The sequence below is a fragment of the Podarcis melisellensis genome (genome assembly GCF_964234715.1).
Source record: "Podarcis melisellensis genome assembly, chromosome: 8".
Taxonomy (NCBI): Eukaryota; Metazoa; Chordata; class Lepidosauria; order Squamata; family Lacertidae; genus Podarcis; species Podarcis melisellensis.
In genome coordinates this window covers 15,424,102-15,693,080 of record NC_138540.1, presented here as the reverse complement: position 1 = coordinate 15,693,080, position 268,979 = coordinate 15,424,102, and the positions used below count along the sequence as shown (strand labels likewise).

The following is a 268,979-nucleotide window of genomic DNA, read 5'->3' as shown; positions in this document are numbered from 1 at the left end:
AAAGGAAAATAAGTAATGGAAATTCTGTGTGTCTTTAATTATTTTTATTTTTGTATTTTTGTTAATTTTTCTTTTTATTTTTCATTGTATTATTATCGAAAATCTTAATAAATATTCTATATATAAAAAAAGATAGCGTCCTCCTCGTGCTGAGGGACTAGAACTTCTGTCATTCATACACACACACACTTTTCAAATTTATACATTTCATCAGCTTTACAATCAATTTATCATTTCAAAATTTGACTTCCTCCCCCTTCTTTCTGTGGTTCCTTAAATATATATTTAATATCTTCTGTATATCCACATTAACTTAATGTGCTCGTTAAATCATCTATTTTAAATATATACTCTTACAAAACTGTAGGTTACTACTATAATCTTGCTAATGTTTTTATCTGTTTACAATTTATCTGTAAATATTCATTATACTCTTTCCATTCTTTTATAAAGAGTTTGTTGTCTTGATTTCTTATTCTTCCAGTAAGTTTCGCCCTTTCTGCATCTTCCACAAGTTTTTGTATTCATTCTTCCTTTGCTGGGAACTTCTGCTTCTTTCCACTTTTGGGCAAGTAACATTCTTGCCACTGTAGTAGCGTACATAAATAAATTTCTATACACTTTGGGTAGTTCTGTTCCCATAATTCCCAAAAGAAAAGCTTCTGGTTTCTTTTAAACGAAACATTATTTTAAACATATTTTTTCAATTCATTATATATCATATCCCAGTAAGCTTTAACTTTACTACAAGACCACCACATATGATAAAAAGAACCTTCTTTCTCTTTACATTCCCAACACTTATTTGATTTGGATTTATACATTTTTGCCAGTTTACTCGGTGTTAGATACCATCGATATATCATTTTCATATCATTTTCTCTTACACCATAACATGCTGTAAATTCTATATCCATATTCCACAATCGTTCCCATGCCTTCATATCTATATTATGACCAATATCTATTGCCCAATGTATCATTAAGGATTTTACTTGGCCTCCCATTCCAATAATATTTTATACATTTTAGACAGCACTACTACATTACATTCCAACAGGTCTCTCTCCCTTTCTCTTTAAATTTCCAACATTTGTTGCAACTCCCCTCATTCCCGACCACTGGGCCATGATGGCTGGGGATGAGGGGAGTTGGAGGCCTGCAGGACGCCATCTTGGCTGTAGCTGTGGTAGAATATAAAGGCCATGAGGAAAACCTACTGGATCAGACCAATGGTCCCCCTAGCCCAGCGTCCTGGTCTCACAGCGGCCAACCAGGGGCCCATTTTGTGGGAACCCCACAAAAAGGACCCGAGCGCAACAGGCAAAGTCCCCACTCATGATTCCTAGAAACTGGTATTCAGCAACGGGCGGAGGCAGAGCAGCAGAGCCATTGTGACCAACAGCATCAATAGCCCTCTCCTCCGCCTTTCAAGTGGGTGGCCATCACTGCTTCTGAAGGACATGCTTTATGGCCTTCTTATCTGATGAGATCCTTGGAGCAATAGAGACGCTTGAAAGAGTCAAAATGACAGCAGTAACAGAATCGTTTATTTTCTCATGACAAAAATGGTACAGACACGCGTTTGCCTGATGTCTGCCCCCAAATTCTGAGTGAGCCAGCTTTTTATACATTTGCAGAATACATTACGACCTGATTTCTGGGAAATCGAAAATTATAGTAAATTCCTATTACCATGTAAGGTCTTGGCCTCCCTCCTCCCTGCCATCTCCCACATCACCACGGCCATGTGCATTCCTGAGTTTGCTTATCTCTTTACAACCTCCAATAATAAACATTTGAGCCTGTTCCATCAATGCCAGCCTTGTTCTCCTGATGGACCTCTCCTTTGAGGGGGGTTTCTTATGGCCCTACACGTCCTGTGGCAGTGAGTTCCACAGTTTAACTCTAGAAGTCCTTGATTCCATCTGTCCCGACTCTTCCGTCATTCAGCTTCAGTGGATGTCCGCAACTTTGGGTGTTCGAAGAGAAGGAGAACAAGCTTCCCTCCACCCTCTTTCTCCACACCACACGTAGTTTTATAAACTGTCATGACACCTCTCGCTTGCCTTTTCCCCTTGATCATTTGGGTCGCCCTTTTCTGGACCTTTTCCAACATCCTTTTTGAGGTGAGGCGACAGGAACAGTACACAGTATTTCAAATGCGGTTGTGCCATAGATCTGCATGGCTGCATTTATATGTGACGGCTACCCTGAGGCGAAAACCAGAGTGAAAGCTCTTGCTTGCTAAAGGTGCAGTTCCCACATCATGGTGGTAAACAGGTAACACTTTGCCCTGACTGTGCCTCTGAGGGCTCCTTCGATCCTTCCCAACTAATGTGCGAAGGAAACAAACCCTGATCTCTGGCTTAACATTAAATCTAGCATAGAAACCTGCTTAGAAACCTCCAAGGAAGGAGAGTCCACCACCTCCTGAGGGAGTCCACTCCGCTGTCAAAACAGCTCTTACTGCCAGAAAGTTTTTCCTGATGTTTGGTCGGAATCTCCTTTCTTGTAACTCGAAGCCATGGGTTCGAGTCCTACCCTCCAGAATGGCAGAAAACAAGCTTGCTCCATCTGTCAAGTGACAGCCCTTGAGATATCGGAAGATGGCTATCGAATCTCCTCTCATTCTCCTCTTTTCCAGGCTAAACAGACTCAACTCCTTCAAGCTTTCCTCATATGGCCTGGTTTGTTAAATGGGGGGGGGGGCATCTCGGCTGCAAAAATCTTGGCTCTCTGGGATCAGGTCTAGTTGTTATCGATTCACCAACCTAGGTTTTGAGTTTTCTTTCCTCCTGCCGCAAGGCTGGCAGAGTCAAAATGACCAGAAAGGTACTGTCCTTTTAATGTTAATTAACCACCTGTTAATGGTGGTTGTGTGAACAAGACTGATGTGAGGCAAAAAAACAAACAAACAACAACAACAACAACAACAACAACAACAACCTACTCTGAGGTAGCAGTAGGGCCCTTCTGGAAGATCCATTTTATTGTGCATTTGTGATGGTTTGGGCTTGTGATGGTATTGGAGCAGTTATAAGCAATCCCAGTCTCCATTGTACTGCTGAGTTTTGCTAAGTTTTGGGGTTTTCATTTCCAATCCATGCATATCCCATAACTTACAGCTGAAATCCATTGCGCTAGAACCCCTTGGACAGCAATAATGTGGTAGCAGTTGGGGAAGCATCGTAGAACAGCTAATAAAGCTAGGTTAGTGTAGTGGTTAGAGTGTCAGACTGGGAGAGACCCGGGTTCGAATCTCCCACTCAGCCATGAAGCCAACTGTCTTAAAATAAATGCATTTCCAAATAATTCTACAAAGTGCAGCTCAGCTCATTTCTAAACTGAGGTCACATCTGATCAAGAATCACACCCTTTAGTCAAACATGACAGAAGTTCAGAAAAAGGAAGTCTTCATTCAGTAGATTTTTAAACAAGAAATATATGTCATATCACCTCTGAAAATCACTTGTTACTCATCTAGTCCAAACCACTGCAACGCAGAAGTCACAGTTAAAGAATACTTAACTGGTGACCATCCAACCCAGGGGTCAGCAAACTTTTTCAGCAGGGGGCCGGTCCACTGTCCCTCAGACCTTGTAGGGGGCCAGACTATTTTTTGGGGGGGGTGAAAGAATTCCTATGCCCCACAAATAACCCAGAGATGCATTTTAAATAAAAGGATACATTCTACTCGTGTAAAAACACGCTGATTCCCGGATCGTCCATGGGCCAGATTTAGAAGGTGATTGGGCCGGATCCAGCCCCCAGGCCTTAGTTTGCCTACCCATGATCCAACCTCTGCAGAAAACAAGCTTGCTCCATCTTCTATGTGACAGCCCTTAAGATGACTCTCTCCTCTTATCTAGGTCTCCTCTTTCCAGGCTAAACATACCCAACTCCCTCAAACATTCCTCATAAGGCTTGGTTTCCAGACCCAGATAATCTCATTCACCCTCCTCTGCACACATTCCAAATTGTTAATATCCTTCTTAAAAATTGTGGCACCCAGAACAGGACACAGAATTCCAGGTGTGGTCTGACCAAGGCAGAATACTGTTATTTCCCTTGCTTTGGACGCTAGACTTCTGTTGACGCAGTCTAGCATCACGTTAGCAATGACTCATGTTAAGCGGGGGTCTTCTAAGACCCCTAGATCCTTTCCATCCTATTCTTTTATGTATAATTTATGCCCAGCATGATTTCCCTGGAAAATATCCCTTCTTGCCCATAAGGATGATTACTCCAATCATCCAAAGGGAAATCAAATGGCACGTTTCTGAGGACATGGGATTCTGAGCATATGCAGAGTTGCATACATCTGGGTACGGCTGGGGGTGTAGATCAGACAACTGATTCACTCATTTTCGGCATAAGAATATGAGAAGAGTCCCAGGGTGAAACCTAAAAACAGGATATGAGCACAACAGCAACGCTCTCCACACCTATAACTGCCTCCCCCCCCCCCCGGCATTTGGAGACAAATGGCCCCTGACAGGTGTAGCCATTGCCAGCCTTTGTCCTCCTCCATCAAGTTGTCCAATTCCCTTTTAAAGCCATCCAAGTCAGTGGCCATTATTGCCTCCTGCGGCAGTGAGTTCTGTAGTTTGCGTACAGTAAGTGCTGTGCGGAGACTTGATGGGTCTTTCCGCCCTTGATGGGTGACTAAGGACCAGCCTCAAATGTCAGGCGGAAATGAAAGGCCTCCACCCATTGATTTATCTGGGTGCTGTTATTGACACACCTCACTTGTCAAGGAAGAACAAGAGATTTTCCTGTTTTACAAGTTGCAGCAGCAACCAGGAACCAATCTGGAGGGGGTGGGTGGTTCCGAGGTGGCCATTGTAATGTAGGTGGCACTGGGGTCTAAACCACTGAGCCTCTTGGGCTTGCTGATGGGAAGGTTGGCAGTTCAAATCCCTGTGACGGGGTGAGCTCCTGTTGCTCTGTCCCAGCTCCTGGCAACCTAGCAGTTCGAAAGCACACCAGTGGAAGTAGATAAATAGGTACCACTGTGGCGGAAAGGTAAACGGTGTTTCCATGTGCTCTGGTTTCCGTCATGGTGTTCTGTTGCACTAGAAGTGGTTTAGTCATGCTGGCCACATGACCTGGAAAGCTGTCTGTGGACAAACACCGGCTCCCTTGGCCTGAAAGCGAGTCACCTTGGACTAGACAGTCCAGGGGTCCTTTACCTTTTTTTTACCATTACAATGCAGAACACGTGTATATTAATGGGGGGAAATGCACTGAAATGTGGATGTTCATGGGGGCACACACACACACACACACACACACACACACACACACCCTGATCTGGAAAAGTGAAGTACTGAACTTGAAAAAAGTCAGAACTGGAAAGAAACCAAAATTGACAGGTTTGGATGCAACTAGGTTTTACTCAAAGTAGACCCATTGCAAGGCGTTGGACTAAATGACTCTTTTGAGTCCCTTCTGTCTCTACAATTCTTTGACATTAATAGATCTAAGTCAATCATGGTCATGATTTCAATGGGTCTACTCTGTGTAGGACCAGCATTGGCTACTACCCAAAGTTTGCCCACAGAACCTGCTGGGTCCATTCTTTTCACCTGCGCCTACATGCCTCTCAACTGGGAATAATTCAAAAAGTGGACTGACTCTGGCTCACAAAAACTTGTCACACACAGTGAGCTTCATGGCTGTTTGGGGATTTGAACCCTGGGACTCAGCTACATTGCCAAAGGAAAGGCACTTTATATGTGACATCATATGGCGCTGTGGAGTTCCGCTTTTGCCAACCTGATTTCTCAAACAAAGTTTACAACGTGTTAACTGAAGCGCTTCTTTGGTGTGTCTAAATCCAGCCCTGGTCCTACACTAACCACACCACACTAGCTGTTAGAATACGTGCGTGTGTGTGTACATATGCTTCGTTTTACATAACTTACTTTTCTATGACTGTGGCTTGATGCCTCGACGTCGTAAATACCGGTTAATCCGGGTCTGTTATCCAGTCCCATTATAAGAGGCTGGCAGTGTTGAACCCTTTGCAATACTGAGCCCAAAGCAAGCAGACCTTTGTGTTCTAGAGGCATAGACAGACGGTATTTCCAATGCAGATTTTATTGCCATTATATTTTCCTCTGTGCTTGCGTTCTCCTGCTCTTGTGACTCCGGCCCTAAACTGCAAGGCAAATCCTTTGGAGATGGGCGTGTGGAGTCTGCCAGCCTCACGTCCTTGATTAGATGACATCCTCATTTCCATAGATCTCCATCGTCCTTATAATAGGATGTTGGGCAACCCTTGAGTCTCGGGCGTCGACTGCTCTGTAGGTAATTTGTCAGAGATGCTAACTCTCCTGAGACAGAGAAAGTCTTGGGATGGGGTGTGTAAGGTCAACACTCGCCAGTAAACCCTATCCTTTTGTGGTGGTGTGTTGTTTTTTTGGGGGGAGGGGGCTGGGCAACAAATCCAAATGTAGTCTTCCAGGTCTGAGGGCTTCGCCCTAGCAAGTCAAGACTGCGTGACCTTCTAAGATCACGTAAAGATCTTATAATTATGCAATGACCATAATTAGGGCTGCATTGCAAGGACCAGCTACCTACCGCAGGCCTGCAGCCCCAGGGAAGCTGCCCACAAGGCAATGAAGGCCTTGGGCTGAAAAGGTTGTTGTGATTCCTGCACTGCTGGGGGTTGGGTTAGATGACCCCTGGGTTCTCTTCAGTGACCTCAAAAGCTGCTTTATATGGAGTCAGATCCGTGATTTGTCTAGCTTCTGAAATATATTCTTTTGAAATATTTGGGCTTTCTTTAGCTACTGGAATGCCCCCTTCTCCCCCCCCCACCTAATGGAACTCATGCAGGATTTGATCTTGAGCTGCTCTTCTGCAAATGGAATGGCTCCTTGCGTTCCCAGAAGGAACTGCTTGCTGCTGCCCCCGAGCAAATTCAGGGGGGATGCGCTGCAAAGGGGGTGACAGATCAGGGAAAGTTGCATACCCTCCAACATTTCAAAATAGGGACATTCTATTCTACATCAGGAATAATAATAATAATAATAATAATAATAATAATAATAATAATAATAATAATAATATTTATTCCCCAGCCACTCTGGGTGGCTTCCAACCAATAATAATAATAATAATAATAATAATAATAATAATAATAATGATATCTTTATTGTCATTGCCCCCTCTCGGGGACAACGAAATTACTTGGCTGCTCCATCCACCCAGGTAGGGCACTCCACACAAAATCAAAACATCTATAAAAACACTAATTAAAACAATACAATATAATACAGCAAGGAAGATTAGATGACTTTCAAAGTCCAGGCTTCCCATTCAGGGCCAAGATCGCTCTGGAGAAGAAGCTGTTCTTAAGACGGCTCGTTCTTGTCTTCATCGTCCTGTATCTCCGTCCCGACGGCAGGAGCTCGAAGAGACAGTGACCAGGATGCGATGGATCTTTTACTATGTCCAGTGCCTTCCTATGGCACCTTGTGGCATATATCTGCTCTAAGGTGGAGAATGGGCAGCCAACAATGCTCTCTGCTGCCTTAACAACTCTGCACAACCCCATCCTGTCCTGGGTAGTACAGCTTCCGTACCACACACATAAGCCATAAGTGAGCACGCTCTCGATGGCACAGTGATAGAAGGCAAGCAGCAGTTTCTGCGGAAGATGGTTTTTCCTTAGAATTCTCAAAAAGTACAGTCTCTGCTGCGCCTTCTTCACAAGCCCCTCCAGGACAGATCCTCTTGTAATTCAATGCCCAAAAATCTGAACGTTGTTACCCTCTCCACACAGTAATACAGTAATACATCAAACATTAAAAGCTTCCCTATACAGGGCTGCCTTCAGATGTCTTCTAAAAGTTTGGTAGTTGTTGTTCTCTTTGACATTTGGTGGGAGGGCATTCCACAGGGCGGGTGCCACTACTGAGAAGGCCCTCTGCCTGGTTCACGCAGTGAGGGAACCACCAGAAGGCCCTTGGCATTGGACCTCAGTGTCAGGGTAGAACGATGGGGGTGGAGACGCTCCTTCAGAAAAGTGGGTGGAAATGTGTGAGGGAAGGGATTGTGTACAACACTTTCAACAGATAAATGGAATGAAATAAGATTTTGGCTGGAAGTTGACTTGATAACAACAACAACAACAACAACAACAACAACAATGGTGGTGGAAACTGTGAGGATGAACAGGAACATACCACAGTGTAAATCCTATTGAACTCAGTGGGACTTAGTTCTGAGTAGGCAGTGTAAGGCTCAATTTACAATAAAGGAATAAACACTTCACGTGTTTCCTTTAAAAAAATGGCTGGCTGCTGAAGCTTTGCAATTAAATAATTTCAAGCGGATGGGTGACCTTTTCCTTCAAAATTATAGAGAGGGCTTTGTACGCCATCTTCAGCATTTCCTTCATTTGCTGCAGGTATTTTATTTTCAGTATAAACAGGACTCATTTTTTAGACTGACAATCACTTTTAATTGTTCAAGACATAGAGGAAAGGGAAAAGGAAAAGCGGGACATTCCAGGATCAAATCGGAAACTGGGGTGGCTTCTGTGATTTTGGGACTGTCCCTGGAAAATTGGGACACTGAAGGGTACGCAGAATGGGCTGCTTTGAGAATAGGATGCTCGGCTGTAACTCTGCAAGGCTGAGAAAGGCAGGGACTCACCCCCAAGCCCATCCAGTGAGCTTCATGGCTAAGTGGCAGTATTTGAACCTTGGTTTCTCTCAGGTCCTAGTCTGCGACTCTAACCATTAGATCACACTGTATTAGGCCCTGTAAACAGCACAATTATTTTTTAATAAGGAATGGGGGAAATTTATAACTTATCTTAAAGACCATTGTAAACAGTTAAAATCATTCGTATGATTGGAATATCACTTGTAGTTTAATGGTGGATTTTGGATATAATGGAAGGGGTAAAGGGTTTGGATTATCATAAAAGATGCGGGATGAAATGATTAATAATAGGACCCACAAAGGGCAGGATGGAAGTCCAGGAGATTCCTTGGAATCTGGTTTTTATGATTTATGTTTGATGTATCTCTGTAAAATTTTAAGAAGAAGAAGAGTTTGGATTTGATATCCCGCCTTTCACTCCCTTTAAGGAGTCTGAAAGCGGCTAACATTCTCCTTTCCCTTCCTCCCCCACAACAAACACTCTGTGAGGTGAGTGGGGCTGAGAGACTTCTGAGAAGTGTGACTGGCCCAAGGTCACCCAGCAGCTGCATGTGGAGGAGCGGAGACGCAAACCCGGTTCCCCAGATTACAAGACTACCACTCTTAACCACTACACCACACTGGCTCTCTTTAAGTTGAAAAACCAAATAAATAAATTAAAACAGTAGCAGCAGCACAATTATTGTTTGGATAATGCCTGTGTCTATATCACTAGACACATTTGCAATGATAATAATAATGCCAATAAGAAAACATAACAACAATTCCTTGTTTTGCTGAATGTCAGGGAGAGGCGGCTCTCACAGAGTCTTCTGAAATGACGGTGCTTTTCTGAAATGGACAAATGTCATTCTCTGGTTAAGAAATCATTAGTCACCCATTGCAATCAGAATTTCTCATTTTGTTGTGGTGGAAGGAGGATAACCTTCCTTCTGAGAAAACACACCTTCTTCAGAAACAACGGGTGACAAAGAACTTGCAGTAACTGTAACATAAAATGCAAAGGTTGGACTAGATGACCCCAGGGAGCCCGTCCAACTCTGATTCAATGAATGCACAAGGTTGGCAAGTACACCCAAAGGTCATCTGTTCTAGCCCAGCTCTCTACATTGCAGCTCAGAATGCTAAATGCCATTTCACAGGAAACACTATTTATTATCATTATTGCTAAAGGTAAAGGGACCCCTGACCATTAGGTCCAGTCATGGCCAACTCTGGGGTTGCGGCGCTCATCTCACTTTACTGGCCAAGGGAGCTGGCATACAGTTTCTGGGTCACGTGGCCAGCATGACTAAGCCACTTCTGGTGAACCAGAGCAGCGCACGGAAACGGCGTTTACCTTCCCGCCAGAGCAGTACCTATTTATCTACTTGCACTTTGACGTGCTTTCGAACTGCTAGGTTGGCAGGAGCAGGGACCGAGCAACGGGAGCTCACCCCGTCATAGAGATTCAAACCGCTGACCTGATCGGCAAGCCTTAGGCTCTGTGGTTTAACCCACAGTGCCACCCATGTCCCTCTTCATCATTGTTGCTACAACAAAACAAATCCCAGAACTGAGCTTTGGCACAAGAAAGAGAAGCAGCAGCATCTCCAAGCATGGAGAGACCCTTGCTTGAAACCCCGGACAGCTGCTGCCAGCCAGTGTAGACAGCACTGAGCTAGATGGACCGAGGATCCTTTACAAGGCAGCTGCTCATCTTCCTGCTGAAACAAAGCCTTTATGGAGAACTATTAGGACTAGAAGCTTGCCTTCTTTTTAAGGGAAGGCCTGTTGGAAACCCTAGGCAGCTTCTGCCAGCCAGTGTCAACACTCCTGAGCTAGATGGACTCTACGCAAGGCCTTTGCATAGAGAGATCCTGGGTAGAGGTGCCAACAGAAAAATCAGGTTATGTATGCTGCTACTGCAGCCTATGTTTTGTTAGCCCACCAAAATGGAAAGCGAGCAAGGTCCCAACTAAAGAAGAATGGCAAGTTGACAGGATATGCACAACTCGCAGACTTAACATACCGGTATATAATAAGAGAACAAGAAGAACATATGTTTAGAGAAGATTGGAAAATGTTTATTGAATATATGGGAAGTAATTGTGCACAGCTTAAAACACTGGCGGCATTAAGATAAACTCAACAGCGTAAATAAGTTTTGATGGATGCAATAATGGAATACGGATTGGTAAAGTTTTTGCAAAATATGCAGGGATTTATAATATGTAAATTGGGGATGCGGGTGGCACTGTGGGTTAAACCACAGAGCCTAGGACTTGCCAATCAGAAGGTTGGCGGTTCGAATTCCCGCAATGGGGTGAGCTCCCGTTGCTCAGTCCCTGCTGCTGCCAACCTAGCAGTTCGAAAGCACATCAAAGTGCAAGTAGATAAATAGGTACTGCTCTGGCGGGAAGTTAAACGGCATTTCCGTGCGCTGCTCTGGTTTGCCAGAAGTGGCTTAGTCCTGCTGGCCACATGACCCGGAAGCTGTACACTGGCTCCCTCGGCCAATAAAGCGAGATGAGCGTCGCGACCCCAGAGTCGGTCATGACTGGACCTAATGGTCAGGGGTCCTGTTACCTTTACCTTTAAGTATTAGATAATCCCCAGGGCTAGCTGGCTGAATTGGTCCTACTTGGGCCAGCATGGAGGCCAGGGGAGAATTAGGTCCCTTTACCTATAATATGTAAAATGAACCACGGAAAGAGAAGAAGGGAAGTCATTGATATTTTAAGGATGTAAAAAGAGCATCTTAAATTGTAAAACAGAAAACGTTACAAAAATGATATACAAAAAGGAATATCACCTCCTTTCAGTGACTGAATGTTGCAGCCAACTCAAGGGGTCTTCATCCCCACCCCCAAAAATATTTTGAGGCCCACCCCCTAGTCGATGGGCATTGCCATTCAAATAGCATGCGCGCACTCCATTATGCGATTGATTATGTGGCTCGGGGCTTACCAGCCCTGCAGCCAATATTTTATTCAAGTTGGCACACCTGAGCAGGAGCTACAGGCCATAAAGCAATTAGTTTTCCAGTTGGAAAGCATAAACCATAAAGCAATTAGTTTCCCAGTTGGAGATAAGGAAGGCGATGGGGTGGGGGGTGGGGAAATCCTTACGGAGCAAGACAATTTGGCTCCAGAGAGGGAGGGAGGGAGCAGTCCATCCACTTTACCCAGCTGGAAGGATAAATAAGTCCACCCACACGTCTTTGCTCCTCTCTGCCTCCGGCTAACTGCTAGACCAAAGGTAGCTCTCACCTGTGCGCCTCACCTGAGTGCGCGCACACCAGACTGGCAGCCCTCGCCGCCGGAGCAGCCAACCCAGCTGCAGAGAGCCAGGAGGTGGGATTACAACCCCGGGCAGCCTATCGCCTGGCACGATGCAAAGCCCCGGGGGTGGCGCCCGCTGGCCCGTGGCTTCTTAATCGCATCATCTGCATCGGGGCTGCAACCAGAGCCAGGCGCAGACTCTGCTGCCCAGGAGGGAGAGGAGAGACGCACCAGGCGCAGACGAGGCGCAGGGACCACCCTCGACATGTCAGAGCAAAGATGGGTCCGGCTGTCCACCGAGGAGCCCACCAGCACCGTCTGTGTGCTGGGCACAGAGATGTCCCTTGATGTCTGCGGGTAAGGAAGGCAATTGCCCTTATTCGTTTGCTCAGTGGTGGGGATTCTCCGGCCTCTGGAGCATGCACAGAGGGCCGAAGGGAAGGCGTAAAATCTTGCTGAACGGTGCATGATGCGGGAAGTATTTAGCAAATATAGCAAGCATCAACCCAAATCACCTTCGAGTCAGCCTGCTATATTTCCCTAAAAACAGGGAAGTTTTTAATGTTCGATTGGGTTTCTGTATATGCTGGAAGCTGCCCAGAGTGGCTAGAACGACCCAATCAGATGGGTGGGGTACAAATAATAATAATAATTAATAATAATAATAATAATAATTAATAATAATAAATTAATTTTATTATTTATACCTCGCCTATCTGGCTGGGTTTCCCCAGCCACTCTGGACAGCTTCCAACACATAAAAAAACTGTAAAACATTAGACATTAAAAATATTTAAAATATTGAAATTATTAAGAAATTATTATATGGGCTGTGACTTTCAGTGCCAGTTGTGGGAGTGGGTTTGCAGGGCTGAGTCCTGGTCCAGATCCTGGGCCCCAAAGGGTTAACATAATGTGTGTGTCTGGAGCAGACTCCAATTGAAGCTGGGGAGAGTCCAAAATGTATTTGGGGGTGGCACAGTGTGTGTTTAAAGCTTGCTATTTCCCCCAGTGAATCCTGGGAACTGTAATTTGTGAAGGGTTCTGGGAATTGCACCTCTGTGAAGGGTAAGCTACAGTTCCCAGGGCAGGTTACACAATTAAAAAACAATTTTAAAAACAATTTTAAACAACTTAGTCACAGAAATAAGTTGGGTCCTATTGTCTGTCACCCAGTGGCGTAGGGTGGGGGGTGCAGGGGGGGCCGGCTGCCCCGGGCGCAACATCTGGGGGTTAGGGTTAGGGGGCGCAAATCCACGGGCTAGGGGGCGCAAATCCACGGGTTAGGGGGCGCAAATTACTTGCCTTGCCCTGGGTGCTGACAACCCACGCTACGCCACTGCTGTCACCAGACCATAGTTTCTTCTTTACACAATTTCAGAGGCAAGATTTGTTTTAAAGGAGTGAGCTCTCGCGGTATGTTCTCCAAGAGTGAGTTCTAGTTTTAAGTTTTTGTGTTTGGTCAGGTTATAAAAAGAAAACCATTTGTTTAAATATAACACAACACATTTTCTTTCTGCCTGCACCCTGTCAGGTGTTGTATAGACCTGTAATTGATCACACGGAGAATTGAAAATGTTGATGGGGGTTTTGGGGATAGTGAGGAGTGTAATTGATCCTTATAAACGCAAAAAACATAGAATTTAGACTACAGACAATCTTTATTGATAATTGTTTCCCCGATTGGTAAGGATTCCACCTGATTTGCTTCTGTTGGGCTTAGATGCCTTCTCATCAATGATTTGTCCAACACACACATTTCAGAGCCTTTCTGCTTCACTTTCCTAACTGCAAAAAGTCTCCTTTTAAAAAGTGGATTTGTTACACTGTTTATTTTATAAAATTTATACACTGCTTTGATTGTTTGAGGACAAAACCTCAAAGCGGTTTACAAAAAAGATAAAGCAACAAAATTATCACCAAGAAAAATAAACAACCATAACTTAAGGCTTTTGAAAAGTCAAAATAACCATCCGACTAAAAACAGATCAAAACTCACATCGACCTTTCTAAGTATCTGGGGAGCCTTGTCCAAAGGAAAATGTTTTAGCAGGTGCCGAAAAGGGGGGGGGGGTGAAGTCGCCTACCTGATATCAATTGGCAGGGAGTTCCAAAGTGCAGGTTGTGCCACACCAAAAGATTGAGTTCTTACAAGTGTGGAAAGGGTGTTATGTTGCACCTATAACATTGCCAGTTCTGCCAACTGAAGGGCAACAGAGTGCTTCAATCCACAAATTTCTGTGCTTGAGAATCCTCCCCCCCCCCGCAAAAAAATAATACTGACAAATACTATATACTGTGGTGGAACCTGAGTTTACAAAATGTGGGGTAAATCTGAATGCCCAGTGGTGTGGAGGCAACCATCATTCCCAAAGTCTTTTCTTATGAACATAAGAAGACTCTGTGTCCCGTCTAGTCCATCTTCCTGTTCTCACAGTGGCTGGGCAGTTGCCACAATGGGGAACCCACAGCAGGATCCGAGAACAAGAGCCCTCTCCCCTCCTGGGGACATCGTGGCTGGTATTCTTATCCAAAATAGTCACCATGAATTTGTCCAATCCTCTTTTAAAGCCTTCCAAGTTGGTGACCATCCCTGTGTCCTGTGGGAGGGAGTTCCCGTAGTTTAACTCTGCACCGCATGAAAAAAATTCTTCCTTTTATCCAACCTGATTCTTCCAATATTCTGCTTCATCCTAGCTCGTAGCCGTCGATAGGCTCCTCCTCCATGAATTTCCGGTGCCATATTCTATGCCCAGCTGGGGAACAGGACTCCTTCCCTTGTTTTGCTCGCTCTGTGCCCTTTAACAAACAAAGCCAGTGATGGCAATGAACTCACAACCTAATCTGAAAGTTTAATTGGCAATGGGTGATGCCTGCAATGAGCCATTTGTTTTGCTCTGTTGAGCTAAAGCCACCCAGCTAGCTCATTCCCAGATTGCTCCCCGGCATGCTTCCGGAGGAAATGATAGAATCATAGAATTGTGGAGTTGGAAGAGATCCTAAAGGTCATTTAATCCAATCCCCTGCAAGGCTGAAGTCTCAGCTAAAGCATCCAAATGGCCACCTGATCTCTGCTTGAATCCCTCACTGAAGGAGAGTCCACCACCTTCTGAGAGAGCCCATCCCATTGTCGAACTTACTGTCAGAAAGCTCATCCTGATGTTTAGGCGGACCCTCCTTTCTCATAACTTGAATCCATTAGTTAATTTCTATTCCACCTTTCCATTAATCCTCACAACAACCTTGTAAGGTAGGTTAGGCTTAGAGTGAGTGACTGGCCCCCACGGCCACCCAGTGAGCTTCCTCATTGAGTGGGGATTTGAACCCTGGTCTCCTAGATCCTGGCCAGACACTCGATCCACTATACCACATGGCTCTCCAGAGCAGGAGAAAACAAGCTTGCTCCATCTCCCATGTGACAGCGCTTCAGATATTTGAAGATGGCTATGGTGTGGCCTCTCAGTCTCCTCTTTTCCAGCTCCTTCAACCATTCCTCATCTGGCTTGGTTTCCAGATCCTTGATCCTCTTGGTTGCCCTCCTATGCACACGTTCCAGCTTGTCGATATCCTTCTTAAATTTTGGTGCACAGAACTGGACACAGTATTCCAGCTGTTGTCTAACCAATGCAGAATAGTTACAGGTAGCTAGCCATGTTGGTCTGCCATAGTTGAAACAAAATAAAAAAATAGAGACATTGGATTATTATCTCATTATACATGATATAGCTATTTTTAGCCATCCCACCCCTTGCTTTTTCCTGTCATTAACAGTCGTCAACAGGTTTACCACACCTATCAGCCAATTACCCATACCCCTCCCACCCTCTCACTATATATAAGGGTCGGGTGACTTCTGTTTCAGTGTATCTGAAGAAGTGTGCATGCACACGAAAGCTCATACCAAGAACAAACTTAGCTGGTCTCTAAGGTGCTACTGGAAGGAATTTTAGTGGAAGGAATTTAAATTAGGAAATTTAGTGTGGTAATATTACCTCTCTTGATACAGCCTGTACAGTAATAGCATTCCCACCCCCACTGCTGCTTCCCCTGTTGACTCATGTTAAGCTTGTGGTCTACTAAGACCCCAGATGTGTTTCATATGTACTACTGGCAAGACAGGTATCCCCATCTTATATTTGTGCAGCTAATTCTTTCTGCCTAAGTGCAGAAACTTACATTTGTCCCTATTGAAACTCGTTTTGTTAGTTTGGGTCCAGTTCTCCAATCTGTTACGGTCATATTGATTTTTTCTTCTGCAGCATTAGCTACCCCTCCCAGTTTGGTGTCATCTGCAAATATGATGAGCACCCCCTCAATTCCTTCATCTAAGTCTATTATAAAGAGGTTGAGCAACAATGGGCCCAGAACAGAACCCTGAGCCACCCCACTTGTCACTTTTCCCCAGGAAAGCAATCATTAGTGAGCGCTTTTTGGGTTCGGTCAGTCAACCAGCTACAAATCCACCTAACAGTTAACTCATCCAGCCCACATCATACCAGCTTCTCTGCAAGAATATAATGGGGGACTTTGTAAAAAGCTGTACTGAAATCAAGATGCGCTATGTCCACAACATTCCCCAGATCCACCAAGCTTGTTATTCTATCAAAAGAAGAAACAAGATTCATCCACCATGACCCATCTCATTAATTTTTTTTAGGGTGGCTGACAGTCCAGATGGACCCAAGGGGATGGGGTTGGGTGGGGTGGGCCTTAAATTGCCTGCCCCCTGCCATTTCCCCATTTTTTTAAAAAAATCTGATGAGAAGAGCTGTTTGACAGTGAAACAGACTCCTTTGGAAGGTGACAGGTTTTTAAACAGAGGCTGGATGTTCACCTGTCAGAGATGCTTCTGTTGTAGCTCCTTAATAGCAGCAGTGGCTTGGACTCAGTGGCCCTTAATATCTCTTCCAACTGTACGGTCCTATGATTCGGCTGCCCGCACGGTCCTATGATTTTATTTTACGGTCCTATGATTCTATGATTTTGCTGCCCCCACTGACAGTGCTTGAAACCCGCCCCAATTCCCTAGTTTGCTGTAAATTTAAGATGTGAAGTTGGCATTATCTGAACAATTGGCTTATTTGGGCAGCTGTATAATGGTCGTAAATGAATGCTTTTTAATGTTAGTGATGCATCGATGGGTGCTTTTGCTGTTGCTCAATCCCCCTGGCTGTCATTGGGCAGTAGTCAATTCTGTTTGACTCAGAACAGACCTATTGAAAGTAAAGGACCCAACGTGCTTATTGATTGTGTTTATACTACTCTTTTCCTCAAGGGGTTCAAGGTGATGTGCCCAGGTCTCCCATCTCATTTAAGCCCCACAACAAACCTGCAAAGTAGGTTAGGCTTGTTACCGGAAAAATCTGAGGGCTCCCTTGGACAAAAAGTAAAGACACCAACCAGAGTAAATTGAAGCAAATCAGCAGCCTGTAGGCTTGGTCTTTATTGAAGAAAGACTGTAGCGACAGGGTGTTCCCCTCACTTGCAGGTGAGAGGAAAAGACACAGAAAAATGGTGTGCAAGGTCTTATAAAAACTTTTGGAATTCCCATCCTGTAAGTCAAGCCCACCCCCAGAAACATCATGCATACATTACAGAAAGGAGGGGTTGAGGGAGGAGTTGCGGTGGTAACCTGAGTGTCCTGTCACCTGGCTGGTTCCCCCTTTCCCCCTCCCCATGAGTACTTTCCAGGTGACAGAGGGGAGTTTGCAGTTTCCTGCCCCCAGAGGGAAGAGCTGATTATTGTCCTTTGTCCAATCCGTGCTGAATCCACTCCCACATGCAAGTTCTTTGTGATCTTGATGGTCTTCTGTCTGGGACCATCAGGGTTGGCATAGCAACTGGGCAGGGCTCCTGTGGATGTGCTGGGATGGTGAAGGGATTATGGCTGCCCTGTATCAAACCTTCCCCATTTTGTAGTCCTTCCTTCATGGAGTAAAATAAAAGTGGAACAGTGCAAATCCGATGTATGGTTGATTTTCTATGAATTTATAACAGAAGTGTAGCGCATGTAGTGTGTGAGTGTGTGTGAAGTTTGTACAAACTGAATGATGGGGGGGGGTTCCTGCTACAGGCTGAGTGGCAGAGACTGGTTCCCAGCAAACACCATTACTGTATGGCTGATCTGTTGTTGTTTTGGGGGTGAGCCTGGCTTAATATAATAATAAATAAAAAATATTTTAATTTCTATTCCACCCATCCAGTTGGGTTTCCCCAGCAACTTTTATATATGCTTACACTATATATAAAAATACAACAATTCAGACAGATATTCCCAGGTGTGAAAAAAGGTTATTATGTATGCCACTACTGTGGCCCCCCCTGTTTTGTTAGCCCCCAAATGGAAAATGAGTGAGGTCCCAACTAAAGAATGGCAATTTAAGCTGACGGAATATGCGCAGTTTGCAGACTTAACATATAGAATAAATGCCCAAACTTTTTTCAAAGAGGGCCAGATTTGATGAAGTAAAGGGCCGTGAGGGCTGACCAAAGTTGTTGTTTTCCCCCAGGGGCTGGATTAAACCGACCAGCGGGCCAGATTACGCCCCTGAAACAGACTTTGGACATGCCTGAATTAAGATAACAAGAAGGGCCTAGGTTATAAGAATGTTGGAAAATGTTTATTGCATATATACGGAAAAATTGTGTACACTTGGAAATATTGGCAGCGTTAAGAGAAATTCAACAGTGAAGATAAGTTTTGATGGATGCAGTAATGGAATACCGAATGGTTTAGTTTATGTAAAATATGCAGGGATTTATGATATGCAAAATGAACCATGGAAAGAGAAGGAAGTCATGGATATTTTAAGGATGTTTAAATGAGTATTCAAAATCGTAAAACAGAAAATTTAATAAAAATGTGTATATATATATGTACACACACACGCCAAACATCAAACAGAATATCCTATACAAGCAACAAACAAATCAATAAATCAATAGAAACCATTAATAACAATAAACGGTTTACAGTTATACCCAAATAGGTGGGTGATCATTAGATGTTCTGAAAACTCTTCCTCAATTTGACACACACACATTGGTCAAAACAGGGTGACATGGCCCTCTGGCTGAAAACTTTCAGCCACCCTTGCCTTTCCTGTCAAGTCTATGTGAGAATGAGTTAATCCTTTGTGGAATGGCGGAGGCACGCCCTCTGCTGCAGCTGAACTTCAGTTGCCCTTGGGCACCTCTGTAAGATATCTAGCCTCATCTGGAGGAGTCTGACTTCCCAATCAGCCCAACAGCAACACAAGCTGAGCAATCCCCAGGGACCTTGGCCACCCATGGCACATGAACAAAAAGCCGCTGACTCAACAGCCACCACCTGCCACAAGGCCAGAGGTTGGGCTGCGCTGGGCCTAACTGGTTGAATCTTCCTCCCGGAAGTCGGGCACACAAAGGACAGCTCACAAGCAGCCTTTCTGGCCCACACAAGTGGGGCACTCAGGCACCCCCCATCCTCTGCCCCATTTGATTATGGCAATTTCAATAAATAATAATATAATTTATTATTTATACCCCGTCCATCTGGCTGGGTTTCCCCAGCCACTCTCCCTGGCTTACAACAAATTATTAAAAATACAATAAAAAACTTCCCTAAACAGGGCTGCCTTCAGAGGTCTTCTAAAAGTCAGATAGTTGTTTATTTCCTTGACATCTGATGGGAGGGCGTTCCACAGGGTGAGCGTCACTACTGAAAAAGCCCTCTGCCTGGTTACCTATGGGACGCGGGTGGCGCTGTGGGTTAAACCACAGAGCCTAGGAATTCCGATCAGAAGGTCGGCGGTTCGAATCCCCGCAACGGGGTGAGCTCCGGTTGCTCGGTCCCTGCTCTTGCTAACCTAGCAGTTCGAAAGCATGTCAAAGTGCAAGTAGATAAATAGGTACCGCTCTGGTGGGAAGGTAAACGGCGTTTCCGTGTGCTGCTCTGGTTCGCCAGAAGCGGCTTAGTCATGGTGGCCATATGACCCGGAAGCTGTGCACTGCCTCCCTCAGCCAATAAAGCGAGATGAGCGCCGCAACCCCAGAGTTGGCCACGACTGGACCTAATGGGTCCCTTTACCTTTACCTGGTTACCTATAAATGCATCTATTACTTGATTGTGTACAATAATCCCAACCATCCCACAAAGTGGCTTTGAAAAAAAAGCAACAAAATGATCCGTATGAAAAATTACCAAAAAACTTTCAAAATGTTAAAATAGCAACGGATTAAAAGAACAGATTAAAACTCTCACTGGCTTTCTAAGCATCTGGGCAGGATTCTCTAAACAACGTTTTAAGCAGGTGACAAAAAAATTTATACTGAAGGCACCTGACTGGTATCAATGGGCAGGGAGTTCCGAAGTGCAGATGCTGCAGCAGTAAACAGTTGAATTCTTACAAATGCAGCATGAGTAGGATGTGGCAACTTTACAATGTCAGTTCCACCCATGGAAGTGGCTCAGTGGGTATATATGGAGTAAGGCTGAGGCATCTGATCATAGCCTGCATTTTAATCAAGGCTTATATTTTGATCAGATTCCTGTATTCTAAAAATGAGCTTAAATTCACAAATGTTTCTTTCGAGGCAGGAAACCAGCAGGCAGCTGGCAAGCTCTTGGGCAGAGGGCCCATCTGGTTTATTGCGGTCATAAAAAGGCTGGAAGCAAAAGGTCACACTGACCATACAAATTACAGAATGCTGCAAAAGCACTCAAGTCTCTAATGGAAACAGCAGCTGGCTAGGGAAAAGATGCTTCTCTCTGAAGCCGCTTTGAAACTTCAGAGAATTTAGCTTAGCTTTTACTAAGTTCCTTTTTTTACATAGAAAAGGCCTTTGCTTCTAAATTTATATATGTTAATGTATGAAATATATTGGCTTAAATGTAATTATGCAAAGCATTTAGAAAGTAAGAAATGTTTGATTCTTATTTCATAGAATCATATAGTTGTAAGAGACCAAAGGGGCCATCGAGCCCAGCCCCCTGCCAGGCAGGAAACACCATCAGAGCACTCCTGACATATGGTTGTCAGGGCTTTGCTTAAAGACCTCCAAAAAAAGGAGATCTTTCAATGATGATGCTGTCTGTGAAAAAGTGAACAAAAGATCTGTTCAGATAAAAATAGTCACATCTGTTTTAGCCATCTGCTCTATTTTAGAATGAAGGGGGCAAAGGTGATCTAGTAATTAAGGTGCCTTGTCGAGGTTAATGCAAGATGTATGGCTACTTGTTTGCCATTTATAAATAGAAGAAAATATAGCTCTCTGTCTCCCATAAAAGGTAATAGGAAATGGGTGTATCTTTTATGATTGGTTCTAGCAAACAGCCAATAGGAATTTCAACCAGGCTGATTGGACAGAGGCAGCCAAAGGAGGAGCAAGGGGGTTGGGTTAAGGAAATATAAGTGCTGGCCATAATGGCAGGAGGGCAGGCCAGAGCTTGGTAACCATATACCACTGTGCCTCTCATTTATTTGTCCGACAAATAAATTATTATTTTAATTTCTCTATTGCTGCGTTGAATATTTCATTCCAGCTAAGCGTTAACCACAAGCAGGGTGCTACAAGGTGACCTCATAAGTACTTCAAACCAGACTCTGACTCCCATCAGTCCCGGAAGCCAGCATGGCCAATGATCATGGATTACTAGGGGAGTTACAGTTCAGCAACATTCAGAGGGCTGCAGATTCGCCATCCCTGCTTTAGAGGAAGGCAGAATTAGTTGTAATGGAAGGTAGCTGTGAGGGGCAGTAAAGGCAACTGATGACCCAGTTCACAAACGGGGAGCCTTTAGCCTTCCAGATGTTGTTGTACTCCAGTTCCCATCAGAGATGCTTCGCCAGAGATGCTGATGGGATTTGGAGTCCAGCAATCACAGGAAGGCCGCAGGTTCTCCATGATTAGGACGATGATAAGTAGGGGCAGTAAATGCAAGTGATGGTTTAGTTCAGGGCTGGGAAAGCTGTAGCCCTGTTGCTACCTTTGAAGATGACCCAGAAACTACAACTAATCCAGAAAGCGGCAGCTTGACTGGTGATTGGGAGTGGCTGCCGAGACCACATAACCCCGGTTCTGAAAGAACTACATTGGCTCCCAGTACGTTTCCAAGCACAATTCAAAGTGTTGGTGCTGGCCTTTAAAGCCCTAAATGGCCTCGGCCCAGTAGACCTGATGGAGAGACTCCCCCCATCGTTCAGCTGGACACTAAGGTCCAACTCCGAGGGCCTTCTGGCGGTTCCCTCACTGCGAGAAACAAAGTTACAGGGAACCAGGCAGAGGACTCTCCCATCAGATGTCAAGGAAATAAACAACTATCTGACTTTTAGAAGACATCTGTTTAGGGAAGTTTTTAATGTTTGATGTTTTTAATATTCTGTTGGGAGCCGCCCAGAGTGGCTGGGGAAACCCAGCCAGATGGGCAGGGTATAAATAATAAATTATTATTACATTATTATTATTATTATTATTATTATTATTATTATTATTATTCAGCTCCCAATTGCACAACCTCTTGAGGGCCATAGAGTCCCCAGTCTTGTCGTAAACTAAAGAAACCATTCCTGTAAAAAATGTGGCGTTGTCCCAGCCAGAGAAGTCAGGATGGAGCAGGAAGCCAGGCTGGGTAGAACGTAAGAACAGGATCAGGCCAGTGGGGCCCCACCTAGTCCAGCCTCCTGTTCTCCCGGTGGCCAAACAGGCAAGGAATCCAGACAGGGATAGGAGCCCGAGAGCAACTCTCCCCTACTGTGGTTTCTAGCAACTGGTATTCAAAAGCGTTGCTGCTCCGACTGCAGGCCTAGGAAAGCCTCATCCAGCTGGAGCTGAGCTAATCAGTCTGGGCGTGAGCTGGTTGCAGGATAATGAGTGGCAGAGATTGGATGTGCCAGCGATCAGAGCCCGGCATGGGGGATGTGTTGAGACTTGCCAGCTGGGCCTCTTAAGAGGATCTGAATGTGCAGGTATCAGCAGGCAATGACCCGCAGCCACGCTTATCAGGGGGCTGGGGTTCCGATCCAGGTTACAAGAGCCTCCCAGGAAAAGGCAGGGTTGCAGGGGGCAGCAGCCTCCAAAGAAATGAAGGTCAAGCAGGGAGAATCGGGGGGGGGGGTCCAGGTCCAATATGAGATCCAGAGGCTGGATCAGCACCAGCCCAGGGTCAGTATTGCAGAGGATAGGCTCAGGAGCGAAAGAGCTGGCCTGTTTTCAGCCATTAGGAAGCTCAGAAGGGAGACCTTGATTGCTCTGTGGTTCCTGCTTTTTGTGTGTGTGTGTTGGGGGGCGGGTTGGACTAGATGACTCTTGGCGTCCCCTACCAATTCTATGATTCTGGCCTCCTAGCCCACCCCATCTGCTAGGAGCAAAGGAACCTCAAGGACTGCTTGCTCACGAGGAGACCCTTTGCTCACAAGCCGCACAGTGACTCTGCAGCTGTCGGAGCATGATCCATTGTCTCTTTTTGGCTCAGATCAGATTCGCGTACTTGCGAGATTGTCTTACCCCCATAAAAGCCCATTTGTCTGCTTTGATTTGCAAAACTTAGCAGCATTGCAGGTGCTACTTATTGCTGGTTCTGCATTTGTAAATAATTGGTATATTTACACTCTGGAACTCCCTGCCTCTTGATGTAAGGCAGAGATGCTCTCGTACTCTTGGAGAGTCAGGAAAAGGTAGACTTGGACCCAGAACGGAGGGGCTATCTGCACATACTTAAGGCGCTTCTGCTAGATGTGTTGACATTTGACGCCTGACCCTTTCCTATCTGGCAACCAAACCCTACACAAACAACACCTTGCCAGTCCACTATGCTTCTACATGCCACAAGGCTTTTGTTCTAACCTTCCTTTTGTCACGACGCTGGTTGGTTGCTTGGTGAGGGGAGACGAGAGCAAAAAAAAAGAGCTTAATTTTCCCGGTCTGGCAACTTCTGGACTGCTGGCTCAGGGCCCGATGACGACGACATCTCAGAGGGTTTGGCCTTTGTGGGAAAGGATCCAAGAGGAAGCTGGCACAAACACCCTTGGGAAGGGCCTGAGCCCTGAAACCACAAAAACTGGTGCTAGATTCTTGCCTAATCTAAGGAGTGTAATAAGAATCCTAAGGTCTCAAAAATGAAACAAATGTTCGTAAGTGCACAGGTAAACACACAAGTACCTATAAAAACCACATGTCCAAAATGGTACAGGTGAGCAATCCTGAAGCCATCTTGACTCTCCTAAAGACTCTAAACCAGGCACCCCTAACCTGTGGCCCTCCAGATGTTTTGGCCTACAACTACCAAGATCCCTAGCTAACAGGACCAGTGGTCAGGGATGATGGGAACTGTAGTCTAAAACATCTGGAGGGTTGAAGATTGGGGGATGCCTGCTCTAAACCATTGTTTCCCAAACTTGGGTCTCCAGCTGTTTTTGGACTACAATTCCCATCATGCTTAGCAAGCAAGACCAGTGGTCAAGGAGGATGGGAACTGTAGTCCAAAATCTGCCGGAGATCCACGTTGGGGAAACACTGCTCTAAATGTTTCTTCTGCAGATGGAAATATCTTAGAGAAACCTTTCCCAATTGTTCTTTCACTTACACATTCTCCAAATCTTGTCTTAAGGGCATATTTTGTGTATGAACTGGGTTGGCCTATGACCTGGATTCAAGAACTCAGGTATTTGCCATCTCAAAAGAATGGCCAGACTGCCCAGGTAATGCAATCAGTGAAACCTTATCAGGTATCCTGGCAGATAGGAGAAAAGCCACACTCTCAAATGTCTGTTATAGAGCGCCTCTTTCTGTGATGGTTTGAATGATGCTTTTTAGGTGGTCTTTCGTTAAGGGACTGGGCAATTTCAAAAGCCTTTAAAGGTTCTTGCGCACCTGTGTTCTTGGTCTCTCACCTCCTTGCAAGGAGGTGGGAAACTCTCTTGCAACAGAAAAATAAATATCTGCCTTGCTTGCGTTGCTTCCTGCCTCCATCCTTTTATCTCTGACCAATAATGGACTTGGGGGGGACACTGAATCCCTTAGGATAGTAGAGTTGGAAGAGACCCTGAGAGTCATCTAGGCAATGCAGGAATCTCAGCTAAAGCTGGAGTTCCAGAGATTAGCTACTGCCACACTAAGACTGATTTCTCGCAAGCGAATCCACTTCATTCACAACTTATATCTGTGTGAATAAAAGTCATTTGGATATTTTTTTTAAGGGACACTTTTTCACTTTTAAGTAGGAGTGTATAGATGAACATCTTTGAAGATGAAACCTGCGGGCTGCCTTCTAAGATGGCCTGTGGCAATGACTGCTTTTAATATTAAAAAGAAATCCCCTCATTGCCAGGAATCTCATTGGCTGACCTCAAGCCCGTCAATACCTTTTGGCCTGGTCTACCTCCTAGGGTTGTTGGGATAAAATGGAGGGAAGGATGGAGATCTCTTTTTAGGAGCAAGATGTAAATGGAAAATGGAATGGGTGATGTGAATTATCCTGTCTCTCTCTCTTTCAGGGCAGCCCCAAGTGGTGCTACAGCCTTTGATGTCTGGGGAACATCTGGGGTGAACCTCTATATTATCCACAATGGGGAGGTTTTGAAGATCCCCTCTTGTGTGCCCAAATGGCCCCTTGATTATAAAGTCGAGGTGGTGGTCACGATGGACCAGCCAAGCGCTGAAGTCAATGAGGACAAGGTGAGAAACTCCGAAGGCTTTGATGGAGCAGGGGGGAAAGGAAAGAGCTAGACCTGATTCGGAAAAAGGTGTGCTAGAATTACTATAGCTATCACTGAAGCAGCTTCCCTGTAAGAAAAGGTTGCCACATTCAGGACTTTTTAACTTTGAGAAAAGGCGAGGAAGAGGTGATCAAGTGCATCTCAAATCACATCTCTTGTTGTCCTTCAGTATACCTGAAGGAGCGTCTCCACCGCCATCGTTCAGCCGAGACACTGAGGTCCAGCTCCGAAGGCCTTCTGGGGGTTCCCTCACTGTGAGAAGTGAGGTTACAGGGAACTAGGCAGAGGGTCTTCTCAGTGGTGGCGCCCGCCCTGTGGAACGCTCTCCCATCAGATGTCAAGGAAATAATCAACTATCTGACTTTTAGAAGACATCTGAACGCAGCCCTGTATAGGGATGTTTTTAATGTTTGGTGTTTTATCGTGTTTTTAATATTCTGTTGGGAGCCGCCCAAAGTGGCTGGGGAAACCCAACCAGATGGGTAGGGTGTTAATTATTAATACTAAATACTAAATAATACTAAATATTCCATTTGCTGAAATTGGCCATATCTTGGCAGGTCAGAATTTCATACTACAAGGACAACGGGAGGACACCAATGGCGAAAGCTCTTCTACACCTCACCTGCGTGGGTAAGACAGAACTGTATAGAAAATAGAATTTGTGTGTGTGTGTGTGTGTGTGTGTGTGTGTGTGTGTGTGTGTTTCACGGGATAGTTACTCACAGTAAAATGTTAATACAATGAAGACCTACTTCCAGAGGACTAGCACTTTAAAGACAAACAACTTCATTATGACAGAAAACTTTCATGGACGACAGTTCGCTTCATCAGCTGCATGAAGTCAAACTATGGAACTCACTCCCACATGAGGCAGTGACGAACACCAGCCTAGACGACTTTAAAAGATTTGACAGATTCGTGGAGGAGAGGGCTATTGATGGCTATGTTCCAGTATTTGGTAACACAGACATCCTGGCATCAGCAAGCCATCTTGCCAGGCTGTTTGGGGATCCCGCATGCAAATTTTCTCTGTTTCCTCCCTTCTCTCCCACCCCCCATGCTGCAGAAATCTCCCTGGATGCAGACACGAACCGTTCAGGAACCGTGCAGAGGAGAGCCAAGAATAAGGTCAGGAAGGAGGGATAGGGGAGTCTGGGCATATTGTGTGTGTTTATTTATATCCAAAAAGCAAAGGCTGCTTTTCCACCTGAAGGGCCCTTCAAGGCAAGAAGCCCAAGAGCCTTTCAGCAAGGAGGGGGGTGGAGCCTGTGGAGAGGGGGCATGGCCTAGTGCTGGAGAGAAATCCCATGGTAGGGTGCATTTTGACCCGGGGCCTTAGGTCCCCTCACAACCCTACCTTAAAACCAACCTGTTCCTTCTGTAGTTGTGAGATACAAGTACAGTCATACCTCAGGTTAAAGTAGCTTCAAGTTAAGTATTTTTGGGTTGCGCTCCGTGGTGAGCACGTTACTTCTGGGTTTTGCCACTCGCACATGCGCAGACACTCAAAATGATGTCATGCGCATGCGCGGAAGCGGCAAAATGTGTCCCGCGCAGATGCGCAGACCCGTGTTCCATTTACCTCAGGATGCGAACGGTGCTCTGGAATGGATCCCGTTCGTAACCTGAGGTACCACTGTATTGGGTCCCAGGGGTGAACGAAGGCGTCGTGACACCCGGGACGGGGCATTGCTACATAGGGTGCATGTGCGGCATTGTTACGTACAATGCACCACCGTGCATAGAGACGCCGCACATGCACTGTAAATAGCAATTTGCTACTGGCACCAGGATCCTCTGCTCGCAGCTGCAGCTGTGAATGGAGGATCCTTCACATGCGTGATGGCTGCTTGCAATGGCTGCTTGCGCCGCCGCGGTGGGGCGAGCCCCCGCGGGGTGCCTTATTGTCACCCCCCAAACATGGCACCTGGGGTGCACCGCCCCTCCCATTGTGACGCCACTATTGGGTCCCACATACAGTGGTGCCCCGCAAGACGAACGCCTCGCAAGACGAAAAACCCGCTAGACGAAAGGGTTTTCCGTTTTGGAGGCGCTTCGTAAAACGAATTTCCCTATGGGGTTGCTTCGCAAGACGAAAAAAATCTTGCATCCCCCCACGGGTTTTTTTCGCTTTTTTCGCCCTTTTCTTAAGCCGCTAAGCCGCTTATCAGCTGATCGCTGGAAGCCGCTTGACAGCTGTAGCGCTAATCCGCTAAGCTGTCAATGGGCTTGCTTCGCAAGACGAAAAAACCGCTATACGAAGAGCCTCACGGAACGGATTAATTTCGTCTTGCGAGGCACCACTGTATTTGTGGTGGGGCTAAGCCTTGTGGTTTTTGTCCCTGCAGAAAAACTGGACATGGGGACCCGAAGGCAAAGGAGCCATCCTCTTGGTCAATTGCGACAGGGACGAACCTCAAGATAAAATGGACAACGAGGACAAGAAGCTGGAATCGTTTGTTGGTCAGTAACTGATGGATCCAAGGCTACCTAAACAGCCTCGGTCCAGTATACCCGAAGGAGCGTCTCCACCCCCATTGTTCTGCCCGGACACTGAGGTCCAGTGCCGAGGGCCTTCTGGCGGTTCCCTAGCCGCGAGAAGCCAAGTTACAGGTAGAGGGCCTTCTCAGTAGTGGCACCCGCCCTGTAGAACGCCCTCCCACTGGATGTAAAAGAGGAAAACTACTACCAGACTTTTAGAAGACATCTGAAGGCAGCCCTGTTTAGGGAAGCTTTTAATGTTTAATAGATTGTAGCATTTTAATAGTCTGTTGAAAGCTGCCCAGAGTGGCTGGGGAAACCCAGCCAGATGGGCGGGGTATAAATAAATTATTATAATATTATTATTATTATTATACCTTACATTGAGTCAGACACTCAGTGTAACACTGAATGGCAGCAGCTGCTCAGGGCAGGGGGGATGCTTCAGCCTACCTGAGGATGCCAGGAACTGAACCTGGGACCTTCTGCAACAAGGCAGGCCATTCCCTTAAAAACCGAGATTCCAGTCCTCATCGTTCTGAAGGAAGGACTTTTTTGAATCGTCTCTTCCCAGCCCTACTTACAGATGCCAGGGATTGAACCTGGGAGATCATCAATCATGTGTTAGAAACTAAGAGATGAAAGCTAGGAGCTAAACGGCACCTTAAACCTAGGTTATAGGCGCAACAGTGGACTGTCTAGGCATGCTTTTTTATAACAATACAAAGCTGAAGATGAATGAACTGCAGCTAAAATCTTATGTTCATTTTTCACATGGTCTAGTCCTTCTCCTGCCCACCCCCCTAATATTCTTAAGAGGGTCTCTTCTCCAGTCTTCAGAGAGTGGCTAGAAGTGGGGAGGCAGAAAAAGGTCCTTCTTTCCTTCCACTCTGCAATCTGAAATCTTTCTGCACCCAGAGCTAAGAAACTGCTTGCGCTAATGAAATTCTGTTGCAAAAATGTGCCGAAAACAATGGGAATTTCGAACACTAAATTAAAGTAAGAATCTCGTCCTCATTGTTCTTAGAATTTGCAGAGTTGGAAATGGTCTTTTTTTGATGGACTCTTTTGCCCAACATGGAGTTGAACCCACAACCCTGAAACTGAAAGTCTCCTGCTCTACTGGCTGAGCTACCCCAGCTCTGAGTAAAGACGGTTGATTTAAACTCCATTCAGCTCAGAGCTTTGCTACTGAGCTACAGTCAGTTTCCCTCTGCTTTTCTCTCCAGACCGCAGGGATATGTCGCTGATGATCCTGACAACACGTGGGCCTGAGGACATCTTTGAGGATCACCAGCTGGTCCTCCACATCTCAGCATCTGACGCCGACAAAGTGGGAGTCTTCCATGCTCAGGGTAAGTGTTGTGGGGTTCTCAAGCAGCGGTGGTTCATCTCAGGTGCCAAAATGTCTCAGACTGGCTCTGATTGGCTGATGGGAGTTGGAGTCGAGCAACATCTGGGAAGACTGCAAGTTTCACATCTCCGAACTAGACCATCACTTGCCTTCACTGTCCCTAGCTGCCGCCTTCACAGTTCTGGCTTCTTTTAATGTAGAGATAGGGAACCTGTGACTTCCCCAGAGGCTGTTTCATCAGAGCTGTCATTTTCTCTGACCATTAGCCATGCCGGGCCAGATGGCAGCTGGAGTCCGGCAACATCTGGAGAGCCACAGATGTTCCCCAAGATAAATTCAACAGTGTAAATAAGTTTTGATGGCTGTAACAATGGATTACTGAATGGTTTGGTTCATGTAAAATATGCAGGGATGTATGGTATGGGATGCGGGTGGCACTGTGGGTTAAACCACAGAGCCTAGGACTTGCCGATCAGAAGGTCAGCGGTTCGAATCCCCGCCACGGGGTGAGCTCCCATTGCTCGGTCCCAGCTCCTGCCAACCTAGCAGTTCAAAAGCACGTCAAAGTGCAAGCAGATAATAATAATAATAATAATAATAATAATAATAATAATAATAATAATAATAATAATAATTTATTATTTATATCCCGCCCATCTGGCTGAGTTTCCCCAGCCACTCTGGGCGGCTCCCAATCAGTGTTAAAAACAGTACAGCATTACATATTAAAAACTTCCCTGAACAGGGCTGCCTTAAGATGTTTTCTGAATGTCAGGTAATTCTTTATCTCTTTGACATCTGCTGGGAGGGCGTTCCACAGGGCGGGCGCCACTACCGAGAAGGCCCTCTGTCTGGTTCCCTGTAGCCTCACTTCTCGCAATGAGGGAACCGCCAGAAGGCCCTCGGCGCTGGATCTCAGTGTCCGGGCTGAACGATGGGGGTGGATAAATAGGTACCGCTCTGGCGGGAAGGTAAATGGCATTTCTGTGCGCTGCTCTGGTTCGCCAGAAGCGGCTTAGTCATGCTGGTCACATGACCCAGAAGCTGTCTGCAGACAAACACTGGCTCCCTTGGCTTATAGAGTGAGATGAGCGCTGCAACCCCAGAGTCGTCTGCGACTGCACCTAATGGTCAGGGGTACCTTTACCTTTATTTAAATAAATATTTTGAAATTATATATATATATATATATATATATATATATATATATATATATATATATAAAATATTCCCCATCCCTACTCTAAATCCTGATATTCTTAGCTCATGTGTGAATGCAACTGCTTGGCATGAAAGTGGAAATACTATATGTACTTTTTTGTTACACAAGAAAATCTTTAATTAATCCACCATCATCATCATAGATTTGGAAGGGACCACGAGGGTTATCTACTCCAACCCCCTGCAATGCAGGAAAGTTTTGCCCAATGTGGGGCTCGAACCCACGACCTTCAGATTAAGAGTCTTGTGCTCTACCGACTGAGCTAACCCAGCCATGTGGCAGTGAGTTCCAGGGGTTTATTTAATCAAAACCAGTTTATTTGACAGCGATGAAGAGCTTGCTTCCAGAATCAAGCAAGCAAGCAAACGAATGAATGAATGAATGAGGGACAGGCACATGATTCTGTATGAGAAACGACGGGTTTGATTTACAGGGAAAAGAAAGAAACTCAGTCAGCACAAGCACGTCCTGGGTCATGGGAAATCCTCCTATGTGGTGGAACGCGACGAAGAGGAGCACCATTTCTATGTGGAAGGGCTGGCCTTTCCTGACATTGGCTTCTCTGGACTCGTGACATTCCACGCCACTCTGCTAGAGGCCACCGCCAAGGTATGGGCAGCCAAAAAAGGAAATGTGTCAGAAAGGCAAGGGGTTACTGGATAATTAAAGGCATTAAAAGAGGCCTGCAGCTGAATCAGGCCGGGGGGGGGGGGGAGGCATCCAATCCAGCCTTCTAGCCCCGCAGTGTCCAAGCAGATCCCCAGTGGGAATCCTGCAAGCAGGACCTGAACGGTGGTGTCCCCACTTGGGATTCCCAGCAGCTGCGATTCAGAAGCATTGCTGCCTCCATCGATACAGGTGGAATGTTGCTATTGTGACTAATATCTGTTGACAGTCTTATCTCCTCCTTGAATTTCTCCGGAGAATAAAACAGCCTATTATTTTGTATTTTCTTCCTCACTGTAGCCTCCTTTTCTTGTCTTAGGAGAAAACCAGGTCTGTAGGGTTTGTTTGTTTTTAAGCCCAGGGTTACTCATTTTTTTCACCAAAACACAGCTTGGGGCTCTACATGAGCTGGCAAAATGCAGGGGCCAGTGTCTTGGCTGCCACAGCAGAATGCAACTGCTGCCTGCTTGCCCAAGACTTTATCTCAGCCCATTTGGGCTTGGGCTCATGTTATATTTCTGCAGCTAAATTCAAGATATGAAGCATGATGTCCTGGTAAGCACTCAGACCTAGCATTTTATCCTCCCAATTGTCCTTTTTGGAATTTAACCCAAGCTGGCAACCCTCACCACATCTCATGGCAGAAAATTCCATTGGGTGTGATGATGATGATGATTTATTTATGCCCCACCCATCTGGCTGGGTTTCCCCAGGCACTCTGGGCGGCTCACAACAGAATATTATTATTATTATTATTATTATTATTATTATTATTATTATTATTATTATAAATAAATAAATAAATAAATAAATAAATAAATAAAGTGATAAAACATCAAAGATTAAAAACTTCCCTAAGGGCTGCCTTCAGATTTCTTTTAAAAGTCGGATAGTTTTTTTATTTCCTTGACATCTGATGGGAGAGCATTCCACAGGCAGGTGCCACCACCAAGAAGGCCCTCTGTCTGGTTCCCTGTAGCTTCACTTCTCGCAGTGAGGGAACCGCCAGAAGGCCCATTAATTTAATTTAATTTAGTTTATTGATTGTGGGATCCCATACAGTGTGGTATTGGGACTGACCTGCTGGAAGAAATATTCCCCACGCCTGCTCTTGGGTACAAGATAAGACGCAATAGCTTCTGTTCATTATCGGAGGAGTTTTGGTCCTCTAGATTTCGCTAAGCTGGACCATCACTTGCCTTCGCTGCCCCTCCCTGCCTCCATCACAACTCTGCCTATTTATACTGTTGTGATGGGAAATCTGTGACATCCCTGTCCCTTGAGATGCTGCTGGATTGGAGCCTTTCCCCCCTACCATTAGGCATGCTGGTTCCTGGAGGTGAGACTGTCATGTGCCTGAATAGTTCTTGTTTTAGTCTCTCTTTCCAACCTATTTCTCAGCTGGCCTCTGCTCTCCTCCACTACAGGCACTTCCTGAGGCCCCAATTTTTAACGACACTGTTGTCTTCCGCGTCGCTCCGTGGATCATGACCCCCAATACCTTGCAGCCGATAACGGTTTACGTCTGCAGGTGAGAGCTTCTGCAAATAAGTGTGCATCACTGTGGCCCAGTGAACAGATGCACAAGCATAGGACTTGTGGATCAGGTGTGCCACGTCAGGGATGGAACACTGATGGTGGTCTGAGGTGAGGCAGGGACTGAGAGCCATGTCAGTGGTCAAAACCAATCAGGATTAGAGGGAAGACTGGAACTCAGGTCTGGAGGTCCAAGACCAGAAATGCCAGAGCTCAGGTAGGCTTCGTTGTTCAAGCGAAGCATCACTAGCCTGAGAATATCAGAGAAAGCCCTGCAGCTCTCCCTGTCAGTTTGCATTTCTTAGTGCAGAAAGTATTGATCTGATGTGTAGAAATCTTTCCTATTCTACTTAATTCAAGAGGGTTCTGGAAGCTTCTGTGTGAAAGAAACAAGCAGAATGTTCCTGATGTTTGGGTTATACCAGCGGTCAGCAACCTTCTTCAGCCATGGGCCGGTCCACCATCCCTCAGACCATGTGGTGGGCCGAACTATATTTTGGGGGGAAAAGAACGAATTCCTATGCCCCATAAATAACCCAGAGATGCATTTTAAATAAAAGCACACATTCTACTCATGTAAAAACACCAGGCAGACCCCACAAATAACCCAGAAATACATTTTAAATAAAAGAACATATTCTCATGTAAAAACACGCTGATTCCTGGACCATCCGTGGGCCAGATTGAGAAGGCGATTGGGCCGCATCCGGCCCAGGGGCCTTGGGTTGCCTACCCCTGGATTATACCTGGAGAGAAACTGGCTTAAGCTGGTTCTCTTATCTCTTCTGTCAAGGTCATGTTGACTATAAAATAGGGCCAGAAGGAGCCTAGGTTTCGCTTTCTCTTTCTATCTCTTTTCCTTCTGGTGCGGTGTTTTGTATATACAGTCATACCTTGGGTTACAGATGCTTCAGGTTGCGTTTTTTTGGGTTACGGACTGCCGAAACCCAGAAGTACCGGAATGGGGTTACTTCTGGGTTTCAGCGGTTGCACATGCGCAGACCCACAGCTGTGGGTTGCGAACGTGCATCCACTGTATAGTTGTACTTTGGATCCCCAAACGCTTTAAGTCAAAAGTTTTGGCTCCTGAACGCCGCAAACTTGGAAGTGAGTGTTCCGGTATGTGAACGTTCTTTAGAAGCCGAACATCTGATGCGGCTTCCATGGCTTCTGATTGGCTGCAAGAGCTTCCTGCAGCCAATCAGAAGCCGTGCCTTGGTTTACGAATGTTTTGGAAGTCGAACGGACTTCCGGAATGGATTCCATTCGACTTCCGAGGTACGACTGTGGTATGCTTAGTGTTAAGTTTTAGACTTATTATAAATTATTGTAAGCCTGCCGCAACTGGATTTCTTTTTTAAAAAATAATAATATTTATTGAGTTTTACAAATAGAAGTTTTAAAAACAAAAACACACAAACAGACAAAAAAAAACAACCAAAATTTAAAAAGAGAAACTAAAAAAACCAAAAATCACTCTTTCAGATATCGTACCACTCATTAACTTATTTTCATGACTTCCTCACACCTCCCTTTTTTGTATTCCATTTACAAATTTGTTCAGCAAATTCATACCCTCTTATTTTACCCTTAGTTATTTTCTTCACATATTGAAATTTCTAATCATATTGCTAGAACCACTTCGTTTCATTCCTGCGTCATTCACATTCAAAAATTTTACAATATTTCTGTAAGTAAATTTTAAATTTCTTCCAATCTTCTTCCACCGACTCTTCTCCCTGGTCTCGGATTCTGCCAGTCATTTCCGCCATCTCCATATACTCCATTACTTGCATCTGCCATTCTTCCAGAGTTGGTATATCTTGTGTCCGCAACTGGATTTCTTATGGACGGTGCCAATCCTGAATGTATTGGATTTGTGACCATTATGCTCATTTGCGTTCTGTAGCAGTAAACTCTGCTGGATGAAATGAAATTGCCTCTGGTCTATTTTTGGGAATCCTGCAACGTGTTTAAGTTTTTACTCTGCTAACTATACATTGGGATCTACTCTGGATCAATATTGAGTAGAATTTCAATGAAGTTCCCCACCTGGGATTTCCGGCAACTGAAATTCAGAAGTCTCAGATGGTGGAGTCGGAGCATAGCCATTGTAGCTAATCTTCTTTTGAAGCCTTCCTTTCCTTCTGCTCTGCTGTTCATCAATGCCCATTTTTCTGCCTTTTGACATCCAGTATAAAAGAAAACGCAGATTTTGTGGTGGAGATCAGCAAGTTGTCCAAGAAAGCTGGCTGCAGATTGATCATCTGTCCAGAAGCAGAAAATCGAGGTGACCGCTGGATCCAGGTAGGTTGAAGTGTCCGTTGGGGGGTGGGGCAGGCGGGTGGAAGTCCGAGCAAACTATTACCGTATTTTTCGCTCTATAGGACACACTTTTCCCCTCCAAAAATTAAGGGGAAATGTGTGTGCGTCCTATGGAGCGAATGCAGGCTCCTTGGCTTCAACGATAGCAATGTGAATCCTCCAAAGCACAGAGGGAGCGCTCCCTCCGCGCTCTGGAGGCTTCATGTTGCTTTCACTGAAGCCTGGAGAGTGAGAGGGTACCAACCCCTCTCGCTCTCCAGGCTTCAGTGATAGCCTCCTGAAGCCTTTGGAGCGCAGCGGGAAGTCGTGCTGCGCTCTGAAGGCTTTGGGTTCCTTTTGCTGAAGCCGGGAGAGCAAGACTCTCCTGGCTTCAGCAGAGAGGGAGAGCTGCGCAGCACCCCTTCAGCTAAGCGGGAGGAGAAATGGAAGGGGCTCCATTTCTCCTGCTGGTTCACTGAAGGGGCACAGAGCAGAGAGGGAGAGTTTTTTTTTCTTGTTCTCCCCCTCTTAAACAAGGTGCGTCCTATAGTCGGGTGCGTCCTATAGAGCGAAAAATACAGTATTCGATGTATTTACCATTTATCAGCCTGGCAAAAACAGCCAAGGAAGGTGCAAGGCAGGGTTGTGAAGGGTGCAGCCTGGGGAACATTCCAAGGGCCAGAGGGTCTTGGGGTTCCTCACCCCTTTCTTCCTCACATGTCTTTATATCTTCCCTGTTTTCTTTGGTGGCACCAGGATGAGATGGAGATCGGCTACACGCAAGCGCCACACAAATCCTTTCCCGTGGTCTTCGACTCCCCTAGAAACGGAAATCTGGATGGCTTCCCCTTTAAGGCTGTTCTGGTAGGAACCTCTCTTCCTTTTGTCTTCGAATCGGAACCTTTGAATTTGTTTTTTTTAATGCTGCAATAGTGCAATTTGCATGAAGGGTTTGAGTGATAAGGCAGCTCCACAGTTGCACCCCCATCTGCCTGCCCCGATACTGGTTTGTTAGTATATTTTGCATTTTTGCGGTTTTTAAAATATAACATTTTGTTGTTTCTCATACAATTTGAACAAGTTCCATTCAATTTCAATACAATGTTCTCTTAACTTAAGGGTTTGACTTCCCATCCTTACTTCCATGATGTTTCTTTTCAAATCCTTTATCCACTGCCATAAATGTAATACTTAATCTATAACATATATACTAATTTACCGTATTTTTTCCTCTATAAGACTCACTTTTCCCCTCCTAAAAAGGGGAAATGTGTGTGCGTCTTATGGAGCGAATGCAGGCTGCGCAGCTATCCCAGAAGCCAGAACAGCAAGAGAGATTGCTGCTTTCACTGTGTAGCGATCCCTCTTGCTGAACTGGCTTCTGAGATTCAGAATATCTTTTTTCTTGTTTTCCTTCTCCAAAAACTAGGTGTGTCTTGTGGTCTAGTGCGTCCTATAGAGCGAAAAATACGGTGTATTCCTTTATCATTCTCATTCCTTTACTTATATTTTCAGTCCCACCTGCCATTTCATTTGACTATAATATTTTCCCAGATAGCCCCCAAAGGGATCTCCACTCTTCAACAAACACGTCGTCTTTTGGCTCTCTTAATTTTGCCATCAATTCCGCCATCTTCGTATAGTCTGTTTTTGTGTTTCTATGCTGTAAACCACCCTACAATCATTGGTTGAAGAGTGGTAGAAAAAATGATTGAATGTGTTAGAGACCTGGTAGATTACTGTGGTCCGCGGGATATTCTCTCCTGTGAGTTCCAAAGATCTCGGAAGTCCACTCTGCTGTGATTTAGAGCAGGACCTTCACTGTGGCTGCTCCTTTTATCTGGAGTAGTCTTCCTCCCCACTGGATCTGCCCTTTCCGGAAACCATGGAAGACATTTTTGTTCCAACAGCCTTTCCCAGCTGGATAAATGCATATTTACCATGAGCGTCCACTTATTAGGGTTTTAGGCTTGTTTCAAATGTATCTTTTAATGTTTTTAATGTTTAATGCTTTCAATATTTAACAGAGCACTGTATTTTAATACTTTGTTGGAAGCCGCCCAGAGTGGCTGGGGAAACCCAGCCAGATGGGCGGGGTATAAATAATAAATTATTATTATTATCTGCTGTTTTGTTTTGTTTTTAAACTTTGGCTTTTTTGCTGTTTCCCAAGTGCATTGTCTTGAGAAAATTGCACAGAAGGCGATGAATAAAATGTTTAGGATAATGATTAAGTAAAAAGAAAAGAAAGGTTAAAAATTAAATGAAAATTAAGGGAGAGGATTTGCTGAATTAATAATTAGAAATTGGAATACAGAAAGGGGAGGTATGAGGAGGTTGGGGAAGTAAGTTATAAGAAAATAAGGGAACAAAACTTTATTTGTTTTTAAATAGTTTTCAGTTTTGTATTTTGTCTTTTTTATATCTGTTATTTTCTGTGTTTGTGTTTTGTTTTTGCTATTGTTTTTTTCTTTTTCTGTATAACCTTTAAAACTTCAATAAATATCTTTTTTTTTGAAAAAAATGATTAGGATAATGATAATGCATGCATGCATCTACCTGCCTACCTAATTTGTATTAGCCATCTTTTTGCTTTAAGCCATACACTCTGCAGGATCTGTCTATTGGCAATTGAATTTTGCAGCCAGCTGTATACAATTCGAATCGCCCACACAAACACCCCTTTGCATCACTCCACCCTGTAGCTTCTGCATTTCAAACGCAATGGACATGAGGTCATTTTCATAGAGGGGCAGCCTTGTCGCCGAGATTCACTCCTAATTCTGTTGCCCTTTTCTCCCCACCCCAGGGCCCGGATTTTGGCTACGTGACCCGGAAGGCGGAAGGCAAAGGCAAAGGCAACAGCGTCTCCACTTTGGACTCATTTGGGAACCTTGAAGTCAGCCCTCCAGTGACCGTCAGGGGCAAAGAGTACCCCCTGGGGAGGGTCATCATCGGGAGCGCCTTGCCTATGTAGGTGGAGAGGGTGTGTGTTGGGGGGGGGGGAGCGCTGGCGTGGTGAAGCATCTGACAAGGACTCACATGCACAGGCAAGAGCCCTCTGGACCTCCTTCTCATCTCCCTTTCAGCTTGCTTCTTCACCCGTGTCTCACTCTAGCCCAGGCAGTGGCGTAGCGTGGGTTGTCAGCACCTGGGGCAAGGCAAGTAATTTGCACCCCCTAACCCGTGGATTTGCGCCCTCTAACCCCCAGATGTTGCGCCCGGTGCGGCCGGCCCCCCCTGCACCCCCCACGCTACGCCACTGAGCCCAGGCAACAGTGGGAAGGGAGGAGGAGGAACACAGAAAGTTCCTTTATCCTGAACCATATCATTGGTCAATCTGGGCTGGTTTGCTTTAAAAAGTTTGTTTATACTTTTTGAATTTATACGTTTCATAAATTTTACAATCGTTTTAGCATTTCAAAGTTTGACTCCACCCCCCTTCTGCGGTTCCTTACATTTATTTTTAAATACCTTCTGTGTATCCAAATTCATTTAATTTTCTCATCTAATTATCTACTCTTATGGAACTGCAGGTTATTACAATAACCCTGCTAATGTTCTTATCTGCTTACAGTTTATCTGTAAATATTCACTAAACCATTTCCATTCTTTTATTTAAAAAAGTTATCTTGATTTCTTATTTGTCTGGTAAGTTATGCCATTTCTGCATCTTCCATAAGTTTTTGTATCCATTCTTCCTTTGCTGGGACTTCTGCTGCTTTCCATTTTAGGGCGAGTAGCTCTTGCTTCTGTAGTCGCATATATACAATTTAGGTTTCTATACAATTTAAGTAGTTCTGTCCCTATATAATTCCCAAAAGAAAAGCTTCTGGTCTCTCTCTCTTTTTTACAAAGGTTATTTTAAACATCCTTTTCAGTTCATTATATATCATTTCCCAGTAAGCTTCAACCTTACTATAAGACCACCACATATGATAAAAAGATAAAACGGTTCTTTTTATCATATGTTCTTTTTTAAAAATCTGGGCTGGTTGTAAGGAGGCAGGTGGATGAGAAGTCTGTTGAGAACACTTGGTGCACCCTGATGGACCAGGCACTGGCGGATATGAAATTCGGATGGGTAGTACTTTTGCGATGGCAAAGTCCTTGCCTTTGCCTAACCCTAAACTCTGCCTCTCTTTGCTTCCTAGGCCTCATGGGGACAAGATGGTCAAAGTCGTGCGGGACTTCCTCTATGCCCAAGAAGTACAATCGCCCATCGAACTGTATTCTGCCTGGCTGCTGGTGGGGCATGTGGACGAGTTCATGTGTTTCGTCCCAGCCTCTGACAGAAAGGTACTGCCATGGATGCAGAGGGATGGTGCGAGGCCATAGCTGTCAACCGTCCCTTATTTGGCAGGGAAGTCCCTTATCCCAGCGCTGTGTCCCGCTGCTGTCCCTTATTGATGATGTCCCTTAAATTTCCCGGGTTGCAAAGGAAGCAGCTCCTCTCCCTCCCTCCCTCCCTGCCGGCCAGGGAGGAGGGAGGCTCCAACTGTGTTGCTTGGCTGCGTTGCTCACCCAATAAGGAGTCTAAGAACGACTGGGGGGTGGAGCTTGCATGCCTTGTGCCAATCAAATCGGCCGCGTTGCCTGGGGACTCGCCTTTGCTCAGCGCTTCCCAGCGGAGAGGTGACGGTGGTTTTCCTTGCTGCATCCCCTTTGCCGGGTTGCTGTGCTGTGGGAACCACCGCTTGAGGCTTCGTTCGGCTGCTGGCTGGGCTTTCTGCCTTTGACTCACAGGGGCTCAGAAGTTGAACATACATGTGCTTGGAAAATCCCTTATTTCGGCTGCTGATCCCTTATTTTCGAGGCTGCTGGTTCCTTATTTTCAAATCTGTAAGTTGACAGCTATGTGCAAGGCACTAACTGGAGAAGGGAAGAAGGCTCAGAACCAGGGGATTGGTGGTGGGGTGATGAGTGATCAGAGGGAGACGATGAAGCAGACTGAGAGGAGGTGGTTTTGGAAGCTGAAGAGACAACAGGGTTTAGTGAGCAGGAAGAGGCTGTGGCAGAGAGCAGTCCAGACACAGAGGCGGGAGAGGAGAGGAACAAGGCAACAGATAAGGCTGGCTGCAGAAGAACCCAGGGAGCCTTCCCCTCCTGCCATGTCTGGCTCCTCTCCCCCTTGGTCTCCCAGAACACGAAGAGAAGTAAAATGGTGGAGTAATGAGAAACTAGGTGAAGGAATCTGAGATTACTTGGGAAGGACTCAGGAGTGTTAGGGAGTGGTGGGAAGGCTACTTCAATCCTACTGGCAAGTGTTGTTGTGATCACTGTTTGGGTTTCTTTGAATAAAGAGTTAACGCCCCTGACAATGGGTGTTTTGTTGCTGACTCCAGCTCCTGACAGGTACACCCTGTCCACTGCTTTCAGCCTTTAAGTGCATTTTAACCTGTTTACTCAGAGGATATTTGTTCCCTCATATTTTGAAACCCACCCAATTTATTATTTATACCCCACCCAACTGGCTGGGCCTCCCGAGCCACTCTGGCCATTTCCCAGCAGAATATTAAAAACACGCTAAAACATCAAACATTAAAAACTTCCCTATACATGGCTGCTTTCAGATGTTTTCTAGAAGTCAGGTAGCTGTTTATTTCCACAAGGCGGGCGCCACTACCGAGAAGGCCCTCTGCCTGGTTCCTTGTAACCTCGCTTCTCGTAGGGAGGGAACCACCAGAAGGCCCTCGGAGCTGGACCTGTGTCTGAGCTGAACAATGGGGTGGAGATGCTCCTTCAGGTATACTGGGCTGAGGCCGTTTAGGGCTTTAAAGGTCAGCACCAACACTGAATTATACTTGGAAACTTTGGGAGCCAATGTGGGTTTTTCAGGACCGGTGTTATGTGGTCTTGGCGGCCGCTCCCAGTCACCAGTCTAGCTGCCGCATTCTGGATTAGTTGTCATTTCCGGGTCACCACTCTGGCAAGACAGTATGCGAGCAGGTAGGGTCTCAGCCTGCGTACCGATGGAGCTGGTAGGCAGCTGCAGTTCCAGAGGGCACCATGTTGGCTACCCCTGAGCTGCAAGTACATTTTGCAGCCTGTCTCACTTCACTCCCTCTGTTCCTCTCCAGGGTTTCCGCCTGCTTCTGGCCAGCCCCAGTCGCTGCTACAAGCTTCTGAAGGAGAAGGAGCAAGAGGGGTACGGCGATGCCATGATGTTTGATGGTAAGGTGGCTCTCCTTTCTCCTCTGCAGGAGCCAACATGAAGTCTGGGCAGGAAGTTGCATACTTTGCATTAACGCCCCAAGTAGCTAAACCTCACAACTGAATTACCCCATCTCACTCCAAGGGGTGGTTGTGTTTTGCTCAAAATCAGGGGTGGGGTCGGTGGAAGAAGATTGGAAGAAATTTAAAGTTTATTTACGGAAACATTGTAAAATTAAGGAATGTTAGAAGGATGTTGGAATGAAGTTACGTGGTTTTAGCAGAAATGTTATAAAGGATTAAGTAAAAATAGATTGTTAATTGGTGAGAATGTGAAGTCACATTATATTAAGATAAATTATTAGGATAAAAACAAAGATGGAAAGGATTTGCTGAAATAGTTAATTGAACTAGAACACAAAAAAGGGAGGTGTGAGGAGGTCAAAGAAACAAGCAAATGAAAGATAAGTTATGGAAGGATTGATATGTTTTTTTTAAAATTGTTTTTATTCTGTTTTTTTGTTCTTTTTTTCTTTATTTTTGTAATCTTTCAAAACCCCAATAAATATTTTTTTTTTATAAAAAAAACACAAAATCAGGGGTGGGGAACCTCAAGCCTGGGGGCCAAATATGCCCCCCCAAGTCTTATTTACCTGACTCTCATCTGAGCTAAATATTACAGTGCAGTATGGAGCTGAGGACATGTATTTTGAACCAGTAATTTAAGGGGTGGTGGTGGGGAACATAACAGTCGTAACATGAATGAAGCAGCCGCCTGATTCTTATTACAGGGCTAGGCAAAGACGACAAAGAAATTTCAATAACAACAATCCTGGCTGACAAATCCTTGAGGAGCATCAATGAGTATTACCAGGTAATTGTCACACCCCTTTCTCCCACATAGTCATTTGATTATGAACCTGGACACTTTCTGAATGATATTCAGTGTGATGGCGAGTCTGACTGACGGATGTTCACCTAGTGAGGCTCATGGCAGAGTGGAGATTTTAATCCTGGCATCCAGGGTCCCTGAGCCACACCCTAACCGCTACACAATATAGATCCTTTGTGCTGAAATAGAAATCTTCAGATCACAGGGAGGCAGCGACAAGCTCCCTGCCATGTGCTTGTGGCAGAGACGTTTCCTGGCACAGACAGGCTGTTGCAGAGATGCACGCAAGCTGCAAGGGAATCTTTGCAGTCGGGCTTCTGTAAGGGAAAGGGAAATTGTCATTTGAGTTGGGATGAGTTCACGGGGTGTTAGAGACAGGAGTGGCTTGTGGGGGATGAAGACCCATGAAGTGATAAAGGGACTGGCAGGTGAAGAGGAAGTAGGCTGGAAGGGACTAGGATGAAGTTCAAAGGTTCCGAGGAAAGCTTTTGTGGAACTGGAAAAGTCAGGAAGGGCTGCATGCTTGGGACTGAGTATGTGTCAGTCTGGTCAAAAGAGACAAGCTAAGGAGGAGGACCATTGTTCAGTGGTACACCACCTGCCTTGCATTTGGGATGTCAAAGGTTCAGTCCCCCACTGCATCTCTAAGTGGGGCATCTGAAACCCTGGAGAGCCATTACTGCCAGTCAGGCACAAAACCTGGTGTAGGGACTAAAGTGCCAAGGATCCCACTGTTTGGAAATTGGAGGTATGCTATGGAACAGAAGCCACCGTTTATGTGCAAGGCCACACACACCATGCAATCTGTGGCAGTGTTAGGAATAACCACCAGGAGCATGACTCCATTGACACACCTGTCAAATCTTTAACTGCATTGTGCCTTCACTTGTAGTGATGCAATGAATTCCTCTCTAAGGCATGTCTTCTCTGACTCCCCAGAAATGCATTGACTGGAACAGAGACCTCCTCAAAGAGGAGCTGGAACTGGAAGAGGAAGACATCATCGACATCCCCCAGCTCTTCACTCGCTCTTCTTACAGCCCCAGCAAAGCTGTTGCTTACTTCCCGGACATAGTAAGGCCCTGCTCAAAAGGTCCTTTTGTAATGAGCCACCACACTTGCCAGACAGACCACAGATGCGGTTTTCTCCCTAAGGGGCCAGATTTGGCCCAGTGGCCTCAAGTGCCCGACACTTGCCATGGGGCAAGGGGGTGGGCTGGTGGGCAAGATGCAGCAGTTAGGGCAATGAGAGAGAATGTTTGTCATGGAGGTCCTGGGTACAGCATCTACAAATAGCAATGTTGCTGACAATCTTTGAACTGGATGAATCCAAGGGTCTGATGCTGTGCAAGGTAGTCCCCCACCCCACCCCCGATATTCCTGTCTGGAGCTGCTCTTAAAATGACAGCGTCTCCCCCCAAAAAATATTTCCTAACGTCAACACTTTGCTTGGGTTATTTGCAGTGAGTGGATATTGCAAAGACGACTCTGAAGGGTTATAAATGCCCATAGCAGTTTCAGAGTCCCCTTCTCACAGGCACCCCATGTCTCATTTGCAGGTGAACATGCTTGTCCTGGGAAAATACCTGGGCATCCCAAAGCCCTTTGGACCCATCATCCATGAGCAGAGCTGCTTGGAAGAGGAGGTCCGCCGTCTGCTGGAGCCGCTGGGGTTGTCCTGCACCTTCATAGACGACTACGAAACCTACCACGAGGGTCTCGGCGAGGTCCACTGTGGCACCAACGTCCGACGCAAAGCCTTTTCCTTCAAGTGGTGGAACATGACCCCTTGAGCGTGGAGAGATCCACAACCTGCCCTCCTTGCAGGCGAGGAAGATGCCAGGGCAGCTGCTGTGTAGCTTACGCTTAGCTGCAGAATCGTCACTTTCCAAGGAACTCCGTACGGTTCCCGTCTTGCCCGGGACTTTTGATTAACTTCTGAGGGCCGAGCTGGTTGCTCACCCTCTTTTTCACGCTCCCACACATTTCATTCCCCCAGTATGTCACTCTGCAGTCTGAGCCAGATGAAGAGACCATGTTTGCTGCTCAGGAACAATCCAGGCATTCAAATGAGATCACAGATCTCTAGCCTGTTATCTTTTAAAGCTGGGATTTTTGGGGAGGACGGAAAGGGGCTTGAGTGCCCGTTTTTAGTGTAAGGCAGGTCAGAGACACAGAGCCAGTTCTAAGTTATGCAGCATGCAATCCTTCAAAGACCCAGATTTAGGGCCGATGCACAGGGCGGGGGGTCAGTCCAAAAATATCTGTGCCGAGAATCTCCCCCCTCCCCCCCCCCGCGGCACTGTGAAGAGGCTACACCTCTAAGCCTTAACAGAATAAGGAGTGTGAAAAGCATACATTTCTTTGTTTTTTTAAAAATGAATTGATTATGCATTCTATACCTCTATTTTTGATGATTGCAAAACAAGGCGCGCAAATGTTTTTCGCTTGCATTTTAAGGAGCGTTTGAATAAACTTGTGGAGAAAAGTTGAGCGCTGAGCAAAGTCTTTTGTTGGATGCTGGTGCTGGGAAGAGGTGGGCTAATTCATACATGATCTTTCATAATCCTCTAGAGACCAGCCTTTCTCAGCCTGTGGGTCCCCAGATGTTGTTGAACTACAACTCCCATCACCCCTAGCTAGCAAGGCCAGAGCTCAGAGATGATGGGGGTTGTAGTCCAACAACATCTGGGGACCCACAGGTTGAGAACAGCTGCTCTAGACCAAAGTGACATGACAAAAGGTACATGGCACAGAGAAAGTGGGTAGGGAAAAGTTATCTCTCTTGTAACGCTAGAACACTTAGGCAGCCAGTGAAGCTGAATTATGCAGCAAGTTACACTGCGGAACTCCCTCCCACAGTGCTGTTACGTGCATAAGGCTCTACACAACGTTGTCATTTATTTAAACATTTATTTTGAGAAATATAGATAAAAAAACCCCAAGAGGAGTTACATGACTAGGCTAGGAACTTATCCCACCAGATTTAAACCCAAAATTATTTGTTTTATCTCTGAGCCCTTTGTCCACAATGAAGAGAGAGAGTGGGGAGAAGAGGGGAAGACACTAGAACAGTTGAACTGTCTAGGTCCGGAAACAAAAAGCCTGTTTTTTTATTAAAAAACAACAACAGAATAATGTCACTCACTGCTGCAGAGGGAGGGTCTGTTTCCTCTTTCTCCCCCCCCCCCCCATTGCAAATAAGTTATCCCCGAAGTTTTGTTCCAGTTAGGTTTCTCCTCGAAATGTCCTCATGTACCACGCACATAACTGCAGCTCCAGAAACGGAACCACTTTTTTGCACAGGTGAAAAAATGCCATGAAAGAAAATCCCTTCTGGATGAGGCACGTAACTTGACTAGACAAACAGGAATGGAAACAAAAGCAGACGCTTCAGGTGTACGTTTTGATCCAATTTTTTTCTTCTTAAAATAAAAAAAGACAAATAATAATGCAATGTACAGCCCCTATTTCTTCCCCACCCCACCCCCCAAAAAACAAAAACTCCCTCTAACCCAGCATCCCGGAAAAGCCCCCATCTTTTTCAAGAACTCTGAACCTGCAAATGTTAACGTGGTATGGGGCTAAAGTCGCCCGTCTGGGAGGACCCCCCTGCCCCCAAAGCAATCAGAGAGCTAGCAGATTCAAGGAAGGGAAGTGGGGTGAGGGCGAGAAAAGGGGACCTACTGCTAGAAAAAAAGGGAGTTCATGCTGGGACAGAGAGGAGGCAAGTTCTGTTTCAAAGGCACCAAAATTTCTCCAACACAACACACGGCCGCAGAAGGGAGAAGGAACTAATAGACTTGCAATAGGAGTCCGGGGGTCAACTAATATTTCACCGAGGAGGCCGGGCAGTTCTTTAAGTTGTCCCCAAAAGCACCTTTGCATAACTGTGACCCCCCCCCCAAGGCGCCTAAAACCGGGAACTGTAGCAGTTTTAAACAAGGTGGATGAAGCCTATGGGTATCTGCAACGTACATGAGGGACACCCTTTCAACTTGCACCAGCTGCAAGCGTTGCCCTGGTTTGTTTTTTATGGGGGGGGGGATAAGTTCCCTCTCCCTTGCCAGAAGGATCCATGAGGCTCACATGGAATTTGGTTAAGAAGAGTGGAAATAGTGGAGTGAGTGAGTGAGTGGGAGAAGGAAGGAGATTTCTTCCATCCAAGTAGGAATTTAAATTCTCTTATCAACGAGACAAAAGGGATCGCTCCCCACCCCCAATTCAAACCAAGGGTCGATCTTCCTGCTTCTCTCTCTCCACCCCCAATTCCTGGGGCTCTGCAAATAAATTCAACCATTCGCTAGGAGGCTGCCGAATCTGACAGCACCCCCATGTGGTGGACTGGCCTGGTATTTACAACACTCCCAAGACAGGAGCAGTCAGCTGAGGTGCCTTTTGGAATTCTTGACTACAATTCCCATCGCTACCGGCCACTGGCCATGCTGTCTTGGGCTGATGGGAGTTGCAGTTCCGCTCGCCATCAGAGTGTTCCCCACTCGCCTCATCAACAGAAAAATCTACGTAATTAAGAAAGAAAAACACCTTTTGCAGAAGCCTCGAGCTTGTGGAAATCTGCAGTGCAGCAAGCACCCTTTTTTTTAAAAAAAAAATCTGAGATACTTTAAGGACAGCCTTCTTGCAGAGACCTCGAGGTTTCTTGGGAACAAAAAATATATATATACAAGAAAGGTGGTCCCTTCCACAAAGGAGAAAATCGTTTCCAGCTGCAGGGGAGGGTGGGGAAAAAAAAAGAAGGGTTAGCCTTCACCCTTCTCAAAATGCTGGTTACTGGTCTGCCAAAATATTGGATAGGGAAAAGGAAAACAGAAAAAAAATGGGCGGATTTGGACAAACAGTCCTGCCATTTTCATCGAAATTCAAAACAAGCAGATCTCTCTTGACATAATGTCCCACCTCCATGCCCACCCACCCCCCAACCAAAGAAACCAAAATACAAAGCAACCTGTCTTAGGGAAAAGGGCAGGGTGGGCGGGGAAGTCAATGTTAACTGGTAGCTGGAAGCTTCAAATTGCTTATCAAATACGAAATCTTGGGTAGTCTAAGGAGACGAGTGCCGGTGCCTGGAATCTCCCCATCGCGTACGGATCCCATGTCCCCATTGCACACGACGGGAGCAGCGACTGCCTTGTCGGGGGGTGTGGGGCAGTGAGGGTGAGGAGGAAGAGGCTCCCGCGTGGGTCAGAGCGTGCGCGGGTTGTACTCTGGCAGCTTCTTCAGCTTCTCGTTCTCAGCCTCGCTCTCGTCGCGGGCAATCGCCAGGGAGTGGGCGTAGCCCATCGCCACCTGAGCAAAGCGAAAAAGGACAACGCAGGGGTGTTAGGGAGATCCAAAGTTCTCGAGAGCGGCCAGCCAGAGGCCGCACAAAGCCGAGCCCGCAAGCAGGGCCCTCAGAGAGAAACAGCACCCACGCCTTTCCCACTTGTTGTTCTCAGTCAGTGGCATCTGGAGGTAGACTGGATAGGAAGGGTCCATCTATTTCATGCATTTGATCAACCACTGAGAAGTGGACCTGCTTAAGGAAAGAGCCTTACAGCTGGATCAGGTCCACTTAGTGCAGCCCCGTTCTCACGGTGGCCAACCAGATGCCCCCGATAGGATGTGAAAGCAACAGCCTTCTTATGCTCTTGTTTTTTGCCATTCTAAGGTACACTGCCACTGTCCAGGGAGGTTCCATTTAGGAATCATAGGAAACTTAAGTTGAGCCCTGCGGCTGGATCAGGCCCATCCAGCCCAGCATCCTGTTGTCAGCAACCATCCCAAAGGGAAACCCAAAAGGAGGACCCGAGTGCAAAAGCAGCAACTTTTCCCTCCTGTGGCAACTGGTAGAGGAATAGTGGGAGGTAGAACGTGGCCTTACTTTGCTCCATGAATTGGTCCAACCCTCTTTTTATGCGATCCACGTCGGTGGCCATCGGCAACCCTCCCTCCCACAAGATGCAACGACAGCTACCAACTTGAAAAGAGGATTACTGCATTGGCTGAATATAAGCTGTGTCTGCAAATAAGCTGCAGCTATAAAATTCAAGATTTATTTGCGGGTGCAGCCCACCTTCCGACACTATCGCCCTGAACGGGGTGGGGGGAGTGGCGGGTGGGCAGGCGGGCTGTGTGCCATTGCCCCGTGCTGCTTCCGGGGGTGGGGGGGGGGTGGGGAGGAGCTGTGCCACTTTGCTGGCGGCCTTTCCCCTTCCGGCAAGCTTGGGATACGTGGTCGGGATGGACGCTGTTGTCCCACACCCCCGACAGCCCTCGAATATAAGTCGCACTTTAACTTTTCACAACTGGAATTTGGAAAAAAAGTGTGGCTTATATTCAGCCAATACGGTAGATTGGGGCAGGGGGGTTGATTGCCAGGCCAGGACACACTTCCCCCCCTTTTTTGGGGACCCAAGAAACTTTCAGGAGGAGGTTTGGAACCACGAGGTGCTTCAAAAGGTGGTTCCTGGCTGCCACTACCTGCTCTTTCTTACCTGTTCTGTGTAGATGCCATCCAAAGTCTTCACCTCCTGAGCTGCAGTTGAAGACTTGGGCTTGTGGTCCCCGTAGCCCTGAGAAGACAGAAACAGGACTCAGACCCTCTCCGGATGAAAGAGCCAAGGCAGTTCTCCGCTCTGACCTTTAATGCACAGAATGTCAGGAGGCCAGACCTCAAGCCTTTCCCCTCCATAGCACAGATCAATCACCTCGGTCCTGAGAAACCTGTTTGCCTTGTAAGTCTCTGGGTGGCACCAGGCAGCTGCCTTGCAGTCGGACCCACTGGTCCAATTAGTTCAGTGTTGCCTACATTCACAGGCAAAAACTCTTTTCCGGCATTTCAGAAAGGGGACATTCCCAGCCCTTCTCGGGAGACTGAACCTGGAAGCTTCTGAGCACAATTTAAAGTGTTGGCGCTGACCTTGAAAGCCCTAAATGGCCTCGGCCCTGTATATCTGAAGGAGCATCTCCACCCCCATCGTTCAGCCCGGACACTGAGGTCCAGCTCCAAGGGCCTTCTGGCGGTTCCCTCCCTGCGAGAAGCGAGGTTACAGAGAAGCAGGCAGAGGGCCTTCTCGGTAGTGGCGCTTTCCTGTCAGATGTCAAGGAAATAAACAACTATCTGACTTATAGAAGACACCTGAAAGCAGCCCTGTTTAGGGAAGTTTTTAATGTTTGATCGTGTTTTTAATGTTTTGTTGGGAGCCGCCCAGAGCGGCTGGGGAAACCTAGCCAGATGGGCGGGGTATAAACAATAAATTATTATTATTCCTTCTACATGCAAAGCAGATGCTCTACCACTGACCCACAGCCCGCTTGAAGCTTCTAGTCCCCGTAAATTAAGAGCTGCTTTAAACACAAACATTGGGAGCAGACCTTTGGTCCATCTAGCTCAATAATGCCTGCAATGACTGGCAGCGGCTCCCTCCTGGATTTCAGGCAAGTGGACATTGCCTGCTCTACTTGGAGACAAGGACGTAAGACGAGTCTGCTGGATCAGGCCCATCTAGTCCAGCATCTTGTTCTCAGCGGCCAAACAGATGCCTGTGGGAAACTGGCAAGTGGAATTTGAGCGCAAGAGGGACACTCATCTTGTCCAACCCGCCCTGCAATGCAGGAACCTCAGCATGTGGTTCCTCATCCAATTTGAAATCATGCCGGACCCTGCTTAGCTTTGCAAATGTGCTAGCAGCTTTATTTCTGCGTCACTAGGAGGATAATTAACCAAAGGCCACATTGTGCCACCAGCTTGACGCAACACTAATCTACCCAGACATTCGATGGCCCAAAGACTTGCCCCTGAAAGGGTCAGCTTTGAAAGCAGGCGATTTGGGAGTTTTCAAACTGTTTTTATGACATTTGTATTCACACGTTTTTGAGCTCCCTTGGAAGGAGGGAGAGCTAAGAATGTAATAAATCATAATAATTTGTATGTGTGAGAAATTGGTAGCTGGATCAGTGTAAGCCATGTATGACATATTACATTTTTTTTACGTGCACGATGCTTAAAGGTAAAGGTAAAGGGACCCCTGACCATTAGGTCCAGTCGTGACCGACTCTGGGGTTGCAGCGCTCATCTCGCTTTATTGGCCGAGGGAGCCAGCGTACAGCTTCCGGGTCATGGGGCCAGCATGACTAAGCCGCTTCTGATGAACTGGAGCAGTGCACGGAAACGCTGTTTACCTTTCCACCGGAGCAGTACCTATTTATCTACTTGCACTTGACGTGCTTTCGAACTGCTAGGTTGGCAGGAGCAGGGACTGAGCAACGGGAGCTCACCCTGTCGCGGGGATTCAAACCACCAACCTTCTGATCGGCAAGTCCTAGGCTCTGTAGTTTAACCCACAGCACCACCCGCATCCCTAATCAGTTGCTAAAAAGCTGTGAATTGCACTGTTTTCCAGTCTGGAGCCTCATCTCTCGTGTTGAGAGAGCCTTTCACAGCATACAGCAAAAGCATTACAATCCACTTTGAGGAGCCATGGCTTTCCCCCCAAAGCATCATGGGAGCTGTAGTTTGTTAAAGGTGTTGTTGGCAGACCCCGCTATTCCCCTCCCAGAGCTGCAATTCCCAGAGTTCCCTGGGAAAGAAGAATCGATTGCTCAAGCCCAAGCTCTCGTTGTCACCTCCTCTGGAGTTGATGGGACCGAGAGGAAAGTCCTCACCTGGCCAAACCAAGCGGCAATGGAAAAGCCTTCCTTCCTTCTTCCCTCCCCCAGATGTGGGCCTTTCGCAGTAGCTGCGTCTGCCCTCCTTACCAGTTCTCCAAAGGTCGGAGATGGGCCCCAACTGATTGTGCTCTCATCTGCAGCCACTATTATACTGCTCTTCCTGAAAACAGGTACACAAAGGAGGTTACTGTTTTGGAGAGCCCCGGAGCCCCCACCCCACAGATCCCTTCTCAACCTGGATGTGCCTGCCAGCTTGGGTAGACCCAGGGGCCCACACCTCGCAACAGGCTCCTCTGCCTTCAGAAGGAGTGGTTACCAAGAAACAGGGCCTTCTCTGCAGTGGCTCCCTGTTAGATGGAATATCTGCATCCCACAACGAAAAGGACAGTCGTACATACCTGGATCTGGACCTTTTAAAGCACTGTGTGAAAGCTTGCAGTGGGATTTAACTGTGGGTACACTGAACACTGGTACAAGTGGAACCTTAGTTTTTGAGCGCCTCGGAAGCCAAACAATTTGGAACCCGGACGCCGAAAACCCAGAAGTAATTGCTTCCGTTTTTGAACACGCCTCGGAAGTCGGACAGATTCCAAGGCGTGCTTTTTTCCATCTTTTTGCCGACTACCCATTGATCCTGTTTTCAAACATTTCAGAAGTCTTCTGAAATGGACGACGTTCAAAAACCGAGGTTTCACTGTATATTGAATACAGGCAGGGGGACGGAAAGCTTTGGCTCCCTGGACGCCGCCGAACCACAACTCCCATCGGCCCTAGCAAATGTGTCCAATGGTCAGGGATGATCTGGAGGGCCAAAGAGGTCCACCCACCCCCCGCCCACAGGTGGAATAGTGTCAGATGAGGGGTGTGGGGACGACAACACACAGGTTCATCTGCAAAGCTCAGTGGGTGACCCCAGGCCTAGCCTGACTTGCAGGGGTCTTGTGAGGATACAAAAGGTTTGTAGGGAGAAGCATGTACTCAAGAGCTCAGCCAGATTGAATCAGGCAAGTGGCCTTCTCTAGCCCAGCAACCTGTTCTTGCAGCAGCCAACCAAGTGCCCACAAGCAGGACGTGACGGCAACCCTCTCCCCAGAAATGGACTGAGGCTTGCGGCCTAGGACCCACGTACCTACGGGATCACCTCTCCTGGTATGCCCCGCGGAGGACCTTAAGGTCCACAAATGACAACACTTTGGAGGTCCCAGCTCGCAAGGTGGTTAGATTCAACTGCCCTTTTCGTTCTTTTATTTTTCTCTTTCATGGCTGTCATGTTCTTTTGGAACTTCGTTTAGACCAAGTTAACGGCCTTTTAAGCTTCCTCTATGCAAATAGGAATTCACTTTTTGAATAATAAGAATTAGATGTTCCCAGAGTTTCAAACAGGAAAACTTTCCGGGAGATGCCGGGGACTGAACCCAGGACATTCTTCATGTCACAAAGATGCTCTAACCACCTGATCTCCATCTGGCCTGCTTTTTGTTTGACCACTGCCATGCCCCACCCCATTTTACCCATCACAACAACCCTGCAATGCAGATTAGGCTGCTAAAGCATGATTCCATGGGGTCTGAGTGGAAGTTTGGGCCTGAGCCCTCTCCCACAGCATCACACCATTTTATATAAAACCACCTTGCTTGCAATTCAGCAGGAAAGAGGCACAATATAGACCCCTTTAAAGCAGATGGAAACAACTTTTTTCTAGATGGGCATCTGCCCCCTTGCAAACTGCCCCTCAGTGCTTGCTTGCTTAGAAGCAAGCTTCTCATTTCCCGATAATCTTCTTTTCCCCTTGCTAAATAAATGGCTAAGATGCCAGTCCTTCCTTCATTTTCCAAGCGCACCACTGTCTGCAGGAGGTTAAGCCCATTAGCAGGGGGATCTTGAGACCAAAAATAACAGAAGCAGATTTTAGAGGTTCCCCCAAGGCCTGTCAGAAGAGAAAACCACTCTCTTGAAAGTGACAATTAGCAGAAAGTGACAATTAGCAAAAAGAAAGAGAGAAGGTGACTGAACCCCAAACAGATTCAGCCATCAGCTCAAAATAATAATAATAATATATCATTATGCAAAAGGAGATGGCTCTTTGTAACAGCTTCCATTAGAGGCCATTAGAAAGGCACCTCTATGCCCCTTTGTGCATATCAACAGAAGGAGAGAGGGAGCAAATTTATAAATGGAGAAAAGGAGAGGGCTTGAGGGCACTAAAGCTATTGCGGTCAAAGTGAAACTTCTCAAGTTTCTAGCCCTGAAGAGAATTTCGTTGCATGGTGAACACAGATGGTCAGTCCTGTTAGAAAACCCTGGCGTCTGGGGTGGGGGGAAAGCAAGGTTGACTCTGGGTGAGACAGCTTGTTGTTTTTTAAAGGCACCTTCTCTCTCTCTCTCTCTCTCTCTCTCTCTCTCTCTCTCTCTCTCTCTCTCTCTCTCTCTGTCTCTCTCTCTCTCTCTCTCTCTCTCTCTCTCTCTCTCGTAGAAAATCACAACTTACCCACAAGCCAGACTGCGGATTTTCCAGCCGCATAGATCCTGCACAGTTTTGGGGTACATTGTGGACTCCCGGGAGGTGTTTGTGGCTCCCCAGAAAAACAAGCCTCCTGTAGAAAGGGGAACAAGAGGGGGTTATTGAGTCTTACGGTTACAGTGGTGCCCCGCAAGACGAACGCCTCGCAAGACGAAAAACCCGCTAGACGAAAGGGTTTTCCGTTTTGGAGGCGCTTCGCAAGACGAATTTCCCTATGGGCTTGCTTCGCAAGACGACAGCCCATAGGGAAATCTCCGGGACAGTGGGGAAGCGCAGTGCGTCTTCCCCGCTGTCCTCGGACCTCCTCCGAAGCCTGGCGGCGGGGCGGGGACACCTCCTCCCGCCGCCGGGCTTCGGAAGGATGCCCCGATGCCGGGCGGCGGGGCAGGAAATCCTCCCTCCACCGCCCGGCATCGGAACGATGCCCCGATGCCGGGCAGCGGGGCGGGAAAGCCTCCCACCGCCGCCCGGCATCGGGGTATCGTCCCGATGCCGGGCAGCGGGGCAGGAACGCCTTCCCCCGCCGCCCGCCATCGGGACGATGCCCCGAAGCCGGGCGGCGGGGCAGGAACGCCTCCCCCCGCCGCCCGCCATCGGAACGATGTCCCGAAGCCGAGCGGCGGGGCGGGAAAGCCTCCCCCCGCCGCCCGGCTTCGGGGCGAGAAAGCCTCCCCCCGCCGCCCGGCATCGGAACAATGTCCCGAAGCCGGGCGGCGGGGCGGGAAAGCCTCCCCCCGCCACCCGGCTTCGGAACGATGTCCCGAAGCCGGGCGGCGGGGCCGCGAAGCCTGGGCGCGCTGGCAACTCTCCGCAAGGAGCGCTCCCGCTGCTTGCGGAGAGGTCCGCGAAGCCTGTCCTGGACCTCTTCTGAAGGCAGACGGGGAGCAAAAGTCTTTGTCCCCCCTGCCTGCCTTCCCAGGGGCTTTTAAATCGCCCCGGACAGCGGAGAGGTCCTCCTGTCCCGGGCGATTTTAAAATGCCGCCCGCCAGAAGAGGTCGGGGGAAGGCGGTTTCCATAGGAACGCATTAATTGATTTTCAATGCATTCCTATGGAAAACCGTGCATCGCAAGACGAAAAACTCGCAAGACGAAGAGACTTGCGGAACGAATTAATTTCGTCTTGCGAGGCACCACTGTAATATACATGGCACACTGGACTACTGCAATGCGCTCTTCGTGGGGCTACTTTTGAAGGTGACCCAGAAACTGCAATTAATCCAGAATGCGGCAGCTAGACTGGTGACTGGGAGTGGCTGCCAGGACCACATAACACCGGTCCTGAGAGATCTGCATTGGCTCCCAGTACGTTTCTGAGCACAATTCAAAGTGTTGGTGCTGACCTTTAAAGCCCTAAACGGCCTCAGTCCTGTATACCTGAAGGAGCGTCTCCACCTCCATCGTTCAGCCCGGACACTGAGATCCAGCGCCAAGGGCCTTCTGGCGGTTCCCTCATTGCGAGAAGTGAGGTTACAGGGAACCAGGCAGAGGGCCTTCTCGGTAGTGGTGCCCACCCTGTGGAATGCCCTCCCTTCAGATGTGAAGGAATTAAGCAGCTATCTTATCTTTAAAAGACATCTGAAGGCAGTCCTGTTTAGGGAAGTTTTAATATTTAATGCTGTATTGTTTTTAATACTCGACGGGAAGCCGCCTTGAGTGGCTGGGGAAACTCAGCCAAATGGGCGGGGTATAAACAATAAAGTATTATTATTATTAATAATAATATTACACAGTTGGGTCTTCCTGGCAGTCTTAAACCAACACACACCTCTAGCAAAAGCTGTGCAATAATCTTTTCTATTTTTTGCAAATAGTGTGCACACATTTAATGACGGGGCCTTCTCGGTGGTGGCCCCCTAGTCATGCAATGCCCTCCCAGGAAGGCAGCATCTGCAAATGGGCTTTGCAGCCTGAAATCTGACAAGGCCTACGGCTTACCTGTTTCGCTAATGGCGAAGGAGCAGGTGTAGCCTGCGTAGATCTGCGCCGCCCCACGGCCAGGGAAGTCGAAAAGCTTCACCAGCCGGGGCACCATCTCGTCCCTCTGCTCGGCGTGGCCCAGGCGGCCGTAGCCCCCGAAACCCCAGGAGAAGACGCGTTTCTGAGAGTCCAAGACGAGCTGGAGGAAGAAAGCGGGTGAGGAATTGAAAGGAACCTGCGAGCTTACCAAGGAAGTTGGTAAGGTTCATTACTGAGTTATTTGAAGCTCGACAATTCAGCCTTCTTTCCCAGGCCGGGAGAAAAATGGCAAAAACAGGGTATTTATCGGGACAGTATGATTTTTGCAGCTGCTGTTGAAGTTGCAAAACAATGAATGAAGCACATAATGGAGCAATGGAGATATTTCTGAAACGACAATGGGATATCAGCTCCGCCCAAGGCATGACAGAACAGCAACAACCGGGAAAAGATAGATATAATATTTTACAAGGACAGGAAGGAACATCACGGACAGAATAATTGCCACACACAGGAAGAACAAGGATGTAGTTTGAATGCTTCACCTGTAAGTTTATAAATCATTTAATGTGTCGATACGAATGGATGTCGTTAATACTACAGCTGTTGTATAAACGACTGTTATTTTGACAGCACTGTACTCTGAAAATTTATTATTCCCAAAACGAAACTTTCCTCTGGTTGTAAATATTAAGATGATGCCAGCAAGAATGAGTCCGTAAAAAAATGATTTGAATAAAGTCTTACTGGCTAGTGACTTAAATCGTGATTTAAATCGATTTGATTTAAAATCGAATCCACCCTGTCTGCACCCAATGCAGTTTTCCGGACTCCCAAGTGCTTAGGACGACAACTCTCATTGGCCGCAACGGTCAATCTAGGCAGCAGAAGATGACCAAGTCTTACCGTATGATTTGCCCCGCAAGCAACGTCCCTCACCACAACGTTTGGCACCGGCAGGATCTGGCCATCTTTCGTCTTCTCGATGAAGATGGCGACACGGCGGGGAACCAGCTCACAGTCATACTCTATCCTCTGGGCTCGGGCAATGAACTTTCCGTCGGAATTGTGCCCTATTTTTGGGAGGGGGGGGAGAGAGAGAGAGAGAGAGAGAGAGAGAGAGAGAGAGAGAGAGAGAGAGAGAGAGAGAGACTAAGGAACGGACACAACAAGGAAGGGGAAGGCTCCCCTCTCCCGGTCCCCCCCCCTTACGCCACCAAAACGCGGAGGAAATTAACAATGTACCCAGCTGTCCATATTCGGGGCATCCAAAAGAATACAAGTTCCCTTTGCAGTCCATTGCCATGCTGAACTCGGCCCCACACGCCACCTTTGTAATCGGCTGCCCATTGTACATGATCTAGAAAAAAAAGGGGGGGAGGTTAGAAAAGGCTGAAAAACACGCTGACCCTCACAAAACCCCTCTCCAAAGGGTCACACGCCTAGTCTCGCAATTCACCAGGTCCGCACAAACTGTATGTCTGTTGCTCTGATCGGTGGAACTGGCACTATTAAAGGTGCCACAGCAACAATTCCACATTTGTAAGAAATGCACCTGGGTATAGGGTGGTATATAAATTCCATAAATAGTAATAAACAAACAATAAGGATGCAGTTCCTCTGCCTATATAATAATAATAATAATAATAATAATAATAATAATAATAATAATTTATTATTTATACCCCGCCCATCTGGCTGGGCCTCCCCAGCCACTCTGGGCGGCTCCATAAAAACCAAAAATATAGTAAAATATCACACGTTAAAAACTTCCCTGAGCAGGGCTGCCTTAAGATGTCTTCTGAATGTCAGGTAGTTGTTTATCGCTTTGACATCTGCTGGAAGGGCATTCCACAGGGTGGGCGCCACTACCGAGAAGGCCCTCTGCCTGGTTCCCTGTAGCTTCGCTTCTCGCAATGAGGGAACCGCCAGAATGAGGGAACCTACCTGTGTGGGGCTGGGAATGGCGTCAGTCTGATTGCCCAGGCCCAACTGACCCATCTTGTTCTCCCCAAAGGCAAATACAGAACCGCTCTCTGAAACAGAAAGGGTAGACAAACAACTTTCCGCTTTCACACCATGCTACAGAGACCCACAGCCAAAGTCCTCCCTTGCCCCACTGCTTGCTTTATTTATTTTATTTTGACAAAGCAAAAATCATAAATAAATAAGAATAAAAATGTGCTCCTCACCCCCGAGACCATTCCATTGTAACTATCCAACCATCCAAAATTTCAACACCTCTTGCGATGGTTTGACCCCTTTCCGTTTTAACAGTACAAATTCTACAAACACTTTCCACATCTCAAAATCATTTCTCCTGCATACTCCCCGTCTTTCCTTAATGGCATATCCTTAATAGCTATATCCCAAATCTCTTTATACCATTCTTCCATTCTGCTTGCCCCTTCCACTTCCTAGCTATCATAATTTGTGCAGCTGTCAATAAATTTGTGAGCAAGTCTATCACAGTCTGCGGACCTCCCACCCCATCGTAAATTGATAATGGACTTTCCGTCAGCTTTAACCATGTGATTTCTGTTATCTCCCTTAAACACCCACTGCTTTTGACTCTGTGGTCCTTTCAAAATAGCATCAAAGGAAAACTGCCTGTGTCAGAACATGGGTCAGCCGACCTCGGGATTGGTGACTCTGACCGGCAGCTGTGACTCTCCTGGGATCATCAGACAGGTGAGTTTCCCAGCACTGCTGCCTGGATTGAACCTGGAACGTTCTGGATGCAAAGCACATGCTCTCCTCCACTCCCCTTGCGAGTCACGGTCCTTTCCTTGACAATACAGCAAGTTTCCAGTCCTCATCGTTCTGAATAAAGCAGCACATGAAGATAGGAAACTGCCTTATACCAATTCAGAACATTGGGTGCACTGCGCTCAGCGCCTCCTACACTGACTGGCAGCAGCTCCCCAGGGATTCGGACGAGAGCCCTACCAGGAGACACCCCTGGGGATTGAACCACAGACCTTCTGCATGCCAAGCAGGTGTTCTGCCACTGAGCTATAGATTCCACACCTGCTGACGGCACCTCTGATTCCTAGGCCTCGTCCCAGACTTCCCTCTCCAGAAACCAACTCTGTGCCTCTCGCCGGAACAACTGTTTCGCCACCTTAACATTCTCTTCCTGGCTGCTTTCCCTCTGAGCAGCCCGGTGAGCATTCCGTGACATCAGAGCAGCTCAGCCAATAGCAGGGCACGGTGGAAGGTAAAAGCACGCAGGGACACACAGATTGGACAGAGCCTCTCCTACCTGTCAGGGCTAGCGTGTGGTTGCGGCCGCAGGCTGCAGAGACAATGGTTTCGCTGCAGAGCACTTCGATGGCCTTTGGGGCGTCCACGCGCTTGGTGTCCCCGTGGCCCAGCTGCCCTTTGTCGTTACGTCCTGGAGAGTTAGGCACACACACATACACAATGACTGCAAGGCCCAGATTACAGCTGTGCAGCAGATATTGCAGAATCGGGAAGCCAGCAAGCAGTGAACTTTGCATTCTCTCAAAATCGGAACCTGGGGGTCCATCAAGCTCAGCGCTGCCCACACTGACTGGCAGCAGCTCTCTAGGATTTCGGATGGGGCTCTTTCCCACTTTTCCCCAGAGATGCCGGGATTTGAACCTTGAACTCTCAGCTTGCAAAGCAGATGCTGTGTCGCAGAGCTGCTAGATCTCATGAAAAATAAACAGGATTCTAGCCCCGGAGATGCCACTGGGTTCTTTGGGGGTTTTTGTTTCCCAAAACGTTTTTATTGATTTCACAAAAATATGCAATAGATGAACATAATAACATCTGTACAAAAATGTATTACTCTTAATATTATTTATGTTTACATCCCTTCTCTTTCCAGAAGTCAGACAGGTATTATTTATAATCTATTGTATGGTGTTTACTTGTTGTGTTTACTGTCTGTTTTTGTCATTCCTTCCCCAGAAGGTGCAATCACATGGCACCTTATGCATGCGAAGAATAAAGCCTCATCTAGGATTAGTGTTGTCTACACTGACCGGCAGCAGTATCCCTCCAGGAGTTCAGATTGGGCGGAAGGGAGGTCTTTCCCAATGCTACCTGGTGATGCTGCTGGGGTCTGCACCCAAGTCCTTCAGCATGCCAAGCAGCCGCTCTAACCACTGAGCAACCTTCCCTTACAACAAGCAGGGATTTATCCAAGCAGTTTTAGCTCCAAAGGACATATATGAATGCAGAAGGCTCGGGAGACTTACGAACGTGCATTTTTCAAGCCACTGTAGCACTGAGCCTACAAATCTATGACTGAAGTCATATGCTCAGATCTTCTTGTCCCAGTGAACAACCTGACCACTGAATTCTGCACCCAGGGTGGATAAAAATCAGTGATTTTTGTTTTTAAAATGATAATTAAAAAATTGGATTTTATATTTATTTAAATCGGATTTTTAAAAAATTTAAATTGGATTTTTAAAATAAAATGCTTTTGGAGGAAAAATCTTTCTAAAGATAATCTTTAGATAAATCTTTCTATTAGAGTTACATTAGAGTTCAAAGGCTATTCATCAGGAAATAAGGATTTGTTTTAAGTTTTTCATGTGTGATAAAACTAAGTCGAAGTTTTTGTTAAAAACAACAACCATTTAACCACATGTTAACAAACATGGATATGTATGCTGTAACGTTATTGTTTTAGTTAAATCAATTGTTTAAACTGTTATTTAGGAAATGATTATTTTTCTCCTTCCAATGAAGCACAGCATAAAAGTTGTCCAAATATAAACAGTTAACTTATTAAACCTCACAATCATTGGTCTATGTTATTTCTAATAGTATAACCAAATCAGTAATTCTTGATACAACTGTAAAAACTACTCTGACAATTTATTATTCCAAAAATGAAACCTTCACCTGGTTGTAAATATTAAGATGATACCAGCAAGAATGAGTCCTTCTTTAAAACAATGATTTAAATCAAGTCTTCCTGACTAGTGATTTAAATCATGATTTAAGTCGATTTGATTTAAATCAAATCTAAAAAGGTAAAGGTAAGGTCCATTCGTGACCAACTCTGGGGTTGAGGCGCTCATCTCGCTTTATTGGCCGAGGGAGCCGGCGTACAGCTTCTGGGTCATGTGGCCAGCATGACTAATCCGCTTCTGGTGAACCAGAGCAGTGCACAGAAACGCCATTTACCTTCCCGCTGGAGTGGTACCTATTTATCTACTTGCACTTTGATGTGCTTTCGAACTGCTAGATTGGCAGGAGCAGGGACCGAGCAACGGGAGCTCACCCCCGTCACGGGGATTCAAACCGCCAACCTTCTGATCGGCAAGCCGTAGGGTCTGTGGTTTAACCCACAGCGCCACCCGTGTCCCAAATCAAATCTACCCTGGTGCAAACTACCAAATGCAAACCCTGCTGGAGATTCAAGACACTCACCCCAGCTCCAAAGTTTTCCCTCGGTGGTGATGAGCAGGCTGTGAGCGGCGCAAGGCCCTGAGACCACCGTCCGGACTTGGACCCCCGAGAGGGAGCCGTACCTGTGGGGCCCCCATAAGTTCTGGCCCAGGTTCCTGTAGGCGGCTGCAAGGAAAGGCAGTAATGGCTTAATAATAATAATAATAATTAAAAAACACAGGTGGTGGGCTGAGGCAGGCCTGTCGAGGGCAGGCACCCCAGACTTTCTCCCTCCTCTCCATGCAAAAAGCAGATTTCCAATGGCACAAATTTGCACCAGGCAACCCACAATAATGACCAATAATAATAACAACAAACAGTTCTTATCTGCTATTATAATGCTGTCACCTTAATCGGAAAATGACTCAAAGCTACTAACGAAGGCAGCAAAACCGAACCGAATCTATTACGAAAAACGCAAGGGATTTTGAGGGATATACCACATCTGGCTCAGAGACCTGCACCAGTCTTGGGATATAAAAACCTTAATTACTTGGAGAACAGTTAACCTGTGAGATCGCCTTGCCCCATAAATGCCCACTTGACCTCTTTGATCTGTGGAAATGGAACCGGCTACAAATGCTACCTTAACACCCATTCAACATTTGTCTTTCGAAATTTTAATTATGCTTTTCAAGTTTATCCATTTCACTGATTTTACAATCGTTTTAACATTTCAAAACTTGAATTCCTTCCCCCTCTTTCTGCAGTTCCTTAAATTTATTTTTAGTATCGTCTGCATATCCAAATTAACTTAGCTCATTTATTCATCTACTGTAAATATATGCTCTTATAAAACTGCAGGTTATTACAATAATCCTGCCAATGTTCTTATCTGTTTACAATATATCTGTAAATATTCAATAAACCATTTCCATTCTTTTATAAACAGTTTGTTTTCTTATTCTTCCAGTAAGTTTTGCCATTTCTGCATATTCCACGGCTGGCAAACTAAGGCCCAGAATCCGGCCTGTGGACTGTCCGGGAACCAGCATGTCTTTACATGAGTAGAATGTGCCCTTTTATTTAAAATGCATCTCTGGGTTATTTGTGGGGCCTGCCTGGTGTTTTTACATGAGTAGAATGTGTGCTTCTATTTAAAATGCATCGCTGGGTTATTTGTGGGGCACAGGAATTTGTTCATTTTTTTCTTCAAAACATAGCCTGGCCTCCCACAAGGTCTGAGGGACAGTGGACCAGCCCCCTGCCGAAAAGGTTTGCTACTCCTGTTTTAAACAGTTGTTTTTAACTGGGCTTTTTTCCTCCCCCGATCAAATCGTCATTTTATTCTTTTTGCAAACTTTGATTATTATCCACACAACAACCCCGTGAAGTAGGTTAGGCTGAGAGGCAGTGCCCGGCCCCAAATTTCACCCAGTTTACTTTTTAGCAGGGTGGGGAGATTTTAACCCTGGCCTTTCCCAATACAGTGGTACCTCTGGTTACGTACTTAATTCGTTCCGGAGGTCCGTTTTAACTTGAAACTGTTCTTAACCTGAAGCACTACTTTAGCTAATGGAGCCTCCTGCTGCTGCCGCGCCACCGGAGCACGATTTCTGTTCTCATCCTGAAGCGAAGTTCTTAACCCGAGGTACTATTTCTGGGTTAGCGGAGTCTGTAACCTGAAGCGTATGTAACCCGAGGTACCACTGTATTGGTCCTAGTATTGACACTCTAATCACTGCATCACACTGACTCTCTATACTGTATTAACTGAAAAACTTTTTTAAAAACCCTCAATAAATCTAAAGGGACCCCTGACCATTAGGTCCAGTCGTGACCGACTCTGGGGTAGCGGCGCTCATCTTGCTTTATTGGCCGAGGGAGCTGGCGTTTGTCCGCAGACAGCTTCCGGGTCATGTGGCCAGCATGACAAAGCTGCTTCTGGCAAACCAGAGCAGCGTCCGGAAATGCCGTTTACCTTCCCACTGGAGCGGGATCTATTGATCTACTTGCACTTTGAGGTGCTTTCGAACTGCTAGGTTGGCAGGAGCTGGGACCGAGCAACGGGAGCTCACCCCGTCACGGGGATTCGAACCGCCGACCTTCTGATCAGCAAGTCCTAGGCTCTGTGGTTTAACCCACAGCGCCACCTGCAATAAATCTACACACAGACAAAAAATAAAAGACAGGTAGGTCTAGCTGATCCTGCGCCCCTTTTGCACTAAACTAAAAAGTCCCAAGTGTTGCCACCATTCCTTACAGGGAGGGCTGCTCTATTTCTACCATGGCTAAAAACATCCTTCAGATGCAAATCTATAATTTTCTCCGCTGCGACCCAAATGCCACACATTTACACCTGCCCTCCAAGTCAAAGGAAAAGCGTTGCCTCCCACCAGGCCCAGCATAATTTGCTGCAGCTGGTAGCATCCTTCCCAGGTCTGTCTGTCTGTCTGACCTCTGTTTCCCACACTTCTTTGTCTAACAGGAAATTGCCAGGAGTAGACCCTCGGGCCCTTCTGCAATAGCAACATGCGCTCCGTTGTCCTGTCTACATTCTCTCTCTCTCTCTCTCTCTCTCTCTCTCTCTCTCTCTCTCTCTCTCCCACCCCCCAGACCTTTTGTCTTCCTGGAGATCACAGCCTGAGCTCAGATGTCTTTTAAGCCAGACGCCAAACAAAGAGACCACAGTCTGAGCTGGGAGGCAGATGTCAGCTCCAGAGATAAGGAAAATCTGCAGGGTGGCAAAGCTGTCCACACCACCCCCCACTCAATCTGCATTTTGATACATACCAGCAGCTTAAAATGCGAGCCTTAATGAGCCAGTGAGCAGATCCCCCATCGAACAGCATCCTGTTCTAACAGTTGCAAATCTAGATGCTTATTATGGGAAACTTGCAAGCGGGACCTGAGAGCAACAGCAACGCTCTCCCCACATGGGAATCCCAAGGACCAGAATTTGCCCTGGATATGAGAGAGTCCCATCTATTTAGCATGGCTTCGTGCGCTGCTCTGGTTCGCCAGAAGCGGCTTAGTCATGCTGGCCACATGACCCGGAAGCTGTATGTCAGCTCCCTTGGCCAATAAAGCAAGATGAGCTCCACAACCCCAGAGTCGACCGCGACTGGACCTAATGGTCAGGGGTCCCTTTACCTTTAAACCTAGCCTAGCAACATCAGTAGAGGCCTTCAGCTGGAACAGACCTATGGTAAAAAGGTAAAAGTTAAAGGACCCCTGGATGGTTAAGTCCAGTCTAAGGCAACTATGGGGTGCGGCACTCATCTCGCTTTCAGGCTGAGGGAGCCGGTGTTTGTCCACAGACAGCTTTCCAGGTCATGTGGCCAGCAGGACTAAAGTGCTTCTGGTGCGACGGGACACCATGACGATTGCCGGAGCACACAGAAACGTTGTTTACCTTCCCGCCGCAGTGGTACCTATTTATCTACTTGCACTGGTGTGCTTTCGAACTGCTCAGTTGGCAGGAGCTGGGACAGAGAAATGGGAGCTCATCCCGTCATGGGGATTTGAACCGTCGACCTTCCGATTGACAAGCCCAAAAGGCTCAGTGGTTTAGACATCAGTAGAGGCCTTCAGTGCAGGTCTCTGAGCACAGGAATTACAGATTTTATATATAAATATATTTGGTACCCTTTTTTTCACATTCTTAATCTTTCTGGTGCTCACACAACTCCCCTTAGCCAAGAAGGACCAAGCAATAGTCAAGTTATGAACGTGCTGGATGATTAAATATTTTTCATCTCAAAAGAAGAAAACCCAACCCAAATCAAAAATCAGTTTTTCCTATTGTCATGAGGCCTAGGAGCCTTGACGGAAGAGCAGCTGATGGTAACAGAAATGGAAAGAAATACAGCACCATAAATACAGCAGAGGAACCCCACCCACTAAAACACAATCATTCAGCAACAGAGGCTCCACGAGAAAATAATTTCAGGAGCAGCCTAGCCCTGAAAATACATGTTGCGACAACAATGCTTATAAGACGTGTTTAGATCAGCCTTGTCCAGTCTGGGGCTCTGCGGACATAACTACAGTTCCTACCAGCCCCGGGGGGCAATAGCCAGTAGTCAGGGATAGAATCGCAGCCATGGAAGAGATCCCAAGAGTCATGTGTTCCAACCCCTTGCAGGGATCTCAGCTAATGCTGGGAGTTGTAGGGCAGACCCACACCCCACATTTAAAGCCTATCTGATGCACATGTGACTTCCTGGGAACCGCAGCGTGTTGAAGGTGCTGGGAATGACAGCTCTGTGAAGAGGAAACTACAGTTCCCAAATGCCCTGGAGGGCGCCAGTTTTCAGAAGGCTGCCCTAGATTGTGGGGAGCGGGCCGTGCTTAATGGGCAGTGTGACAAACTGAGATCTGCACATGCTCAGGGGCACCCTTGGCCTTCTGAAGTGTGCGCTTGAACAGCCTCAGGCCCATGACGATGCTGAATGCAGGCCTAAGGGGCTGGTGTGAATTGTAGCCCAATTCCGTGGAATGGAGAAGGCATGCTTAAAACAAACTTGTTTATTTAGGAGACCACTGTAAGCAGATGAAAACTTCAGCAGAATTCTAATAACACTTGAAATGTAACAAATATTATGGACCGTATGGACAGATTTAAAATACAGTGGAACCTCGTGTTACGTACTGCCCTCCTTACGAACGCTTTGGGTTACGAACTCCGCTAACCCGGAAGTAGATGCTCCTGGTTGCAAACTTTGCCCCTGGATGCTAGCGGCAGGCGCCATTAGCAAAAGCGTGCCTCATGTTAAGAATGGTTTCGGTTTAAGAACGGACCTCTGGAATGAATTAAGTTTGTAACCGGAGGTACCACTGTATGGACTATGAAATAATACAGTGGTGCCCCGCAAGACGAACGCCTCGCAAGACGGAAAACCCGCTAGATGAAAGGGTTTTCCGTTTTGGAGGCGCTTCGCAAAACGAATTTCTCTATGGGCTTGCTTCGCAAGACGAAAATGTCTTGCGAGTTCCTGCGGGTTTTTTCCCCTTTCCCCCCCTTTTCCTAATCTGCTAAGCCGTTTATGAGCTGATCGCTAAAAGCCTCTAAACCGCTAATAGCGCTAATCCGCTAAGCTGTCAATAGGCTTGCTTCGCAAGACGAAAAAACCGCTATACGAAGAGCCTCACGGAACGGATTAATTTCGTCTTGAGAGGCACCACTGTATGCGGTTGAAAGCGTTGACAATAGGAGGGGATAGAGGGAAGTCTAGAGATTCAGAGAAAGCTCTAAATGTTGGTATTTATCGGTATTGTTATAATGCTACACCTGTAAAACCAAATAAAAATTATTTTCCAAAACAAACTTGAGCAACATTGCACAGGCCCAACTTCCCACCTTAAAAATACAGTAGAACTTTGATTTACCACACCCCTACTCGTGAACAATCCGACTCGCGACTGCGGCAAATCAGGAGGTAAATACCAGGTTTGCCACGAGTGCGCATGCGCAAAAGCAGCTTCTGCCAACTTCACATGTGCAGAATGGGACTCCCAGCGACCTGGATGGACTCATGAACGGACCACTGGAAAGGATCCTGTACGTGAGTAGAGGTTCCACTGTAATCTGGAAAAGTAGCAGTTCTACCTACCTTGCTGCTTAGGCACTTCCTTACGGCCAATCAAGTCCCAGTTGGTGGCTCCAAATATCAGAAGCTGCCCTTTGAACTTGGATCCTTCAAGCTTCTATGAGGGGTAGAGAAGGTGGGAGAGAGAAAGAGAAAGAATCAGATCCAGCATTTGAAATTTGCCAGGGCTAAGTACGGACCCCCAGGACAAATTAAGTTCATATCCGGAGGGTCCACTGTATAAGCTAAACAAGCTAAAACTTAGGGCCCCTCTCTCTTGTCAGCACCCGGGGCAAAGCAAGTAATTTGCAGCCCCTAACCCGTGGATTTGCGGCCCCTAACCCGTGGATTTGCGCCCCCTAACCCTAACCCCCAGGTGTTGCGCCCGGTGCGGCCAGCCCCCCCTGCACCCCCCACGCTACGCCACTGCACGGGCCAGATAAACGAGGGTCTCAGGCCAGATGTTGGTGACCGCTGACATAGCATATATTCAACACAAAATAAGCGACAATTTGCTGTTGACACAGGACAGCTGGACATATAAAAGGGCCCCATGACCTTCAGTAGCTTAGGGCCTCATCAAACCTGAATCCAGCCCTGTTCCTAACCCACCAACCCACCTGATCCCCTCCGCCGCAGACTTCATTTTGCAACAACAAACGACATTATGACCTTATTAAAAAACCAGATGTCTTTAAAAGAAGACAGGGCAAGTTCCCTGAGAAAGGTCCAGCGGTGGTTATGCTCTGCCTCGCAGTTGCAGGCAGCTACGCTTCTGAATTCGAGTTTCTGGATACCACAAGGGGGTGTGGAGAGAGGGTCCTTGCACCCATCTTTTGATTGTAGGTTTCCCGTAGACATCTGGTTGGGCACGGTAAGAACAGGGGGCTGGACAAGTTGCAACACCAGCATAAAACGCTCCCTCTCAACCAAGTCAGGAGCCAAACCTTGACTACAGAAACACAGACTGGGTGTGCACAATTTCATATGCTCTTCCTGCAAACCTGGGATTTACTTATTAAAAAGAAGTTTTAAGAATGTAAGAAGGGCCCCATTGGATCTGGCCAGTGGTCAGTCTTGGTGTATAGGTAAAGGACCCCTGGACGGTTAAGTCCAGTCAAAGGCGACTATGGGGTGCAGCACCCATCTCGCTTTCAGGCTGGTGCCTGTCCACAGGCAGCTTTCTGGGTCATGTGGTCAGCATAACCAATCCGCTCCTGGTGCAACGGGGCACCGTGATGGAAACCAGAACGCACGGGAACGCCGTTTACCTCCCTGCCGGAGCAGTACCTATTTATCTACTGGCACTGGTGTGCTTTTGAACTGCAAGGTTGGCAGGAGCTGGGACAGAGCAACGGGAGGTCACCCCGTCGCGGGGATTTGAACCGCTGACCTTCTGATCGGCAAGCCCAAGAGGCTCGGTGGTTTAGACCACAGCGCCACCTGCTTGACCTTTAATCTCGGTGTAGCGTCCTGTTCTCCCAATGGATGCCCCGATGCCCATTATGAGATGCTCTCAAGAAGGATCTGAGCGTAAGAGCAACCCTACTTGCGATACAGAAGCGTGACTGTCTCTGACAGCGGAAGAATGGAAGAGCTGCCAGCTGGATCAGGCCAATGGCTCCTGTAGTCCGGCAGCCTCAGGTGCCCCTTGGGAACCCGCTACAGGGACCCATGCACAAGAGCACTTGTGTCCTGTGGTTCTCAGCAACTATTATTCAGAAACATTGCTGCCTTTGACTGTGGACAGAGCATAGCCTTGGCGGAATGATAAAATAACAAAGATCAAAAATACATTAAAATGTCACACATTAAAAACTTCCCTAAACAGGGCTGCCTTCAGATGTCTTCTAAATGTCAGGTAGTTGTTTATCTCTTTGACACCTGGTGGGAGGGCGTTCCACAGGGCGACACTACCGAGAAGGCCCTCTGCCTGGTTCCCTGTAGCTTTGCTTCTCACAGTGAGGGAACCGCCAGAAGGCCCTCAGCACTGGACCTCAGCGTCCAGGCATAACAATGGGGGTGGAGACGCTCCTTCAGGTATACTGGGCAGAGGCCGTTTAGGCTTTAAAGGTCAACACCAACACTTTGAATTGTCTCATAGAATAGTCTCATTGCCCTTTGCGAATTTGCCTAATCCGCTTGCAAGGCCACCAGTTGGTGGTCATTGCTACCTCCGACAATCGAGCTGTGTGTAAACACCGAGGGGGTGTCCGTACTAAACAGAAGCAACAAGGTTCCTATGACTGGATCAGGCCAGAGGGAGGGGCCCTCTTAGTCTAGCATCCTGTCCTTGGGGGCCACTCAAAAGGAAACCCTCAAGGAAGACCCCAAACGCTGCCCATCAGCAGTTGCCAGCAATCAGAGGCATCCTGCGTCACACTGCCGAAGAACATCGTAAGAGTCCTGCAGGAGATGGATCAGGCTGGTCAACCACCTTAGTCCTCATAGGAAATCTGCAAACAAGCTCCAACCCCAAGAGCAACGCTCTGCTCTTCCTGGGGCTTCCAGCAGCTGCCAATGAGGAAGCAACTTTGGTGCTCCTGCAGCCAAAACGCAGCAACTTTAAAAAAAAAATTAGCCCGGCCGTTTTAACAAGCAAGAAACAGCCCGCTGGTTTTTGTTTTTCCCCCTCCCAATTCTCCCTCCTCCCTCCACTCCGGACTTGCCTTGGCAGGCCTGGAGACAGACAAAAGGCAGAGGAAGGGGGGTGGGAATGTGGGAGTTTGCAGACAGGCCCTGCTGTCTGGAGGGGCCGGGCTTCTCTGCAGGAGGCCTTCCCTTACCCAGAGAAAGGGGGTGGGTGGGCCCCCACGCGGTCGGACAGGGAAGCCTCCAGCCCCTCCTAGCGGGCGGAGGGCAAGCATCAGCGTCCTCCCGTGGATTCCCAGAGCCAAGGGAGGGGGGACTTCCCCCCCCCCCAAGTGGCCTTATAACACAGGCATGCCAGTCCTAACATCTTGAATCGCTGCATGCTACGTCTTTGGGGTTTGCAAACAGCAACAGATGCCAACTAGTGCCACCCCCCAAGTTCTCCAAGTACGTTGTGTGTTTTGGGGGGGGGCTGGGGGGGCAGGAGGAAGCTTGCTAGTTTGGTGCTCCAATGTGAACAGATTCTATATCTGATGGAAACTGCAAGGGGATGAAATTGGGAAACTCAAGATCATTGCCATACAGAAAGGAGGCTTGTATCGATTCGAACTATTTGTCCTCCTGGCCCAGTGTTGTCAACACTGGCTGGCAGTGGTTCTCTCGGATTTTAGGAAAGGGGTTCTCTTTTCCTACCTGGAGGTGCTGTTGGGGATTGGACCTACGTCCTTCTGCATGCAAAGCAGGGGCTTTCACGCTGAGCTATGCCTCTTCCCACAAAGACACAGGAATTTAGGAACCTGCCTTATACTTATTCAGAGGACTGCCTAGCTCAGCATTGTTGACACGGACTCGCAGCAGCAGCTCCGCAGCATTTCAGTCAGGGAGCCTTCCCACCCATCCCTGGGCAATAGCAGGGACCATATGTCGGGTTTTCGGCTTGCAAAGCACTACACCACGGCCCTTCCCCTAAAAAAATCAAGCAAGATTCTGGTCCTCATTGTTCTGAATTTAGGGCCACTTTTAAGGGAACGGGGCCTTTTCAGATCCAAAGTCTCAGGTAAGGGGACGGTCCCAGTTGCCTGAACCAAAGTTAGCCGCATCAATTAATTCCAATGGGTCTACTCGGAGTAGGGCGGGCACTGGCTTACAATCCTCTTTTCCCTGAGCTAGCTACAGCCTTTGCCTGTCATTTCTGCACAAGCATCTACCAGCACCCCACTTCCATTGTCAGCAACCCCTGCAATGGAAGAGGGAGATGGTAACAGGATGGGGGGAGGCTCCCATGATCTCCGCCCCCCAAAGATGGAGGCAGCCCCATATCTGCCTTCAACCTGTTGCCCTCCATACATTTGGGGCCCAAGCACCTGACCAATGGCCTTGATGGCTGGGACTAATGGGGGTTTGGAATTCAACAACATTTTGTGTGAATGGGGGAAGGCTGCCCTATAATTTCCAGCCCCGAAAAGGGGAGTCCCTGCCTTCTTCACCCCACCCCACACAGCTTTCCAAGAAGACTCAGACCCTCCACTCACAATGTGCGCCTTCCTTCTCAGTGAATGAGACCCCCTCTGCCAATATTCCCATCTCTCCACCCTCTCCCCTGAAATAGGGGGTCGCCAACTCCTAATCTCTCCTCCCTAAAACAAGGCATAACCCCCTTCAAAATATCAATGCTCTGCCTGCCTGGACCTCAGGTTAAGAACTTAATTTGTTCCGGAGGTCCGTTCTTAACCTGAAACGGTTCTTAACCTGAAGCACCACTTTAGCTAATGGGGCCTCCTGCTGCTGCTGGAGCACGATTTCTGTTCTCATCCTGAAGCAAAGTTCTTGACCCGAGGTATTACTTCTGGGTTAGCGGAGTCTGTAACCTGAAATGTCTGTAACCTGAAGCGTATGTAACCCAATCTACCACTGTATTTTACCCCTCACCCCCCCAATCAGAGGGTCCCCAACTCCTAATCCTTCCCCCCTAACACAAGGAAACCCCCCAAACAGGTAGGTGTCCCATCACGGCACCTGCCCAGATAAGAGACCCTCTTTCCCTCCCAAAACAGAGCCACCCTCTCCAGCCACTTAGACCCCCAGCGATCAGCATGCACACCCCTCAAAAAACAGCAATTTTGGGACCATCTTCCTCCTTACAATGCGTTCCTTGCTGTGTTCCGGCTCGCTGACCACCACGGCGGCCTGCGGAGACTCCTGGTTTTGGGGGGGCTGCTCCCCGGCGCCCCGTCCTCCTCCTGCCTGGCCTGGCTTCTTGCCCCCTCCTGCCGCCACGGGGGGAGGCGGCAGCGCCAGCCCGTCCTGCTCGTCCCCGCTGCTGCCGCCACCCCCGTTGCTGCTGCCGCTGCCCCCTCCGTCCCGGGCTTTCTTCTTCCCCGGAGGGGGCGCCCCACGAGGCAGGGAGGACCGCTTGCGCGTGCCTCCAGTCCCGTTGCCGGCACCGTCCCAGGTGGCCGAAGAAGCCGCCGTCGCTTTCCGCCTGGGCATCCTGGTCGCCCACCTTCAATCTCCCCGGATCGCCTGCAAAAGGGGGGGGAGTCAATTTGGGGGGGGGAGCAGGGGGAAAGAGGTGTCACTGCAGAATTCATTTGACTTTTTCATCTACGTCCCACCTTTTCCTCCAAGGAGTTCCTGGTTCTCTCCCCCATCCTTTAAACCCAACAACAAGCCTGTGAGGTAGGCTTTGGCCGAGTGGCGGTCCATGAAATCACCCAGTGAGTGTCACGATGGCCACGGCAGGATTTGAACCCTGGTCTTTTCCAGCTCCTAGTCCTACACTCTAACCGCTAGGCCACCACAGCATAACTGAGGAGTGTCTTGAACACTTTTGAGTTCATCACTGATTATTATCTGTATTTTAATACATTTGTTTTCAATTACACCGTTTCTATTCTATTGGCAGTTCATTACTTTTTAAAAAAAATATATACAATTTTTATTAACTTTTCTGTTTTACAATTTAGAATACTCATTTAAACGTCCCTTAAAATATCAATGACTTTCTTCTCTTTCCATGGTTCATATTTTACATAAACTAAACCATTCTGTATTCTATTATTACATCCATCAAAACTTATTTAATCGCTTAATTACTTTTTTCACCATCGACTTTTAAACGTTTCCCAGCTTTTTGTACTTTTATCCGCCTTGTTTTCATTTGTTGTAAGCTGCCTCGAGTCTTGGAAGAAGTCTCAAAAAAATGTTATAAATAGATGCTTTTTTGCCATTTTTACTGAAAATTGCATTGTTTTATTTTTTTGTGGGGGGTTTTCCCCCATTACCATCACTGGGTGTATAAATTTTGTGAAATTTATAAATGAAAATAGAACAACAGAGAGAGAGAGAGTGGAAATTGAGGCAAGGGCTCCTAGCCCTCTTCCCCTTCTCCAACTACACAATTTAATAGACACTATTTATTTATTTCCTTTTTTTCCTTTAAGGAACTCAAGAGGCATACATAAGTTCTCCTCCCCATTTCAAAGAATTGTGAAGTTGGAAACAAACACAAGATCATCTTCACAACAACCCTGTGAGGTATGTCAGGCTTGAGATTGAGCGACTGTGGCCCAAGTCAGCTTCGTGGCTGAATTTGAACCCGGGGTCCCTCCTAAGGCCTAGTCCCAACGCTATTTAAAAGCACTACAAAAGTGAAATTTATTTTATTCCATGGAATTTATATTCCACTTGGTGGTTTAAAGGGGGGGGGGGAGGAATCCCTCAAAGCCTTTTACAAAAAAAAACGCTATTACCCTGCCCGTTCCTTTTTCCTGCATATTTTTAAAGAAGGTGGCAGAACTCTCTTAAAATACACAGCAATGAAAAGTATCATTTGTTATGAAATGGAGGGATGGACACCCCCCCCATTCAAATGCTTAAACCCCACCCCAATGAAGTGTTTTGCAGAGGGGACCCAAAAACTATCAGTTCAAATTATTGGGGGGTGGGGTGGCGCTGGTAGTAAATCACCCTCTAAAATTGGCGTGTGGGTGTTTAAAACAAAAACCAGAACAGCTGATTCCCCCCCCCCTTTCATAAAATACCCTCAAACTTTATGGAGAAGGGGCATTTTCACCCCCCCAAAAGGCTCTCAAATCGTAAGTACATGATCTACCTTATCCCAATTCTTCAGGAAAGTGGGGTGAAGTAGAGTGAACCCCCTCCCATGCCAGCCTTGAAAGAGGGGGCATTATTATCTCCCCCCCCCAAAAAAAACCCTGACATTGAGAGGTACAATTTAAAACTCCACAGTCTTCCCAATTTGGAGGAAACCCCTCCATTCAAATGTAAGTGGGGTTTATGGGGAAGAATTCCCACCAATTTTGTTCCCCACTAGGAACCCTTGGGGGGAAACCGGACCCCACAAACCCATAACAAGGTGCACCCCTGAAACTCTCACCCTCACAAAAAACTGGGGGGGGGGGCAGTAACCCCACAGCAACCCCTGGGGCCACGAAGCCAAACTTTTGTGTTTGTGTGGTAGGGACATATAAACTCCCATATATGAAAGAGGGAGCGATAACCCCACAAAATAAAGACGGGGGTTATTTTTTTGGGGGGGGCACGGCTGGCTAATAGCTCAACCCCTCCCCAAACATTAAACCCCACATGGCCTTTAGAAAATGAAACAGATTTGGCCAGCCAAATAGATGGAGCCCCTCTACAAAATATCTCTACCCCACAGTGAAAAAGTGAGAACCCCAAAAAGATATTGGGGTGAGAACCCCCATAAATATTGGGGAGGTGGGAAATAATGTCATGGGCTAACCCTGGGCTCAGCAACCTTTTTCAGCTGTCGTCCCTCAGACCATATGGTGGGCTGGACTATATTTTTTTGGGGGAAATGAACGAATTCCTACGCCCCACAAATAACCCAGAGATGCATTCTAAATAAAAACACACATTCTACTCATGTAAAAACACCAGGCAGGCCCCACAAATAACCCAGAGATGCATTTTAAATAAAAGTACACATTCTACACATGTAAAAACACTTTACATGTGGGCCGGATTGAGAAGGCGATTGGGCCGTATCCAGCCCCCAGGCCTTAGGTTGCCTACCCCTGGGCTAACCCCATCCTAACAGGGTGGGAAACCCCCCAATAATTTACTTATATGTGTTTTAAGTATGGAGAGGGGAGACCTAGATAGCCTGCTCCCCCCCCCCAATAATGCAATATGTGGGGCAGGGAATTGATTCCCTTTCACATAAGCACCCTCACAAGTCACAAAACCAGAGTTTGGTGTGTGAATAGGGGAAATTCAAAAAATAGGCCTTAGACACCGACCCCAAATAAAACTTGTCAATTTTGTTGCCGTTCAAGAGGCTTGCTCCAAAAAGCACCCCACACAAAGTGGGGCAACCCATTCCAACACAACCAGCCCCCTAGCACGAAACCAATTTCTCCCATTTTGGGGGTCCTATAGTTTTAGGGCTGCAAGGAAACACACATCCCCCCATTTCCACAGTCCTCCTTCCCCTTTCCACCCCACCAAAACAGGTTAGGGGATACAGAGCATGCCATTTTTAATACAGTATAAAAAAGGAGGTTGGATGCTAACAAACTCACCCTCTATCCCTTACAAACACACACAAAAAATGGCCCATGCTTCTCCAAAATTAAAGAGGGAAAGGGTTGGGTTTTTCATGGCAGGGGGGACACCTCACAGGAAAACACAGCAACTCCCCATTGTAGGTCAAATATAGGGCTAAGAGTCCCCCAAATAACCCGACACCCCATAAAATATGGGGGAAGCCCAGCCTCCTTCCCCAGTTGTCCCAAAAAAAATCTATTCATTTGTTCCCCAAATTTAGGCATATATATATATATAGATAGATAGATAAATAAATAAATAGATATGTGCTCCCTAAGGACCCCCTATAAAATAACAAGAGGGTGAGTCAAGCCCCATGCATTAAAACTGAGGGTTTTTTGACCCATTCAATGGAAAAGACCCTAAATATCCCCTCAAAGTTACCCCTTTAAATATATGACTCCCTCCCTCCAATTTAGCCTTTCCCCCCAGTTTTAAACCAGGGAATCCCCCCCTCAGCAGAAAAAACACACAAGAAAAAAAAAAACTTACTTCTCACTGTCTCAGTGTTTGCTACACTTACAAGAGGGGAGAGACTCGCCCAGCAATTTTGGAAATTTAACTATTAAACTGACCTGCACCAACACACCAGATTTCATTAAACAGATAATGCAATGAGAAATTGGGAGATAATGCAATGAGAAATTGGAAGGGGTGTCCTCCGCAGCCCGGTTGCACCCCAAGAAACAAATATCTGGAATAAATACACAACTTTTCAATTGCTTTTAAAAAAACAAAAAGGACACCCAGCTGTTCGCCCCCCCCCAAATGTATTGAAAACAGAACAAAGCGCAGGAAAGGGGGAAAAGGAAGCCCCTTCCCCATCAACGCACAGCAGTTTGCAATCTTAAATTTGGAAAGAGGGAAAAAGCCCCCACCTCGTGCAAATGCACAAAAGTGTTTAACGAAAGCATTGCAACACAAAACCGGATGGATTCTTAAAAAGTAAAAGTCTTGGGAGAACTTGTTCCTCTCCCCCGCTATCCGAAGTATTTTAACATTTCAATTTAAAAAAAATTAAAATTAAAATCAGATTTAAAATGAGAAACTCTTTCAGAAAACTACACACCCATTGTTTTGGGTGCAAAGGGGCCAACCCTCTCAAATACAAAAAAGAGAGAAAGACTTTGAATAAATAAGAGACTATTTATAATCCTACCTGATTCTCAACTCCTTCCTGTTAAAAATAGTAATAATCTATTATTCCCCCCCCCAGGTGGAACTAAATCCGCGTCTTCCCCCCCCCAAACCAGGTAACAAAACACCCAATTCTCGGTGCAAATAAATAAATTTCAACCGTCCCGATTTCCAGTCCTTTTTTTGTTTTTGTTTGGGCCTTTGCTGGAAAAAGGTAAAAAAGAAGAATAATTTTCCCCCATCCCTTCAAAAAAGCACCCCTGCCCCCAAATCTTCAATCACCCCCCCCACTCCACCTTTTTTTAAAAAAATAATAATAATGTGCTAGTTTGCAAAATCAGGAGATGGAAAAAGAAAACAGAAAACACAGAACAAACTTTAGCTTTCTTGGGTCGTCTTATTTTGCCCCCTCCCGCTTTCAATCAGAAATACCAACTGGTTGGAATCCTCCTCTTGCAAGATGTACGTCTGAATGCAGCTTCCGAATCTTCCCGCATCTAATTCGTGCCCCCCCCCTCCAAAAGCCCCGGCTGCCTCTTTTTTTATATATTGATTGCGAACAATGGGATCTCTGTCTGTCTCCGATTAAACCACGTGGATCCGCCTTCCTTCCCCTTTTTTTTTTTGAAAGGGAAAAAAAAAATCACCCCCCTCCTTACTTCCCCCCCCCCTTCGCGCATCTTGCAAAAAAAAAAGAGAGAGAGAAAACCCCCAAACAGATCCGCACACACTCACACAACTTTCTTTGCAATAGCAGTTAGGATCAGATTTCAAGCTGGGAGGAGCAGCCGCCTTGCAAAAATGATTGCTTTTAATTATTAGGATGGTTTTGAAAAGAAAGAAGTAAAAAAAGAAAGGGGGGGAATCTCTTTTTTTTTAATGTTTTGGACTACTTCCTGTGGAAGGGCGGGGGGGAGAGAGGCTGCTCCTTAGAGCCCACCCACCAGACCCACTTAAAATATAAATATGAGCCGCGCTGCATATGCTACAGTAGAAAACAAGAAACACATGTATTAGCAGGAAAGGAAGAAGACGAGGAGGGGAGAAGAGGGGAGGAGGGGAAAAAGATCGGCCGGAAGAGGCTCGCTTTATCAGCACAGCACCGCCTTAAGGGCTGGATGACTGCAGAAGAAGGATTTGGGGTTTTGCTCGGTTTTGCTTGGTTTTGGAACAAAAGAAAGTGCTTTCTGATAATATTTTTTCTTAGTTTCCCATTGCAATCCAACAATAGCCTCCTTATAGCAACACCCATCTATAATACAATCATTAATACAGTGGTACCTTGGGTTAAGAACTTAATTCGTTCTTAACCTGAAACTGTTCTTAACCCGAGGTACCACTTTAGCTAATGGGGCCTCCCACTGCCGCCGTGCGATTTCTGTTCTCATTGCTTAAGTTCTTAACCCAAGGTACTATTTCTGGGTTAGCAGAGTCTGTAACCTGAAGCGTATGTAACCCGAGGTACCACTGTACCAATAGTTCAAATACGGAATGTAATAAAGAAAAATCTGCCCTTATTTCCTTATAGGGGACACAAGAGCCCTTACACAGTGGTACCTCTGGATACGAACGCGATCCGTTCTGGAGCCTCATTCGCATCCTAAGCAGAACGCAACCCGTGTCTGCGAGGGTCGTGATTTACCGCTTCTGCGCATACGCGCTACGTCATTTTGAGCGTCTGCGCATGCGCGAGCGGCTAAACTCGGAAGTAACACGTTCCATTACTTCTAGGTCGCCGCGGAGCGTAACCTATAAACGCTCGACCTGAAGCGACTTTAATGCCGAGGTATGACTGTAGAGTTCTTTGTAGGTTCTCCATGGGTCAGAGAAAATAACAGAGACCAACCAGAGAATATTGAGAAGCGAAGCAGCTAGTAATGTTGATTTATTGATTGTTGCAACAGGGTGCTCCCCTCACATGCAGGAAAGGAGGAGGACCCTGAACCAAGGTGTGCCCGCCCTTATATAGATATTTTAAATTGCCTACCCTGGAGTCCAAGACCACCCCCAGAAACATCATACCTACATCACAGAAGGGGTGTAGCTCAAAACCACCCCCAGATACATCATACCTACATCACAGAAAGGGCGGTCTACAATAGAAATCTGAGTGCGTTGTTTATCTCCTGTCTGGAAGGTTACCTGTTAACGGTCACTTGATTGGATTACCTGGGGAACCTGGCCAGTCTTTTGTAATGATAAATATTTAGTTCCTGAGCCAGGTCACAGGCTCACCCTATTCATACACAGACATACCCTTAAGACAGGATTTGTGAGCAAAAAGACAATGGGGAGGCTTTTCCATTTTCCTTCGACCTTGCAGAGAAATATTTGAGGTCAATTTGGGAGGGACAAAATGGGTTCAGGACTTTTTCTGTGGGGTTTCAGGCATGTGGTTTATATATGCGGTTATGAACATTTATTGTGTGTGTGTGTGTGTGTGTGTGTGTGACCTTAAATTTTTTATTTCACGAATTATAGAGTGCATGGAAACACCGTTTACCATCCCGCCACAGTGGTACCTATTTATCTACTTGCACTGGGGTGCTTTCAAACTGCTGGGTTGGCAGGAGCTGGGACAGAGCATCGAGAGCTCACCACCGACGAGGGGATTCGAACCGCCGACCTTCCGATCAGCAAGTCGGAGTGCAGACAAAGGGCCAACGAAATGATCAAGGAGCTGGAGCTGGGAGAGCTCTGTTGGTTAGAGCGTGGTGCTGATAATGCCAAGGTTGCAGGTTCGATTCCTGTATGGGACAGCTGCATTTTCCTGCATTGCAGGGGGTTGGACTAGAATCCTCGGGGGGGGGGGCCTTCCAACTCTACGATTCTATGGAGTGACCCCTGATGTGGGTGCTGAATAACATGGAGGACAAAATATAAATATCTGTAGGACCTTTACAGGGAAAAACATCCAGGAGTTTTTGAGAACCACCTTCTGGAATCAGATGTGCAATAAAATGCAACTTCCTGGAGTTTGTTGTAGCAATTTTAAGCTGAGATTCTGAATTGTAGGGGTTCGGACTAGATGACTCTTGGGTTTCCCTCCAACTGTTCTACTATTCCTTCCATCCAATCGGATTGCCCTCTTCCATCACAGAAGTTGCATTGTTTGCTGTCATTCCAATGGAGGCCTTTCCAACCGGAACGGCTGGGACGTGAGCATTCTGTGATGTCACAGCAGGACAGCCAATCCCCAGCTGCCCCTGAGATATCTCGTTGTCCGGGTGCACTTTAATCGAAAGCCAGTGGTAGCAGAATGGATGATGCAAAGACAAGCAGGCGCCTCGGGAGTCGAGACTGAAGCATTGTCTCAGCTTTCCCCCAAAATGGGACTCTCTCGTAAATCCCTCCGATTCTCCAGGTGCATTAAAAATAATTGGTAGCTTGCCCATGTCAGTTGTCTGGGCTTGTTTGGTCGTTAAAGTCTTCTCGCCGTCGGTGTGTCTGGAGTACGAAGCACAGTTCGTAACAGGCTGTCAGATTTCTGTTTTGCTCTTTTCCGGATAAACCCGAACAAACCGAATTTAATTTGAAACAAGTGCTTTGATTGGACGGGGTCCGTCTTCACTTGCTTCCCCTTCCCTGCTAGTATATTGAATTTACAAAACTTTTTGTTGTTGTTTAGTCATTTAGTCGTGTCCGTCTCTTCATGACCCCATGGACCAGAGCATGCCAGGCACTCCTGTCTTCCACTGCCTCCCGCAGTTTGGTCAAACTCATGTTAGTAGCTTTGAGAACACTGTCCAACCATCTCGTCCTCTGTCGTCCCCTTCTCCTTGTGCCCTCCATCTTTCCCAACATCAGGGTCTTTTCCAGGGAGTCTTCTCTTCTCATGAGGTGGCCAAAGTATTGGAGCCTCAGCTTCAGGATCTGTCCTTCCAGTGAGCACTCAGGGCTGATTTCCTTCAGAATGGATTGGTTTGATCTTCTTGCAGACCATGGGACTCTCAAGAGTCTCCTCCAGCACCATAATTCAAAAGCATCCATTCTTCAGCAATCAGCCTTCTTTATGGTCCAGCTCTCACTTCCATACATCACTACTGGGAAAACCATAGCTTATACTATATGGACCATTGTTGGCAAGGTGATGTCTACTTTTTAAGATGCTATCTAAGTTACAAAACCTAGTAACATACAAAGTACCTTTCCCGATCTAGCAAGTAGACGCTCATTTTCTCCAGTTCTGTCCTCGTAGCCCAGAGGTTGTCAGCTCTGGCTGGCAGCAACTGTCCAGGCAGAGAAGGATGTATCTTTTTAGGTACTTCTCTGGTCCTTTTAAATTAGAGGGTGGGGGACCTGAGACCTAGCGGAAGTTTCAGGACAACTAAAAGGAAAGTACAGTTGTTGTTTTTTTTAAAAGCACATTGTTAAACTATGGAACTCCCTGCCACAGGAGGCAATGATGGCCGGATTAAATTCTTGAAGGAAAGGGCTAGCAATGGCTGTAAGCCACAATGGCTATGCTCTGCCTCCCTAGCTGTATGTGCCTGAATACCAGTTGCTGGAAACCCCAGGAGGGGAGCGTTGGTCTTGTGTTCGAATTCTGGTGCTGGTTTCCCATTGAGGCATCTAGCTGGCCAGTGTGAGGGCAGGATACTGGACTTGATAGGCCCCTGGCCTGTTCCTTCTGCAGGCTCTTCTCACGCTCCTGTGACCTTCTGCATGCAGAGCAGCCACTCTACCGCTGACCTACAGCCCCGCCAGCTCTAGAAGTTGGGGTTCTACCACCCAGGTGTTAAGATGACCACCAGCCTTCTGCCCACTCCTGGCTTAGGTTGGCAGCAGCACAAATCTGTCAAGAGGATGTGCTTTGCTTTGCTAGGAAGCACCCAGGCAGCGTGGGAGAATCTTAAATTTGATGCCACACCTCTTTCAGGTTAGGCGACTCCCTGCCTGAGAGACAGCTCTCCAAATGCAATGGATGTCTGGGGAAAACACTCACACACTCCATTTTCATTTATTACTGTATTACGAATCTAAGCAAGCTTTCCAATTTATTTGATCGGATCAGTCATAAATTCCCCCTAGCATTTATGCTTTGTTTGGGGCGAGGATTTTAATGCCCAATTTGGAGCAACTGCAAAGGGTCTCTGGCTACCTGTAGGCTTAGTCCTGGATAGGGTTGCCAGATTTCAAAAAGTAAAATAGTTTTAGGAAAAAATTGCTGGGAGAACCTCCCTGCAAAATAGTGATTTTTAAGCTTTTGGAATTTACAGTTTCCCCTTGACTCTGTATCCTGAAACCCAGGAGAACGAAATTATTTCCTTCGAAGTTTCCCCATTTTGTTGATCAGTTCCTCCAAGTTAGTGAGGACCGGGTCCAAGATAGATGATTCCCCTCATTGCTTCTTCCACCTTCTGGGAAATGAAATTGTCAGCGAGGCAACGGAGGAGTTTGTCGGACCATACATTCTTGGCAAAGTTCCAACAGATATTGGGGAAGTTGAAGTCTCCCATGACTAATATATCTCTCCTTTTTGAATGTTTGGTATTCTGCTCTAGAAAGGCACCACTCAAATCCTCAGTCTGGCTTGGCGATCTATAGCAGACACTTATAGTAAGGTCACTGTTGTTTTCCCCTCCTTCAAGTTTTACCGATATCCTCTCAATCTGCCTTTCATGTTCCGGGTCATAGATTTACATATCCTTTATATAAAACGCTGCTCCTCATCCCTCCCATCATGGATGCTGGCAAATTGGATTTTTAAAAGCCAACATAATATTAGAATTGAAGCTGTGAGAGAAGCTGTGTTTTAATGCTCAGGAACTTGGCCAAGTCGTCGTCGTCTTCTTCCTCTTCTTCTTCTTCTTCTTCTTCTTCTTCTTCTTCTTCTTCTTCTTCTTCTTCTTCTTCTTCTTCCTCTCTCTCTCTCTCTCTCTCTCTCTCTCTCTCTCTGGAGATTATTGATTTTTATATTATGGATGTATGTTCTGTATTACAGTGGTACCTCAGGTTACATACGCTTCAGGTTACAGACTCCGCTAACCCAGAAATAGTGCTTCAGGATAAGAACTTTGCTTCAGGATAAGAACAGAAATCGTGCTCCGGCGGCCCGGCGGCAGCAGGAGGCTCCATTAGCTAAAGCGGTGCTTCAGGTTAAGAACAGTTTCAGGTTAAGTACAGACCTCCAGAACGAATTAAGTACTTAACCTGAGGTACCACTGTATTTTATTAATGCTATTGGCTAACACAAGTTTGGCTAGAGCCTTTGGCTACAGCAATAAACTGATGAACTTGAAGATACTGCAAAATGAGTAATCATCTTTGTCCCGGAAAATCGAGGCTCTGTCTCTGGCTGATCATCACAACAACCCTGCGAGGTAGGCCAGCCAAATGCACTCAACAAGCTTCATAGCTCCCACCTTATCACATAGATTGAGCTGAGAGACAACCAACCAAATTCACTTAGCTAATACCATGGATTTGAATTGGGGAGGGTTTTTTTGCCCATCTAAGCCCTGCTCAGAGGAGACCCTGGGGAATATCCATAAAAGTAAAGGGACCACTGAACATTAGGTCCAGTCGTGGTCGACTCTGGGGTTGCAGCGCTCATCTCACTTTCTTGGCTGAGGGAGCCGGCATACAGCTTCCGGGTCATGTGGCCAGCAAGGCTAAGCTGCTTCTGGCAAACCAGAGCAGTGCACGGAAACACCGTTTACCTTCCTGCCAGAGTGGTACCTATTTATCTACTTGCACTTGACGTGCTTTCAAACTGCTTGGTTGGCAGGAGCAGGGACCGAGCAACGGGAGCTCACCCCATCGCGAGGATTCGAACCGCCGACCTTCTGATCAGCAAGCCCTAGGCTCTGTGGTTTAACCCACAGTACCACCCGCATCCCTACATGGGGCATATCCATAGGGAAAGGGAAAGGTAAAGGGACCCCTGACCATTAAGTCCAGTCGCGGATGACGCTGGGGTTGCAGCGCTCATCTCGCTTTATTGGCCGAGGGAGCCAGCGTACAGCTTCCAGGTCATGTGGCCAGCATAACTAAGCCGCTTCTGGTGAACCAGAGCAGCACACGAAAATGCAATTTCCTTCCCACCGGAGTGGTACCTCTTTATCTACTTGCACTTTGACGTGCTTTCGAACTGCTAGATTGGCAGGAGCAGGGACCGAGCAATGGGAGCTCACCCCGTTGCGGGGATTCGAACCGCCAACCTTCTGATCGGCAAGCCCTAGGCTCTGTGGTTTAGACCACTGTGCCACCCGCATCCATACCATACTTAAAAGACACCCAACAGGCATTTAAAGCCTATGACCCCCCCAACAAAGAATGTGGGAACCATAGTTTTCCCACCCACAGAACTACAATTCCCAGCACCCTTAACAAACTACAGTTGGCAGGATACTTTAGGCAGGAGAGTTAAATGTAAACAGTTACCATCGTCAGTAGGATTGGAATATCACTTGTAGTTTAAGGGTGAATTCTGGACATAATGGAAAGCGTTAAAGGATTTGGGTTAGCATAAAAGATGCGGGAGGAAAGGATTAATAATAGGACCCACAAAGGGGAGGAACTTGTTTTCCACCACAAAGTGGAGTCTTGTTTTTGTTCTTTTTCTTCTTTTGGAGTCCTTCTTTTGCAACCCACCAGAGGGCACCCTTGAGCTTCCCCATAAGCTCATATATTAAGAGCACAGCCAGTTTTGATGAGGAAGGCAAATAAAATAAAATAAAATAAAATAAAATAAAATAAAATAAAATAAAATAAAAATAATAATAATAATAATAATAATAATAATAATAATAATAATAATAATAATAATAATATTGCAGGGAAAGTCGTCAGCATCTGTGGCTGCATTACTGCCCACCCCTTGGGCAGGGGGAACAAAAGACAGGCAAAGGCGGCCCGTGAATTTCCTTCCTGCCAGCCCAATGACTTCTAGTAGGGATGCAGCGTAAAGATGGTACTGCATTTACGGGATTTGAACCCTGTCCTTCCTCCAAGGGTAGCAAATGTCAAAATGTGAAAAGAGTACAGTTTAAAAAATAAAATAGAAACATACCTAATATTTTTTCAAAACGATCTCATATCCCCCCAAGTATTCTGATTTAACTGTGATCCCTGCATTGCAGAAGATTGGACTAGATCAGGGGTCAGCAAACTTTTTCAGCAGGGGGCCGGTCCACTGTCCCTCAGACCTTGTGGGGGGGCCGGACTATACAGTGGTACCTCAGGTTAAGTACTTAATTCGTTCCGGAGGTCCATTCTTAACCTGAAACTGTTCTTAACCCGAAGCACCACTTCGGGTTAATGGGGCCTCCTGCTGCTGCCGCACTGCCGGAGCCCGATTTCTGTTCTAATCCTGAAGCAAAGTTCTTAACCTGAAGCACTATTTCTGGGTTAGCGGAGTGTGTAACCTGAAGCGTATGTAACCTGAAGCACATGTAACCCGAGGTACCACTGTATTTTGAAGAAAAAAAATGAACGAATTCCTATGCCCCACAAATAACCCAGAGATGTATTTTAAATAAAAGCACACATTCTGCTCATATAAAAACACCAGGCAGGCCCCACAAATAACCCAGAGATGCATTTTAAATAAAAGGACACATTCTACTCATGTAAAAACACGCTGATTCCTGGACGGTCCATGGGCCAGATTTAGAAGGCGATTGGGCCGGATCCGGCCCCCAGGCCTTAGTTTGCCTACCCATGAACTAGATGACCCCTTCCAAATTTGCAGTTCTACCAGTCTGTGGTTCTTGTTCTCGGTCAATAGGACCAGTGGGGAATTCTAGAGTTCTCCTCAAATATTTGTTCCCGAGTGTCTCTTTGAGGGGAAATGGGATGGGAAAAGTCAAAGGAAAACCAAGGCAGGCTTTCCTTGCCAGAAGTGACAAACTTTCCAGGCACGATGGAGTGCCTCTCTCCCCATCTTTGAGGACTTGAACAGGAAGCCAGCCTTAAAATTGCTTCCCATTGAGGACGTCCGGAGGAAACCTTTGGCGAAAAGGAAAACAATGACTTCCTCCTCATCTGTTTATTAGAGGAAACAGACCCGGAGCGAAGACCGCAGGGAAACCCACGCAGCCGTAATCTGAAGCACAGAGCAAAATGCAACACAAGGAAGAGCTTTGGGGAAGGGCTTAGGGCTTGGAGCAGTTGCTTGGCATTCAGAAGGTCCCGGGTTCAATAGGACAGACTCTTTCCACCCTCCTGAAATCCTGGAGGGCCTCTGATGGCCGGTGTAGCTAAGCCTGAGCTAGATGGGCCAATGCTCGGATTGAGAATCTAGTATTGTCTGCACTGACTGGCAGCAGCTCTCTAGGGTTTCAGGCAGGGGACATTCCCCAGCCCTACGTGGAGATGCTGCCATTGGGGCCTTCTGCATGCCAAACAGCTTCTTTACCACGTACCTGCATCCTGTCTGCTAAACCCCAACTAAGCCGCTTCTGGCGAACCAGAGCAGCGCACGGAAACGCTGTTTACCTTCTGGCTGGAGCGGTACCTATTTATCTACTTGCACATTGACGTGCTTTCAAACTGCTAGGTTGGCAGGAGCAGGGACTGAGCAATGGGAGCTCACCCCATCGCGGGGATTCAAACCGCCGACCTTCTGATCAGCAAGCCCTAGGCTCTGTGGTTTAACCCACAGTGCCACCCGCATCCCTAGATGGGGCATATCCATAGGGGAAGGTAAAGGGACCCCTGACCATTAAGTCCAGCTTCCGTGTCATGTGGCCAGCATGACTAAGCCGCTTCTGGCGAATCAAAGCAGCGCACGGAAATGCCATTTACCTTCCGGCAGATGACTCTGGGGTTGCAGCACTCATCTCGCTTTATTGGCCGAGGGAGCCGGCGTACAGCTTCCAGGTCATGTGGCCAGCATGACTAAGCCGCTTCTGGTGAACCAGAGCAGCATACGGAAATGCCATTTCCTTCCCACCAGAGTGGTACCTATTTATCTACTTGCACTTTGACGTGCTTTCGAACTGCTAGGTTGGCAGGAGCAGGGATTGAGCAACAGGAGCTCACCCCATCATGGGGATTCGAACTGCCGACCTTCTGATTGGCAAGTCCTAGGCTCTGTGGTTTAACCCTCAGTGCCACCCACGTCCCTTAACCATAGTTAACCACGTGCAATTTGTGACATTCTGTATGCAAAGCAGGTGCTCCACCTCTGAGCTGCGCTGTCCTTCTGGGAACCCGATCTGAGTCCCGCCCAGCTGACTCAGTTTGCATTCTGCCTCACCTGAGCTCCAGACGTAGGAGGGAGCGGCAAAGACAGGATCCAAGCAGGGGAAATTGCAAAGGACCACAAACAGGTAATGCTCCCTGCTGAATTTCAGGGGTCTCTGCTCTAAACTGAGCATCTCTCTCTCTCTCTCTCTCTCTCTCTCTGTCTATAGCAATTTATTTCTTGTAGTTTTTTCCATCACTCCGAACTCAGAGCAGGTTTGGATATGCTTTTGTCTCAGGCCTGAGTTGGGAAGCTGCCTTGTGTGGAGTCAAGCACCCGGCAGCTTTCTGCTACCTGGAGGTGCTTCTAGGAATCGAACCTGGCACCTTCTGTTTGCAAATCGGCTCTGCCACTTAGCTGCTCTTGAAGGCTCTTAAAACCTGGCTGACTGAGGCCCGGAGCTGTTGGCTCAGTGACAGAAGAGAAAGGAGCATGCCTGAGCATGTGCAGAGTGCTTTTGTTCAGCCACCAAGGAGCAACCATTGGCAGCTCATGGTAACCCTAGGATTCGGACAAAGGGGGTCTGTAAAATGTGCCCTGGATTGGCTCTGTTCCAGGGGAACAGCGGGAAATTAGAATAGAATAGAAGAGAATAGAATAGAATAGAAGAGAATAGAATAGAATAGTTTGTATGGCTGTGTCTCACACTGTCAACCTAGCCCAGTGGTGCCCGCTCTGACTGGCAGCCACGGTCTTTTAGTTTCGGGCCTTCTGCATGCCAGGTACATGTTCTGCCATTGACCTGTTTCCTGAAAAGACAGGCCCATGGGAAGCTCCCTTACACTGACTCAGACCCTTGAACCATCTAACCTAGTATTGCCTGCACTGACTGGCAGCAGCTCTAAAGGGTTTCTGCCCAGAGACCTTCACAGCCCAATGTGGAGATGCTGCCGGCAAGTGAGCAATCTGAGCAGGTGCTCTGCCACTGAGCTATGCCTCACATCTCATGCAAGAACCAATAAATATCCATGCATATTTATGGGGCATCCCCAGGCAGGCCACATGCAGCTCAGTACAATTTAGGGATCAGGGATGATGAGCCCAGACCCAGGGCTGGACAGGAGACCCCCGGACCTCTTTATCCAGCCCTGGAACTCTCTCTAGTCACACCACTTCTTGCCTGATGACTGGAAGTGAGGTCCAGCACCTTCTGTATGACCACAGGACCCCTGCTTTGCTTAGTAAAGGTAAAGGGACCCCTGACCATTAGGTCCAGTCGTGACTGACTCTGGGGTTGCGGCACTCATCTCGCTTTATGCCAAGGGAGCCAGTGTACAGCTTCCGGGTCATGTGGCCAGCATGACTAAGCAGCTTCTGGTGAACCAGAGCAGCACACGGAAACACTGTTTACCTTCCCGCCGGAGTGGTACCTATTTATCTACTTGCACTTTGACATGCTTTCGAGCTGCTAGGTGGGCAGGAGCAGGGACCGAACAACAGAAGCTCACCCCGTCGCAGGGATTTGAACCGCCGACCTTCTGATCGGCAAGTCCTAGGCTCTGTGGTTTAACCCACAGTGCCACCCGCGTCCCTGCTTTGCTTACGTCTTGTTTATTTCTGTATTTATCACATTTATAGCCTGCCTAGCTCCTTCCAGGAGCTCAAGGCAGCACCCATGGTTCTCTGCCCCCACAACAACAACCCTGCAGCATAGGTTAGGCTAAGAGAAGCACTGCAACTGGTCCCCACGGGATACCCTCCAATATTTCTTCATTGAAAACAGGAACATCCTGTTCCATAATAATAATAATAGGTAAAAGGTAAAGGACCCCTGGATGGTTAAGTCCAGTCAAAGGCGACTATGGGCTTGCGGCGCTCAGCTCGCTTTCAGGCCAAGGGAGCTGGCATTTGTCCACAGACAGCTTTCTGGGTCATGTGGCCAGCAGGACTAAACTGCTCCTGGCACAATGGGACACCGTGATGGAAGTCAGAGCACACGGAAACACCATTTACCTTCCCGCCACAGCAGTACCTATTTATCTACTTGTACTAGTGTGCTTTCAAACTGCTCGGTTGGCAGGAGCTGGGACCGAGCAACGGGAGCTCACTCCGTCGCGGGGATTCGAACCGCTGACTTTCTGATCGGCAAGCCCAGGACACTCAGTGGTTTAGACCACAGTGCCACCTGCATCCCATAATAATAATAAGACCTGGTGAACAGAGCACAACAGAGGTTATATTTTCTGAGAATCCTCCAGAAAAACAATCTCTCAAAGGACCTGTTGATGGCATTTTACCATTGCACTGTTGAGAGTGTATTAACTTACGGTCTGTGTGTGTGGTTTGGGAGCTGCACGGTCAGGGGGAAAACAATGCTGTCCAGGGTTGTAAAGACTGCGGAGAGAATAATTGGGTGCACTCTTCCCACCTTGGATCAAATCTATGCTTCCAGGTGCCATAAGAAAGCGGCAGAGATAGCGCGGGATAGTGCGCACCCCGGAAATGATCTCTTTCAGCTTCTGCCTTTTGGAAGAAGGTACAGGATTATAAAGACTAGGACTAGCTGCCTCAGAAACAGTTTCTACCCAAATGCGATTTTGGTTTTAGACGCAGTGTAAGGAGTCTCTATGAGAGTATATTGTATTTAAAATATATTATATTTAAAATAGCCGCCCAGAGTGGCTGGAGGGACCCAGCCAGATGGGTGGGGTATAAATAATAAATTATTATTATTATTACTATTATTATTATTATTATTAGATATCAGAGTTTTTAGGGAGCTAACCAGGTTGGGATAGCTGGGATAGCAGGCTTGTTGGGTTTTGAATGTTTTATGTAGATTTCTCAATTTTGTTGTTCTGTATGGGACAATGACAATAAAGATTATTGTATCTTATCGCAGTGTTTCCCAACCGGTGTTCCGCGGCACACTAGTGTGCCGCGAGACGTTGCCTGGTGTGCCGTGGGAGTCACTAAGGCTTGTGCGGGCAGACACGTCTCTGGCCGCGGGCATGTTTTGTGTGTGCGCTCGTGGGGACACCGGAGCCGCCTTGCTTGTGGGTCGGGAGCTCCGTCGGAAGAGCGCACTCCTCGGTGTCTCTCTCTCTCTCTCTCTCTGCCTCCGCCCCGCGGAAAGCCTCTGCCTAACTTGGGTCTCCTCGCTGGCGCTGGCCACACACACTCACTCCGAAGTAGGACACGGCGCCATCTCCCCCCCCCCCCCCGTCGAACTGCAAAGGAAAGAAGAGGCTGGGCTGGGAAGCGGAGGAGCCCTCTGGATCCGCGCGAGGAGGAGGAGGAGGAGGAGGAGGAGAACGCAATCTGCACGGACGCTTAGAAAACAAAACAAAAAAATATGGGGGGGGGACATGCTCGTTCTTAAGCTGGGCGGGGGAGTGTCTGTGGATCGCGGCGCCCGCCCGCAGGAATCTCTGCGCGCGGTGCATAATTCATGGGCAGAAGGTTACCTATTCCTTCCCGGGCGGCGGGAGCAGCAGAGCGAGCGAGAGAGAGAGAAGCAGGGAAGCACCTCCACCCACCCCGCGCCCTCCTTCCCCCCCCCGTGCGCACGCTTGGGCTCCGATCACGGGAACGGACGGGGTGGGGGGATGGACGGTGGCGCTTAGCCGTCTCGGAGCCAAAGGGGGCAGCCGCCCGCCCGCCTCCCTCCCTCCGCCGTGCGTGCGTGATGACTGCCAGCTTCCAGGGGCTGCCGTTTTGTCACTGGTGTCACTGACGCGGGAGGGGGAGAGGCGCGCCGTTTAGACGGGCAAAACGGCCAGGAAAAGGAGGTTTGCACAAGCATTACGGAAGTTGCACCCAAGGTGATTGCGGGGCGGGGTGTAGTTTGAAGGACGATCTTGCTTTCGGGGGCCCAGGAATTTCCCATCTGCTTGCTGTTGGCGGGAAGGGGGGGGCTTTTTGGAATCAGCCAGTCATTTTAAAGTGCTTCCCGACAGAGACAATTTTTGGGTCGGGAGGAAGGGGGGGCTGTGGCCCAGGTTGCGCACTGAATAAAATATTTTATAATTTTTCATATTTCTGTTTACTTACTATTTCATAATAAAGTAATTATAAAATACTTTCTTTGTGTTTATTTGATTCCTATTAAAGAGAGTTACTTTATATATAGTCAGTATAGGCACAGAGTTAATTTTTTAAACATTTTCTAATGGTGGTGTGCCTCGAGATTTTTTTCATGAAACAAGTGTGCCTTTGCCCAAAAAAGGTTGGGAAACACTGTTTATCGTAATAATAGTAATAGAAATAATATTAACTATAATACTCTGCGCATCTTACTGTGTTACGCCATCCACTCTGGGCAGCTTCCTACATAATAGAACATTAAACATTAAAAAAACAACCTCTATACAAGGCTGCCTTCAGATGTCTTCTAAACTTTGTACAGTTACAGATTTCTTCGGCTCGTGTGTGTGTGTGTGTGTGACATAATTCCATATCCTTCAACATTTCTCCGATGAAAATAGGGACGTCCTAAGGAAAAGCGGGACATTCCAGGACTAAATCAGAAACCAGGACGGCTTCTGTAAATCCAGAACTGTCCCTTGAAAACAAGGATGCTTGTGAGGGTCTGGCAAGATGACCCCCAGCGAGCAACATCATGGCCGAGGGGCAGATTTGAACCCAGGTCTCTCCCAGGCCCTTGCCCCACTCCTTGTTTCACCTGCAGATCAAGCAGCTTTTAAAGCCACAGGTGCCCGACTCAATTAGCAGGCAATTGCAGGGAGAGGAGAATGTTTGCCCCTCCAGATTTCCCAGCCTCTCCCAGAATTATTGTTTTATCCTCTGCTTTTCTCATTTCTCCTGGACGCTCCCGATTTTCAAATGCCCAGTTCGCGAGGGAAGGGCTTCTGTTGTTGTCTACAAAACAATGCAGGAAATGAATGTCTGTGGGGCGTTGGTTTTTGGAAAGGGTGTGGTGTTGTGGCTTGGGGAAAAAGAGCACAGGGATCCTTCTAGGGACAGAGGCGGATTTAGGGTAGGGTGAGACCTGGGCTTGGAGCCTCAGGGGCACCGCAACTATGAGGGAGAATAGAAGGCGAGAGGCAGGGTGTTTGAATTTTAGCGTTGCCCAGGGCGCCACTGAAATTTGAGACCCCAAGGTCATGGGAGAAGTTTTCCTCCCTCTCTCGTATCGCTAGAACTTGTAGCTGAAGCTGAAAGTTGGACGATTCGGGACAGAGGAAAGGAAAACTTTCTCTATGCAGCGTGAAGTCAGACTGTGGAACTCTCTCCCACTGGAGGCAGTGATGGCCAGCAACAGCGGAGGATCTGCTATGAAACTAATGGAGCTTAAGCTTCAGGGGCCCTAATCCTGGAAGGGCCCCAGAAGCAAATTCAGCGCCTGTTGCTTAAAATGTTTGGGTCTAGTTGACCCCATTTGAGCTGCGCAACTCAAATCAGTTTGTTTGTTTGTTTGTTTGTTTATTTATTTATTTATTTATTTATTTATTTATTTATTTATTATATCTACAACAATCAAAAAGCAATGACAAACCTAGACAGCATCTTAAAAAGTAGAGACATCACCTTGCCAACAAAGGTCCATATAGTAAAAGCTATGGTTTTCCCAGTAGTGATGTATGGAAGTGAGAGCTGGACCATAAAGAAGGCTGATCGCCAAAGAATTGATGCTTTTGAATTATGGGGCTGGAGGAGACTCTTGAGAGTCCCATGGACTGCAAGAAGATCAAACCTCTCCATTCTGAAGGAAATCAGCCCTGAGTGTTCACTGGAAGGACAGATCCTGAAGCTGAGGCTCCAATACTTTGGCCACCTCATGAGAAGAGAAGACGCCCTGGAAAAGACCGTGATGTTGGGAAAGATGGCGGGCACAAGGAGAAGGGGACGGCAGAGGACGAGATGGTTGGACAGTGTTCTCGAAGCTACCAGCATGAGTTTGACCAAACTGTGGGAGGCAATGGAAGACAGGAGTGCCTGGCATGCTCTGGTCCATGGGGTCACGAAGAGTCGGACACGACTAAATGACTAAACAACAACACAACGATCGAAAAGTCTGAGAGTCAGTGGCACAGATGCTGTAAAGATTTGGTGATCAGTCGTAGAACAATTCCAATGAGTTTGATAACAGGGGTTACCCAGACCTTGTGGCTGGTTGAGAAGGGGCTCCCATAACAATTTGGGCCCCCGAAATCTTGGTGTGCTGCTGGCCACCAGTTTGGATGGCTTTAAAGGAGGATTAGACCTTGGGACTTATCTACATGAGTAAAAAAAACCCGTTTCGAATGCATTATAAACATGCAACACCAGATGGCGATGGAGAGCAAGAAATTTTTTATGCGATTTTTACATAGCGTTTTTTCCCCTTTTGTTATAACGATTTAATTTCTGATCTATAGCAGTTTCCTCCCCTGCGTGTAGATCCACCCCGATTCATGGAGGAGACGGCTGTGTATTGTTACTCGACAGTGCTTCTTCTCTGCCTCCACAGTTGGAAGCGGCAATGTTTCTGAATGCCAGTTGCTGGAAACTGCAGGAGGGGAGAGTTGGTCTTGTGTTCGAATCCTGCTTGCTGGTTTTCCACAGGTGATTGTTCAGCTGCTGTGAGAACAGGACGCGGGTCTAGGTGGGCCATTGGCCTGATCCGTCAGGCAGGCTCTTCTAATGTGCTTATATTCTTATGTGCAATTGTTTTGGAGCACAAAGGGTGCCTTTTCTTGCATCAGTAGCCGGACTTCACAATTCTATGATCCTAGGATTTCATTTAATTTTGTTGTTTAATTTCCCTTTCAAATCTTTTCTGATGAAACGCTGCATCAAAGGATTTGAAATATGCAAGCAAACAGCGGGCTCCTGCTTTACTGACCGGGCCGACAAAAGCCTTGCGTCACCCGAGTCCTAATTCAGAGTTGTAAGAGGTTCCTAGGGGCCATCTAGTCTAACCCCCTTCAATGAAGGAATCATTATGCAAAGGCTGTTCCCATCTATCTCTGCATTGTAAGGAGCATGTTGATGGGCTTGTAAATAAGCAATTTTTCCTGTGGTGGCTGAGAGTCGTTCCCCAGGCAAGGAAATCTATAACCCTTTTTCTTTTCTGATTTATTTTAGCTTGCATTTGATTAATGTGATCTATATGTGATCTTCTAGGATATTCCTTTTTTCATTTTTTGTTGAAGCCATAAATAATAAATAATAAATAATAAAACAAATCTGGACTTATTTGCAAACTTGCAGTCGTTGCTACATGAGAGACACCATTATTTTTGTGCATTCCTGATAGCAGGCCCTCTCCTTTGAATCTTATGTCGCCATGACCTTTTGGTTAAAGCCATAAGCTGGCTTGCTCATCAGTCCAAGAACCTTGGCTTTCCTTGTAAACAAAGCGGAACGCAGAGTTTCTCAACCTCATGTTCGCAATGTCTGCTGAAATCTCTGGTGCATATGTATGAGGACCAGGAAACCGCATTACACAGAATTTGACTTTTGATCCATCCGGTTCAGTGTTTCCTACTCAGCCAGCAGCAGCCGCCATGAAGGATCTCAGGCAATATGTCTTTCCCAGCCCTACGTGTTGACAATGGGGATTGAAAATGGAACCTCCTCTATGCTAAGCAGAAGACAAATAAAAATCCTAGTCCTCATGGTTCTGGGAAAAAAAGGGCTGATTTAAACAGAAACATACGAAGTTGCATTGTAACAAGTCAGGGGGCTATGTAATGTCTGCACTGACTGGCAGCAGCTCCCATGGGCTCCAGGCAGGGAACATGCCCTGGAGATAGATGCTGGAGATTGAACCTGAAGCCTTCTGCATGTATTATATTATAATAATAATTATTATTATTACGTGCCCATCTGGCTGGGTTTCCCCAGCCACTCTGGGCGGCTGCAAACAGAATATTAAAAAAACAGGGTTCCCTTCAGATGTCTTCTATAAGTCAGATAGTTGTTTATTTCCTTGACATCTGGTGGGAAGGCATTCTGCAGGTTGGGCGCCACTACTGAAAAGACCTTATGCTTGGTTCCCTGTAATTTGGCTTCTTGCAGCGAGCAAACTGCCGGAACGCCCTCGGAACTGGACCTTAGTGTCCGGGCGTAATGATGGGGGTGGAGATGCTCCTTCAGGTATGCAGGGCTAAAAGTCATTTAGGGCGTTAAAGGTCAGCACCGACACATTGAATAGTGCTCAGAAATGTACCTCTGAGCTATGGCTCTTCCATAGAGCTGTCCTATGTGCACACTTCCTTGATATTCTCATCGATTTCGACGGTAACAATTTATTTTGTTTTTCTTGGCACCTATTTTGGATTTCCATTTTGGGTTGTAGTGGGCTGGTGGAAACGAGACACACAAGGGAACCTCAGCTGCATGGAAAATAGCCGGGAGCCCTGACTTGACGGAAAAAGGTTGCACAAAGAGAGTTCAACAAAAGTTCCTTTTAAATGCCGAAACCAACCGGCTGGTTATAACCAGGCATGTTGTTGCGTAAGGTCTTGGTGGGATCCGGACGGGGCTGTTGATCTGGCTTGCCCGGTTCGTCTTCCCAGCTTCTGATGGCAAAACAGCTTATGATTGTTGACAGTCGAGGATTGAGGAAGATTTAAGTGCCAGATTTTAGTAGGGGCGTCCTTGTAATTTCGGGTGGGGCAGGGGAGACCAAAGGTGTGTCCTCTGATCTCTCGCCCTGAGTCAGCACCTTGTAGCTCAATACTGCCTGCACTGGCTGGCAGCAGCAGCTCTCTAGGCCCCCCCCCTCCAGCCCTGCCTGTAAATGTTGCTGGGGGTTAAACCTTCTGGATGCAAAGCAGGTGATCCACCGGAGAAGAATGGCAGATCAAGTTGATGGATTATGGAGAAATGGCTAAAATGACCCGAAGAGCCAGAAATCAGGAAGACCAAAATTTTAATAAGGGAAGGGGAAAACTTATCTAAAAAAATCATTGTAAACAGTAGGATTGGAATATCACTTGTAGTTTAATGGTGAATTTTGGATATAACGGAGAGGTTAAAGATCTGGATTATTATAAAAGATGCAGGAGGAAATGATTAACAATAGGACCCACAAAGGGGAGGAGGGAAATCCAGGAGATTCTCTGGAATCTTGTTTCTATGTTGTATGTTGGATATGTGACTGTAAAATTTTAATCTGAAAACCAAATATCTGTCTGTCTGTCTGGCTATTATCTATCATCTATCTATCTATCTATCTATCTATCTATCTATCTATCTATCTATCTATCATCTATCTATCTATCTATCTATCTATCAACTATCTATCCATCCACCCATCTATCTATATCTATATCTATATCTATATCTATATCTATATCTATATCTATATCTATTTCTATTTCTATTTCTATATCTATCTATCATCTATCACTCTATCATCTATTCATCTATCTATCTATCTATCTATCTATCTATCTATCTATCTATCTATCTATCATCTATCTATCTATCTATCTATCTATCTATCATCTATCTATCATCTATCTATCTATCATCTATCTATCATCTATCTATCTATCATCTATCTATCATCTATCTATCTATCATTTATATCTATCTATCTATATCTATCATCTATCTATCTATCATCTATCATCTATCTATATCTATCTATCTATCTATCTATCTATCTATCTATCTAATCTATCATCTATCTATCATCTATCTATCTATCTATCTATCTATCTATCTATCTATCATCTATCTATCTATCATCTATCACTCTATCACTCTATCACTCTATCACTCTATCATCTATCATCTATCTATCTATCTATCTATCTATCATCTATCTATCTATCTATCTATCATCTATCTATCTATCTATCTATCTATCTATCTATCTATCTAATCTATCATCTATCTATCTATCATTTATATCTATCTATCTATATCTATCATCTATCTATCATCTATCTATCTATCTATCTATCTATCTATCTATCTATCATCTATCTATCTATCTATCTATCTATCATCTATCTATATCTATCATCTATCTATCTATCTATCTATCTATCTATCTATCTATCTATCTATCTATCTATCATCTATCTATCTATCTATCTATCATCTATCTATCTATCTATCTATCTATCTATCTATCTATCTATCTATCTATCATCTATCTATCTATCTAATCTATCATCTATCTATCTATCATCTATCTATCTATATCTATCTATCATCTATCTATCTATCTATCTATCTATCTATCTATCTATCTATCTATCTATCTATCTATTTATCATCTATCTATCATCTATCCTCTATATATATATCTTCATCTATAAAGCAATGCAGCTGCTCTACTATGGAGCTATGGTGCTTTGCTTAAAAGGAGAACAAGATCCCAGTCCTCATGGTTCTGATTTAACTAGAGACAAGTCAGGTCATTGGTTTATCTAGTCCAGTATTCATGGAATAATAGAAGCATAGAATGCAGGTGGCGCTGTGGTCCAAACCACCGAGCCTCTTGGGCTTGCAGATCGGAAGGTTGGCGGTTCGAATCCCTGCGACAGGGTGAGCTCCCGTTGCTCAGTCCCTGCTCCTGCCATCCTAGCAGTTCAAAGGCACGTCAAAGTGCAAGTAGGTACTGCTCTGGCGGGAAGGTAAATGGCGTTTCCGTGCGCTGCTCTGGTTTCGCTCCTTCAGGTATACCGGGCCAAGGCCGGTTAGGGCTTTCATGGTCAGCACCAACACTTTGAATTGTGCTCAGAAATGTACTGGGAGCCAATGTAGGTCTTTCAATCTAGGGGTTATGTGGTCTCGGCATCCGCCCCCAGTCACCTGTCTAGCTGCTGCATTCTGGATTAGTTGCAGTTTCCGAGTCACCTTCAGAGGTAGCCCCATGTGGAGCCCATTGCAGCAGTCCAAGCAAGAGATAACCAGAGCATGCACCACTCTGGTGAGACAGTCCACGGGCAAATAGGGTTTTAGCCTGCATACCAGATGGAGCTGGTAGACAGCTCCCCTGGACACAGAATTGACCTGTGCCTCCATGGACAGCTGTGAATCCAAAATGACTCCCAGGCTGCGCACCTGCTCCTTCAGGGGCACACTTACCCTATTCAGGACCAGGGAGTCCTCCACACCAGCCTGTCCCCTGTCCCCCCAAAACAGTACTTCTGTCTTGTCAGGATTCAACCTCAATCCATTAGCCGCCATCCATTCTCCAACAGCCTCTAGACACTATGGTTATCACCTAAAGCAGCCTTTCTCAACCTTGGGTCCCCAGATGTTGTTGAACTACAACTCCCATCATCCCTAGCTAGCAAGGCCAGAGTTCAGGGATGATGGGAGTTGTAGTCCAACAACATCTGGGGACCCACAGGTTGAGAAACACTGACCTAAAGCAAGCGTGCCAATTCTCCACTTGATTCTGTCTTATTTCATTTCTTTTCTCTCAGAAAGTGGTGGACTCTCCTTCCTTGGAGGTTCTTAAGGAGAGGCTGGATGGCTGTCTGCCATGGATGCTCTACAGTGGTACCTCAGGTTACATACTGTAATGGTTATATGGGGTTGCTCGTGTGTAAGTTGCCGCCACTCCTGGCTAGGTTGCCTGGTTAAACCTTTTCCTGGCTGGATAGCCCTTCACTTCGTGGCTGTTTCAGTCGCTAGCAGAATCCGTCAGTGGGCGTTTCTTGAACTTCTTCCAGCAAAGAAGTTCTTTGACGCCAAGTCTACGCCTACTTTCCCTGCGTGGAAGTCTTCTGCGCAGGGTGGGTGTGGGTAGCGGAGGACCTGTGCTCTCCCCGCTGGTCTCCGGCGAGGAGTCCTGGAGCCCCCTCGCCGATTCCCCCATCTGCCCCCCTTTATCCCTGGTGTTACGCTGATTTCCTTCCCCGGCCGATGAGCTCCCTCTCTCCCTGCTGGGCCCTTCTCCGGCATCGCTTGGGAGCCTTGCCTCCACCTCTGGCTCCGATGTCAGTTCCCTGACACATACGCTTCAGGTTACATACGTTTCAGGTTACAGACTCCGCTAACCCAGAAATAGTACCTCGGGTTAAGAACTTTGCTTCAGGATGAGAACAGAAATCGTGCTCCGGCGGCGTGGCGGCAGCGGGAGGCCCTATTAACTAAAGTGGTGCTTCGGGTTAAGAACAGTTTCAGGTTAAGTACAGACCTCCGGAACGAATTAAGTACTTAACCTGAGACACCACTGTATTTGCAGTTCCTGCATTTCAGGGGGTTGGACTGCCACTCTGACAGTCTCAGTTGCTTAACACAGACTTCCAGCAAGCGTAATCCACCTATTGGGTTGCTCAGGTCGGGCTATCTGATCAAGGAAGTGCCTCAAATCCCCATTGATCTCTCCCTTGACGGATTTTTACTTTTTTTATTTTTTAAAAGCAAATTAAAAATCTATATCGCAGCTCTTTTTGCAGCTAATACCAAGAACGCACGGTGGCATTTTAAGAAATAAAACCCAGATAATCTTAGCACACCTGCTTTTAAAGATGAAATGACAGGTTTGGGAAGGAGACAGTCACTACATGTCAGAAAGGAGCTTAAGACTTGGCTGGGTGTTGCTGGTGGATAAGGGAAGAAGGGATTGGGAAGAGAGAGAGAAAGAGAGAGAGATGAGGAAGGCTGTTCTTACCCACGAGATTTCTCTCTCTAAGAAGGTATCTAAAGTGCTTCCACCTAAAATGGGGCAGAGGCTGAGTCGCCTAGCATAGATATATTTGATATATTTGATCCAGATATACCGTATTTTTCGCTCTATAGGAGGCACCCGACCATAGGACGCACCTTGTTTTAGAGGGGGAGAACAAGGGGAAAAAATTCTCCCCCTCTCAGCACAGCGCCCCTTCAGCAAAGCGGCAGGAGAAACGGAGCCCCTTCCATTTCTCCTCCGGCTTGGCTGAAGGGGCGTTGCGCAGCTCTCTCTCTCTGCTGAAGCCGGGAGAGTCTTGCTCTCCCAGCTTCAGCAAAAGGAACCCGAAGCCTCCGGAGCGTAGCAGGAGCTCCCGCTGCACTCCGGAGGCTTCAGGCGGCTATCCCTGAAGCCTTCGGAGCGCAGCCGAGTTCCTGCTGCGCTTCGCAGGCTTCTGGTTCCTTTTGCTGAAGCCAGGAGAGCGAGAGGGGCGCACCAACCCCTCTTGCTTTCCAGGCTTCAGCGAAAGCAACGCGAAGCCTCCGAAGGACAGAGGGAGCGCTCCCTCCATGCTCTGGAAGCTTCGCGTTGCTATCGTTGAAGCCAAGGAGCCTGCATTCTCTCCATAGGATGCACACACATTTCCCCTTAATTTTTGGAGGGGGAAAAGTGCGTCCTATAGAGCGAAAAATACGGTATTTGATCCAGTTTCTCTGCTGCCTAGCGGGATCTCTTCAGAAGACGAAAATGCCAAGGATCAAAGTCCCTAAGATGGTTTGATGGCGCCTTGTACACCTCCTTCCAGCAACTCCTGCCGCCAAGCTGCTGCCAAACGCATTGCTCTGCTTTCCTTTTGACCCAGTGGCGTAGCTACAGTAGCAGCTCTGGTGCCCAGGGCGGCACCTGCTGCCTCCCCTTCAGCTGTAGGGTAGCTGAGGGGGAGGTGGCGGGCAGACGCAAGCCCAACACTGCTGTTTTGGGCAGCATGGAGCCTGCAGGCACCTGAGCCATTGCTCACATGAGAGACATGTGGCTCGGGTGCGCTGCAGACCAGGCCCCACGGTAAGTGCCACCCCCGCAGTGTGGCACCCAGTGCCCCCCCCCAGCTAAGGCAAAAAAAGAGGTAAAGGTAAAGGACCCCTGGACAGTTAAGTCCAGTCAAAGGCGACTATGGGGTTGCGACGCTCATGTCGCTTTCGGGTCGAGGAAGCCAGCGTTTGTTCACAGACAGCTTTCCAGGTCATGTGGCCAAGAGGACTAAACTGGAATAAGATACCATGACGGAAGCCAGAGTGCATGCAAATGCCGTTTACTTTCCCGCCGGAGTGGTACCTATTTATCTACTTGCGCTGTCGTGCTTTTGAACTGCTGGATTGGCAGGAGCTGGGACCGAGCAACGGGAGCTCACTCTGTCGAGGGGATTCGAACCGCCGACCTTCTGATCGGCAAGCCCAAGAAGCTCAGTGGTTTAGACCGCAGCGCCACCCTACACCTCTGTTTGGACCCCATCACAAAGGCCAAGAACAGGGTCTTGTCATCTGGGCATCCAAGGACCTCCTTGCACACCACCCAAGCTTGTCCCCTAGGGAAGTTGCTTGTGTGCTCTTTGACTACAGCCCCAGAGGCGCACACCAATGTTTCTTGAGACCGATGTACGTCAACAGTATATTTCTTGCGTTTTTGCATATTGCAAAAGAGGAAAGCCATTGCGCAATCATACCAATCAATTTTGCATTGATTTATGCCATAATATTTCTTCCCCGCTTAATTGTAACAGGAAACCTCAAAGCGGTTTACAAAGAGAATGGAACGATAAAGTTATCAACGAAAACAGTGAAGGAAAAATGAAGGCACCTTCCTTTTCTCAGTTTGGTGGGATTTTATTGAACACATAGAAAATTTACATTTGTCTCTTCCACAAGCCTCTCGGGGAATTTGGGATAAGTAACGTTGAAGTGTTTGAGAATTTTTATTGACATAATATAAAGCTTTTGGCTCTTGGTCTCCTTGTTTCACTCGTAGGTTTATATTTCTGTATATCTTGCAAGTTTGGTGTGTTACACACTCCTCATTTCTTATGGTGGTACGCGCTGCTTAACTACAGTGGTACCTTGGTACTCAAACAACTTGGAACCCAAATACTGCAAACCCGGAAGTAAGTGTTTCGGTTTGCGAACTTTTTTTGGAAGCCGAACGTGCTCCGTTTTGAGTGTTACACTTCCATTTTGAGTGCCACACTTCCATTTTGAGTGTTATGCTGAGGTCTGTCTGTTTTTGCTATTTATTTTGTGTTTTTGTGGCTCTTATTTGTTTTTGTGACTGTGTGGAACCCAGTTCAGCTACTGATTGATTGATTGCATGCCTGCAGTACATTGTTTATTGCTTTCATTTGATGGATCAATGGTCTCGTTGGATAGTAAAATTCATGTTAAATTGCTGTTTTAGGGGTTGTTTTTAAAAGTCTGGAATGGACTAATCCATTTTGCATTACTTTCTATGGGGAAGTGTGCCTTGGTTTTGGAACACTTTGGTTTTGGAACGGACTTCCGGAATGGATTAAGTTTGAGAACCAAGGTACCACTGTATTTTTTATCTTATCACAAATATCTGGAAAATCAGCTTTGTCATTTCTCCTTGTGAAAATGACATCCCACACCAGCTTTGGTTTGGCTGGGTTTTTGTGTGTTAGTCTCACGAACTGCTGTTCTGTTAGTTGGGTTGTATGGATAAAATTCAATAAAAATACTTTTAAAATTATTTAAAATAATAAAAAATAACAGCAATAAAAAGTAATATTTGAAACATATGTGGTTGTAAGTTGTTTCAAACTATTTGAAAATGGTTGTAGCCCACTCAGGTACCTTAGGGCTAAGAGCATGTAATTAATAATAACAGTAGCAATAATAATATTCTTGTGTTTTTCCTAATATATGCATTTTCAAACACAATTTCACCTCGTATCCACATTTTGGTATGCAGCACACGCACTTTTTGTGTGTGTGCAAAGCAATTATTCCAAACAAAGCAATTATTTCAAACCTTTTTCTTGCTATTTTCCCTAATTCATGTATTTTTGCACACTTTTCACCCCAGTGCTTTAGATGCATTTGTAGGCCAGAGTATTGCATTGCAAAATTCAGAGGCTTGTGGATTTTCAAGGGTGTATTGAAAGGTTTTGCAGGGTTTTTTTTTTGCAGTGTTTGCAGTGAAAACCCCACGTTTTTTCAGCGCCCCACAAAACCAGTAATCGATACATCACACATGGGGTTTGTACTTAACTTTAACATTTCTCTGATGATAATAGGGATGTCTTGTATAATAATAATAATAATAATAATAATAATAATAATAATAATAATATACTTCCCATCAGAATGGGTTTCCCCAGCCACTCTGAGCGGCTTCCAAAATACATAAAAACAGAACAAAACATTAAACATTAAAAAACTTCACCATTTTTCTTTTCATTCTTATTTATTTATGATTACTTTGTCAAAATAAAGAAGAAGAAAACAAATACAACACAACAAACACAAACACAAGCACAAACAAAAAACCCTTCCCTATCCAGGGCCGCCTTCAGATTTCTTCTAAAGCTTGTCTAGTTATTGATCTCCTTGTCTCGGGGCCCCCACATAACTCCAGTATTTCTCCAGTGAAAATAGGGACGTCCTAAGGAAAAGCGGGATATTCTGGGATCAAATAAGAAACCGGGACAGCTCCTGTAAATCTGGGACTGTCCCTGGAAAATTCAGGACACTTGGAAGGTCTGTGGACTGCAAAATTCAGGCTCCCCTCCCAACCAGTGCCAAACTGTTGTTTCGCAGCCTTTTGCGGTCGCTGGGCTTTCTTTGAGGAAAGAGAGAGTGAGAGAAAGTGGGGAAGAGAGCAATGGCTTGTGCAGAGACCTTCCACCTCTGTCCTCTGACGTGAGGCTTCTGTGGTCCAGCCTCCCTCTCCTCCTGAATATTCATGGCCGGAGAACCTCAACAGAGCCTGGAGAGAGGCGGAGAGGCCCACGGCTGCTATAGGGGGGAGCCTCAGAGCTCTGGGATCAGCTGGTAGCTCTCGGCTGCTCCTAGTGACCGAGAGAGGGGGCGGCTGGAGGCAGCTCCCACCCTGCCTCTCTCTCTCTCTCTCTGTGTGTGTGCAGTCTGGACTGAGTACCACATCGGTCACAATTCGGACAAGGCCTAAGATCTCCTTTCCAGCAATGGACGGAAAGCCAGGCAGCGGCGAGGAGGCATAGCCGGACTCATCCATGCGCCCTCTGAGCATGGATTGGCGGTGGAGAGAGGAAGGCACCAGGCTCCTGAGCCGCACCGTGGGGCTGCTGCCACAGACCGCTTCTTTGTAACATCGCAACAAAGAGCAGCGAGAGCTGCGGGGGGTAAGTGGACTGACCCCCCTCTTTGACCTTTCCAGACTCCATTCTGGGAAGGCCACTGGGAGGCTGGATCCGGCCGGCAATATGGACCGAGACCATGTGGTTCCTTTCTCTCCCCCCCCAAAACAAACCTCCCCAAATTGCCTTCTCTCTCTCCTCCCCTTTCCACGATTTTTAAGATGGGACCATAAAAAAGGGTGTCTGCACGTGGCAGAACGGCCCCCCCCAAAATGCCCTCGCGTTTGGTGCTTAAAAGCAAGGCTAGGATTTTTTTTAAAAAGCCGTTTCGGAAAATTAACCCTCGCCTCCTGCCACTTGCGGAAAGGTTAAGCCCCACGCCACCATATAATGCACCCCCCGCAAGGCCAACGAGACGTTGGTGACCTTTGCGAGGTCGGCAGAATTGACGGGCACTTGACGGAGACTCGGTTTATATATAACCCTGCTGGGGTGCATGTAAATCAATCTGTCTTGGGATAGGGGGGAGAGAGGAAGCGAGGAAGGGGAGTGTGTGCAGAGATGAGCGTGGGTTGTTGTTTTTTGAATCTCTGGATGTGTTTTTGCAGGGGGCACGGGGTGTGCACTCTGGGAACAGGGGGGAGTTCTGCGGGCGAGTTTCAGGGGATGGGGGAATTCAGGTGATGGAGGGAGCCACGGCCAGGCGGCATGCATGAACACCCCATGGAGGGGCGGAATACTTGGGCGCAGTGCTCCCTGCCCAGGAAAAGTGCTGGTGAAGCCCCAGAGCGAGAGATAGACCTTTTAAGGGACAATGAATAGGAAGGAAGGAACAGGGTTGTTCTGGGGCAACAAGAAATGATGGCATAGATTGTGGAAATTTGAATTCACACCAGGTGTTTAAGGGACGTTTAAAGCACATGGCTCCGCCTCCCAAAATAATTCTGGGAACTGTAGTTTACCCCCCAGGGAGTTGAAATTCCCAGAACCCTTAAGAAACTAAAAGGACCTGTATTTTAATCACACGAAGCTACAATTCCTGGTGCCAACATGAGAGCAGTCCATGGCACCTCCGCTTACAAAATGTGCTTGAAATTATTGTGTTGATGTGACTAACAGATTGATTAAACTTTCGGGGGACTTAAGTCAAACCATCAGACGCGTAATGCGTTACCCTTATTTGACAGACCTGTATATACGCACCTGTGGGTGCAGAGGGCAAATGAATAAATGAAACAAAGTGTGAACAATGGGGCTAAAATGGCAAAGAAATGCGAAGAGGACCATTCAAGTAGAGCTCAAATGTGCACAGATTAAGTGACTGGGAAAAGGTTGGAACCTCAACGGCAGAGCATCTGCTTGGAGTGCAGAAGGCCCTGGTTCAACGGCATCTCTGCATAGGGCTGGGAGTGTCCCCTGCCTGGAAACCCAGAGGTTCATTGCTGCCAGTCCGTGTATACAGTACTGAGCTTGATGACTCAACAGTAGGCAGCTTGGCACCGCTGAGTAAATTGACACCTGTTGTGGGGGCAGGGATCCTTGGCCTCCGTTTCCGGCTGAAGCAAACAGAACCAAGCTTTCGTATTAGTTCAGGACGAGTAAAAGAAAGTCCTTCTTCATGCAGCCCAGAGTTAGACTGTGGAACTCCCTCCCACTGGATGCAAGGATGGCTCCCAAATTGGATGGCTTTGAAAGAGGTTTGGACAAATTCAAAGAGGAAAGGACTGTCGATGATTACTAGCCGGGATGGCTAAGCTCTGCTTCCATGGTTCTGAATACCAGTTGCTGGAAACTGCGGGGTGTGGGGAGACGGCTCTTGCATTCGAATCCTGCTTGCATGTTTCCCATTGGAGCACCTGGTTTGACCACTGTAAGAACAGGGTGCTGGACAAGGTGGGCCACTGGCCTGATCTGGCGAGATCTTATGTTAAAAAACACCCTGAGAATCTGAAATCGACAGTCTCCCACACCTCGTTCCAGCTGTTCTGATCTTTAGTTTCTACTTTCCCAACTCTTCCTCTCTCTTAAAAGGATTACATTGATTTCCACATAGATCTAGCATTAAAGGGTCTTGGGAAATGGGGTCCTGTGATCGTGCTTTAGACTGGAGAAGAGAAGATTTCGGGGAAACACAACCTTGGCCTCCTGATCTCTGAAGGGCAGAAGTTGCAGTAGACTTTTGGTCCCTGTTGCTCCAAAGAAGCAGGAACTTGAGCCAGCAGGTGCAAATTTCAGGGGAAGTGGCTTTTGGTTAAGCATTAAGAGAAACTTTTCTTAAGAGTCGTTTGGTAGTGGAAGACACTCGCTTGGAAGATGAGGAGCTCTCCTTGGCTTTGGAGATATATTTTTTAATAGCACCTGCTGGACCAGTGGCAGATTGTGGGGTGGAAAGCAGCAGTAGGCAGATTCAGAGGCAGCGACTGGCATCCTGGTTTAGTCCTCCATCCTCCTGCTGAGTTCTGCAAGGGCAACCCTGAGACTGAAGAGGAGGAAGATGGCAGAAAGGGCCAGGACTGGATGTAAGTAAGGAGGCAGGCAGGCAGGGGTTGGCCGAGGCTGGGGATGTGGGGCACAGTGCCCTATTCACCTTCATGGACCACCCAGGGACGCGTGTGGCGCTGTGGTCTAAACCACTGAGCCTCTTGGGCTTGCCCATTGGAAGGTTGGCAGTTCAAATCCCCATGACAGAGTGAGCTCCCATTGCTCTGCCCCAGCTCCTGCCAACCTAGCAGTTCGAAAGCACGCCAGTGCAAGTAGATAAATAGGTACCGCTGCGGCGGGAAGGTAAACAGCGTTTCCATGTGCTCTGGCTTCCGTCATGGCGTTCCGTTGTACCAGAAGCAGTTTAGTCCTGCTGGACACATGACCCGGAAAGCTGTCTGTGGACAAACACCGGCTTCCTCGGCCTGAAAGCAAGATGAGTGCCGCAACCCCATTGTTGCCTTTGACTGGGGCTAGTCACACTTCTCTGAAGTCTCTCAGCCTCACTCACCTCACAGAATGTTTGTTGTGGGGGAGGAAGGGAAAGGAGATTGTTAGCCGCTCTGAGACTTCTTAAGGGGAGTGAAAGGCGGGATATCAAGTCCAAACTCCTCTTCTTCTATTTCTTAACCGTCCAGGGGCCCTTTAAAGGTAAAGGTAAATGGACCTTGGGGAGGGTTTGTGTTTTTTTGCCCATCTAAGCCCTGCTCAGAGGAGACCCTGGGGCATATCCATAAAGCTAAAGGGACCCCTGACCATTACGTCCAGTTGTGGCCGACTCTGGGGTTGCGGCACTCATCTCGCTTTACTGGCTGAGGGAGCTGGTGTACAGCTTCCAGGCCATGTGGCCAGCATGACTAAGCCGCTTCTGGCGAACCAGAGCAGCGCATGGAAACGCCGTTTACCTTCCCGCCGGAGTGGTACCTATTTATCTGCTTGCACTTTGACGTGCTTTTGAACTGCTAGTTGGCAGGAGCAGGGACCAATCAATGGGAGCTCACCTCATCGTGGGGATTTGAACCGCCAACCTTCTGATTGGCAAGTCCTAGGCTCTGTGGTTTAACCCACTGTGCCACCCGTGTCCCTCCAGGGGCCTTTTACTTTTTAAAAAACCTTTTAATGGCCTGAACAGACATATTTTCAAGACGCTGTATCAGAGATCCTGCAGAAGACTAGATGACCACTAGGGCACCTTGCAACCCAATGGTTCTAAGATTCCACAGGGGGTGGCCAAACCTCATGGGTAAGGCCCCTGTTTTTTGTGTGTGGAAGGTCCCCAGACGCTCTAAGTGTCCCTATTTTCCAGGGACATAAGTGTCCTATTTTCTAGCTGCTTGATCTGCAGGTGAAACAAAGTGTGAGACAAGTGCCTAGGAGAGACCAGGGTTCAAATCTACCCCTCAGCCCTGCTGTCGTTTGCTGGGCGTCATCTTGGCAGACCCGCCAAGTGTCCTTGTTTTCAAGGGACAGCCCCGGATTTACAGAAGCTGTCCCGGTTTCTGATTTGACCCCGAAATGTCCTGCTTTTCCTTAAGACGTCCCTGTTTCTATTGGAGAAAGTTGGAGGCTATGGAGTCATGCAAACCCCTAGCCAAGGAGATAAGCACAACCTTTAGAAGACATCTGAAGGCAGGGAAGTTTAATGTTTCATTGTGTTTTTAATATGTGTTGGAAGCCGCCCGGAGTGGCTGGGGTAACCAGTGAAAGGGGCGAGGTATAAATCATGAAATTACCATGATTATCGTTATGGAACATGACGTCCCTATTTTTATCGGAGAAATGCTGGAGAGTATGGATCCCTGTTTCAAAGTTGGAAGACTCGGAGAAAAAGTTCTTCTTTGCCCAGAGTTAAACTCTGGAACTCCCTGCCACAGGACACAGGATTGCTTTGAAAGAGGGCTGGGCAAATTCAGAGAGGAGAGGACTATTGATAGCTACTAGCCCAGGGTGGCTGGAGGCAGCAATGCTTCTGAATACCAGTTGCTGGAAACTGCAGGAGGGGCAGAGGGTTCTTGCACCCATGTCCCATTTGTGGGTCTCTGCTTGGGGCATCTGCTTGGCTACTGTGAAAAGAGGGTGTTGGACTTGATGGGCCACTGGCCTGATCCATCAGGCTTTTCTTATGCTCGGAATGTACCCAATGGATGGCAAAAAACCATTTTATGGACCTTTGAAATGTGTGTGTGTGTATGTGTTTATATATATTTAAGGTAAAGGGACCCCTGACCATTAGGTCCAGTCATGACCGACTCTGGGGTTGCGGTGCTCATCTCGCTTTATTGGCCGAGGGAGCCGGCGTACAGCTTCTGGGTCATGTGGCCAGCAGGACTAAGCCGCTTCTGGCAAACCAGAGCAGTGCACGGAAACGCTGTTTACCTTCCCGCCAGAATGGTACCTATTTATCTACTTGCACTTTGACGTGCTTTCGAACTGGCAGGAGCAGGGACCGAGCAACGGGAGCTCACCCCATTATGGGGATTCGAACCTAGCAAGTCCTAGGCTCTGTGGTTTAACCCACAGCGCCACCTGGGTCCCGTATGTATACTTACATACATACATATAAATAGCAGCAGTGGGAACCATGTAGAGGAAGAGGAAGATGGGGCTTCTGAGGGCAGCCATCTGCAAAGGGCACAGATCTGTCGACCCCAGGAGACAGTGCCAAAGAGCCACAGGGCTCCCTCCGCTTAAACTTTGTGGTTCTAGTTAGTGGGGCAGGGATCTAGTTCCTGCCTAGGTAACCCCCCCCCCGCAACACCACACATCCACTTGCTGGCCTATAAATTAAGTTCAAATTCGTAGCTCAGCCTCCTGCAACCTGGTGCCCTCTGGGTGTTGTTGGACTACAACTCCCATCGGCCCCAGGCAGCGTAGTCAATAGTTGGGGTGATGATGGGAGTCATAGGGCAGACCCACACTCTGCATTTGAAGCATATTCAATGCAGGGTTTTTTAAGCACATGGCTTCCCCACCAGTGAATCTTGGGAACTGTTGTTTTCCTCTCCCGGAGTTCCCGTTCCGCAAACTGCAGTTCCCAAGAAGTCATGTGCTTAAAACGTACAGTGGTACCTCTGGTTACGTACTTAATTCGTTCCAGAGATCTGTTCTTAACCTGAAACTGTTCTTAACCTGAAGCACCACTTTAGCTAATGGGGCCTCCCGCTGCTCCTGCGCCGCCAGAGCACGATTTCTGTTCTCATCCTGAAGCAAAGTTCAGTCTGGGACCTTTGCATCCAACTGTGGAGGGACAGGAGAGCATCACTGGTGAAACCCAGCCAGGTGGGCAGGGTATAAATAATAAGATGATGATTACAGTGGTACCTCGGGTTAAGAACTTACCGTATTTTTCGCTCTATAAGACCACAAGACGCACCTAGTTTTTGGAGGAGGAAAACAAGAAAAAAAAATCTGAATCTCAGAAGCCAGAACAGCAAGAGGGATCGCTGCGCAGTGAAAGCAGCAATCCCTCTTGCTGTTCTGGCTTCTGTGATATCTGCGCAGCCTGCATTCGCTCCATAAGACACACACACATTTCCCCTTACTTTTTAGGAGGGAAAAAGTGAGTCTTATAGAGCAAAAAATACAGTACTTTGTTCTGGAGGTCTGTTCTTAACCTGAAGCACCACTTTAGCTAATGGGGCCTCCCGCTGCCGCCGCGCTGCTGCTGCCCAATTTCTGTTCTCATCCTGAAGCAAAGTTCTTAACCTGAGGTACTATTTCTGGGTTAGCGGAGTCTGTAACCTGAAGTGTATGTAACCTGAAGCGTATGTAAGCCAGGTAGCACTGTACAGCGAATACACTTTAAATGCAGAGCGTGGGAATTGTAGTTTGTGAAGGGTGCTGGGAACAGGAGTTCCATAGGGAGGAAATCTATGGTTCCCAAGATGTTTTTTTTGGGGGGGGTAGGTTGGGTGACTCAGATGTGCATCGGACATGATTTAAATGTACAGTGCGGCTCTGCTCGAAACATTTGGAGGCTAGGCAGGCTGGAGAAGACTGCTGGGGAGCAGGCCGTGGTTTGCAGGCAGTGCAAGCTGAGATCTGTACATGCTCAGGGGCACTCTTGGCTTTCCCAGCTGTGTGCCACACGTGTTGGGGTGTGCAATGACATTTAATGCACACTCGGTGCTGCCTTTGAGGCAGAACTGAAGAGGAGGAGCTCCTTGCTGTTTCCTGAAGCGAAATCCGAGCTGATCTGCCATTTGTTGCTCCGTGGCCTCTTGGCGAGTCCTCCTCGAGACCGTCCCAATCTGGGACGGTGTCGTAATGGTTTCCTAGGCCCTCTGCCTCCTCTGTGATGGTTCAGGCAGTGTGACTGGAAGCCTGCATGCCGGAGAGGGTGGGGCTCTTTTTTCTTTAGCTGTGAGGGGAGGAGGAGGCGAAGGAAAAAATGTATATTATTCAGCCGATTGTTCCAAGGTGGCTCAGAAAAGCCTCAGGGATGGGAGTTGAAGGGAGCCTTTTTGCATGACTAGCCCAACGCTGAATCAGGCCAAACCCTCTGCTGAGCACAGCATCTTGTTCTCACAGCGGTCAAAACAGATGCATCTTCTGGTAAGCTGGCATCCAGCTACAAGCCCAAATTCAAGGTACAGTGGTACCTCAGGTTAAGTACTTAATTCGTTCCAGAGGTCCGTTCTTAACCTGAAACTGTTCTTAACCTGAAGCACCACTTTAGCTAATGGGGCCTCCCGTTGCTGCCATCGCCCGATTTCTGTTCTCATCCTGAAGCAAAGTTCTTAACCTGACGCACTATTTCTGGGTTTGTGGAGTGCGTAACCTGAAGCGTATGTAACCTGAGGTACCACTGTATTACTATTAGACCATAGAATCCTAGAATTGTAGACTTGAAAGGTACCCCAAGGGTGTTTGTTTGTTTGTTTTTTCAGATTAATTTTTTACAGTCACATATCGAATATACAACATACAAACAAGGTTCCATATAATCTCCTGGACTTCCCTCCTCCACTTTGTGGGTCCTACTGTTAATCATTTCCTCCTGCATCTTTTATGATAATCCAGAATCTTTTACCTCTCTATTGTGTCCAAAATTCACCATTAAACTACAAGTGACATTCCAATCCTACTAACGATTTTCACTGTTTACAGTGATTTTTAAGATAAGTTTTCCCCACTCCTTATTAAAATTTTGGTCTTCCTGATTTCTGACTCTTCCGGTCATTTCCGGTCCACTTGATCTGCCATTCTTCTCTGGTCGGGACTTTATCTTCTTTCCATCTCTGGAACAAAAACATCCCCGCAGCCGTGGTCGCACACATAAATAGTCTTTTCTGCTCCCTTGGGATTTTAGGCGCCAAGAATTTCTAAATGGAAGGCTTCGGGTTGGGTTTTTTAAAGAAAAAGTTATTTTAAACATTTTTTCCATCTCATTATATATCGTTTCCCAAAATTATTTTCCTACCTTACATTTCCACCACACCCCTAAGGGTCATCTAGTCCAGTGTTTTTCAACCTTTTTTGGGCAAAGGCACACTTGTTTCATGAAAAAAATCACGAGGCACACCACCATTAGAAAATGTTAAAAAAATTAACTCTGTGCCTATATTGACTATATATAAAGTAATTCTCTTGAATAGGAATCAAATAAACACAAAGTATTTTGTAATTACTTTATTATGAAATAGTAAGTAAACAGAAATATGAAAAATTATAAAATACTTTATTTTTAAATCTTTCGAATTTTTCAATTTTTCCCACGGCACACCAGGCAACATCTCGCGGCACACTAGTGTGCTGCGGAACAGTGGTTGAAAAACACTGATCTAGTCCAACCCCCTGAAGTGCAGGAATGTCAACTAAAGCATCCATGACAGATGGCCATCCAACCTCTGAATAAAAACCTCCAAGGAAGGAGAGAGTCCACCAACTCACAAGGGAGTCAGTCCCCCTGCCGAACGGCTCTCATTGTCAGAAAGTTCTTCTTGATGTTTAGTCGGAATCTCTGTGCTGGTCCCGGCGGGTTACCATGTGGCAAGGTCCGTGTCCAGTCTGGGGTCAAGGGTGTGGTGTCCATCAAGGCAGAAGCAGGGTCCAAGGCAAGGAGTCGGGCGAGGTCAGGAACTCTGGCAGAAGAGCAGGACAGGGTGCTGGCAGGAACAGGTTACCAACAATGTTGCTCCCGCAACCTGGGACTGGGGCTGGCTGGCTTTTATCTGCCCTGAGGCCTAGGGCAGCCCTGGTCCACAGGTGACTTGCCTCTCCTGGCTTGGAGGTGAGCACTCCTCCTGTGAGAACTTAGTTCCCTCCGCCTCTCTGCCCTGAGCCTCTGCAGCTCAGGAGAGGCTGAAGGGTTCCCGGACCCAGAGGCAACCTCCTCCTCCCCTGACAGGGCTGAGAGTGGAGCACCTGCAGGCAATGGGTCCTCCATCACCAGAGCAGACTCAGCTGGTGCCTGCACCTGAGGATCCAGCCAGTGGCGTAGCGTGGGGGGTGCAGGGGGGGCCGGCCGCGCCGGGCGCAACATCTGGGGGTTAGGGAAATCCACGGGTTAGGGGGCACAAATCCACAGGTTAGGGGGCGCAAATTACTTGCCTTGCCCCTGGTGCTGATAACCCACGCTACACCACTGGATCCAGCACAGGTGAGGACCCTTCAGGCTCAAGCCCCAGCCCCGGCTCAACTGGTTCTGGAGGAAGGGAATCCTGTCCAGGCTGGGATTCCTCAGGTTCAGCCTCTGAGTCCGAATCCCAGGCCATCACAATCTCCATCTTCCATGTGAAAGCCCTTCAGGAATTTGAAGATGGCTTTTATATCACCTCTTTATCTGAACGATCCTCATGCCCCAATTATGCCCAGGAGGCCGCTTCAATATGCACATGCCTCGCATTTTAAAACTAGGGTCACATACAGTCAGTGGCGTAGCGTGGGGGGTGCAGGAGGGGCCGGCCGCACTGGGCGCAACATCTGGGGGTTAGGGAAATCCACGGGTTAGGGGGCGCAAATTACTTGCCTTGCCCCGGGTGCTGATAACTCACGCTACGCCACTGCATACAGTGGTACCTCAGGTTACATACGCTTCAGGTTACAGACTCCGCTAACCCAGAAATAGTGCTTCAGGTTAAGAACTTTGCTTCAGGATGAGAACAGAAATCGTGCTCCAGTGGCGTGGCGGCAGCAGGAGGCCCCATTAGCTAAAGCGGTGCTTCAGGTTAAGAACAGTTTCAGGTTAAGAATGGACCTCCGGAACAAATTAAGTACTTAACCCGAGGTACCACTGTATAACATTCGTTCTGCCCTTGCAAGAAATCACTCTTTCATTGGGGAACTCCGGAACTCCCTGCTGATTGATGTTGGGACAGGTATCTCTTCGCCGTATTGTTTTTGGTGAAAAATGTGGAGAACAGGATGGGACCATTGGCTCAATCCAGCAGCCAGGCTTTTCCGACGGTCTCTGTTTCTCTGTCTGTGTGGTTTGGGCAATGTTGACACAGCGCTGGAGATTGAGCAAGTTTGGGCTGTTCTCTCCCGGCGAAAGAAATGTCTCATTGCTGGGAGCGATCGCTGGTCATGTGGACATTCTTGGCTCCTGGAGATGTTTGGTTTCTCCAGTTAAAGATTTGTGTGTTGTCGGGATTTCTCTCATTGCTGCCTGCCCCTCCTGACAGCCAAATGATTTGAAACTAAATGAGAGATCTCTTTTCCGGAGGCGGCACAGGGAGAGAGGTTAAAGATTTAATCGCCGGCCCAAAGGTGGGATTGAACGGGAAGCGTTGAACCAGGGGAGAAGTATCTCCAGCCCACAGGCTGAATGTGGCCCCCTGGCCCTCTCAATCTGGCCCACAGGACTCTCTCCAAGCCACTCCCCTTGTCCCAAATCCACACCCCCTCAGTGGCCCAGATCTGAACCCTCCTCAGATTCTTTTGCTTGGCTGAGATGCATCCCTGAAGTGTTATCAGGCTTCTGAACAGAGGAGAGAGAGAGAAGGGGGAAAACGGTGAGACTGTGTGTGTAGAAATCTCTGGCCTTTGCTTGGCTGAAATCATAGAAAAATAGAATGGTATTGTTGGAGGGAACCCTAAGTGTCATCTAGTCCAACTTCTTGCAATGCAGGAATCCTGGGGTGGACTTGAACCACCAACCTTCAGAAAGTTGCCTATTGCCCCACCCACTTTTACTCCTGACCACGCCCACTTCTGAACTCGAGACACTTTGCCTGTGCTGAGCCACTGAGTAATTAAACAATTATTATTATTGCTGTTAACAGCAATAATAACGGTTGTTTAATAAGTGAAGTAGGATCCATCCATTGCTTCAGGTGTCTTGGAAAGACCTTGACCCATGAAAATAATTGTGGTTTGTTCCCCTGGATTCCTAGCCTTATTTCTTTTATGTGCTTTTATACTTGTGTTTTATACTTTACATTTTGGATTTTAACAGCATTGCTCCATTTTTTAAAATGTTGTACACTTCTGAGAGATTTTTTTAAAAAACGTGCTTTATGAATGCTTTTTTGATGAACAAATGAATAAAGGAAAATAAAGGGTGAATGTTAAGCAAAATGTATAGTTCGGGTGCATGGGCGGGTGTGTGTGTTTGTGTACACACACACACACGTGTATTGGAACTAGAAAAAAAGGCCTGTCTATGTGGGAAATTGCAGTCAGATGTGACATGACCTATCATATATTTGCATTCCCACTGTCAAAACAATGCGTATTTTATTGTTCCATTCCTGCAACACGCCTTTCCTAGCCATTGGCCAAGCCTCCCTGTGATGTTCCTGGGTGTTTTCATCACCTGGGAGTAGCAGAGGAGAACTCCCAGCAACAGAATGCTCACAAACATTTTTGTCCTGTTGGGAAAGTGAAATATTGGCTTGGCCAGGAGAGGAAACTCTAAAGGGCATCCACAGTTATCTAGAGCAAGCAATGGCCATTTAAAAAAAATATACAGTGGTACCTTGGTTCTCAAACTTAATCCGTTCCGCAAGTCCGTTCCAAAACCAAAGTGTTCCAAAACCAAGGCGCGCTTTCCTGTAGAAAGTAATGCAAAATGGATTCATCCATTCCAGACTTTTAAAAACAACCCCCCAAAACAGCAATTTAACATGAATTTTACTATCTAACGAGACCATTGATCCATAAAATAAAAGCATCAGTCAATGTACTGCAGTCACACAATCCATCAATCAATCAATCAATCAATCAATAGCTGAACTGGGTTCCGCACAGTCACAAAAGCAAAACAGAAAAGCAAAATAAATAGCAAAAACAGTCAGACCTCAGCGTAACACTCAAAATGGAAGTGTGGCACTCAAAACGGAGCACATTCAGCTTCTGAGAAAAGTTTGCAAACCGGAACACTTACTTCCGGGTTTGCAGTGTTTCGGTTCCAAGTTGTTTGAGTACCAAGGCAAGGTACCACTGTATATAACGGAGGCTGGGCATCAGGAAGCCTTGCTGAATCTGTCGACCCACAGATCTCGTGGCTCCATGATATACCAAGAGTCCTACTTGTTTCTTGACAGCTTCCATATGCTCACCACCTGACGGATTTGCTCTAAAGCTTACTGAGGTTTGCTTCTTTTAAAAAAAACCAACACCCACCATCTGGCTCCGGCGAGTGAGTCTGCGATGGAGGAAAATTTGCAGACTTGCACCCTCCCTCGCCCCCTTGCAAAAATAAGCGATGGAAATGGTTAATTGATCTAGAATTTTGCAAGTCTTTTAAAAAATAAATAAATAAATAAATAAAAGCGAGACAGACAAAGAGATTTCACTGTAGGGCAAATAATCAATACAGTGGTACCTTGGTTTAAGAACAGCTTAGTTAATGAACAACTTAGATTAAGAACACTGCAAACCTGGAAGTAGGTGTTTTGGTTTCTGAACTTTGCCTTGGAATAAGAACGTGTTTTGCTTCCTGCTGAGTGTGTTCCATTTGTAAATTGAGTCCCTGCTGCTATGGGAAAGCACGCCTTGGTTTAAGAATGCTTTGGTTTAGGAACGGATTTCCGGAATGGATTAAGTTTGTAAACCAAAGTACCACTGTACTCCGGCAAACCTGACAAATGGGCAACAGGATCCGCATGAGATTGCCTACAGTTTTATGCCATATGCCAACTCGCAGAGGTTGGAGGGTGTTTTCCCCCTGCTCCTGCGTCATCTTGTGACAGGGTGAATGGCAGAAGGAGGGTTAAGCTTCCTGGGACGGGGTTCATTGCATCTTAGGACTCAGCTAAAAGGTAAAGGGACCCCTGACCATTAGGTCCAGTCGTGGCAGACTCTGGGGTTGTGACACTCATCCCGCTTTATTGGCCGAGGGAGCCAGTGTACAGCTTCCGGGTCATGTGGCCAGCATGACTAAGCCGCTTCTGGTGAACCAGAGCAGCGCACGGAAACAACGTTTACCTTCCCGCCGGAGCGGTACCTATTTATCTACTTGCACTGGTGTGCTTTCGAACTGCTAGGTTGGCAGGAGCAGGGACCGAGCAACGGGAGCTCACCCCGTCGTGGGGATTCGAACCGCCGACCTTCTGATCGGCAAGTCCTAGGCTCTGTGGTTTAACCCACAGCGGAAGGATATTGAGTGGAAATAGCCCAGATCACAAAAGAACATTGGATGCACATATTCTGCAACTATCACCTTTCTGCCTGATGCAGACTCTGGGGTCCCCAGGCAGGGAAGCAGGAGCCGTAGCAACTGTCTTGGATGGGGGAAAGCATTAGGGGGAAATGAGACTGGGGGATTTGCTTCCTGGAAGAACAGAGTCCCACCTGAACAAATTTCTTTCCCCCCCTTTCCGCTTAGGAAAACAGCAGGGAAAGGCTCCGGGATAGAAACGTCAGAAAACAGTAGTTGAGAGACAGACAGACACACAGACAGAGAGAAAAGGAGATGGCCACCTCTCAACCACCCCAACCGTCTTCGATAGGTACGGTACTGTCACCGAGGCATGTCCTCTCACACTACTTCTGGCTATTTCTGCTTTTTCTAAAGAGAACTCTGGTACTTGGAGACTTAGGGATGTTAAGGAGGGAAAAGGTTTTATTTGACAACAAAATTAGCTAAGCAAAAGATCTGCCAGGAGATGGAATTCTTTCAAGACACAGATAACTATATTTAGATCTATCTATATCTAACTATCTATATCTATCTATCTATCTATCTATCATCTATCATCTATCATCTATCTATCTATCATCTATCATCTATCATCTATCTATCTATCATCTATCTATCTATCTATCTATCTATCTATCTATCTATCTATCTATCTATCTATCTATCTATCATCTATCTATCTATATCTATCTATCTATCTATCTATCATCTATCTATCTATCTATCATCTATCTATATCATCTATCTATCTATCTATCTATTATCTATCATCTATCTAATCTATCTATCATCTATCATGTCTCTCTCTCTCTCATATCTATCTATCATCTATCAATCTATCATCTATCTATCATCTATCTAATCTATCTATCCACCTACCTACCTACCTACCTCTCATCTATCTATCATCTATTTCTATTATCTATATCTATCTATCTATCTATCTATCTATCTATCTATCTATCTATCTATCATCTATCTATCTATCATCTATCTATCTATCTATCATCTATCTATCTATATCTATCATCTAACTATCTATCTATCTATCATCTATCTATCTATCTATCTATCTATCTATCTATCTATCTATCTATCTATCTATCTATCTATCTATCATCTATATCTATCTATCTATCTATCTATCTATCTATCTATCTATCTATCTATCTATCATCTATCTATCTATCATCTATCTATCTATCTATCTATCTATCTATCTATCTATCTATCTATCATCTATCTAATCTATCTATCATCTATCATGTCTCTCTCTCTCTCTCTCTCATATCTATCTATCATCTATCAATCTATCATCTATCTATATCTATCTAATCTATCTATCTACCTACCTACCTACCTACCTACCTCTCATCTATCTATCATCTATTTCTATTATCTATATCTATCTATCTATCTATCTATCTATCTATCTATCTATCTATCATCTATCTATCTATCTATCTAATCTATCTATCTATCTATCTATCTATCTATCTATCTATCTATCTATCTATCATCTATCTATCTATCATCTATCTATCTATCTATCTATATCTATCATCAAACTATCTATCATCTATCTATCTATCTATCTATCTATCTATCTATCTATCTATCTATCATCTATCTATCTATCATCTATCTATCTATCTATCTATCTATCTATCTATCATCTATCTATCTATCTATCTATCTATCTATCTATCTATCTATCATCTATCTATCTATCTATCTATCATCTATCATCTATCTATCTATCTATCTATCTATCTATCTATCTATCTATCTATATCTATCTATCTATCTATATCTATCTATCTATCTATCTATCATCTATCTATCTATCTATCTATCTATCTATCTATCTATCTATCTATCTATCTATCTATCATCTATCTATCTATCTATCATCTATCTATCTATCAATCAATCATCTATCTATCTAATCTATCTATCTATCTATCTATCTATCTATCTATCTATCATCTATCTATCTATCTATCTATCTATCTATCATCTATCTATCTATCTATCTATCTATCTATCATCTATCTATCATGTATCAATATCTATCTATCTATCTATCTATCTATCTATCTATCTATCTATCTATCTATCTATCTATCTATCATCATCTATCTATCTATCATCTATCTATCTATCATCTATCTACCTCTCTCTCTCTCTCTCTCTCTCTCACACACACACACACACACACATCTATCTATCTATATCTATCTAGAAGAGATGGAGGAAAACTTTTCTCTATCTGCTTTCTCCAGGCTACGCTTCATATTATAAACATCATTGCAGGGGGGTTGGGCTAGATGTTTTGGGGGGTACCTTCCAGCTTACAGTTCTATGGTTATGTGAAATCAGCAGATAAAAGTCTAAGATCTTTTCCTTCCATCGCCAGCCAGGTCAGTTTAGAACTTGGCAACAGAGGGCAGAGCTTCTAGCACAGTATTCGGTTCCTTCCTGCTCCCAATTTAGCACGCCCTCCTAGCCTTGAGCTCCTGCCAGAAAGCAGGGGATTAATCCTGAGGCATAAAACCTCGCTGCCACCTGCAAACCTGTTTAATGACAGCAGCTTGAGTTTGCAAACACTCCCCCTCGCTCACCGTTTGCCGCAAGGCAAAATAAACTATTATCAGGTGTGTTTTTTTATAAAAAAATTGGAATATGGGGAGAACAAAGGAATCTCTATGTGCCTTTTTTAATGCTTCTGTTGGAACTGGCACTACTATATTTGCCGCATAATGCTCCTTCTGCATTTCCAAGGACTCAACCAGCTCCTGCACTGTGGAACTCCCTGCCTATTGACAACAAGCAGTGCTGTGTTAACGGAAAAATCCGAGGGCTCCCTTGGACAAAAAACAAAGACACCAACCAGGATAACTTGGAGCAAAACAGCAGCCTGTAGGCTTGGCCTTTATTGATCTGTTGCAACAGGGTGCTCCCCTCACCCGCAGGAGAGAGGAGAGACCCAGAAAAATGGCATGCAAGGCCTTATAAAGACTTTTGAAATTGCCACCCTGTAGATCAAGACCACCCCCAGAAACATCATACATACATCACAGAAGGGGTGTAACCGAAGACCACCCCTCAGATACATCACACATACATCACAGAAAAGGCGATCTAAAACAGAAATTTTAATACTGTTTTTCTCCTGTTGTTGTTTATCTCCTGTCTGGCAGGTTACTTGATTGGATTGCCTGGGGAGCCTGGCCATTCTTTTGTAGTGAGAGATACTTAGTTCCTGGGCCATGTCACAGGCTCACACCCTATTCAAACACAGACATACCCTTAAGATAGGATTTGTGAAGGAAAAGACAAGGGGGAGGCTTTTCCAGTTTGACCTTGCAGAGAAAACATTTGCTCAGTTTAGGAATCAAAATGGTTCCAGGTTGGCCTTCCTGTGCTGATCTATGTATGTGCTTGGTTGGTACACTTATGAACATTACCATATATCTAAGACCATAAATTCCTATCACAGCTGTGTTCTTTTCAATGCTGGCCAAAAACATTCATGGGCCAGCCTGCCCAGACGCTTAGAAAAATGATGTTCCATTTTAACTTTTAAAGTATTGCATTTCCCCCTCGATTTCCTTGTTTTATTTTTTTGTAAACAACAGCTTTTTTTAAAAAAAAAAACAACCACCACCAAGAGGTGTATAAATGTAATGAAATAAAATAATAACAAAATAATAATAATAATAATAATAATAATAATAATAATAATAATAAACACAGCCAAATGGGACATAGGAGCACAAGAATCTGCTTACCAGGCATCGGAACACTTGTCCATCTAGTTCAGTGCTGCCAACACTGGCTGGCAGCAGCTCTCCAGGACTTCAGGCCATGTGCAAAGCAGGTGCTCTCACCCCTGAGCTATGGACTTTCCCTTAAAAATAAAGCAAGTTTCTGGCCCTCATTGTTCTGAATGAAGGGCTGCAGACCACCAAATGCTGATTTGTGTGTGCCTCCCTGCTGCCTTCTGCTTTCCAGGAGACGGGGCCACGCAGGGCGTTTTGGAGATCTCGACGGAGGGGGAGGACGAGGGGGGCGAGGCCTTTGACTTTGAGGACAGCGAGGACGAGGACGGCCGGGTGGTGGTCAGCAATGCCAGGACCGAGCTGGGCACCAAGGGGGCTGTGCAGGGCCCACCTCAGAGGCGCAGATCCAGCATCAGCGACGACCTTGAACCCCTGGATGACTGGGAGGCCGAAGAGGCTTTGCTGGAGGACCGGGTCCCTATGACCCATCCTGACTCGAACCTCGGTAAGCGCGTCTACACCAGGCTTCTGAACCAGTTTCAACCCTCTACCGGTTACCGGCAGCTTGTGGGTTTTGGGGTGGGGGTCAGTCTGGATAATGCCCAGAGACCCTTCCCGTTCTCAGGGTCCAGTACCCAGTAATGGTTAAAACCTAAGGGCTCATCTAGATTCTGCATTAAAGAGCGGGTTTCCGTTCAATAATTTCCTGTTCTCAGATTTTCAGTCTCTCTTTTTAAAAAACGTATCTTGCTCAGGGGTCAGCAAACTTTTTCAGCAGGGGGCCTGTCCACTGTCCCTCAGACCTTGTGGGGGGCCGGACTATATTTTTTAAAAAAGAAGAAAAAAATGAATGAATTCCTATGACCCACAAATAACCCAGAGATGCATTTTTAATAAAAGGACACATTCTACTCATGTAAAAACACACTGATTCCCAGACCATCCACTGGCTGGATTTAGAAGGTGATTGGGCTGGATCCGGCCCCGGGCCTTAGTTTGCCTACCCACGATCTTGCTCAATTAAAACCAGGGAGCTCAGAATTGCACATTTCGCTTGCCCTGTCCTTTCCTCCATTTTCAACCTCACAACGACCCTGTGAGGTAGGTCAGGGCAGAGGGAGAACGAAGGTTGTCCCATTGAGCTTCATGGCCGGCCGGAATTCGAACCCAGGTCTCTCTGGCCTTCCTCCAACCCCCTCTGAGCATAGCTGTCAACCTTCCCTTTTTTGCGGGAAGTTCCCTTATTCCAGCACCGTTTCCCGCTGCTTCCCACTGCTATCCCGGATTGTTAGATATCCCATAGACTGTCCCCGGGACAGGTGAGGCTGCTGATCCTTTATTTTCAAATCTGAAAGTTGACAGCTATGCCTCTGAGCCATAGTAACCAATCTGATACATTGTGATTCCTGTATTTCAGGTGCTTGGGCTAGGTGAGCATCTATGATTCTGTGACACTGATGGCTTTCCTGGGTACCAACTGACCATCTTTTGTCTATTTCTTTCCTGGCAGATCACCTGGGCTCACAGACGCAGTCAGAGTAAGTGGCTCTAAAAAATTTTTTGTGCATGCATACTGTAGATATATAATATTTTTAAAAAGCAAGAACGGAAAACGAGCATTTGTGAGATGGGGGAAGAAAACCCCAGCTGCCTCACCCTTCCTCCTTTTGGCATCAGGGTTTTTCAGAGCAACCTTTCCTTTCCAGAGGTTATGCCTGGCATGTATCTTTATTAATTTAAAATGGGACGCCGATGGCACTGTGGGTTAAACCACAGAGCCTAGGACTTGCTGATCAGAAGGTCGGCGGTTTGAATCCCCGCAACGGGGTGAGCTCCCATTGCTCGGTCCCTGCTCCTGCCAACCTAGCAATTCGAAAGCATGTCAAAGTGCAAGTAGATAAATAGGAACAGCTTTGGCAGGAAGGTAAATGGCATTTCCGTGCACTGCTCTGGTTCGTCAGTAGCAGCTTAGTCATGCTGGCCACATGGCCTGGAAGCTGTACGCCGGCTCCCTTGGCCAATAAAGCGAGATGAGCGCCGCAACCCCAGAGTCGGCCATGGCTGGACCTAATGGTCAGGGGTCCCTTTACCTTTTATTTGTTATGTGCAAATGGCATTAGGTCCATAAATTACCATTTGTCATGACAATTTGTTGTTGACAAAGGACAGCTAAATGGCCTTGGTCCAGTATGCCTGAAGGAGCGTCTCCACCCCCATCGTTCTGCCCGGACACTGAGGTCCAGCGCCGAGGGCCTTCTGGTGGTTCCCTCCCTACAAGAAGCCAAGTTACAGGGAACCAGGCAGAGGGCCTTCTCGGTAGTGGCACCCGCCCTGTGGAACGCCCTCCCACCAGATGTCAAAGAGTACAATAACTACCAGACTTTTAGAAGACATCCGAAGGCAGCTCTGTTTAGGGATGCTTTTAATGTTTGACAGACCACTGTATTTTAATACTTTGTTGGAAGCTGCCCAGAGCGGCTGGGGAAACCCAACCAGATGGGCAGGGTATAAATAATAAATTTATTATTATTATTATTATTATTATTATTATTATTATTATTATTATTATTATTATTATAATATAAAGGGCCCATTACCTTCAGTAGCTTAAGACCTCATCAAACCTAAATCCGGCCCTGCCACTGGTCCTCCCTAACCACTGGTCATGCTGTCTGGGGCTGGTGAAGGAACACCTGTAGGGTCACAGTCTCCCCATCCCTAAACTAGACCCTCACTTGCTTTCACTGCCCTGGGTTACTTCCATCACAACTCTGCCTTCTTTTAACACAGCAATGGAGAACCTGTCGCTTTTCAGATGCTGCTGGAAAGCAACTTGGCATTGAACATTGGCCATTCTGGCTTGGGATGATGATGGGAGTTGTTGTCCAGCCGCAGCAGGCTTGCGCATTCCTGAACTAGACCCTCACTTGCCTGTGGCTGCCTCCATCACAACTCTGCTTTATTCTAAAGCAGGGAGGAGAAACCTGTGGTTCTGCAGATCAGGGCTCCTCCGACTTGGGTCGGCTGTTTTTGGACTACAACTCCCATCATCCCTAGCTAGCAGGACCGGTGGCCAGGGATGATGGGAAGTGTAGTCCAAAAAACCAGCTGGCGACCCAGATTTGGGAAACCCTGCCTTCCATTAAAGAAGAAGCTATCAAAGATATTGAATGGAGTTCAGTTAGGAGTCGGCGGTCAGGGATGATGGGAATTGTAGTCTAAAACCAGCTGGAGAGCCAAGGCACTGCTCCAGACGGAATCTAGCTTCCTTTTACCATCCCTGACTTGGCGCCGATGGGAGTTGTAGTCCAGCTCCATCTGTGAGGCCTCACCCTGGCTCACCTGAGGTTTGGGCTATCACCCTGGCTAGCCCAGAGACATCTTCCGGGGGGTATCAATTTCAGGAAAAATGCTGGAAGATCATACTAGCTGCTTCCTCCCAAAGTTCTTGGGTTGTTTCCTGGATTTGGCAACTGGAGGGTTAAACGGCAGGTAGCTCCCTCTTCCCTCTGCTGGCTTCTTAGCCCCTCCCACTCCAGGTGATAAGAGAGGGAGCTTTTGGGATGCAGCCAGCAGTGCCTGCAGGCCTTGAGTGTCAAGGGAAGTTCTTGTTTACATGGCCTGGTCTGGCAGCTTAGATTATGGGTGTTTCAACAGCCTTTTCCTCTCAAGGTAAGGGGGTGGGGGCAGGAGAAGTCCAAGTTTCCCCTTGCAAGGGAGGCGTCAGCCTTGGAGGAGGAAAAATGTGTTTTTAATCCTAATCCTAATCCCTACCAGGTAGAAAACAGCAGCTCAGTATTGGAGACCTAAGTTATAATAATAATAATAATAATTTTATTTATATTTATATCCCGCCCTTCCCAGTTCAGAAAACTGGGCTCAGGGCAGCTAGCAACAAATTTAAAACAATTGATGCAACCATAACAGCATAAAATACAGTAGAAAACATGAATAACAATAAATTCAGAATTCAAAAATCAATTTAGGGGGAACCAAGGAACGAGAGTTCCTCTGAGCACGTACAAAGTCCAGGCGGTTTGAATCAGTACCACTGGGGACTGAAAAGGTCTCCAGTTTGTCTGCCAGGAATTCACTTCTGGGTGTCAAGCGCCGTTCAAATTTGTTGGTTGGTTGGTTTGCAAAGCCTTACTGGGTATAAGCAACAAGGTTTAGTAACTTTTAGAAGGCAGGTTTTTTGTGTTTGATATTGACGCAGGGATCCAGGGGGACATATTCAAATGTGGGTGTCTCTGTGTGAAAATTGCTTCGCAGATAAAACTCTTGTTTCACCCCCCCATATAATTCTTGGCTTGGCTGTTGTTGTGGCTAGAGTCTAACGAGGTGTGTGTGTTGGGGCTGCACCTCAGGCCTGGAGGGGCTAATGTGGACCTCTGAACCTCTGGATGTGGCCCCCAGAAGCCTCCCCAGGCCACGCCTCTCCCTAGCCCTGCCTTGCACCCTCTTTGAGGGATTTTGCCTGGCTGGAAGTGATTTCCCTGAAGGTCTCCTACTTTGCAAGAGGGAAGTTGCAGAGAGCAACCAGTTCCACGTACGAAGAAAGGTTGCAGTGTTTGAGTCGTTTAGAGAAGAGAGGACTAAGAAGAGACCTGGTAGAAGCGTATACAATTAAGGAAAGTTTTCTTCCATTTCTTGTGACACTAGAACCGGTACAACGCAGCTGAATGTTTGAAGATTCAGGTCAGATAGAGGAAAATCCTCCTTCACATTTGTTGTTCTTGTTTAGTCGTTTAGTTGTGTCCGACTCTTCGTGACCCCATGGAGCAGAGCACACCAGGCACTCCTGTCTTCCACTGCCTCCCGCAGTTTGGTCGAACTCATGCTGGTAGCTTCGAGAACATTATCCAACCATTTTGTTCTCTGTCGTTCCCTTCTCCTTGTGCCCTCCATCTTTCCCAACATCAGGGTCTTTTTCAGGGAGTCTTCTCTTCTCATGAGGTGGCCAAAGTATTGGAGCCTCAGCTTCACGATCTGTCCTTCCAGGGAGCACTCAGGGCTGATTTCCTTCAGAATGGAGAGGCTTGATCTTCTTGCAGTCCATGGGACTCTCAAGATTCTCCTCCAGCACCATAATTCAAAAGCATCAATTCTTCGGTGATCAGCCTTCTTTATGGTCCGGCTCTCACTTCCATACATCACTACTGGGAAACCTCCTTCACATAGCGCAGAGCTATCCTGCGGAACTCACTGTCACAAGAGGCAGCGGTGGTCACCAACTTGGACGGCTTTAAAAGAGGATGGGACAAATTCACAGAGGAGAAGAGGGCTATGGATTGCTACTGGTCGCAATGGCCCTGTTCTGCCTCCACAGTCCGAGGCAGTGATGGAAATTGCAGAAGGAGAGAAGGATGTTGTGCTTGGATGCTGTTTCTGAGTTTATGTTTTGTGACATCTGGTCGGCCACTGTGAGAACAGGATACAGATTAGATGGGCCACTGGCTTGATCAGGCAGAGCTCTTAGGTTTTTAACTCTGCAAAGGTAAAATCCATAGCGGTATATAAGCATACCACCCAAACATTTCACCTGAAATAGCAATTTCCCTCTATGTGGGTCCCCACGACATTGCAGAGTATAACTCAAGAAAGCCACCATGCTGCTTTCTGCCTGCAGATTCTTAAGGAGGGGGAAAAAACCGCAAAACATATTTCCAAAACCCTGGTTGCTTAATCAGTCTGTTATTCAGCTTATTTCCATAAGCCCACTTAATTTAATTGCTGTTTTCTTCCCGCTGATTACCTGGCGTTTGGTTTTGAGAGCCAGCTTTGCTGTTGACAGCCTAAATATTTACATTGTTTCCTTATGTTGATGGTCCAAAACAAATGTTGTGCGGGATTAAGTAGATTCAATACGGATAAAAGAAAGTCCTCCTCCGCCCAGGGCGCAGTTAAACTATGGAACTCCTTGCCACAAGAGGCGATGCTGACTGGTGGCCGCCAACTTGGTGTGTTTTCGTGAAAGACCCTCAGCACATGCTCAGAGGCGCCCTGTTTCCATGTATGTCTCTTATTCCCATTTGTGGATCAATTTCACTTTACCTTAGAGCAAGCCTGGGGGCCTCCCTCCACGTTGTGGCTGATGAACTTTTTACATGTACAGTGGCTAGGGGTGAGCCTCTTGTCCTAAGGGTGTCCCCAAGCTTTCGTTTTGGCTTTGTGGCCGGAGGAACAGGATATTGCGAAACATAGATCCCGGAGGTGACATATGAACTTTGGAATCTGGGGGCCTTTAGAAAAAAAGAGAGAGCAGTTTTGGGAAACCAGGAAGACGGGGATTTCCAAAATGTAATGGAAAGGCAGCTTTTAATATATATCCCAGACCAGATGGCGGTGGTCAAGGTGGAAGTCCAATAGTGGCCTCTAGTGGCAGCTGGGAGAAAAGTATTTATTTTTGAATGGCTGTTACAATTGTGCTATTACAGGGGTACCTCGGGTTACATACGCTTCAGGTTACAGACTCTGCTAACCGAGAAATAGTGCTTCAGGTTAAGAACTTTGCTTCAGGATGAGAACAGAAATCATGCTCCGGCGGTTGCTCAGTCCCTGCTCCTGCCAACCTAGCAGTTCGAAAGCACCTCAAAGTGCAAGTAGATAAATAGGTACTGCTCCAGCGGGAAGGTAAACGGTGTTTCCGTGCGCTGCTCTGGTTCACCAGAAGCGGCTTAGTCATGCTGGCCACATTACCTGGAAGCTGTATGCTGGCTCCCTCGGCCATTAAAGTGTGATGAGCGCTGCAACCCCAGAGTCGGTCACGACTGGACCTAATGGTCAGGGATCCCTTTACCTTTACCTTTATCAACTGCCTTTGATATATGTAATACACACATAAACACACAAACACACACAGTCTGCTGGTTCCAGCAAAGGAAGAATGGCCACAAAAACTTATGGAGTATGCAGAAATGGCGAAGCTTACCGGAAGAATAAGAAACCAAGATAACAAACTTTTTATAAAAGAATGAAAGTTCTTTTGGATTGAATATTTACAGATAAATTACAAACAGATAAACACATGGGCAGGATTATTGTAATAACCTGCAGTTTCATAAGGGTATATATTTAAAGTAGATGAATAAATGAACAAATTAATTTGGATATGCAGAAGATATTAAAATTAATTAAAGGAACTGCAGAAAGGGGGGGAGTCAAGTTTTGGAAATGTCAAAATGATTGTAAAATCATTGAAATGTATAAATTTGGAAAGTATGTTAAACACACACACACACACACACAAAGGCCAGCGGCTCACCTAGTCCAGTATGCTGTTCTTACAGTAGTCCAGTGGGAAACCGGCAAGTAGGATTCGAACACAGGAGCAGCTCTCCCCTCCTGCGGTTTCCAGCAGCTGGTACCCAAAAGCATCACTGCCTCCAGCTTTTCTTTCCTCCTCTGTCAACGAGAGGATTTTAGCAATCCATTTCCAAAGCCCAGCCATTAAGGGACGTGTGTGTGTGTGTCTGTGTGTGTGTGTGTGTGTGTGTGCAGGCAGGCAGGCAGAGAGCCAACAAGAGGCGAGGCCTGGCATCTTCAGAAGGATGCTGAGCTTGGTGGGGGGGTGGAGCAAAGCAGCTGAGGAGGGCGAGGCGGAAATATTGATCGCTGCCTTGCCTGGGCACTGTCAGCATAAAGGCAAGAGGCAGAGAAATTGCGCCTTCCACTGCAGCGAAAGGAGTCGAGGATAAAATGGCGCAGCAGCCTTTGGAAGCCGGAGCTGCAGACTCGGGGCCCACAAGCTGCCTTTAAGGGTATGTCAACTGAGCTGATTTGGGGATAATTTCTCCCACTGCATAGTCTGTCCCATTGCTGCGATTTGGGTAGTGGGCGGGGCAGGTGTTGAGACCGAAGCCGCAAACCTCTTCCCTCCCCACTGTGTTTTCCTCTTGTGCTGCTGCTCTTAGATAGCAAGCCTGTGGGGAGGGAGCCTCTGGTTCTGAGGAGCTGCAGGGGAGCTGTGCTGGGAGCTCTTTTGGCACAAGTGTGAGGTGTAGATGCTTGAAAGCAGGGCGGGGAGGAGGAGCCTAAGGTTCGGGGGCCAAATGTATCCGCTCTCCCCAGTTGACCTTCCGGGAGTGCTTTTTGCCTGGCTGCAAAAGTTTCCTTGAACTCTGTTTGCGTGTAACAGCTAGCCTAATGTGCAGAGGTGAAATTTGCATCTGTTGCTTCCATCCACTTTTGCAAATGGACCCGCCCACCTTTGGCACGTGACCCCTGAAGGGAATTGCATGCTCAGCTTTTGCTGTAAGCTGTGCCGAGAAAGTATCAGTCATGCTCTGTGGGAGGGACTTCCATAACTCAGGGGCTGCCACCATGAAGGCCCTGTTCTGAACCAACCTCTCAGAGCAGCAGAGGAACTAAGAAGACCCTTTTTGCCGATCTTAAACCCCACCCCCCAGTCCTCCAAGGGGGAAGAATGCATATTTGTGGCATGAATCAGTTAGGGTTTTAAATTTTAACATTTGAAATATTTTGATAAAACAAAATTTCACTAAAGTCAAATTAGGACTCCATGTGGTTGTCAGTTGTGACTTAAAGACATCAGGAGTACACAGCTGGATCAGGCTAGTCGCCCTTCAGGCCCAGTATCCTGTTCTCACCAACCAGATGCTCCAAAATCCACAAGCAGGATTCGAACACAAGACCACCCTCTCCTCCTGCAGTTTCCTGCAACTGGTATTCATACGCACTGAGGCTCCAGCTGTGGAGGCATGGCTTGGCCATCATGGCTGGTAGCCGCCAGGAACCTAATTCTCCTCCACAAATTTGTCTGCTTCTCTTTTAAAGCCTTCCACGGTCGTGGCAATTTCTGCCTCCTGTGGCAGGGAGTTCCACATTTTAACCGTGCCGCATGAAGACAGACTTTCTTTTGCGTCTCCTGAGTCTTCCAACATTCAGCTTCCGTGCATTCTAGTGAGGGGGAAGCAAACTTGTTTAAGTACTTTCTCCACGCCACGTATAATTCTAGAAATGTCTACCATATCACCTTTTACTAGCCTTTTCTCTAAGCTAAAAAATCCCCAAATTTACCTGTTTTATTTCATCATAAGATCTCAGGGTGATTCAACAGGGTAATAATGTTGCTTTTTGGCCAGAACACTTAGGAGTGGTGTGTGTGTGTGTGTGTGTGTGTTTGTGTGTGTGTGTGTGTGTGTGTAGCAGCTTTTCTCCAATCTGGGTTGTAAAGCAGAGCACCCTTTTAAAAATCACTCCTGCGAATTCAAGAACCTTGTAAGTGTCGCAAACCGGTTTGGCAACATCTGTAAAAGAGCACCGACTTTCTGCGTTTGCCAAGAAACCACATTGCGAAGATCTGGAGGTGGATGTCTGTTAAGTTGTGGGTGAACATATCAGACGACACAGTGATTCTTCAAACAGCTCTTGTTTATTCACAGGCCAGAAAAGAACTGAACTGAAGGGTTCAGCCAGCCTGCTTATATAGAGCTCCACTAGAACTCAACAGTAACCATTTTCTGTAACTATCCAATCACTGAACGTCACTTTCAATCCCTTATTTGCATATGTGGACCTGAGTGAAAACTACCTACAGTATCCCCCTGCTGGCCCAGGGTGAGAACTTCAGTACATAACAATGTTCTTGACCGCTATCCTCCTTCTGAGCCTGATTTTGAACAGGATCCCTGTTTGTGTGCCTGTGTTTTTAAAAGCGAAGGGCAGGTGCGCTGAGCCGCCGGGAGCTTACAGGTCTTTTGGGCTGTGGGGTGCGGAGGAAACGGCTTGAGGGATCGGCCCGTCTCAAGGTTGTCCCTTTTTACCTTCAGGTTCCTGGGCGCCGTCAGCAATGGGGAGATTGCCGGGAGCGCACAAACTGGGGTGCGGACTCACAGCTGGAAACGGAGGAACTCCCGGCAAGGTAATGGCCTTGGGGGATGCGGGATTTGGGCTTGGGTTCCTTGTGTTGATTCCTGCATTGCAGGGAGTGGATTAGATGACACCTGGAACCCTTCCCAATCTTACGATTCTTTGATTCGGTCATTCATTCATGTTAAAGTGTTGGTGCTGACCTTGAAAACCCTAAACGGCCTCAGCCCAGTATACCTGAAGGAGCGTCTCCACCCCCATCATTCAGCCCGGATACTGAGGTCCAGCTCTGAGGGCCTTCTGGCGGTTTCCTTCCTGCAAGAAGTGAGGTTACAGGGAAGCAGGCGGAGGGCCTTCTTGGTGGTGGCTCCCGCCCTGTGGAACACCCTCCCTTCAGATGTCAAGGAAATAAGCAACGATCTTACTTTTAGAAGACATCTGAAGGCAGCCCTGTTTAGGGAAGTTTCCATCATCAACATCATTTTTTTATTTGTATACCGTCTTTCTATGTTACAATACGCAAGGTGGTTTACGAGCTGAAGATCTAGCAATCTAATGCAGTACAAAAATGTGATAATAAAACAAAACTTTAAGTAACCTACATCAAAAAGTAACACTCAGCAATTGCTATAGTATAAAATAATAATAACAACATATAAAAGTTAAACAGAAATCCACTCAACAATTACAATAAATAATTTCTAAACTATAATCAATAAAACAACGGCAAGCCACAGTACATAAAATAATACAATGCAAATTGAGAAGCAGAGACTAGAGGGTGGAAAGAGGCCTTGCCTGATGGAGTCTTTTAATGTTTAATGCTGTACAGTGGTACCTCAGGTTACATACACTTCAGGTTACATACGCTTCAGGTTACAGACTCCACTAACCCAGAAATATTACCTCGGGTTAAGATCTTTGCTTCCGGATGAGAACAGAAATTGAGCTCTGGTGGCGTGGCAGCAGCAGGAGGCCTTCTTAGCTAAAGTGGTGCTTCAGGTTAAGAACAGTTTCAGGTTAAGAACAGACCTACAGAACGAATTAAGTTCTTAACCCGAGGTTCCACTGTATTGTGTTTTTAATATTCTGTTGTGAGTCACCCAGAGTGGCTGGGGAAACCCAGCCAGATTGGAGGGGTATTAATAATAATAATAATAATAATAATAATAATAATAATAATAATAATAATTTATTAAGCAAAGGTTCGGTGCCTATCTGTCTGGCATCCTTTAGCTGTGATTCCTGCTTTGCAGCGGGTTGGACTAGATGACTCTCGAGGTCCCTTTCAACGCTACAATTCTAGGATCTGCGGGTTTGGGGAGTACTCTGGACTCTTTACCATACAAACATGCATGTTTCGTTCCAGAAACCCACAGGTTGTACCCAGCTTAATGAATGAACCCAGAACATAGGATGCTGTGTCATATATGGAACCTGGATCATTGATCCATCTAGTTCAATATCGCCTACACTGACTGGCAGCAGCTCTCCAGGATTTCAGCCCTGCCAGGAGATGCTGCCAGTGTGGGTTGAGCTTTGGACCTTCTGCCTGCCAAGCAGGTGTTCTGCCACTGATGTGGCCCTTTGGCTCAATATTCTAGTCCTTGTGGTTCTGTATAAAAGGAAACATGGGAAACTGTCTCTCACCGAGTCAGACCATTGGTCCACCTGGCTTAGTATTGTCTGCACTGACTGGTAGCAGCTCTCCAGGATTTCAGACAGGAGTCTCTCCCAGCCCTGCCTGAAGATGCTGTCAGGGATCAAACCAGGGACCTTTTGCACGCAAGGCAGGTGCTCTGAGACCCACTGAGCCACAGTCCTCCCCTGGTTATGCCACGCCAGTTGCCTTCAGTGGGTCTACTCTGTCAAACAGTGAGCATGCACCCCAAGCTCCTAGTCCTCATTGTAGCTTTGCTGTCCCTTCCTTATTGATCGAGCGAAATGATCCTGTGCACAGGCACTGTTCCAAAAACGCTATGCTGTGTTGCCGGTTCAACCAGAGTTTCCGGGCGGTAGAAATTTCCCCGTTTATTTTATTTTTATTTTTTTCTGGCCTCGAATCCAGCCACCGCCTCTTCCCACCTTGTGTTGCTGTCGTTCCAGGTGGTCAGGCTAACTCCCCAGGCCCAGAAGATGTGATCTATGATGACGTTCCTTATGAAAATGTGGACCTGATCCAGCGTGGTACGGCACCTCCCACAATGCCTCCTTTACCTATCTAGGTTCTGTGTCTTGTTACCTTCAGCACCACCATTTTCCCTCCTCCCCATTCATTTTAAATCACAACCGCCTGCATTGTTTTCCTGAAAGCATCTTCATTGACACTGAACTCCAAGCCACGGTTTATCAAACGACGATTCACCAAACCGGGGTTTGTTTGAGATGTAGGGTGGCTTTTTCAAATTCCCGTCTTCCTTGTACACAATGAACTTAGTGCGGGCGAAGGAAGATAATACAACTCTATAGTAAGTGTTCTGTAGAGCCTCTATTTTAATTTCACTCCCGGCTAAGCTACAGGAAAGCAACTGCATGGGTTGGGCTAGATGATTTTTGGGGGTCTCTCCCAAATCTACAGTTCTACGATTCTGATTTCCAGCACTGAAGGTCTCTAGCCTGGAAGGTTTTGCAAAGTGGTCTGCCTTTTCCTCCCTTAATTCATCATACTGGAAACATTATTCCTCATTCTCTGTGTTATTTCCTCCTTCCACTTCCAGGGGCTGCCTTGCTCTGCCTGTCGTCTCTCATCGTATTCTATTCACACCCTTTTTCCTTTCCTTCTCTCCCTTGGAAGGTTCCTGTTTCAGAGGACCAATATCCATCCGTCACCATCCTTCCCCAGTCGCGCCCACTGTTGCGTCTCTGCAGTCCTTTTCGCTAACTCCCTGTTTCGTCCCTCCAGATTCGGACAAGAGCCTCATCTATGAAGATGTCCATCAGGACGGACCACAGGAGACTGAAGATCTAGGCTGGAGCTCCAGCGAGTTCGAGAGCTACAGCGAGGAATCTGGGGAGGAGAGCAAGCCAGGGGCGGAACCAACAAAGCACAAAGTCTCTTTCCAGCCAAAGGTAACAGGAGAGGGAGAGAATCTTGCACCTCCCTCGTCGGAGGCAATATGCCCCATAATAGCAGTGGCCGGGAATCACCAGCAGGAAGAGCTCTGGTCCTGCTTGCCAGATCCCCATTGGATGGGCCGTTGGCCTGATCCAGCAGCCAGGTGGTTCTAATGCTCATGTGGCCTGCTTGTCCTTGAGGACTAGGAATTTAGGACTCCAGTCTGAGTGAACACCAATATCTGCTCTGATTTGTTCTCCATGCTTCAAATGAGCATGGAGCAGGGAAGCTGGTGCTCTTCAGATGTTGCTGGACCGAGCACAACTCCCATCATCTCATTGGGGCTGCGGAGCTGTGGGAAGTTGGAGTCCACCTGGAAGGTTGGAGGTTCCCTGCCTCTGAACTAGACTGTCACTTGCCTTCACCACCCTTGGCTACCTCCACTTAACTTCTCCTAGCTCCCTCCATCGCTTGCCTTCACTGACCCTAGCTTTTTCCATCACTCGCTTTCATAGCCCCTAGTTCATTGCTTGCCTTCACTGACCCTAGCTGCCTCCATCACTTGCCTTCACTGACCCTAGCTCTTTCCATCACTCGCTTTCATAGCCCCTAGTTCATTGCTTACCTTCACTGACCATAGCTGTCTCCATCACTTGCCTTCACTGACCCTAGCTCCTTCCATCACTCGCTTTCATGTCCCCTAGTTCATTGCTTACCTTCACTGACCCTAGCTGCCTCCATCACTTGCCTTCACTGACCCTAGCTCTTTCCATCACTCGCTTTCATAGCCCCTAGTTCATTGCTTACCTTCACTGACCCTAGCTCCTTCCATCACTCGCTTTCATGTCCCCTAGTTCATTGCTTACCTTCACTGACCCTAGCTGCCTCCATCACTTGCCTTCACTGACCCTAGCTCCTTCCATCATTCGCTTTCATGACCCCTACCTCATCACTTGCCTTCACTGACCCTAGCTGCCTCCATCACTTGCCTTCACTGACCCTAGCTCCTTCCATCACTCTCTTTCATGGCCCCTACTTCATCGCTTCCCTTCACCGACCCTAGCTGCCTCCATCACTTGCCTTCACTGACCCTAGCTCCTTCCATCACTCACTTTCATGACCCCTACCTCATCACTTGCCTTCACTGACCCTAGCTCTTTCCATCACTCGCTTTCATGGCCCCTACTTCATTGCTTGTCGTCACTGACCCTAGCTGCCTCCATCACTTGCCTTCACTGACCCTAGCTCCTTCCATCACTCTCTTTCATGGCCCCTACTTCATTGCTTGCCTTCACTGACCCTCGCTCCCTCCATCACTAGCCTTCACAGCAACCCTGTGAGAGAGGCTCGGCTGAGAGAAGGCAGTGACTGTTCCCTCAGGTCACACCCAGTGAGCATCATGGCCCGGTGAAGGGATTTGAACCCCAGTCCTGGTCCAGCACTCTAACCATTATGCCACACCCACTCAAATAATGGATCCGGGACGGAGGGCCCTTTCTGGACAGTCAAAGGCTGTGTCAGGGCTGCTTATGGCTGTTGGCTGTCCTAACCCCGCTGCTATTTTGAGGGTGGCTTGCTGGTGGTTTGGGGTCTTTTGCCTTTTTTCTGGGTCTTGGCTTGGAGCATCGTGTGTCTGCTTACCTGGATTTTTCTGTCTCTGCTTCCCCCCTCCTTGCTGCCGCGGCTTCCTCTATCCTCATGCTGGCTTTTTTTGGGGGGGTGAATGCCAGCTTTCTCCTGACCTTCATAGGTTGAAGGAGAGGTACTCCCGGACTAAGAGGGACATCCAGGCTTTGAAAGTCGGGGGGAGAGATATGCTGAAGCAAAGATACGACGGCAAGGTACTGTCTTTTCTCTGCACCCCACCTCGATTCCCCCCCCCACTTTTCGTCTGCGTTTGGGTCGCGAATCACACTCTTCCTTTCTGCCAACCCGTTGCCTGTCTCTCTCTCTCTTTCTCTCTCTCTCAGCTTTGCAGAAATTAACCTATTAAAATCTAAAAACACTAAAACGCTGCATCTTTTTCGCCTTGCAGTTTGCTGTCCTACACAGGAAGGGAAGATTTCTTCACTCCAAGGGGTGGGGTGGAGGTGCTGCCAGCCAGTGGGCGGGGCCAGAGGCCAAAGTGGGTGGAGCATAATTGTACCTTTGCAAAGGTATCCCAAGAGTCATTTAGTCCAACCCCCTGCAATACAGCAGCTGTAAACACTATTTATTGCATTTATACGCCATGGCGCAAGGCAGCGTACATGGCTTTTCTCCTCCTCCTTGGCCTCCTTTAATCCCCACAACAACCCTGCAAGGTAGGTTATGCTGCGAGGCAGTGACTGCCTCCCCCAAGGTCGCCAGTGAGCTTTATCTCAGTGGGGATTCGAACTCTGCTCTCCCAGGTCCAAGTCCAGCACCCTAACCACTGCACCACTTGGCTTGTTTCGAAGCACACACACACAACTGTCTCTCTGGCCCTGCCGTCCAAGCAAGCAAGAGGCATGATTGGAGCTAAAGGCAAAAACACTGAGATTCCCTACCAAAGCTGAACTTGTTACTTATATTCCCTGCTCCTTTGTCACCCTGTTTATTCCTATGAGCCACCCATCAGAAATAAGGGGGGGGGCAACCTGGGAGATGCCCCCCTCATCATGTGCAATGCCATCTCCAAGGAAGGCTTCCTGGTGCCCTCTTTGCTATTCTTTTGGGCTGGCAAATATTTCTTACATTATAGATCCAAGCTAGTCTTGGCAAGTATTTTAAACCACTGTTTTTAGTAGAAGGGTCCTTTAAAATAACAACAACCCTGTGTCGTTTTGCAATATATGGGCTGCAGTTGCGGGTGGCGGCTCTGTGGTCTAAACCACTGAGCCTCTTGGGCTTGCCAATCGCGGTTCAAATCCCCACAACGGGGTGAGCTCCCATTGCTCTGTTCCAGCTCCTCCCAACTTAGCAGTTTGAAAGCACACCAGTGCAAGTAGATAAATAGGTACCACTGTGGTGGGAAGGTAAATGGCGTTTCCATGCGATCTGGTTTCCGTCACGGTGTTCTGTTGCACCAGAAGCGGTTTAGTCCTGCTGGCCACATGACCTGGAAAGCTGTCTGTGGACAAATGCCAGCTCCCTCGGCTTGAAAGCGAGATGAGTGCTGCAACCCCATAATCGCCTTTGACTGGACTTAACTGTCCAGGGGTCCTTTACCTTTACCTTTATATGGGCTGTATTCAAATTCTTGTAGACCCCCTGAAACAAATACAGTGGTACCTCGGGTTACAGACACTTCAGGTTACAGAAGCTTCAGGTTACAGACTCTGCTAACCCAGAAATAGTACCTCGGGTTAAGAACTTTGCTTCAGGATGAGAACAGAAATTGGGTGGCGGCAGCGGGAGGCCCCATTAGCTAAAGTGGTGCTTCAGGTTAAGAACAGTTACAGGTTAAGAACGCACCTCCAGAATGAATTCAGTTCTTAACCCGAGGTACCACTTTAGACTGCAGTTAGTCCTGTCCACTAATTTCGACAAGTCTACTCTGTGTAGAACCAGTGTTGGGTGCAACCCTATATAGACCCTCCTTGCAGTTCTGCCCTGGGAATGATGGTGGGCCCATTTGAAGGGCGGGTTATCCAACTGGAAAAAATGAGAAACTGACAATGACTTTTTAAAAGTGTAAGGCTGCAGGAAGGATTCAGGGGAATCCTGTCTCCCGGCAGCTCCTTTGTTGAATGCAACCCATCCCCTCGCCCCCCAGTGATTATCCGAGTATATTAAGAGAGAAAAAGACCTGTGCTTTTGCCCCCAAAGGAGTACGGTTTCCTTGGCGGGAGTTTTGCTAGGAAATACTAAGTCTGTGATGCATCTGATTTCCTGGAAGCTGCAGGAGGAGAGTTTGATTTTGCGTTCAAATCCTGATTGCAGGTTTCCCAACAGGGGCACAATGAAAACAGGCTGAGGGACCAGACAGGCCATCGACCTCTTCCATCTGCACTGGCTCTTCTTATGAGTAACAGTGGCAGAGGGCTGCTGCCCTCATGCCTGCCTCATGCATGCCATGAGAGCCAGTGTGTAGTAGTGGTTAAGAGCGGTAGATTCGTAATCTGGTGAACCGGGTTCGCGTCTCCGCTCCTCCACATGCAGCTGCTGGGTGACCTTGGGCTAGTCACACTTCTCTGAAGTCTCTCAGCCCCACTCACCTCACAGAGTGTTTGTTGTGGGGGAGGAAGGGAAAGGAGAATGTTAGCCGCTTTGAGACGCCTTCGGGTAGTGATAAAGCGGGATATCAAATCCAAACTCCTCCTCCTCCTCTTCTTCTTCTCTTGGGCTTCCTGCAACCACCTGTGAGAACAGGATCCTTTGCTAGATGGGCCAACGGCCTGATCCACAGATGGCGGCAGCTATGTTTCTGAATCCCAGTTGCTGGAGACCACCAGAGGGGGAAAAGGCTCTTGTGCTCAAATCCCACTTGCGGGTTACCCTTTGTGGCGTCTGGGTGACCGCTGCAGCAATAATAATAATAATAATAATAATAATAATAATATTTATTTATTTATACCCCACCCATCTGGCTGGGTTTCCCCAGCCACTGTGGGCGGCTGTCAACAGAATATTAAAAACACGATAAAACATCAAACATAAAAAACTTCCCTAAACAGGGCTGCCTTCAGATGTCTTCTAAAAGTCTGGTAGTTATTTTTCTCTTTGACATGTGGTGGGAGGGCGTTCCACAGGGCAGGTGCCACTACCAAGAAGGCCCTCTGCCTGGTTCCATGTAACCTCACTTCTTGCAGCGAGGGAACTGCCAGAAGGCCCTTGGAGCTGGACCTCAGTGTCCGGGCTGAACGTTGGGGGTGGAGATGCTCCTTCAGGTATACTGGGCCGAGGCCGTTTAGGGCAGGCTTCCTCAAACTTGGTCCTCCAGATGTTTTTGGCATACAACTCCCATGATCCCTAGCTAGCAGGACCAGTGGTCAGGGATGATGGGAACTGTAGTCTCAAAACATCTGGAGGGACGAGTTTGTGGAAGCCTGGTTTAGGGCTTGTAAGGTCAGCACCAACACTTTGAATTGTGCAATTCTTTGAAAAGAAGTTGATTGCTGGATGAGATGGGTGCTGGGCATGATCCGGCACCGGCTCTCCTTATGTTCTTGTGCTGATTTCTCTCCTTCTGTGCCTGGTTCCTCGCAGATGACCCAGCTGATGAAAGCGGCCAAGAGTGGCACGAAGGATGGCCTCGAGAAGACCAAGATCGCCGTCATGAGGACTTTCTTGAACAGGAAGGATGTTCCAGGTAACATTTCTTTCCGTTACTGTTAGCCGTGCTTTCTTGGGTGACTTAGTGCAAAGGACCCAAGAGCCCTGCAGCAAAGACCTCTCCAGTCCAGAATCCTTTTCCCCATGCTAACCAATCGGATGCCTTCAGGAAGGGCTTTCCTCTCCCTATCCTGAATGAACTTTTCACCCATTTTGATGCCTAGCCATGGCTTCTTCCCAAGAAACCTGGCACCCTCTGTCTCCAAGATGGAGGACGGGATGCTCAGAGGCCACAAACCACGATGGATATATTCTCCCTCCACTGATGACTCAGGACCGCTATGCCTCAAGGACCGCCTCTCTCCAGTTCTATACTATTACAGTGGTACCTCGGGTTACATACACTTCAGGTTACATACGCTTCAGGTTACAGACTCCGCTAACCCAGAAATATTACCTCGGGTTAAGAACTTTGCTTCAGGATGAGAACAGAAATTGTGCTCCAGCGGCGCAGTGGCGGCGGGAGGCCCCATTAGCTAAAGTGGTGCTTCAGGTTAAGAACCGTTTCAGGCTAAGAACAGGCCTCCAGAACGAATTAAGTTCTTAACCCGAGGTACCACTGTATTCTATTTCTATGCCACTTTTTATTTATTCAAATAAATCCCAAGGCAGCTTACAAACAAAAGATAAAAATAAGATAATGGAACATCACGAATACGGCGTAAATCGTATGGAAAACATAACAGATCATCAGTAAAACAATCACAAATTCCAAATAAAACAATTACCATCTATGTAACGCTATTAGCAAAAAAACCCCCTAAAAAATAAGCTAAACATCACAGTTACACCAAAGATCGTATTATAGGATTCACAAAGTACAACAGCATTCATATCTATAAAACAATATTAACAACGTGAACCTACCCAGACCCTGAGATCTTCTGAGGCCCTTCTTCATGTGCCTCCTCTTCTAGAGGCCCAGAGGGTGGCAACACGAGAACGGGGCCTTCTCTGCAGTGGCCCCCAGTCTGTGGATTGCTCTCCCCAGGGAAGTTCGCCTGGCGCCTTCATTATACAGCTTTAGGCATCGGGCAAAAACGTTCCTTTTTAACCAGGCCTTTGGCTGATTGACATCCAATGCCCTTTTAAAATGTGTTGGGGAGAGGGGGAATTATTGGATAATTTTGTTATTATTTTTATTACGTATTTGGTATTTTTATATTGCGATTTTAAGTTGTAACCAGCTTGAGACCTGCGAGTATAAGGCGGTACAGTGGTACCTCAGGTTACATAAGCTTCAGATTACATACACTTCAGGTTACAGACTCCGCTAACCCAGAAATAGTGCTTCAGGTTAAGAACTTTGCTTCAGGATGAGAACAGAAATTGTGCTCTGGTGGCGCAGCAGCAGCAGCAGGAGGCCCTATTAGCTAAAGTGGTGCTTCAGGCTAAGAACAGTTTCAGGTTAAGAAAGGACCTCTGGACCGAATTAAGTACTTAACCCAGGGTTACCACTGTATACAAATTTAATAAATAATAATAATAATAATAATAATAATAATAATAATAATGGCTAGCATTGCTGGGAATCACAACAGGGGAGTGTTGCTGTTGTCCTCAGGTCCTCTTGTCCCGCTTAGAGGATTCTCATTGGGGAAACCTAGTTGGCCACCGTGGGAACAAGATGCTGGCCTGATCTGGTGGCCAAGCTCTTCTTAGGTTTCTCAGGTTTGGTCTTTCCCCGTCTGGAGTTCCCAGACGCTTTCTCTTTCGTTTCACTTCAGAGGTTGAGTCACACATTCACATCCTGCTTCTGTCTCTATCACAACCGTTTCCATTGAGTCACTGAGAAAAACTCCCGTGCGCCGCAGAGAGGACGATGAATTTTGGTGTGCGCGCACATCACAGTAATGGTTCTTGTCATGTGGCTTCTGCTGCAGCAAAACATCCTGCTCTTAAAAATAGCATAAGACTCATGCACGGGCGTCGTCAGGGTTTATGTTAGGGAGGGCAGGATTCATGTTAGTAAGGAGGCAGAACTCAGTTATCTGCTACACGATTGATCGGTTCGTTAAGTACCGTATTTTTTGCTCACTTTTTCCCTCCTAAAAAATAAGGGGAAATGTGTGTGCATCTTATGGAGCGAATGCAGGCTGCGCTGCTATCCCAGAAGTGAGAACAGCAAGAGGGATTGCTGCTTTCACTGCGCAGCAATCCCTCTTGCTGTTCTGGCTTCTGAGATTCAGAATATTTTTTTTTCTTGTTTTCCTCCTCCAAAAACTAGGAGCGTCTTGTGGTCTGGTGCGTCTTATAGAGCGAAAAATATGGTATTTTTGTTTATTTACTTTGTGGGGGGGCAGCTACACCCATGGAGCCATGGGGTGTCTAAAGAGAAGCTCTTTGGGAATGAACTCAGCACACCCACCCACTGGCGGAGGAAGAGGAGTGTGGGGGGAGTGCACTGCCCCGGGAGCGTGATCCTGGTGGGGTCCCATCGTGGCTGCCCCCGCGCCCACGCTGGGTGCCATGCTCCCACAGGTGGCATGCCACACCCCTGGGATGCACGCCAGCCCCAGCTCTCCGTCCCCCGGTGCCGGAGCATGAAGCTCTGCCACTGCACACACCCTACCTAAAAATAAAATAAAAAAATCCACTGTCCTACTTAGGGGATGAGTGTCTAGCACCATGGTTGTAGCAGTACAGTGGTACCTCTGGATGCGAACAGGATCCATTCCGGAGCCCCGTATGTATCCTAAGTAGAACGTAACACGTGACTGCGCGGCTCACGTTTCACTGCTTCCGCACATGCGCATGTCATTTTGAGCATCTGTGCATGCGCGAGCGGCGAAACCCGGAAGTAAGGCATTCCGTTACTTCCAGGTCGCCGCAGAGCATAACCTGAAAATGCTCAACCTGGAGCATATTTAACCCGAGGTATGACTGTACAGTGGTACCTCAGGTTAAGTCCTTAATTCGTTCCGGAGGTCTGTTCTTAACCCGAAACTGTTCTTAACCTGAAGCACCACTTTAGCTAATGGGGCCTCCTGCTGCTGCTACGCCTCCGGAGCACAATTTCTGTTCTCATCCTGAAGCAAAGTTCTTAACCTGAGGTACTATTTCTGGGTTAGCGGAGTCTGTAACCTGAAGCACATGTAACCTGAGGTACCACTGTAAAGGCTTTTTTTTAAAAAAAACCTAAAAATCTTGTATTATCCTACACTGTCTTATAAATCCCTCTGGCCCTTGATGTGTGCTAAATGTGTCGAGGGGACACATTTATTTTGTTTCTTCTTGCTACGTTTTATATTCCCTCTTTCTTCCAAAGAGGCTGCTGTGGTTTTGCTTTTCTCTTCCCTGGATGATGAGGGACCCTTGGTGAGCATGCTTTGGGTTTGACCCGTCAGCCTGGGTCTTCTGTCCGATGGGGACGGCATTTCCCCACCTCCAGTCTGCAGGGATCTCGCACCTTCTCCCAGAATTGTCAAAGATTATACACAGAGGCTCTGAGATTACATCCGCAAGCTCCTTTTCGTACCCTTGGGTGCAGCTCAACAGGCCCTGGAGATTTGAATTCATAGCTAGGTGTTCCTTTACTACTTCTTTTCCTATCTTGGGCTATAGCCCTTTCCTTGCATCATTTTTTATGTTATCACCAGGTTGGGCATTGCTTTCCCTTTGAGTTAAGACAGAGGCAAAGTAGGTGCTTATCAGTTCTGCCTTCTCTCATCTTCAGGGGAAGCTGTGGCTGTTTAAAGCGATATTTTTTCCTGGCGGTACTCAAGCGTACGCAGTAACGGCACCTTTTCCCCCTGAGAAGAAAATCACTGGTGATGTTGTAGGGCTTTAAATGTACCTTCTCCTCCTCCTCCTCCTCCTCCTCCTCCTCCTCCTCCTCCTCCTCCTCCTCCTCCTCCTCCTCCTCCTCCTCTTCTTCTTCTTCTTCTTCTTCTTCTTCTTCTTCTTCTTCTTCTTCTTCTTCTTCTTCTTCTTCTTCTTCTTCTTCTTCTTCTTCTTCTGCGATCCCTCGTGGCCGAGTAAGATTGTCTTCCATAAACACGGTTTTAACAGTGAGTCCATAAGTGACAGTGGAGGCCAATTCTGGATCCTCACGTCCTTCCACAGTCGGGACCCACTGGCGGACGAAGGTGGGGGAGGGGGAAGCGGCCTGCCTCGGGTGCCATCCCGGGTGGGTGTGTGCCACCGTGGCCGCCCCTGCCCCCCTGGGACTTGCCACCCCCCCAAGACACTCGCTGCTTGCTGCGGACCCCTGGGACTTGCTCCACTTGCCGCGCACGCCCCAGGATGTACGTTGCTCCCAGTGCTGAAGCAGGTAGCTCTGCCACTTTGGGGACCTAGGTTTCCGGGCAGGAGTTGATCATGGTGATTCCTCGCCTGGCAGCCCAAACTCTGGCACCACCGTGAGGCCATGCATGTCTGGGAGGGCCAACTAAGTTTTACCCATTGAAATTACCAGAGGATCCACATGAATTTAAGTGGCTTTCTTTCTTTCTTTCTTTCTTTCTTTCTTTCTTTCTTTCTTTCTTTCTTTCTTTCTTTCTTTCTTTCTTTCTTTCTTTCTTTCTTTCTTTCTTTCTTTCTTTCTTTCTTTCTTTCCTTCCTTCCTTCCTTCCTTCCTTCCTTCCTTCCTTCCTTCCTTCCTTCCTTCCTTCCTTCCTTCCTTCCTTTCTTTCTTTCTTTCTTTCTTTCTTTCGTGATCCCTCGTAGCCGAGTATGATTGTCTTCCATAAACATGGTTTTAACAGTGAGTCCATAAGTGACCGTGGAGGCCAATTCTGGATCCACACGTCCTTCCACAGTGGGGACATAGGTTTACGGGTGGGAGTTGATCACGGTGAGGGTTTGCCAAACGTGCCTTCCTCGTTGCCTGTTTCTCCCTTTCGTCCTGAGTTCGACTTCAAAGCCCACGACACCTTTGGTAGGCCCACAACTTACACGGGGGTTACATTCGGGCAAAGGCAAAAGCGCGGAAAGTCAGGAAGACTCCCCCCCCCCAACCTCTCCCGTATGACTAGACCTACCTTACCTGTGAGATTTTGCCGGAATCCTATGCAGCCTTCCGGAAGCCTCATGCAACCTTCCCAGAGCCTAGTAGAGGGCTTATAAAGCTCTTTTAGCAGCAGCAAAATCCAGCGCAGAAAGTGCCTTTTAAGCCCTCTGCCATCCTTACTCGGTTCCGGGAAGCTTACATGTCGTCTCGGACAGTCTCTTCTGACTGTTCCTCACCCCTCAAATGACTCTGTGTTCATTCATTTATTTCCCCAGCATCTGTGCAAAGCTGCAGCCGTGTAACTAAATAAAGTAGCTTTTTTTAAAAAAATTGTTTGTTTCACAAGGAAATCTTTAATAAAAACAAACAAATAAGCAATAGGTTTATTTGCTGCATGGTGCAGATGGGGCTCATATCACCTGCTTGCCCAAATTCTGTCTGTCTGTCTGTTTGTTTGTCTGTCTGTCTCTTCTCACGCATATATACACGCACACACGGAAAGTACAGCAATCCTTTCCCTTGCGCGTGGCACGCTGAGTTCACAAGGAGGATTCCCAGCCGCAGGGCTTCTGAGGCTACAAAACCCCACTTCCCTCTCTGGGCCGTTGCGAAACATCCTTGGGGGTGTACCTCCTTGCAGGATCTGCTTACGTGGGCAAAACGAACAACTGGGAACAAGCGGAACTTGCTTTGGTTTTTCATGTTTCTTTCCTCTTGTAGCTTCTCTGACTTAACCAGGGCAAATACATGCATATATATGCAACTGGAACACAGCTAGGTTCTGGTGCCGTCGGAAGCTGCACCCTGCGAGACAAGCATCCACTTTGTCTTTTGCTGGTTTGGGGTGGGGGCAAAAATCCCTTTGGGCTTGCTGCCCCCCCCCCTCAGTGGCTGTTGAGAGAACTTCCCTGAAGTTAGCAAGCATACCTGGCCGTGTAAGGAAGGGGAGAGGAGAGTAAACACAGTATTTTCTTTCTGTCTTTCTCGTGATGTTTCCCTGGCTGTAGGGGACGGAGAGCCAGGCAGGAGCGCCATGGAGCCAGGCAGGAAGCGCTCTTTGTCCTGGACTGGGGAGCTCTCCAAAGCCCACAAGCTGTCCGTGGACAGAGGTACGGATCTGGGGGCCTCATGCCCTGCCGGATCCTGTCTCCATTCGAGACGAGGTAGCATGATTTGCAGTGGAGTTTTGTAGTGTGTGAGCTTCTGTGTCTTAGCTTGCCTCTGCTAGTGAAGAGGGCCTTGCTGGGGGTTGCCCCCCCAGAACCCGCACACTTTGCACATGCTCGAGAGTGCTGTTGTCTTCGCTTCGACCTCCCGCACCCAGAACACATTGCAACTAGTGGCGTAGTGCAAAGGCACTCTGTGTGTCCTCAGAGACCCTCTGTATTTATTTTGTTTATAAAAAAATATTTCCATACTACTATCTTCGACACCTCCCTCTCCATGGAGGCACAGATTGCAGCTATAACAAAGATGGCATTTTTTCATCTCCGCCAAGCTAAGCAGTTGGCTCCTTACCTCTCTTGCCCTAACCTAGCCACTGTGATCCACGCGACGGTCACCTCCAGACTGGATTATTGTAACTCGCTTTACATGGGGCTGCCCTTGAGACTGACCCAGAAACTCCAGCGGGTGCAGAATGCCCCGTGGCGAGACTCCTTGCAGGGTCCTCGCTGCGAGATCACATTCACCCGGTGCTATACCAGCTGCACTGGCTCCTGGTGGAGTATGGGATCAGCTTTAAGGTGCTGGTTTTAACCTTTAAAGCCCTAGACGGCCTAGGACCCTCGTACCTACGGGACCGCCTCTCCTGGTATGTCCCACGGAGGACCTTACGGTCTTCAGACAAAAACATCTTGGAGGTCCCGGGCCACAGGGAGGTTAGGTTGGCCTCAACCAGAGCCAGGGCTTTTTTGGCTGTGGCTCTGATCTGGTGGAATGCTCTGTCACAAGAGACTAGGGCCCTGCAGGACTTGACATTTTTCCACAGGGCCTGCAAGACATAGCTGTTCCACCAGGCCTTTGTGGCGAGCGAGCTTGAACCCTTGCTTACTGTGCGCAGATCTGGTTGCGCCTTCTAGTTGCGGGTGCGGACCTCGTAGTTGCTTGTGCCAGCCACTGCATAGAGGCACACCTGTGGCTAGAGCTCATGGTTGACCAACGTTGCAGTTTTCGTTGATGTGCTAATCCTTGCTTTCCGTAGTTCACTGCTTTGACAGCCTTCGGATTTTGGAATGTCAGATCTTCGGGGCAAGGACTTGCCTGCCTTTTCTCCTTTGCTGTTTCTGGACCCTCCAAGTGTTCCTATTATCCAGAGGCAGTCCCAGATTTGCAGAAGCCGTCCCGGTTTCAGATTTGATCCTGGAATGTTCCACTTTTCCTTAGCATGTCCCTATTTTCATCATAGAAATGGGTATGGAGTTGACCGACCCCCGAGCCAAGGAGATACAACCTTTTAGAAGACATATGAAGGGGTTAACCCTGTATATGGAAGTTTTTTAAAAAATGTTTAATGTTTTATTATGTTTTTATACACAGTGGTACCTTGGTTCTTGAACTGCTTAGTTGCCGAACAAATTGGCTCAAGAATGCCGCAAACCCAGAAGTAAGTGTTCCGGTTTGCGAACGTCCGACACACCTTCCGCTTCTGCAGGAAGCTCCTGCAGACAATCGGAGAGTCAAATGGACCCCAGGAATGGATTAAATTCGAGAACCAAGGTACCGCTGTATGTTGGAAGCTGCCCAGAGTGGCTCAGGCAACCCAGTCAGATGGGTGGGGGTACAAATCGTAGAATTATTATTATTATTGAATAGGATGTCCCTATTCTCATCAGAGAAATGTTGGCAGGTATGAAGGTTGCTCCAAGGGACACAGGTGGTGCTGTGGGTTAAACCACAGAGCCTAGGACTTGCCGATCAGAAGGTCGACAGTTCGAATCCCCGCGATGGGGTGAGCTCCCGTTGCTCTGTCCCTGCTCCTGCCAACCTAGCAGTTCGAAAGCACGTCAAAGTGCAAGTAGATAAATAGGTACCACTCTGGTGGGAAGGTAAACGGCGTTTCCGTGCGCTGCTTTGGTTCACCAGAAGCGGCTTAGTCATGCTGGCCACATGACCCAGAAGCTGTACGCCGGCTCGGCCAATAAAGCGAGATGAGCGCCGCAACCCCAGAGTTGTCCGCGACTGGACCTAATGGTCAGGGGTCCCTTTACCTTTTATGAAGGTTGCTCCAGCCTGCTCTGGAGTCAGGGGTCAGCCTGGTTTGGATTAAAGGCCTTGTTTCAACAGAAAGAGAGGAAGCTGTCAGAACAGTGGTCAGCACTGGCTGGCAGCAGCTCTCCAGGGGTTGAGGCGGGCTCCCCCCATGTCCCAGGCCTACCTGGAGATGCTGCCAGGGATTGAACCTGGGTCCTTCTGCATGCCAAGCAAGTGCTCCAGCCCTGCGTTACACCCCTTCTTCTCTTTGACTTCTGTCACATGGTCCATTAGGAAATGATTTCTGGGGGTCAATTTTAAGAGATTGCAGGCCTCTCCTTCACCCAAGCACCTTCCATTATTTTTATTGTTTTTAGTTGTAAAAGACAGGTGGGGGGTCTTTAGAATGCAGTTGCATTTAATAACCCTTTGCATCTGGAGGGCAGAAAATAACAGAAGCATAAAGGTAAAGGTTAAGGGACCCTTGACCATTAGGTCCAGTCATGGTTGACTCTGGGGTTGCGGCGCTCATCTTGCTTTATTGGCCAAGGCAGCTGGCGTACAGCTTCCGGGTCATGTGGCCAGCATGACTAGACCACTTCTAGTGAACCAGAGCAGTGCATGGAAATGCCATTTACCTTCCTGCTGGAGTGGTACCTATTTATCTACTTGCACTTTGACGTGCTTTCGAACTGCTAGGTGGGCAGGAGCAGGGACCAAGCAACGGGAGCTCACCCCGTCGCGGGGATTCGAACTATCAACCTTCTGATCGGCAAGTCCTAGGCTCTGTGGTTTAACCCACTGCGCCACCTGCGCCCCCTGAAGCATAGAGCTGGACAATTGGAAGGGGGGACCCTAGGGGTCATCTGGTCCGAACTTCTGAGGTCCTCGTAGGGAACCTCAGTTTTGCAAACTGACCGTGTCTTTGGCAGAAGGTAATTTAGCCGCCAATGCGATTTTTGCTACCTTCACTGCGTCGGATGGGTCTGCGTGTTTGTCCCTCTCCAAAATATTTTCCTCTGCTGGTGGGGGTTGCGAGGTTCTCCATTCATGCCCCCCTCCAGCCCAGCACTTTCCCTGTCTGCCCCTCCGGCCGTTTCCGTCCCGAACCCTTCCTCCTCGCATGGCTGCTGTCCCAACAGAGCAGCTGTTCCAAAATTAGGGAAGGAAAAGGTCACCCTTTGCTGGTCTATTTCTGGTGCCCTCCGATCCCCACCCCTCCCTGGGCAGCTAACACCCTCTGCTGCTCTTCCTCCTTTTGCCCTCCGCCCCTTCTCATTTGCCAGCTCCTCCTTGCAGCTGGCTGCCATGCAACCTTTCCTCCTCCGGAGACCCCTTTGCCAAGATCTCCCCGCACGCGAGTGGGAACTAGAGATTGCCCTGAGCTCGGAGAAAGAGGAAGTTTGGGGACTGTCAGTCCAGGCTGGCTAGAGGGTTTGGTGGGACGGGGTGGAGGGTCGGGCGAGCGGCACCCCTGAAGGGTGAGATGTGGCGTAAACGGCACCGGTCCAACCGGGACTTCATCATCATCCGTTCCTCTTCCTCTTCCTCCTCCTCCTCTTCGTCTCTTTCAGGTAAGGCCCCTTGCATTTATTTATGTTTGACTCAGGCTTCTTCCTTCAGCAAAGAGCCAAGCTCAGTGGTCCCCTAAGGAAATAAAAATAAATCTGGGTTTTGTCATGTGCCACTCGGAGATGACTCAGCAGGCAAGTTTTGCTTGCTGTCGGGGTCTGGGACAGGAAGGTGTTTTTCTCATCTTCTTATGTCATGGATGCTTTAGCTGAGATTCCTGCATTGCAGGGGGTTGGACTAGAATCATGGGGCCAGCAAACTTTTTCAGCAGGGGGCCGGTCCACTGTCCCTCAGACCTTGCGGGGGGCCGGACTATATTTTGGGAGAAAAAAGTGAATGAATTCCTATGCCCCACAAATAACCCAGAAATGTATTTAAAATAAAAGCACACATTCTACTCATGTCAAAACACCAGGCAGGCCCCACAAATAACCCAGAGATGCATTTTAAATAAAAGGACACATTCTACTCATGTCAAAACACGCTGATTCCCGGACCGTCCATGGGCCAGATTTAGAAGGCGATTGGGCTGGATCCTGCCCCCGGGCCTTAGTTTGCCTACCCATGGACTAGATTAATCTTGGGGGGTCCTTTCCAGCTCTGCAATTTTATGGTTCTATGAAAGCGGAGGTGGTTAAAGCCAGTTTAACTTAAGAACCTGGTTGCTTGTATACTCAAACCTTTTCTCTCTTGCCATTTGCCGTATCCTTCTGAGGGCATTCTGATTTGCCATTCCCATGGTTGGGAGAACTGGGGAGATGTGACTTCCCAAGCAGTGAAGGGAAATGCTCTCTGCGCACATGTTCAGCCTGGTGCAGCATGAAAAGGCAGGCTGACCCTTGACCCCAGAGCAGGCTGGAGAAACCTTCACACCTGCCAACATTTCTCCGATGAGAATAGGGACGTCCTGTTCCATAATAATAACAACAATAATTTTATTATTTGTACCCCGCTCATCTTACTGGGTTGCCCCAGCCACTCTGGGTGGCTTCCAACATATATACAAACATAATAATAATAATAATAAATTTTTATTTATATCCCGCCCTCCCCAGCCGAAGCCGGGCTCAGGGCGGCTAACAACACCAAAATAGTGCGACATTATAAAAACATTATAAAAATTAATTAAAATCAAGATTGATGGCAGCCATAAAGTTTTGTAAAGGTTGCCAGAGGAGGGAGTCAGGCTGCGCCCTAACCAAAGGCCTGGCGGAACAGCTCTGTCTTGCAGGCCCTACGGAAAGATGTCAAGTCCTGCAGGGCCCTTGTCTCTTGTGACAGAGCATTCCACCAGGTTGGAGCCACAGCCGAAAAGGCCCTGGCTCTAGTTGAGGCCAGCCTAACCTCTCTGTGGCCTGGGACCTTCAAGGTGTTTTTGTTTGAAGACCGTAGGTTCCTCTGTGGGGCATACCAGGAGAGGCGGTCCCTTAGGTACGAGGGTCCTAGGCCGTATAGGGCTTTGAAGGTTAAAACCAGCACCTTAAACCTGATCCTGTACTCCACCGGGAGCCAGTGCAGCTGGTATAGCACCGGATGAATGTGATCTCGCAGCGAAGACCCCGTAAGGAGTCTCGCTGCGGCATTCTGCACCCGCTGGAGTTTTTGGGTCAGTCTCAAGGGCAGCCCCACGTAGAGCGAGTTACAATAATCCAGTCTGGAGGTGACCGTCGCGTGGATCACAGTAGCTAGGTCAGGGCGAGAGAGGTAAGGAGCCAACTGCTTAGCTTGGCGGAGATGAAAAAATGCCGCCTTTGTAATAGCTGCAATCTGCGCCTCCATGGAGAGGGAGGTATCGAAGATTACACCCAAACTCTTAACGGACGGTGCTGGCACTAATTGCACCCCCGCAAGAGATGGGAGCTGCCCCCTCAGTCCCATATCATCCCGTCCCAGCCAGAGGACCTCTGTCTTCGAAGGATTTAACTTCAACCGGCTCCCACGCAACCATCCAGCCACAGCTTCCAAGCATCTGATCAGTGTGTCTGGGGCCGAGTCAGGATGGCCATCCATCAACAGATAGAGTTGGGTGTCATCAGCATACTGATGGCAGCCCAGCCCAAAACTCCTGACAAGCTGGGCGAGGGGGCACATAAAGATGTTAAAAAGCATCGGGGAGAGAATTGCACCCTGAGGCACTCCACACACCAAGGAGTGGCGCGATGACAATTCCCCCCCAAGCGCCACCCTCTGTCCCCGACCAGAGAGAAACGAGCGCAGCCATTGAAGGACTGTGCCCTGGATCCCCACGTCGGCAAGGCGGTGGTCCAGAAGTTCATGATCGACCATGTCAAAAGCTGCTGACAAATCTAGAAGAATCAGCAGCCCCGACCCGCCTCGATCCAGCTGTCTACGAAGATCATCTGTTAGGGCAACCAGAGCCGTCTCGGTCCCATGGCCAGCGCGGAAGCCGGACTGGAATGGATCCAGAGCCGATGTTTCATCCAGAAACCCACCAAGCTGTTCAGCAACCGCTCTCTCAATCACCTTACCCAGGAACGGAAGATTCGAAACCGGGCGGTAATTGGATAGATCTAAAGGATCTAATGATGTTTTCTTTAAGAGCGGGCGCACCACTGCCTCCTTCAGTTCCCCTGGGAATGTCCCCGTGCCAAGGGACAAATTGATGATATCCCCCAGGAGGGCCCGCACCTCGTCTGGACACGCTCTAATCAGCCAAGACGGGCACGGGTCAAGAGGACAGGTGGTGGGCTTTCCAGCTCGGAGGAGTCTGTCCACATCGGCTGGGGATATCCGGTCGAAGTGGTCCAATACTGGACCCGAGGACAGTCGAGGGGCCTCCAGTTCCTTTATTGTATCCAAATTGGCAGGGAGGTCATGGCGGAGTGACAAGACCTTCTCCGCAAAAAAGCTCGCAAATGCCTCACAGCTGTGTGTCAATTTGTTATTTAAATTTGGCTGTCCTTCTAGGGACGTTAAAGACCGAATTATACTAAATAATTGCGCCGGGCGAGAGCTAGCGGATGCAATGGAGGCCGAGAAGTAGGACTTCTTAGTGGCCTTCACAGCCATCTCGTAGGTTTTCATAAAAACCCTATAAGATGTTCTTGAAGCTCCGTCACGGGCACGCCGCCATACTCGCTCTAGCCGTCTGAGGTCCCGCTTCATTTTCCGGAGCTCCTCGGTAAACCAGGGAGCCCGGTTTCTGCGGGGTCGCAGAGGGCGCTTAGGTGCGATCTCATTGATGGCTGCCAGGAGATGGGTATTCCAGCCCTCAACAAGCTCAGTCAATGAGTCGCCAGGGGGAGAAAGGTCCCGCAAGGCTTGACGGAATCTATCAGGATCCATCAGCCTCTGCGGGCGAGCCCAAATCGGCCCCCTGAGTTGGTTGGAAGGTAAATGCAACAGAGGGAGGCCAAATACAGAGCCTTGGGTTCTGGAAGACGCGGCAGGAATGGACTGTGATGATATCGTGGGGGACAGAAACGCCTGCCTCCTGCTGCGAGGCGTCCTGTGATGATGCGATGATGTGAGCGGCTATCACTCGAAATAAAAGGAGGACGCTATCATTTTGGCTCGGTCTACAAAGCATCTTGGAAGTTTGGAACTTGCATGGCTGAGCTGAGAAGCATTACTTCTCTGGACCTTTGAGCTGCTCTGGATACATGGTTGCGAAAGCTCCAGAATGCAGAATTCTGTGTCAAATATAGAGGGTTGTTTTCAAGAGGTCCCTAGCAGGCTCTGAGAGGAGAGTTGAACAAGGAATAGCAACTTTTAAAGAAAAGGGCACAGGGAGTCATATTAGACCCAATTAACAGACATGGCTAACCTGGGTCCCTTCGTTTCAGTGGGGCCACCCTGGAAGGAGGCTCCAACTTGGAGGCTCTTTCCTGAGCCCCTTTAAAGAGCATGAGGCTTCCATGAGGACTAGAACCATTAAAAGCAATGCTTTGATGTTAGCAGCTGAATCTTTAAGGGTGTGTTGCTAGCCTGGCAATCTTGAAAGTGTGTGTTGAATCCTCTGGGGGGAGCAAAATTCATCTTCCTAATTCCACGTTGTGGCTGGTGGTCTGAATATGCCCGTTCCATATTCCCTGTTGCTTTGTTGTTCCTGGCTGCCACAATAAAATTCTTCCAGCGCATTGTGTTGTGTTTCTCCCTGCGAGGGCCAGTAGCCCTGGAGATGACCTTGTGTGAATCTTGTGTCTGCATGCGTCCCCTCCAGGCGATTCCGAAGAGGAGGAAATGGGATTCCTGGAGGTCCCGGTGAATGATTTGAAGCACCTGTTTCCCGAGTTGGGCCCGATGCCCGAAGGGTTAAGCCCTCAGCAGGTGAGTGCTTGGGAACGTGGCTCATTCTTATGTTTTGGAGCACCTCAAGGGAGGGGAAGCTGCACCCACCTTGGCTGCTTTGGGGAAAACTCAGAGACCCTAAAATATAGCTCAGTGCCCGTGGATATCCATTATTTTTTTTTTAAAAAAAGATCCGCTAACAAGCGATGAGAAGGACTTTTTTTGCCCAAGATCTTAGAATCTGGAGACCAGGGCAGGGAACCTTTTCCAGCCCAAGGGCCACATTTGCTTCTGAGAAGCCACCCGAGGGCCACATGCGACTGGTGGGCGGGGCCAGAGAGGGAAATGCCTGCACATTTCGCCTGTGTAAAAAAAGGCTTCTTTTACAATCTAGAGGCATGATCAGAGTTAAAGGGCACCTTTTGCAGCCAGGGAAAAAGCATTCAAGGAGGATGGGAAACAGGGCTGGTGAGAGGCGTGGTCTGGGATAGGGTCTTGCGGGCCAGAAAAGGGAGCCCCGGGGTCCGCAATTGGCCCGTGGACCTGAGTCTCCCTCCGCTCCCCCTGCTGCAGGTGGCACTGTGGTCTAAACCACTGAGCCTCTTGGGCTTGCCGATCGGAAGGTCAGCGGTTCGAATCTGCGCAACGGGGTGAGCTCCCAGCTCCTGCCAACCTAGCAGTTCGAAAGCACACCAGTGCAAGTAGATAAATAGGTACTGCTGTGGCAGGAAGGTAAACGGCATTTCTGTGCGCTCTGGTTTCCATTGCCCTGATCCAGCAGGACTCTTCTGTTCTAAAGGAAAATAATAAGAGAGCTGTGCTTCTACCAGTCTGGCATATTCTGCAACACATCCTTGAGTCCCAAGTTGAAGAAAAATAAGGCACTCTGCACATGCCCAGAGTTCTCTTACAACCAATCCCGCTTCCCGTGGAACACTGGGAATTGTAGCTCCATGAGCAGGGGTCTCCCTTAGCGATGCCCAGCCCCCTGAACAAATTTCTGTTCCCAGGAGTCTTTGCAGGAAGCCACAATAACAGCTTTTCTACTGAAGCACCCTGAAATTAATTACGTAATTGTGTTGGTTTTGGATAGAAAGGCAAGTCACTTAGGTTTTAGAGGAACTCCAACTGTAGCAGGCCAATGCAAGTAGATAAATAGGTACTGCTGCGGTGGGAAGGTAAATGGCGTTTCCATGCTCTCTGGTTTCCGTCACGGTGTTTCCATTGTGCCAGAAGCGGTTTAGTCCTGCTGGCCACATGACCCAGAAAGCTGTCTATGGGCAAACGCCGGCTCCCTCGATCTGAAAGCGAGATGAGCGCCGTAACCCTGTAGTCGCCTTTGACTTGATTTAAGCATTACCTTTTTTAGTGCTGATCAGTCCAATAGACCTATTTGGTCCCTGCCTGCTGCCCCAGCTGGCAGTTCTTGCTCTCTCCTCCATGATGCTCTCTTGAGTCACCCGCACCTAATCCGACCCCCTCTCTATAGGTTGTGCGCCGCCACATTCTGGGCTCCATCGTCCAGAGCGAGAGAAGCTACGTTGACTCCTTGCGGAGGATCTTGCAGGTGAGAGAGAGCTTTCTGCTTCGTGAGCGGGGAACCAGGCACAGGGGCTTCTCGGAGGTGGCACCCATCCTGTGGAATGCCCTCCCATGAGATGTCAAACATCTATTTGACTTTTATGGCATCTGAAGGCAGCCCTGTTCAGGGAAATTTTTGGTGTTTTACTGTGTTTTCAATTCTTTGTTGGGAGCTGGCCAGAGTGGCTGGGGGAAGCCACTCAGTTGGCATATAAATAATAAAATTATTATTTTATCAACCTTTTCTCCCCACCTGCTCTTGCCCACCCACCCCTGAGCGAGCGGCTTCCACTGTCCTCTCACCAAACATGAACACAAACTTAGCAAAAGCTGCCGTATACAGTGGTACCTCGGGTTACATACGCTTCAGGTTACAGACGCTTCAGGTTACAGACTCTGCTAACCCAGAAATATTACCTCAGGTTAAGAACTTTGCTTCAGGATGAGAACAAAAATCGTGCTCCGGCAGCGCGGCAGCAGCAGGGGGCCTCATTATCTAAAGTGGTGCTTCAGGTTAAGAATAGTTTCAGGTTAAGTACTGACCTCCGGAACAAATTAAGTACGTAACCTGAGGTACCACTGTACTAAGTCAGGCCATTGAGTCCACCTAGCCCAATGTTGTCTGCACTGACTGGCAGCAGCTCTCCCAAGGTTTCAGGCAGGGGACAATCCCTGACCCCAGTGGGAGATGCTGCTAGGGAGTGTGCCTGGGACATCCTGAGTGCAAGGCAAGGGCTTTACCACTGAGCTTTGGCCCTTTCATGATTAAGGTAAAGCAAGTTTCTAGTCCTCATGATTCTGAATAGAGGGCTGATTTAAACAATGTCACCTTATATTAAGTCAGACCATCAGTCCATCTAGCTTAGTATTGTCTACACTGACTGGCAGCAGCTCTTCAAGGTTTCAGACAAGGCATCTTTCCTAGTCCTACTTGAAGATGCCATTGGGGATGGAACCTGGGGCATTCTGCATGCCAGGCAGCTGCTCTGCCCACGTAGCTATAGCCCTGTCAAGGAAACCAGGAAAGTCACACATACCTTGGGAGATCAGCTTAAAAAACAGCAAAACACCCCAGGAAATCGCTTTCCTTTCCCCAAACAAGCAAAAGTCGTCCTCTGAGCTCTACCCATTTCACTAAAAGCAAAGAGAGATTCTGGTCCTCAAACTTCTGGGCAACTAAAAACGATCTAAACTCTATGTACACATCTACATGCGCCCCATTGTATTTTAAACTTAGAGAGGCCAATGAACATACATCTTATTTTAATGAATTGACTTTTGCACAACTTCGGAAAGCTTTTACAGAGTTGCGATTAAATACAATAAACTCTGCTTCTAGAGATGGGAGACACGGAGGCATACCAAAAAAACCACATGTTTGCATTAGGGGATATCCTGAAGTAGAGGACCTTATTCATTACATCTTGCACTGTCCCTTATATAATGATGCAAGAGAAAGATTTTTAGTACCTATAATGGCAAGGTCCCCTGGCCAGAGCCCCTCTGACATGATTTTATATCTCCTCGCAGACACAGATAAGTATGTGACCTGGCGTGTAGCACTCCTTGCAACTGCTGCTAGGAAAATTAGAGCAAATTATATAGCCAAGGTAGCCATCAACTGTAAAGGAGATGAATTTGACCCTATCTATCTACATCAGGCTATATCTTTGTCACCAAACTCCGAGTATAAATTGCACACTGTATTAATTGACATTGTTTTTTTGATATATTAGTGGCCATGTGATGATTTTAGCTTATGAATTTTATTGTTTAATGTCTTGATTAATTAATTTGTTCTGCGAGTTTTTTCGTCTTGCGAATTTTTCGTCTTGCGAAGCACGGATTCCCATAGTCTTAACGGTTTTAAGAAAAAGGAAACAAACTTGCAAGATGTTTTCGTCTTGCAAAGCAAGCCCATAGGGAAATTCGTCTTGCGAAGCAACTCATAAAACGAAAAACTCTTTCGTCTTGCGAGTTTTTCATCTTACGAGGCATTCGTCTTGCGAGGTACCACTGTATAAATGTTTTAAGTCTTTTGTATCAATCCAGTATATTTTCTTTTAATTGTTGAATGATTCTGTGTGTGTTGTAGCAGCCTTTGGCTATGTGCAATAAAACTGACTGACTGACTGACTCGCAGCAGTTCTCTGGGGTAACAGGCAGCAGATGTTCCTAGCCTTTCCTGGAGAGGCTGCTGGGCGATGGAAATTGAGACCTTGTGCATTTTTTAAAAAAATCATTTTTATTAATTTTCCAATAAAAATGGCCAATCAACATATCCAATCATAATCCAATTAAAACAAACAAATAAAATAAAAAGACCAAATTATAATCCAAATTGTAATTATTAATTTTTTGGTGCTGCCCATAGTCTGGACCTGTGAAGCATATCTCCAAATCTTCAGTCCTGCCTCTGCTTGTTGTTTTCCTATTTTCCACAGCCCAGTTTAAATGCTTTAAAGTTCTCTGTCCCTGGATCTACGATTCTTAATCATGTCAGAAATCATATTTCCTTTCGTCTGTTGAATACAGCTTTATTTGTGTATATATATTTTTCAACTGTCTATTTGCCAGCGCAGCTTTCCCTGACTCCATTCCAATCTTCCAATCTGGGCTGTTGTCCAAGCCTGTTGTCTGAAGTTTAATGACACATCAACTCCCAAGTTGTTAATCATTCCAATCCGGGCTGTTGTCCAAGCTTTTCGTTTGAAATTTAATAACATAGTAGCTTTGTGGGTGGCACTGTGGGTTAAATCACAGAGCCTAAGACTTGCCGATCAGAAGGTCGGCGGTTCGAATCCCCGTGACGGGGTGAGCTCCCGTTGCTCAGTCCCTGCTCCTGCCAACCTAGCACGTCAAAGTGCAAGTAGATAAATAGGTACCACTCTGGCGGGAAGGTAAACGGCGTTTCCGTGGGCTGCTCTGGTTTGCCAGAAGCGGCTTGGTCATGCTGGCCACATGACCCGGAAGCTGTACGCCCGCTCCCTCGGCCAATAAAGCGAGATGAGCGCTGCAACCCCAGAGTCGGTAACGACTGGACCTAATGGTCAGGGGTCCCTTTACCTTAGCTTCCATATTGTTACTGTAAAGAGACCTTGTGCATTCAAGGCAAATATTCTGCCAGGGAGCGACCTGCTTTTCACGGCTCCGTGTCCTCCCGTCTCCACTGTTGACAGGATTACAGGAACCCTCTTGTGGAGATGGAGCCCAAAGTTCTCAGCCTTCGGAAATGCCAGGTGGTTTTCTTCCGGGTCAAAGAGATCCTCCAGTGCCACTCTATGTTCCAGATCGCCTTGTCTTCACGTGTGGCTGAGTGGGACACCACGGAGAAAATCGGCGACCTCTTCGTGGCCTCGGTGAGTGTTCGCAGGATTCAGCTGGGCAGGGGCATCACATTCCTGGAGGAGGAGGAGTGTCAAGTATTCTCACCTTTCTTTTTAATTTTTTTTAAATATAATTTTTTATTAGTTTTTTTAACATATCATTTTCAACAGTAATTAAACATACTTTTACATCTTATTCAAATTTTTGACTTCCATCAATCCTGTCTGGAAATTTTCCAATCTAATCTCTCAGTATGCATTTCTTATCTTCCCTATTACATTTCAAACTCATAACCAATATCTCTATCTTTTTCTACTTTGTAACACTTCGCATATTTCTCCTTACAAAACTTCTTGTAGTCCTACTAGCATAATTTGCTGATTACAGTTGCTCTTCAAATAATTCATATACTTCTTCCAATCTTCTGTAAATCTCTGGTCCCGCAGGTTTCGAATCCTTCCTGTCATTTTGTCCAATTCTGCATAGTCCATTAATTTCGTCTGCCATACTTCTTTCGTCGGAATTTCTTCTTGTTTCCATTTCTGGGCTAACAATACTCTTGCCACAGTTGTTGCATATAAAAACAATTTAACATCTTGCCTATTAATGTCCTGACCTATAATACCAAGTAAAAATGCTTCTGTTTTTTTTAAGAATGCATATTTCAACATCTTTTTCATCTCATTATATATCATTTACCAGAAGTTCTTTACTTTTTTTACATTCCCACCACATATGATAAAATGTCCCTTCTTTTTCTTTACATTTCCAACATTTATTACGGTATTTGTCTTATACGTTTTAGCTAATTTCACTGGTGTAATATACCATCTATACATCATTTTCATCATATTCTCTTTCAAAGCATTACAGGCTGTAAATTTTATCCTTTCATTCCACAACCTTTCCCAAGTATCCTCAACCTTCAAGCCTCCACCTTGTAGGTCCATAGCTCCTGTGTGGAATGCCCCCGGAAGCTTTGAGCTGCTTCAAAGGACAATCGATAAAGGATGTGGATGGAACCTGAAATGGAGAAAAGAAGCCCTTCTAGGTTAACATCTTTGGTCAGGGCAAATGGAAATGGAGAAAACAGCCCTTCTAGTTCAGCGTCGATGGTCTGGGCAAATGGAATGGGCACAAACTTAGTTTAATGCTTACATTCCAGGAGGCAATGATGGCCCCCAACTTTGATGTTCTTGTTTAGTCGTTTAGTCGTATCCGACTCTTCGTGACCCCATGGACCAGAGCATGCCAGGCACTCCTGTCTTCCACTGCCTCCTGCAGTTTGGTCAAACTCATGTTGGTACTTTCGAGAACACTGTCCAACCATCTCGTCCTCTATTGTCCCCTTCTCCTTGTGCCCTCCATCTTTCCCAACATCAGGGTCTTTTCCAGGGAGTCTTCTCTTCTCATGAGGTGGCCAAAGTACTGGAGCCTCAGCTTCAGGATCTGTCCTTCCAGTGAGCACTCAGGGCTGATTTCCTTCAGAATGAGAGGTTTGATCTTCTTGCAGTCCATGGGACTCTCAAGAGTCTCCTCCAGCACCAGAATTCAAAAGCATCAATTCTTCGGCAATCAGCCTTCTTTATGGTCCAGCTCTCACCTCCTAACCCTTCATGGATTACTGCCTTGCCATGGTGAAGGGGCCTGAATAACTCAGAGAAGCTATGAGCTATGTCGTGCAGGGCCACCCAAGATGGACAGGTCATAGTGGAGAGTTTTGACCAAACGTGATCCACCTGGAGCAGGAGCTGGCAAGCCACTCCAGTAACCCTGCCAATAAAACTCCATGGACGAAGGCCCCCAACTTAGAGGGTTTAAAAAAAAAAAAATCAGACATATTCATGGAGGACAGGGCAGTCAATAGCTACTAGCCACAATGGTTTTGCTCTGAATGAAATAGGTGTGCAAACTCTCTCTTTATCTTCCCGCTTCCACCCCAGTTTTCCAAGTCTATGGTGCTGGATGTCTACAGCGAATACGTCAACAATTTCACCACTGCCATGTCCTTGATCAAGAAGGCCTGCCTCACCAAGCCTGCCTTTCTAGAGTTCCTCAAGGTCAGTAGTTTGCTACAAGAGCTGGGAATTGTAGCTCTGGGAGGGGTGAACTACAGTTCCCAGGATTCTTTGGCAGAAATGATGTGCTCTAAATGTAGGGTGTGGGTGTGGCATGAGCAAGGACCAGATTCATGTTCTGACTCTGCTCTGGGCTAAGAGAGCCGTGGGCCAAGCTGCTCTTTCCCGGCCTCGGTTTTCCCAGTCTGTAAAATGGGTATGCTGTCGCAAGGGTTGGTTACGGCAGTGAACAGGATAGGCTCTGCCATGCCTCCTGCATGCCAGCGTTGGGACCAGAGAGTGAAAATTTGCAGTCTGGGCTGAGATCCCGACCAGCATTATCTCCAAGGTGGGAGATGGAGACCCACCAAATTGGAAGGCAGAGGTCCTCACATTAACAGCGGGACTTTCTTTTCTTGGCAGAAGAGGCAGATGGGCAGCGTCGACCGGGTGACTCTTTACGGCCTGATGGTGAAGCCCATCCAAAGATTCCCCCAGTTCATTCTTCTCCTCCAGGTACCTTTTAAAAAGTGCTTATCTGATTATTCTCAAAGGTGAGGGAGAGCCTTTCCTTCTATCCCAGGGGCCAGACAGAAAGGTCTGAAGGGCCAGATTCTGCCCCCGGGGCCTGAAGCACAACCTCATTTGCAATGCTGTGTACATTTCCAGTTCTCTTACCTCAGAAAGGATATTGTGGTGTTGGAAAAGGTTTGGACAAGGGTAACTCTATGGAGGAAGGTTACAGCATTTGGGACTTTTTAGCTTAGAGAGAAAGTGAGTCAAAGGTGACTTGATGGAAGTTTATAAAATTTGGACCTAGCTTAGAGAAAGTGGATACAGAAAAGAATTTCTCACTTTCTCATAATACAGTGGTACCTCGGGTTACATACGCTTCAAGTTACATACACTTCAGGTTACAGACTCCGCTAACCCAGAAATAGTACCTTGGGTTAAGAACTTTGCTTCAGGATGAGAACAGAAATCGCACGGCAACAGCGGGAGGCCCCATTAGCTAAAGTGGTGCTTCAGGTTAAGAACAGTTTCAGGTTAAGAACAGACCTCTGGAACAAATTAAGTACTTAACCCGAGGTACTACTGTGCTAGAGCCTGTTGGTATCCAATGAAGCTGAATGCTGGAAGATTCAGGACAGATAAAAGAAAAAAACTTCTCCATGCAGCACATAGTTAAACACTGGAACTCCCTTCCACAGCAACCGTGCTTCTGAATTACACTTGCTGGAAATTGCAGGAAAGGAGAGTTTTCTCTCTTTTCTTTCCTGTATTGGGAATTTTGTAATGTTTGACGTTTGGTTAGTGGTACCTCCTTTGAATGTAGTAATCTATTCCGGAATACTGCTTGACTTCCGAAATGTTCGAAAACTGAGGCGCAAAGGGTGGCCTACAAATGCAGTGGAGAAAATTGAAAAACACAGAAGCCATTTGACTTCTGAGGTGCGTTTGAAAATGGAAACATTTACCGTATTTTTTGCTCAATAAGACTCACTTTTTCCCTCCTAAAAAGTAAGGGGAAATGTGTGTGCATCTTGTGGAGCGAATGCAGGCTGCGCAGCTATCCCAGAAGCCAGAACAGCAAGAGGGATCACTGCTTTCACTGCGCAGCAATCCCTCTTGTTGTTCTGGCTTCTGAGATTCAGAATATTTTTTTTCTTGTTTTCCTCCTCCAAAAACTAGGTTTGTCTTATGGTCTGGTGCGTCTTATAGAGCGAAAAATACAGTACATCTGGGTTTTCGGCATTTGAAAAGGGAGATGTTCAGCTTCTAAGGTGCCCTTGTCTTTTTATATGTGCTGGAAGCTGCCCAGAGTGCGGCGTTGTTGTTGTTGTTGTTGTTGTTGTTGTTGTTATTCCCGGCTCCTACCTACAGGTTTCCCACGGGGGGGGGGGTGCATCTGGTTATCCACTGTGAAAATAGGAGGATGGGCCTGATGAGTCCTTGGCCTGATCCTATAGCCAGGCTCTCCTTACGTTCTTAGGTTCCTCATATCGTTGGAGGGGAAGGCCAAGCTGGGAGAAGGATGGGTGGAAAGTTTGCTTTGCGCGTGGGGTGGAAATGCGTGCCTCAGCTCCCGGCTTCCTCCTCCATTGGCCCAGGTGTTATTAATAATAATAATAATAATAATAATAATAATAATAATAATAATTTTATTGAGTACAAATTAGAAAAAAATACAAACATACAAAAAAAGGAAAATATATGTAACCAAGAGAAAATTAGAAAACATTTTACCTCTTCTCATGTTTACAATTATTTAAAGGTAAAGGTAAAGGTACCCCTGCCCATACGGGCCAGTCTTGACAGACTCTGGTGTTGTGCGCCCATCTCACTCAAGAGGCCAGGGGCCAGCGCTGTCCGGAGACACTTCCGGGTCACGTGGCCAGCGTGACATCACTGCTCTTGCGAGCCAGAGCTGCACACGGAAACGCCGTTTACCTTCCCGCTAGTAAGCGGTCCCTATTTATCTACTTGCACCCGGGGGTGCTTTCGAACTGCTAGGTTGGCAGGCGCTGGGACCGAACAACGGGAGCGCACCCCGCCGTGGGGATTCGAACTGCCGACCTTTCGATCGGCAAGCCCTAGGTGCTGAGGCTTTAACCCACAGCGCCACCCGCGTCCCATATTATTTACAATTATTTACACCTCTACAAAACGATATTCACAATAAAGAAGTGAAAGGTAAAATATAAAAGAAAAGAACAAGAAAAGGAAGAAATAAGATCAAGAATGAGGATTTTAAAAGTAGATACGTATTCACTATACACAGCCGTTTCCAATCTATATTTATGTTCAATTATGTATTTTCATCATATCCTTATCTATCTTAATCAAAACATTTTTAAAAGACTTCCACCGTTTGCCTCACACGTTTTTGGTAGTCCATTTGTCAAAACCTCTGTTCTTCATATTTTTCCTTTGGGTCTCCTTAATGGCCCAGGTGTTTGGGATGGAGGTCCTTCTTCCCACCTGACGGCTCTCCCTTCTTCTTCTTCCAGGACATGCTGAAAAACACGCCCAAGGGCCACGCTGACCGGCTCTCCCTCCAGCTGGCTCTGACGGAGCTGGAGACCTTGGCGGAGAAACTCAATGAACAGAAACGACTGGCGGACCAGGTGGCTGAGATACAGCAACTCACCAAGAGTGTCAGCGACCGCAGCAGCATCAACAAGGTAGGCTCATGTTCTGGTCCTTTGAGGGATGCAAAGACCAAAGAGGCTGTCTCCTCATGACCAGTTACCCACTCTCTAACAATCTGCCAAGACACTTAGCTGACATAGGCTGCGCTCCCATGGCTTTTGATCCCCATTTTTGCAGTTATACCTTATCACATTTTCAGAAAATCCACCTATACAGTCATACCTTGGTTTTCAAACAGCTTAGTTCCTGAACATTTTGGCTCCCGAATGCCGCAAACTCAGAAGTGATTGTTTCAGTTTGTGAACTGTTTTTGGAAGCCGAACCTCTGACGGGGCTTCCGATTGGCTGCAGGAGCTTCCTCAGCAGCCAATCAGAAGCCACACTTTGGTTTCTGAACGTTTTGGAAATTGAACGGACTTCCGGAACAAAACACGGGCCGCATTTGTTGCATATGTTAATAACCTTTTTTAACACCTAGGAATTTCAGTCTGGATTATCCCCAACATAAAGGACTCTGGTTTGGTCTTTTTTGCGGGGCGAGTACTTTTATACATTTTTTTCAATTCATTATGATCATTTCCCAAGACAGTGGGTACCTCGGGTTACATACGCTTCAGGTTACAGACTCCACTAACCCAGAAATAGTACCTCAGGTTAAGAACTTTGCTTCAGGATGAGAACAGAAATCGTGCTCCGGCGGCGCGGCGGCAGCAGGAGGCCCCATTAGCTAAAGTGGTGCTTCAGGTTAAGAACAGTTTCAGGTTAAGAACGGACCTCCGGAACAAATTAAGTTCTTAACCCGAGGTACCACTGTACTCTTTAACCCTTTTAAAAGTTCAGATTTTTAGGGCCTGTGTTTGTGTGCTTGGTCTGCAGAAAAAGCTCCTTTTGCAAATAATTCGGGTCTTGGGACCTTTGGTATGCAATTAGATTCTCTTCCTCTGCCCTTTAGGTGGGATAATCTTGATTTGGTGGCTGAAAGGTCCTAAGGTCTCCCAATTGATGGTTTCCTCTCTGTCTTTCCCGAAAATGTCCTCCCCCCCCCAGCTGTTAAGCTCAGGCCAGCGGCAGCTGCTGCTCTGCGAGACCTTGACGGAGACAGTCTACAGCGATCGTGGCCAGCTCATCAAGTCCAAGGAGCGGAAAGTCTTCCTGCTGAACGACATGCTGGTCTGCACCAACATAAACTTCAAGTGCGTGTCCAGACAATTTTGTGGGGGTGCTTGCGAGAGGCGGAAGGGTCTTAAAGAGAGGGAATTAAAATTAAGGAATGCTAAAAGGATGTTGGAATGAAGCAATGTGGTTTTTGCAGTAATGCTATATAGGGTTAAGGAAGAATGGATTGTTAACAGGTCAGAGTGTAAAGTTATAATATATTAAGATAAATTAGTAAGATAAATTCAAGAATGGAAAGGATTTGCTGAAATAATCAATTGAACTAGAATACAAAAAAGGGAGGTGTGAGGAGGTCAAGGAAACAAGTAAATGAAAGTCATGCTATGGAAAGATGGATTTCTTTTTAACTGTTTTTACTTTTTCTGTATTTTGTATTTTCTGTTTTTCTTTTTTCTATTTTTGTAATCTTTTGAAGCTTTAATAAATATTATTTTAAAAAAAATTAAAGAGAGGGATTGGGGCATAGGTGTCAACTTTCACCCCTTTTTAAAGGGAAATTCCCTTACTCCGAATAGGATTCCTTGCAAGAAAAGGGAAAAGTTGACAGCTATGGATCGGGGCCCGCTGCAAGTGGGAGGGTTTCTGCAACACAACCCCAGTTTCTGCAGAGTCCGTGTGGGGGGGAATCCCAATCAGTTGAATCACGCAGTTGACTCCCCATATGGGAAAACCATCAGATAGGAGTGGTATTTATTATCGTTGGACATCACAGCATGTTTTTAAAAGCATTAAATAAGATAAAAAAAAACAGGATGAAGTACTGTATTTTTTGCTCTATAAGACTCACTTTTTCCCTCCTAAAAAGTAAGGGGAAATGTGTGTGTGTCTTATGGAGCGACCGCAGGCTGCACAGCTATCCCAGAAGCCAGAACAGCAAGAGGGATTGCTGCTTTCACTGTGTAGCGATCCCTCTTGCTGTTCTGGCTTCTGAGATTCAGAATATTTTTTTTCTTATTTTCTTCCTCCAAAAACTAGGTGCGTCTTGTGGTCTGGTGCGTCTTATAGAGCGAAAAATACAGTAGTATTTCGCCTTTGAGAATACAGGTGAAACTTGGAAAATTAGAATATCGTGGGAAAGTTCATTTATTTCAGTAATTCAACTTAAAACTTGACAGGCTAAGCGAGCTATGTCAAGCCTTTATTTGTTATAATTGTGATGATCATGGCGTACAGCTGATGAAAACCCCAAATTAACAATCTCAGAAAATTAGAAGATTCAATGAAATCAGCAAAACAAAGATTGCAAATAGAGCAATATTGGACTTCTGAGAAGTAGAAGCATGCATATGTACTCAGTACTTGGTTTGGGCCCCTTATGCATCAATTACGGCCTCAGTGCGGCGTGGCATGGATTAGTTTCACCTTTTAAGTTGAATTACTGAAATACATGAACTTTCCCACGATGTTCTAATTTTCCGAGTTTCACCTGTATTTTATCGTCTTCTTTCGCAAAGCCCCAAATCCAGTACTTATATTCTGTTTTGTTTGTAAGCTTTTGAAAACAAATCAAGTAGCCTGGCCTACTTGAGGAGCTAAACTTAAAAAAAGAAATCGGAAGCTTCTCCTATGTGCCTTCGCACGTCAACTCTTTCTTGCTTTGGAAAGGATAGAGCCCCCTTCGCCACCTAGTAATGCGTGTTTTGGGTTTTTCTTTCTTTTTTCCCACCTGCCAGGAACTAGTGTTAGACGCTGCTAGGGTGACACCTCGCTTCGATGCTTCGAGGTGTGAGATATTTTTTGTTTGTGATGCTAGGATGCCTTTGTGTGAGGCGGAGGTGAGGAAAATGAAAAAAAAATCTGCCTTTGCAGAAGTTCGCTCACCCGTATGCTTGATGTTCCGAAGCCTTAACCGGGAATATCGAGAGAAGAAAAGTGGTTAATGGATTCGCCTGCCACTTATTTTACTGATTGCATTTTATATCTCACATTTTCCTCCAAGGAAGGTGGCTTAAGTGTTTAAAAAGGCCTCTGCGTTTTGCTTCCTGGGGGGCTGCCCTGAGTGATTTCCTTTTGATACCTGTCTATGTATCTCATCTGATGTAAGAGAGTCAAACAATGATATGGAATTTCATAGGCATCTAAAGGCAGCCCTGTTTCAGGGAGTTTTTATTGTTTGATGTTTTGTTTTGTCCTTTTTAAATTCTGTTGGAAGATGTCTAGAGTGGCTGTGACAACCTAGTCAGATGGGTGGGGTACAAAGAATAGAGGGCTTTTTATTAAGCTGTCCCCCTCCCTCATTCAACCCCCACTACAACCCTAGAAGGAATCAGACCAGAGGCCCCAATGGGAAGTCCACAAGCAGGGGGCAATAGCCCATAGCTGTCAACTTACAGCAGTGGCGTAGCGTGGGGGGTGCAGGGGGGGGGGCGGCCGCACCGGGCGCAACATCTGGGGGTTAGGGTTAGGGGGCGCAAATCCGCAGGTTAGGGGGCGCAAATCCACGGGTTAGGGGGTGCAAATCCACGGGTTAGGGGGCACAAATTACTTGCCTTGCCCCGGGTGCTGACAACCCACGCTACGCCACTGACTTACAGATTTGAAAATAAGGGACCAGCAGCCTCAAAAATAAGGGATCAGCAGCCAAACTAAGGGATTTTGCTTAGCTTATACATAAATCCGGCACTGATGGAGCCATGCTGCTTTTGCTGCGACTGACTGTGTTTTGCAGGGGGTTGGACTAAATGATCCTATGCCTCTGGCTTCCCCTGGCAGTGCAGTGGAAGTCTCGCAAGAGAGGGGGGAAAGGGAGAGACGGAGACGTGGCAGCTCGTGCACGCTCTCTCTCTCGCGCGCGGTGGAGGACCCCGAGCCGCTGCTTCCCTCCCGAGCCGGGCGAGCATGAAACCCGGGAAATTTAAGGGACATCATCAATAAGGGACAGCAGTGGGACACATCGCCGGGATAAGGGAGTTTCCCGCCAAATAAGGGACGGTTGACAGTTATGCAATAGCCCCCTCTTCGTCGGCACACGTCGCTTGGTTGTGCGGCTGTGAGTTGGTACGAGCTCAGATTTCATTTCATTTCCATTTCACTTTTAGTTTCTACACCGCCTTTCTAAATTACTGTACACAAGGCGGTTTGCAAGCTGAAGAAATGACAGAGATCGAATGCTTTCTAACAATCTGATCCAATACGAAAACGGTCGTAATAAGAGCAAGCAATATATCAAACAAAGTAACGTTCAAGAATCCATTAGAAAACAACAGTACACGACATCAGCAAATAATAAATGGAAATTCTCTCTTAACAATTGCAATAAATAATTTCTAATCAATAAAAACACAGGTGGCGCTGTGGGTTAAAGCCTCAGCGCCTAGTACTTGCCGATCGAAAGGTCAGCGGTTCGAATCCCTGCGGCAGGGTGCGCTCCCGCTGCTCGGTCCCAGCGCCTGCCAACCTAGCAGTTCGAAAGCACCTCCGGGTGCAAGTAGATAAATAGGGACCGCTTACCAGCGGGAAGGTAAACGGCGTTTCCGTGTGCGGCTCTGGCTCGCCAGAGCAGCGATGTCACGCTGGCCACGTGACCCGGAAGTGTCTCCGGACAGCGCTGGCCCCTGGCCTCTTAAGTGAGATGGGCGCACAACCCCAGAGTCTGTCAAGACTGGCCTGTACGGGCAGGGGTACCTTTACCTTTACCTTAATCAATAAAAAAAAAATCAGCAAGTCCCACGGAGCATAAAATAACACAATACAAATTGAGAAGCAGAGACACGCAACTTATTGTTTTTTATTTTTAAAAATATCCCTGAACTCCTCCGGGTTTCTCTGAGTTTTCCCTGGGGTTTCCGAGATTCCAACAATGACTGCTGCTTTGATCTTTCTCTTCCACAGGCCGATTAACTCCAGGTAAGGCAAGGTTTGGGTGGTTTGCCCCACATTTTATCGGGGGCGCAATTTTTGGCATGCTGGTGATGGATTGTAGTGGGCTTTTGGTTGCTTCTGCCTGCTTAGTGTTGGTATTGGTATCTTATCACAAATATCTGAAAAATCAGCTTTATCATCCCACGCCATATGGCATGGGATATGACATCCCACGCCAGCTTTGGTTTGGCTGGGTTTTTGTGTGTTAGCCTCACAAACTGCTGTTTGAATTTGAGAACCAAAGTACCACTGTACTCTCCCCTCCTGCGGCGTTGTGTTCAGAAGGAGGAGGAGGAGTTTGTATTTGATATCCCGCTTTAACACTACCCGAAGGAGTCTCAAAGCGGCTAATATTCTCCTTTCCCTTCCTCCCCCACAACAAACACTCTGTGAGGTGAGTGGGGCTGAGAGACTTCAGAGAAGTGTGACTAGCCCAAGGTTACCCAGCAGCTGCATGTGGAGGAGCGGAGACGCGAACCCGGTTCCCCAGATTACGAGTCTACCGCTCTTAACCACTACACATCACTGCCTCCGGTTGTGTTGGTAGAGCGTAGCTGTCATGCCCTCTCCTTCGCAAATTTCTCTTTTTAAGGCATCCAAGCTGGTGGCTGTTACTGCCTCTCATGGTAGGGCATCAGAAGAGCCTGGTTGTCTGGATTAGACCCTGCAGTCCAACCTCCTGTTCTCCCAGTGGCTAACCAGATGGGAAATTCGCAAGTGGGACCCAAACATAACAGCCTCCTTTCCCTTCCGTGGCTTCCGGCAACTGGTGTTCAGAAGCGTTGTGGTTCTCTTGTACATGTTGCGATGGATTTTTAAGCTTGGCTGAGCTTGGGATTGTGTGGCACCCCTCGCCTGCACGCTTGGACTGGAGAAAAACCCTTCTTCCTCGACAATTATTTTTCTTTAAAACCAGATTCCCCTCTCCCGCCCTCCTCTCCTTTCAGGGGGCAGCTGGAAATCAGCACCCTGGTTCCGCTCGGCCCCAAGTACATTGTGAAATGGAACGCCGCCTTGCCGCAGGTCCAGGTGGTGGAAGTCGGGCAGGAGAGCAGTGCCCACGAGAAGGACAACGTGGTCATCCCCAATATTGGCCTGAAGAAGCACATGTCAAGCAGCCAGTCCTCACACAGTGAGTAGGCGCTTTTGCTTCCGATCGAACCAGTTTGGAATGCGGTCCAAATCTGTCCATTCAGGGGTGCCCAAATTTTTTCCCAAGAGGGCCAGATTTGATGAATCCGTGAGGGTTGACCAAAGCTATTGAGCTTTTTTAGGGTTGAAGTTGTTGACCCCAGATTTGACCCTAAGAAAGGAAGCTGGAACGCAAAAAGGAGACTTTTGAGGGCGCCTGAAACTCTTTGCTGCTCTTTTTCCTCCGGTTAATGAGGAGATTACAGGGCAGGAGGTGCTCAGAGCGGCTGCTTACAATGTCACTCGTCTTTGGGTTGGGGCTATTTTTTCTCCTTCCTTCTGTGATGGGACCTGCTCCATTTCAGACACTGAAGAGATGTGACCCATCCCAGTTTTTAATGACTGATGTATTAATATATTTTTAACCTTCTTTTGGAAGCCACCCAGATGGGCGGGGTAGAAATAAATTATTATTATTATTATTTTAATATATGGGACCGCCTCTCCTGGTATGCCCCATGGAGGACCTTAAAGTCCACAAATAGCAACACTTTGGAGGTCCCGAGACGCAAGGTGGTTAGATTGGTCTCAACTAGGGCTAGGGCCAGGGCCTTTTCAGTACTGGCCCCGACTTGGTGGAACGCTCTATCACAAGAGACTAGGGTCCTGCGGGACTTGACATCTTTCCACAGGGCTGCAAGACAGAGCTGTTCCACCTGGTCTTTGGTTTGGACTCAGTCTGACCCTTATGTTTCCCTCCCCTTATGGTTTTGATCTATGGGCTACTTTTAAAATGAGGCTGCATTTTAAATTGCATTTTAACCTGTATTTTAAATTGTTTTTTCCCCCTGTTATGTTTTTATTGTAATTTTACTGGTGTTAGCCACCCTGAGCCTGGCTCTGGCCGAGGAGGGTGGGGTATATAACAACAACAACAACAACAACAACAACAACAATAATAAATAATAAAAAAACTGCCACAGGGGCTGGATACAACCAGCTGGGGAGCTGAATTAGGCCCCCAGAACAGACTTTGGACCTGCCTGCTTCAGGTCCACAGCAATTGGGGAAAAAATAAAAATAAAATAGTGACGTCCCAGCTGTCTCCTCAGAAATCGACGTCCTTCATAAGTATCCAGGGCTCACAAGGCAATTCTATACCTCCTTGCAACATATAATGTTGCTAGATTCTGCACATCCAAATTAACTTGATTTCCTCATTTATTCATCTACTTTAAACATATACTCTTATAAAACTGCAGACGATTACAACAATCCTGCCAATGTTCTTATCTGTTTAAATTTTATTTTAGTAAATATTGAAATATTGAAAGCATTTCCGTTCTTTTGAGGTTTTTCGCAAACCATGTAGCGTATAAATGAATGAATGTAAATTCTATAGATTTATATAAAACGGGCTTGTCGCGGCAGGATGTTTTCAGAGAGAGAAATGCAAGCGGCATTTGGGTTCTCCTTTTTTTATCAACTGGCTGCTAGTGTTTAGCTGTGGACATGGCTTCCTCTGGGCTGCCGACGTCATTCTGTCATTTGTGCTTGTCATCGTGGTTTCTCCCTGTCCCTTCTTACCACCAGATAAAGTGTACCTGGGTCCTCCTCGCCTGTTTCAGGAGCTACAAGATCTCCAGAAAGACCTGGCAGTGGTGGAACAGATCACTCTGCTCATCAGCACTCTTCATGGAACATACCAGGTGAGCCCTGTAAGGGTTTGTTTTAAAACCAGTGGCATAGCGTGGGGGGTGCGGGGGGGGGGGGACGGCCGCACCGGGCACAACATCTGGGGGGGGGGCGCGCTCACACTCACAGCTCTCTGCCCCTACCTGGTTCACTCACTCTCTCTCACTGCAGTGCTGGCTGTGCGAATCCGATCCGAGCCGCCGGGTCGCCGCCCACTGTGGAGGGGGTGGGTGCCAAGCGTGCGGTGTGGAGAGAGAGCGAGGGACTATCTGGGGGAGGGACAGTGCAGCGGCCGCCCAGCGCAGCGCTGAGTGTGGGAGAGAACCACACCAGACCAGACCAGGCAGCAGCAAGAAGAAGCTGGCAGCGGTGGCAGGTTAGGGGTTAGGGGGCGCAAATTACTTACCTTGCCCCAGGTTAGGGGGCGCAAATTACTTGCCTTGCCCCGGGTGCTGACAACCCACACTATGCCGCTGTTTAAAACAAAAGATTTCCACGGGAGTGTCAGGCTGAAGGCCAGGGATCAGCATAAGGATCTAGTCGGTGGTCTCATTCCTTATCTTTCCCACCCATCGCAGGCTGCATTTGACAGGTGTCACCTGATGTCACAAATCATAGAATTGTAGAGTTGGAAGGGACCAGGCGGTCGTCTAGACCAACCCCCTGCAATGCAGGAATATGCAGCTGTCCCATACGAGGAATTGAACCTGCAACCTTGGCGTGATCAGCACCATGCTCTAGCCAACTGAGGTTGTTGTTGTTTAGTCGTGTCCGACTCTTCGTGACCCCCTGGACCAGAGCACGCCAGGCCCTCCTGTCTTCCACAGCCTCCTGCAGTTTGGTCAGACTCATATTCGTATCTTCGAGAACACTGCCCAACCATCTTGTCCTCTGTCGTCCCCTTCTCCTTGTGCCCTCCATCTTTCCCAACATGAGGGTCTTTTCCAGGGAGTCTTCTCTTCTCATGAGGTGGCCAAAGTATTGGAGCCTCAGCTTCAGGGTCTGTCCTTCCAGTGAGCACTCAGGGCTGACTTCCTTCAGAATGGAGAGGTTTGATCTTCTTGCAGTCCATGGGACTCTCAAGAGTCTCCTCCAGCACCAGAATTCAAAAGCATCAATTCTTCATGGAGAAGGGGACAACAGAGGACGAGATGGTTGAGTCTGACCAAACTGCGGGAGGCAGTGAAAGACAGGAGTGCCTGGTGTGCTCTGGTCCATGGGGTCGCGAAGAGTCGGACACGACTAAACGACTAAACAACAACAACAACAACAGTGGAATGGACTTCTTCAGAAGGCAGGTTTTTAAGCAGAGGTTGGATGGCCACCAGTCAGGGATTAATTCGTCGCAATTCCTGCTTTGCATGGGGTTGGAATGGATGACCTTTGGGGGTCCCCTCCAATTCTAGGATTCCATGTGGTTGTGTGACTGCCCCTCCTCTTTTCTTTTATTTCCCCCTCCCTGGTTCCTAGAATCTGAACATGACCGTCGCTCAGGACTGGTGCTTAGCTCTGCAGAGGCTGATGCGGGTGAAAGAGGAAGAGATCCATTCTGCAAACAAGTGCCGCCTCCGTCTCCTACTCCCAGGGAAGCCAGACAAGTGGGTTATTCGACCTTCAGCTATTTATTTGCTTTTTTTATTAAAATGCTCCAGGCACTGGTTGTGGCTGATGGTGCACTCTAAGCCTTTGACTCCAACTCCATTAAAGGTAAAGGGACCCCTGACCATTAGGTCCAGTCGTGGCCGACTCTGGGGTTGCGGTGCTCATCTCGCTTTATTGGCTGAGGGAGCCGGCGTACAGCTTCCGGATCATGTGGCCAAGATGACTAAGCCGCTCCTGGCGCATGGAAACGCCGTTTACCGTCCCGCTGGAGTGGTACCTATTTATCTACTTGCACTTTGAGGTGCTTTCGAACTGCTAGGTTGGCAGGAGCAGGGACCAAGCAATGGGAGCTCACCCCGTCACGGGGATTCGAACCACCGACCTTCTGATCGGCAAGTCCTAGGCTCTGTGGTTTAACCCACAGCGCCACCCGCGTCCCTTCCAACTCCATTAGCCCACTTTAAAACACAAAGTGCTATGCCGACTTTTGAGTTACACAGGATTCTTCATCAAGCTGGATGCCCTCTAGATCAGTGTTTCCCAACCTTGGATCTCCAGCTGTTTTTGGACTACAACTCCCATGATCCCTAGCTAGCAAGATCAATGGTCAGGGATGATGGGAATTGTAGTCTGAAAACAGCTGGAGACCAAAGGATGGGAAACACTGCTTATTGGAGTCCAACAACACTTCCCTTTTCTACATCCAGGCTTAACAGGCAAAGGAGGAATTGGTTGTCTCCAGCAAATACACGCTCTCTATTTTATATATATATATCTTTATTAATTTAAAATAAATACATTTATGAAAACCAGACATACATACAAGGAAACAAACATACAAATAACAGAGAAATCAAACAAACTACCACACTATAAGAAGGTTAATATAGTTATCATCATATATACTCTTGGTATTGAACTAAATTATAACATTTATAGAAAAGAAATTTAAAACTGACTTCCAATTAATCTCACTGTATTTTGTCTATTGGCAGAATTAGGCTGATTCCTGTATTGTATAGATGTAAGTTTGTAGGGAGGTTAAAAAAATATATATATAAGAAATCTGTTACTGTGTGGTATAAAGTAATGGATAGACAAAATACACTCTCTCTAATCCTTTTTCCCTTTCCCTTTCTGGACTCTTTCCCACCTCAGGTCTGGGCGCCCTGTCAATGTCATGGTAGTCTTCATCACCCCCAACCCACTCAGCAAAATCTCCTGGGTCAACCGCTTGCATTTGGCCAAAATCGCTCTGCGTGAGTAACTTCCTTTTAAAAAAATATTCACCGGATCAACCGATATTTTGACAACGTGCTATGCAGGCTTCCAGGTTACACAGGACTCTACTTTAGGATGTTTTTAAGGAGGGAAGAAAGAAAACGAGTGAGAAAAGAAATGTTTTGAGCAAACCTTTGCTTAGCAAGGGAATGTGAGAGATTTGACACCTTCTTGTTGGTTGGTTGATTTTTTTCCATGGATCGTGGGCTGCCTTTTAGGGTCAGATAAAAGGTTTTTTTTTATTATAGCAAGGCCAGCATCCACAAACGCCCCTAGGAAGCTCACAAGGAGATTGTGAAAGCCCTGTTCATAGCTGTCAACCGTCCCTTATTTGGCGGGGAAGTCCCTTATCCCAGTGCCGTGTCCCGCTGCTGTCCCTTATTGATGATGTCCCGTAAATTTCCCGGGTTTCAAAGGAAGTAGGTCCTCTCCCTCCCTCCCTGAGTGCCGCTGCTGCCGCTGCCCCCTCGGCCCAAACACATCACCCCGCCAGTTTCCAGGATCCTTGAGTCCCTTCCCGTCAGGGAACGGCGGCGGCTCAGTGAGAATCCCCCCCTCCGCCTCCTCTCTTCTCTCAGCGACAGGAACAAACCAAGCCTGCCCTGAGTGTGCGGGGGGGTGGGGGGGTGTGCAATCTCAGCCCCCCGCTCCCCCTTCTCCTCCCTCCCATCTAACGCAGCCACGCAAGCTGTCCTCGGCTCGGCGGCGGAGCTGGAGAGACTGTCCCCTTCGTCTCTCCCTCCCTAGGAAGTGTGGTGGGGAGAGATGAGTGAGCGGGGAAGAAGCGAGAAGCGGAGGGCATGGCGAAAGGAAGGCTTGAGGGGAATGAGGGGAGCTGGCCAGCCCCCACTTCATGCTGGTCACATCATGGGAACCACTGCTTGAGGCTTGTTTGGGTGCTGGTTGTCTAAAATCCCTTATTTTGGCTGCTGGTCCCTTATTTTCAAATCTGTAAGTCAACAGCTATGGCCCTGTTGCTTCTGTCATTTAGTGACTCACCACCCAAAGGTAGATTGCCTCTGAATGTCTTAATAGCCATTTATGGATGTGGAGGTGGCCGCTGGTACCCACTGAAGACTGGTGGGGAGGAAGGCAGAGAGCCCAAAAAGTAGGTGGAGACAAGAGCCAGTGATTGGTTGAGCCGGAGGCAATGAGAAGCAGCGCTGACCCCTCCCCATGGGGCTGTTTGGTTTGTTGGTTGCATTTCTAACCCCCTTTCCTTCAAGGAGATCAGAGCAGAGTACATAACCCTCTCTCCCGTCATTTAGTCCCCCCCAACAACCCTGTGAGGTAGGTTAGGCTGCGAGGCCATCCAGCGAGTTTTATGATTTAATGGGGGTACAAACCCTGGACTTTCCCAGACCCTAGTCCAGAACTCTAACCACTACACCACACTGTTGTTATCAGGAGGCAGGCAGATGGAGGCTGGCTGAGAGCAAAGTGGGTCTGGTGGGGTGATGCCCCACTTGTCCGAAATGGACCAGCCACCTCTGAGCTCCAGAGAAACAGAAAGAAGTATTTGGGGGCAGCCTGATTCCCTGCGGAAGTGAGTTCTGTAAGTGTGTGGGGCCACCACTAAAAAGGCCTCATTTGATCTTCACTTCACCATGGTACAGTACAACCACTGTCTTACAGTGGGGATAGGCAATCTTGTTCCACGCTTTGTGAGAAGAAAAGATTTGATTTCTGCGTTAAAGTGGGTTGGGCTAGATGACCCTTGGGGCCTCTTGCAACTCTGCAGTTCTATGGTTATTTAGTCTGTCTACCCTTTTTTTTGCCTGTGTACCCCCCGAAAAAAGAAACAGCACCTGGCTGTTTTCATATATTCATAAATTTCAGGTGTGTGTCAATCTTTGGGGAGTTTGTTATGAGCTTCCCCTTCCCGCATCTAATTAGCTGCCTTTCGCATTGTGTTTTTGATTTTTCTGTAATTAAAGATCCCAGCCGCCACTCCCAGAGTTTCCCAGCGAAGGAGAAAATAAATTATACTGTTTTCATCCCCCGTGAACGTCAGGAGTATAATCTAAATTTTCAGGAAGGAAAGACAGACACTTGAGTGTCTGGGACGTTTTTCTCCTTCTAACCTGATAATATTTCCCATCTATTGGTCTTAAGCAGTTGGTCCCTTAAGCAGTTGCCGTATTAAGCAGTTGGTCCTTTCTCGCCCTGATTTGGACACAGTGATCCATGCGATGGTCACCTCCAGGCTTGATTACTGTAATTCGCTCTACTCAGGGCTGCCATTGAAGCTGTTCCAGAAACTCCAGCGGGTACAGAATGCTGCAGCGAGGCTCCTCACGGGGTCTCTGCCATGGGAGCATATTCACCCAGTGCTTTTCCAGCTGCACTGGCTCCCGGTGGAGTACAGGATCAGGTTTAAGGTGCTGGTTTTGACCTTTAAAGCCCTATGCGGCCTAGGACCCACGTACCTACGGGACTGCCTCTCCTGGTATGCCCTGTGGAGATCCACAAATGACAACACTTTGGAGGTCCCAAGTCGCAAGGTGGTTAGATTGGTCTCAACTAGAGCCAGGGCCTTTTCAGCTCTGGCCCCAGCCTGGTGGAATCCCATTATATGGGATTTGTATATAAATTTTCCCTCTGCTCTTTTTGCTGTTTTAGACCACAGTGCCACCAGGATTCCTGCGGCCACTGTGAGAACAGGAGACTGAGCTGGATGAGCCACTGGCTTGATCCGTAGATGGAGGCAGTGATGCTACCAGAGAGGAGAGTGGCATCTGGGTTCTCGCTGTGAAAACAGGATGCTGGGTTTGCGTTTTCACATTAATTGCGGGCAACCATTTTGGGGGAGCAGCAGGCGATTGGCGGAGAACTAGTCAGCAAGGCGCTCCTTCCTGCCACGGTGCTGGTGCTGGAAGGCAAGCTCATGCTGGCTTGTTGAAATTATTATGATTATGATTATGATTATGATTATTTATACCCTGCCCTGCCTGGCCAGGGCTGGGCTCAGGGCGGCTACCACCAGTAAAATCACAGTAGAAACATAATAGGAAAATAAAAAACCCCAATTTAAAATACAGGTTAAAATGCAATTTAAAATGCAGCCTCATTTTAAAAGTCAAAACCATAAGGGGAGGGAAAACATAAGGGTCAGACTGAGTCCAAACCAAAGGCCAGGAGGAACAGCTCTGTCTTGCAGGCCCTGCAGAAAGATGTCAAGCCCCACAGGGCCCTGGTCTCTTGTGACAGAGCGTTCCACCAAGTCGGGGCCAGTACTGAAAAGGCCCTGGCCCTAGTTGAAACCTATCTAACCACTTTTTGACTTGGGACCTCCAAAATGTTGTCATTTGTGGACCTTAAGGTCCTCCACGGGGCATACCAGGAGAGGCGGCCCCAATAATAATAATAATAATAATAATAATAATAATAATAATAATAATTCCTTCCTTCCTTCCTTCCTTCCTTCCTTCCTTCCTTCCTTCCTTCCTTCCTTCCTTCCTTCCTTCCTTCCTTCCTTCCTTCCTTCCTTCCTTCCTTCCTTCCCTGCCTATCTGGGCGGCTTCCAACAGAAGGTTAAAAACACATTAATACATCAATCATTAAAAACTTCCCTAAACAGGGATAGGTGACATCTCTTAAGTGCCTGAAACAGAGCAGGTCCCATCACTGAAGGAAGGAGGAAAAATAGCCCCAACCCAAAAAACGAGTGACATTGCAAGGTCGTCCTTCTGAGCAGCCGCTCTGAGCACCTCCTGCCCTTTAATCTCCTCATTAACTGGAGGAAAAAGAGCAGCGAAGAGTTTCGGGCGCCCTCAAAAGTCTCCTTTTTGCGTTCCAGCTTCCTCCGAGCTCCCTCAGGATGCTCTTATCACCGTTCCCTATTGAACTCGAGCAAAACTGCTGCAGCAAGAAAGTCTCTCTCCCCCTCGCCTTATTTTTAAATGGAAGAGAGAAAGGTTTGGCTGGGGGGGGGGGTGGCAAAGAGAGAGAAATTCATTTGAAAAGCTTATTTGAATTCCCGTCTTCCCGCAGGCACTGATGATTTGATTTCCTTGGTTTTATATATATATAAAAGCAGTTTGTTGGCCTATTTTAATCTGAAGCGCCTGGGGGAAAATGACTGCAGTCTCCACTTAAAAATAAGATGTGTGTGTGTGTTTCTTTTTTAAACGTGGAGGAGCGTTGATTTTATTTTCTTGCTGCTGCTTTTCTTTCCCCCCATAGCTGCTGAGGGTAATGCAGAGAGTGCTGCCTTTTGTTGTTGTTTAGTTGTTTAGTTGTGTCTGACTCTTTGTGACCCCATGGACCAGATCACGCCAGGCACTCCTGTCTTCCACTGCCTCCCACAGTTTGGACAAACTCATGTTTATAGCTTTGAGAACACTGTCCAACCATCTTGTCCTCTGTCGTCCCCTTCTCCTTGTTCCCTCCATCTTTCCCAACATCACTGTTGTTGTTGTTGTTTAGTCGTTTAGTCGTGTCCGACTCTTCGTGACCCCATGGACCAGAGCACACCAGCCACTTCTGTCTTTCACTGCCTCCCGCAGTTTGGTCAAACTCAGCCATCTCATCCTCTGCCGTCCCCTTCTCCTTGTGCCCTCAATCTTTCCCAACATCAGGGTCTTTTCCAGGGAGTCTTCTCTTCTCATGAGGTGGCCAAAGTATTGGAGCCTCAGCTTCACAATCTGTCTTTCCAGTGAGCACTCAGGGCTGATTTCCTTCAGAATGGAGAGGTTTGATCTTCTTGCAGTCCATGGGACTCTCAAGAGTCTCCTCCAGCACCATAATTCAAAAGCATCAATTCTTCGGTGATCAGCCTTCTTTATGGTCCAGCTTTAACTATACGGACCTTTGTCAGCAAGGTGATATCTCTGCTTTTTAAGATTCTGTCTAGGTTTGTCATTGCTTTTCTCCCAAGAAGCAGGCATCTTTTAATTTCGTGACTGCTGTCACCATCTGTAGTGATCATGGAGCCCAAGAAAGTAAAATCTCTCACTGTCTCCATTTCTTCCCCTTCTATTTGCCTTAGGATCCTAGAATTGTAGAGTTCAAAGGGACCTCAAGAGTCATCTATCCCAAGCTCTTGGAGTGCAGGAATCACAACTAAAGCATCCATGACATATGGCCTTCCAACCTCTGCTTTAATACCTCTTGAAGGGAGAGAGCAGTGGGGGAAGGACCTCTGCAGGTTTTCAGCGTGCAAACAAAGGCGTCCCCACAAGGAGACTTCTGACCTTTAATTTGGCATCTATCCTCCCTGCCTCCCCCCAAAAAAACCCAACATTGTGCTTTGGGGTACAGAATGGTCCTGGGAAACTCCCGCAAGTCTCCAGAGCATGGGTAGGGAAGGGAAGGCCCGGGGGGGGGGGCGGATCTGGCCCAATCGCCTTCTAAATCTGGCCTGCGAATGGTCCGGAAATCAGCGTATTTTTACATGAGTAGAATGTGTCCTTTTACAGTGGTACCTCGGGTTACATACGCTTCAGGTTACATACGCTTCAGGTTACAGACTCCGCTAACCGAGAAAAATTACCTCGGGTTAAGAACTTTGCTTCAGGATGAGAACAGAAATCGTACTCCGGCGGCACGGCGGCAGCAGGAGGCCCCATTAGCTAAAGTGGTGCTTCAGGTTAAGAACAGTTTCAGGTTAAGAATGGACCTCCGGAATGAATTAAGTACTTAACCTGAGGTACCACGGTATTTCAAATGCATCTCTGGGTTATTTGTGGGACTTGCCTGGTGTTTTTACATCAGAAAAATGTGTGCTTTTATTTAAAATGCATCGCTGGGTTATTTGTGGGGCATAGGAATTTGTTCATTTTTTCCCCCTTCAAAATATAGTCCGGCCCCCCACAAGGTCTGAGGGACAGTGGACCAGCCCCCTGCTGAAAAAAGTTTGCTGACCCCTGCTCCAGAGCCCTATAGGCAAGGCTCTCTCACACCCTTTAAAAAAATGTATTTATTTTTCAGCACCCCGTTCGAAACCGTGATCACATACGTAAAATCTGCCCACGTTTTGTGAGCCCACTGTCCCTGCCAGCTAGGGCCGGGTGATACCTGGTTTTCAACATTGCAATATACCACCAGCTAAACATCGCAATGTACCAAAATACCACGGTGTCTGAAAAAAGGATGGAACTATGTAGAGGCGAATACTAGGGCTGGGTGATATTTGGTTTTCAACATAGAGATATATCCTTGTGAAATAAGGATGGAGCTGTTTTTCAGCTTCATGATATATCACCAGCCAATCATCGTGACATACCAATATATTGTGATATATCACTATATCGTGGTATATGTCTGAAATAAGGATGGAACCATGTAGAGGTGAACACTGGGCTGGGTGATATCTGGTTTTCAACATCGTGATATATCGCCAGCTAGACATCACGATATACCTGGTTTATTTTTTTTAAGGAAAAACTGAGGTTCAATCCCAGGTAGGGATGGGAGATGCTTGCTGGCTGAAATCCTGGAGAGCTGCTGCCAGCCAGTGTAAGACAGCACTGGGCTAGATGGAGCGCTTCCTGTCTTCCTACATCTCTGCACCATCCCCTCTGTTTGTTCCCAAACCGTAGGATTGATGAGTTGGGAGCGACACCAAGACTCATCCATTTCAACCCCCTCTATTGTCTCCTACACTGATGGCTTCACCGGTGGCTGTTTCATAGAATAGAATCATAGAATCATAGAGTTGGAAGAGACCACAAGGGCCATCGAGTCCAACCCCCTGCCAAGCAGGAAACACCTGAGCCCAGAAGGATGTGTGACTCAGATTCCCTCTCTTCTCTTGCAGGTGAGGAAAACCAGCCTGGCTGGCTGTGCCCGGAAGAGGACAAGAAGTGCAAAGCCCCCTTCTGGTGCCCCATTTTGGTCTCCCGCATGCCCGCCTTCTCTTCCAGAGCTCTGGACCTTCAGGTAAGACAGACCCACGCCCTGCCCCGATGGGGCCTAAAGGACAAGATGGGCCAGAAGAAGTATGGGTTAAATGGCTGCCCTCTACTGGTTTAGTCTCCTGGTTTATCCAAGCACAGTGCTGTCTGCACTGGTTTCCAGCGGCTGCCCAGGATTTCAGACAAGGAAGGTTCCCACTCCTAGCTAGAGATGCTGCTAGGGGATTTTTGCATGCAGAGCAAGAACTCAGCCACTAAGCTTCAAGGGCTGGGAGATATTTCAATATATCCTCCCAAACCATTCTGAAGTGCATATTGTAATATTGGTTTCATAATTTTGGACCCGGCAATATGTTGCGAATCATGCAAAAATCACAATATGGGGGAAACCATGAAGCCAGCCAATGCCTCTGCTGTATATAGCTCCATCCTTATTTCAGACATTGTGATATATCAGTGTATCGTGAAGTCTTAGCTGGTTGAAAACCAGTTATCGCCCGGCCCCAAATATAAAGTTGAGTTTCTAGTCCTCAGGGTTCTAGATCAAAGGCTGAGTGAAACAAAAATAGCTTCATCATGTATAATGAGATAAGAATTTACTGTTTATTACCAAACTTAAAACCATGGAGAGACCTGGTCTGATAAAGCTATTTTTGGCCATCTCATCCCTTGCTTTTTCCTGTAAGACCAATTGCAGTCGTTAACAGTCATCAACTGGTTTACCACACCTATCAGCCAATTACCCATTCCCACCCTCTCACTATATATATATATATATATATATATATATATATATATATATATATATATTGTTGTTGTTGTTGTTTAGTCATTTAGTCGTGTCCGACTCTTCGTGACCCCATGGACCAGAGCACGCCAGGCACTCCTGTCTTCCACTGCCTCCCGCAGTTTGGTCAAACTCATGTTCGTAGCTTCGAGAACACTGTCCAACCATCTCATCCTCTGTCGTCCCCTTCTTCTTGTGCCCTCCATTTTCCCCAACATCAGGGTCTTTTCCAGGGAGTCTTCTCTTCTCATGAGGTGGACAAAGTATTGGAGCCTCAGCTTCAGGATCTGTTCTTCCAGTGAGCACTCAGGGCTGATTTCCTTCAGAATGGATCGGTTTGTTCTTCTTGCAGTCCATGGGACTCTCAAGAGTCTCCTCCAGCACCATAATTCAAAAGCATCCATTCTTCGGCAATCAGCCTCCATACATCACTACTGGGAAAACCATAGCTTTTACTATATGGACCTTTGTTGGCAAGGTGATGTCTCTACTATATATATATATATATATATATATATGGGTGTGACTTCTGTTTCAGTGTATCTGAAGAAGTGTGCATGCACACGAAAGCTCATACCAATAACAAACTTAGCTGGTCTCTATGGTACTACTGGGAGGAATTTTTTTTTAAGATTTGCCTTGAGAGAGTCTCTTTTGTTGACCACCAGCATTACGCTTTCCATTCTTAAGTTGGGAATAGAGCAGTTGCTTTGGAAGACAATAATCAGGCATCCAAACAACATGACCAGTCCAACCAGGTTGATGTTGAAGAATCATTGCTTCCACACTGGTGATCTTTGCTTCTTCCAGTACACTGGTTTTAGTTCGCCTGTCTTCCCAAGTGATGTGTAAAATTTTCCGGAGACGCCGTTGATGGAATCTTTTGAGGCATGCCTGGCATGCAGAAGGACCCAGGCTCCATCCCCACTGGCGGCGTCTCCAGGCAGGACTGGGAAACAGCTCCCTGCCTAAAACCCTGGAGAGCCATCGCTGCCGGCCAGTGCAGGCAATATGGAGCTAGATGGAGCAAGGGTCTGACTCCGTAGAAGGCAGCTTCCTGTTTCCTATGCCGTCAAGCAATCCTTTCCCTTCGGCGCCTTTCAGAGTGAACCCTTCCGGAGTATGTATGTGTGTCTCTCTCTGCCCTACCTGGCGATAGAATCAAAATTGTAGAATTCGAAGGGGTACCCAAAGGTCATCCAGCCCAACCCCCTGCAGTGCTGAAGAATCCCAGACAAGTGGCCACCCAGCATCTGCTTAGAAACCTGCGCTGAAGGAGACACCGCCACCTTCCAAGAGAGTCTGTCCCACCATCAAACAGCTCTTGCTCTCAGAAAATTATTCCTAATGTTTAATCAAACTCCTTGCCCATCGTTTGAACCTGCCGGTTCGGGTCCTCCCCCTGGTTGCTGCCTCCAGGATTTGAACCTGGGACCTTGCTTTTGTTCAAAACATGGGCTCTGCTCCCGAACCACCTGCTCTCCTTGCATCCAGTAAAGCAATCCTTTCCACTTTTAAGAACCGGAGGAAATCTACTTCCCATCGTTAGCGCTGCAGAGGGCTTCTCAATGTCACCCCCCTCCCCCCCAAAAAAAAATCCAATTAGCGGCGAATGCAGAAGCTTCCTGGCCAGTGGCTGCATCCATCTTGACCCCACCCCTCCAGTTCTGGAGGGAACAGCTGTGTGTGTGTGTCAGTGGCGGTTTCTCTCTCTCTGTGTGTATTTGTGGTTTTGTGTGTGTTCTCTCTCCTGAAAGCCTGGCTGCCGTTTTGTCTAATTAGACCAAATGCCGGGGAGATTTCCTCTGGGGACGGCGAAGAGTCATCGTCCCCCACCCGCAACGCTTCTCTTTCTTTGCCAAAGCTTTATTCCATCAGGCTGGCTTCAGATTTTACTTCTTTTGATGATCTATGGTTTCAATGCAACCACCCGGTTCGGGGGGAAAAAATGATGAAGGCAAGCAGCTGGAACGGGGGGCGGGGGGGGGGAGGCACGGCGTCTGGATACATATATTATGATTAATCCACAAAGCTCCTTTGACTCCAACATGTCCTTTCCTCCTGTACCCTAGAGGATCTGGGACAGCTTAGGGGGCCTTTAAAAAAAACAGTGTAAAGTGTGTCCTTTGGTTTCAAAGGGATCCCTGCATTTCACCTCTGGTGAAAGACTGCTGTGCTCTATTTTTCAGGGTGGGGGGGACATGGAAAGTTTTGGATCCCCCCTTTTTTCTAGGTTGAGGGGAAATCGACTCATGCGCCGCATGGCAGAGCTTAGCTCTCGCTGCAAAGCTTAGCTATTTCATAGTCTAATCCAGGCACAGGCAAAGTCGGCCCTCCAGATGTTTTGGGACTACAACTCCCATGATCCCTAGCTAACAGGACCAGTGGTCAGGGATGATGGGAATTCTAGTCCCAAAACATCTGGAGGGCCGACTTTGCCTGTGCCTGGTCTAAATCGAATGGTAAGAGTCTGGCGGCTAACAGATTGAGGTTGAATCCTGACGAGAGAAGTACTGTTTTTGTGGGGACGGGACAGGCTGGTGTGGAGGACTCCCTGTTCCTGAATGGGGTAACTGTGCCCCTGAAGGACCAGGTGCGCAGCCTGGGAGTCATTTTGGACTCATAGCTGTCCATATAGGCGCAGGTTAATTCTGTGTCCGGAGCGGCTGTCTACCAGCTCCATCTGGTACGCAGGCTGAGACCCTACTTGCCTGCAGACTGTCTCATCAGAGTGGTGCGTGCTCTAGTTATCTCCCGCTTGGACTACTGCAATGCGCTCTACGTGGGACTACCTTTGAAGGTGACTCGGAAACTGCAATTAATCCAGAATGTGGCCGCTAGACTGATGACTGGGAGTGACCGCCTGGACCATATAACACCGGTCCTGAAAGACCTACACTGGTTCGCAGTATGTTTCTGAGCACAATTCAAAGTGTTGGTGCTGACCTTTAAAGCCCTAAATGGCTTCAACCTAGTATACCTGAAGGAGCATCTCCACTCCCATTGTTCAGCCCAGACACTGAGGTCAGATTCACTACAAGAAGTGAGGTTACAGGGAACCAGGCAGAGGGCCTTCTCGGTAGTGGCACTCATCCTGTGAAGCTCCTGCAGCCAATTGGAAGCCGTGCCTTGGTTTTCGAACATTTCAGAAGTCGAATGGACTTCCAGAATGGATTATGTTTGAGAACCAAGGTACGACGGTATTATTATTATTATTATTATTATTATTATTATTATTATTATTATTTAGAATTTCCTTTGTGAGTTCTGAGCAGTACATAATCATAGGATGCCTTATGCCCTGGACCATGTAGTTCAGTATTATTCATTCAGCTTTATTTGATTGTTGTTATTATTATTAAAAATATTATTATTGCATGGTCCCATCTCCAAGGATCTCTGGCCTGAAACTCTGGACTGGAGGCCCAGTCTAGTCCGTACGAAGCTAGCTGGACCCATGAACTGACTCAGAAGAAGGCAACTTTGTGTGTTCCTAAATGTCCCCCCCTTTTTTTTTGTTATCCTCTTTTCAGCTTGGTGCTGCCGTCCACAGCCCGGTCCATTCTTCCTTGCTGGGTTTCTCCGCTGTTAGCACTTCTCTGCCGCAAGGCTATCTCTGGGTGAGTTTGTGTGGCGAAGTGGGGGCTTGCCACTGACTGTGGGACGAGCCTCCTCCTTGCTTTTTTTGGGGTGGGGACATCATCTGATGCTTGCAGCAGCAACTGCAATTCGGTATAATAAGGGACGCGGGTGGCGCTGTGGGTTAAACCACAGAGCCAAGGACTTGTCGGTCAGAAGGTCGGCGGTTCGAATCCCTGCAACGGGATGAGCTCCTGTTGCTCGGTCCCTGCTCCTGCCAACCTAGCAGTTCGAAAGCACGTCAAAGTGCAAGTAGATAAATAGGTACCACTCCGGCGGGAAGGTAAACGGCGTTTCCGTGCGCTGCTCTGGTTCGCCAGAAGCGGCTTAGTCATGCTGGCCACATGACCCGGAAGCTGTACGCCGGCTCCCTCGGCCAATAAAGCGAGATGAGCACCGCAAACCCAGAGTCGGCCGCGACTGAACCTAATGGTCAGGGGTCCCTTTACCTTTACTAAAGCCAGTGAGATTTAGGGCAGACAAATCCAGTTGAAGGAAGTGGGAGCCATCTTCAGATTCCTGAAGGCCTTTCACGTGGAAGATGGAGCCAGCTTGCTTTCTGCTGCTCTCAAATCAAATGGCAAGAAAGGTTAAATATTAGGAAACAATTTGGGGTGGCAAGAGCTGTTTGATGGTGGAGTGGACCACCTCAAAAGGTCCTTCATGGACTGGATAAACCTTGAGGTCCCTCCACGATTGCAAGAATACTTCTTTAGGAGAATTCCTTCTCTGTTCCTCCTCTTCTCAACTCCTCTAGGTCGGCGGAGGGCAGGAGGGGGCTGGCGGCCAGGTCGAAATCTTTTCCCTGAATCGGGCAGCGCCCCGCACTGTGAAGTCCTTTCCGGTTTCCGCCCAGGTCCTGTGCTCGGAATACATTCCCGAGAGGAGCGAAGAAGAGAGAGCCGATGGTTTGGAGACGTCTGCTGACCAGGCCTTGCCGCCACAGCCGGTGATCTGCCTTGGGCTGCAGGACGGCAGGTGAGGAAGCGTGTGTGTGATTTCTGGTGGGGCGACACAACGGAGCCTTCTTCAGGTGATCAGGCTGGCTCTGCCCCTGAAGACTTCTCTTTTTTTATATACAGTGGTACCTCGGGTTACATACACTTCAGGTTACATATGCTTCAGGTTACAGACTCCGCTAACCCAGAAATAGTACCTTGGGTTAAGAACTTTGCTTCAGGATGAGAACAGAAATCGTGCGGCAGCAGCGGGAGGCCCCATTAGCTAAAGTGGTGCTTCAGGTTAAGAACAGTTTCAGGTTAAGAACAGACCTCCGGAACGAATTTAGTACATAGCCAGGGGTACCACTGTATATACATTTTTATTGATTTAACATATCAGTTCCAACAGTCATACAACAAAACTTCTCATCTTATACAATCCTTTTTAGACTTCCATCAACACCTCTGATGATTTTCCGTTCTTTATCACTTATTATGCATTTCTTAATTTCTATATTGCATTTAATTGTCCTTAACTAATAAATCTCTTCATAGTCTTTCTTGCAATATTTCAAATAATCTACCTTACAAAACTTCTTGCAGTCCTACTAGCGTAATCTGTTCATCACAATTACTTTCCAAATAGTTCATATATTTACTCCAGTCTTCTAAGAATCTCTGATCCTGCAGGTTTCGACTCCTTCCTGTTAATTTATCTAATTCTGCATAGTCCATCAACTTCATCCTCCATTCTTCTTTTGTCGGTAGTTCTTCCTGCTTCCATTTTTGTGCCAACAAACTTCTCTCTTGTTTCTCAGTGTTGGCTGGTCTGTTAGTGCAAGTGGGGCCCTTACCTATTAGCCCCAGTCAGCCCCAACCTCCCTGCCCTCTTACTTACACTCAGACCAGGGTATGACCTTGCCTGCCAGCTTTCTCCTTAGGGATACCCCTTGCAAAAGCCAGCAGGGAAGAGGATGGGGACAAAATGAGCATTAGTTGGCTCTGCCTCTCTTTTGCTCTAGCGCCATCTACTGGTGGGCTCCCTGCCTTCTGCCCCACCAGTGGCCTTGAGAAGGTGATTGGACTCAGGCTGCATTGATGGCACAGCAAATTGTTGGCAGTTTGCTTAGGCTGGGTTGGGCTATGTTTTTTGAGGGGGGTGGCTGAATTCTTGAGTCGATTATGAATTGCATTTGTTCTGAAAAACTTAAATTGCATTGATGGTGGTGATTTTTGGCTTTTCGCAAAGGGCTTTGGTTCCCTCCCCCCCTTAAAAAGCAAACCATAAAATCGTTAACGTTAGCCTGTCTTGTTGAATTTTTAAAATTAATTTATTTTGTCAAAATCTTATACTGTTTGGGAAAAAAAACCCTCCCGGTGTGTTTTTTTCAGAAGGGACCAAACAATAAAATTACCTGTAAGAAGAATTTGCAACAATAACCTAAGACTTTCAAAAAGGTTCAAATAGACTAAAAGCAGATTAAAACTCTCTCTCTCTTTTGAAATAATTTTTATTTGATTTTACAAGTATAACATGATTACAATACAGATTAGAACTCTTAACAGGTTTGCTGTTGGAGATTTGAACGCTGGGGTTTTCTCACCTTACATGATTGTGTGTGCGAAACACGCACAAGGCCTTCTCCTGCACCTCCCTGATCACCCACCAGGGGTCGCTCTGTCTGTTCCAGTTTTCCTGTGTTCATCTCCGTCCTCAATCCGCGCTCTAAACGGAGCTCTGCTCTTTCTCCCTCCAGCATCCTGGTTTATGGAAGTGTGGACATGGGGACGCAGTGCCTCCTGACGGGAAAGAGCCCGGGGCTCCAGCCAGTCCTCTGCTTGAAGCACAGCCCGGACTACCTCTTTGCTGGCCTACAGGATGGAACAGTGGCTGCTTATGCGAGAACCAGCGGTGAGCATCGGCGCCCGTGGAGATAGCCGGTTGGGCAAGACCCTGGCTTGGTCCTTAGAAGAGGGCAAGGCAGATTCATAGAGGAGGAGGAGGCGATCAATGGCTACCAGGTTCCCCCATAGCTGTCAACTGTCCCTTATTTGGCGGGAAAGTCCCTTATCCCAGCGCCGTGTCCCGCTGCTGTCCCTTATTGATGATGTCCCTTAAATTTTCCGCGTTTCAAAGGAAGCAGCTCCTCTCCCTCCCTCCCTGCCGGCCAGGGAGGAGGGAGGCTCCAACTGTGTTGCTTGGCTGCATTGCTCACCCAATAAGGAGTCTAAGAATGACTGGGGGGTGGAGCTTGCATGCCTTGTGCCGATCAAATCGGCTGCGTTGCCTGGGGACTGGCCTTCGCTCAGCGCTTCCCAGCGGAGAGGTGACGGTGGTTTTCCTTGCTGCATCCCCTTTGCCGGGTTGCTGCGCTGTGGGAACCACCGCTTGAGGCTTCATTTGGCTGCTGGCTGGGCTTTCTGCCTTTGGCTCACAGGGGCTCAGAAGTTGAACATACCTGTGCTCTGAAAATCCCTTATTTTGGCTGCTGATCCCTTATCTCCAAGGCTGCCGGTCCCTTATTTTCAAATCTGTAAGTTGACAGCTATGGGTTCCCCATTGTTACAGGACGCTTCTGAATGGCGGTCGCAGGAAACCACAGGAGGGGAGAGGGCTCTTGTGTTTGGGTCCTGCTTATGGACTTCCCCTTGGGGCATCTGGTTGGCTACCATAAGACCATGATGCTGGACTAGGCGGGCCACTGGCTTGATCCACCAGGCTGCTTATGCTGTCATGCCTTGTCAGTGGGCTTCCTGGAGGAATCTGACTGGTCCTCTCCTTAAAAGCAAAGCAAGCTTCTAGTCCCCATTGTACATAGAATAAAGGGTTGATTCAGATAAGGAATGTAGGAAGCCAAATCCAACCAAGGGTCCATCTAGCTCTGGATTGTCTACACCAGTATTTCCCAAACGTGGCTCTCCAGCTGTTTTTGGACTACAATTCCCATCATCCCTGCTAGCTAAGGATAATGGGAGTTGTAGTCCAAAAACAGCTGGCGACCCAAGTTTGGGAATTCCTGGTCAGCACTGACTGGCAGCAATGGCTCTCCAGCGTTTCAAGCATGCAGCAGTTTCTCTTGCAATTTGTGCTTTTTGATTCATTTAAAATCTATTTTTATTTCTGGCAGATGGCAAAAGAGATTGGGGGGGGGGGTATGGGCAGGGAGAGGGGAACCTTCCTCTGTACCCTCACTCCAAACCCCACCCACCGTCAAAATGAAGTAAAATCTTTATGCTAATTGGCTTTTAAAATGCAGGGTCTGGGATTCAAGTTTAGATCTCGAGACAAAACCTCCAATTTGAGCGCTCTGTAATTTCCTATTGATTCGCTGTCAGTTCCCTCTGACGGCAGGGAGGGTGGCTGTTTTACGGCCACTGAAGCCTGTCAGCTGCGTGCTTTAAATTCTCATTCCCTGTAAATGTTTGATGAACAGAGAATATTCTCTCTCTCTCTCTCTCTCTCTCTCTCGTTTGGGTCAGTTCACTCTAATTTCACCAGGCACGCCGGACGTCACAGGCGCAGGGCAATGTCACCTGTGCATGCCTCTGTCTCGCTGTGTGTTTGCATGCCAGGTTAGGGTCATCTTTTGTTTGCTCCAAAGCCGCTTTGATTTGCTGTTTTTGAGGTCTTCTCTGTTTACAGAGAGCGTTTTTTCATACTGAAAACACACGGCAGGGGAAGCCTCTGTCAGAAAAAGGCAACCCTCAAAAGATCAAGGAGTTAGAATACTTTCCCCGATGAGGGAAGGCTAGAATGTTTGAGGATTTTAGTTGTTGGGGGCGTATTAAAAAGGGCTATGTAATTAGGGAGTGAATAGGGAGTTGTTCACAAGAATTTGAAATGATGTTAGGAAGCTGCCTTATATACCTCTGCCACTGAGCTATGCACCTTTCCTTAAAAACAAATCAAGCCTCTAGTCAACGGATTGAGCGAGCTGTTTAATGGCCTAGTGGGGAATTGAACCCTGATCTCCCAGGTCCTAGTCCGACACTCTAACCACTGCAGCAAACTGTCTCCAGAAAGGCGGTACTTCCGTACACAGTGCAAAGCTGAGCAATGGAATCTGCTTCTCCAGGGCCATTTGTCACGTATGATTTAGCTGAGATTCCTGCATTGCTCGGGGTTAGACTAGATGACCCACTGGTCCCTTCCAACCCCGCAGTTCTGTGAATCTATGATAATTTAGAGCGATGGGTCAGCTAGAATGGGGCTACCTTTGAAGGTGACCCAGAAACTACAACTAATCCAGAATGTGGCAGCTAGACTGGTGACTGGGAGAAGCCGCCGAGACCATATAACACCGGTCCTGCAAGATCTACATTGGCTCCCAGTACATTTCTGAGCACAACTCAAAGTGTTGGTGCTGACCTTTAAAGCCCTAAACAGCCTCAGCCCAGTATACCTGAAAGAGCGTCTCCACTCCCATTGTTCTGCCCGGACGCTGAGGTCCAGCGCCGAGGGCCTTCTGGTGGTTCCCTCACTGCAAGAAGCAAAGCTACAGGGAACCAGGCAGAGGACCACCTTGGTAGTGGCACCTGCCGTGTGGAACACCTTCTCATCAGATGTCAAAGATATAAACAACTACCTGACATTTAGAAGATATCTGAAGGGAAGTTTTTAATGGGTGACATTTTAATGTATTTTTAATCTTTGTTGGAAGCTGCCCAGAGTGGCTGGGGAAGCCCAGCCAGATGGGCGGGGTACAAATAATAAAGTAGTATTATTATAATAAAGGTAAAGGGGACCCCTGACCATTAGGTCCAGTTGTGGCCGACTCTGGGGTTGTGGCGCTCATCTCGATTTATTGGCTGAGCGAGCCAGCGTACAGCTTCCAGGTCATGTGGCCAGCATGACTAAGCCGCTTCTGGCGAACCAGAGCAGCGCACGGAAACGCCGTTTACCTTCCCGCCGGAGTGGTACCTATTTATCTACTTGCACTTTGACGTGCTTTCGAACTGCTAGGTTGGCAGGAGCAGGGACCGAGCAATGGGAGCTCACCCCGTCGCGGGGATTCGAACCCCCGACCTTCTGATCAGCAAGTCCTAGGCTCTGTGGTTTAACCCACACCACCACCCATGTCCCATTATTATTATAGAATGGCTTTAAAAGAGAGTAAGGCTGCTGCTATGACAGCTGCCTTCTCCCTCCACTGTTGGAAGCAGTGATGCTTCCGATTGTGACTTGCTGGAAACCGCAGGAGGGGAGAGTTGCTCTTGCACTCAGGTCCTGTTTGGGGGTTTTCCCATAATGAGCATCTGGTTGGCCACTTTGAGAACAGGACGGGCCACTAGCCTGGTGTGGCAGCCAGGTTCTTAGGTTGTGCTTCGCGGAGCCATCTGCTTGGTTGCATTTGTGCGCTCAACTGTCCAATTTGGCTGGGTTCTTTTGAATGAGTTGCCTTGTCTCATTCAAACCCAAGGATCATAGAATCATAGGTAAAGGTAAAGGGACCCCTGACCGTTAGGTCCAGTCGTGGCTGACTCTGCGGTTGCGGCGCTCATCTTGCTTTACTGGACGAGGGAACTGGCGTACAGCTTCTGGATCATGTGGCCAGCATGACTAAGCCGCTTCTGGCGAACCAGAGCAGTGCACGGAAACGCCGTTTACCTTCCCGCCACAGTGGTACCTATTTATCTACTTGCACTTTGACGTGCTTTCGAACTGCTAGGTTGGCAGGAGCAGGGACCAAGCAATGGGAGCTCACCCCGTTGCGGGGATTTGAACCTCCGACCTTCTGATCAGCAAGTCCTAGGCTCTGTGGTTTAACCCAGAGCGCCACCCTCGTCCCACCATAGAATCATAGATTCATAGAATTGTAGAGTTGGGACCCCAAGGGCTATCTGCCCCCCAACCCCCTCCAATGCAGGAATCTCAGCTAAAGCATCCACGGCAGATGGCCACCCAACCTCTGCTTAAAAACGTCCAAGGAAGGAGAGTCCACAACCTCTCTCCACTGCCGAACAGCTCTTACTGTCCGAAAGTTATTCCCGATGTTTAGTTGGCATCTCCTTGTAACTTGAAGCCATTGGTTCAAGTCAGGGTAGATTTGATTTAAATCAAATCACTAGTCAGTAAGACTTGATTTAAATCACTAGTCAATAAAACTTGATTTAAATAATTTTTTCTTAGCAGAAATATTCATTCTTGCTGGTATAATCTTAATATTTATCACCAGGTTTCATTTTGGGAATAATAAATTGTCAGAGTAGTTTTTACAGTTATATCAAAAATTACTGATTTGGTTATACTATTAGAAATACGTAGACCGATAACTATGAAATGATTGTGAGGTTTAATAAGCTAACCGTTTATATTTGGACAGCTTTTCTGCTGTTCTTTATTGGAAGGAGAAAAACAATCCTTTCCTTAATAACAGTTTAAACAATTTATTTAACTAAAGCAATAACATTACAGCGTATGTATCCATGTTTGTTAACTGATGTGGTTCAACTTTTTTTTAAAAAAAAACACCTTAAACTGAGTTTTAGCACACATGAAAAACTTACAACAAATCCTTATTTCCTGATGAATAGCGTTTGGACTATAATGTAACTTAAATAGAAAACTACCTTTAGAAAGATTTTCCCTCCAAAAGCATTTTATTTTAAAAATCCAATTTAAATTAAAAAACAAATCTGATTTAAATTAAAAATTGATTTTTTTGATTATTATTATTTTTAAAAATCATTGATTTTTATCCACCCTGGTCCGAGTCCTACCCTCCAGAGCTGATCAATCAGATGCCTCAATAGGAAACTGCAAAGCATCACCTGAGCTGAACAGCAACCCTCGCCACCTGTGATTTCTAGCAGTTGGCATTTCGGGGGCATTTACTGCCTCTGGCTAACGGAGGCAGAGCAACAGCCATCAGGGCTGGTAGCCATTGCACCTTCTGACGCTATCAGAAACCGTTTCTGCTCCTTTTTCCTCACTCCTTTCAATGCATGGAGAAACACCAGACTCCCAGCTATTGAGAAAACAGGTGCGCCTCCAACAAGGTATCTTTGCCCGACAGAGGTGGCGCCGACCCCCTTGCAGATGCGAGCGGCAGATCGGCCGCACCCACATCTGCCTGGGAGACGGCAAGCTTTCGTTCGCCCCCTTCCCCCGGACACCTTCCCCCCTCCCCACCTCCCCCCTCCATCTTCCAGGCAGACACACTTTAATTAAAAACCATAACCGGCTTATGAGACGCTAATTAATAAACGCAAAGCGTTTGCCAAGTGGAGATCGGAGGCTCCGCGAGAAAACATCCGTTTACGACCCCGGAACGGAGGCAACGAGGCGCAGATCGCGAGTGTTTAATGGAACGTGGAGAATGGGGGGTGAGGCGGGGCAGTGGGGGGGGGTTAGACACAAATCACTTTGAAAAACATACAGACTCAAAAGGTTGCGGGGGGTGGGAAGGGAAAGGGAGATTAATCCCGGCCCGATTAGGCAGAGAGGCTCTTTCCAATTCTGCCCTTTCTCCCCCTCGAAGATAAAATCTTGGAGTGACCAACCATCCTACGAGGTTGGGTAAACACCGTATTTTTCACTCCATAAGACGCACCTTTTTCTTTCTAAAAAGTAAGGGGAAATGTCTGTGCGTCTTATGGAGCAAATGCCTCCTTTCTTTTAGCAAATGTTTTGTGCCACTGGGGAAGTGGTAATTCTGTATTGATCTCTTTTGGATGTTGTATGTGATGCCAATAAAGGTTTTACGATATGATATGATGTCCATGGCTACAGCCTGCACCAAAAAAATCACACATCTACTGTTTCCTGGGGCTGCAATGGTGCAAAAATGTGGTTACAATGCACGGATCCACATGGATCCTCAGGATCTTTGCATTAGGTCACCCCAAATTCACCATCAGATCACATGTCTGTGGCCACAGCATGAACCACAAAAATCATACATCCACTGTTTCGTTCAGAATATTTTTTTTCTTGCTTTCCTCCTCTAAAAACTAGATGCATCTTATGGTCAGGTGCGTCTTATGGAGCGAAAAATACGGTAATACTGTAGAACAGGTGCACGGGCCTCCAGAAGGCCGTATTCCCTTCCGGGCAAGCTTTTGGGGACTGGGTGCCCCCTGGTGGGTGGGGCCAGAGGCAAAAGTGAGTGGAGCAAGAAATGTAAATTTTGTCTTTGCAAAGTAGGCTGGTGCCTGCACAACTTTGCCACCTGCTCTCTTGCCTCCATCAGGTAAGAGGCGTGACTAGAATTTTGTGTGCCTGTTGTGTTGCAGCAGTTAGAGCGCCGGGCTAGGCTTTGGGAGAGACACGGGTTCAAATCCCTACTCAGCGATGAAGCAGCTTCCCAAGTGATTTGGGGGCAGGGGGCAGTTACTGCCTTTTTTCAGCCTAAGCTAGAATCCTTTTTCTTTGGTGATCACTCATAGCTTAGTAAAATTGTCTTCCACAAATATGGTCTTAAGTGACTGTGGAGGCCAGTTCTGGATCTGCACGTCCTTCCACGGCGGGGACATAGGTTTCTGGGTGGGAGTTGGTCGTGGAGAGGATTTGCCAAACGTGCCTTCCTCTTAGCTCGTTTCTCCCTTTCACCTTGAGTTCGAGTGTCGTCAAAGTCCATGACGCCTTTGGTAGAGGCTGTTCTCCAATTTGAGCGCTCGCAGGCCAGTGTTTCCCAATTTTCAGTGCTTATGTGAGCTCCTGTTGCTCGGTCCCTGCTCCTGCCAACCTAGCAGTTCGAAAGCACATCAAAGTGCAAGTAGATAAATAGGTTCCACTCAAGCGGGAAGGTAAACGGCGTTTCCGTGCGCTGCTCTGGTTCGCCAGAAGCGGCTTAGTCATGCTGGCCACATGACCCAGAGGCTGTACACTGGCTCCCTCGGCCAATAAAGCGAGATGAGTGCCACAACCCCAGAGTTGGTCATGACTGGACCCAATGGTCAGGGGTCCCTTTACCTTTATATTACTATTTTTTAAAAAAAGATTTACCTTTGAAAGTGTCTTTAAACCTCTTTTGTTGTTCTTTCTAACCTAGTATCATAGAATGGTAGAGTTTGAAGGGACCCCTAGCCCATCTCCCTGCAATGCAGGAATCTTGCCCACAGCCAAACCACCAAACTCCTGGTTAACAGCCCAACGCACTGACCCATTGTGCCACCTAGGGAACCTACCTCAAAGGGTTGTTGTTGGGATTAAACAGGGTGCCACCTGGAGCAATCCTGGAGGAAAAGGTGGCATATCCAGTCAACTATTGGATAATATGAAACTTCCTTCTATGTGCACGACATGTCATGTGTGCGTGCTTGCGGGGAGATGTGATCTGGGTGGGCTGCAAGAGAGACCCTGAATGGTGTGAGACCCCCTCGGCTTTCCATCCTCCTTCATCTGCTGAATAATACAAAGGAGCTTTCTGCATCTTGATTGCATTAGATGGGGCCGGTGACAGACTGAAGCTGTGCTGCGTCCCGGAATCAGGGCACTGGGGAGCCTCGCCGAAGCCCATTAAGAATCCCCTGGCTGTCTGCTGTGTTGGTACAGCAGGGCAGCCTTTGACAGTTCCCTCTGCTTTCCCTCTCTCTCCTCCTTTGCCCTTGCAGCAGAGCTGGCAGCGGCGGCTGACACTTTCAGGTTTTTTGATCTTCCCCTTCCCGTCGGCGTCCTTCCGCTTTCGAGACCGCTGTGGGCCACATTCCCGCAGCCTTTCCTTCAAGGCCGGCACAAAGCAGGGTCACTCATCATCAGCGCCCAAAGCTCAGGGCAATCCTGTGGGTGGGAGAGGTCAACCCGTTCCCTGTGGTGGCCCTGCCCTTTGAGTGAAGGGGAAGCTGCCTCTGACACTCGCTTTGATGGGGAGTGGCTCGTCTTCGGGCTCGATGTGGGCTTCTCGTTGGTAAAGGGCAGGACAAATGCGGAAAGGCGATAGCTCTCATGGGAAAGGACTTGCCTTTGTGGGCCGAAGGTCCCTGGTTCAGTTCCTGGGAGCATAGCTAGGCAGGACTGGGAATACCCCCCTGTCTGAAACTCTGGGTAGCTCAGTTGGTTAGAGTGTGGGGCTGATAATGCCAAGGCTGCAGGTTTGATTCCTGTATGGGACAGCTGTATATTCCAGCATTGCAGCGGGTTGGTCTAGATGACCGCCAGGGTCCCTTCCAACTCTACATTTCTATTAAACCTTAAAGAGCTGCTGCTGGCCAGTACAGGTGGGTCAATGACCCCAGCAGAAACTTCCTATTTGGTTCAGAACCATGAGGACTAGGATCCTGATTTATTTTTATGTCCAGATCATAATAGAGAGGGAGACCTATGCTTGTCATGTCATAGGTCCCTTATTCAACGCCTGGCATCCCCAGGTAGGGTTGGGAGGGACCGCCCCCGGCCGAAAGCTTGGAGGGCTGCTTCCCGTCAGTGTAGACAATCTGAGCAAGACGGAGCAATAGTCTGACTTGGTAACTCCTATTTTAAACCAGCCCTTTATTTATTCAGCACAATGAGGACTAGAAACTTACTTGATACTTATGGAAGGGTGCGAGTTTATTGGCAGAGCATCTGCTCTGCATGCAAAAGGTCTCCAGGTAGGGCTGGGAAGGTCCCCTTATCCGAAAACCTGGGGAGCCCCTCCATAGCCCTGGGGTAGCACAGGTTGGTGGCTTTGTGACATCAGAAAGGCCAGCCAATCAGTGCTATATATATATATATGTGAAGCTAACCAATTAGCAAGCCTGGTTTCGTATGATCATAGAGTCCAACCCCGCACTCCTTGGGCAATGTGGCATGTCTGACCAAAGCAGGGTACACACAGAGAACAGGTATCTCTCTACATCCAAAACCACAGTTTTGTATATCTGTATTCAGCCAGGGAAGCCTTTTTTCACTTCAAGGCCTACCCCCACCCCACCCGCCGCGCATCTCCAGCACTTTCCCTCTGAGCGTTTTCCTTTTGGCTGGAAATCACTGAGATCCCGTCCAAAATAGCGATGCTTCTGTCTAGCTGGTAAGAGCTACAATTCACAGAGAAAAACGGTGCCTGCGTCGCTGAGAGGGGGAGAAATGTTGATGCGAAGTGGATAACCGGGAACGTAATAGTGCCATTTGGTGTGTGATTTGCGGTGAGATGCTGGGTGTGTGTGTTGGAGCTTCCTGTGGTTTTGCCAGTTACCAATCTGGCCTTCAGCTTGCCATATCAGTGGGGAGAGCTCGCTCCCTAGCCTGCTGACATGTGGTTTGCCCAGGGAGCTGTGGTGTGGGGCTTTGGGCAAATGGACAGCATTGCCTCTCCCCTCCGCTGTTAGGGTGCTTCCTGTCCCAGCTCTTCATTTTTTATTTTTTATTATTTGTGACGTACACACACACACATTCAGGAGCTGCGCAGCCTGTTTCTACAGGGCTTGGCAGTGGCTGGGCTGTTTCGAAGGAAAATAAAAGACTCATTTCCCATATGTTTGGCCGCCCATGCCTTGTTTTTGACCCTCTGAGGTTCAGTTTAAATCCAAGGCAGCCCTGAGTAACTGGAGTAGTTTTACCAGGTTCAGATTTACAGCATCAGAATCTCTTTTTCGGAGTGGGGGAAAAAAGTTAATTAGAGCTATAGAGTGTTGCTTGATAGCCCCCACTCCAGTTTGGTATGTGTTGCTGAGTCAACATGGAGAAAATGGAGTAAAGTTTTTTTCCCTCCCTCTGTCATAACACGGGTGGCGCTGGGGGTAAAACCTCAGTGCCTAGGACTTGCTGATCGCATGGTCGGCGGTTCGAATCCCCGCGGCGGGGTGAGCTCCTGTCATTCGGTCCCAGCTCCTGCCCACCTAGCAGTTCGAAAGCACCCTTAAGTGCAAGTAGATAAATAGGTACCGCTTTATAGCGGGAAGGTAAACGGCATTTCCGTGTGCTGTGCTGTGCTGGCTCGCCAGATGCAGCTTCGTCACGCTGGCCACGTGACCCGGAAGTCTCTTCTCATGGCCTCTTCAGCGAGATGAGCACGCAACCCTAGAGTCGGACACGACTGGCCCGTACGGGCAGGGGTACCTTTACCTTTACCTTTTTGTCATAACACTAGAACAGGGGGACATCAGTTGACGCTCAGTATTGGGAGATTCAGGGCAGAGAATCATAGAATTTTAGAGTTGGAAGAGACCCCGAGGGTCATCTGCAATGCAATGCAGGAATCTCAACTAAAAGCTTCCATGATAGATGGCCTTCCAACCTCTGCTTAAAATCCTCCAAGGAAAGTGAGTCCACAACCTCCCAAAAACCTCCTTCATGCAGCGCAGCGTTAAACTGCGGAACTCCTTCCTTCAGGAGGCTGTGATCGCTACCAACTTGGATGGCTTTAAAAGAGAATTGGACAAAATCACAGAGGAGAAGGTTTTTGGTGAATGCTGCTGGCCACAATGGCTCTGCTCCACAGGATGTGATGTCAGAAGGGCCAGCCAATCAGTGTTGTTTGTGAAGCTAGCCAATTAGCGGGCCCAGTTTCCCCTGAGCTCAATCCTGCAGGGAAGATTGATCCCTGGCAGAGCAGAGGAGCTTCTGAGAGGTGTTGTACAGTGGGCAAGACTCGAAAGTTCACATTCTGGTGTGAGTTATCCAGACAAACCTCTGGTTTTTGGCATGGCAGGAATGTACAGTCAGGTCCCGCTATCCGAAAGCTCCTTATATGGAAATTCACTTATCCAGACATAAGGGATTAGTAACTAAACCATTGCAGATTCAAATATCTGCACAGCTGGATCTGTGTGTAGTACTGTAAACAAATAAGAAGCCTTAAACAATGCTTGCTTTGTATGTTTTGCTGGCCTGCAGCTGATGTTTCGCCAGAAAACATGGCGGGAGGGAGGAAGGCAAAGGGAGGAACCAGACAGGTAAAGAACATTTTCCCCTTCCTCGTTTGCCTTTTGCGAGGTTTCAGAGAAGTTTCCCTGGTGGTTTTCCCGTCATTTCAGGGTCAAAATTCCCTGTTTGGGACCTCGTTAGAAAATGTCAGTGTAAATTTTTCCACTTGCTGTGTGAATGTCTGCCTAACCAAGGATTTCCTAAGAACACATTGTGTTTGGTTGATGAGACCCGAATGTCTGAAGGTCCCTTACACAAGGCAGGAGCATTTGCTCACCAGTTCTACACCAGGTTTCCCCAACCTGGTGCCCTTCAGACATTTTGGACTGTTAACAGCCCTCAGTCCCAGCCAGCTGTGAATGGTGGACATCATAGTCCAAAACATCTGGAGATGGAGAAAAAGGAATGGTCTATTTTGGAAGATGGTGGACTCTCTTTCCTTGCAGACTTTTTAACGGAGGTTGGATGGCCATCTGTCGGGGATTCTTCAGCTGTGATTTCTGCATTGAAGGGGGTTGGATCCAGATAGCCCATGGGTGTTCCTTCCAACTCTGCAATGATACGACTTGGTGATAATATGGCCTGTCACCAGCTCTCCGGGGTCTCAAACAGAAGCTTTTCCTGTCCGTGGATAAAGTTTGGATCTGAGCTATGAAATAATGTAGCATCTCAACATCCTGAAGAATTTAGTTGGCTTATTACAGGCACAGGCAAACTCGGCCCTCCAAATGTTTTGGGACTACAACTACAGTGGTCAGGTATGATGGGAATTGTAGTCTCAAAACACCTGGAGGGCCGGGTTTGCCTATGCCTGGCTAGTTAGAAAGGAACCTAGGAAGCCGCAACGTACCAGCTCGGACAATTTGCCCAAGTACCCTGGTGTTGCCTGTTCTGACTGGCAGCAGCTCTCTGGAGTCTTGGGCAAAGAGAGACCCCCTTTCTCTGTCACTGGATCCTTTCAGCTGGGAACGCAGGGGATTGAATTTGGGGCTTCCCACATACAAAGTGCATCAGAGCTGACAAGCTTGCCCAGGTTCTGCGCCAGCTCAGGCCAAGCCAATCCGACGCCTGCTTTCTAGGATTTGAGGCTGCCCGAGTCTTGCTCCATGCAATGCTCCCTGACAGTCCTTGCCCTAGAAAAAAGCTTTCTGTTGACAGCCGCCACCCCCTTTTCTAATGCCGCTCTCACTCTGTCTTGCTTCAGGGGGGTTCTGGGACCTGGAGGCTGAGCCCGCCTGCCTGACGGTGGGGCTGGCACCAGTACGGACCCTTTTGACCCTGGAAGATGCCGTGTGGGCCAGCTGCGGAAACCAAGTCACCGTCTTCGACGCCGCCACCCTGAAGGCACAGGTAGGCTGTTTTATGCCCCTCTGGAAACCCCTCTGCTGGCTTCCTGCCTGCGTTGGAACTCTGTACATGCTCCTTTGTTGTGTTCCAAAAGCAAGGAAGGATTGGACCCTGATTAATAGAATACACACGAGGCTTGACCAGCAAGACTCTGGGAGGAGGTGCCAATAATAATTCCATCCACCCCTTGGCCCAGGTCGTTTTATTCACAAAAGAACTTTTTACACAGTGTTCGTAAGAACCAATCAGATTTCCTCTGAGCATTTTAAAAAAAACCCACGTTAAAGTTAAAACTACAAAGAGCTCATTTGAGCATGCATACGTAGTTCAGAGTAAATAAAATAGGAAACCAGGAGGAATGCTTTTAGGAAACTCCGGAGGTCATAAACAGCAGTAAACAGGAAAGGAAGAACAGGTAGTATTTACCATCTCCTTGTGAACTCTCTTCCTGGCCCTTATGATCTACCTAAAGATTAACAAACTGCATCAAAGTTACATACTATCTTTATGGCTCAGGATGCCTGGTGAAGCAACTGGCCTGTGTGTTTAGAATGCTTATACGTGCCTGTCAGGCGTAGAGAAAGCAAATGGCAGAGGTGCAGAGGCTTGTGGGATTTGATCAGAAATTATTGTCAATGAATCAAACCCAGACAACGCAATGCTTTCATTGCGGACACAATGGCTTGCTCCATATTTTCATAGTTCCTCATAGCAATCCCACCTCACCCCCACACTCCTTGGCCTAGCCCTCTCCATCCAGAGCCAGTGTGGTGTAGTGGTTAGGAGTGGTAGATTCATAATCTGGGGAACCAGGTTCGCGTCTCCGCTCCTCCACATGCAGCTGCTGGGTGACCTTGGGCCAGTCACACTTCTCTGAAATCTCTCAACCCCACTCACCTCACAGAGTGTTTGTTGTGGGGGAGGAAGGGAAAGGAGAAGGTTAGCCGCTTTGAGACTCCTTCGGGTAGTGATAAAGCGGGATATCAAATCCAAACTCTTCTTCTTCATCATCCACATTTCTCCATTTACCATCCATTCCCAAGACATCCCTGCCTGAGAACTTATCTTCTCCAACTTCTCTCCCTCTGAGCGATGATGCTTTCAATGATTTTTGGCTCTTCCCGATGGTTGAAACTGCATCCCTGACTGCCTGCAGGATGCTGCCTCCCTCTTCCTCATCATCCAAACCTGCCTTGGGTACCACCCCTGAGCTCTCACTGTCTCTTGTCAGGCCTAGGTGAGGTGTAGTTCGCTTGGGGGATAAAGGACTCTGCAGAGAAATCAGGTCTGGCGGCTGCATGCAATCTGGCCTGCGAGCCGGGTAGTTCTCCATCTTCTGCTATAAGCAAACAAATGTGCCTTTAACCTTCACCTAAACCTCCCCCTGTCGCCCCTGGATTATTCAGGTTTATTCCTTTATTGCATTTAGATCCCCCCCATTTCTCCAAGGTTGCTCGAGGTGGCGGGCGTGAAAATGCCAAGCCCAGTCATTTTAACAAAACCTGATGAGGAACGCTTGAGGGAGTTGGGGATGTTTAGCTTGGAACAGAGGAGATATGAGAGCCATCTTCAAAGATCTCAAGGGCTTCCCCATGGAAGATGGAGCCAGCTTGTTTTCTCCTGCTCCAAAGGGCAGGGGCTGATATATGTATCTGAGTGGCAAGAAAGGAGATTCAGACTAAACATCCGAAATAACTTTCTGGCAGGGAGAGCCATTTGACAGTGGATAGCTCAGTTGGTTAGAGCATGGTGCTGATCACACCAAGGTTGCAGGTTCGATTCCTGTATGGGACAGCTGTATATTCCGGCATTGCAGCGGGTTGGGCTAGATGACCATCAGGGTCCCTTCCAACTCTACATTTCCATGAAACCTTAGAGAGCTGCTGCCAGCCAGTGCAGGCGGACCAATGGTCTGATCCCATCAGAAGCTTCCTATTTACGGTAAATCGGCTTTTGGTTCAGAACCATGAGGACTAGGATCCTGCTTTATTTTTTGTCCAGATCATAATAGAGAGGGAGACCTATGCTTCTCATGTCATAGGTCCCTGGTTCAACGGCTGGAATCCCCAGGTAGGGCTGGGAACAGCCTCCCCATCGGAAAGCTTGGAGGGCTGCTTTCCATCAGTGTAGACAATCTGAGCAAGATGGAGCAATGGTCTGACTTGGTAGAAGGCAGGCTCCTATTTAAACCAGCCCTTTGTTTATTCAGCGCAATGAGGACTAGAAACCTACTTGATATTTATGGAAGGGTGGGAGTTCAGTGGCAAAGCATCTGCTCTGCATGCAGAAGGTAGGGCTGGGAACCTCCCCTTATCTGAAAACCTGGTGAACCCCTTCATAGCCTGTGCTGGCTTTGTGACATCAGAAAGGCCAGCCAATCAGTGCTTTATATATATGTGAAGCTAGCCAATTAGCAAGCCTGATTTCGTAGAATCATAGCGAAGGAACCGCGAGGGACATCTTGTCCAACCCCCTGTTCCTAACGTAAGGCGGAATGTCTAACCAAAGCAGGGTGCAAACTAGATGATCCTCGGGGTCCTGTCTAACTCTTCAGTTCTATGATTCTATGGAAGGTGATGAACTCTCCTTCCTGGGAGGTTTGTAAGCAGAGTTTGGATGGCCATCAGTTGAGATTGCTACATTGAGATTGCTGAGATTGCTACTTGATCTTGGGGGGGGGGGGGAATCCCTTCCCTCTCCACGATTCTATTGTTTTTACGACGGCTTAGTCTGTTTTATTTTTTGCATTTAAAAAAAAAATGGCTTCATGTTGCATTTCCACATGTCATCACACGCCGTGTTGACATCTTCTATGAGTGAGCGGTACAGAAATATATTCAAGAAATAGAACTGCCCTTTCTTGTAGAGATGCACACAACCCCCTTGGCCCTAAAGAGTTTGGTTTGGGGGGTGTGTGTGTGTGTGTGACAGATCTGTCCCTCACCGCAAAATGCCTTTCTGCCCTGCTAGTCCTCTGGGTCGGCCACCGTGTGGCGCTGTTGCGGCACGCAGCAGAGCTCTGGTTACGGGCTCAGACCGAAGCGAGTGCCCTTCCACCCAGGAATTCGCTCCATCTCCTCTGTAGATGCCTCCCTCTTTTTGAAACAGCAGCCGCTGCAGTGGTGTGTGTGTGTGTGTGTGTGTCTGGAGGGGTCTTCTTTATCGACTCTGCAAATTTCTCGCCTGACCGCCTCTCCTCCTCCTCCTCCCCCACCTCCCAGAGTCTTTGTTCTATTATTCATGAGCTGCGTCGGCTGACCACCCCGCAAGGCCGGCTGAACTGTGCCAGCTTGTGACTCCGGGGGTCCGGCGTTGTTGCATCAGGAGGAACAAAGGTGCAGTGGGGTGGCGGGCAAAGGGCTGGGTCTCGGCCGCTGCCAGGGCGCCAGAGCTCAGAGGCTCATTCGAAGCACTGTGGCAAAACTTGCCTTCTGGTTTCTCCAAAGTTGGTTCTGCCCTGAGGGTCTCTTAGGTTGGGGTGGGGGTTAGGAATATAAGAGTCAGCTGGGTCAGGTCGATGTTTCTGCCATAGCTTAGGGGGCATGTTTATATAATCATAGAGTTGAACCCCCACGGGTGGCGCTGTGGTCTAAACCACTGAGCCTCTTGGGCTTTCCGATCAGTAGGTCAGCGGTTCGAATCCCCGCAACGGAGTGAGCTCCCGTTGCTCTGTACCAGCTTCTGCGAACCTAGCAGTTCAAAAGCACGCCAGTGCAAGTAGATAAATAGGTACCACTGCGGTGGAAAGGTAAACGGCGTTTCCATGGGCTCTGGTTACCATCATGGTGTCCCGTTGTGCCAGAAGCAGTTGAGTCATGCTGGCCACATGTCCCGGAAAGCTGTCTGTGGACAAATGCAGGCTCCCTTGGCCTGAAAGCGAGATGAGCGCCGCAACCCCATAGTCGCCTTTGACTGGACTTAACTGCCCAGGGGTCCTTTACCTTTCACCTAGTGCACCTAGTCTGCCAGGTTTCTCCTTGTCTGAATCCACTGGTTCAGGTTCTGCCTTCCATATACCACCTGCTATAAAACTCAGGAGTCAAGGTCTGAATGAATCTAATGGCCAATGTCATGACATTCATATTTTAAATTAGCGGTTGAGATGTTAACCTACATATTTTCATTGTTTTATATTTGTACTATTTGCCATACTCTAGCTTACAGAGTTTAATTGTAACCTATGTATAAAAAAGGTAAAGGTAAAGGACCCCTGGACAGTCGCATGGAAATGCCGTTTACCTTCCCGCAGCAGCGGTACCTATTTATCTACTTGCACTGGCCTGCTTTGAACTGCTGGGTTGGCAGGAGCTGGGACAGAGCAACAGGAGCTCACCCCATTACGGGGATTTGAACCACCGACCTTTTGATCGTCAAGCCCAAGAGGCTCAGTGGTTTAGACCCCAGTGCCTTTTTTAAGGCAGTTTAAAGGTAAAGGTAAAGGGACCCCTGACCGTTAGGTCCAGTCGTGGCCGACTCTGGGGTTGCGGCGCTCATCTCACTTTATTGGCCGAGGGAGCCAGCGTACAGCTTCCGGGTCATGTGGCCAGCATGACTAAGCACTTCTGGTGAACCAAAGCAGTGCACGGAAACGCCGTTTACCTTCCCACCGGAGCAGTACCTATTTATCTACTTGCACTTTGACGTGCTTTCGAACTGCTAGGTTGGCAGGAGCAGGGACTGAGCAACGGGAGCTCACCTCATTGCGGGGGTTTGAACCGCCGACCTTCTGATCGGCAAGTCCTAGGCTCTGTGGTTTAACCCACAGCGCCACCCGTTTACTACACCTTAAAACAATCCAGAATAAAACATTACAGAAGAAAGTCAAATGTAAAGTTTTGTTAGTTTTCTCCCAGTTCTCCAGTCTGCTAAATTCCCCTTTGCAGCTTGTCGATACCCTTCTTAAAATGGGTTGCCCAGAACCTGACAGGGGACTCCAGGTACAGACTGAGCAAGACAGAATAGAGCAGTTCTGTGACTTCCCTTGATCGGGACACTAGACTTCTGTTGACGCAGCCTGGAATAGCATTAGATCTTTTTGTTGTGCCCCTCCCCTCTCTACGAGGGGTTGTGTTTCCAGGAGGGTGGGGGGTGCAAGTGCTCCTCTGCTAAATGGCCTTCTCGGTGCTCAGAGATGGCCTGACCTAGATTTCCCTCTGCTTGCTTCAAACTGGTTATTTCACCGGGCAATAATAGCCCAATCTCCCACGCGGAGAGGACGCCAGAGGGATCCTATTTGCTTCTCCACTGGGCTTTTTAGGAGCAAATGGCTCTTGCTTGCGATTCTCCCAAATGGCAATAACGGGACTTTCTTTTTGTAAAAATAAATTATTATATATATTTTTTTGCTTTTACAAGTCCTGAAAAAGTGGCGATGCAGCAATCTTTTCTGCTGACTCAGCTCCCAAGGAGATGCCTTTGTTCTTTATGTCCATTAGGGGAGCTGCTGCGTTTAGGGTCACGAGCAAACTTCAGCAGGGACTTTCTTAAAGAGACAGATCACCTGAGAAGAGGCAGGGAGGGAGGAAGCACGAATTTTGGAAGGCTCAGGGCAGATAAAAGAAAGTCCTTCCCGCAGAGCAGAGTTAAACTGTGGAACTCACTTTCACAGGAGGCAATGATAACCACCAACCTGGACGACTTTAAATTCAGGGAGGAGAGGGCTATTGATGGTTCCTAGCCAGGGGATGCGGGTGGCGCTGTGGGTTAAACAACAGAGCCTATGACTTTCTGATCAGAAGGTTGGCGGTTCGAATCCCCGTGACGGGATGAGCTCCCATTGCTCTGTCCCAGCTCTTGCCAATCTAGCAGTTCGAAAGCACGTCAAAGTGCAAGTAGATAGATAGGTACCACTCCAGCGGAAAGGTAAACGGCGTTTCCGTGTGCTGCTCTGGTTTGCCAGAAGCGGCTTAGTCATGCTGGCCACATGACCTGGAAGCTGTACGCCGGCTCCCTTGGCCAGTAAAGCAAGATGAGCGCCGCAACCCCAGAGGCGGTCACGACTGGACCTAATGGTCAGGGGTCCCTTTACCTTTACCCTTTACCCTTTACCCTTTTAACCCCCTTTACCCTTTACCCTGTAAGCTCTACCCTTTACCCTTTTTACCTTTTTACTCTTTTTACCCTTTTTACTCTTTACCCTTTCACCTTTACCCTTTCACCTTTACCCTTTACCCCTTAACCTTTACCCTTTTTACCCTTTTTACCCTTTTTACCCTTTTTACCCCTTTACCCTTTACCCTTTAACCTTTAACCTTCACCCCTCATCATTTAACCTTTACCCTTTAACCTTTAACCTTTACCCTTTAACCTTTACCCTTCACCCTTTTACCCCCTTTGCCCTTTCTACTCCCTTTACCCTTTACCCTTTAACCTTTAACTTTTAACCTTTAACCTGCAACCTTCAACCTCCGACCTTCGACCTTTGACCTTTAACCTTTTACCCTTTAGCCTTTTCACCCCCTTTACCCTTTTTACCCTTTCAACTTTACCCTTTACCCTTTACCTTTAGCTATGCTTTGCTGGCCGGACCCAGCAGGCTCTGCTTATGTTCTCAATACAGGTATGGCTAAGATGCTGCTAGACTCCAGTTCCCATCAGCCCACAGTCCAGGGCTTACCCATTCACAACAATGGAGGCAAAATTCAATTCAGCTCGCATTTAAAGCCCCAGCCACTTAATTTTTATGCTTCAAAACCGTGCAGCGACTGAAACGCGGCTGATCTTTCGGAATTCGCACATCTCCGAATTTTGCAAACCCTGTTACACCAGCCGAGCCTCATAATCCAGGAATGCATATATACTTTTTGCTCGGGCAAAGCGTGCCCGAAAACACATCTCTTCACAAAACCAACCTACAAAAATGTGCTATAATTAGGCAAAATTGCTTTGTAAATAATTGCCTTGGATATCAGCCAAAAACTGCATGCAGGAAAAGGGAGAGAAAAGTGTCCGTTAGGAGAAATCTGTGCCAAAATCCTCATGAATATTCATGGGGATTTTAAAATTAAAGACAATTCAAACTAATGCGGAGAGACGGTAGAGCTTAAATTGAAGGTGGAGAAGGGAGAGGTTCCCCAAGATTGGCATTTTTGCCCATGTCTGATCTAGAACCCTCCTTTTTTAACTGTGCATTGCTCTAGAACTGATAGGACAGCCAAACTGAACTACCTGAAAGGCTGTCCCATGAAGGATGGAGCAAGCTTGTTTTCCTACTGTTCCAGGGCGCAGGACCTGAACCAACAAATTAAGGGCCAGAAAGGAGAGCTCCCCTAAACAATAGGAAGAACTTTCTGATGGACTCATAGAATCGTAGAATTTGGATGGACCCCAAGGGTCATCTAGTCCAACCCCCTGCAATGCAGGAATCTCAGATAATAATAATAATAATAATAATAATAATAATAATAATAATAATAATAATATATTATTTATACCCTGCCCATTAGGCTGGGTTTCCCCAGCCACTCTGGGTGGCTTCCAACAAGTATTAAAATACAGTAGTCTGTTAAACATTAAAAGCTTCCCTAAACAGGGCTGACTTCAGATGTCTTCTAAAAGTCTGGTAGTTGTTTTTCTCTTTGACATCTGGTGGGAGGGCGTTCCACAGGGACTTGGCTTCTCACAGTGAGGGAACCACCAGAAGGCCCTCGGAGCTAGACCTCAGTGTCTGGGCAGAACGATGGGGGTGGAGATGCTCCTTCAGGGATACTGGACCATCCAACCTCTGCTTAAAAACCTCCAAGTCCACAAACTCCCGACGGAGTTTGTTCCACTGTCAGAAAGCTCTTAACAGGCAAAGCATGGGCTTTGCACAGGCTCTACTGCTGAGCTACCGCCCTTTCCTTAAAAATAAAGCGGGTTTCTAGTCCTCATCATTCTAAACAAGATGCTGACTGTAATAGGAAACGACACGGCCTTTGCCCATCTAGCTCTGTATTGTCTAAATCGGCCTTTCTCAACCTGTGGGTCCCCAGATGTTGTTGAACTACAACTCCCATCACCTCTAGTTAGCAAGGCCAGAGCTCAGGAATGATGGGAATTGTAGTCCAACAATATCTGGGGACCCACAGGTTGAGAACCGCTGGAGGGACCGGCAGCATCTTTTCTAGGGATATTCACATTCTTATGTGGTGATGCCTGGGATTCAAGCTGGGTCCTTCTGCATGCAAGGCAGGGATCCAGCCTCTGAGCTACACCCTTCCCTTAAGTCGCAGAGATATGGGAAGCTGCTTTCTACTGACTCAGTCGATCTTCCTCTACTGTCTACACTGGCTGGCAGTGTCTCTGCTGCATTCATCAGAGTATTTTCCCAGTCTTACCTGGAGATGCTGTTGGGGGTTGGGACCTTCTGTATGCAAGGCAGATGCACTCCTCCGCCTGTGACCCTTTCTTCTATGAAAGCATACAGTGTGTGTGTGTGTGTGTGTGTGCAGCAGGTCTCCAGTCTTCCAAGAGGCCGGAGAGTGATGCTGTCGAATGATGAAAGATCACTTCGCCTATTAGACGACTGGCTTCAGACCAAGGTGTCCATTAATTAACCAGTTGGGATTATGGATAGTTACTTAGAGTGGCACCTTAAGGAAGGTGCTTTGTGAAAGTGAAGGTGACCGCGTCGTGGGTGGGTGCCTTTCTCTGCAATTTTATTTTATTTTTTTGCGGGGAGAGGGAAGGCCTTGATGTTGCTTCTGGGCCTCAGTTGCCTGAAATGCACATGTTCCTATCCAAAATGAGAGCTCCTCTGAGCAACTGCAGAGCGCGTTTCCCAGGTCTAGCAGGTTCGGAGGGTTGCAAGAAGCGTTCAGCAGCCCCTCCAAGTGCCCCTATTTTCCAGGGGCAGTCCTGGGTTTACAGAAGCCGTCCTGGTTTCTGATTTGATCCCAGAATGTCCCACTTTTCTGTAAAGGTAAAGGGACCCCTGAGCATTAGGTCCAGTCATGGCCGACTCTGGGGTTGCGGCGCTCATCTCGCTTTATGGGCCGAGGGAGCCGGCGTACAGCTTCCGGGTCATGTGGCCAGCATGACTAAAGCGCTTCTGGCGAACCAGAGCAGCGCACGGAAACACCGTTTACCTTCCCGCCGGAGTGGTACCTATTTATCTACTTGCACTTTGACGTGCTTTTGAACTGCTAGGTTGGCAGGAGCAGGAACCGAGCAACGGGAGCTCACCCCATCACGGGGATTCGAACCACCGACCTTCTGATCGGCAAGTCCTAGGCTCTGTGGTTTAACCCACAGTGCAACCCACGTCCCTTAGGATGTGCCTATTTTCATCAGAGAAATGTCACAGAGTATGGAACTGTGAGATCCCACCCCAAGCCAAAGAGATAAGTAACTGCACAACCTTTAGAAGACATCTGAAGGCAGCCCTGTATAGGGAATCTTTTAAATCTTTTATTATGTTTTTATATATGTTGGAAGCCGCCCACAGTGGCTGGGGCAACCCAATCAGATGGGCTGTGTATTATTATTATTATTATTATTATTATTATTATTATTATTATTATTATTATTTATTATTAGAATAGGACTATCTTCACTGGAGAAATCTTGGAGGGTATGTGTTCAGGATGGAGGTGGAACTGTCTGACACTGAGCTAGATAGACCCAAGAGCCAGAATCCGTCAAAAGCAGTTTCCTACATCAATTCCTAGAACTGAGCAGAAGAGATGGGAATGCATGTGGCTGCTTTTGTTCATGCAGAACATGGGACATTGGCCCATCTAGCTGAGCATTACCTGCACTGACTGGCAGCAGCTCTCCAGGAACCATTGGCCTGATCCTGCAGGCAGTTATTGTGTTCTTCCAGGCCTGTGCATGTGAACAAACCTTCACATACACACTGCCACCACCAAGCTGCTTGCTCAAGCAATCTCTGTTTTCCCCTGATTGTGATGATGGTGGTGGGAGGCTGTTGGCACCTCCTCTGCCTTGGCACCTTCCGTCAGCCGAAGTTTGATGCCTCGTCAATACTAATATGACTTTTTACGCCTCCCTTGCTGCCCGGCGGGATTTATGGGAGCGCTGTTTTTATATAGACATTTCGAGGTACATAAATGCCGCCGTTCCCGCCGTGGGTAGGGTTGTGTCAGCGTTTTCAATATAATATTCTGGGTTTTATAATGCAGGCAATAAAAGATGGTCGCGCCGAGCCGGAATGCTGCGCAGCGGAGCCTCAGTCCCAGGGAAGGGGGTGGTGGAATACGCTGTATTTCTGTTCTAGAGAGAGGGGGGAGAGAGTTTGCGGGCGATTGATTTGTGGGTGTCATCTACATCTAGTTAGAGTGGGGAAGACGGTGACTCAAACTCGCAGCCTTAAAAAGTGAAGGGGGCTCCCATCTGGGGAGAGGCCTCAGCATTTGAGGCTTTTTAGTTTAGAGAAAGGGCGGGGGAAGAGGCGACCTGATGTAAAGTTATGCGTCGCAACCCTGAAACTCCAATGGAGCTGAATGTGGGAAGATTCAGTCCTTCTTCGCACAGCGCAGAGTTAAACTATGGAACTCTCTGCCACAGGAGGCAGGGATGCCCACCAGCTTAGTAAAGGTAAAGGGACCCCTGACCATTAGGTCCAGTCATGGCCGACTCTGGGGTTGCGGCGCTCATCTCGCTTTACAGTGGTACCTCAGGTTAAGTACTTAATTCGTTCTGGAGGTCCGTTCTTAACCTGAAACTGTTCTTAACCTGAAGCACCACTTTAGCTAATGGGGCCTCCCACTGCTACCGTGCCGCTGCTGCACGATTTGTGTTCTCATCCTGAAGCAAAGTTCTTAACCTGAAGCACTATTTCTGGGTTCGTGGAGCCTGTAACCTGAAGCGTATGTAACTTGAAGCGTATGTAACCCGAGGTACCACTGTATTGGTGAGGGAGCCGGCATACAGCTTCTGGGTCATGTGGCCAGCATGACTAAGCCGCTTCTGGCGAACCAGAGTAGTGCACAGAAAGGCCGTTTACCTTCCCGCCAGAGCGGTACCTATTTATCTACTTGCACTTTGACGTGCTTTTGAATTGCCAGGTTGGCAGGAGCAGGGACCGAGCAACGGGAGCTCACCCTGTCACGGGGATTCGAACCGCCGACCTTCTTATCGGCAAGTCCTAGGCTCTGTGGTTTAACGCACAGCGCTACCCATGTCCCACGTACCAACTTAGATGACTTTAAAAGGATTAGACAGATTCACAGAGGAGAGGGCTACTAGCCACAATGGCCATATTCTGCCCCCCATATTCTGCTTCTGAATACCCGTTGCTGTAAACACAGATAGGAGGGCAGAGTGAAATTGTGCTCAAACCCCGCTTGCAGGTTTCCCCCTTTGGCCTGATCCAGCAGCCCGGGACCTTTGCATGCTGTTACATCAATTCGTCACATAAATCAAGATGCACACTAACATCTTTTGTAGGTGGAAGCAGGCAGCCGGATCATTTTCTTTTTGAAAAATGTTGTTTTATGATATGTTTTATGATACTTTTACGACTTCGTGTTTTTGTACTGTAAACCGCCCTAGTCATCTTTGTATTAAAAAAACTGGTACAGAAATCGAATAAAACGGTCGATAGTAAGGGTGTTTCGCAGGAGCCAGAGAGAAGCCAGCGAGTGGGTTACTTAGAGGGGGTTGACTTGACCCCCCATTTATCCCCATGTCATTTTTTTGCTGTTTCTCAAGCTCACCTGCAAACTGGCAGGCTTTTCTGTCATCAGGGACAGTGGCAGAACATCTGCTTAATTTGTTCCAGAGGTCCATTCTAAACCTGAAACTGTTCTTAACCTGAGGTACCGCTTTAGCTAATGGGGCCTCCCGCTGCCGCCGCACCACCGCCGCACGATTTCTGTTCTCATCCTGAAGCAAAGTTCTTAACCCGAGGTACTATTTCCAGGTTAGCAGAGTCTGTAACCTGAAGCATCTGTAACCCAAGGTACCACTGTATTCTTACAGAAGGACTTCAAAGCTGCGGTCTACCTCTTGGATTGGTTCAGACATCTAACCAAAGCGGCCAAATCATGTGGACTAGCAGCCAGATTTTTTTTACCTTGTAACTTTACTAGTTGAACTCAGATCAAGAAGTTTTGCTGTCCCTAGGCCACTTGCTGCTTCCCGGCCTGCCTCACAAGGCTGTTGTGAGGAGGAGACAGGAGAGGGGCACAACTTCTAGGAAGAAAGAGCAGTATACAAGCGTGATAACTGATCTGGGCCTCCGAGCAGTTTCCAGTTAAGAATTCCTCTGAATGGGGGTTGGTCCTTAGTTTTGTTTTTGTGATTTGTGGGATGGCTAATACAGTGGTACTTCAGGTTACAGGCGCTTCAGGTTACAGGCGCTTCAGGTTCTGCTAACCCAGAAATAGTACCTTGGGTTAAAAACTTTGCTTCAGGATGAGAACAGAAATCGTGCAGTGGTGGCGCGGCAGCAGCAGGAGGCCCCATTAGCTAAAGTGGTGCTTCAGGTTAAGAACAGTTTCAGGACCTCCAGAACAAATTAAGTACCAAACCCAAGGTATAATAATAATAATAATAATAATAATAATAATAATAATAATAATAATAATTTAAATTTATATCCCGCCAATCTGGCTTGGTTTCCGCAGCCACTCTGGGCGGCTTCCAACATATAAAACATAAAACATCAAACATTTAAAAAGCCAAGATATCCTATACAAACAATATGCAAACCAATAAATCAATAAAAACCAATAACAATAATAATAAACAGTTTGCAGTTATATACCCAAATTAACTAATTAACTAATTAATTTCCAGTTCACCAAGTTACGCCAATGACGTCTCTCTCATTCTCCCATGAGGTTTCCTAACAACTCTTCCTTCCTTCCTTCCTTCCTTCCTTCCTTCCTTCCTTCCTTCCTTCCTTCCTTCCTTCCTTCCTCTTTCTTTCTTTCTTTCTTTCTTTCTTTCTTTCTTTCTTTCTTTCTTTCTTTCTTTCTTTCTTTCTTTCTTTCTTTCTTTCTTTCTTTCTTTCTTTCTTTCTTTCTTTCTTTCTTTCTTTCTTTCTTTCTTTCTAGTATTTGGCCACCTGCAATTCCAGAAACAGCCCGGTGTAAAAATGCCACCTTTGTTTTATGGGCTGGATTGCAGTCGGCCACCACACTTGCCTACATGGTGAATGAGGGGAAAGTTTGACGATCGCAGGCGATTGCTGCTACAGTATTGATAAGAAAGGAGGGCAGAGAAGGGTTGTATAGTAACAAAACATCCCTGGTAGTTTGGCTATTTGGGTGGAAATGGAATTGGGGGGAAAGCATTTGCTGTATTAAAGAGATTAGGGGTTTGGGGAGCCTCTTTTGGCCTGAGGGCCACATTCTATCCTGTGCAGCCATCCAGGGGCCAGAGGCAAAACCAGAGCGACTGATAGGAGCCATATTGATGTTGGCTAGCCCTGCCTTATGACAGAGGCATGTATGAGTCTGCCTTACAAAAGAGTCCATCTATCCCATTAATGTCTGCACTGGCTGGCAGCAACGGCTTTCCGGGTTTTCAGGTGGGGGTCTTCTTCCCCAAGGCCTGCCTCAAGATGCAGTGGGGGGTGTGTGAACCTGGTTCCTTTCTTGTGGGGTGTGAAATAAGAATATTGAGGGGTCCCTTCAAGGCAGGGGTCAGGAAACCTTTTCAGCAGGGGGGCGGTCCACTGTCCCTCAGATCTTGTGGGGGGCCGGACTATATTTTGGGGGGGAAATGAACAAATTCCTATGCACCACAAATAACCCAGAGATGCATTTTAAATAAAAGCACACATTCCACTCATGTAAAAATACCAGGCAGGCCCCACAAATAACCCAGAGATGTATTTTAAATAAAAGGACATGTTCTTTTTTATATATATAATATTTATTAAAGATTTTCTTAATACAATAAAGAAGAAAAAACAAAAGAACAACAAAAAAGGAAAAAAGAAAAAGCACTTACACCTTATACAAAAAGCATACCACAACCAAATCAATTAGATAATAACCATATTTTCTTCGCTTTTTGGACTTCCTCACATCTCTCGTTCCTGCGTTCCTGGTTTATAAAACTTTAACCAGCAATTTATCACCTTGTTTCAATTCTTATTTTATAATTTTCCAATATTGTATCCTTAACTTTAGATACTTTTATCCAAACCTTAAATACTTAACTTAGACATAATATTTATGCAAAATTTATCTTTTCTTAAAAAGGACATGTTCTACTCATGTAAAAACACGCTGATTCCCGGACCATCCGCAGGCTGGATTTAGACAGCGATTGGGCTGGATCCAGCCGCCGGGCCTTAGTTTGCTTACTCATGCTTCAAGGGGGTCAGTTTCTTAAAGAAGACTGCACCTTCGGAGAGAGCATTCCTTTTAAGGCTCAAACAGGTCAGGAAATGAACAGAGACCAGACCAGGATATATGAAAGCAAAGTGGCTATAAGCCTGATCTTTATTAAAGGGTGCTCCCCCACAGGAGAGACGAGGTGGACCAAGGAGAAAGGTGTGCAAGCCCTTATATAGACTTTGAAATTGCCCACCCTGGAGCTCAAGACCACCCCCAGAAACATCATACATACATCACAGAAGGGGTGTAGCCCAAGGCCACCCCCCAGGTGCATCAGAGACGGAGCGGACTACAACAGAAATCTGAGTGCGTTGTTTTTTCTCCTCTCTGCCAGGTTACCTGATTGGATTACCTGGGCATCCTGGCCACTCTTTTGTTATGGTAACTACTCAGCTCCTGTCTCCAGGTCACAGGCTCACCCTATTCATATCTTAAATGTGCCCTTGAGACAGGGTTTGTGATCAGAGGGACAATGGCTCCCCATTTCCTTCGACCTTGCAGAGAAATATATGAGGTCAATTTGGGAGAGAGAAAATGCTTTCAGGACTTTTCTGTGGGTTTCAGACATGTGGTCTATACGTATTTGTATGTGCTTGCTTGGTACATTTATGAACATCTATTTTTTTAAATATATAAGACCTTAAAATTCTTATAACAGGTGCATGGGCCCTGCCACAAAGCAGTGGCCCTTTCCTGAAAAACAAAACAAGTTTCTAGTCCTTGTTGTTCCGTGTAAAAAAGGCTGGTTGAAAAAGGGAGCTGCCCTCTGCCTGGGATTTATTGGGGTTGTGCTGAGCCTCAGAAGGGCTTGTAAAAGCCTGACATGCCAGAGGGGGAGAGAACAACTGGAACCTGAAAAGCCGGTGAATTAAATTCTGAGGTAATTGCATCTTTGTGAGTCCATCGCTGCAGTCAGTTTGTTCGCCTGCTTCCATTCCACTTGCTGAATGACGCCCCCCACCCTTCCCTAAAAAGCCCAGAAAGGATGTGCGCAGGTGGACTTCTTGGGATCTGCAACAGCGAAAATCCATTTCCCCTTCTCTTCCCCTCCCTCCGCTCTTAAGCAAAAATTGAATTCTGATAGCTTGGATGCCAGCTTCTTGCTGCTGCCATGGATTTGCAAACAAGCAATGGATTTGTGGGCGTCTCTGCTTCTGGATCTCTCCATGGCAGGGAGAGCAGAAAAGAGTTGACTGGTGTGGCTGCCCGAAAAGGACAGCTTATCAGATTCCCCTGAGTCGGGTGAGGCGATCTAGTACACAGAGGTGACAGACCGCCATCCTAATGGCGAATTCGGGCAGCTGAGTGCTGATCCGTTTGAGCATCACATAAGAACCTAGAAGGGGGCTGTTGGAAGCAGAGGTATCTCAGTAGGTGCAGAGAACTCACTTTGCCTCCAGAAAGCCCCAAATTTAATCCCCAGCAGCAATGCAGTCATTTTGGACTCACAGCTGTCCGTGGAAGCGTGGGTCAATTCTGTGTCCAGAGCGGTTGTCTACCAGCTCCATCTGGTACGCAGGCTGAGACCCTACCTGCCCGCAGACTGTCTCGCCAGAGTGGTGCATGCTCTAGTTATCTCCCACTTGGACTACTGCAATGCGCTCTATGTGGGGCTACCTTTGAAGGTGACCCAGAAACTGCAACAAATCCAGAATGCGGCAGCCAGACAGGTGACTGGGAGCGGCTGCCGAGACCACATAATACCGGTCTTGAAAGACCTACATTGGCTCCCAGTACGTTTCTGAGCACAATTCAAAGTGTTGGTGCTGACCTTTAAAAGCCCTAAATGGCCACGGCCCAGTATACCTGAAGGAGCGTCTCCACCCCCATCGCCCAGCACGGACACTGAGGTCCAGCACTGAGGGCCTTCTGGCGGTTTCCTCCCGGCGAGAAGCGAAGTTACAGGGAACCAGACAGAGGGCCTTCTCGGTAGTGGAATGCCCTCCCATCAGATGTCAAGGAAATAAACATCTATCTGGCTTTTAGAAGACATCTGAAAGCAGCAGTTTTTAATGTTTAATGCTGTGTTGTGTTTTTAATATTCTGTTGGGAGCCACCCAGAGTGGCTGGGGAAACCCAGCCAGATGGGTAGGGTATAAGTAATTTATTATTATTATTATTGTTGTTGTTGTTGTTGTTATCACAATAATAATCACAGTGATCACTGCCTCCTGCAGGAAGGCGTTCTGCAGTTTAACTCTGCCCTGCATAGAGGTCTTCCTTGAGAGGTTGTGGACTCTCTTTCCTTAAAGGCTTTTAAGCAGAGGTTGGATGGCCATCTATCAGGGAAGTGGGGTATAAATAACAAAATGATGATGATGATTACAGTACAACAATAATCCTTTGCAACTGTGTGAAGAGGGTTACCGGTCCAGAAGGGCCTGATCCAGCCACAAGGCTCTCCTGACCTTGTGTTCTTCCCTTCCTTGCAGCAAACGTTTGAGGCCCACCCGGAGGAAGAAGCAAGCGTCACCCACATGATCAAGGCGGGCAGTGGCGTGTGGATGGCCTTCTCCTGTGGCTCCTCCGTCCGGCTCTTCCACACCGAAACGCTTGAGCATCTGCAGGAGATCAACATCGCCACGCGGACCACTTTTGCCCTGCCAGGTAGGCAGGGGACCACCAAGAGTGACAATAGCTCTGGATATTCCTGGCCTGGCAGCCAAAATTGGCATCTCTGTGAGGCCATGCATGTCTGGGAGGGACAACTAAGTTTTACTCATTGAAATTACCAGAGGACCTCCTTGAATTTCAGTGGGTTCCTTCCTTCCTTCCTTCCTTCCTTCCTTCCTTCCTTCCTTCCTTCCTTCCTTCCTTCCTTCCTTCCTCGGTGATCCCTCATAGCCGAGTATGATTGTCTTCCATAAACATGGTTTTAACAGTGAGTCCGTAAATGACCGTTGAGGCCAATTCTGGATCCACACATCCTTCCACAGTGGGGACATTGGTTTCCGGGTGGGAGTTGATCACGGCGAGGGTTTGCCAAGCATGCCTTCCTCCGAGTACGTTTCTCCCTTTCGTCCTGATTTCAAGCATCTTCAAAGCCCATGACACCTTCGGTAAAAGCTGTTCTCCAGTTGGAGCGCTTGCAGGCCAGTGTTTCCCAGTTGTCGGTGTTTATACTACATTTTTTTAAGGTTTGCCTTGAGAGAGTCTTTAAACCTCTTTTGTCGACTGTCAGGGAACTTCCATCAGAGCAAGAAACGGAGGCAGGGCTCCCGAGCGATGCTGGAGAGGGGACTAGCAGGGGGGAAGGATTTCAGCGTAACACCCATAGAGAAGAGAGGGAGATGGAGGAATTGGTGACAGGGCTCCAAGACCCTTCACCCGAAACTAGTGGAGAGAGCGCTGGGATGCCCCTGCCTTCCCCTTACTTGCGCAGACGCGTTCCGCGCAGGGAACATAGGAGGAGACTCGGGGTCAAACAGCTTTTATGCTGGAAGAGGTTCAAGAGACGCCCACTCTCGGATTCTGCAAGTGACTAACAGGTCACGGAGGGCGAGCTCTGACCCTAAGCATGGTTGGGCAAGCAAACTAACTAAACTGAAGGCAATTTACGTACAAGTAACCCCTCACAACCATTACATCGACCACCAGCATTACGCTTTCAATTTTTAAGTTTGGAATAGAGCAGTTGCTTTGGAGGATGATAATCAGGCATCCAAACAACATGACCAGTCCAACAAAGTTGATGTTGGAGATTTTACACTGAGTAGGACTAGCGTTAGACATAACCCAGAGAAGCCTTCTCCCAGCTGTTAGAGAATCACTGAGTTGTAGAGTTGGAAAGCACCCAGAGTCTATCTAGCCTCCTGTGATGCAGGAGTCACAGCTAGAGAATCACCGGCAAATGGCCAGCCAGCCTCTGTTCAAAAACCCCCAAGGAAGGAGAGTCCCCTACCTTGCAAGGGAGTCCATTCCACTGTCGAATGGCTCTTATCGTCATCAAGTTAGTTGGAATCTCTTTTCTTGAAATTGGAATCTGTTGCTTCACATCCTACCCACTGGAGCAGCAGAAAACAAGCTTGCTGTGTCTTCCGTGATATTTTGTTGTTGTTTAGTCATTTAGTTGTGTCCGAATCTTTGTGACCCCATGGATCAGAGCATGCCAGGCACTCCTGTCTTCCACTGCCTCCCACAGCTTGGTCAAACTCATGCTGGTAGCTTCGAGAACACTGTCCAACCATCTCGTCCTCTGTCGTCTCCTTCTCTTTGGGCCCTCCATCTTTCCCAACATCAGGGTCTTTTCCAGGGAGTCTTCTCTTCTCATGAGGTGGCCAAAGTATTGGCGCCTCAGCTTCAGGATCTGTCCTTCCAGTGAGCACTCAGGGCTGATTTCCTTCAGAATGGATAGGTTTGATCTTCTTTGTCAGGGAACTGCCATCGGAGCCAGAGGCGGAGGGAAGGCTCCAGAGGGATGCCAGAGAGGGTCCCAGTAGGGAGAGAGGCAGCCCATCTGCTGGGGAAGGAAATCAGCGTAGCACCAGTGGAGAAGGGGGGCAGATGGGGGAATAGGCGAGGGGGCTCCAGGACTCCTCGCCAGAGACCAGTGGGGAGAGCACGGGTCCTCCGCTGCCCACACCCTCCCTGCGCAGAAGACTTCCACGCAGGGAGAGTAGGAGGAGACTTGGCGTCAAAGAACTTCTTTGCTGGAAGAAGTTCAAGAAACGTCCACTGACGGATTCTGCCAGCGATTGAGACAGTCACGGATGGGTGGCTGTCCGGACAGAAAGGGTTCACCCAGGTAACCCAGCCAGGTGTGGCGACAACCTACGCACGAGCAACCCCTAGAACCCTTACATTCTTGCAGTCCATGGGACTCTCAAGAGCCTCCTCCAGCACCAAAATTCAAAAGCATCCATTCTTTGGCGATCAGCCTTCTTCATGGTCCAGCTCTCACTTCCATACATCACTACTGGGAAAACCATAGCTTTAACTATACAGGCCTTTGTCGGCAAGGTGATGTGTCTGATACAGCCCCCCACCAAGAAGATGGCAAAATTTGGTCCTTGGATGGATAGCTCAGCTGGTTAGAGCATGGTGCTGATAATCTCAAGGTTGCAGGTTCGTATGGGGCAGCTGCATATTCCTGCATTGCAGGAGGTTGGGCTAGATGACCGTCAGGGTCCCTTCAAACTCTACACTTATACGATTCTATGGCAGGGCTAGATCAAATGGGCAGAATTGAAAAGGAAAGGTGGATTTGCTGCTGAACATTAACAGTAAGAGCTGTTCAACAGTGGAACAGCCTCCCTCAGGACTCTCCTTCCTTGAAGGTTTTTCAGCAGAGGTTGGATGGCCACCTGTCATGGATGCTTTAGCTGAGATTCCTGCACTGCGGGGGGGTTGGACTAGATGACCCTCGGGGTCCCATACAACTCTCTGATTCTATGATTATGAGAAGCATCTCTGCCATGGAAGCAGGTAGGCAGCAGAAGTGAGGACTTAGAGAAGGTGATCGGTTCTCCCTGGCTAGGATGTCATCAAGCAGGGAAACTTGGCCGCCATTTGGTGTGCATGAGTGTCCAGCTCTGGACTTCCTGAACTGGGATTCATTGAATTGTAGAGTTGGAAGGGACCACCAAAGGTCTTCTAGTCCACCTCACCCGCAATGCAGGAATCACATCTCAAGAATGCATGGCGGAATGCTATCCCATCATTGTTTAAAAACCTGCACCTTCTGAGGTTAACTGTTCCACTGCTGTTGTTGTTGTTGGTTGTTTTTTTACTTTATTTTGACAAAGTAATAATAATAAATGAATAAGAATAAAATGTGCACCCCACCCCCGAGACAATTCCATTCTAACTATCCAACCTCCCAAATTTTCAACGCCTCTTGCGATGGTTTGATCCCTTTCTGTTTTAACAGTACAGTGGTACCTCGGGTTACAGATGCTTCAGGTTACAGACACTTCAGGTTACAGACTCCGCTAACCCAGAAAAAGTACCTCAGGTTAAGAACTTTGCTTCAGGATGAGAACAGAAATCCCGTGGCGGTGGCGTGGTGGCAGCGGGAGGCCCCATTAGCTAAAGTGGTACCTCAGGTTAAGAACAGTTTCAGGTTAAGAACGGTCCTTCAGAACAAATCAAGTTCTTAACCCGAGGTACCACTGTACAAATTCTACAAACACCTTCCATATCTCCTCAAAATCATTTCTCCTGCATGTTCACCATCTTTCTTCCACTGTTGAACAGCTCTTGGAGAAGTGGGCTTGGACCTGATAGCTCCATCTCTCCTTCCTTCTGCCAAGTCAACCCAACTGCCACCACAACCGCAACCACAAATTCTTTGTTAATTTTATTTCTGTTGCAGCCACCCTGCCCTGCGCCTTTCTTAAACCTCTCTATCCCCTCCCCACTTTCTTCCATCTGCAAGATGGAGTAATTGTGCAATTAGGACTAAATGCATTAGCTTTTTAAAGTGTTTCATGGCTCTCTCCCTTTTTTTTTTTTTTTTAAAAAAAGCTTTTTTATAAAAAAAAACCACCTCCTTTTTTTAAAAAAAAGAATCGCTGCTTCTCTTCTCCTTCCCTCGGAGCGAGCGTTTTAATTTTGGTATTAATGCATATTTGAACTTAAGCTCTCTCATCCTTTTTAACTAGACAGGCCGTTAATAAAGTCTTTCTCGCAGAGAGGCCCCGGCCTTTTAAAAGCGGTAGATCTATTAGCCGGGACGGAGTCTGACGTTGCGGCATTAAGCCTCCGAGATAAAATATTTATTCTCCGTTAAGAGTCCCACCCGCCATCTCTTCCCCGAAGAGCAGGGGGCAGAAGTAGCCTTATCAGCATGGCTATGATCTGGGTGTGCCCCCTCTTGTAGCTCCCATTCATTACTCTTCAATTCTTCATGCAAAAAGCTTGGAACTTACTGCCTTATGCTGAGTCAAACCATTGGTCCATCGAGCCCAGTGTTGTCCACACAGACCGGCAGGCACCTCTCCAGGAGTTCAGACCAAGATCTTACCTAGAGATTGAAATGGAGGCCTTCTACATGCTCTACCTCTGAGCTACAGTCTTTTCCTTAAAAACAAAGCGTTCTTCTAGTCCTCATAGTTCTGAAGAAGTCAGACCCTTAGTCCTTAGCTCAGTGTTGCCTTCACTGGCCGGCAGGGTTTAAGGCTGAGGCCTTGCCTACTCCTGCATGCAGAGCAGAAGCTTCGCCTCTGAGCTACAGACCTTCCAGTGTAATTTGGAATCTGTGGGTCTCTGCCTTCCCTGTGCTTTATCCTTGCAAAACACCTACTGAGTTAGACTTGTGGCTCAAGGGTGCCTTAAGCAGAACCTGTCCTAGAAATGATGGCATCAGCCATTGTAATGGTTATATGGGGTTGCTCGTGCGTAAGTTGCCACCACTCCTGGCTAGGTAGCCTGGTTAAACCTTTCCTGGCTGGACAGCCCTTCACTTCGTGGCTGTTCAGCCGCTAGCAGAATCCGTCAGTGGGCGTTTCTTGAACTTCTTCCAGCAAAGAAGTTATTTGACGCCAAGTCTACGCCTACCTTCCCTGCGCGGAAGTCTTCTGCGCAGGGTGGGTGTGGGTAGCGGAGGACCTGTGCTCTCCCCGCTGGTCTCCGGCGAAGAGTCCTGGAGCCCCCTCTCTGATTCCCCCATCCACCCCCTTTATCCCTGGTGTTATGCTGATTTCCTTCCCCAGCCGATGAGTTCCCTCTCTCCCTGCTTGGCCCTTCTCCGGCATCGCTTGGGAGCCCTGCCTCCACTTCTGGCTCCGATGTCAGTTCCCTGACAGCCATTTAATCCAGGGCTGGGGGAACTTTTTTTCTAGATTAGGACCACATTTCCTCCCACATAGCCTTCCAAGGCCTGCATGCAAGGGCAGGGCTAGAAGGAAAAGTTGGCAAGGCAGTAGATGCCAATTTTACCTTTGTAGAGCAGGCTTGCTTTTGTACAAAAACCTATCTCCGTCTTCCATGCAAGAGGCATCATCAGACCTCAAGGATGTGTCCTACCCAGCAGGAAGATAAGGAAGGAAAGAAAATCAGGGTGGTGAGAGTTTCTAGCCTGGTGAGCATTCTGAGGACCAGGGCAGAGAGGTTTTTGAGGGCTCCATCCAGCCCCCATCCCAGAGCTTCTTCACCCTTCTTTTAATCAATTCATTGGTCAGGTCAATTGATTCCTACCGAAACCCGATCACTTTACTGGCAACCCCCCATTTACGCAGAGGTATTTTAGGCCCTGCTAATTGATTGCGGGTGGTGCTGTGGGTTAAACCACAGAGCCTAGAACTTGCCGATCAGAAGGTCGGCGGTGAGCTCCCGTTGTTCAGTCCCTGCTCCTGCCAACCTAGCAGTTCGAAAGCACCTCAAAGTGCAAGTAGATAAATAGGTACCGCTCCGGCGGGAAGGTAAACGGCATTTCCGTGCGCTGCTCTGGTTTGCCCGAAGCAGCTTAGTCATGCTGGCCACATGACCCAGAAGCTGTACGCTGGCTCCCTTGGTCAGTAAAGCGAGATGAGTGCCGCAACCCCAGAGTCAGTCACAACTGGACCTAATGGTCAGGGGTCCCTTTACCTTTAATTGATCGGGCATCACATTTTAGAAAGGTTTCAAGTATTATTATTTTTTTTTACAAGGTGACTTACGAAAGCTGGAGATGGCAGGGACCACGTTCAGAGTGTCTGGGGGGATGTTACGGGTTGGGGTGGGGGCTTCTTCTGAGATGTGGTCGCAGCAGGCTGCCGTCTAAAAGCAAAGCCTGCATTCGTCCCTCCCCCACAAGTCCTCGCTCTTTTCATATGCAAATATATGCAGGTTTAATCAGCAGAGATGTGCCTTTAATCAACAACAGATTCCCTCAGTTGGATGCCTGGCCCGACTTAAGAAATCACTATATGAAATTGGTGTCCTTTCACGGCAACCCTTGTGAGAGAGACCACCTCGTCTGTTGAGTGGCATGGCCGGCCTCACCTTGGCTGAGTGTTGGTGGGTTTTGGAGACAGGGTCCTCCTTCTAGTTAAAAAACGGAATTTGCTCTCACAAGAGGCCGCAACAGCCACCCACTTAGAGGATATTGAAAGAGGATGGAAATTCTAGAGTTGGAAGGTCACACCCAGCAATGTAGGAATCAAGGCTAAAGAATCCCTGACAGACATCCAAACTCTGCTTAAAAACATCCAAGGAAGGAGAGTCCATCACCTTTTGATAGCCACCTCTGTTGAACAGCTCTTACTGTCCTGATGTTCATTCAAAATCTCCTTTTTTGGGAGCCATTGTTTCGGTTCCTAGCCTCCAGAGCAGAAGAAAACAAGCTTGCTCCATCCTCCATGGGACAGCCCTTCAGATATTTGAAGATGGCTATCATATCGCAGTGAGAGATTTTACTTTCTTGGGCTCCATGATCACTGCAGATGGTGACAGCAGCCACGAAATTAAAAGACGCCTGCTTCTTGGGAGAAAAGCAATGACAAACCTACACAGCATCTTAAAAAGCAGAGACATCACCTTGCTGACTAAGGTCCCTATAGTTAAAGCTAGGTTTTCCCAGTAGTGATGTATAGAAGTGAGAGCTGGACCATAAAGAAGTCTGATCGCCAAAGAATTGATGCTTTTGAATTCTGGTGCTGGAGGAGACTTGAGAGTCCCATGGACTGCAAGAAGATCAAACCTCTCCATTCTGAAGGAAGTCAGCCCTGAGTGCTCACTGGAAGGACAGATCCTGAAGCTGAGGCTCCAATACTTTGGGCACCTCATGAGAAGAGAAGACTCCCCGGAAAAGACTCTGATGTTGGGAAAGATGGAGGGCACAAGGAGAAGGGGACGACAGAGGACGAGATGGTTGGACAGTGTTCTCGAAGCTACTAACATGAGTTTGACTAAACTGCGGGAGGCAGTGGAAGACAGGAGTGTCTGGTGTGCTCTGGTCCATGGGTTCACGAAGAGTCGGACACGATTAAACAACTAAACAACAACAACAATCATAACTCCTCTCAGTGTCCTCTTTTCCAGGCTAAACATACCCAGCGCCTTCAACTGCTCCTCATATGGCTTGGTTTCCAGACCCTTGATAATCTCAGTCACCCTCCTCTGCACACATTCCATCTCGTCAACATCCTCATTCAATTGTGTTGCCCAGAAATGAACACAGCACTCTAGATGTTCTCCGACCAAGGCTAAACATACCCAACTTCCACATCCGTTCATCCAAAGGCTTGATTTCCAGACCTGTCATCCTCTTGGTCGCCCTCCTCTGCACATATTCAACAAATTCATAGAAGAAGACCAGGCTCTCAATGGCTACTATCCAGCACTACTATTTTCTCCCTCCACTGATGGAGGCCACTTGCTGTGAATTACAGGAAGGGAGAAGTTGTCCCACCCAGGTCTTGCATTTGGCCTTCCCACTAGGGCATCTGCAAGAACAGGAAGCTGGGCTAACCTGTAGCTCTCTAGATGTTGTTGGACCCCAGTGCCCACTGTTCTTTACCATCATCCAGCAACATCTGGAGGGCCACAGGTTCCTCATCCCTGAACCAGACCATAACTTGCCTTTACTTCCCCTCCAGCTACCTTCCATCACAATGTTTTACACCCCTGCATTCAAAGAAGGCAGAGTTCTGATGGAGGCCGCTAGCGAGGCAGGGAAGGTAAGTGATGGTCTGGGGTGGGGAAACCCGTGGACATTGTTGGACCTTTCATCTACCTGGTCAAGGTTGGGGATTTTGACCACCTATGATCCTCACCCCTGTTCTGTGGATCAAATGAGTTTTGCAGTGGGTGGGTGTCGTGTGCACTTTTATTATAAAATTTGCAAACATATATCCGTTGTTGAGCTATTATAATGAATCCCATCCACGATCTTCAATTTCAAGTAGAAGTGTTTGATTTTTTGGCTTCTGGGGGGAAAATAAAACCTTTCTAATAAACAATGAAAGGTCACCGGTTCTCATTAAAACAGGTTCTGCTTTCTGGCACGAGACAATTTAGCTAAAATAAGCAGATTCACATGTGCCTCTGTGTTCCCCCCCATTTTCCTTTTGCGGATCTTTCGCTGCCCCCCCCCCCAAATCATATCATTCCCTCGCTCCACTAATTGCATTAAGATAGCAGTTCTTGATAATTCCTAATTAAATTCATTGTATGAATCAATGAAATAAAACACCGTTAAGACCCAAACATACAACCGTCTCGGCGATTCCGAGAATAGAATTTGTGCCGTTAGACCAATATTGCCGAATTAATTGTTCCGGCCCGCCTTTATTTATTTGCTTTATGAATGCCTTCCCGTGAAATGTCCCAAAGTGATTAGCCATAAAACAGCAGCCATAAAAACAGATATAAATACCATTTCCAGTCCAACACGAAGAAAACCTAGGCTAGAAATCTCCACTTAAAAGGTTTGCTGATGGAAGAATACTGCTTTCTGCCTTCCTAATTATTCAGGAATCTTCTTTGGGTGGGGATCTGCTGTTTGGTGATGAGGCAGAGATAGACCAGTTTGATCCTCATCTATATTTCCCTTTCATTACGGGTGGGGAGGAATTAAATTTGGGTGACGTTTATGGGTGAACCTACCAGCCGGTGTTAGAATTCCTGCTCCGCGATTGCAGTCATGGTTGTGAAACTGTCTTTGCACCGAAGACCACCTGGTGCCTTCAATATACAGTTTCTGGTGAATGCCGAACCTCTTCCTGCCCAGCTTTCGACAGTCAAGGTATATATTTATAGCACTCACATTTCTGTGATTGTAAGTTGTTTTGAATTGATTTTGGCACCGTGCCGCAATGTTGCATTTTTATGTCGCAACCTGTCCTGGGAACTTAGGGTGAAGGGCAAGTGATTAGAAATATTATTATATATTATCATGTCCCATTATCATTTTCTGAAACAATACGCTGTGGAAGAAAATCAAACCCTACAATTAGGGTAAAGGTCTGTCTATTAAGACAAAGCAATTGCATTGCAGAAGACCTGCCCCCCCCAATCAGCTAGACTCTCTTCTGAGCTAATCAATAGGCTTTTCTGCTTATTGATGGAGCTAACAGCTTTTTATATGGATGACAGAAGTTGTCGCAACCCGGTTATTAAGAAACTAGCCTTACAGGAGAAACACAGAGAAAAAACAGCATTGCTGAAATCAAACATTGCATCCTTCCTCCAGTCTTTCATCTTCTCTTCCACTTTCCAGCCAACTTTTTCCTTATGCTCTAAGAGAGACGTGGCCTTATGAATTTAAGATCTGAACAGGCTCAAGTCCATTACAGGCTTAGGGCCCCGCAGACCCCAGAGCCAGACATGGAGCTTGCGGATTGTGAACCTGATCAAATTTGCAGATGGCACCAAACTGGGAGGGGTGGCTAACACCCCAGAGGACAGGATCACACTTCGAAACGACCTTGACAGATTAGAGAACTGGGCCAAAACAAACAAGATGAATTTTAACAGGGAGAAATGTAAAGTATTGCACTTGGGCAAAAAAAAATATGAGAGGCACAAATACAAGATGGGTGGCACCTGGCTTGAGAGCAGTACATGTGAAAAGGATCTAGGAGTCTTGGTTGACCACAAACTTGACATGAGCCAACAGTGTGATGCGGCAGCTAAAAAAGCCAATGCAATTCTGGGCTGCATCAATAGGAGTATAGCATCTAGATCAAGGGAAGTAATAGTGCCACTGTATTCTGCTCTGGTCAGACCTCACTTGGAGTACTGTGTCCAGTTCTGGGCACCACAGTTCAAGAAGGACACTGACAAACTGGAACGTGTCCAGAGGAGGGCAACCAAAATGGTCAAAGGCCTGGAAACGATGCCTTATGAGGAATGGCTAAGGGAGCTGGGCATGTTTAGCCTGGAGAAGAGGAGGTTAAGGGGTGATATGATAGCCATGTTCAAATATATAAAAGGATGTCACATAGAGGAGGGAGAAAGGTTGTTTTCTGCTGCTCCAGAGAAGCGGACACGGAGCAATGGATCCAAACTACAAGAAAGAAGATTCCTCCTAAACATTAGGAAGAACTTCCTGACAGTAAGAGCTGTTCGACAGTGGAATTTGCTGCCAAGGAGTGTGGTGGAGTCTCCTTCTTTGGAGGTCTTTAAGCAGAGGCTTGACAACCATATGTCAGGAGTGCTCTGATGGTGTTTCCTGCTTGGCAGGGGGTTGGACTCGGTGGCCCTTGTGGTCTCTTCCAACACTATGATTCTATGATTCTATGAAATGCAGGGATCCTTCGAGATCTGCTCTCCTCCGAATTTTGCAGTGAAGTTCTCCCGCCAAGTCACAGGTTCAGAAGTGCATATACTACAGGGGTGCAAAGTGTACATGACAACTGTGTGTGTTAGTGACATACACAAAAAGGCAAGTTCTGTTAGGGGAAATCACTTTGTAAAAGGTAATAATAAGGAGAGTGTATCTTAGGCAAAATTGCAAATGGTTAGGCGAAATTTGCTCTAAAAGCTCATGAATTTTCTTGAGGGCTCTCTCTGTTTGTGTATAATATCTCAAACTGACATGCAACTGGGGAGAACTGAGTTAAAGATTTGAAAAAGGGGAAACAGAAATTGACCGAGGAGCTGGAATAGTTTTAATTTTGGCACAGAATTTTTTATTGATTTTCACAAATTTTCAATATATGTTTTTCTCGATATTTTGACTTCCCAGCCTTTCCTCCATGATGTTTCTACCCCCCCCAATATATGTGGCTTTATATAACATATTTTTATTGAATACAATGATCCTTTATTTCGCTTACTGTTTTTGTTCGGCTGCTGTAATTCAAACCGTGCCCCATGTTTTCATTTGAAAATAAGATCGAGGAACCCAGAATACTGACAGATTTTCCCATCCCTGCCGGGAGATGGGCTACTGGACGTGTTGCTGAATAGGAACCACCCCCTCTAACTCTTAACTTACAAACTCCCTCTCTTGTTCGATTGCTTCTCTGCTTCACCTGTTGGGTGGGATCCATGCCTGACCTCCCTCGTTGATGCTGTTGCTAACTAGAGAGACAGGAGAGCTAATCTGTCTTGACACTCAAAACATGTTAATTTACAGCAGTGGGTTAACCAATTGATTGTCCCCTTGGAGTGGAAAGCAATGCAGGGCTCGTCTCCTTTAGCAAGGAAGGGGCACCCATGCCATAGGTAAGGTAAAGGGACCCCTGACCATTAGGTCCAGTCGTGGCCGACTTTGGGGTTGTGGCACTCATCTCACTTTATTGGCTGAGGGAGCTGGCGTACAGCTTCCAGGTCATGTGGCCAGCATGACTAAACCGCTTCTGGCGAACCAGAGCAGCGCACGGAAACGCCATTTACCTTCCCGCCGGAGCGGTACCTATTTATCTACTTGCACTTGACGTGCTCTCAAACTGCTAGGTTGGTAGGAGTAGGGACTGAGCAACGGGAGCTCACCCCGTTGCGGGGATTTGAACCGCCGACCTTTTGATTGGCAAGTCCTAGGCTCTGTGGTTTAACCCACAGTGCCACCCGCGTCCCCTACCCATGCCATAGAAGGGGCAAATTGGTCCATTTTTTTGTTCTATCAGGCCACATTTGCACCATCCATTTAAAGCACTACAATACCACTTTAAACAGTATGGGCTTCCCCCAAAGAATCTTGGGAACTGTAGCTTGTCAAGGGCGCTGAGAGTTGTAAGGAGACCTCTATATTCCCCTTGCAGAAGTATAATTCCCAGAGATCCCCAAGAAGAGGGGTTGACTGTTCATCTACTCTAGGAATTGTAGCCTTGGGAGTGGAAGAGGGGTCTTCTTCTTCTTCCTCCTCCTCCACCTCCTCTTCTTCCTCTTCCTCATTTTTGCTTTCCAGATTTATACATTTCACTAATTTTACAATCATTTTAACATTTCAAACTTCAATTTCCTTCCCCCTCTTTCTGTGGTTTAAATTAAATTTATTTTTAATATCTTCTGCATATCCAAATTAACTTAATTTGCTCATTTATTCATCTGCTTCATACTCATAAAACCACAGGTTATTCCAGTAATCCTGCCAACGTTCTTATCTGTTTACAATTTATCTGTAAATACTCAATAAACCATTTCCATTTTTTTTAAATAAGAAGTTTGTTATCTTGATTTCTTAATAATAATAATAAAATTTTTTATTTATATCCCGCCCTCCCCAGCCGAAGCTGGGCTCAGGGCGGTTAACAACAATCAAAATAGTTCAACATTCTAAAAACATTCATTATAAAATTAATTAAAATCAATAAGTTAATTAAAATTAATTAAAATTCCAATAAGTTTCACCATTTCTGCTTATCCCATAAGATTTGGTATCCATTCTTCCTTTGCTGGGACTTCTGCTTCCTTCCATTTTGGGGCAAGTAACATTTTTGCCGCTGTAGTCGCATACATGAATAAGTTTCTAAACAGTTTAAAGGGGGCTTCTAACAGATCTCAGCTCATAGTAATGAGATTAATTTATGTCGGGATATTTTGGTTGACTTGCCATTGGGGGAAGGGCTCAGCAGTAGATCACCTGTTTGGCATTCAGAAGGTCCTAGGCTCAGCCCCCGGCATCATCTACAGGTAGGGCTGACTTCTGCCAGTCTGTGATGACAACATTGAATTTGATGTACAATTCGCTTTCTTGTTCCTGTCTCCTGTTGCTTCATTCTGCTTGCTGGCGGCTGTCCCCTATGGCTATAGAAGTCCCAGGATGAATGGTTTGGGGTAGTTTGTGGCTAATCTACCTTTACAGGCCAAAAATGGGCAACAGCTTCTGCTCCTCCAGTTAATCTGCCCTTCCCTTTCTTCCCACAGGCCAGAAGAATGTCTGCGTCACCAGCCTTCTGATTTGCCAGGGCCTTCTCTGGGTTGGCACCGACCAAGGCATCTTGGTCCTTTTGCCTGTGCCCAGGTTGGAGGGGATCCCCAAGATCACAGGTGAGTTTCCTTCTGTTGCAGCGAGCATGGGGAACACCTGTGGTCTTCCAGATGTGGCAGGGCTCAGAATCCCACCTGCCCCTGCCAGGATAATGGGAACTGGAGTCCAATCCCAGAGCCACTGGTCCTCTATGCCTGCATTAGAATAAGTCAGAGTTGTGATAGTAATAGTAATTTATTAATTGTACCCCGCCCATCTGGCTGGGTTTCCCCAGCCACTGTGGGTGGCTTCCAACAAAGATTAAAAATACATTAAAATGTCACACATTAAAAAATTCCCTAAACAGGGCTGCCTTCAGATGTCTTCTAAATGTCAGGTAGTTGTTTATCTCTTTGACATCTGATGGGAGGGTGTTCCACAGGGCGGGCGCCACTACCAAGAAGGCCCTCTGCCTGGTTCCCTGTAGCTTAGCTTCACGCAGTGAGGGAACTGCCAGAAGGCCCTCGGCGCTGGACCTCAGTGTCCTCGCAGAACGATGGGGGTGGAGACGCTCCTTCAGGTATACTGGGCTGAGGCCATTTAGGGCTTTAAAGGTCAGCACCAACACTTTGAATTGTGCTCGGAAATGTACTGGGAGCCAATGTAGGTCTTTCAAGACTGGTGTTATATTGTCTTGGCGGCCGCCCCCAGTCACCAGTCTAGCATTCTGGATAAGTTGTAGTTTCCAGGTCCCCTTCAAAGGTAGCCCCACGTAGAGCGCATTGCAGTAGTCCAAGCGGGAGATAACTAGAGCACGCAACACGCTGGCGAGACAGTCCGCGGGCAGGTAGGGTCTCAGCCTGCGTACCAGATGGAGCTGGTAGATAACTGCCCTGGATACAGATAGGGGTGGCTAGGGGGAAGCAAAGGCAAGTGATGGTCAGAGGGTGATGGAGGTTGCAGCACTGAGGGACCTGCATCTCTCAAGGTGCTGTTAAACTCCGGCTCCCAGCTGCCCTAGACAGCAAGGCAAAAAAGCCTCAGAGTCTACCACCTTCCATTAATTTAAATGGGTCTACACTAAGTAGGACTTAGATGGCTACCATCCCATCATTTTATTGCTCAGATTTTTTTGTGGGGGGGGGGAGCGGTGTCTCCATGTGGCCAAGTCACACGACACATGTTGTTGGAGGGGAAGCGGACATTTGATTTTTGCTTTCGGAGCTGGGTTGGGAGAATTGCATTTGCTTCATCTTATTTATTCATTTGTTGCATTTATATAATCCCGCATTTTCCTCCCAAGGAGCTCAAGGTAGCTCTTCTCCCCCTCCTCCTTTTATCCCCACAACCACCTTGTGAGGTAGGCTAGCCTGGGAGATGTAGGGGTTGGCCCAAGGTCACCCAGGGAACTTCATGGCTGAGTGGGGGTCAGATTTGAACCCTGGTCTGTCCCAGGTCCTAACCCAGTGTTTCCCAAAGTTTGGGTCTTCAGCTGTTTTGGGACTACAACTCCCATCACCCCTAGCTAGCAGGTCAGGGATGATGGGAATTGTAGTCCGAAAAAACAACTGGAGACCTAAGTTTGGGAAGCACTGTCCCAGCCTGATGAGAGCCAGTGTGGTGTGGTGGTTAAGAGTGGTAGACTCGCAATCTGGTGAACCGGGTTTGCGTCTCCGCTCCTCCACATGCAGCTGCTGGGTGACCTTGGGCCAGTCACACTTCTCTGAAGTCTCTCAGCCCCACTCACCTCACAGAGTGTTTGTTGTGGGGGAGGAAGGGAAAGGAGAATGTTAGCCACTTTGAGACTCCTTAACGGTAAAGAGACCCCTGATCGTTAGGTCCAGTCGTGACCAACTCTGGGGTTGCGGTGCTCATCTCGCTTTATTGGCTGAGGGAGCCGGTGTACAGCTTCCAGGCCATGTGGCCAGCATGACTAAGCCGCTTCTGGCGAACCAGAGCAGCGCACGGAAATGCCATTTACCTTCCCAACAGTGTGGTAACTATTTATCTACTTGCACTTTGACGTGCTTTCAAACTGCTAGTTTGGCAGGAGCAGGGACCGAGCAACGGGAGCTCACCCCGTTGCGGGATTTAACTCCTTAGGATAGTGATAAAGCGGGATATCAAATCCAAACTCCTCTTCTTCTACTTCTTCTCCTCTAACCACTGCACCACTACTGCCCTTCGTAAAACAAATTTCTGCTATCTATGAAGCTGGTTTCTGTGTTCCTAAAAGGGCTCATGTGTTTCTCTCTCCACTGCTCAGGGAAAGGCATGGTCTCCCTTAACGGCCACTGTGGCCCGGTGGAATTCCTGGCTGTCGCCCTCAGCACCCTGGCCCCGGACATTCTCAAGAGCGACAAGGAGGATGATCCCTCTGCGGATCCCGTATCTGCCAAGGACGAAAAGCCGGACAGCAAACCAGCAGATATGGCTTCCCAGAACAGCCCTCAGATGAGGGAGCTCCGGAAAAAGGGCATTCTCCTGCAGTACCGCCTCCGTTCCACCTCTCACCTCCCCGGGCAGCTGCTCTCGATGCGAGAGGCGCCCTCCAGCGGGAACGCCCCGGAGCACACTGAGGAGGACGGCTCCGTCTACGAGATGGCCGACGACCCAGACATTTGGGTCCACAACCGGCCGTGCGCCCGCGATGCTCATCGCAAGGAGATCTCCTCCCTGGCTGTGGTTTCTGGCGGGAGAGGCTACCGGAACTTCAACTCCAATGGCAAGCCGCCAGCCAGCAGTGAGACAGACAGTACCTTGTTGATATGGCAGGTCCCACTGATGCTATAACCCCGGCCCCCTCTCATTGGCTGGCCGGCCGTCCCTCCCACAATGCCTTGCTTTGGGACACCTTGCAACGGTGTGTTGGGCTCGCCAAAGGTGGTGGCTGCATTCCCCCCATTCCCATGGACTCTCCCCCCTCCTCCTTAAATTTTTTTGGGGAAAACATCTTGCCTAAAAGAGGCTTCAAATTCCTTCTCTACTTTCCCCCCTCTCTGTCTGTCGCGATTGGAACATGCTTCAAGCCTCCCTGTTTGTTTGGAACACACACAAACGGTATGATCGCATCTCACATGGGGGTTTGGTTCTGAGATTTCTGCATAGACACAAAAACCGTATGTTCAAGCTGCCCCAGCTTTCTGAGTCCTTCCCTAGCCAGAGCGCCGAGTGGGCTGGCTCTTGCAAGACCTCGCAGGGTCATCTGAGTTCCTGCGGGATCTCACTCAAGTATCCCCAGGTTTCCGGAGCTGGTGTGCCAAGAAGGCCTTGCCTCCCGAAGGAAGGCAGAGAGCTTAAAAGCTCTTTTTGCACTGGGGAACCCAAGCAGACCTGGAGCAAAAAGAGCTTTCAAGGTCTCTTCCTTGCTCGGGGAGACCCTGGCGAAATGGTGTGCCAGTTCTGGGGCGCTCTTGTGAGATCTTTCAGGGACTGTGCGACTTCTTGGGAGAGCTTTCCTTCACTTCTGGAGACGGCACCCTGAGAGGGCCTTGAGCAGTGCAGAAGGAGCTTTTAAATTCTTTCCTTTGCCTGTATTTATCTTGTGGGATTTCAGCCAACTGGACTTCAGTGATTGAAATTGTGCAAGTTAAATATGTTTGAGGTGTGATCACACTGTACGAAATAGAGAGATTTTGTTTTTTTGCAGTTCAAGGGGTTGTGTATTCCGACTCGGAGCATACCCACTGAAAAGAATGACGTTCACTTCAGAGGGTCTACTCTGAGTAGGAGACATCTCCGGACCTCTTATGCGCAGCCGTTCCCCATACTTACAAAACGAGCTTGCGGTTTTAAAAAAGAACTTTCCAGATGGCATAGGACTTGGCGCCCTCCTTGCGGGCTTTGGAGGCGGGCCAAAATTCCCCCCCACTCCCCCCACTGAATCCTCTTCTCTCCCCCCCCCATAGCGGCATGAGGGTTTGTGTATCCATGTGTGAATATATATATGTAATATTAAAAGCCATGTACATTATTATGTTGTATAAATAAAATCTGTATATAGTGTGGGGGCATCTCGGGATGCCGGAATAAAGGTGTTTGGAAAAATGAGAGATCAACTGCACTGGAAGCTTTGACATCTCCTTGACAGCTGGTGTGTCTGTTCCCACCGGGCTCGGATTAGAATCCCGCCAGCTAAGCAAAGCGTTTTGTCGTACGATGAGATGCGGAGACATTTCTCAAGCAACGCTGGAGGTGCCCATTGGCTGGGTGCCCCATGGGAGAAGAGATGAGCTGGAAACTCACTTTTGTGGGGTGCCTATGATGGCCCAAGCTTACCTGATCTCACAGGTGGCAAACCTTGCCCCCCTCTCAGGGTGGTCATTCCAAGTGGGCCGCAACAGTACTTCGACACAGAACCCATGGGCCGCACGCTGCCTTGTGATGTGGGGCATGTGGAAGGGATGCCAAAATTTGAGGACAACCCCCCCCCCCCAGCAATTGCACTGCCTTTCCAATGCCCAGCACCTCGCTTACCCAACTTTGGGAAGGCGAGGAAGTTAAGGGCAATAATGGCAAGTGGTGGCAGAAGTTAAGGGCAGTGAAGGCAAGTGATGGAGGAAGTTAGGGGCAGTAAAGGCAGGTAGTGGAGGAAATTAAGGGCAATGAAGGCAAGTCATGGAGGAAGTTAAGGGCATTGAAGGCAAGTGATGGAGGAAGTGAAGGGAAGTGAAGGCAAATGATGGAGGAAGTTAGGGGCAGTAAAGGCAGGTAGTGGGGGAAATTAAGGGCAATGAAGGCAAGTGATGGAGGAAGTTAAGGGCATTGAAGGCAAGTGATGGAGGAAGTTAAGGGAAGTGAAGGCAAATGATGGAGGAAGTTAGGGGCAGTAAAGGCAGGTAGTGAAGGAAATTAAGGGCAATGAAGGCAAGTGATGGAGGAAGTTAAGGGCGGTAAAGGGAAGTGATGGTCCAGTTCAGGGACTGGAAAGCTGTGGCTCCCAGCAGCACAGCTTATGGTCCAGAATTATCAGAAATTTAGTCTAGCGACATCTGTGGAGCTACAGGACAGCTGCTCCAGATCTCCCTCCTCTCTCTCCCCCCCCCCCAAAAGACAGGGAGGACAAAGAGGATATGGAGGGCTGCCAGCAGTCATCTTTACTGTCGTTGTTTGTGTCCTCTGGGACGGACGTCATATGTGTGCGTCTGGAGCTTCTCGGTGTGAAAAACAGCCGGGGAAATCATGTTTTAAGAGCTGCGGTGTAAAGCTCCCTGGATTTCTTGTGGGAGTTTCAGTGTGCATCTGTAGATGTTTACTCAGAAGTAAGCCCTGCTGAGCCGACTCCCTCGGAGGTGTGTTTGGAATTGCAAGCGCAATGCATAAAATCTGCATAAATTTGTACAGGTGGTGGGAAAATGAGCCATTTTTTAAGAAGAGAGGAGGGCTTGCTTTCTTTGCTGCAGGTAAAACAGGTGTCCTTTTGGGGGTATGTAGTTCTTTCTTCTCTTGCACACAGGAGGGGAGCTTTCCTTCTCAAGCTGGCTTTTGCACACGGCTAGCTTTTTAAATCTGTAATGGAAAGGTATCTTAAAAGAAACAAAGAAAAACCCAAATTAACTGACTAAATGTCGTAGCCCATTAGTTGTTGTGTTTATCTTAGGTAAAGGTAAAGGGACCCCTGACCATTAAGTCCAGTCGCAGATGACTCTGGGGTTGCGGCGCTCATTTCACTTTATTGGCCGAGGGAGCCGGCGTACAGCTTCTGGGTCATGTGGCCAGCATGACTAAGCCGCTTCTGGCGAACCAGAGCAGCACACGGAAACACCGTTTACCTTCCTGCTGGAATGGTACCCATTTATCTACTTGCACTTTGATGTGCTTTCAAACTCCTAGGTTGGCAGGAGCAGGGACCAAGCAATGAGAGCTCACCCCACCGCAGGGATTCAAACTGTCGACCTTCTGATTGGCAAGCCCTAGGCTCTGGTTTAGACCACAGCACCACCCGCGTCTTACCTTATGGTATTTCTACCCTAACCTCTTTGGCTAAAAGGGGTCTCGAGGTGGCTTATGCAAATAATAGACTCATAGAAGGTAAAAGGGTAAAGGTAAAGGACCGCTGGATGGTTAAGTCCTGTCAAAGGTGACTATGGGGTTGTGGCACTCACCGGTGTTTGTACACAGACAGCTTTCTGGGTCATGTGGCCAGCAGGACTAAACCACTTCTGGCACAACGGGACACTCTGATGGAATTCAGAGCACATGGAAACGCCATTTAACTTCCTGCCACAGCGGTACCTATTTATCTACTTGCACTGGCGTCCTTTCAAACTGATTGGTTGGCAGGAGCTGGGACAGAGCAACAGGAGCTCACCCCATCATGGGATTCAAACCGATCGGCAAGCCCAAGTGCACAGTGTTTTAGAGTACAGCGCCACCCGCGTCCCTTTCAGACTCATAGAACTGTAGAGTTGAAAGGGACCCCAAAGGTCATTGAGTCAAGCCCTCTAAAATACAGCTAAAGAATCCCTGACAGATGGCCATCCAATGTCTGTTGAAAAATTCCAATGGAGTGTCCACCACTTTCCAAGGGAGTTCGTTCTACAGCAGCTCTTACCACCAGAAAGTTCCTCCTCGTGTTTATTTGGAATTCCCTGTCCTGTCCTTTGAATCCATTGGTTCACATCCTGCCCTCTGGGACATAGAACATGGTCGGCTTGGAAGGGACGCCATGGGTCATCTAGTCCAACCGCCTGCAATGCTGGAATACTGGACTTAGATAGGTCACTGGCAGAGCTCAGGAGAGTTTGGCACAGGGCTAGCGAAGGAACACAGCAAGAGGTGTAGCGATGGGTGGAAAAGCAGGGTCCCCAAACTCGATGTGTTTATGTACAGATGAGTAAGTGAGAAAACAGGCAGTAATGGGATGAAAAGAGGGAGGGGGGGGTCTGAGCCAGGAGAGAATTCCTGTGTCGGCAAGCGAGGCAGGTTTTTATTTTTTGTTTAAATCAGCTTGTTAAATCCATCCCAAATCCGATTTCTCGATAACTCCAATTTCATTTTCATTTTCGCCTTTCAATTATATTCCCGGCAACTCAACCTTGAAATGGGGCCATCTCAGCCGACGCCGCTGCCTGCGAAGGCCCTATTACGGCTGGTACACGATTTCCGCAGCTTATTTTTTTCCTAATTAGACATTAAATGCATGTAACGCTTTCTCCCTTCCTTTTAAAAAGAAAGCTGTTTTCGGCTCCAGATAAAGTTGTTGTGCTTTCGCTGCACCTCGGATCCTGGCTTGATACTCCGGCTCGCCAATTTTGGGGGTGTTTGAATAATGAAGGGGGGGGGAGAGGAGAAGCACCGTAAGGCAAAAATAAAACTAAAAATCCATGCAAAGCTCCCCCCCCAAAAAAATTATTTCCTTCATCCACATGCCACTGCAAAACCTGTCAAAAGAGGGCAATTTGAGTACAATAGTTGAAAAGCCATTCTGCTCATTGATACAATTTCACATCTATTGGGTCTAGCATGAGGGATGACTGAATCTTTCAGCCACTTAGCATTAATATTTTCCAGTGTTTAGAAACTCCAGTGCTTGACTGCACAGGAACTTAACCCAGAGCCTTGTAGCTGAATCAGACCAAAGACCCGTCTCATCCATCATCTTAATAGTACTGGTCTATTCTGAGTGAGTCAACAATGTGATTCAGCAGCAAAAAAAAGAAAAGAAAAAGAAAAAGGGGTAATGCTATTCTAGGCTGCATTAACCAAAGTTCAGTGTCCAGATCAAGGGAAATAATAGGACCATTCTATTCATGACTTCTGATTTGCCACGCACCGCGTCAGAGCATGGGTCTAGTCCTCTGGGAAAGACCCGATCTATGCGAGGGAAAAGGAGAAACACAAAGGTGCTGTGTACCCCTGTAAGAAGCCCAAAAAGGTATTTTGGGCACTGGGGATCTGGCTGCTCTCTTTGGGAGCCAGTGTGGTGTAGTGGTTAAGAGCGATAGACTCGTAATCTGGGGAACCGGGTTCGCGTCTCCGCTCCTCCACATGCAGCTGCTGGGTAACCTTGGGCCAGTCACACTTCTTTGAAGTCTCTCAGCCCCACTCACCTCACAGAGTGTTTGTTGTGGGGGAGGAAGGGAAAGGAGAATGTTAGCTGCTTTGAGACTCCTTAGGGTAGTGATAAAGCAGGATATCAAATCCAAACTCTTCTTCTTCTTCTCACCCCCAAAAACTGCTCTGTAAAGAGCGGGGAAGAACGACGAGATTGAGCCGAGAGCACTGGGATCCATTCGCTTCCCCGCGATGAGAAGCCTTGGTATTCTGCCTTGGCCAGACCACACCGGGAGTGCTGTGTCTGGTTCTAGGTGCCACAATTTAAGAAGGATGTTGACAAGCCAGAACTTTGCAGGATGACCAAGATGATCAAGGGCCTGGAAACCGTGAGGGATATAGTTAGTCTGGAAAAAAGGAGACTGAGAGGAGATATGATAGCTATCTTCAAATATCTGAAGGGCCGTCCCATAGAAGATGGAACGAGCTTGTTTCGTAGGGCACGAACCAATGGATTCAAACGACAAGAAAGGGAATTCTAACTGAATGTCAGGAAGAAGTTTCTGACAGTAAGAGCTGTTTGTTAGTGAAATTGATCCCTTTGGAAAATGGTGGACTTTCCTTCATTGGGTTTTTTAAAGCAGGGCTTGGATGGGCAGCTGCCAGGTATTTTTAAGCTGTTATTTCTGCACTGGAAGGGGGTTCCTTCAACACTACAGTTCTATGATTCTGTTTGCCACAGTGAGTGACCAGATGTCATGAGGACATTTTTTAATATGCTTTATTTGGTCAGAGAACTGGTATGCAAAATTCAGAGAAGTGCGACTTTCAAACAAATTTCCATTTTATGCATTGGTTTTGGGATGTTTGAATTAGGTGGGTTTGTCTTAAAATGCAAACTGAACCAAACTACTCCCAGCAAAGGCCTGCCTTGGTCCACGTGGTGTTCAAAAGCTCCTTTGTCTTCCTTGGATAAAGTTTGTTCTTTATTTAATATCCAACCCAACAGTCACTTTTATGGAGAGGAGGCTCATTCCTTTATCGCCATCTGCAAAACTTGCCTTGCTTTGTTTACAACAAGTAGTAATTGTTTAATAGTGAAGCCATAAAAAAGGATAAAATGTCTTTTCCTTTTCATCAGCTGGGGAGTGTTCATGACTCCCTCAAGTGTGGAGTGAGACCTCCTCTGTTTGTTTTGTAGGTAGGTTATGTTATTTTATAATTTATCCTCCCTGTTACATGTGTGAGCAGAATGTTTAAAACAATCAGTTTAGTATTAGCAGTTAGCAGAGTTTAAAACACCACCTCTTTCAGCACTGAAGAGCAAAGGTTTGAGACTAGGCTACAAAGCCTTGTTGCATTTATCCAGGTTGCGATAGCAGACTGGATCTTCTCCATTTCTTCTTCTTGATAAAAGAATCACCAACAGACTGTAAATTTAGCACTGAGAACTTTTTACTTACATAAAGTCTTGAACACAATTCCAGCAGCAACAACTACAAGGCAGGCAAATTCTACTTCTAGGTTACAAAATACAGTGGTACCTCGGGTTACATACGCCTCAGGTTACAAATGCTTCAGGTTACAGACTCCGCTAACCCAGAAATAGTACCTTGGGTTAAGAACTTTGCTTCACGATGAGAACAAAAATTGTGCTCCGGCGGTGCGGCAGCAGCAAGAGGCCCCATTAGCTAAAGTGGAGCTTCAAGTTAAGAACAGTTTCAGGTTAAGAACTGACCACGAGAACGAATTAAGTACTTAACCCGAGATACCACTGTACATAAAGGCAAAGGGACCCCTGACCGTTAGGTCAAGTCACGGACGACTCTGGGGTTGCGGCGCTCATCTCGCTTTACTGGCCGAGGGAGCCGGCGTACAGCTTCCAGGCCATGTGGCCAGCATGACTAAGCCGCTTCTGGCAAACCAGAGCAGCGCACGGAAACGCCGTTTACCTTCCCGCTGGAGCAGTACCTATTTATCTATTTGCACTTTGACGTGCTTTCAAACTGCTAGGTTGGCAGGAGCAGGGACCGAGCAATGGGAGCTCACCCCGTCGCGGGGATTCGAACCGCCAACCTTCTGATCAGCAAGCCCTAGGCTCTGTGGTTTAGACCACAGCGCCACCCACGTCCTTTTTACAAAATACTGTACATAGTTGAGTTCAAAATGGAGTCTCTATTGGAGCGTAGACCAGACAGATGTCTGCCTGCCTAAGAAGCATGGTGGAAAGGAGAATGACCATGAGGCAGGAGGAAGTAGAAAAGGTTAAAACCTTTTGTCCGTTTCCCATCAGAGAACTGAAGGGAAGTGATGTTACACAGAGCTCTTTCTCTGCTAATTACATTGCCTTTCTTTGCAATCTATCTAACAATTTGCAGCTCTGTGGTTGCTAGTCCCTAGAGTTACTAAACAGCAAGAATGCTTTGTTATTTTGACTGCAAGCCCCCTAATTTTTTGGGTGTAGCTGCTGTTGTTTGCTGGACTCTGCAGGAGGGGAGAGTTGTGCTCAGGCCCTGCTTGAGAGTTTCCCTTTGGGGTGACTGGTTGGCCATTTTGAGAATGCTGAAACGGCAAGAAAATAAACTAAAACAAATTAAAACTCCTACCAGTGCTTCAAAGATTTTTGGTTGGAAGCAAGGGTCAGCAAACTTTTTCAATCACTGTCCCTCAGACCTTGTGGGGGGCCAGAAGAAGAAGAGTTTGGATTTGGTATCCTGCTTTATCACTACCCGAAGGAGTCTCAAAGCGGCTAACCTTCTCCTTTCCCTTCCTCCCCCACAAGAAACACTCTGTGAAGTCTGTGGGGCTGAGAGACTTCAGAGAAGTGTGACTAGCCCAAGGTCACCCAGCAGCTGCATGTGGAGGAGCGGAGACGCAAACCCGGTTCCCCAGATTATGAGTTTACCACTCTTAACCACTAACACCAAACTAGCCAGACTATATTTTGAAAAATATAAATACCCTGCAATCCGGTCCCGCAGCTGCCTCTGGACCTGGAGGAAGAACGCACTCTGAATGCACTCAGGAGTGCGTCTCGGCACTGCCCATTCACCGGCGTTGTTGACGGGCAGCAGCTGCTCCATCGGCCCATCCCCGCGGAGCTCCCAGGCGGCATGCACCACGCGCTGCGGCCCGTTGTCTGAGGCCGGCTCGGCAGGCAGGCTGCGCAACTGTAGCGCTGGGCACGCGGTGCACAGCTCACCCTCCAGCTGCTCCAGCGAGGCCACCACCAGCAGCACTGAGCCAGGTGCCAGGCGCGGGGGCAGAAGGTGTGCCAAGCTCTGGCTGAAGCCCTGTGATGCGCCCATCATGATGCCCATGGCGCGGCCCAAACCTGCTGCCCTCTCTGTCCATGGCTGTGCCAGGTTTACCACAGCGCTTGGGCAGCGAGGCTTCAGATTGGCTGCAGGAACTTCCTGCAGCCAATCCGAAGCCGTGCCAGCGTCGCCACCTGCCCAGAGGTGTCCGCAGCTTCAGATTGGCTGCAGAAGCTTCCTGCAGCCACTCCGAAGCCTTGCCAGTGTCGCGGAAGTCAGTCCCCGCGCGGCAAGGCATCTGAAGGCAGCCCTGCTTAGGAAAGCTTTTAATGTTTGGTGCATTACTATATTTTAATATTTTGTTGGAAGCTGCCCAGAGTGCCTGGGGAAGCCCAGCCAGATGGGCAGGGTATAAATAATAAATTATTATTATTATTATTTTCAACACCGGTTTAGCTCTGTGCGGGGACTGACTGAGCAGGTGGCAGGGTCTGGATTTACAAGCCTGGTGGGCCGCATCTGGCCCCCGGGCCATAGTTTGCCAACCCCTTCCCCTAAAGGGCATTCAGTCCAACCCACTGCAATCCAGAATCACAACTAAAGCCCCCCTGACAGATGACCACCCAACTTCTGCTTCTCCAAGGAAGGAGACTTCCGAGGTCGTCTTTTCCCCTCTTGAACAGCTCTTTCCGTCAGAAAGTTCTTTCTAATGTGTAGTCGGAATCTCCTTTTAGAATCCATTGTTTCGAGTTCTGTCCTTTGGAACAGCAGAAAAAACAAGCTGCCTCCATCTTCCAGGGGACAGCCCTTCAGATATCTGAAGACGTCCTTGCATTCTGACACCCCTAATATATTTTCTAAGGCTCTTCTTTGAATATAAATTATTTTCAATAATTTGCTTTTCTTTCTGCTGGCACATAACGATGTTGCATTCTACGCTGCCAAGCTGATCTCCTGTGGACGAGATCACCATTCTCTCTGCCCACTAAAAAAAAAGAGACAGCGTGGTGTAGTGGTTAGAGTGTTGGACCAGGACCTGGGAGAGACCAGGGTTCGAATCCCACACTTGGTCATGAAACTAATTCGGTGACCTTGGGGGCCACACCCTGCCTCTCAGCCTAAACAACCTCACAGGGTTGCTGTGGAGCTTAAACGAGGAGAAAAATGTGTGGCATCTTGAGCTCCTGGGAGAAAAAGGTGGGATATAAATTGCAGGCGGTTGGGATAGAAGACTTTTGGGCTCCCTTCCAACTCTACAATTCTATAGGTAAAGGTAAAGAGTCCCCTGATCATTAGGTCCAGTCGTGACCGACCCTGGGGTTGCGGTGCTCATCTCGCTTTATTGGCCGAGGGAGCCAGCGTACAGCTTCCGGGTCATGTGGCCAGCATGACTAAGCCGCTTCTGGCGAACCAGAGCAGCACACGGAAACGCCGTTTACCTTCCCACCAGAGCGGTACCTATTTATCTACTTGCACTTTGACGTGCTTTCAAACTGCTAGGTTGGCAGGAGCAGGGACCGAGCAACGGGAGCTCACCCCGTCATGGGGATTTGAACCACCGACCTTCTGATTGGCAAGTCCTAAGCTCTGTGGTTTAACCAACAGCGCCACCCGCGTCAATTCTATAAAATGCAGCAAATAAACAGTAACATTATTGATGGTCATAAGAAATAACGCAGGGAGGAAGGGGGCTGACCAAGGACAGATGGAGGTTGGTGCGGCAATGCTTTTATTACCCCAAAAATAGCAGCCTCAACTGCTTTAGTGGGGTGCTAGTTTGAATACAAATATTGGGGGGTGGCAGGTAAGCCACACCCTGCAGAATCAACAAGAAGACACTACAGTGGTACCTCAGGTTAAGAACTTAATTTGTTCTGGAGGTCTGTTCTTAACTTGAAACTGTTCTGAAGCACCACTTTAGCTAATGGGGCCTTCTGCTGCTACTGCGCCGCCGCTGCATTTCTGTTCTCATCCTGAAGCAAAGTTCTTAACCTGAGGTAATATTTATGGGCATCTTAAAAAGCAGAGACATCAACTTGCCAACAAAGGTCCGTATAGTTGAAGCTATGGTTTTCCCAGTAGTGATGTATGGAAGTGAGAGCTGGACCATAAAGAAGGCTGATCGCCGAAGAATTGATGCTTTTGAATTATGGTGCTGGAGGAGACTCTTGAGAGTCCCATGGACTGCAAGAAGATCAAACCTATCCATTCTGAAGGAAATCAGCCCTGAATGCTCACGGGAAGGACAGATCCTGAAGCTGAGACTCCAATACTTTGGCCACCTCATGAGAAGAGAAGACTCCCTGGAAAAGACCCTGATGTTGGGAAAGATGAAGGGCACAAGGAGAAAGGGACGGCAGAGGACGAGATGGTTGGACAGTGTTCTCAAAGCTACCAGCATGAGTTTGACCAAACTATGGGAGGCAGTGGAAGACAGGAGTGCCTGGCGTGCTCTGGTCCATGGGGTCATGAAGAGTTGGACACGACTAAACGACAACAACAACAACATATTTCTGGGTTAGCGGAGTCTGTAACCTGAAGCGTATGTAACCTGAAGCATATGTAACCCGAGGTACCACTGTATTTGAATGGCAATGCTCATCAACTGGAGGGGGCTGGGCCTCTCAAATATTTTATTGGGGACCCAAAGGAGTTGCCTCTTATGGGGGAGCACAGACCAGACCCCCATAGCACCCATAGTTTGGTCCTCTGACGTATCACCAACACTGCTGCCCCCCCCAACTCCGCCTGCTGCCTGAAGCAGCCAAATTATCCTGCCTAATGGTAGAACTGGTCCTTAGATAGTGATTCCCCCCACCCCAATTGGGCAGCTGAATCAGGATTCCCATTCACCCGTTCTAAGAATAAATAAGCCAACTGCTCAGGCTGCAGTTGGGATGCGTGGAGTAGTTTTTGCTCAGCTGTTTAGGGCTGGATATTTCCTCATGTTCCTGTAGTGCTTGGGCGACCTTGATTATCTCTTGATCAAATTAGCGCACTTCGGCAGGCACAGCTGCCTAATGAAGACATTCGCTTGTCGCCTCGTTTTCCGCCGGCTGTCTAATAAGGTGGGTATCAGTGCCATGGAGAGAGCGGGCAGGCAGGCGGGGGGGATAATGTTGTGCCGCAGACTGAAACCGTCAAAGCTTCCCCATCACCGCCGTGCCTCCTTTTTAAATGAGGACAGCTAGTTTTTTTTGAGGCAGGCAGGTGAGCAGGAAGTTGGCCGCCATAGGGATCTGTGATTGGTGGTGGGGAGAGGGGGAATATTCATTTTTCTGCCCCTTCCTGTCTTGTCCACTTGCTATACCTGGGGTGGGGAACCTCAATCCCATTGTAGGCCAAAGGTACGCACCCACCTGGCCTCTCTGTCTGGCTCGTGGGACGCTGAATGTGTGAGAAGATTCAGGAAGGGTAACAGGAAGTACCATACTTTTGCGGGTATAAGACTAGGTGGTTGGTTTTTTTTTACTAAAAAATAATGTTAAAAGGGTGGGTAGTGTTCTACATGGGGGCAATCTCCCCCCATTTTCTTAATTTCGAGTCCCCCAAAATAGGGGGCATCTTATACACAGGGCGTGTTATACACAGAAAAATATGGTACTTCTTTATGCAATGCATTGTGAAGCTGTGGAACTCTCTGCCACAGGAGGCAAGGACAGCCAGCAGCTTTGAAAGAAGATCAGACAAATTCATGTAGGAGGAGAGGGCTAAAGGGCTGCTAGCCAGGGTGTTTAAACCATGTTTAAATTGTTGTTATTTTTTTACCTATGTTATTTAAAACTGTGACATAAATGCTGTATTCTTAATTTTAGATTTTGATTCATGTGGAAACTGTTTCCCATTTGGTTGTGCATTTTTTGATGTGGTTTATTTATTGTTTATGACTTTTGTAATGATGCAAATCTTGTTATGCTGTAAGCCGCCTTAGCATTGTTTTATAACTGTGGAAAGGCGGCATACAAAGAAAAAATGATGATGATGGCTTTGATCTGTCTCAAAAGCTGGAAGCAGCAATGCTTCTGAATACCACAGGAGGGGAGAGCTGCGTTCGAATCCCGCTTGCGGGTTTCCTCTAGGCATCTAGTTGGCCCCTGCAAGGACAGGATGCTGTTCTAAAGGGACCGTTGGCCCATCCAGCAGACTCTCTCTATGTTCTTACGTCTGTGTTTGTGTGCGAGAGAGAAGATGCAATTCGCGGTCTGGATGCCTCTGAATGTCAGCCGCTCATTGTCCCCCCGACCTAGCAGCCCTCAATCCATCCGGCACAAATTACTCCGAGCGACTTGAGCAAGCCCCAAACGGAGGGTCGTGTGCTGCGGTACCTTCTCAGACGCAGCCCCTGCTCTCCATCTCGAATTGGGGTCAAGCCACCACCGTGACGTTTGGTGTTTTTTCACAGGGCCTGGCAGGGCCGGTGGGGAGAGTTGAGTGCCCTGAGTCCTTGGGGAGTCAAGGAAAACTTTATGGAACTACCCAGGGCAGCGCCAGTTGATAGAAAAATCTAATAGAAGGGCATAAATTGGTGTCAGGAGAGAGCCTGGGCCATCATTCATACCTGCTAACAAGCAGCGATTGAACTCTCCCATCTTCCTTCAGTCAAACACTTAGCCTGAAACCTCACTCTCTTTTCTTGTTGTGCACTGGAGACACAAAATGAATGGGGGCTGTTCTGTTTGACAGAGGATAGTCCACTCTCTCTCTCTCTCTCTATATATATATATTAGTTTTTTTAACATATCATTTTCAACAATAGTTAAACATACTTTTACATCTTATACCATTTTTTTGACGTCCATCAATCACCTCTGAAAATTTTCCAATCTATTCACTTAATATACATTGCGTACTTTCACTATTACCTTCAAATCTCATAACTAATACCTCTCTTCTTTCTCTACTTTGCAACATTTCATATATTTCTCCTTACAAAACTTCTTGCAGTCCTACTGGCGTAATTTGTTGATTACAGTTGCCCTTCAAATAATTCGTATATTTCTTCTGTAAATCCTTCCTGTCATTTTGTCTAATTCTGCGTAGTCCATTAATTTTGTTTGCCATTCTTCTTTCATCGGAATTCCTTCTTGCTTCTATTTCTGGGCGACGGAGGATAGTCCTATGTGATTCATGGAAGAAAGGACTACTAGCCACAATGGCTAGGCTCTGCCTCCATAGCTTGAGGGAGCGACACTTCTGAATACCCGGTACTGTACTGGAAACTGCAGGAGGGGACAGTTGCTCTCACACCCGGGCATCTCCTGAGAACAGGAGGCTGGACAAGATGGGCTTGATCCCGCTGAAGTTATTATGGAGGGTTGACAGACTCATAGCTGTCAACGTTTCCATTTTTCCATTCCCTTATTATGAATAGGATTCCTCGCAAGAAAAGGGAAAAGTTGGCAGCGATGGTCAGATTCAGGTCCAATTTAAACAGAAATAACCTGAAACTGGGAGGCCTGTTGAGAAATGTCGAAGACTTTTCCCTATCCATTTTCTCCAAGCCATGCATCCTTTTGTCAAATTCTACCATGTCACCTCTGACTCCCCTTTTTTTCTCCGAACTAAAAAGCCCCAAATGCCGCAAGCCTTTGTTCACAGGAGAGTTGCCCCATCCCTGAGATTATTGTGGACATAATGGCATGGCGCTACGTCAGCGGGTGGTTAACCTCAGGCCTGTTGTGGACTTGCAGGGGTCTCTCACCCACTGTCTGCACCACAGCACTGGCCTACCTTCCTAGAGCGTTGTGTGGATGGCTGCAAGGATATTTGTGAAGCACATGGGGATGCTCTTTTAAAATCCTGTGAGGTACTGTGGTACCTTGGTTCTCAAACGTAATCCGTTCCGGAAGTCCGTTCTGTAATAAACAAAAATCTGCCCTTATTCCCTTATGGGGGATACAAGAGCCCTTACAGAGTCCTTTGCAGGTTCTCCATCGGTCGGAGAAAATGGGGCCAACCAGAGAATATTGAGAAGCAAAGCAGCTCGTAAGCCTGATCTTTATTGAACTGTTGCAACAGGGTGCTCCCCTCACACACAGGAAAGGAGGAGGACCCAGAACAAAGGTGTGCCTGCCCTTATATAGACATTTTAAATTGCCAGCCCTGGAGTCCAAGACCACCTCCAGAAACATCATACATACACCACAGAAGGGGTGTAGCTCAAGACCACCCCCTAGATATATCATACCTACATCACAGAAGAGGCGGTCTACAACACAAATCTGAGTGCGTTGTTTATCTCCTGTCTGGCAGGTTACCTTGATTGGATACCCTGGGGAGCCTGGCCAGTCTTTAGTAATGATAAATACTTAGTTCCTGAGCCAGGTCACAGGCTCACCCTATTCATACACAGACATACCCTCAAGACAGCATTTGTGAACAAAAAGACAATGGGGAGGCTCCCCCATCTCCTCCTTCCTTGCAGAGAAAACATTTGGTCAGTTTGGAAGTCCACACATCTATGTACGCGCTTGGTTGGTACATTTATGAATATATATATATCTATATCTATCTATATCTATCTATCATCTATCTATCTATCTATCTATCTATCTATCTATCTATCATCTATCTATCATCTATCATCTATCTATCTATCATCTATCATCTATCTATCTATCCTTAAATTTATTATTTCAGTTCCAAAACCAAAGCGTTCCAAAACCAAGGCAAGCTTTCCCATAGAATATAACGGAAAATGGATTAATCCATTCCAGACTTTTAAAAACAATCTCTAAAACAGCCATTTCACATGAATTTTACTATCTAACGAGAAAGCAATAGACAGCGTACTGCAGTCACACAATCAATCCATCAGTAGCTGAACTGGGTTCCGCACAGTCACGAAAACAAAACAACAAGAGCCACAAAAACGCAAAATTAATAGCAAAAACAGACAGACTTCAGTGTAACACTAAAACAAAGGTGTGGCGCTCAAATCGTCAGCGTAACACTCAAAATGGAGCACGTTCGGCTTCCGAAAAAAGTTCGCAAACTGGAACCCTTACTTCCGGGTTTGCAGTGTTTGGGTTCCAAGTTGTTTGAGTACCAAGGCATTTGAGAACCAAGGTACCACTGTATGGGGTGGGGAGCCTCCAGCGCAGGGTCAAAATCTAGCCCCCTTGCAGATGGCCTCTTTTTCTCTGCAGGTCGGTGGCCCCTTAAGTTCTGCCGCTTTCCCTCCTCTTTCCAAAGATATTAAGTGCACTCTGAACGCCTGCTTGCTTTACCCTAAGAGCAATTATCCTTAACCCGCCCCTGTAGTGGTTTTAATAACCTTTCCCAGCTCGGGCCTGGCTGGGGGCCAAGGCTTCGCTGCGATCCCTTGGGTGGAGAGGGAGGGGCGGATTAAAAAAGACTGCAGGAGTTATTTCTCCATTGCTGCTTTTGGCTGAAGGTCGGAAGATGAATTATGCATCTCGCAGCCTTAAAAGCCTTGCCTTTCTTTCATCAGACCCAATTCAACTCCCCCCCCCGAAAAAAACACACCCAGGCTAGGTGTTTAAATAATATGGGTGTTTGTGAGTCTGTGCTGCTGAAGCATAAGTTTACAGGCTCCAGGACATAGAAATCTGCAGTGCATGCAGGGAGTCCCAGTTTGAATTCCCACACTCAAGCATCTCCAGTTGGGGTTGGGGAGAGACTCCTGGCCGGAAACCGCTGCTGCCAGTCAGTGTAGACAATACTGAGTTAAATGGGCTCAAGGCTCTGACTCGGTAAAAGGCAGCTTCCCATGTATACGGGGAAAGGATCTAGGGGTTTTGGTGGACCACAAGCTGAACATGAGTGAACAGTGTGATGCAGCAGCAAAACAGGTGAACGCTATTCTAGGCTGCACCAACAGAAGTCTAGTGTCAATTCTGGTTTGGTAAGAGCTCACCTGGAATTATGTGTCCAGTTCTGGGTGCCCAAATTTAAGAAGGATATTGACGAGCTGGAAGGTGTACAGAGGAGGGCAACCAGGGACTCAGCTCTTGTTGTTGTTGTTTAGTCGTTTAGTCCTGTCCGACTCTTCGTGACCCCATGGATGAGAGGAGGCCAGGCACTCCTGTCTTCCACTGCCTCCCGCAGTTTGGTCAAACTCATCCTGGTAGCTTCGAGAACACTGTCCAACCATCTCGTCCTCTGTTGTCCCCTTCTCCTTGTGCCCTCCATCTTTCCCAACATCAGGGTCTTTTCCAGGGAGTCTTCTCTTCTCATGAGGTGGCCAAAGTATTGGAGCCTCAGCTTCAGGACCTGTCCTTCCAGTGAGCACTCAGGGCTGATTTCCTTCAGAATGGAGAGGTTTGATCTTCTTGCAGTCCATGGGACTCTCAAGAGTCTCCTCCAGCACCATAATTCAAAAGCATCAATTCTTCGGCGATCAGCCTTCTTTATTGTCCAGCTCTCACTGGGAAAACCATAGCTTTAACTATACAGACCTTTGTTGGCAAGGTGATGTCTCTGCAAATAAAAGGTTTTAAATATGTTGTAAAGTGCAATATACAAATGTGACACTAGATGGAGACAGTGAGCTATGCAAAATTCAATGTATTTTTCAAAACCTTTTTTTAAAAAAGCATTTTCACAGAGTGTTTTTATATGGGTGTAGATTCTACCCAGGGTGATGAAGGGTCTGGAAACCAAGCCTTATGAGGAATGGTTGAGCGAGTTGGGGATGTTTACATATATGCTTATGCAGCGTCTAGACCCTTGGTACATTGAGCTTGGTGTTGTCTACTCTGACTGGCAGCAGCTCTCCAGGGTTTCAAGCAGGGGATATTAACAGCTCGACTTGCTGCTTGGGACTGAATCTGGAGCCTTCTGCATGCAGAGCAGGCGCTCTCCCACTGAGCTAGAGCCCCTTCTCCCACTGAGCTAGACCCCCTTCCCCTATCCCCCTTCCCTGCCCCACTAAATGCCCCGCCTGTTGCGGTGGGGGAATAAGAGAGGAAGGGAATCTTGCTTTGCCTTCGCTCTTCTCCTTAGTTGCATTTAGAAGGTCGTTAGCTTATGCATGAGATCCAGCTCTGGAAATTAATGGACTGTCTAGGGCTGCTCAAACTGTGTCTGTTGATCTTCCTTCGGAGTCCTTTTAAACAATTGTGTGTACCCTAGCCAGGATGCATCACAGATAAATTGAGGAAGCTAAGAGAATCCTCTGAGGTGTTTGGAGGGTAGGAGAGCATATTATTTCTTATCTATCCTTCCTCTCACTCACTTGTGGGCGTTTAACACCTAGTTGGCAGAATTTAAAATTACCATCCCTTCGCAGCATAAAATGTGGCAACTTCAGGGACAAGGTTACTTAACCTTATTAATAATTATCCGGGATGCATTCACAGACTGGATGTTCCACAAGCATACGTTTCAGGGAGGCATTGTCCTGGCCTCACCTCCAGCACAGAACTATCGTAACTAGTCCATTTTTATATACAGTCGTGCCTTGGTTCTCAAACGTAATCTGTTCAAGTTCCAAAAACGTTTGAAAACCAAGGCATGGCTCGGCTGCAGGAGCTTCAATAGGAAGCTGCATTGGACGTCCAGCTTCCAAAAAAGTTCACAAACCATAACACTTACTTCCGGGTTTGCGGCGTTTGGGAGCCACAACGTACGAGTACCAAAGCGTTTGAGAACCAAGATACAACTGTATACATGCAGTGATGGCCAAACTTGGCCCACCAGCTGTTTTTGGACTACAACTCCCATCATCCCTAGCTAACAGGACCAGTGGTCAGGGATGATGGGAACTGTAGTCCCAAAACATCTGGAGGGCCGAGTTTGGCCATCACTGCGAGTCGAAAACTCTTGTGTGTGGAATCCCGGGAACACAAGGGTTACTGTGCTGGTCCTGAGGGTTAACCGTGCGGCGAGGTCCGAGTCCAGTCCGAGGTCGAGGGTGTGGTATGGAGGCTGTCCTTCAAAGCTGAAGCTGGATCCAAGGCAGGGCATCAGGCAGAAGAGCAAGACAGGGTGCAGGCAGGAACAGGCTACCAACCTGGGACTGGGGCTGGCTGGCTTTTATCTGCCCCGAGGCATAGGGCGGCCCCGGTCCACAGGGGATTCGCCTCTCCTGGCCTGGAGGCGAGCACTGCGGGAATGAAGTTCCCTCCACCTCTCTGCCCTGAGCCTCTGCAGCTCAGGAGAGGCTGGAGGGTTACCGGACCCAGAGGCAACCTCCTCCTCCCCTGACGGGGCTGAGAGTGGAGCACCTGCAGGCAATGGGTCCTCCATCCCCTCAGGAGCCAGAGCAGACTCAGCTGGTGCCTGCACCAGAGGATCCAGCACAGGTGAGGACCCTTCAGGCTCAGGCCCCAGCCCCGGCTCAGCTGGTTCTGGAGGCGGGGACTCCTGTGCAGGCTGGGATTCCTCAGGTTCAGCCTCCGAGTCCGAATCCCAGGCCATCACAGTTACTGTTTCTCAGTTGTGAGGTGCGGTGAGGCATTGCACACATTTCCAGAGACAACCTCCTCTTTGATGTATTTTACATGCAAGGACTGAACTGCAGGAGGCTCTGTCTCAACATCCTTTCTTCGAGATCTCTTAATCCTTTCTTCGAGATCTTCCAAAATTGCCCCATCGCGCTGGAGTGAGGTCCCCTTAGCCAGCTTCTCTCCTTGCTAGCGTTCCTCTTGTCTGGCTGGGAGTGCATACTGAAGTTTTCCCCGCAAAAGAGTCACCTGGTGGGGACCAGCTGATGTGCGATGCTCCCCGCCAAGACCGATAACTCCAGAGACTCTGAGATTGTCTTCCCTCCAGCGATGGGGGCCAATGAGCTCCTCCTCGCAACGGCATTGACGTCCATGCACCTATCCTCCGGGCGGCAGTTTCAAGAGGCATCTGACGTCGCAAGGCCTTCACATCCGATCAGCCTCACGCTTCTGAAGGTGAGCGTTCTTGGTGGGCTGGAGACCCTTGAAAGCAAGCAAAACATGCCGTGACCCAGTTTTCTGCTCATTGACGCAGGCTCTCTCCCTCTACTTTCAGTCCTGCTGCTGTCGCTGTATTCTTCTGGGAAGCAAATCACATTCATGGCGCTTAGTTAACTTACGGAACTACCTGCCACAGGATTATTTGTATTTTGCATAGCTTTCTATTGAGTTTTTAGAATGCAGAATAAAAGGGGCAAAGGAAACACCCACAAAGGTAAGATAAATTACCCAGTTAAAATTAAGCACCAACATTAAAATTATGTTCATAAGCACAGAGTACCGATCACTGTATTTGTTCCTGCTGATCCTTAGTTCAGTTCCTATCTCTTTCTTCTGTTGTCTTCCATTCTGTTGAAATATAGATTGCAAGCACCTTGGGAAAACAGACACTCTCTCTCTCTCTCTCTCTCTCTCTCTCTCTCTCTCTCTCTCTGTGTGTGTGTGTGTGTGTGTGTGTGTGTGTGAGAGAGAGAGAGAGAGAGAGAGAGAGAGAGAGAGAGCTTGTTTTTGGAATTTGATACTCCAGAAAGGGAGATGTAAGTTGATGGAGATTAAGAACCTAGGAAGGGCCTGCCAGATCTCTGGTCCAGTCTCCTCACAATGGCTAGAAACCCTCTAGCAGCACCTGAGCACAAGATAATAATAATAATAATAGTAGTAATAATAATAATAATAATAATAATAATAATAATAATAATAATAATAATAATTTATTTAGACCCTGCCCATCTGGCTGAGTTTCCCCAGCCACTCTGGGTGGCTCCCAATCGAGTGTTAAAAACAATTCAGCATTAAATATTAAAAACTTCCCTAAACAGGCCTGCCTTCAGATGTCTTTTAAAAATAAGATACAGTGGTACCTCGGGTTACATACGCTTCAGGTTACAGACGCTTCAGGTTACAGACTCTGCTAACCCAGAAATAGTACCTCGGGTTAAGAACTTTGCTTCAGGATGAGAACAGAAATCGTGCTCCGGCAGCGCGGTGGCAGCCGGAGGCCCCATTAGCTAAAGTGGTGCTTCAGGTTAAGAACAGTTTCAGGTTAAGAACAGACCTCCAGAACAAATTAAGTTCTGAACCTGAGGTACCACTGTAGCCACTTATTTCCTTGACATCTGATAGGAGGGCGTTCTACAGGGCAGGCGCCACTACCGAGAAGGCCCTCTGCCTGGTTCCCTGTAACCTCACTTCTCGCAATGAGGGAACCGCCAGAAGGCTCTCGGTGCTGGATCTCAGTGTCTGGGCTGAATGATGGGGGTGGAGACGCTCCTTCAGGTATATAGGACCGAGGCCATTTAGGACTTTAAAGGTCAGCACCAACACTTTGAATTGTGCTCGGAAACGTACTAGGAGCCAATGCAGATCTCTCAGGACTGGTGTTATATGGTCCCAGCGGCCACCCCCAGTCATCAGTCTAGCTGCCGCATTCTGGATTAATTGCAGTTTCCGAGTCACCAGTACAGTTATTATAGAGGCTTTAGCGCGCCACAGCAAACGCATCCGCTGTGAGTTTAAAAAGGGGAATGTTACTCTGCTAAATTGTGAACTTGTTAACACCAGTTGGAAAGGCTATAATCAAACAATATATCCTCTCCTGCATCTCTGAACATTCCCACAACAGCCACCCTGAAAGCTTTTCTGCTGACAGCCTGTAAGCCCCCCTTCCCCCTTGAACAAAGTTTTTATTGCATGTTACCGAGCAGAGAGCCAGGCAGAAACACAGAGGGACCCATGTGGCTTGCAGTAGATTGGGGGGAGGGGGGAACACAGTGGAATAAGGAGTGGAGGGGGGGTTACAAGCCATTCTGGACACCTGCTTTGTCTAGGCAGTAGCAACCCTTAGAGGTCTCTGCTCTGCTTCCTTAATAAAGAAACGAACTGTAGGTTAGCCGGTGTTTCTTTCTCTGATCTGCGAATGACCTGTTCTGCTTGTCGGCTCCCGGACACAGTGGCCGCAAGACCACGAGACATTAAGAAGAGTCTGCTGCATCACAAAAGAAGAATGGCAGACAAAATTAATGGACTATGCGGAATTGGGTAAAATGACAGGAAGGATTCGAAACCTGCAGGACCAGAGATTGACAGAAGATTGGAAGAAATATGCCAACCATTTGAAGAGCAACAGTAATCAACAAATTACGCTAGTAGGACTACAAGAAGTTTTGTAAGGAGAAATAAGAAGAGAGATATTAGTTGTGATCTTTAAACGTAATACTGAAAGTAAGAAATGTAAATTAAGTGAAAAGATTGGAAAATTTTCAGATGTGATTGATGGAAGTAAAATAATAATAATGTATAAGACATGTTGTTGTTGTTGTTTAGTCGTTTAGTTGTGTCTGACTCTTTGTGACCCCATGGACCAGAGCACGCCAGGCACTCCTGTCTTCCACTGCCTCCCTTATTTTGGTCAAACTCATGCTGGTAGCTTCGAGAACACTGTCCAACCATCTCGTCCTCTGCTGTCCCCTTCTCCTTGTGCCCTCCATCTTTCCCAAGATCAGGGTCTTTTCCAGGGAGTCTTCTCTTCTCATGAGGTGGCCAAAGTATTGGAGCCTCAGCTTCAGGATCTGTCCTTCCAGTGAGCACTCAGGGCTGATTTCCTTCAGAATGGATAGGTTTGCTCTTCTTGCAGTCCATGGGACTCTCAAGAGTCTCCCCTCCAGCACCATAATTCAAAAGCACCAATTCTTCGGCGACCAGCCTTCTTTATGATCCAGCTCTCACTTCCGTACATCACTATTGGGAAAACCAAAGCTTTAACTATATGGACCATGTTAAGACATAAAGGCATGTTTAATAATTGTTGAAAATTATATATATATGCCGGCTCTCTTGGGCAATAAAGTGAGATGAGCGCCGCAACCCCAGAGTCGGCCACGACTGGACCTAATGGACAGGAGTCCCTTTACCTTTACCTTTACCTTTATGAGTCTGCTGCACTCTGAAGTGACCAAGCCATGTAGTCTTGCATCCTCTTCGCACAGTGGCCAACCAGATGCCCCACTGGGAAACCCACCAGCGAGATCTGAGCGCAAGAGCCAGCTCCCCACTCTGCCATTCTCTGCAACTGGTATTTAGGAGTATTTCTGCTTCCAGATGATAGCAATTATATTTCCCATGCAATTGGATGCAATGCAGCCCGCCACGTGGGGCACGTGGGAGACACCCCAGGGTGCTGGCACAGCCCCCCGACTTTTCCAGCACAATCGAGACCTTTGTTCTCAGCTTCCGTGATTCACTCTGCAGCTGGCGAGTGACGAGTGGAAGACGCAGGGGCACCCACATAATTAACACCTTGCTCCGAGAGGAACCTGTGGTGGATCCCTTGCTTATTTGGAGGGTGAGAGGTGTAGGGAGGAGCTCACAGCTGCTAATCAAGCATCTCCCATGGAGCAAGAGCTCTCATTCCCAGCCCAGGAGAGTCCCAGTGCTGTCCTGCAGAGGTGGATTAAGAAACTAGTGTGAAATATACTCGGAGTCGAGAGTGGATTTCATGTTCTTTATTCAGCTCATAGTGGTGAGGAGGAATGGAAGTTCCCCCAGAATGTCTGCTTTATATACATTATTTACACAATGGGCCCCACGTAATTGGCTAATTCCGGGATTCTCCTGTAGGCCAATCAGGTTGCGACTCACTTCCACCTGGAACTGGATTGGGTGGCTACTGTGGACCAATCAGACTGCTGCATTCTGAATCCTATTGTTCTAGGACCAATCAGACTGCTGCATTTTGGATCCCATTTAACTCAGTACATAACATAGCGCAAACTCTTTAAATTAACGTTTGTAAAAAAAACCAGAAGCATTTTTGTTAGGGATTGTAGGGAAAGACCTGCCAAGGAAAATAAACAACTTATTTATGTGTGCGACAATGGTGGCAAGAGTCTTAATAGCACAAGGATGGAAGAATGAGGAAATCCTGACAAAAGAACAGTGGCAAGGGAAATTGATGGATTATGCGGAACGGGCGAAATTGACATACAAACTGCGAGACAAGGACAACTCTAGCTTTAAAGAAGAATGGGAACTTTTTACAAATTATTGAAAGAAACAAGAAAAAGAACCGGATTCCTTGGCAGGTTTTGAATAAACATACACAAATTTATTATTGTTAACATAATAGACAGATAAATTAAGGATCTGTACAAGCTTATAATATGCAGAGAAAAATAGGTGCTGAAAAATCAGAGAGAGGAGCTGAGGGTAGTCTTGGGGGGGAGGGAGGATTTTTCTTGGGGAGTGGGGAAGGGGAAAATGGGGGGGAATCAAGATGATATGTTTTTGATAATTTGTTATGATAAAATGCTTAATAAAAACTATTGAAAAAGAAAAAAGAAACTAGTGCAAACTCTGGAGTTTCTATTCAAACTGTAGAGCAGGGATGAGGAATTCCTTTTTCTTTCCAATGGATGCTTCCCCTTATTATTATTATTATTATTAATAATAATAATAAGGCCCATCTGACTGAGTTTCCCCAGCCACTCTGGATGGCTCCCAATCAAGTGTTAAAACAGTACAGCGTTAAATATTAAAAACTTCCCTGATGTCTTTTAAAGATAGAATAGCTGCTTATTTCCTTCCCATCTGAAGGGAGGGTATTCCACAGGGTGGGCACCACTACCAAGAAGGCCCTCTGTCTGGTTCCCTGTAACCTCACTTCTCGCAATGAGGGAACCTCCAGAAGGCCCTCAGCGCTGGATCTCAGTGTCCGGGCTGAACGATGGGGGTGGAGATGCTCCTTTAGGTATACAGGACCGAGGCCGTTTAGGGCTTTAAAGGTCAGCACCAACACTTTGAATTGTGCTTGGATACATACTGGGAGCCAATGCAGATCTCTCAGGACCGGTGTTATGTGGTCCCGGTGGCCACTCCCAGTCACCAGTCTAGCTGCCGCATTCTGGATTAATTGCAGTTTCCGGGTCACCTTCAAAGGTAGCCCCACGTAGAGCGCGTTGCAGTAGTCCAAGTGGGAGAGGAACATAAGTGCAGCAGCATCTGTGTTCTCCAGGCCCCGATACTGAGAGACAGACTGCCTCTGAACAAGGGGCTTTTATTGATCTATCATGGTTGGGATGGAGGGAAGAGACAATGTGATTTGCAAGCATCCTTGATGCCTGATGAATCTCTAGACAAATTAAAGTTAACCACCACTATCTGGACCAATTACAGATAGGTAGCCGTGTTGGTCTGCCATAGTCAAAACAAAAAAAAATTCCTTCCAGTAGCACCTTAAAGACCAACTAAGTTAGTTCTAATCTGGACCAAGATGATGAAGAGGTTAGGAACCAAGTCTTATGAGGGACAGTTTAGGGAGTTGGTGATGTTCAGCCTGGAAAAAAGAGGAGACTGAGAAGTGAGAGCCATCTTCAAATATCTAAAGGGCTGTTAGCAAAAATGTATAGGACAAGTAAAAAAAACAGTGGTACCTTGGGTTACAGATGCTTCAGCTTAAAGATGCTTCAGGTTACAGACTCCGCTAACCCAGAAATAGTACCTCAGGTTAAGAACTTTGCTTTAGGATTAGAACAGAAATCATGCTCCGGCAGCAGCGGGAGGCCCCATTAGCTAAAGTGGTGCTTCAGGTTAAGAACAGTTTCAGGTTAAGAACGGACCTCCAGAACGAATTAAGTTATTAACCCGAGGTACCACTGTACCTGCTGGAAATGCAAAGAAAAAGAAGGTACCCTTTATCATATGTGGTGGACGAAATAAAAGCTTTCTGGGACATATATAATGAAATGGGAAAAAAGTTTAAAATAACCATTGTTAAAAAACCAGAAGCTTTCTTATTAGGAATTGTAGGTACCAACATCCCAAAGGAGCAGAAAATACTTTTTATGTATGTGACAACAGCCGCTTGGATGATAGCAGCCCAGAGATGGAAAGATGACAAAGTTCCTACCAGAGAGGAATGGCAAGCTAAGCAGATGGACTGCACTGAAATGGCAAAGCTGACTGGAAAACTCAGGAACCAAGAGGACAAAAACTTTAAAAAAGAATGGAGGAAATTTATAATTTATCTAGGAGGCCACTGTAGGCAGATGGAAACATTAGCAGGATTTGAAACCCACTTGTAATGTAACAAATGCTAGGGATAATATGGATTGATTTAAAATATAGAATATGGAATAATATGCAGTTGTAAATGTTGACAATAGGACCCATGGAGGGGATGGGGGGGGACGTCTCAAGATTCAGAGTGTTGGCATACAACCAAGGAAATGGAGGCAATCGGCAGGCCCCTAGCTGGCTCCAGCCCACCGGCTGTTGTGCCAGACAAACTCCAGTCCTTGGGACAACATGAATCTGTGACCTGAGCTTCAGAACCTAGGGCACGCTACTCAGTAGAGTAAACGCTGCGCAAACAGAAGTGGCGGGAGAGGCTGGGTGAGCATCTTTACAAGCAGTTTATTCAGCGTACATCAGGACAAAAGGAAACATGTCTGATCTCCTTCGCGTCCAAAGCAAGACAGCTATACACAAACGGAAGTTCCCAGCATACTGTGCTGGAGTGTAAACAGACATGTGACACACAACAATCATGCCTGTTCCTTAAGGTGGAATGGAATATCCAAACGCAGAGTAATTTCTATATATGGATATGCATTTGGAATGTTAAAAAAATTATATTTGCAAAATCAAATAAAAATGATTTCAAAACAATGACACAAATATCTAAAGGGAAGATGGAGCAAGCTTGTTTTCTGCTGCCCCAGAGGCATGGACCTGGACCAATGGATTCAAGTTGCAAAAAGGAGATTCCCACCAAACATCAGGAAGAACTTGGTGATGGTAAGAGCTGTTCAAGAGTGGAAAAGACTCCCTCGGAAAGAGGTTGGCTCTCCTTCACTGGAGGTTTTTAAGCAGGGGATGGAGGGCCATCTGTCATGGATTCTTCAGTTGTGATTCCTGCATTGTAGAGTGTTGGACTAGATGACACATGGAGTCCCTCTCAGCTCTACAATTCTGACTCAAGATACATTTTGGTAAGGCTGTGGTCCATTAATGGAGTCGAGGAAATACACTCTGCACAGGCTACATATCCACATGTCTGAGCCCCTCCAGAAATAGAGTGGCACTCTGGCACCATGCAGGGAAGATGAAAGAGGAGCCAAATTTGCACAGAATTTGCATATGAATTAGCACTGATACAAATTTGGAAAGGAGTAGAATTTAAATAGGAACGCAAGCCTCCCTAACACAGTTGAGGGCTGCTGTCCAAGGTGCTGATCCCAGTGGCTAGGTGACATCAATACCCAAGGTCAGGCATAGACCAGTGGTCAGGGATGATGGGAACTGTAGTCCCAAACATCTGGAGGACCGGAGTTTGCCTATGTCTGCCCTAGGTCACCTCTAGCGCTTGGCTTATGCAGAGCAAATGCGTTGAAATTAAGGATCATGGCTAATTTGGGACCATTAATTTCAACTGATCTACTTTGAGTAGAACTCAGTTGGGTGCAGGCCTCTCAAAATGAAATCGTTAGGGAAGAATTTTGGTTATGTTCCCATTTTAATTTCAATCTACCTAGTTCCGTATTTCTCAAACCAGCACATAAACTGAAAGGAAGTTCTACTTGGACATATGGAAATGATGGAGGACCTAGGCAGCTGGTGTAGAGACCTCCAGTCCTGGGGCTGCAGGGCTGTCCAGACCTGATGACTCCTCAGGGTCACTGGCAGAGATGGACTAAACCAGTGGTTGACAAACTTTTTAAAATAAATAAATAAGTATTTTATTTATGATTGTCAGTTTTATACATTTCAATTATTTTACAATCTTTTAACATTTCAAAACTTGACTCCCTTCCCCCTCTTCCTGTGGTTCCTTAAATTTATTTTTAATATTTTCTGTACTGTATATCCAAATTAACTTAATTTCCTCATTTATTCATTTACTTCCAATATATACTCTTATAAAACTGCAGGTTATTACAGTAATCCTGCCAATGTTCTTATCTGTCCGCAGTTTGTAAATATTCAATAAACCATTTCCTTTCTTTTACAAAAAAATTGTTATCTGGATTTCCTATTTTCCCCAGTAAGTTTCGCCATTTGTGCATATTCCATAAGTTTTTGTATCCATTCTTCTTTTGCTGGGACTTATTCTTCCTTCCATTTTTTTGGGCAAGTAACATTCTTGTCGCTGTAGTTTAATAAATTTCTATACAGTTTGGGTAGTTCTGTCCCTATAATTTCCAAAAGGAAAGCTTCTAGCTTGTTGTTGTTTTACAAACGTTCTTTTAAACATCTTTTTCAATACATTATATATCATTTCCCATTAACCTGTAACCTTACTACAAGACCACCTCAGGTTTGCCAAACTTTCTGGACTCCACTGTCTTGGTCCCATACACTCACCCCCAGTGTCCCATACCCTATAAAAAGCCATTGTTCGGAATAGCAGTTTGTACAACCCACCAAGGAAGATAACAACACAAGAAAATTCTAATTCTAATTCTAAATATTCATCTATTTAATTACTGTGGCTCAAGCTGGTGCCAAACATGATGCTTTCCTTTCCTTTAGGCCACATCAGTGTGGTTGAGGCAGATCATGTTGTCTAGGCAGCCTAGGACCCCTATACACTCTGCCCTGGCTTACAGCCTAGAGAGGTCACTTTAGGGGTGCTACTAAAAATAACAGTAAAAATAACGTGGGAAGGCAGCAGTTAGGAATGACCATTGGGAAGAGCTGTGATGGCCTGGGATTCGGACTCGGAGGCTGAACCTGAGGAATCCCAGTGTGCTGGTCCAGGGGGGAGGTTACCGTGGGGCGAGGTCCAGGACCTGAGTTGAGGGTCGGCAGACAGTCCTCCACGGGCGAAGCGGGGTCCACAGCAAGAAGGCGGGCAAGGACAGGAACTCTGGGGGAACAGGACTGGATGCTGGCCGAAACAGCTCTTCGACGATGTTGCTCCCGCAACCTGGGACCGGGCTAACTGGCCTTTATCTTCACTGATGCCAGGGGCGGTCCCGGCCCCCAGGAGACCCGCCTCTCCTGGCCTTAAGGCGAGCACTCCTCCTGGGAGAAACCAGTTCCCTTCGCCTCTCTGCCCTGAGCCTCTGCAGTTCAGGAGAGGCTGAAGGGTTACTGGGCCCAGGGGGAGACTCACCTGTAGGCACTGAGTCCTCAACCACCTCTGGAGCCAGAGTGGATTCACCTGGTGCCTGCTCCTGAGGATCCGGCACAGGTGCAGGCGCTTCAGAATCAAGGCCCTGCCCCAGTTCAGCCGGCCTTGGAGGCGGGGACTCCTGTGCCGGCTGGGATTCCTCCGGTTCAGCCTCTGAATCGGATTCCCAGGCCATCACACCCAGCCTGCACAGGAGTCCCCGCCTCCAGAACCAGCTGAGCCGGCGCGGGGCTTGAGCCTGAAGGGTCCTCACCTGTGCCAGATCCTCAGGTGCAGACACCAGCTGAGTCTGCTCTGGCTCCTGAGGTGATGGAGGACCCATTGCCTGCAGGTGCTCCACTCTCAGCCCCGTCAGGGGAAGCTGAGGTTGCCTCTGGGTCCGGTAACCCTCCAGCCTCTCCTGAGCTGCAGAGGCTCAAGGCAGAGAGGCGGAGGGAACTAAGTTCCTGCAGGAGGAGTGCTCGCCTCCAGGCCAGGAGAGGCAAGTCACCTGTGGACCGGGGTCGCCCTATGCCTTGGGGCAGATAAAAGTCAGCCAGCCCCACCCCCAGGTTGCGGGAGCAATGTTGTTGGTAGTCTGTTCCTGCCTGCACCCTGTCCTGCTCTTCTGCCAGTTCCTGACCTCCCCCGACTCCCTGCCTTGGACCCAGCTTCAGCTTTGACAGACAGCCTCCATACCGCACCCTCAACCTCGGACTGGACTCGGACCACGCCGCATTTTTAACCCTCGGGACCAGCACAAGAGCACAGAAAGATGATGAAACAACAACAACAACAACATTTATTTATTTATACATACATACATACATACATACATACATACATACATACATGCATACCACATCCATCTGACTGGGCAAATTCATAAAGGAGGGGAAAACTATCTGTGGCTACCAGCATCAGCCCAACTCACACAAATAGCTCTCTTATTCTTATTGTTTCTCCTCCATGCAGCCATATGGGGTGAGGGAAAAGCTCACCTATTTGTCTCTATGTCAACAGAACAACCTCTTTGGATATGTAAACGGCGGTACTTAACCAACCATCCAAAGCCATTCCCACAATGAAGGAACTGGTTGGTTTGGTTAAGTAGCTCCTTCCAGTAGATTCTAAGCAGGCCTGGACCCAGGAGATCATCCAGGTTGACCCTGACACATAATAATAATAATAATAATAATAATAATAATAATAATAATAATGAAATTTACACCCCATCCATCTGATTGGGTTTCCCCAGCCACCCTGGGTGGCTCCCAACAGAATATTAAAAACATGATAAAACATCAAATATTACAAACTTCCCTAAACAGGGCTGCTTTCAGATGCCTTCTAAATGTCAGATAGTTGTTTATTTCCTTGACATCTGACGGGAGGGTGTTCCACAGGGTGGGCGCCACTACTGAAAAGGCCCGCTGCCTGGTTCCCTGTAACCTCACTTCTCACAGGGAGGGAACCGCCAGAAGGCTCTTGGCACTGGATCTCAGTGTCCGGGTTGGAAGATGGGGGTACACGGTACACTTGCATCAGCACAACCTGACGCCTTCATGTGCCCCAGCTGCAACAAAACACGTCTCTCCTGCATTGGTGTCTACAGATACGGCAGGTGCTGTACCTCTCCAACTCTTTGACTTCACCCCTAAAGACACACACTTCCATCTGAGCCAGACAGATACCAACAACTGTCTTCTCTCTACTCTCCCCCACTCCCACTAGGCTGGTGAATTCTATTGATCTTCTCTGAGCTCATCTTAAGCGATGATCTCATCCCTTATCCCTCATTATTGGGGGATTGGGAAGAGGCTGAAATGGGGTTGTACCTGCGGGGACATCATCGGAGGTTAAGAGAGGCCAAGTCTCTGGAGGGGAGGACACCCACACACACAAAAAAGGAGTGAAGGTGATGTTGCCAATTAAATTCTCACCTTGTACCATCAGCCCAGTAAAAAGACGGCTTTGCTAGGAAAAACTCAAGTTTAAACTGGGTCTGGGGAAAGCGGATTTCCCCCTTCAATTGTTTCTGGGCTACAACTGTCACTTTCATCCCTGACTAGGTAAAGGTAAAGGTAAAGGTACCCCTGCCCGTACGGGCCAGTCTTGACAGACTCTGGGGTTGTGCGCCCATCTCACTTAAGAGGCCAGGGGCCAGCGCTGTCCGGAGACACTTCCAGGTCACGTGGCCAGCGTGACATCGCTGCTCTGGTGAGCCAGAGCCGCACACGGAAACGCCGTTTACCTTCCCGCTGGTAAGCGGTCCCTATTTATCTACTTGCACCCGGAGGTGCTTTCGAACTGCTAGGTTGGCAGGCGCTGGGACCGAGCAGCGGGAGCGCACCCCGCCGCAGGGATTCGAACCGACGACCTTTCGATCGGCAAGTCCTAGGCGCTGAAGCTTTAACCCACAGCGCCACCTGCGTCCCATCCCTGACTAGGGCTGGTCAACTCCCATCAGAAGTGCAATCACAGCTGGAGGACCACACCTGCCCATCCCATGTCCCCCAGAAACAGTACTGCTGTTTTGTCAGGATTCAACCTCAATTTGTCCACCACCATCCATCCTCCAAACACCAAGATGCAACGCACAATAATTAATAATGACCAACGAGGACCTGCAACCTCACATTGCAAGACTGGACGTTCTGATTTGGTGCTCCTGCCAGCCATGCCTTCTTTCAGAGAACTCCATTCCATTCCCAGCCCACCTTTCAGGAAGCCAGCCACACCCTCAGAAACATCACACTTTACGGGTAGGTAAAGACAAAGCTGTCCCTTTCCCTTTCTCTGTTTCACATCTTTTCCAATTTATTATTATTATTATTATTATTAGTTAATTGCATTTGTATCCCACCTTCCCTCCAAGGAGCTCAAGGTGCCTTATTTAGCTCCCCCCCCCCATTATATCCCTGCATGCTCCACCAGTCAAGCAGTGCGGTGTAGTGGTTAGAGGCAGACTAGGACCTGTGAGAGAGCAGGGTTCAAATCCCCCACTCAGCCATGAAACTCCCTGGGTGTGACCTTTGGGGACCAGTGGCTTCTGCTCCCAGCCTAGCCTACCTCACAGGGTCGTCGCGGGGACTAAATCAGGAGGGTGGAGGGCCGCAAATGCCACGTTGAGCTCCGTGGACAAAAATGTGGCCTAGGAATGCAATGGATAAAATAAATGACAAACAAAGGAGAGAGAGGGAAGAGAAATGTTCCGCAAATTGGGAGCTGTTTTCTCAAGCTCCCGCATTATGCAACCGCCACTGATCCCACCGGAGCAGCCATTTCCAGCGCTGGGCTCATCTCGGCTTCAAAAATATTCACTTGTTCTGTTTGATGGAATAATTTCCCTCTAGGAGCCCTCTCGGCCGTCTGCGCCGGCGGCTCCGCCTGCCTCTCGAAAACTTAATAACCAGCCCTCTTAAAAGGAAAAAGGCATCTTAACCTTGTTGCAGAGGAATTGGATTCCCCTCCTCGCCCTGATTGCTTCTCTCCCTTCCCAGCCACTCAGCGCTTCTGTATGCATTTGGCTGCCACACAAAAGGGCGGGTGCTTGATCAGGTTAATTTCCAATTGCATCTTCCCGTTCGTGGAGATGCCGGGATCTCTTTCAAGGCTGCCTCGGGCAATTGAATTATCAGGGAGCTGCTTCTTTGTTCCTTCTCCCACCCACCCACGTGTCAGCTCTTCTGCGTGCGTGGACTTTCATTTGTGCAAACCGTACCATGCTGCTGACCAGGGTCCTATCGGCCACCGGAAGTCGTTTGACGCCCAATTCCCGTTCTCCCTGACTCTTGGTGGAGCTGCTTGGGCGCCGGACCAGTCTGCAGCTCTGCTGAGATCATAAGAAGAGCATTGCTGGATCAGGCCAATGGCCCATCTGCCCCAGTCAAGAGTGCCAACTTGGCCCCACAACCGTGGGTGCCCGAGGTCATGGGTGCTATGAAGTGTGCATGGCCCTGGCACCGAAATCTGTGGGTGCCTGGCCCCTTCATGGGGAATTTTGTGGGTGCTCAGATACCCAGGGCCCCAGGGAGTTGGCACTTGTCAGGCTTTGGGGACCAGCTGCCTCCCACGGGGCAGCCCAGAATCAGAGAAACAATTGATTCAATGATTCACAGAGAACGACAAAGGAGTGCAGCCTTCCCTAATAATGATCTTGCTCCAAGTAAAGTCCCCCCCCCCATGTCTCCCTTATTCGACATCACTCCTGCGTTGGTTAATCTGAGCTTTCTGTCTCTGAACTCTCTGTTCTAATACCCTCAATGCTCACCTGGTCTTGGGGGTAGCAGGGTTCAGGAATGCTTTCCAGGGACACTGAGTCTGTCAGGGTTTGCCAAACATGGCTTCCTCTTAGCACATTTCTCCCTTTCGTCCTGAGTTTGAGCGTCTTCAAAGCCCATGACATCTTCAGTAAAGGCTGTTCTCCAATTGGAGCGCTCGCAGGCCAGTGTTTCCCAGTTGTCGGTGTTTATACTACATTTTTAAAAGATTTGCCTTGAGAGAGTCTTCAAACCGAGAGCATTACACTTTCCCTTTTTAAGTCTGGAATAGAGCAGTTTCTTTGGAAGATGATAACCAGGCATCTGTACAACATGACAAGTCCAGCGAAGTGGATGTTGAAGAATGATTGCTTTGACACGTGTGATCTTTGCTTCTTTGTTGTTGTTGTTTAGTCATTTAGTCATGTACGACTCTTCGTGACCCCATGGACTAAAGCACGCCAGGCACTCCTGTCGTCCACTGCCTCCCGCAGTTTGCTCAAACTCATGCTGGTAGCTTCGAGAACACTGTCCAACCATCTCTGTCGTCCCCTTCTCCTTGTGCCCTGAATCTTACCCAACATCAGGGTCTTTTCCAGGGAGTCTTCTCTTCTCATGAGGTGGCCAAAGCATTGGAGCCTCAGCTTCAGGATCTGTCCTTCCAGTGAGCACTCAGGGCTGATTTCCTTCAGAATGGAGAGGTTTGATCTTCTTGCAGTCCATGGGACTCTCAAGAGTCTCCTCCAGCACCATAATTCAAAAGCATCAATTCTTCGGCGTTCAGCCTTCTTTATGGTCCAGCTCCCACTTCCATACATCACTACTAGTTCGCCTAAAGACAGGACACAGGGCATAGGCATCCTGGCTAGTTTTCTTGTCCAATGTGAATTTGTTGAAAGGTTTATACAATCTGAAGTGGATCCGGAGTATATCCAACATGAATTTGTCACCATGAACTGGTCCAATCTTCTTTTAAAGCCATCCAAGTTGTGTCCTACCCCTGAGGCTTTCAGATTCCACTTTGATTCAGACGTGACCCCGCTCTTCAGCTCCTCTGGACGATGTGGAGAGAGGAAAGAGGCCATGTCCCGGCATAAAGGGCTTTCTTGAAAATGTCGTACGTGTCCCCCGCCCACCACCAAGCTAAGTCACCTTTGTCCGCCCTTCTGGAAGAAAAAAGGGGGTGAGGAACTTTCATCTCCAAAGCTGATTTTTTTCTGCAATCAAGGATGCCTGGAGGAAGGAAAGGGACCCTTTGCTTTCAGATGGTCCAAATCTGATGCAAATGCAAAACCGAGGTGGGAGGGGAGGCAGCTCAGTTGCCTGGAGATGAAAGGTGTGATGTCCCTGACTATGTTTGACTTTGTGGTGCCCAGGAGGGGCCAAGGGGAGGGGAGGGAAAGAGGGGAGAAAGTCACAGCTATCTGACTGGAAATCGGGAGCAGGGAAGAAAGGGAGTCAACTACTGAAGAAAATAAAACACTCTTTGCCTGGAGCTCTCGGCGGTGGGGGTGGGATGGGGAGAGAAACAGCTACAAAGGCACACAGCTCAGAAAGGCAGCATTGGCACTAAGGAGCAAAGAGGTAGGAAATAAATGTCCCCAGCACATCTGAAGGGGGGGGATTCCTAAGCACCAATGAGGTTAGGTTTCCACAAGGAAGGCGGAAGGATGTTTGATTCCCATTTATTTATTATTTTAATTTATTGGATTTATATTCTCTACATGGGGCTACCTTTGAAGGTGACCCGGAAACTACAACTAATCCAGAATGTGGCAGCTAGACTGGTGACTGGGAGCGACTGCCGGGACCACATAATACCAGTCCTGAAGGATCTGCATTGGCTCCCGGTACATTTCCGAGCACAATTCTAAGTGTTGGTGCTGACCTTTAAAGCCCTAAACGACCTCAGCCCAGAATACCTGTAGTAGCGTCTCCACCCCCATCATTCAGCTCGGACACTGAAGTCCAGCGCCGAGGGCCTTCTGGCGGTTCCCTCACTGTGAGAAGTGAAACTACAGGGAACCAGGCAGAGGGCCTTCTTAGTGGTGGTGCCCGCCCTGTGGAATGTCCCCCCTCCCATCAGATGTCAAGGAGATAAGCAACTATACAACCTTTAGAATAAAACCTGTACAGGGAAGTTTTTAATGTTTAATGTTTTGTTCTGTTTTTGTATGCTGGAAGCCACCAACAGTGGCTGGGTCAAACCAGTCTGATGGGCAGGGTATTATTATTATTAATATTATTCCTTTCAAACATGTGTGTTTAAAAAGAAACCCCCAAGCTATCTTGATTCCTCCTTCTCCTCCTCCTTTCAAAAGAAGAGCACCTGCCCATATATCCTGCATCTTCCATCCGTGTGAGCTTAATCTGGATATTGTTGCTGAGATCTGCTCAGCTCCTCCATTCTGGGCGAAGATGGATGGCTTCGTCTCTTAATGTTCCAGGAATGAGCGCTCCTGCGTGTGTTGCCAGGCGGGGGAAAGTAATTCAGCTAGTATTTAGGGATGTTCGAAATGTGCTTGCTGACACCTGCCTGGGATTTTTTTTTTTTTTTTTTTGCGCAACCACAGAATGGCTCTACTCATTTCTCTCTCTCTCTTTTTTGGTCTTCCCTATAACATCCTCTGCCTGACAAGTTAAACACCCCATCCCATAAGCAATCTGGATGTATGGCTTGGGTTTTCCTAGAAGTGCGTCATGTGTGTGAATGCGTCCGTGAGCATAAGAAAGGAAGGTTGCATTTTTGAAAAGAGAGAGACGATAGCATGGTGCCTTTTAATAGTGTCAGTTTGCTTTTTTTTAGTACAGAAAGTATTGATCTGATGTACAGAGATCTTTCCTATTCCACTTAATTCAAGAGGGTTCTAGAAGGTTTCTTTCTATGGGAAAGAAGCAGGCAGAAGGTTACTGATGTTTGGGTTATTCCTTCTGGGAAGCTGAGTACAGCTGGTTTAAACTGGTCCTGTTATCCTTTCTGTCAAGGTCATGCTGACTAATATAGACAGGTCAGGAAGAACCTGGGTCAAACACTTTCTCTTTCTATCTCTTTGTTCTAGTGTTCTGTTCTGTATACTATAATGTTAAGTTTTAGTCTTATTATAAGTTACTGTAAGTTTCAGTTAAGTCTGCTGCAACTGGATTTCTTATGAACGGTGCCAATCCTGAATGATTTGTGACCATTATGCTCATTTGCCTTCAGTAGCAGTAAAGTTCTGCTGTATGAAGTACAATTGCCTCTGGTCTATTTTTTGGGAACTTTGCATCATGTTTAAGATTTTTTCCTCATCCGAAGAAGCTGGGGCGACAAATAGTAGCTCTAAAGTTGGCACAAATTCTCTTTGGGTGGGAAGAGCTGAGGCAGGGGTTCTCTTAAGGTACAGACCACCAATGTTTCCCCAGCTTTCCTCAACTCCAAGAGGCAGTGTGGTGTAGTGGTTAGAGTGTTGGACCAGGACTTGGGGGACCAGGGTTCAAATCCCTACCCTGCCATGAAGCACTCTGTGGGTGGCCTTGCTGGGTGTATGTGAGAGTCATTGCCTCTCAGCCTAAGCTACTTGACAGGTTGTGGGGATAAAATGAGGAGGAAAATGACATTTGCCACCTTGATATCCTTGGAGGAAAAAAGGTGCTGTAGGAAATCTAATAACTAAATAATAAACCCGAGCGGGTGCTTTTAAGATGTGGCTGGACTACATCACCCATGAGCCCTGCTTAGCATGACTGTCAGGTAGGGATGATGGACTCTGTAGTGCCAAACATGGGAAGGTCACCACACACTCATCGGGTTGGGTAGGGCTGACCTGGATCAGCCGGACTCAAGTTGTAGGGAGTCGAGCATATATGTTCAAAATCGCCTTTGAAATCATAAGGACTAGAAACTTAATAATGGAAGAAGAGCCTGATGGACCTAGTCCAGCACTGTCTTCTCACAGGGGCTGACCAGATGCCTCAATGGGGAGCCCATAAGCACGAACAAAGGGCAAGAGCAACTCTCCCCACTTGCGCTTCCCAGCAGCTGGTATTCAGAAGCATAGCTGCCTCTTACAGTGGAGGGTTAGTAGCCATTGACGGCCTCCTCTTGCTACCTTCATGAACTGGGCCAAACCTCTTTTAAAATTGTCAGAGTGGGCATCACCACCGCTGACTCTCTGTGGCAGCCAATTGCAGTTTCCATCTGTGCATAGGAGGAAAAGGAACCCACTGAGTGATTCTGTGGCCTTTCCTCGTTGGCGAACGTGCTCTGATTCCTCGATTGCTTTGGCACATGAGTGGTACAGAGCAAGGAGGAAAGGACAGGTTGTGGGCAGCTAGATGTGTGCCTTGTGTTCCTTATAAACCCGAGTGCCTGACGTTCATCTCAGGAGTCCCAGGCCTACAGCAGCCCTGCCTAGACAATCTGCAT

General features: G+C 47.4%; 3 protein-coding genes and 1 long non-coding RNA gene across 14 annotated transcripts; 2 read left to right on the top strand and 2 right to left on the bottom strand.

Moving 5' to 3' along the window:
* Window positions 1-11,915: 11,915 nt before the first annotated feature.
* LOC309376812 (protein-arginine deiminase type-3-like) lies at window positions 11,916-45,619 on the top strand. Its single transcript, XM_081923655.1, has 16 exons — window positions 11,916-12,302; window positions 25,418-25,598; window positions 26,200-26,272; window positions 26,709-26,770; window positions 27,991-28,105; window positions 29,353-29,478; window positions 31,133-31,308; window positions 32,793-32,896; window positions 35,097-35,208; window positions 35,962-36,069; window positions 38,015-38,178; window positions 39,360-39,504; window positions 41,286-41,379; window positions 42,150-42,232; window positions 43,190-43,324; window positions 43,810-45,619. The coding sequence occupies exons 1-16, from the start codon at window positions 12,211-12,213 to the stop codon at window positions 44,041-44,043; spliced, it is 2,004 nt and encodes a 667-aa protein (XP_081779781.1). The 5' UTR covers window positions 11,916-12,210; the 3' UTR covers window positions 44,044-45,619.
* A 1,138-nt stretch (window positions 45,620-46,757) lies between these two features.
* On the bottom strand, window positions 46,758-71,505 carry RCC2 (regulator of chromosome condensation 2). Of its 3 annotated transcripts, none has more exons than XM_081923652.1 (12): window positions 71,097-71,505; window positions 66,387-66,480; window positions 60,814-60,957; window positions 58,664-58,795; window positions 57,346-57,434; window positions 56,644-56,758; window positions 56,305-56,471; window positions 55,378-55,558; window positions 53,409-53,514; window positions 50,915-51,080; window positions 48,745-48,822; window positions 46,758-47,557 (listed from the first exon to the last, which is right to left on the bottom strand). In XM_081923652.1, the coding sequence occupies exons 1-12, from the start codon at window positions 71,442-71,444 to the stop codon at window positions 47,453-47,455; spliced, it is 1,725 nt and encodes a 574-aa protein (XP_081779778.1). In that variant the 5' UTR covers window positions 71,445-71,505; the 3' UTR covers window positions 46,758-47,452. The 3 variants fall into 3 exon arrangements, with proteins under 3 accessions (XP_081779778.1, XP_081779779.1, XP_081779780.1); XM_081923653.1 differs by having other exon boundaries at window positions 51,008-51,080; window positions 71,097-71,503; XM_081923654.1 differs by lacking the exon at window positions 50,915-51,080 and having other exon boundaries at window positions 71,097-71,504.
* A 30,467-nt stretch (window positions 71,506-101,972) lies between these two features.
* On the top strand, window positions 101,973-233,099 carry ARHGEF10L (Rho guanine nucleotide exchange factor 10 like). Of its 9 annotated transcripts, XM_081923452.1 has the most exons (30): window positions 101,973-102,797; window positions 116,005-116,128; window positions 119,836-120,108; window positions 121,114-121,141; window positions 129,395-129,486; window positions 131,541-131,621; window positions 132,337-132,503; window positions 134,220-134,330; window positions 137,659-137,761; window positions 143,743-143,844; window positions 151,683-151,789; window positions 153,240-153,317; window positions 156,511-156,690; window positions 158,602-158,718; window positions 159,139-159,231; window positions 161,727-161,900; window positions 162,916-163,061; window positions 166,876-166,890; window positions 167,853-168,037; window positions 169,630-169,745; window positions 171,202-171,329; window positions 172,492-172,592; window positions 179,375-179,496; window positions 183,792-183,878; window positions 184,655-184,875; window positions 186,596-186,750; window positions 198,827-198,972; window positions 215,699-215,873; window positions 228,999-229,121; window positions 231,308-233,099. In XM_081923452.1, exons 2-30 carry the CDS (start codon window positions 116,092-116,094, stop codon window positions 231,832-231,834), a joined length of 3,990 nt encoding a protein of 1,329 aa, XP_081779578.1. In that variant the 5' UTR covers window positions 101,973-102,797; window positions 116,005-116,091; the 3' UTR covers window positions 231,835-233,099. The 9 variants fall into 9 exon arrangements, with proteins under 9 accessions (XP_081779578.1, XP_081779580.1, XP_081779579.1 ...); XM_081923454.1 differs by lacking the exon at window positions 131,541-131,621; XM_081923453.1 differs by lacking the exon at window positions 166,876-166,890.
* Window positions 197,621-201,291, bottom strand: LOC309377039. The gene is made up of 3 exons (XR_014171398.1): window positions 201,202-201,291; window positions 200,188-200,308; window positions 197,621-198,271 (listed from the first exon to the last, which is right to left on the bottom strand). It is a non-coding gene; the product is annotated as an uncharacterized lncRNA (long non-coding RNA).
* Window positions 233,100-268,979: the final 35,880 nt, after the last annotated feature.

What these genes read in the sequence shown, in the direction of transcription:
- LOC309376812 (XM_081923655.1), top strand. Translation starts at nt 12,211, where the DNA reads ATGTCAGAGCAAAGATGGGTCCGGCTGTCCACCGAGGAGCCCACCAGC. An exon ending in ATAACGGTTTACGTCTGCAG is followed by an intron (nt 32,897 to 35,096) that starts GTGAGAGCTTCT and finishes TTTGACATCCAG; the next exon opens with TATAAAAGAAAACGCAGATT. An exon ending in TCCCAGCCTCTGACAGAAAG is followed by an intron (nt 39,505 to 41,285) that starts GTACTGCCATGG and finishes GTTCCTCTCCAG; the next exon opens with GGTTTCCGCCTGCTTCTGGC.
- RCC2 (XM_081923652.1), bottom strand. Translation starts at nt 71,444, where the DNA reads ATGCCCAGGCGGAAAGCGACGGCGGCTTCTTCGGCCACCTGGGACGGT. An exon ending in TTGCCGCTTGGTTTGGCCAG is followed by an intron (nt 48,823 to 50,914) that starts GTGAGGACTTTC and finishes CTGTCTTCTCAG; the next exon opens with GGCTACGGGGACCACAAGCC. An exon ending in ATGGCATCTACACAGAACAG is followed by an intron (nt 47,558 to 48,744) that starts GTAAGAAAGAGC and finishes CGCTTTGCTCAG; the next exon opens with GTGGCGATGGGCTACGCCCA.
- ARHGEF10L (XM_081923452.1), top strand. Translation starts at nt 116,092, where the DNA reads ATGGCCACCTCTCAACCACCCCAACCGTCTTCGATAG. An exon ending in GGCTCACAGACGCAGTCAGA is followed by an intron (nt 121,142 to 129,394) that starts GTAAGTGGCTCT and finishes TTTTACCTTCAG; the next exon opens with GTTCCTGGGCGCCGTCAGCA. An exon ending in AAGCAGCCAGTCCTCACACA is followed by an intron (nt 168,038 to 169,629) that starts GTGAGTAGGCGC and finishes TCTTACCACCAG; the next exon opens with ATAAAGTGTACCTGGGTCCT.